The sequence below is a fragment of the Carcharhinus amblyrhynchos genome, chromosome 9, assembly GCF_965287045.1.
Source record: "Carcharhinus amblyrhynchos chromosome 9, sCarAmb.v2.hapA, whole genome shotgun sequence".
Lineage (NCBI taxonomy): Eukaryota > Metazoa > Chordata > Chondrichthyes > Carcharhiniformes > Carcharhinidae > Carcharhinus > Carcharhinus amblyrhynchos.
Genome location: NC_137332.1, coordinates 72,297,510 through 72,566,763, shown reverse-complemented (window position 1 = coordinate 72,566,763; position 269,254 = coordinate 72,297,510). Strand labels below are relative to the sequence as shown.

At 42.6% G+C, this 269,254-nt stretch overlaps 1 protein-coding gene and 1 pseudogene across 1 annotated transcript; both read right to left on the bottom strand.

Moving 5' to 3' along the window:
• Positions 1-4,110: 4,110 nt before the first annotated feature.
• On the bottom strand, positions 4,111-4,252 carry LOC145348720 (U2 spliceosomal RNA; annotated as a pseudogene).
• Positions 4,253-50,472: 46,220 nt separating this feature from the next.
• LOC145348584 (uncharacterized) lies at positions 50,473-201,894 on the bottom strand. Its single transcript, XM_080196772.1, has 42 exons — positions 201,517-201,894; positions 198,800-198,862; positions 196,269-196,279; positions 189,278-189,350; positions 188,634-188,747; positions 176,943-177,151; positions 174,821-174,885; positions 173,835-173,910; positions 173,507-173,584; positions 172,579-172,656; positions 171,338-171,409; positions 168,744-168,827; positions 167,511-167,582; positions 164,916-164,999; positions 163,683-163,754; positions 161,088-161,171; positions 159,855-159,926; positions 157,260-157,343; positions 156,027-156,098; positions 153,432-153,515; positions 152,199-152,270; positions 149,604-149,687; positions 148,371-148,442; positions 145,730-145,801; positions 141,392-141,466; positions 140,511-140,585; positions 138,172-138,243; positions 137,081-137,155; positions 136,194-136,271; positions 134,778-134,858; positions 132,573-132,766; positions 128,136-128,269; positions 125,358-125,573; positions 124,452-124,555; positions 123,423-123,507; positions 119,258-119,353; positions 117,749-117,835; positions 114,431-114,463; positions 111,788-111,909; positions 109,467-109,556; positions 51,264-51,453; positions 50,473-50,529 (listed from the first exon to the last, which is right to left on the bottom strand). Exons 1-42 carry the CDS (start codon positions 201,892-201,894, stop codon positions 50,473-50,475), a joined length of 4,089 nt encoding a protein of 1,362 aa, XP_080052898.1.
• Between the last annotated feature and the right edge of the window lie 67,360 nt (positions 201,895-269,254).

Sequence of the window (269,254 nt, the reverse complement as noted above, 5' to 3'; positions counted from 1 at the left end):
TGTCAGCTCCGGATTCAAAACATTGGCTCCATTCTCTCTTCACAGATGCTGGCAGACCTTTTCTAGCATTTGCTATTTTTATCACAAAAGAAGTGGCTAAAGATGTAGTTTAAAACTCTAGGATGAAGTTCATCAGGGCCTAGGGACTTGTCATTCCTTGACTTCAAATATTTAGTCAGTACCACTTGCCTGGTGATTGTAATTTTCTTGCGTTCTTCCCCCACTTCCTTTCATTTCAAGCTGATTTACAGCTTTTTCTGGGATGTTACTTGTATTTGCTCATGAAGACTGATGCAAAATACCTGCTCAGTTCATCTACCATCTCAAGCATTGACCTGGAACAGTAAAAGACAGCATGGATGGCTGATTACAATGTAGTCCGTACAACAGTAATTAAGGTACCTTAAACTGGACTTCAGATAACAGCCCACATCAAGTTCTGTTGAGGTTAAAGGACACTGCACAACATCAACTTGAGGAGAATCAAAGCATTAGACCCACAAACATTTCAAACCTTCTCCTCTATTGTTGTAATCTTATTTCTGTATCAATTACGTTTCTGTTGAATTTCCACTAACATTACCCCAGGAAGCATGGAAGAAATTTTTAATGTCCATGCTAAATTGGCCATTACATTAAAAGCTCTTCACAGCAAGAACTAAAGAATCCCCTCCAATATCAATATCTAAAATCACCTAACACTAATAATGGGCCTAAATGTTCCTGAAGGTTTTTTTGTACTAAGGCAAATACACTTTCCTCCCTGGATTGAAGTAATTCATTGAGGATGAGTGGCTGCGGGAAATTGAACTGTCCATCCAATTTTGCTATCATTAGGCACATCAGGTTAGCACACCATAATGTAGAGATAGCACCTTCTAATTTGACCCAACACTGTGCATAAAACTGAGTATCAAAAAAAGCAGCCTCTCCACCTCCACCACCCTGCCATCCTCCCCACCGCCTCCCCTGATCACCCTCTACCCCAGTATTAGATCAGATCTTCCCCAGTAGTAGATCTGTCTCTCAACCTTTTTTTTTGGCCTTTCCAACACCAGACAATCTCAGCACATCACCAGCTTTGCCTCTTTACGTGTAGTGGTGTGCTTTTAATCCAACCGTGGTATGAACTGGTTTGAGATTTTGCTGACTTGTTTCACATCAGACTCTTAAAGCCAGCAGTGAAACAAATGGTTCTCATTCTGCTATTGTGGGCTGTTTAAAAATTTCAGCCCCCAGGTCCCACTGTCAGGAGCTGCCATTTTTGACTGACATGTTAGGTTTGCATCTAACATCTAGCACCTAACTTTGCCATGATGTAAATGAGTGACAGACCAGTATCTGTCCCTCCTTCCATCCGTATAATTTTTTTGAATCTGACCATTACTGTTGCTGCGACAAGCGCTGTTTAGAATGGTAAGATTTTCATTAATATCGAGGACCAATTATAAAACACCAAAGATTCAGCTGTTAGGTCAATGGATTTCTATAATCCTCCAGCCACCTGCGTTTATTTTGGTTTCCCTTCAAGGTTGAATGCACCTCAAGTACCCCATTAATTCTGAACGCAAGACTGACGTAGTCTCATTCTGATTGACAGTCTTTGGTTTCACTTAAGATGTTGATCACAGGGCTGCCAATCTTCAGCCTGAGTGGTGTCAGAGGGGAGAGGGGGCTAAGTGGGGGGGCTTGACGGGGGAAAGGTTCTTTTGGGGGAAGGAACCTGTGTGGGGGATCTAAGAGAGAAAGGGAGCTTTGTGGGAGATCTGAGGGAAGGGGGATTGTGCCAGAAGGTCTGAGGGGGAAGGGAACTGTGTTGGGGGGTCCTATATGGAAGGTCTGAAGGGAGAAGGCGCCTGTGTGAAAGGGTCTGAGGTGAAAGGGGGGCTGTGAATGGAGTCTGAGGGTGGAGCGAGCCTGTGTCGGTGTTCTGAGGGGGAAGGGGGCAGTTGAGGGGACCTGCACGGGGGAATCTGAGGGGGAACGGGGCTGAGGAGGTTTGAGGTGGGACAGGTCTGTGTGGGTGGTTTGAGAGGGGAGGTGGTTGTGTAGGGGGTTCTGGGGGGGGGGGGGGAGGGGCCATGTGTGGGAGGGGGGTCTGAGGAGGAAGAAGGCTGTGTGAGGGATCTGAGGTGAAAAGGGGGTTATGTGGAGAGTTTGAGGGGGGAGGGGGCTGTGTTAGGGTCTGAGGTGGGATGGGGCTGTGTGCGGAGTCTGAGGGGGGGGGAAGAGGTTGTATGGGGGGTCTGGGGGGAGGGTGAGTGGGTGCTATGTGGTGGGTCTGACAGGGAAGTAACCTGTGTGGAAAATTGGGTCGGATAAAGCTCAAGCCTGCATGGTTTGGCAGGGAGGATGCCTCTCGTTGCTGATGGGTTGGTGGTGTTTCCTCAGGGTCCACCACATCAGTTCCTCACATGGGAGGGCCTGTATAGGTGGCCCTGCGTATGTATATTTGTGGCTTTGAATATGCTATGGAAGGAACCCAGGGTCAAGGCTGGTAGCGTGGCCTTGAAGGGTCGCAGCAGATTGGATGTCCGTCTGGAGCAAAACCCACTTTTCCACTGACTTCCAATATTCAGGCCATCATGATTTACAATCAGAGCTGGTGGGCCTGGAGAATCCACCTCCCCACCCTACCCCAGTATAAACTCAGCCCGCTGTTATTATTTACTTTATTTAATCAACTGCAGTCAGTGTTTTAATGGCAGAGTGCAATGTGTTCTGTTTGTATGGTATGGATGTATATTATAATCAACAAATTTACGAATGTAGTTATACACGAAATAGTCACTTTTTAATCTAACGACTATATAATTACGTGTTATACTGGAGGTGAAGCCAAAGATATTCCATCTTATGTAGACAATAAAGTTCTATTCTTATCTATCAAACTTCCATCAATGATTAGCTATCAGGAGAGGTTAGAAAAACTTGATTTGTTCTCACTGGAACGACGGAGGTTGAGGGGCGATCTGAACGAAGTTGACAAGATTATGAGGGACATGGACGGAGTGGGTAATCAGAAGCTTTTTTCCAGGATGGAAGAGTCAATTACTAGAGGGCATAGGTTTAAGATGCAAGGGGCAAGGTTTAAAGGTGATGTATGAGGCACAGAGGGTGGTGGATGCCTGGAACTCAATGCCAGGGAGCTAGTGGAAGTAGATATGACTGTGACTTTCAAGGAGCATCTTGACAAATACATGAACAGGATGGGAGTAGAGGGATATGGTCCCCAGAAGGGTAGGGGGTTTTAGTTCACATGGGCAACATGGTCGGTGCAGGTTTGGAGGGCCAAAGGCCTGTTTCTGTGCTGTAATTTTCTTTGATTAAACATTCATAAGTTCATTCTAGTTTCACTAAATACAAAATGGAAGCTCTACAGTAGGATAGAGAATATTGAATTAAGTCTGTTGTGCATAGAGTCATAGAGGTTTACAGCATGGAAGCAGGCCCTTCAGCCCAACTTGTCCATGCTGCCCTTTGTTTTTAAAACACCAAAGCTAATTCCAATTGCCTGCATTTGGCCCATATCCCTCTGTACCCATCGTACCCATGTAACTACCTAAATGCATTTTAAAAGATAAAATTGTACCCGCCTCTACTACTACCTCTGGCAGCTTGTTCCAGATACTCACCATCCTCTGTGTGAAAAAATTGCCCCGCTGGACACTTCCAATCTCACCTTAAACCCATGCCCTCTAGTTGTAGACTTCCCTACCTTTGGGAAAAGATATTGACTGTCTAGCTGATCTGTGCATGGTACACTATTGCATTGACATTCAATAAGACTGACAATTTTGTTTTGAATGTGTTTTAAACTGTAATCAACCTATACAAATTTGATCCCATTAGGCTCCAAATCCTATGGCTTCTTAACCTCATTACCTACAATAATATTAATGTCACTGATGGAATTTAGTGAACTGTTGCCTTATAACAGAGCGTGCTCACATTATACCTTGTGATATAGCATTCCAGCTACTGTTTTTTGTTTATTCTTTATTCCAATTCAATCTAATCAGATCAAATCCAATTCAGAGTCCCAACAAGTTGAGACATCCCTGATCCAAGCTGACAAGACAGGGCTCTCACCTCCTGTCTTGGGCTTGATCTTATTTGCATCTTAGCCAAAAGGCCGAGATGCCGCTTTAAAAAATTGCTTCAAATGAAGCTAAAATGTATCCTAATGACTTCAACCAAGTGCAGCATGTCGATACTACACTTGATCTTAGCCAAAAGGCCGAGAAGCATTCCAGCTACTGTTATGAGAGATGGCCTGTAGGTGTAAGTGTCAGCTTCCTGTTGTGAATGAAATGGGCATTTACAGCCCTTGAACTCATTTAAACTGAGCATGTTGCCATACTCTTAGAGGCATGTATGGGAAACCCCACAATTGCCTCTCAGTTTCTGCAATTCTGTGATTCTATTTCTGCAATTGGATCCTAGATGATTAATTCCCAGAAAAGTCAGAGGCTTTGAAAGAAAAATTGAGAATATGCAGACTGTTTGGATGGTGTTTGAATGTTTAAGTGGAAATTTTTTGATGTGGTTCCTTTTAACTTCACCTTAGACTTCATTCTCCCTCAGCAGAAATCTGGCCCTGTGTTATTTTCTGCTGAAATTGTGCTGCTTTGTAGCGCAATGTGTTGTCAATTTTCGTTATAGTCAGGCTTCTCTTCATTTGGGGTTTTGTGGTATTGACTCTTAGGGCTTGAGATTATTTCTTTCAATTTATAGAACAAATTCACGTGGAGGAAATGTGAATTATAGGTACTCTAAATCAAATTTGAAATTACGATCAGACAATATGAACCCTTTCCTCTGTTCTTTACAGGTTCAGTATTTAATTCATACTCTAATGTGGCTGAGAAGTCACTTTTTTTTTAAAGATGCCCCTTAACCCCTCTGAGATTGTCAAACATTGTATGTTCCCTGTTCGGCTTCAGGCTGAGAGCAGTGGTTAGCACTGCTGCCTCACAGCTCCAGGTACCTGGGTTCAATTCCAAGCTTGGGTCACTGTCTATGTGGAGTCTGCATTTTCTCCAGATGCATCAGTTTCCTCCCACAGTCTGAAAGATATACTGGTTTGGTGCATTGGCCATGCCAAATGCTCCCTTAGTGTACTTGAACAGGCACCAAAGTGTGGTGACTAAAGGATTTTCACAGTAACTTCATTACACTGCTAATGTAAGCCTACTTGTGAGACTAATAAATAAACTAAACTAAGAAAGCTCAGGCAACATTTACACTGGATGGAGCAGTGTCTCACACAGGGGTGGCATGGTGGCGCAGTGGTTAGCATTGCTGCCTCAAAGCGCCAAGGACCCAGGTTCGATTCCTGGTTTGGGTCACTGTCTGTGTAGAGCTTGCACGGGTTTTTCTGGATGCTTCAGTTCCATCCCATAGTCAGAAAGACATGCTGGTTTGGTACATTGGCTATGCTAAATTCTCCCTCAGCGTACCTGAGCAGGCACCGGAGTTCTAGGGAATTTTCACAGTAACTTCACTGCAATGCAAGTCTGCTTGTGACATTAATAAATAAACTTTAAAAAATAGACTTTGGAAGTCAAGAACAGGCCATTTGGCCTAAGAGATCTATGGCAGTATTTGAATTTCACACGAGCCTCCTTCCCCTTATCTCACCCTCTCAGCATATCATTCTATTGACAGGATTTTCCGTTTCCATCTTCTCCAGGACCAGAAATTCCCACCCGAGGTCAATGGACCTTTTGCTGGTCCATCAAATTATCCATCCTGCCCGTGCCGGTTCCTGCAGTGGGCAGGACGGGAAGATTAAGGGATTTACCTTTCTCTCGCATGTGTTTATTCCCTTAAATGATATTCACATCCGCACCCCCCTTGTGGTGGCAGGTACCACATTTCCATCATTCTGGGTGGAAAAAGTTGCTCCTGAGTTCCTTATTGGATTCATTAGTAGCAATTAAATCTTTAAAATTGTTTTGACAAAGGGATTGCTTTTTCAAGAATTTTTTTTAAAGTTTATTTATTAGTGTCACAAGTAGGCTTACATTAACATTGCAGTAAAGTTACTGTGAAAATTCCCTAGTTGCCACACTGCTTTGTTAAGAACCCAAAATATATTGTGAAGCTAGATTAGACCTCACTTGTTTGTTTGATTTTGCCATTGGTGTGAGGATAAGGTGCTTCACTCTGGGCATGATTCTGTTGACACACTAGGAAACTTGCATCAGAATAAAACTTTAACAATACAGTTTAAATATAATGAATGAATTAGTGTAATTTTTACCAACTGAAATACTTAAGTATAGCAAGATACAATTCTTAACTGCTAGTAACCTCTGGCTGCTTGGGTTGGCACTCACTGAACAGGAGCTAAAGAAGTCTCACAACACCAGGTTAAAATCCAACAGGTTTATTTGGTAGCAAACGTCACTAGCTATCGAGGTTCTGTCCCTTCGTCAGGTGAGTGGGGAATTCTGATCACCAAACAGGGCATATGAAGACACACTCAGTTTACAGAATACTGATTAGAACGCGAGTCTTTACAGCTAATCGAGTCTTAAAGGTGCAGACAATGTCAGTGGCCTCTTTTAAAGTCAAACCAAATAAACAAACTCAAGTTAAATCAGGACAAAAGTAAAAGGGGCAGCTTCCCAAAAGGAGGGGGAACAGCCCGAACAAAATCAAAGTACAAATGAAACTTAAAAAAAACACTTAAAATGTGATTATTAGGCTTGATAATGCACTCAGTCCCTGCAGTGCCCAATGGGGACAATATCAGTGGCCTCTTTTAAGGTCAAACCAAATAAACAAACTCAAGTTAAATCAGGACAAAGTAAAAGGGGCAGCTCCCAAAAGGAGCGGCAACAGCCTGAACAAAATCAAAGTACAAAGGAAACTTTAAAACATCAACTTAAAATGTGATTATTAGAGTCAATAATGCACCCCAGCCCCAGGGACAATGTCAGTGGAGATAGCATTAAGCATAGGTTAAAGAGATATGTATTGTCTCCAGACAGCCAGCGTTGGTCAAACAAGGAGAGTCGAAGCAGGATTTGATTTGTTTATTATTGTCACATGTATTGGCATACGGTAAAAAGGTATTGTTTCTAGTGCACTGTGCAGACAAAGCAGATATGATCTGGAGGAGGGAACCGAGTGTATGGTGTCGAAATTTGCTGATGACACCAAGATTGGGGGAACGGCAAATTGTGTGGAGGGTGTGGAGAGTCTACAGAAGGATCTAGATAGGCTGGGCGAATGGGCCAGGAAATGGCAAATGGAATTTAATGTTGGCAAGTGTGAGGTGGTCCACTTTGGTAGGAATAATGGTAGGAAGGATTATTACTTACATGGTGAAAAACTGCAGCAGGCGACGGTGCAGAGGGACCTCGGGGTCCTTGTGCACGAGTCGCAAAAACCCAGCTTGCAGGTGCAGCAGGTGGTCAGGAAGGCGAATGGGATGCTGGCCTTCATAGCGAGGGGGATTGAATATAAAAGTAGGGAGGTCTTGCTGCGGCTGTATAGGGCATTGGTGAGGCCGCAGCTGGAGTACTGTGTGCAGTTTTGGGCGCCGTACTTACGCAAGGATATTTTGGCCTTGGAGGGAGTGCAGAGGAGGTTTACTAGGCTGATACCGGAGTTGAGGGGGTTGAGCTATGAGGAGAGGCTGAATAAACTAGGCTTGTACTCGTTAGAGTTTAGAAGAATGAGGGGAGATCTCATTGAGACGTATAAGATGATGAATGGGATGGATAGGATAGAGGTGGAAAGACTCTTCCCGCTCGGGAAGGACAGTAGGACTAGGGGGACACAGCCTCAAGATAAGGTGAGGGGGGGTGGGGGGGGCGCGGTTTAGACCAGAGTTGAGGAGGAACTTCTTCACTCAAAGGGTGGTGAATCTCTGGAATTCTCTGCCTGTTGAAGTGGCGGAGGCTGCCTCGCTAAATATTTTTAAGACGCGGGTTGATGGGTTTTTGATAAGCAACGGGATTAAGGGTTATGGGGAGAGGGCGGGAATGTGGAACTGAGCCACGACAGGTCAGCCATGATCTTATTGAATGGCAGGGCAGGCTCGAAGGGCTAGATGGCCTACTGCTGTTCTCACAGACAACTAGAGATGGGCAATAGATGCTGGCCAGCCAGCAACGTCCATGTCCTATGATTGAGCAAAAAAGATTCTTTGGTTTCTTTAATTCTTTGGTTCTATTACTTAAATTAATGATTTCTTTCCTTTAGTACATTGCAACTCCCAATTTTCCCTCACCCATCCTCTGCCCAGTAGATTATACAAAAACAAATACTCAGACCCACGTCTACTAATTTCCCTGCTAGGGATATATACCCTACTTCTCCACCATCCTCCTCCCCCCAGCCCCTACTCGTCTAGCATCCTCCCCTCCCAGCCAAAAGACCGATAATGAATGCAATCTATTGAAAAGCAAAATGCCATCCACTCCTATATTTACTGCTGTTACATTTACTTGCTGCAGAAATCAGTACCTCACAGATACGCATAATGCAGCATCCTTACACAGGTGCACATTTTCCACTTGACATTTAGTCTGCACTCTTATCCCAGTTGATGGCAATTTACTAACAAGTGCATAAGAAAGGTCAAGGACAAGTAAAGGCCATTCAGCCCATCAAAACTTATCCCTATGGTGCCTCAAGTCTCCCATTCCAGCACCAGCTCTTGGGAAGTCCCTTTTTTGAAAATCAGTTCCATCCAAGTGGCTGCTTTTTCCAAGCATTTATCACTATTTTGCAGCAGCCAAATAAAATTATTCCCATAATAGACAGTGCCATCTTATTTGTTGCTCCTTTCAAATGCCTTCTTTCTCTGCAGTCAAAGAAAAAGCAAACTCATGTTTACCAAAACAGACAATAATTACAGCATACCACAATACAGGTCCATGAAACATCAAAACACCTCCCTGCTGCTCTGTTCCGCTTCTTCAAACATAGCTGTTTAATTGGGCATGGTGCACTGGTCATGAGCCTAAAATCTATAACATTAAACATTTGTTGGGGCACGGGTTACAGAATCCACTATGTTGATCAGTTTGAGATTGCAGTATTGTCTAGTGATAGTCCTATTTCTTTCTCCATCTACATTCCCCTGCATGACAGGGTGCTAAATGTACCATATACCTTACTAATGCCCTTCCCTGAAGCCCCAGCACAATCAGAGGAATTTAAAGAATGGCTTGAGATTGTCTGACTTTCCAAGTCAATTCTGATAACAATAGAATTGTGCAACTGTGCAAATCCCACACAAAAGTAAATTAAGGTCTTCTTGCAATTTCAAAGTGTCTGTTTATGAAATAATTTGTCCATCCTGCTGCCCTCACAGGACAAAATAACTACAGCATGGCTCACACTTAATGCACATGAAAGATGGAAGAGCATTTACATGAAGCCAAAGTGAGTAGTTTATCTCAAATTCTTTTGAGTGGGAAATGGTTCTCAAAGGTATTGAATCCACACGTGTTTTTTTTTTAATCTAGCAAGCTTGGTTTATAATAAATGTCACTGACATTTATTGTATATTTGAAAATGTCTGTTCACTTTAGCCCAGTTGCCCAGAATTAATTTAATTATTATCTAGGGTATAAATGCAAAATATTTAGTTGATATAACACTCACTTTTGCGGTTTTGAAAGGTTATGTTTAAATCCTCAGTTTAAAATAGTTGTTCAAGATTCAACTGCTATTTTTGCTTTATGTACAATGGCAGCTTGTTCCATAGCTGTCACACTGGAGACGTACTCATGTAGGGGAAATTGGATGGAACACTCAAAAATGTCTCAAACAAAAAGTGGCTAGATGATTTGACTAAAATAGCCACAGAGGGACTGAAGAAAGCAGTCAGAATCAAATCTATTTTTTGAATTTTTTTGTTGTCTGCCAACACATACCTGATGTAACTGAGGGGATTGAAGGCTCAAGGGTCTGGTGAAATCTCCCTTTTCATCTGATTTTCTGTCGTCAAACTTGTCAATTTGGGCTTCATAACATTGTCAGAAGAATTCAGCCACCTTTGTGTAAATCGGCATTATGATGTTGTAAATGTTTGATCCAAACGTTGCTACTTGCAAGTCTGCCAGTTAAAAGTCATGGCAACCATTATGTAACAGTGGTTATTACAGCTCAACACACAAGCTTCAGGTACCATGGCCTCTGAGGGCATTAGAGACCATGTGTCAGTCCATGGTTACACCTGACAAGGTAGTAAATGACTTGCCATTACCATCTGCAAGTTCTGGCTGATCAGGAAACTCTCCCATTCTTACCTCTTGCCATAGCTGGATCAGATGGATTTACAGATTGACACTCAGCTACTTAGCCACACCACAAAAGCATCTTCCACATCATCAAGTCCTCAGGTGGGACTCAAACCCAGAAGTTTTGCCTTGGAGGTAGAAGCACTTACCCATTGAGCCACGTGATCTCCAGAGCACAACTTCTAATGGATCATTTTCCTTGGGAGCTAGTCAGCCTGTCTGCTCAATTGGATGTAGTAGTCTCCTAACTTCTAACTGCTATGGACATTTGGTTAGTTGACTTCTGAGAAATGATGCAGTTCTGGAGGTATGGGTATGCCAGCAGTGATGTTAGGTAAGGAGCTTCAGGATTTTGGCCTAGGACTGGGGAAGGAATGCTAAGTCAAAGATTCGGGGGGCAGGGGCAGTGTGGTGGAGTATAGTAGTTACATAGCAATATGTTGGATGAGCTTCTTAGTAAACTTATTGGTCTGGATAACACATTAGCTATGCCAAAACACAAATGTTGTTGACAGGGGTTGAGTAGGCTGTTCTTAACACCGACATGAGAAAAGGTGGGGTGGGGGCAGTTGGGACACCTCATTTGGAGGGATCCCTCAATGCATCAGAGCCTTTCCACAGCCCTTCCTTCGATGACATCTGCCCTCCAAAACTCTGCCCCCAACCCTCCCTGCCCTAAAGCCCAGAACGTACCTCTCTCTAGGGCAGCCATCCATCCTCAGGATGCTCCACTTGCAGTACCAACAGTGCCCACTATGGGTCTTTGGTGCTGCTGAGACTTCTGGAGATGCCAATCAGATTGCCTGGCAGCTCCCTACAGCGAAACTTCTTCTCACCGAGGGGTGGCAGTCTCAACCACTTTAGCCTGCCACAGAATGAAGGCATAAATGCTGGCCAGCCATTGACACCCATGTCCCACAAACGAATGAAAAAAAGAGTAATCTCCCACATTGTCTCTCGCTGAGATTCAGGTAGGACAATTGCTCCCTGCACTCAGGTATGGCTGCCTGCTGAAAATCCATTTTTCTTCCCTCTTTAGCAGCATTGCAAGTTCTGCAATGCCTAATCTCTCACTTTCATGCTGCACTCCAAGGGAATATCCTCCAGACCACACCCCGCCCCCCCCCCCCCACCCATGTCTGGGAACAGTTGGTTTTATGCAGAACACTGAAATCAACAAAAGGTCCATTAGTACCTGACTTCAGTGACTTGAAACAACAAAAATTGAGAGCTTCAACATTTGTAGGGCTGGAGCAACAACCAGTAGAAAGTAATAAGCATCTAACCTGTGATTAGTTGATAGTTTTAAATAGCACTGATGGGGGATCTTTCCTGCTGCTGAGTGCATATTCAGCTGTGTGAGGTTAAGAGAGGACATTAGCTGGAGCACTGAGCTTCAAAATGCACTGATGAGCATTGTGGTCTGCCTGCTCTGCATATTTCCTGCAGTTACTCACCACACATGTCCTAAGGTCAATATGAAGTTCAACACGACTTATCCCACGGGATGCTATTGCTCAGCTCTAAGTATTTGTAGCACCCCAATAGTTGGTGTGATCAAGTCCAATTTCTTTCATCTGAATACTGTGGATTTCCAGCATGATCCATTTTCCTCTTGCTCTTGTATGTATTGAATCAGTACAACTGTCGGATGCATAAACTCAAGAGCAATCATTGCCCTCCTACCTATTTTCTATCTTTAACTGAAATATAAATGAGGCCATTCTCTCTCTGTCACTTTCCATTACTTGCATTCAACAACTCATTAATTCCCCTGCCTCCAGCAGCATCAAGCCAGCACTTAAACTGCAGCACACAGCAAGAAGGCTTGTGGAGGCAGACATGCCAGGGTTGTTTAAGGCTTACCTAGATAAGCACATGAGCAGACTAGAGATGGAGGGATAGAAAAGAATGTTCTAGCTGAGGATCAAGAACCTCAGGATGTTCCTGGGAATTAATAGATTCCTCTCGGCCATCCAACAAATTTTATGGTTCACCTGTCTCTTACGTTGGAGCTATTGGGGATCTTCCATTAATGTCTGTATAGGCTGTTTGTATGTTTATCGCTTTTTTACATCCACAGGTGATTCGGTCCAGCTTGTTGGCCAACAAGGGGCATACATGCAGTGGGTGGTGTGAGGGCTGCTCTTGGATGTTGCTTCGAGTGTTACCTAGTTGCGTGAGTGTACGCTTAAGCTGGACCAAGAACACAAGAAGGCCATCTGGCCCTTCGAGCCTGCCCCGCCATTCAATAAGATCATGGCTGATCTGTCGTGGCTCAGTTCCACATTCCCGCCCTCTCTCCATAACCCTTAATCCCCTCGCTTATCAAAAACCCATCAACCCGCGTCTTAAAAATATTTAGCGAGGTAGCTTCCACCACTTCAACAGGCAGAGAATTCCAGAGATTCACCACCCTTTGAGTGAAGAAGTTCTTCCTCAACTCCGTTCTAAACCGCCCCCCCTTTATCTTGAGGCTGTGCCCCCTAGTCCTACTGTCCTTTCTGAGCAGGAAGAGTCTCTCCACCCCATTCATCATCTTATACGTCTCAATGAGATCTCCCCTTATTCTTCTAAACTCTAACGAGTACAAGCCTAGTTTATTCAGCCTCTCCTCATAGCTCAACCCCCTCAACTCCGGCATCAGCCTAGTAAACCTCCTCTGCACTCCAAGGCCAAAATATCCTTGCGTAAGTACGGCGCCCAAAACTGCACACAGTACTCCAGCTGCGGCCTCACCAATGCCCTATATAGCCGCAGCAAGACCTCCCTACTTTTATATTCAATCCCCCTCACTATGAAGGCCAGCATCCCATTCGCCTTCCTGACCACCTGCTGCACCTGCAAGCTGGGTTTTTGCGACTCATGCACAAAGACCCCAAGGTCCCTCTGCACCGTTGCCTGCTGCAGTTTTTCTCCACTTAAGTAATAATCCTTCCTACCAAAGTGGACCACCTCGCACTTGCCAACATTAAATTCCATTTGCCAGTTCCTGGCCCATTCGCCCAGTCTATCTAGATCCTTCTGCAGACTCTCCACACCCTCCGCGCAATTTGCCGTTCCACCAATCTTGGTGTCATCAGCAAATTTCGACACCATACACTCGGTTCCCTCCTCCAGATCATCTATATAAATGGTAAATAGCTGAGGCCCCAGCACCGACCCCTGGGGCACTCCACGAGTCACCAACTGCCAATCCGAATAGCACCCATTGACCCCCACTCTCTGCCTCCTATTTGACAACCAATCCTCTATCCACGCTAACGCCCTACCCCCAACTCCATGTCCCCTGACCTTCTGCAATAACCTCTTGTGAGGTACCTTGTCAAACGCCTTCTGAAAATCAAGAAAGACCACATCCACCGGCTCTCCTCTATCCACCGCCCTAGACACATCCTCATTAGAACTCCAGTAAATTTGTCAGACACGACTTCCCCTTAACGAAACCGTGCTGCGTCTGCTCTATCAAGCAATTCCCCTCAAGATCCTCCTTGATGACGGATTCTAACATTTTACCTACAACAGACGTTAAACTAACCGGCCTATAATTCCCCACCTTTTGCCTGGCACCCTTCTTAAACAACGGTGTAACATTAGCCGCTTTCCAATCTTCCGGCACTTCCCCGGAATCCAGCGACGTCTGGAAAATAACCACCAAGGCATCCGCTATCACCTCCGCCATTTCTTTCAGAACCCTCGGATGCATTCCATCCGGTCCTGGGGACTTGTCCACAATCAGCCCCTCCAGGCTGTCGAGCACCGCCTCTCTAGTAACAGTAATGTTATTGAGACCCTCCAGTCCTCCCACCTTTCCATCTCTAACACCCAAATTATTCACGTCCTCCTCCGTGAAGACCGAAACAAAAAAGTTATTCAAGACCTCAGCCATTTCCCCATCCCCTACCACTAAGTCCCCCTTCTCATCCTCTAAGGATCCAACATTCACCCCAGCCAGCCTCTTCCTTTTTATATACTTATAAAAACTCTTGCTATCCTTTTTTATATTAAGCGCTAGCCCAGCTTCATAGTTTCTCCTACCCTTCTTTATCAATTTCTTTGTCAATCTTTGTTGACATTTAAACCTCTCCCAATCCTCTTCTCGCCCACTACTCTTAGCTACTCTAAACGCCTCCGCTTTTAATTTAACATTTTCCTTCACCTCCTTCGTTATCCACGGCTTATTACCTCTCCTCCTACGGTCCTTTTTGACCATCGGAATAAATTTCTGCTGAGCACCAAGAAAGATCTCCTTAAAGATCCTCCACTGCTCCTCAGCAGACCTACCTTCCAACACGCTCCCCCAGTCCACATTCGCCAATTCCTCTCTCATCCTACCGTACTCCCCTCTGTTCAAACAAAGGACGGGTGTCCGGGAACCCACTTTGTCCTCCTCCATCTGCACCAGAAACTCCACCATACAATGATCACTCTCCCCAAGAGGATCCTTCACCGCAAGGTCCCTAATTCTACCCGCCTCATTACATAGCACCAGATCCAAGATAGCTCGCTCCCTCGTCGGCTCCAACACACACTGTTCGAGGAAACAATCCCAGCAGCATTCCAAGAACTCCTCCTCGAGCCCACCGCGTCCAACATGGGTCGGCCAATCAATATGCAGATTGAAATCTCCCATAACTACGGCCGTCCCATTCCTGCACGCCGCACTTATTTGCGCGTTGACAGCCCGCCCCACCTCCAGATCATTATTCGGGGGCCTATAGACGACACCCACCAGCGTCTTCCTCCCTTTGCTGTTCCTAATCTCTACCCACAACGATTCCACTTTCTGCTCTTTGGCTCCAATATCATCCCTTGCTACCACCCTGATGCTATCCTTAATCAGCAGAGCTACGCACCCCCCCCTTTTCCCTCCCGCCTATCCTTCCTAAACACTTGATACCCCTGGACATTCAGCTCCCAGTCCCTGTCACCTTGCAGCCACGTCTCTGTAATGGCCACCAGATCATATCCATTTGTGCTGATCTGCGCCACCAGCTCATCCACTTTATTCTGAATGCTTCGTGCATTCAGATAAAGTGCCTTCATCCCAGCCTTCACCTGGACCCTATTTCCCGGAACGCCACCAACCATACTCACGCCCCCTACTCCCTTTATTATTGGGACATCCTCGGCCTCTACCCTTACCTGTACCGTCTCCTTAACTTTAGGCCTCGTAATGTCACCTACCCTCGCACCCTCCCCCCCCACCCCCCCTAATTAGTTTAAAGCCCTGTCTACAGTCCTATTTACACGATTCGCCAGGACTCCGGTCCCAGCACGGTTCAGACCCACCCCATCCCGCCCAAACAGGTCCCACCTACCTCAATACAGATGCCAATGCCCCATAAATTCAAACCCATTCCTCCCACACCGATCCCTGAGCCACCCATTCACTTCCTTAATCCTGTCAACCCTACGCCCGTCCGCACTCAGTTCAGGCAGTAGCCCAGAGATGACCACCTTGTCAGTTCTACTTTTTAATTTCATTCCCAGCTTTTCATACTCCCTCCCCAGATCCTCAGTTTGCATTTTGCCTATGTCGCTGGCACCCACATGTACCACAACGACCGGGTTCTCACCCTCCCACTCCAGGTTCCTCTGCAGCCCAGATGTGACATCCTGGACCCGAGCACCAGGCAGACAACACACCCTTCTGTGCACTTTGTCATTGTGACAAAGGACAGTGTCAATACCCTTAACCCCACTATCCCCAATTACTACTACGTTCCTTTTCCCCTTCTCTTTGCCTATGTCCTGCTGCATCACTGTACCGTGTGCAGTTTGCTCACCGACCTCACCTCCCTTGTCCTCGTCCACACTGGAAGCCAGAATCTCAAACCTGTTATGCAGTTTGAGAGGCTGAGGCCTCTGCTCCCCACCCCCCTTCCTCCTCTCAGCAGCCCCCTTTTGTTCCTGACCCTTACAGTTAGCCAGTCTAGGGGGGTGGATGTCACTTGCACCCCATTGACAATGGCACCCTCTCTCCCCCTGGTGAGCCTCAGCGTCTGTAGCTCAGAGGCCAGCTCGTCTACCTTGAGCTGGAGCTCCTCCAGCAACCTGCACTTACTGCAGACATGGTCACTGGGAAGGACCCTGGGGTCCACCAGTTCCCACATCATACAGAAACAATACATCACATGCCCCTCCATTATTCACTGTAGTAGTATTGAAAATTTCAACACGAACTTACCTGGCCCTTTTTCCCCCCCAAGCCCTTTTGATCTTAAGCCCTAATAGCCCACTCTGCTTCCCTCTCAGTCCGCTGCCCACTTTCTACACCAGGCCTCCTTTTAAACCTGGTGCTGATTTAAAGCCTGCTCCCCCTCAACTCCCTTCTTGATGGGCAACACGACAGCTCCGTGACAACACTGTTTGCTGTGCAGTCACAGGGACCCGGGTTGGATCTCCGGCTTGGGTCGGTGTCTGTGGGAATTTGCATATTCTCCCCATGCTTGTGTGGGTTTTCTCCGGGCGCTCCAGTTTCCACCCACACCCCAAAAATGTGCTTTTAGGCTGATTGGTGTTAATAAGTCGTCCCTAAATTGGATCTCCCTTAATCTGGCACGCATATAATTCCCTAAAATTTGCACCCCTTTATTGTGGAGTCCATGAGATGTAGACAGAAGTCGTAGGTAGAAGAAGGATTGGAATGAGGCACTCACTGAGTGTTAAAATGGGCGGTGAGGGCTTGTAGGGCCAAAGGGCCTGTTTCCTGTGCTGTGTTGTTCTTTGGTGTTTACACCAGATGGAACTTTATCATTTTTCTGACAGATGCTGGAGGCACAATATTTTGTGCAGTATTGAACACCAACAGTGTAGATGTGTACTCCAGAGGTTGGTGTTAGGATGACTGCTTTTTGTAGATATATATTAATGATATGGCTGGACTTGGGTACATGGGGTATCAGTTAAACGTTTACAAATGAAATAAAATTCTTAAAAAATGGCAGACTGTTAAAAAGCAATACATGATCTTTGGCTTTATAAAGAGAGACAGAGTATAAACTTTCTCTCCTCAGATAATAGGATAGTAGGAATAGGCCATTCAGCCCCTCCACACTGTTCCACCACTCTATAATTTTGTGACTCTTTTGCTTGCAACTTCAATCCTACATTCCTGTCTCAAGTCAATAACCTTTCATCCCCTTGTTAATCAAGAACCTATCTAGCTTTACCTTAAAAACATTCATAGACTCTGCCTCCACTGCCATTGGAGGAAGAGCTCCAGAGACTCGTGATCCTTTGAGATCAAAACGTTCTCCTCAGCTCTGTCTTAAGTGACCCCTTATTTTTAAAACATTGACTCCCTAGTTATAGATTCTTTGATATCAGAAACATTCTCTCCACCCCTTGGGATCTTAAAGTGTTCAATCAAGTTGCCTCTTACTCTAAGCATCCTTTTGCAACAGAAAGGAAGATATGTTAAACCTTCATAAAATACAGATGAGGCTACAGCTGGACAATAGTGGAAAATTTTAGGTACTACATTCTATGAAATAAATAAAGACCTTACACAGAATGCAGCTGAGATTTGAGAACATAGGAGCTGGAATAAGTCATAACACCTCACGAGCCATCAATGCAATCATGGCAGACCTTCTGTCTCAACTCCAGTTTCTTGCAGGCTACCCCCATACACTCCGAGTTCTTAAGAGATCACCAATCTCTCGATCCTAACCTTAACTATATTCAACAATGGAGAATCTACAACCCTCTGGGGTAGAGAATGCCAAAACTTTACAATATCTCCCCATCTCAATCCTAAATGATTACCCCCTTATTCTGAGACTCGTGCCCCATAGTCTAGATTTCCTAGCCAGGGGAAATGACCTCTAGGTATGGTCCCTGTCAAGTTTGTTCTGAATTTTATATACTTCAGCTCTCATTCTTGTGAGCATCAGAGTATAGGCACTATTTATTCAGCCCCTCATCATTGAGTAACCTTCTCATTCCTTTGGCCTCCCAATCCAGTGAACATTTGCTGCAGGGTCTCCAAGGCAAATATTATTTTTTTTAAGTATCAAGATAAATGGTCAACTTAGCTCAGTTGGCTGGACAACCATTTCACGCTGCCAAATGACATCAGCAGCGTGGGTTCAATTCTCGTACCGATAGATTAGATTCATTACTGTGTCTTCATCCAAGTCATTAATGTCTGCCTCAGGACCAGAAATTCCCATCTAAAGTCAATTGATCTTTTGCTAGTCGGTTACACTTTCAATTCTGCCCAAGGCAATTCCCATGGTATGTGGGACCAAAAAATTTATACCTAAATTGCTGAGGCCCCAACATAGATTTATGTGGTACCACATTCATTGTGGCCTTCCAATTTGAAAATGCTCCTTTTATCCGTACTGTTTCCTGACCATTAACCAATCCTCCATTCATGTTAGTACATGATCCCAAACTCCACGGACCGTTACCTTGTGTATTAATCTATGTGATACCTTACTGAATCCTACTTGGAAATCCAAGTAAAATACACCTGCCAATTCACTTTTATCCCTACTCATTACATCCTCAAAACTCTATTAAATTTGTCAAATATTGTTTCCCTTCTGTAAAAGGATGTTGACTGTTGGATGGTATTATGACTCTAAGTGTATTGTTAAGGCTTTCTTAATAATAGATTCCAGCACTTCCCAGATGACTGATGTCAGACTAATTGGCCTGAAGTTTCCCACTCCCTCCTTTCTTGAGGAAAGTTGCACTCACTAGAATGTTGTGATGGATGGAAGACATGGAGATGAGAAAAGCTGAAGTTTTTCTCCTTCAGGCAGTGATGTTAAAGGGAGATTTGATAAAAGTCTTCAAATTCATAAAGGTGGATGAGAGAATAAATAAGGGGCAGGTGGCTGGGGGAGGTTTCCATTGGGAGAAGTGTTGATAACCAGAAGTCAGACTTAAGAAAATTGACAAAAGCAGCAGGGGCAACATTAGGAAAAAGACATTTATGCAGTGAGTTACAATCTGAAACAAATTCACTCATAACTTCCAAAAGGAAATTGGATAAATGCTTGAAGAGGAAGAATTTGCAAAGAGCATAAGGAATTTGAGCTTAGAGCGCCATTGTGCAGACATCCTGATCTCCCAGTGAACTGGGAAACTTCTTGCTCTTCTCTGCTATCCCATCATCTGCAGCAGTGTAAGCCCCTCCCCATGGCAACACAGGTAACTGGCATTAGGACCTTCCCAATGAGTCCCCCATCACGACCCCCTCCACAACCCAGCCTGCATGTACCCACATGGCAGTCTCTTCACCCTTACCGTCAGTACCCCCTTTGCATACCCATCCCTGTCTATCACCCTGCACCGCCACACATCAACCCCCCTTTGCATACCTATCCCTGCCAATCAAAACCCCTAACTCTCCCCACTTCCCCTCCCTATTAAAGTTCAGCTCATTGAAAACTTTGCAAGTCTGAATCCTAACTTGCCAATTAATCCAATTGCTGCTGTGCTTTCTGATCTCCATTTACACCCCAACTAACAATGCCTCCGTTTTTCAAATCTCCCCATGTCTTTCTCCTTCCCTATATCTGTAAACTCCTTCAGCCCCACAACCCTGCAAGACAGCTGTACTCCTGGTTCTGGCCTCTTGCATATCCCTGACTTTGACTGCTTCATTAATGGTTGCCATTCCGTCAGTTGCTTGGTCCCTAAACTCTGGAATCCCTCCATTCATTTCTCTATCAGAGTCTCCTCTTCTAAAGATGCCCCTGAAAACATATCCCTTTGCCCTGGATTTTACATCTTCCAATATCTCAAGTGGTTCGGTGTTGACGATGTTGCTGAGTCGAACCACTTGAGATATTGGAAGATGTAAAATCCAGGGCAAAGGGATATGTTTTCAGGGGCTTCTTTAGAAGAGGAGACTCTGATAGAGAATGAATGGAGGTTTCGTGAGCAGTAGACCGCAGAATTTGAGAAAAAGAAACAAATGGACAACGTGCAGAAAATGCAATTTCGGCCGATTGGCTGAAGCTTCACGAAGGATTCACCCAGCCGAAGCAATAATTTCCATTATCTAATTCTCATTATTAAACAATTCTCTGTTGCTTTCATGTCATGGTGAGAAATTAATACAATATTGACTCTTGACCAACATTTTATATCTATTTTTGACAATGCAAAACAAAATTATGAAATGCAATGCATTTTTGAGTTTCTGTCTCCGATATTTTCCTGCAGCTATCGACAGGGTTAGTCAGGGAGTCAGGTGCCAACCAATGCTGACAGCTCAAGTAAAACAATTAATCATAACATTGTTATAGACAATCATTAAGAATAAAAGAATTGCACAATTAGGAACATGCAAGTACGCAAAGATTTGCAGTAGGTCGATTGGCCATGTAAAATTGCCTATTGGCATCAGGGGGATTAGCAGGGTAAATACGAGGGCCTGGGTGAGATTGTTGTCAGGGTATGCTTGTTAGACTGAAAGGCTTCCTTCTGCACTGCAGGGGTTCTATAATAATTGTATGAATCTAAATTACAATACATTGCAAAATTCACGTCTCCTACAGAAAAAATGAATGGCCCACTGCACTGTTGTGTTAAAATTCTATTGAGCATCTTTTAGGTTGACTTAAATGTGATGATGATTGAGAATTTAATTATGAAATTTGTGAAGACACAAAATTGTTACAATGCAGAGAGAGGCCATTCAGCCCATCGTATCTGGAACAGCTCTCCAAATGAGCAGTATGACTTAGTGTCATTCCTCTGCTCGCTCCACCCCCCCACCCTCCAATAGCCCTGCATTTTATATCTTAAGTGTAGGATGATGTGTTTTTCTCCTTAATTTTATCGCACATTCACTTTTGTATTGTGTGGCATGAGTTGATGATAATGGGAGGTGGTAGCAAAGTGGAGACAGAGCTTTCTCTGCCCATCAGCAAGGGAAGACATATCCCAATGTTTGACTGTAACAAATAGTTTTTGGTACAATTTAAAGGGGGCAGTTTCAATGCTCATTTATTAAGTAATGCCAGAGAGAAAATGCCTTGGAAAGTATTGCTAAGGTTTAAAATTCCAAATCAATAAAAGCAATAGTGGAGTAAGAACCGAGTTTCCAAAGAAGTGTTCAAACTATTCTGAATGTGGAGTGGGGTAGTCAAAACAATTGGACATTAAACATTACATTTGATTACTTCAGAGCTATTAGTCATGAGCATCAACAGTTTTAAACTAAGTTATTCAAGGCCTTTCTCAGCAACCTGGTGTGGGAAAGTAACAATCAAAAATTTAATGACTCACAGAATGGTTAAGTAAAAGTATGATAAGAAGCGCAGACTTCAGTTAGTTAAATTACAGCTGCAACCAGTATAATGCTGCTTATTGGGATTTTATCATGCACGTGATAACTAAAATATATAAATATATTACACAGCCTTTGTATAAGTAGACACTCTGTAGGAGCAGGTTGTGTCTCCCAAGTATATTTGTGAATAAAGTCTGTTACTGCAACTTACAGACTTCTGTTTCCATCTTTCAATGTCATTAGAATAGACAGAAGGCACATGAATAACTGGCTGCTGATTCCCCACAAGCTTGTTTTTTTTAAACTGATGTATTCCAATTCCACTCCTTTATGGTCACCGGGTATCTTTGCCAGTGCAGTGCCAAGGGGAAAGTGGCAAATTGCTTATTAGGCTTAAGCTTCCAAAAAAAAGGGAAGTTGTCAATCCAGCTCATCTCATCCTGCCAAGCTGCAGACGATTGTCATAGGATCCTGGCAAAGTCATTAGTGACAATGCACATTACTGTTGCACAATGGTAATGTGGTACTTGCCTTATTGAGCTTATAATCAAAAGGTCTGAATCCCTGTCATTCCTTTTGGGAAATAATTTATTGCCCTTACTCAGTCAGGTCTCTATGCAACTCTAAGCCCATTCCAAAGTCTTAACTGCCCTGTGAAATAATTGGTCAATTGTTCCTAATTCAGAGCAATAAGTGCCAGAACTGCCAATGACGTTCACATTTCAGGAGCATATATCATATATATATTTATTTTTTAAGTCTACATTTATCTTTCTCCCAGTTTCTTAGCTCTGTTCCTTACCTTGTCTAGATTGTTTTGAATATTAGATATATTTAACCCCTATAGCTTGGATTGTGACCAGGTCTTTAAAGAAGCATTCACAGGATACGGTCTGAAACTCTCGCTGTCCATACAACTCCAAACTATCATTTAGGAGGGTAACAGTGGCATTATGAAATGTTAATGACCGTTCTCTGTATCAGCAGAAATTGAAACTCTGTATTCTGACTTGCCTCTCCCGGTTCACAAGAAATTTATTTAGCCAGTAATGTTTCCCTCAAGCAATCCCAGCCCACATATTCCACTCTATCACATTGAGGCCTTGGTGCAAACCATCCAAAGCTCTTGCCACTTGACAGCAGTGATTGTTGCGTTTTGTAAGTAATTAATTAGCTGTAAAATGCTGTGGAACATCCTAAGGAGGTGAAAGGTATTCATTAAATACAAGTTTCTTTATCTTTCTTTCAATCAACTATTTTCAAAGGTTATGACATAGCTGTGCTCCCTCCTGCCAATCCCAGTGAATTGTTGGCTGTAACTGTGCAAGTGTGCTGCAATCCATTACATCTATCTGTGAAATTCAACAACGTGGTCTGACAGACTATAAAGTAATCCTTGAGGCTTTAATAACTAGACTTCTATCAGGGGAAACTGTGGGTATATTTGCCAGTGAAAATAATAATCACAGCAGCCGAGAAAACAATGGTGCACATCCTATCACCCTTACTGTATTTGTAGAAAAAAAAAATCTCAACTTTTGGATTGAGAGCTTTCATACACATTTGAGTACTGAGAATTATTAACCACATTAAGTAAATTTGTCTTCACTTGCTGTATATGTTTCTAATTGAATCATAGAATAAGACAACACAAATGAGGCTATGTCTGCCCTTTGAAGAGTTGTTCCAATTTATCCCATTTCAATACTCTTCCCCATAGCCCTGTAATTTTATATCCTCCAATTACCTTCGAGAGTTACTATTGAATCTGCTTCCACCAGTGTTTCAGGCAGTGAATTTCAGAACAAAGCAAACATGCAAAGATATTTCTCTTCATCTGGTTGTTCAGCCAATTCCACTTTACTCCTGGGTTCTCTTGTTCCTGTCTATATTGCCTACTTCCCCTTATTTACAATTGTTCAACGATAAGTAAGTCAACAAATAAAATTCAGAATACATCCAGTGATCCTTGGATTAGGCATAGATTAGCAATATGCACCTTTTGCTGCAGTGTTAATTTGAATAAATTCACGTGAAACATTGCTTAACATTTTCTAATTTCAACATCTTGAAATTAACAGTGGCATTATGAAGTGTCTTGACAGGTTGCTCAAGTTGAAGTGAACACTATAGATCCTTTACAACATGGCAAAGGGTATTTCATAGTGTGCAGCACATTCAGATATTTTAAACATGATTGTGGGGTCTAAAAGAGGAAGTACTCTGCCTTTAGTAGTATTCTAGGGTGACAAAGGAATCTCCTGTTTTCCAGCCAACATTATGTCCTCAACTTTAAATTTAGTGACATTGGGAATAAGCATTTTTATAATTTCAACATTGAGGACATCAATACGTCAACATGTTGTATAAACAGAATTGCAATAATATGGCATTAAATTGGCCTCGATTATATGCATAAATCTTGACAATGGGACTTGAACCCACAACTCTGATTCAAGTTAACTGAATATAGCCTATGGCATGGTAAAAAAGCTACAGTCACTATAGTACACCTTATGTGACATTACTTATGCTTAGGCACAAAGCAGAGAACAACTCTTTTGTGGAAGCCCTTGTAGTAACATTCTGATTATTCCTTTAAACATATCTGTGGCTAGCCTCGAGGTCTAAGATTGCCAGTGGCTTTATAATAGAGCTTATCTTTTGTCAATTGGTACTAAATTGACAGCTAGATTTTAGAATCCTTGTATTAAAAAAAAATAAATATAGCCTAACATCACATATCTAAATATTTAATAAAGCACCTTCCCCCATTGGTAATCTCATTTCAATTTCCATTGCTTTATAAATTGCCAAAACTTCTCTACCTATGAATGCAGGCCAGGTAGTGGATCCAATTAATTGACAATGTTGGAATACTTATGGCCAGAGCTTAGATTGAACTCTTTGGCAATTTTGAAACTCATGCACTGGACTAGATTGGCCATACTACTTTAAGCCAATTTGCAAGGATTAGATAATCACATCACTAATGCAAAGCCATTAGAACTGGCACTTTTACAAACTTACAAGCAATCAAAAGGTGTCAAAAATTCTTCAAATGTAAAGCAAATTCCTTTCAAAATTGAGCCTTCAGCTAATGAAGCTGAAATTTGCTTTGTCAACGAGATAGAAAAGATCACCACTCATCATAAGCACAGTGATATTCAAACTCATTTTTGTGCAGAATCCCCCCCTCCACAAATTGACTATCAGTGACTGCCTGCTCCATTTTTCAAAGACTGTGGGGCAATCTTACCTCAAACTTTTAAGTCCCAAACGAGGATGAAAACAGGAGAGTTTCAGGTCTGTTTTTTTCAGCAAGATGTGGAGATGCCAGCATTGGACTGGGGTAAACACAGTAAGAAGTCTGACAACACCAGGTTTAAGTCCAACCGATTTATTTGATAGTAAACTCGCAAGCTTTCAGGGTTTGCCTTTTTGTCAGGCAAATGGAGAGTTCTGGCCTCAGACAGAGTATATAACAGCACAGAGTTTACAGATTATTGATTAGAATGCAAGTCTTTACACCTGACCTGCAATGAAAGTCTTAAAGTGGTCAACAATGTGAGTGGAAGGAACATTAAGCCCAGGTTAAAGAGATGTGTATTGTCTCCAGACAGTACAGTAAGTGAGGTTTCACCTGGTTTTGCTGGTTGTTAATCTAAGGGTGGGGGTGGGGGTGGGGGTGGGGGTGGGGGTGGGGGAAAGGGAAAGGGGGAGGGGGGGTGGGGGTGGGGGAAAGGGGGAAAGGGGAAAGGGTGGGGGAAAGGGGGAAAGGGTGGGGGAGGGGGAAAGGGGGAAAGGGTGGGGAGGGGGAGGGGGAAAGGGTGGGGAGGGGGAGGGGAAAGGGTGGGGAGGGGGAGGGGGAAAGGGGTGGGGGAGGGGGAGGGGGAAAGGGTGGGGGAGGGGGAGGGGGAAAGGGTGGGGGAGGGGGAGGGGGAAAGGGTGGGGGAGGGGGAGGGGGAAAGGGTGGGGGAGGGGGAGGGGGAAAGGGTGGGGGAGGGGGGAGGGGGAAAGGGTGGGGGAGGGGGAAAGGGTGGGGGGGGAGGGGGAGGGGGAGGGGAAAGGGGGAGGGGGAGGGGGAAAGGGTGGGTGGGGGGGGAGGGGGAAAGGGTGGGTGGGGGGGGAGGGGAAAGGGTGGGTGGGGGGGGGGGAGGGGGAAGGGTGGGTGGGGGGGGAGGGGGAGGGGGAAAGGGTGGGTGGGGGGGGGGAGGGGGAGGGGAAAGGGTGGGTGGGGGGGGGAGGGGGAGGGGGAAAGGGTGGGTGGGGGGGGGGAGGGGGAGGGGGAAAGGGTGGTGGGGGGGGGAGGGGGAGGGGGAAAGGGTGGGTGGGGGGGGGGGAGGGGGAGGGGGAAAGGGTGGGTGGGGGGGGGAGGGGGAGGGGGAAAGGGTGGGTGGGGGGGGGGAGGGGGAGGGGGAAAGGGTGGGTGGGGGGGGGAGGGGGAGGGGGAAAGGGTGGGTGGGGGGGGGGAGGGGGAGGGGGAAAGGGTGGGTGGGGGGGGAGGGGGAGGGGGAAAGGGTGGGTGGGGGGGGGAGGGGGAGGGGGAAAGGGTGGGTGGGGGGGAGAGGGGGAAAGGGTGGGTGGGGGGGGGGGAGGGGGAGGGGGAAAGGGTGGGGAGGGGGGGAGGGGGAGGGGGAAAGGGTGGGGAGGGGGGGGAGGGGGAGGGGGAAAGGGTGGGGAGGGGGGGGAGGGGGAGGGGGAAAGGGTGGGGGGGGGGGGGAGGGGGGGGAGGGGAGGGGGAAAGGGTGGGGGGGGGGGAGGGGGAGGGGGAAAGGGTGGGGAGGGGGGGAGGGGGGGGGAAAGGGTGGGGAGGGGGGGAAAAGGGGTGGGGGAGGGGGAAAAAGGGTGGGATGGTGACTGCCACCTGAAACACAGCATCCAGGTTCCTCCCTGATGTGTCACAATGTCTGTAGCTCAGACTCCAGCTCATTAACTTGGACAAAGTTCCTCAAGCAACTGACATTTGCTGCAGACATGGTCACCGTGAATCACAATGGGGTCCACCAGCCCCCATATATTGCACTGCAACACATCACCTGGCTCTGCATCCTTATTTCATTGTATTAGAATTTATTTAATTTAGAATTAAAATTTGTTTTAACTTATACCACTAATCTTGACTTTCTGCAATTTCTGCTTCCCTATCAATCTTCTCTTCCAAAGTCAGAAAGGTAGGAGAAAGACTCACCTACTAGTCACTTACCTGTGATCACACAGATGTGTTCAGTTCTCCTTCCTCATTCTGCAACTGCTCCTACTCACCTGGGACACAATAAAAGAAAAGTGTGACACAGAAATACCCACACCCCCACCCCCACCTTCATGCCCAAGCTCAGTGCAAAATGGCAGTCCCTGCAGAAGCACTGGCAAGCTTGTTTCTATAGTCTGTGCTTCCCCTGTTTTAAAAAGAAATACAATCTGAACTGGCTTACTAACCACCTGAAATTAATCTTCTGCTAGTCCCACAAAGGGACTTTGTTTTTACCTTCCTTAGGTGTGAAGGGTTTTCAAATTTCCACCTGCAATTTGTATATCAAAAATTTACTAGCAACTTCTGTTAGAATTAAAAAAAAATTTAATTCTCTCTAAATTTTCCTAATCTCTCAGTACTTTAACTCCCAAGCACTCAGAGCAAAATTGTACTCCCACTCTGCAGCTGTGCCATTTCCATATCACTCCCACACCCCACATCACTCCACAGTCTGCATTCACTCTTACCTGGAAATTTGAGTTGCGTGTTGTTTCTCGGTCATCGAATCAGAGGCTGCTTTTTTCATAAGCCAGACTCTGATTGGACAAGCAATTTTGTTACATTTTTTGAATTTTATATACAAATATGGACCACAGTTCAGGAAACCCTGCTTTAGAGAATACATGCACAGTTTCCTTAATCTCCCCTCCCAAAACATTCCTGCTACCCGAGGAATTAGTCTGGTGAACATCCATTGTATTCCTTCTGGAGGCCAAAAAACTGCATTTTGTACTCCAAGTACAGTCAGCAGCAAGATATTTACTTTTATACTCAAATCCCTTGGTGATAAAGGCCAATGTACCTTCCTTATTGTTATTACCAGCATGCTAGCTTTTAGTCGCTTATGCTCACCCTGGTCCCTTTGGACATAACTAGAAGCAGGAGAAGGCCATTTGGCCCTTCAATTTCAATTAATTTTGATCATGGCTGATCATCGAATTCAATATTCTGATTCCATCTTTCACTTGAAGCCTCTTTGAATCCTCCTCACATTCACACTTAGTTTGTATTATCAGCAAACTTGGAAATATGACATTTAGTTCCCACATCCAAATCATTTATATAGATTGTGAACAGTAATGGCCCTGATACTGATCCTGGAGGTACCCCACTGGTAATAGCCTTTCATCCTGAGAATGATCTGTTTACTCCCACTCTGTTTTCTGTCTGTTAACTAAATCTTAATCCATACAAATATATTTCCCCGAGTTCTACATGCTCTAATTTTGTTACAAACTCCCTGGGTGGGATCTTGTTAAAAGTTTCATAAAAATCCAAATACACCATATTCACTGGTACTCCTTCATCTAAGCTATAGGTAACATCCTCAAAAAAACTCTCAATGGGTTTGTCACAGATTATGTCCTTGTTTAACATGGACATGTTGACTGTGTTCAGTTGTATCTTTACTTTCTAAATATCTAATCATCACGTCCTTTATTACATAGTCAACATGTCCATGTTATGAAAGGGTATTGTGACAAACCCATTGGGAGGATTTTTTTTGAGGATGTTACCTGTAGCTTAGATTGAGGACCAGTGGATGTGATGTATCTGATTTTCATGAAACTTAACAGGATTCTGCCCAAATCAAACTGGCATCCAAAGCCACCATCACAGATGCCAGATTGGCCTTCTTGAATGTTAACCCACCAAAAGCGACTGGCCCAGATGGGGCACCTGGAGGAGCATTTAGATTTTGCATGGACGAGCTAGTGGGGGTTTTTGCATTAACCACTTCTTACATTGACTGAGGTCCCTATCTGCTTCAAAATGACGATCATCATCCTGGAACCAAAGGAAAACCAGGCAGCATGCCTTAATGACTACCACCTGGTGGCTCTGACACCATGATCGAGTGCTTCGAAAGGTTAGCTATGGCACACCAACTCTGGCCTCCCAGATTGACTAGATCCACTACAATTGACCTATCACCGCAACAGATACACAACAGATGCCATTTCCTTGGTCCTGCACTCAATCCTAGAACGCCTGGACAACAAGGAGACTTATGTCAGACTTCTTTTAACTGACTATAGCTCAGCGGTCAACACCATCTCAGCAAAACTCATCTTCAAACTTTGTGGCCAAGGGCTCAGCTCCTTCCTCTGACTGGATCCTCCATTTCCTAACCCACAGACCACAATCAGTAAGGATAGGCGATAACACCCCCTCCATAATCATCCTCAATGCTGTTGCCCACAAGGCTGTGTCCTCAGCCCTTTGCTATATTCCTATGACTGTGTGGCCAAATTTCACTCCAACTCCATTTTCAAATTTGCTGATGACATCACCACAGTGGGTCAGATCTCAAACAATGAGGAGGATACAGGAAGGAGACAGAGAATCTGGTGGAATAGTGCTATGACAATAATCTGTCCCTCAAATGTCAGTAAAAACAAGATAGTTCTTGACTTCAGGAAGCGGAGTAGAGGACACACCCCTGTCTACATCAATGGGGACGAAGTGGAAACGGTCAAGAATTTCATATTTTTCGGTTTCAGTCCACCAATACCTCTACTTTCTCAGAAGGTCAAGGATATTCAGCGCGTCGATTTTTACAGATGCACCATAGAAAGCATCTTTTCCAGATGTATCAGTGTGGTATAGCTCCTGCTCTGATCAGGACCACTAAAAACTACAAAAGGTTGTGAACGTAGCCCAGGCCATCATGCAAACCAGCCTCCCATCCTTTGAATCCACCTACACTTCCAGCTGCCTTGGAAAAGCAGCCAGCATAATTAAGGACCCCATACACACTGGAAATACACTCTTCCACCTTCTTCCATCAGGGAAAATATACAAAAGCCTGAAAACACGTACTAACCAACTCAAGAGCATCTTTTTTGCTGTCATCAGACTTTTGCATGGACCTATCATATTAAGCTGATCTTGCTCTTCACCCCTGTCTATTACTGCAACACCATATTCTACATCCTCTCCTTTCCTTCTCCCCAGTGTACTCTATGAATGATATATTTTAGCTGCGTAGCATGCAAGAAACAATATTTTTCACTATCTTCATGCGTGAAACCAGACACAACATTTAGTTCCTCCGCCATTTCCCTTCTCTCCATTCTAAAGTCTCTTGTTTCTAGTTGTAATGGCTCCACATTTGTCCTAGTTCATCTTTTCCTTTTCACACACATCAAGATTGAATAAGAAGAAAAAGGAAAGTGGCGTTTGGGCCAGCATTTATTGCCCATCACTAATTGTCCTTGAATGGAGTGGCTTGTTAGGATATTTCAGAGACATTTAAGTGTCAACCATATTGTTGTGGGTCTGGAGTCACATGTAGGCCAGACCAGGTAAGGATGGCAGATTGTTTTTGCTAATGGACATTACTGAACTCGATTTTTTTTAAAATGACAATTGTCAATAGTTTTTTGGTAAATATATCTTTATTTCTAGATTTTTTTTGGATTCAAAAAAGTAAGCCTTAGTTTCTCAATTGGCTTGCATTTGTATTCGCTTCACCCCTTCCATTAATTCATCTTCAAGGCACTGTAGTGCAGACTTAGCACATGGCCCTTTCATGTGCTTCCAAGGGTCTGATGTGGGGTGACTTTGGGATGTCTTAACCTGGCACTCATTCCTGTGAAACAATGTGATTATTCCAGAGTTCAGCCAGAGGCCGCATTGGATGGTTGTTGGGGGGAGCTGAAAGGTCACAATTTTGGAGTTCAGAAATTAAGGCAACATGACAACATAGTGCAAACTTTACATTTCATTCATACAATACCCATTCCTTAACCACAACTGTGTTTCCTGAATTGACAAACATTTCATTGGTCACCACAGACTTTCCACATGATGAGCATAAGGAACAGATAACATTCAACAGCAAGTATCTAGAATGGCCTAAAGGCCTCAAGATAATTCTGGTTTACTTTTGCTCTGCCTAGATTCTTTGAGTGTTCAGCACTCAAAATACTTCTGAACTCCCAATGTTAGTTCAAAGCCAGAGAGATGGCTTTTCTGGTTCACAAGCCTACTGACAACACAACCATCCTCACATGACCACTTTATAAAGCTCAAGAAGGTGAAGAACTTCAGGAGGCCATCCAGGACAGGAAATTTATCAGAACATACTGCTGAGTGGAATATTAGTCTTTACCATGCAGTATACTTCGTGACAAGCAATCGTGGATTGGACAGATGCAAACCACATGGAAACTGCCATAGGGTGCAGTGTGACTAATTTATATTTCAGTGCTTAATATTTGCGTTGTTCTCTGCTCCAGCTGTTTTAGCCACCATTCTGTAAAATGAACAATTGTATTTAATCTTTTTTCAGGCTTTTTCTGGTCTTCAATTTTTCACTGCACCTAAATGTTCAGGCCAATTCACCATTTATGAATGGGTCACCCTCATTGCAATTGCATGCATTTTAACAAAATATCAAGGGCGTGATATCCAAAAGAATGGCCGTTTCAATAATTCTTCTTCTTTGGCACTCCCTCAGATGACTTGCCACACTAAAAACAAGAGTTCTTAAGTGACTGAGGAGTCTAAAGCACGACCTACAGTCTATCACACGTGGGCAGAAACTGGTTGGAGGGTGAGGTAATAAATGGCCTGCTGTTGAAAGGCAGGAATTTTCCAAGCCACTCAATCACCATGATTTCAGAGAAAGGGCATTTCCAATTTTCATTCAAAGTCCTCAAGTCTTTTGCATGTCAACACATCAATTGCAAAATCTGAACTTAAAAAAGCAAACACTAGGAATACTCAACAGGTCTGGAAGTGTCCAGGAAAAGCGAAACAGATTTAATGCTTTAGTTAGTTCAATATAACAGTTCTAAAGAAGAACTTAAGAATTCAACATAATTGGCTCCATATTTAATTCTATTTGTGAGTTTCTACTTGTCAAAATTTAAAATAATTTCTAGAAGACCAAATTCCAACACAATAGATTGGACAATATTAATACTTGAGAAATATACTGTACTTTAACTTGCAATCACCAAGTTCCACTGCAGAACAAGTTGTTGTGTACATTGTTTGTCATTAATACACTTGAACACAGATTCAAGAATACACAAAAAACTGCAGATGCTGGAAATCAGACAAAAACAGAAAACGCTGGAAATACTCAGCAGATTAGGCAGCAGCAGCTGTGGAGAGAGAAAAACACTCACTGATTCGGGATGAGACCTTTCGCTTTGCCTTGTCCTGGACATGTTCAAATAAAAGAATGCAATCACTTGAGAGCTAGCCATTTTTGAATAGGTAGGAATAGGCTGGTCAGGTTTCTTTCAAGAGTAAAATTTAAACTTATAGATATGAATCACTAGTTTCTTTGATAAATATAATAGATCAAAACATCAAGTTCAAGGGTTTAGCCGATCCCCTAAATTATGTTCAAGTAGCACATGGAAGTTATATCAAGCTGAATCGTACTGCTAACTTTTCTGAATACTTTATACTTTGCACAAAATATTGTTTCAGGCTACATAGATGCTGAGACATTCAGTAATAAGCAGGAGCTAATTAGAAGGCACAAAAGATAGCATTGACCATGAACATATTGTGAAAGACTCACTTGATGAATGTTCCAGTTCATCTCAAGGTGTCTGCCACTTATACAAAGAACAAAGAAAAGTACAGCACAGAAATAGGCCCTTCGGCCTTCCAAGCCTGTGCCAACTGATGTCCTAACTAAAAAATCTTCCCTTACTTGGTCAGTCTCCCTTTATTTCCTCCCTATTTATGTTTTGAAACTCAATATTGATGACTGCTGTGTGTAAGTCAGAGCACCTTTATGCAGATTGCCACTGATGGTAGGATCTTTGTCTCAGTTGTAATGTGGCCTGATTGAAATAGTCCCAAAGCATTCCAGATGACCCTTGTGGGAGTACGCCATCATTGGAAGTGCTGTATTTTGGTTAAGACAAGTAGATACAAAGAGATTTCATGGCTCTAGGTGGAAAATGGCAGAGAGTACGATCCTGGGTAACATTTCACCATCAACAAATAGCTCCTTCAACTAACACCATTAAAAATTGCTTTACCATATGGTAGAATCCTGTATGCAAATAGGCTGCCACATCTGCTTATGGCTCTCACAGCAATTAATTTGTTACCATATTGTAAGACAGACTTGATTTGTACATTCAGATTCAACTAACAGAACAAATTTTTATTGAAGAGCACAGCATCAGAATACAAAATTGAAAGTTAAGCAGCAGCCTGAATACACATTCTAATGACGTTACCATCAAATCATGCGATTGGTTCTGAAACCTCGCAATCCAACAAAAGTCATCTTGGCGATGCCATGAAGTAAAATAAACCAATAATAAAATTTTGCTCCTTCTCACAAAACATAATATCAATTCCTTGAACTGTTGGTACGATTACACACCACCACAGAAATTCATTATTACAGCATGTGAAAAGTTTCTGTTATGGTACCTGTGGGGATCCTTAAAGCAAATAAACCAAATTTACCAAACAACCCCAAATGAAAATAACTTATCAAGCACGATTTTACTCTAACTTTTAATAAAAATCAGAATCAATGCAAATTTAACTAATTAGCAGACAAATCAGTCGGTACAAATTATACATGGACTAGCAGATATGCAGGTCTATTTCCTCCAGCTATTCCCTTTCCTTTGTTATGTTGTCTGCCACATGACCTACTTATTTTAACTTTATTCCTGTTGGCACTATTTCCAGGTCAAGGGATCAGTATTTTGTATCCAAAGATTAAAATCAATCCATGTACAATTGATACAAATGCTTCAAGGTTTCTTTCAAATGATTTTTAAAACAATTAATTCCCAAAACATCTGAAAGCAATTCCAAATTTTTCTTAATGTGACTGCTTCAGAGTCAAAGGAAATCATGCATTGTAAATGCAGAGGAATCGAGACCAAAAGCACACAAGAAATGTAAAGCTGAGACTTGGGCAGTATGCTGGCATAGTGGTTAGCACTGCTGCCTCACAGCGCCAGGGAGCTGGATTTAATTCTGGCCTTGGGTGACTGGTGGAGTTTTCATGGTCTGTGTGGGTTTCCTCTGGATGCTCCAGCTTCCTCCCACAGTCCAAAGATGGATTAGCCACAGTATATGGGAACCGGGCCTGGGTAAGAGAGAGTCGGTGCAGACTTGATAGTTGAATGGCCTCTTTCTGCCCTGCTTTGGTCCAATGAGGTACAAATTAATGGCTGAAAATGCAAAGGTGGAGAATACAACATCACAGAGATGGAAAGATGTCAATAGCAATGTAAAATGGAGACACAGCTAATCAAATTCCTTTGGAATGGAATAGCTTAAATTGACCAAACTTTGACAGACAGATTCAGCCACAAGTATCACATACAAAGTGATCATGTCATGTGGGTTGCTTTTGGTTTTGACAGCAGTTGCCAAGCCACTGCTCATCATGGTGGTGCACACTGATGTATAGATGATGCTGGCATTTTCCTGTTGTTTAGTGTTGTCCAGATGTAAAAAAAATCAAACTTCAGATTTGCTTTGTGTGTCATACTGGTTTCCTGATTTTGGATAGCTTCTGTGGGCACCCAACTGTCTTCCATCCCTTAAATGTACCCAAGCTAAAGTCACCACTGCCTGATGGAAAATTTGTCCTTCTGCATTTGTCATTTTATCTTTCCATGAGTTGCCCAAAATCTGCCACAAATAGCGAAGATGGAAGTTATTGGGATCCCTTTCATGATAACTTCAAGTTGTCCACTTTTCACTCATGTACAAGATCCAGAGAACACAGGCCTCAAACCAGCATCCAGGTTTCAAGTCAGATTGATGTTATTTCATGCACATTTCCTGAGTCAGCCAAAGGTTACAACTGTTTTTCTCCAATGCAAGTCAAATTCTACATCAAGGTAGCCTGTCTATCATGGACACAACGTAGAAGAATTTACTCAACTTCCAGCAAAGTGTTATTTAATATCATTGAAATGTAACATTCTGACCCAGAACCATCATTTCCTTGGGCTTGCTGTTGGTTTTTAGCCTGGTGTTCTCAGTGCCTTGTATGGCTTACAATAATGGAGAGCAGATTATAGACATGGGAGACAACGCATACATATCTCTAGCTGAATTTGCACACAGATGATTAGCACAGCATCCTCCACTTAGAATTTTTCAATTAAGACATGCTGTTTTGTCTTCCCTTTCAGTCTGTATTGATTGCAGAGCTTACTATCTGACTTAGTATGTAGATAAACTCCTTCCACACAAGTCCAAGTAAACACTCAGCATAATCAACCGATCCACTTAGTTACTAATTACGCAAGTTTCTAAACACTTTCTTTCCAACATTTGGAAAAAGGTCATGCATATGGATTTCTTGAGTGGAAAGATTGCTTCAATCTTAAAATAAACTATCAAATAGACCTTAAAGATTTGAATCATGGCATTGTGGGAAATGACCACTTCAGAGTCAGACTTGGGGTGCAACAATACAGTTTTATTTAACAAAGCTTCGTGGAGAAAAGGCACTGGCACTCCGCAGTACTGGGCAGCTACCTTCTCTCAATAGAAATCATAGAAACCCTACAGTACAGAAAAAGGCCATTCGGCCCATCAAGTCTGCACCAACCACAATCCTACCCAGGCCCTATCCCCATATCCCTACATATTTTACCCACTAATCCCTCTAACCTGTGCATCTCAGGGGCAATTTAGCATGGCCAATCAACCTAACTTGCACATCTTTGGTCTATGGGAGGAAACCAGAGCACCTGGAGGAAACCCGCACAGACACGAGGAGAATGTGCAAACTCCACACAGATAGTGACCCAAGCCAGGAATCAAACCCAGGTCCTTCGAGCTGTGAAGCAGCAGTCCTAACCACTGTGCTACCATGCCACCTACTATATGTTTAGTTATTTGTGTTATAAGTAGGTTTACATTAACACTGCAGTGAAGATCCCCTCGTCACCATACTCTGGCACCTGTTCAGCTGCACCAAGGGAGAATTTGCCATGGCCAATCCACCTTACCAGCATGTCTTTCAGGCCATGGGAGGAAACCAGAGCATCCAGAGGAAACCCACACAGACACAGGAAGAACATGCAGATTCCATACAGACAGTGACCCAAGCCAGGAATCGAACCCAGGACCCTGGTGCTGTGAGGCAGCAGTGCTAACCACTGTGCCACTATGGATAGTCTGGACATTAGCTTTTTAACACATCATTATAGTTGAGCAGGTGTGATAGTTCAACACATCGTTACAGCCAGACATATACAGACATTGGCTTTTAATATTGCGTTGTTCATAGAATGGATACATTTCCTCTATCAGTAACTATCAATGACTTAGTTCAGTCTATACATACAGGAATTGGTTTTCCCGCATTTATGTATTCCCGTTCCCATTTATGGCTAATCTCCTTATTGTTCTAGGTTTGTCCTTATCTTAAAAGTGCCTCAAGCTCTCTAGTATCTGATTCCTGCATGTTTAGCTTTAAATAATGGTCTGTCCTACGTGTTTTTAGTTTCAAGTAGCTGTCTGCACTAAAAGTCAGTGCCTGTTTAATGTCTCTCTCCCAGGTAACATTTTTATGTGCCATCTTTGTGATTTTTCCCACTACGGTCCCCTCTTTTGGTCCAGATTATTATTATTTTTAATAATCCCTAGACCAATAGCTGCATCTTCACATGTAGAGGTCAATTTTCTTCTTTCCTTCTTTGGTTCTTCTGATGTCTTTGGGGATCTTCATCATGGGTTCTTCCTCGATGGATACACTAGCTCCTGGCACAATTCTTGTTACCGTATGTAAAAAAAATGATGGAAAGCTAGCAAGAAACATAAATATTAAGACAACAAGAGTTTCTATAGATATTTTGAAATGAAAAGAGTTAAAGTGAATGCTGATTCTGTAGAGAGTGAGTCTGGGAAATTAATAATGGAAAATAAGGAGATGACAGATGAATTGTGCAGGTATTTTGCATCAGTCTTCATGAGCAAATACAAGTAACATCCCAGAAAAAGCTGTAACTCAGCTTGAAATGAAAGGAAGGGAGGGAAGAACTTAAGAAAATTACAATCACCAGGAATGTGGTGCTGACTAAATATTTGAAGTCAAGGAATGACAAGTCCCCAGGCCCTGATGAACTTCATCCTAGAGTTTTAAACTATATCCTTAGCCGCTTCTTTTGTGATTGAAAATAGAAAATGCTGGAAAAGGTCTGCCAGCATCTGTGAAGAGAGAATGGAGCCAATGTTTCAAATCTGGAGCTGACAAAAGATCATCCAGACTCCAAACATTCACTCTATTCTCTCTCTACAGGTGCTATCAAACCGGCTGAGATTTTCCAACATTTTCTGTTTTTGTTTCAGATTCCAACATCTGCAGTAGTTTGTCTCCATCTCTTTTGTGATTCACATTTAATTTTCCCAAATTCTTTAGATTCCGAGAAGGTTCCATTTGATTGGAAAATAGATAATGTAACTCCTTTATTCAAAAAGGGAGACAGAAAGCGGGGAAAAAATGAGTCAGTTTGTTTAACCATTTAGGGAAAGTTGTTAGAAACTAATATCAATATTACTGTTATTGAAGACACTTGGAAAAATTCAGGCAGACTCCTTATGGTTTTTGAAAGGGAAGTCATATTTAACCAACCTGAAGTTCATTGAGCAAATGATATCCTTGGATTTTTAGAAGGCATTTGTTAAGGTGCTGCATTGCAAAGTTATTGTGAGTAACAAAAGCTCATGGTGTAGGGGTAATCTAGGACTCATGTGTAGATGATTGACTAGTTAACTTGAAACACAAGTGTTATAAATGGGACTTTTTCTGTTTGGCAAGATGTAACGAGTGTTGTGATGCATGGTTTAGTGCTGGTGCTTCAATTGTTTTTTTCAATATGTATAAATGACTTGGATGAAGGAACCAAAGGTATAGTTTCTAAATTTGCTGATGACACAGAGACAGGTGGGAAGTAAGATGTGGAGCGGACGTAAGAAGAATACAAAAGGGATGCAGATAGGCGAATTGAGTGGGCAACGATTTGGCAACTAGACCCCAGACTAGGGCAGCATGGACAAGTTGGGCCGAAGGGCCTGTTTCCATGCTGTAAACCTCTATGGCTCTATAACCTTGCAGCAGACTTTTAGGCATCCAACAATTAGACAACAGACAATTACAATTGCAATGAGTATGACCAATCCATGTAATAAATAAGATTCCTAGGACCACACCACCTCCCCCACCCCCACTAGCCATTCCAGCCAGTTACTTCCTTTCTTGGGTCCCTGTCTAAAGCTATCAAGTTGTTCTCTGATGTTATTGATGACTTGTGTAATGTTATAAGACTCGTCTGTGACATGGGTTATGCATTTATTGCCTATAATTGTACACTCTCCCCTTTGTTGTGTTAACTGGTAGTCCACTGCATATCATGTCTGTTGTGCATTGAATCTCAGTTCAGCCATTTCTTGGTTAACAGCCTCTAGTGCTTTTGATGTGCTATTTCCCAGGTCTGTTAGTCCACAAACAATATGTTTCATATTCTTTGCACTAATCACTCCTGCTGCCCCTCCCAGAGATAGGGCTCCAAGGAACCCGTACCCCAGTGAGGATCCCATTGTGCCCGGGTCTTCCCAATCAGCGTAGAGTTCCTTGCTGATAGCCCGAGTTACTATTCTTCTCCGTACATGCCCCTTTTGAGGGCATGGAACTGTCAGTGGTCCTAGATGGGGAGTCACCCTACAAGTCAATTCGGACCAAGGGATGCACTTCACTGGAAAGGTGGTAAAAACAGTATGCCAATTAATGAGGATAAAACAAAAATTTCATATCCCTTACCACCCACAGAGTTCTGGAATGGTGGAACATGTGAATAGAACACTTAAGAATGCACTAGCTATAGCCATACAAATATTGTATAAATTGTATAAATTGTCTAAATGCTGTGTTACTGGGAATGGCTGAGGAATGAGAACATTGCAACTTTTATGGGAAAGTTTGATAAGTATCTGAAGTAGTAGAATTTGTTAGTCAACGTGAAAGGGATGGAAATAGAGAATCATGAGGGTGCAGAGGAGATTTACCAGGATGTTGCCTGGTATGGAGGGGCGGTCCTATGAGGAGAGGCTGAGGGATTTGGGGTTGTTTTCGCTAGAAAGAAGGCGGCTAAGAGGGGATCTTATTGAAACATATAAGATGATTAGAGGTTTAGATAGGGTGGATAGTGATAGCCTTTTTCCTCGGATGGAGAAAGTTAGCACGAGGGGGCATGGCTTTAAATTAAGGGGGGGGTAGTTATAGGACGGATGTCAGGGGTAGGTTCTTTACCCAGAGGGCGGTGAGGGATTGGAATGCCTTGCCTGCTGCAGTTGTAAATGCGCCTAGTTTGGGGGCGTTTAAGAGGTCCGTGGATAGGTTTATGGACGAAAAGGGATTGGTTTAGATTAGTGGGTCATTGTTTTTTTTTAACTGGCCGGCGCAACATCGTGGGCCGAAGGGCCTGTTCTGCGCTGTAATGTTCTATGTTCTATTGTTCCTACTGCAAAACTGTTTGGGAGGTTTGGTGTTTCTGTCGTGTAAGTACCATTGAAGAGGAACATATATCCCTTCTTAGCCCAGTAACATCTAGTGTCTTGATTATGATTTTGTTCTTATTGGCAATTGTTTGTTTACCTGACTCCCCGTTTGATCCCACCACCTGGTAAGTATCAAATGGGCATGTCCATTTCGCTGAGCTTATGTGACTTCCATTGCACTGTCCACAAATGAGCTGTCTTCCCGTGGTTATATTTGGACATTTCTATTCATGACAAGTGCGAGTAAACAGTCCCTTATTAACTTGGCAATATTGACGGACACACTGCGTCTGCTCACAGGAATCATTCTTGGGGACAAAGGCATAGGCACATCCCTATCCCTGCCCCGTAAAACAATGCGAATAGCTTGCAGTATCTGAACAAGCTTTTCCTCCCACCTGTTGGAACCCCCTGCATACAAGGTCTGTGGGATTTGCAAGTTCCACACATCTCCCCTGTATACCTCTTTTATATTTGCCAATTTGTCCCTTACAGGGTGCATCTGATGGATCTACAGTATATAAGTCATGAGAAGTCCATCCAGGGGTTGCTCCAAATAGGGCCTCTACCGATTGTGCCCCTCTGGGAGGGGTAACATACAGTTCAATTCCCGTGTAAATGTACATGAGTTTTGTAAAGTAGATTATCCTCCAATCCAATCAAATTTACAGTCGCGACAATGCTAAGTAGTACAGTTACATACGTGATTACATACATATTCATAATGATCAGATGTCAAGCCTAATGCTATAATTTATATAATCTCCAAAAGTTATATTATCTATTGACCTGCACGCACCCATTGTTCTTATTCGCAGTCTTTGCCTGTGTTGAGGAAAGCAGTTCTGTTAGTTCACTCGTTCATTCATTCATGCATTTCTTTGTGTAATTTCAGCTGTGTCCAATGTTTCTATATACCTTTCCTTCTTATGTCTATACAGGCACAGGTGTCTCCACTAATTATAATTTCATATGGCCCATTCCATTTTAGTGCAAACCCTGGTTTGTCAGGCAATGTTTTTACTAGGACGTGACTTCCTGCTGTTGGAATGTCAGGAAGCATTTCAAGCTCTCTCTCCTGATTGTCTTTTACCAATTTACATACATTTGAGTTGGGTGCTTAGTTCCAAAACATATCTCCTGATTTTATCTTTAAATGGACCTACATCAGCCCCACACGTTATGATGCCTTCTGGTAATTGCATCGCCCGTCCTGTCATTAGTTCATAAGGAGTTAATCTGGTTGTCTGGTTTGTGGTAGCTCTTAATCTTATTAGTATAGTGGGCAATACCTCTGTCCACATTTTTCCCAATGTTTGTATGGCTATAGCTCGTGCATTCTTAAGCGTTCTATTTATACGTTCCACCATTCCAGAACTCTGTGGGTGGTAAGGGATGTGAAATTTTTGTTTTATCCTCATTAATTGGCATACTGTTTTTACCATCTTTCCAGTGAAGTGCATCCCTTCATCCGAATCGATTTGTAGGGGGTCTCCCCATCTAGGGATTACCTCTTCTGCCAATATCCTAGCCACTGTGGAAACAGTCCAATTTGTGGTAGGGAACATTTCTACCGACCTGGTGAACTTGTCTATAATAACCAGACAATAAGTTTTGCCGTGGGATTGTGGTAGTGGTCCTGTAAAATCTATTTGCAGATGTTCCCAGGGTCCCTTTGGTCTTGGCTGGTGTCCCATTTTAATTTTTATGGGTCTACCAGGGTTGTGTTGCACGCACATCACGCATCGGTGACAGTGTTGGGCTATATCTCTTCCCATTCCTTTCCACCACCATTCCTTTCCTATACTAGTTATCATGGCCTCTCTACCCACATGTGAGAGTAGTCCATGGTGTAGTTTTAATTGTGTGTTTTGTATGCATTCTGGTGCTATTACCATATCGTCTCGTCTCCAAATGTTATCAGTACCTTTGACTGCTCTCTGTGCTTCCCTTCTCTTTTTTTCCCTCTTTTGAGGTGTCCTCATGTAAGTCCCGAATATCTATTTTGTCCGGTCTGTTCTGTTGTTGCCATTGGCAGCTATTGGCAGCTTGCGAATTGTCTCCTGTCCGAAGGCTAACTGCGCCGCTCTATCTGCAGCTTTGTTCCCTTTGAAATTTAACCAGTCCGGGTTATCTCTTCCTGGTTCTTCCTGGTGCGCTTTAATTTTGATTACTGCAGCTTCTCTAGGTTTCTCGCTAGCTCTCAACAATGCTTCAATTCTTTGCTGGTGTTTAATAGGGGATCTTCCTGCGATTATGAACCCTCTTCTTCCCCTTGCTGTCATGTAGTCATGTATGACTCCGAATGCATAGCAACTATCTGTATAGATGTTCACCGTTTTACCTTCAGATAACTCTATTGCCTGTGTGAGTGCCATGGGTTCTGCCACTTGCGCGGACAGACCTCCGTCAATCCTTCCTGACCTTACTGTCTCTAATTTGTCATTCACTACTGCCCACCCCTGTCCGGGGTGATCCTTCCACATATTTGCATGACCCACCTACATAAAGGGTCTCCACAGCTGTTCAGGGTATATCCTTTATCCTACCCTCTCCTCTGTCCCTATCTATATCCTCAGAATTGTGTGGCTCTCCTACATCTAAAATCCCTTCTGCTGGGTTTTTCCCTGTATCCCTTATTATTATCACAGACTTTCTTGGAGGTAAGAGGACAGCTTCCCACTTTAGCCCTTCTCATGTTTGAGACTGACCTTAGTTTTCCCGTGTTCAACATTTCCACCAAAATGTGTTTGGTGTGAAGGATTATATTTGCCTGTTATGATTACTGGCTTGCTAATCTTTACGGCCCAGGCAGCGCAATCCAAGGCGGCTATGCGCCTTGGTAGTCCAGTGACTACCGACCCTTCTGTCGCCGTGGTCCTGTGTTACTACTGCAGAATAGAACCCTCCCTTATTGCTACAATGGATATGGAAGTCCTTATTAGAATCTGGTAGTCCTAGTCCGGGGGCTGATATCAGTTCTGTTTTCAGTTTGTTGTAAGCCTCTTCCTGCTCAGGTCCCCATTTTAAGGGATCTAAAGCTGGTTTTCCCCCTTTGACTAGTCTTTGTATGGGTTCTGCTAATTTTGTGAACCCTGGGATGAAGCTCCGGCTCCAGTTGAATAATCCTTGCACCTTTCTGACGCCTCTTACGCTGATGGGTCGTGGCATTTGTTTTATCACCTTCTTTCGATCCGTTGGCATTTCTTTAAGTCCTTGGAATATAAAGCGTCCTAAGTATAGGACCTGTGTTTTCCCGATATGTGCCTTTTTTGGGGCTCACTTTTAACCCTGTGGTTTTTAATTCATTCAGTTACAAATATAAGGCTTCTTGATGCCCTGACTTGGATTCTAAAGCTATTAGGATGTTGTCTACATATTGTAGGACCGTACTACCCTCTGGCAGTTCTATACCGTTCATGATGTCACTTTTTACACGATGGAATATAGCGGGGCTGTTGTGGAATCCCTGTGATAAACAAGTGTACTATTTGTCTCCCACTGGAGGGTAAAGGCAAATTTGTCTTGGGATTCGGGATCCAACGGTAAGGACCAGCATCCGCTGGTTGTGTCCAATATTTTGTACTCCTGTGACAGCCCATTTAGGATTGTCGAAAGACTTGCTACAATGGGGTGCAACTTGGGTGTGACTTTATTGAGTCTGGTATAATCTATCATGATCGTATAGCTTCTGTTAGGCTTGCTCACTGGCCATGTTGGGGAATTAGTGGTGCTTGTGGTTTCTCTCAGAATCTTCCTTTCCACTAACACTTTAACTATCTCCACTACAGCTTTCTCTGCCTCTGGTTTTATTGGGTATTGTCAGTGTGGCTTATGTTCCAGTCCCAGCCCCTGTATTGGGCACTTTTTAGTAAAACTGGTATTTAACTGTTTTAACCCACACATGGCTCCAAACCCTCCTGTCTCTTATTCCCAATTTCTGGTGGTGACTGATCACCTTAATGGTTGAGGTGAATTGTGAGTTTCCCTATTCTAGTTTTCCAACCACATCCTGTCTTAGCCAGATTAATTCTCCCTTTCCACAGTCTATCAAAATCTCATTCTTTCATCAGATCATTTCCCATTATTATACCTTTGTTATTTTTGCACATATAAACCCTTATTGGTATATACAGATTATTTATCTCAACTAACATGGTCTCGCTTAGGTAGGTGGATGTGTTTCCTTCTATCACGGTTAGGTAAATCATTTTATTTGTAATCGGTAAGGGTAGGTCGGTGACAGATATGGATGCTCCCCGGTCCACTAGCATCTCACAGTGCCTGTCCCCTATTAGTTCAGACACGAGGAGAATGTGCAAACTCCACACAGACAGTGTCCCAAGCCAGGAATCGAACCCAGGTCCCTGGAGCTGTGAAGCAGCAGTGCTAACCACTGTGCTACGATGCTGCCCACAGTATGTTTAGTTCTTTGTGTCGTAAGTAAGTTTACATTAACACTGCAGTAAAGATCCCCTCGTCACCACAGTCTGGCACCTGTTCAACTGCACTAAGGGAGAATTTGCCATATCCAGTCCACCTAACCAGCATGTTTTTCAGGTCGTGGGAGGAAACCAGAGCATCCGGAGGAAACCCGTGCAGACACAGTGAGAACGTGCAGTTCCACACAGACAATGACCCAAGCCAGGAATTGAACACAGGACCCTGGTGCTGTGAGGTAGCAGTGCTAACTAACTGCTGTGGATAGTCCGCTAAAAGTCAGTGCCTGCTTAATGTCTCTCTCCCCAAGTAACTTTATGTGTGAGGTAGCCATCTTTGTGATTTTTCCCCTACACATGGCAACCCACTTTAAATCTGAACTACCTAGCAGTGATAAAAAGATGGAGCTGGGAAGGAGAGATTGAGAATATACCAAAGGCAACAACAAATCAAAAAGTTAAAGATTTCAACACGGGATGGGGCAAGATATTAGAAAAATGGGAAATGCCGAAGCTGGCCATTCAGTGTTCACACCACAACTTGTACATGATTAATGCAGAAGGTTAGCCATTTTGCTTTTCAATCAACCACTGGATCACTGAAGAGCACATGGCTTTGTTATATTATTTGATCAGCTGCTGCAAAAACATGAGAACACTGGAGTTATCAGTCATTGCCCTTGGTTTCTAGAATAGGACTGTCCATAATGCCAGATGGCATGGTTCACATGAAGGTAAACTCTCAACTGAAGTAGATACATAACATATCTGGTCTTATCAGGTCCTGCCTTCCATTTCAAAAGAATGAAGCATGAATGTTTTGAAATTTTAGAAACATTTTATTTAAAACAAATTATATGAGGAATACAGAAAATATTTAAGTGTACGCTTAGAAAAATATACAAATAACGCAGATGATTTCCTCTAATACCTGTTGCTGGCACAGATGTTGAACCTTTTTAGTGACAAGTGGTCTTGTGTAATTGTGCCTGATTAGTGAATCCTATTTCAGGGCAGCAAGTGATTGATGGGAGGCAACAAGAAAAATACATGGACCTCCAAACATTAAGTGGTGATTTCCCTAAAGCCCCCCCTCACCACAACTCATAGGCACGTCAATTCATGTTGGGGGAAGGACACTGGAGCATCATGTGTGGAAGACGCTTGAAATGTTAAAGTGCTTCAGCACTTGCCTTTTCTGGTGGTTAATTTATACATGTGCAAATCTGAATTTGATAGAAACGCAAATACTGTTAAAACATTCTTGGCAATTGTTGCTACTTTAAAGGGATTTTTTTGGATAAATCTAATGAGTGAGCATATGTAGTCAGTGCTGTCCTAAACCTGAAAAGTGATTGCATTTAATTGAAGAGGTCAATGAATTAGTGTCTGATTTATGCTCTGACTACTAAGGTATGTAGATTTACACAGAAAGGGTATTGCTTATTCTTTTAGTATTGTAGGCTAGCCCACAAAATAATGGCAGTTTTAAGTAATTCAATGCAAGATAAATGAGGGACAAAAAAGCAAGTATTCATAGCTCAGGTGATCTGGTCCCCTCTGCAGCTTTTAAAGATTTTTTTCCAAAAAGGTTTTCACACAGAAATGGTATTGCTTATTTTTTTAGTCTTGTAGGCCAGCCCACAAAATAATGGCAGTTCTAAGTAATTGAATACAAGATAAATGAGGGACAAAAAAGCAGTTATTCATATCTCAGGTGATCTGGTCCCCTCTGCAGCTTTTAAAGATTTTTTTCCCAAAAAGGTTTCTCACACAGAAATGGTTTTGCTTATTCTTTTATTATTGTAGGCCAGCCCACAAAATAATGGCAGTTCTAAGTAATTGAATACAAGATAAATGAGGGACAAAAAAGCAATTATTCATATCTCAGGTGATCTGGTCCCCTCTGCAGCTTTTAAAATTTTTTCCCAAAAAGGTTTCTCATACAGAAATGGTTTTGCTTATTCTTTTAGTATTGTAGGCCAGCCCACAAAATAACGGCAGCTCTAAGTAAGCTACGTGAAAAGTGGCACTCCTTACAGAGTAACCTTATTTGGTCTATGCGTTGATCTGGATAGTGTCAAACATAACCGGGTTTGTGGCTTAACCTGTCTGCAGGAGTACCGGTTTCTCAGAATAAAGTGAAATTTCACAGAAGTGTCCAGAGCATAAAACACACTGGCATTGTCTGGAATCACAAGCTCTGAAAAGCAAAGGAAATGTATAAGGTTAGTTACACATGCATTTTGATAGTGCTGATTGGCTTATTAGAAAACTAGCAGAAACCCCATTCAATTTTCTTGTTTCACTGCTAAATTGTCAGAGGGCCAAGAAAAGGCAGGTAAAAAGACTCTCAATTTCAAAATAATGATTCCTGCATCTTTTTTCCCCCCACAATACACCTAGCTTGAATTAGAATCAATAAACCAGAACAATGTTAAATATTTGCAACCAACTCCAGCTGTGCATCCTTCAACACAATGTTGCTTTCAGAGAATTGGTTGATATTAGTTGCTTTCATTAGGTCCAGGCAATTGTTACTTATTGAGGAATGTAAAGTCAAATTCCTCCAAGTTGGATAGAAAGCAAAATACTGCAGATGCCGTAAATCTGAAATAGAAACACAAAATGCTGGAAAAAACACAGCAAGTTCGGCAGAATCTGTGGAGAAAGGAAAAGAGTCAACGTCAAGTCTGTATCAGTTTAACTCGTTTTTCTCTCTCTACAGATGCTGCCAGGCCTGCTGAGTTTTTCAAGCACTATTTTTATTTCTCCAAGTTGGATCCAGTTGAGTGCAACTGGATACGTTTAATAATAGGAATATTGATGTTCCAAGCTTTTTGGTGAATATAAAGAAAACACCAATCTGCTGCCAAAAGGTGGCTACTTATCGTAAATTGAGATACAATTTTCACCTTCATCTTTTGAGATGATCTGTATGAGCTGATAATCCTCCATCAGTCCTGGTTCAAGGTTGTGCTTGGACATGGCTCTCTGGATAATCACAGGTGTCCTATCTTGATTTGTCACCTAAATAGAAAAAATATTTACTTTTCTTTAGGAATAATAAAAAAAGTGCAAGCCCTTAAAAATGGCTGTTTTCGCTCAGTAGATATATAGTGGCATTGTATTGAATACTGTACAAATTACAGAGAAATAATATCCATCTGTATAACTGTAATGTCTTAGGACTGGTATTGCAAAAACTTGCCTTCAATGCACCAAAATCCATTTGCTATGAGCAGTGAAGGAACATGCTTAAATATCTAAGAGAAACAGAGCCCAGTGTTTCACCACAAGGATTCCTGGGCAACCTTACCTATATTTGTAGTTTAAAGCAAACAAATAAATTTGTCCAAAACAAAATCAATTTAAATGCTCCATCCTTTTCCTCTATACCATTTGCTTACTTTTAACATTTATTGTTCATGGAGCTAAAAGCTCAATACTCAATCTGACACATAATATTAGTTCATGTTTATGTAAAAGTGATTCATAAAAATAATTGTGACATTAAGGAATATTTAGTCTCTGAATGGAGTTCAGAAACTTAATATTCACCTCAAATTTTGAAACACTGGACTTGCGTAGGTATGATGTGGGTATGCCGGCGTTGGACTGGCGTAAACACAGTAAAAAGTCTGACAACACCAGGTTTTAGTCCAACCGATTTATTTGATAATAGACTCACAAGCTTTCGGGTTAGTCCCTTCGTCAGGTGAATGGAGAGTTCTGGCCTCAGACAGAGCATATAAAGCACAGACAGTTTAGAGATTACTGATTAGAATGCGAATCCTTACACTTGAACAGCAGGTTAGGTGTAAGGATTCGCATTCTTATCAGTAATCTCTAAACTGTTTGTGCTTTATATGCTCTGTCTGAGGCCAGAACTCTCCATTCACCTGACGAAGGGACTAACCCGAAAGCTTGTGAGTATTATCAAATAAATCGGTTGGACTAAAACCTGGTGTTGTCAGACTTTTTACTGTGCTTGTGTAGGTAAACAGGATATTGAAGTGACCAAAATGTACTGCAGTTTTTTTTTTAAACAACCTCCTTTTGGTTTTTGTTCAGTCCTATGTTACATCTGGAGCTCATTTCTCCCAGCTCAAGTTTGAGCAGTCCAGTAAATGGCTGATACCATGAGATGAAGTACACTGGCAGATCTGGGTATTTGTTTGAGAGAATTGGGAAGTTTTCCCAATTGAGAGACTGCATGCTTTTCTTCTTTTAAGCTGCAGTCCATGTTTTACAATTCAATTTTTCCAGCCATTCAGAAACAAAGCTCTTCGTAAATATATGGAAGAGCAACAATGTTATAGTACGAGATCCCATCAATTCGCAATTGTCAATATCTGAGAACTACAACCTTTTGTATCTTTAATCGGCATATTCAGTAGAATCATATTTTGGACATATTAAAGATCCTGCCATTCCAGGATGAATTGTAAGACAGTCAAGATACTGTAAGTTAACAAACATGCACTTCTGATTAATGATAAAATCCTCTAGCATAAGAAAGGGATGGTCTGTTGTTCATAAGAATGAATTTCATGCTGTCATTTGGTAGCAGAACTCTTGGGGATGGTCAGTTGCCCAAGGACAAGTCCAGTTACTGGTGCAGACTTTGTTTGCAGTGATCTCACACACCACTCTGATTAACCTGTCAGGATGCATATCAGCGAAGATGTGCTTGGTCTCCCGAGATTGCTCCATATATACCTTAGCTCCATCCCCATGACAAGCTATCAATCTGAGCACTGAAAAAAATTTACTTGTGCCAATTTCAAACATGGCAATGTTATGCTATGAATTCACAAGCTGGATCTCTGCCAGTTGTCATCACATTCACAGCATTGTCAGAGTGTAATCTGGTGAAGACAGATAGAACAGAGAAACATATGTTTCATACATTCCAAGTTTCCTGTTATTCTTGGTGGGATTGGTACCTTATGATAGAAAAGCTTCTGCATACATCTTTGGCATCAGAAAAGCTCTCTCCCATCACGTTATATTCCGAACGCTTGTGTAGAAAATGATTAAACTTGTGTGGATCTTTCTTCAAGGAAATAGATTTTAACTAACCCAGTCTCTGTACATTTATGGCATTACTGATTACAAGTGCAACTCCAATCTAGTAAACCTTAAATGGGGCAATTCCTTTCAGCATTCATGAGCCATGCGGCATTGCGAATTTTCAGTTTGAAACAATATTTTAATGTGTTGACTTTATTCAATCTCAAGTGAAAAATAATTCCTACAGTATCTTAACCGAACTGGGTCAGGAAGACTGTCCTAAACAACAGCAGAATTGAAATAGTTTCAACTTCTCACGGCTGTCTCATCTCAGGTGCAATAACAGACACAAGGTATGTCCACAACAAATATGTATAATTAATTGTTTGTACACACTGAAATGTCTCAGTCCAAATGAAGATGATAGGCTAAATTCCTCCAATCAGATCTGGAGATTGCGTATCTGTTTGATATAATTAATTGCCATTTTCATTGTTCAGGAAAAAATGTGTCAAATGACAGCTGCATGAATCTGTTTGACTAACTTCACTGAATTAATGAGTGACTAGAGGATTAGTCCAAAGATAGATGAGGTACTTACGGATTTTCAAAAAGTTGTTTGCTAAAGTACTGCAGAGTACAAGCAACATTGAAGCCACTGGGATGAAAGAAGCAGTGGCAACATGGATACAAAATTGATTAAGAGATAAAAGCAGTGTGATTAAACAATTATCATTGGTAATTAAACTGTACCCTTTCATCACCTCCATTTTTGCTTTGCTCTCTTCTATTCTCTATCCTTTTAAATTCCATGCAAGCCCCAAAGGAATGCCTGGCAAAAATTAGTCAATTAGCCAACAGGAGGACCAGAGCTACTCATAGTTAGTCATGCAGTAATCAAGTGACCTAGAATTCAATTTGTATCTCTTAACTGCATTGTTGCACAAGGGGTGAGGAAATAGTACAAATTAATCACAGCTCACCCCTTAAATAAAAATATTAAAGTACTACATCTTGTTGTGCTCTGTATAGTTAATGAGTAAGGACATTTAAAAAAAGGCTCCAAACTCAAACAAAATGCTACAACGTTCTATGAGAAAGCTGAAATGGTCAGAGCGCACAGGAATCAAAAGCTTCAGTGACATGGAAAGTAGACAGTGAAGTAGCACTGGTCACAGTCACACAAGTCATCTTGAGTTTGACTGTGCAGTAACAAATGGTTCAGAGGCCAGCTTTTCCCCTCAAAAATAAATGTCCTCTTGCATTTATGTGTATACAGGCAGAAATTAACAACCTTTATACAACATGAACATGAATAAAGAAAACAATCCACGTACTTACCAAAACACTTTTGTATCGCCGTCTATGATTATTGTCTAGGCTGACCTGGATGATACAGCTATCTTCTTTCTGCTTGTTGAGCGTGGAACCTGCATTGTAGCAAGTGACTGAGGCAAAATGTTTGCGAACCTTGGGAGGCTTGGTAGGCTTGGGTAATGAACAAGATAGAAGGAAATTAAAACTCAAATCACTCTAATGCAGATCTTGAGATGCAGGGTATTGGCAATGCAGTAACATTACTGGAGAGATGGAATACAAGGACTGAAAGAGAAGAATCTAAAAAGAGGGATGGTATTTTAAAACATCTAAATGACTGAAATTTCCAAGGAACAGGTTGTCAACATATTCTACTAAAAGCAACGATCCAGGTCATTGATAATCTCCTAAGAAATACCACTCGCCATTGGAGAATATGCTGAAGAATAACTAAAGGTCAAGTGCAGAAAAGAAACAAAGCAGGCAGTCAAGAGGGACTCTCATGTACAAGCAGAGCTGCATTGCTTTGTTGCTATTGGTGGAGTAGTTTGTTAGATTTTGATCCAAAGTGCTGTTTTTGTGGACTACACACTTGAAGTTGTTATGGTCACAACAGCCCGTATGTTAAATTTACCATAAAAATCAGCCTGCTCTATCAAAGATGTTTCAAACTTAAATTCATGATATTGGTTATTACTGTGACGTGGAGCTGCCTCTGTACATATTTAATAAAATCTATGCAAAACAAGCTCGTATTTCATATAAATAAAATAAGTTTGCATTCTATGCAGTTAATTATAAATTTTCTGGCATCTGATGGCTTTATAAACAACATGGGTTGAATTTTGTTGAGACAGAAGTCTCACCTGCAGATCTGAAACTTTGACCAGTGCTGTAATCTGGGGTTGCATATTGCGGGCAGAAGCCAATTGTGAGGCTGTCGCCTTTAATACATTCAAATTAAGGACGGTAGCTTGTTCCCTAGAGGTGTGTTAGCCTAATCAGGTATTATGTGCCCATGAAGAAAGGCATGCTGCGTTTGGGCAGGCAGAACCAGTGATCAGGTTAGGTGTTGGTGAGCACCCTTGTATCCCATTGATGGTCAAAGTACAGTTGTGGGTGTGGGGATGGCAGGACTTGCTTTGAATTCCCACAATATGTTTTGTGAGAAATGCCTCTGTCACCTTTTTCTGGGGTTCTTCTTGAGCCCAAGCGTACGAAGTGCAGGGCTCTTCGCTTTCCAAACTGTTGGATTCAGATGAAACGCTGACCAACTTGATGCTGTCTGCTGAACTCCTACTCGCAGGGGGTTTAGGCTGGTCAGAGCTCTTAGTCGGAGTGCTGTTCGCATTAACATCTGCTCTTCGGAATAGGCTGCATGAAGGAAAAGGATTGGTCAGCAAAAATACTAAAAGACTATTAAAAGTCATTGCATTCTACAGAAAGAGTTTACTTTACAGCTGATTAAAGTGGCACTTGGTTACCCAACAATGGCCCAACACATAGACAAATTTTGAAGTAGTGGTACATACTCTTTCCTACCTATGGTTGATTATGCAACTTGTTGAAATAAGAACAGATGAATGGCATGTTGCAGTGGTCACTGCTGCCTCAGCACCGTTGTCACTGACAGTGGTGGCAGGGGATACATCAGAGAATTCTGGCCTTAGTTGTCCTTTGAAACCTAAAAAAATTCTTCCAAACAGGGTTGACTTGTACGGTGAAGGTAAAAGTGAACAGTGCGGCCTCAGCGGCCACCTTCTTTGTCATTAACCACATGAGGTCTACTACATTATAAACCTGCATAAAATCTTCACAGCACAGTCCATATTGCCTGTCTGATTTCTTGTGCAGCATTATATGTATTGGAGGGAGAAGAAATGCATTTGTTAGGTGAAAAATTGAGGCCACTAATACAAGCATAGCACAACACGACTAAAAGTACAAGCATTATGGAAAAACCATGAAGCCAGAAATTAGGGTTGTCTTTTATGCAATATACAGCAAATGGCTTGTTATGTCATATTTAAACAATAGATTTTGTATGGGAAGCAAAACAGAATCCAGTCACTGAAACCGACAATTCTCAGTGTAGAATACCCAGGAATTGCCTGGGACCCTATGCTCTCCATAGGTTCTGCAAGATTGCAGTGTTTTCCATATGCAAATTAGTGAACTCCAAACTATTAGTCTCTGCAAAAACTCTTGAAATGCTTATTTGTTGAATGACTTTTTTTTTGAAATGATAATCTCAATAGTTACTGCTAAATATCCTCAGACCCCAAAAAGCTGGTTATTTTTTGCAGAATGTCTGGTTTTGGGTGGGGGCGGTGGGGGGTCGGGGGAGGGGTGCACGGCTGAGGGGGTGAGAGAGGCATTTGCACTGTGGATCTGATGCATAATTAATATAATTAATTCCTCACTGAGACGGAGGTAGGACAATTGCTCCGTGAAGATCCTGGGCAGTAATTGCTTCCTGCGGAGATCTTCCCTCTTTTGCTGGAAAAATCCATGAGGTTTTTTGTTTTGTGTGTTCAGATGACACGGCAGCCTAGACTTTTCAGTGTACTATTCCAACCCTGCTATTAATCTCTTATGTGAAAATCTGGTATTAAATATTTAGTGCACAAAATTTCCCAATGTGTACTTAATAAAATTCATCTTTCAGAAAAATTAAGGGCAAAACAACACTTATTTGATAGAAACTGCACAAAAAACTTTTACAAGGATGTACACAGGAACTTGCATTTACATCCCATCTTTATGGTGGTTAAATGTTTCAAAGCACTTCATTGTAGTCGGGCAGATGGCAGATAAGATTTCTGGAGGCTCATGGTGGGCACACACAGAACAATTTAGGATGAAGGATCTAACATGCCGAGGAGTCTTTTGCCAATTGTTATGTGGAGGGGAGGATGGAATTCAAAGATGATCAGAAACAATTCAGCAGAATCTTTGTACAGGTCCCCCAGGGCCAGAGAAAATTACAGAGCTAGGTATGGACAAAGGAACAGAAGGATTCCAGGAAGTAGGATAGGAAACCAGTGGAGGTTGGTGAGGGTATGATTCAAAAGGAATCAGAAAACAAGCAACAGATTTTGAATGAGATAAAGTTAAGGGATAACATAGTACAAGGGGTTAAGACATCTGAAAAAGTGACAAAAGCATGAATGAGGACTTCAGTGGTAGAGGAGGCACACTTTACACGTAACGTTGGTGACAGCTGTAGTGATGCACAACATGTGTAAACATAAAACTTGGAACAGACTCAAGCCAAATGGTCTCCTTCTGCACCATAAGTGGCTAACTCAAAATGAGCCTTAATATGATGCCTGGTGTCCTCATATTTGCAATTATAAAAGCCAGGGCTATATTTCCTTGTATTTATACAATCAAATGATTTGATCAAAGTTTGAGGGGAACTGTGAGGTAGACAAAGTAGAAGTATTTTTGTTGGCTGAAGAAGTTCAGACTGCCTAAAAATTAGAGTCAAATCTGTCAGGAGTGAAATTAGGAAGCACTTGCATATAGAAAGGATGACAAAATTTGGAAATCTCATTCAAACAGAAACATAGAAGATAGGAGCAGGAAGAGGCCATTTGGCCCTTCATGCCTGCTCTGCCATTCATCACAATCATGGCTGATCAACCTAACCCTTTTTTCTCCTCATAAGCTTTGACCCCACTCATCTCAAAATGAGGGTTGATGCTGGATCATGCCAAAGGTGAGGGGGGTGGGGGAGGGAAGAGTTTGATCACAAATCAGCAATGACCTTACTAAACAGCAGAACTCAGGCTCAAGTAATTAATTGCTTAATTGTAGCTGATCCTATAGTTTAATGTCTAGGAGGTGAAACGGGGTTCTGTGATAGTGTGGACCTGAGTTCAACCTGAATGAGCAGTGGATCAGCATGATGGGAGTCACAGTTGAAGTGCAGGAGGTAGACAGTCAGATGTAGTCAAGCTTTAAGAGGCTCTCTCTCATCTGTGAACTCATGTCAAATAAGCAATTAGACTGTTTGTCACTGTCACGCTGTAGAAAACATGGCAGTGTACAGGATCCCAAGGACATCAATTAATATCATTTATGTTGGAGGAAGGATATATGTTGATAAAAAGTCCTCAGCTGCTCTTTGAAGAGTACCATTGGATCCTTCACATTTGAGAGGATAGATGGGGACCTCCTGTGTAAAAGTCTCATCTGAAACTGCACTTCTGACAGAGCAGTACCTTGTCGAGCATTGCACTGAGAAAAATCAGCTAGAATGTATGCTTAAATCTTTTGAGTGAAACTTGAATTTAGTTCTCTGACTGGGATGAGTCAAGGCTAACAAATACGCCACATAAATTCAATTAATTTTAATAGGAATCAATGCCATCCGCAATCAGACAATCCGAGAAATAAAATTGTCGGTATAAATAGCATGTTTTAACTAGAGCCAGATGAAGCAGAACAAAAATAAGACCCATTCCCAAAAGGTTCCAAATGCAATATTGTGAAAAGCTCAACGACAACACTTATGGCAGTGTTCTGGCATGATAGGACCAAATAGGCAAAACACAAAACATCTAACTGACAGTTAATGATGTTGCACAAAATTGTTGGCAAATGCAGTGGGCCATGTTCAGTATGTCATTAGTTAAAGAAAGCAACAGCCAAAATTGTACAGAACTTCTGAACAGGCACTCACAGCATTAGTCAATAATTTGCTTCAAGGATCTGCAACAATGGGAATAACTGATTATGCCCATTGGCTGCTCCAATTTTTCATTCCCTGCAGCTTGGTCAATGAAAATAAGCATAAATACCAAAATAGCTGCTGTGTGGCACAAATGGCTGGATGCAAACAAAAATGATTTAGCACTACATGTCCCTGGAGTTGAAAATAGGCATTAAATGTTATAGGGGAAGCAAGAACAGACAGTTGACAACCTGTGACATCAAATAAAGCATATTCATTATGATTCTTGGAGCGTGATAACTAAGCTTCAATAATCAACATAATATAGGCATCAAAGGCTCAACAGCCAAATTTGCAGATGACACAAAAATAGGTGTGACAGTAAGTTGCAATGAGGAAGAAAGAACCTTAAATGGCTGTAGATAGGTTAGGAGAGTGGGCTAAAATGTGGCACATGGAGTTGAATGTATATAAGGTGAGGTCATGCATTCTGGTCAGAAAAAGGGGAGAGACTGAATGGTGCTCTGTTGCAGAGAGATCTGGGGTATCGCATTCATGAGTCATACAAAATTAGCATGCAGGTATAGCAGATAATAAAGAAAGCAAATGGAATGTTGCCATTTAAAGCTAAAGGAATAGAATAAAGATAAGGAAGTGTTGTTGCAAATATACAAGGCATTGGTGAAACCGCAAGTGGAGTATTGTGCACTGTTTTGGTGTCCTTATTGGAGGAAAGATATAGTGGCATTGGAGGCAGTTCAGAGGTGGTTCACTAGATCGATTCCAGAGATGAAAGGCTTGTTGAATGAAGAAAGATTAAACAGTTTAGGCCTATACTCTCTGGAATTTAGAAGAATGAGAGGAGGTCAAGAGGTATACAAGATGATAGAAGGTTTGGATAAAGTTGATGTGGAAGAGATGCTTCCTCTTGTGGGGCATTCTAGGATGAGAGGTTACAGTCTGAGGATAAGAGGTAGCAAATTTAAAACAGTTGAAGAGAAACTGCTTCTCACAAAAGGTTGTGAATCTGTGGAATTCGCTACCCCAAAGTGCAGTGAATGCTGGAACAGTGAGTAAATTTGAGGAGTTAGACAGATTTTTAATTGGCAATGGGTTGAAGGGTGATTGAATGGCGGAGCAGACTCAATGGGCCAAAGAGTCTAATTCTGCTCCTATATCTTATGAACTTATAACATGCAACTAAAGCCAACCCAATTATATAGAAAGATGATATACCAGGCAATGAATATATGTTTCTCCGCCTCAATTTCAATATTCTCTATGACCAAAACAATCACAATTTGCAATACAGACTACTGCAAGGTACAACACAGTAGTAAGGAGTGATTCTCCCTCAACCTCCACTTTGTTTAGTCCTTGCCCATGTGGAGATAAAATAAAAGATGGTGCTTTACTGCGACAGGAAATATCTGAGAACAAAATGTCTTTGTAGTTTTGATACACACACACACTTGCATGTTAATTTGTATATTTGATCTTCAAACATGAATCACCAGTGATAGAGTTGCAGATAGATTTGTTTTGCTGTTTGCTGATCCACATAACAGTAAACTTTAGAGAAAATGGAATGTAGATGATTGGATTTGCATTCAAATAATCAACTCCATTCAGTTTTTATTATGTAGGCACACAACTATGCTCAAAGCCCTTTCATTTTAATCCATTTTTGAGATTCCCCCTCTAAGTGCAAATTTGAAAAGGTCTGGCCATTTATACACTGGCTATTATTTGATCCATAAGAATTGCTAGACAAGACTATCTGGTCCAATCAAATGATACAATGGTAATGGAGTCATTGATTAGTCATTAGCAATCAGCCTCTATCAATTAGTCGACAACAGATATAGGCTCGAGGCGCGAACAACCCGCAACGGTTATCACATTATCTCAAACTAAATTTTATCAACCACCGAATCTTCAAACTCCAGTAAAACAATATTGGCCACAAATTAAAATATACATTCATGGTGGAACTGACGCACATCATGTCTGTCTATTGGCACCTATTGCAAAGAAAGCAACCAGTTGAGATTCCATCCTCTGTTTATGAGACTTATCAGTTGAGGCGTTTCATTATACTATTTCTCGGTTTTGGTGATGTAGGACTCCCATTAGGAGCTGCCCCTGGCTCACAGGACACACGATTGCTGCAGGATGGCAGATAAACATATTTCACACAAGGTTCATTTAAAATAAAGAGGTGTCTTTGCTTAATATTCCTGTCACTTTGAAAAACTCATTTGCACAAAAATTTTGCATGAATGATTAATTTGCTTCCAAAAGGCACTTATTTTCAGGCAGGAAAACACTGCACTTTGATTAATGATTAACTGCTGGTTCTTACTGCTGGAACTGCAATCTTTTGTACTGCATAAAATGCAGATGGAAATGAATTGAACTTCATGTGTCAGATATCCTTAGAAGACAGCCACCATTACCATCATAACCTTTTTGTGGGGACACACTGAGCGGAATCAAAATCCTCCAACCTGAACATCAGGTACAGGAAAATAAAGCAGTAGTAAGTGCACTAGTTGGCATTAGGCTGTAAATTCACCAGCAGTTCCTGGCCTTATCTGTATTTTTACATGAAGGTAAAGTCGACATAGTCCCAGATGACCAAAGACTACTCTCCCCTTGGATGGAGAGTATTGACTGGTGGTGATTTAACCAGACGATTACCACACCTCAGGCAAGAGGCTAGGTTGAGAAGGAAGGGACTTCATTACTGACCTCAGCTAATATTGGAATTGGACCTGATCTGTTGCTGTTGCTCTGCATCACTAACCAGCCATCTAGCCATCTGAGTTAAACTGACCCATGAGTGCACACAGCTGATGGTGGGCAGCTACTCATTGTTAATGAAAGGAGTTGGTCCATCATTCACTGAGTGACCAACACTCATGTGCTAGGAGTACAGATACCAAAATGAGGAGCAGATCTTGTTGACGGGCAATGATGGGAGCAGACAAAACATTAAAAGGGCAAGAGTTTGTGCTGCCAATGTTTCTAGTGCAATCTTCCCAAAATCAACCAAGCCATTCCAGAAAGGAAAATAATAAAAGCTTCCCCCACCCACAAAATGGGCGTAGTCCAACTGAAATGAATGGCTCAGGTAATGGCTCAGCAGGTCTGTCTGCAGCCTGAGGTGGTGTAAAAGATGCAAGAATATTTAAGTTCATTTTTTGTTCATTTACTAAGAAGCCGATTGTTGCAATTTAATGCAACTATATGAAAGCTTTCTACAAGTCCATTTCAACAGTTGAAGTGCAGGAGGTAAACAGTCGGATGTAGTCAAGCTTTAAGAGGCACTCTCTTATCTGCAAACTAATGTCAAATAAGCAATTAGACTGTATAGTCACTGTCACGCTGTAGAAAACATGGCAGTGTACAGGATCCCAAGAACATCAATTAATATCATTTATGTTAGAGGAAGGATGTATGTTGATAAAAAGTCCTCAGCTGCTCTTTGAAGAGTACCATTGGATTCTTCACATTTGAGAGGGTAGACGGGGACCTCCTGTGTAAAAGTCTCATCTGAAACTGTACTTCCGACAGAGCAGCACCTTGTCGAGCATTGCACTGAGAAAAATCAGCGAGATTATATGCTTAAATCTTTTGAGTGAAGCTTGAGTTTAGTTCTCTGACTGGGATGAGTCAAGGCTAACAAATAGGCCACGGAAATGCAATGAATTTTAATAGGAATCAATGCCATCTGCCATTAGACAATCCAAGAAATAAAATTATCACTATAAATAGCGTATTTGAACCAGAGCCAGATGAAGCAGAACAAAAATGAGACCCACTCCCAAAAGGTTCCAAATGCAATATCGTGAAAAGCCGAGAAAAACTGCAGCAGGCGACAGTGCAGAGGGACCTCGGGGTCCTTGTGCAGGAGTCGCAAAAACCCAGCTTGCAGGTGCAGCAGGTGGTGAGGAAGGTGAATGGGATGCTGGCCTTCATAGCGAGGGGGATTGAATATAAAAGTAGGGAGGTCTTGCTGCGGCTGTATAGGGCATTGGTGAGGCCGCAGCTGGAGTACTGTGTGCAATTTTGGGCACCGTACTTACGCAAGGATATTTTGGCCTTGGAGGGAGTGCAGAGGAGGTTTACTAGGCTGATGCCGGAGTTGAGGGGGTTGAGCTATGAGGAGAGGCTGAATAAACTAGGCTTGTACTCGTTAGAGTTTAGAAGAATGAGGGGAGATCTCATTGAGACGTATAAGATGATGAATGGGATGGATAGGATAGAGGTGGAAAGACTCTTCCCGCTTGGGAAGGACAGTAGGACTAGGGGGCACAGCCTCAAGATAAAGGGGGCGCGGTTTAGAACGGAGTTGAGGAAGAACTTCTTCACTCAAAGGGTGGTGAATCTCTGGAATTCTCTGCCCGTTGAAGTGGTGGAGGCAACCTCGCTAAATATTTTTAAGGCGCGGGTTGATGGGTTTCTGATAAGAGAAGGGATTAAGGGTTATGGAGAGAGGGCGGGAATGTGGAACTGAGCCACGGCAGATCAGCCATGATCTTATTGAATGGCGGGGCAGGCTCGAAGGGCCAGATGGCCTACTCCTGCTCCTATTTCTTATGTTCTTATGTTCTCAACGACAACACTAATGGCAATGTTCTGGCATGATAGGACCAAATAGGCAAAACACAAAACATCTGACTGACAGTTAATGATGTTGCACAAAACTGCTGGCAAATGCAGTGGGCCATGTTCAGTATGTCATTAGTTAAAGAAAGCAACAGCCAAAATTGTACAGAACTTCTGAACAGGCACTCACAGCATTAGTCAATAATTTGCTTCAAGGATCTGCAACAATGGGAATAACTGATTATGCCCATTGGCTGCTCCAATTTTTCATTCCCTGCAGCTTGGTCCATGAAAATAAGCATAAATACCAAAATAGCTGCTGTGTGGCACAAATGGCTGGATGCAAACAAAAATGATTTAGCACTACAGGTCCCTGGAGTTGACAATAGGCATTAAATGTTATAGGGGAAGCAAGAACAGACAGTTGACAAACTGTGACATCAAATAAAGCGTATTCATTATGATTCTTGGAGAGTGATAACAACTAAGCTTCAATACTCAACATAATATAGGCATCAAAGGCTCAACAGCCAAATTTGCAGATGACACATAAATAGGTGTGACAGTAAGTTGCAATGAGGAAGAAAGAACCTTAAATGACTATAGATAGGTTAGGAGAGTGGGCTAAAATGTGACACATGGAGTTGAATGTGTGCAAATGCGAGGTCATGCATTTTGGTCAGAAAAACGGGAAGGTGACCTATTACCTAAATGGGGAGAGACTTCAGGATGCTCTGATGCAGAGGGATCTGGGATATCCCATTCATGAATCACAGAAAATTAGCATGCAGGTACAGCAGACAATAAAGAAAGCAAATGGAATGTTGCCATTTATAGCCAAAGGAATAGAATAAAGATAAGGAAGTGTTGTTGCAACTATACAAGGCATTGGTGAAACCGCACGTGGAGTATTGTGCACTATTTTGGGCTCCTTATTGGAGGAAAGATGTCGTGGCATTGGAGGCAGTTCAGAGGTGGTTCACTAGATCGATTCCAGAGATGAAAGGCTTGTTGAATGAAGAAAGATTAAACAGTTTAGGCCTATACTCTCTGGAATTTAGAGGAATGAGGGGAGGTCAAGAGGTATACAAGATGATAAAAGGTTTGGATAAAGTTGATGTGGAAGAGATGCTTCCTCTTGTGGGGCATTCTAGGATGAGAGGTTACAGTCTGAGGATAAGAGGTAGCAAATTTAAAACAGTTGAAGAGAAACTGTTTCTCACAAAGGGTTGTGAATCTGTGGAATTTGCTACCCCAAAGTGCAGTGAATGCTGGGACAGTGAGTAAATTTGAGGAGTTAGACAGATTTTTAATTGGCAATGGGTTGAAGGGTAATTGAACGGCGGAGCAGACTCAATGGGCCAAAGAGTCTAATTCTGCTCCTATATCTTATGAACTTATAACATGCAACTAAAGCCAACCCAATTATATAGAAAGATGATATACCAGGCAATGAATATATGTTTCTCCGCCTCAATTTCAATATTCTCTATGACCAAAACAATCACAATTTGCAATACAGACTACTGCAAGGTACAACACAGTAGTAAGGAGTGATTCTCCCTCAACCTCCACATTGTTTCGTCCTTGCCCATGTGGAGATAAATAAAAGATGGTGCTTTACTGCGACAGGAAATATCTGAGAACAAAATGTCTTTGTTGTTTTGATACACGCACACACTTGCATGTTAATTTGTATATTTGATCTTCAAACATGAATCACCAGTGATAGAGTTGCAGATAGATTTGTTTTGCTGTTTGCTGAACCACATAACAGTAAACTTTAGAGAAAATGGAATGTAGATGATTGGATTTGCATTCAAATAATCAACTCCATTCAGTTTTTATTGTGTAGGCAGACAACTATGCTCAAAGCCCTTTCATTTTAATCCATTTTTGAGATTCCCCCTCTAAGTGCAAATTTGAAAAGGTCTAGCCATTTATACACTGGCTTTCATTTGATACATAGGAATTGCTAGACAAGACTATCTGGTCCAATCAAATGATACAATGGTAATGGAGTCATTGATTAGTCATTAGCAATCAGCCTCTATCAATTAGTCGACATCAGATATAGGCTCGAGGCGCGAACAACCCCCAACGGTTATCACATTATCTCAAACTAAATTTTATCAACCACCGAATCTTCACACTCCAGTAAAACAATATTGGCTACAAATTAAAATATACATTCATGGTGGAACTGATGCACATCATGTCTGCCTTTTGGCACCTATTGCAAAGTAAGCAACCAGATGGGATTCCGTCCTCTGTTTATGAGACTTACCAGTTGCGGAGTTTCACTATACTATATCTTGGTTTTGATGATGTAGGATTACCATTAGGAGCTGCCCCTGGCTCACAGGACACACGATTGCTGCAGGATGGCAGATAAACATATTTCACACAAGTTTCATTTAAAATAAAGAGGTGTCTTTGCTTAATATTCCTGTCACTTTGAAAAACTCATTTGCACAAACAAAAATTTTGCATGAATGATTAATTTGCTTCCAAAAGGCACTTATTTTCAGGCAGGAAAACACTGCACTTTGATTAATGATTAACTGCTGGTTCTTACTGCTGGAACTGCAATCTTTTGTACTGCATGAAATGCAGATGGAAATGAATTTAACTTCATGTGTCAGATATTCTTAGAAGACAGCCACCATTACCATCATAACCTTTTTGTGGGGACACACTGAGCAGAATCAAAATCCTCCAACCTGAACATCAGGTACAGGAAAATAAAGCAGTAGTAAGTGCACTAGTTGGCATTAGGCTGTAAATTCACCAGCAGTTCCTGGCCTTATCTGTATTTTTACATGAAGGTAAAGTCGACATAGTCCCAGATGACCAAAGACTACTCTCCCCTTGGATGGAGAGTATTGACTGGTGGTGATTTAACCAGACGATTACCACACCTCAGGCAAGAGGCTAGGTTGAGAAGGAAGGGACTTCATTACTGACCTCAGCTAATATTGGAATTGGACCTGATCTGTTGCTGTTGCTCTGCATCACTAACCAGCCATCTAGCCAACTGAGTTAAACTGACCCATGAGTGCACACAGCTGATGGTGGGCAGCTACTCATTGTTAATGAAAGGAGTTGGTCCATCATTCACTGAGTGACCAACACTCATGTGCTAGGAGTACAGATACCAAAATGAGGAGCAGATCTTGTTGACGGGCAATGATGGGAGCAGACAAAACATTAAAAGGGCAAGAGTTTGTGCTGCCAATGTTTCTAGTGCAATCTTCCCAAAATCAACCAAGCCATTCCAGAAAGGAAAATAATAAAAGCTTCCCCCACCCACAAAATGGGCGTAGTCCAACTGAAATGAATGGCTCAGGTAATGGCTCAGCAGGTCTGTCTGCAGCCTGAGGTGGTGTAAAAGATGCAAGAATATTTAAGTTCATTTTTTGTTCATTTACTAAGAAGCCGATTGTTGCAATTTAATGCAACTATATGAAAGCTTTCTACAAGTCCATTTCAACAGTTGAAGTGCAGGAGGTAAACAGTCGGATGTAGTCAAGCTTTAAGAGGCACTCTCTTATCTGCAAACTAATGTCAAATAAGCAATTAGACTGTATAGTCACTGTCACGCTGTAGAAAACATGGCAGTGTACAGGATCCCAAGAACATCAATTAATATCATTTATGTTAGAGGAAGGATGTATGTTGATAAAAAGTCCTCAGCTGCTCTTTGAAGAGTACCATTGGATTCTTCACATTTGAGAGAGTAGACGGGGACCTCCTGTGTAAAAGTCTCATCTGAAACTGTACTTCCGACAGAGCAGCACCTTGTCGAGCATTGCACTGAGAAAAATCAGCGAGATTATATGCTTAAATCTTTTGAGTGAAACTTGAGTTTAGTTCTCTGACTGGGATGAGTCAAGGCTAACAAATAGGCCACGGAAATGCAATGAATTTTAATAGGAATCAATGCCATCTGCCATTAGACAATCCAAGAAATAAAATTATCACTATAAATAGCGTATTTGAACCAGAGCCAGATGAAGCAGAACAAAAATGAGACCCACTCCCAAAAGGTTCCAAATGCAATATCGTGAAAAGCCGAGAAAAACTGCAGCAGGCGACAGTGCAGAGGGACCTCGGGGTCCTTGTGCAGGAGTCGCAAAAACCCAGCTTGCAGGTGCAGCAGGGGGTGAGGAAGGTGAATGGGATGCTGGCCTTCATAGCGAGGGGGATTGAATATAAAAGTAGGGAGGTCTTGCTGCGGCTGTATAGGGCATTGGTGAGGCCGCAGCTGGAGTACTGTGTGCAATTTTGGGCACCGTACTTACGCAAGGATATTTTGGCCTTGGAGGGAGTGCAGAGGAGGTTTACTAGGCTGATGCCGGAGTTGAGGGGGTTGAGCTATGAGGAGAGGCTGAATAAACTAGGCTTGTACTCGTTAGAGTTTAGAAGAATGAGGGGAGATCTCATTGAGACGTATAAGATGATGAATGGGATGGATAGGATAGAGGTGGAAAGACTCTTCCCGCTTGGGAAGGACAGTAGGACTAGGGGGCACAGCCTCAAGATAAAGGGGGCGCGGTTTAGAACGGAGTTGAGGAAGAACTTCTTCACTCAAAGGGTGGTGAATCTCTGGAATTCTCTGCCCGTTGAAGTGGTGGAGGCAACCTCGCTAAATATTTTTAAGGCGCGGGTTGATGGGTTTCTGATAAGAGAAGGGATTAAGGGTTATGGAGAGAGGGCGGGAATGTGGAACTGAGCCACGGCAGATCAGCCATGATCTTATTGAATGGCGGGGCAGGCTCGAAGGGCCAGATGGCCTACTCCTGCTCCTATTTCTTATGTTCTTATGTTCTCAACGACAACACTAATGGCAATGTTCTGGCATGATAGGACCAAATAGGCAAAACACAAAACATCTGACTGACAGTTAATGATGTTGCACAAAACTGCTGGCAAATGCAGTGGGCCATGTTCAGTATGTCATTAGTTAAAGAAAGCAACAGCCAAAATTGTACAGAACTTCTGAACAGGCACTCACAGCATTAGTCAATAATTTGCTTCAAGGATCTGCAACAATGGGAATAACTGATTATGCCCATTGGCTGCTCCAATTTTTCATTCCCTGCAGCTTGGTCCATGAAAATAAGCATAAATACCAAAATAGCTGCTGTGTGGCACAAATGGCTGGATGCAAACAAAAATGATTTAGCACTACAGGTCCCTGGAGTTGACAATAGGCATTAAATGTTATAGGGGAAGCAAGAACAGACAGTTGACAAACTGTGACATCAAATAAAGCGTATTCATTATGATTCTTGGAGAGTGATAACAACTAAGCTTCAATACTCAACATAATATAGGCATCAAAGGCTCAACAGCCAAATTTGCAGATGACACAAAAATAGGTGTGACAGTAAGTTGCAATGAGGAAGAAAGAACCTTAAATGACTATAGATAGGTTAGGAGAGTGGGCTAAAATGTGACACATGGAGTTGAATGTGTGCAAATGCGAGGTCATGCATTTTGGTCAGAAAAACGGGAAGGTGACCTATTACCTAAATGGGGAGAGACTTCAGGATGCTCTGATGCAGAGGGATCTGGGATATCCCATTCATGAATCACAGAAAATTAGCATGCAGGTACAGCAGACAATAAAGAAAGCAAATGGAATGTTGCCATTTATAGCCAAAGGAATAGAATAAAGATAAGGAAGTGTTGTTGCAACTATACAAGGCATTGGTGAAACCGCACGTGGAGTATTGTGCACTATTTTGGGCTCCTTATTGGAGGAAAGATGTCGTGGCATTGGAGGCAGTTCAGAGGTGGTTCACTAGATCGATTCCAGAGATGAAAGGCTTGTTGAATGAAGAAAGATTAAACAGTTTAGGCCTATACTCTCTGGAATTTAGAGGAATGAGGGGAGGTCAAGAGGTATACAAGATGATAAAAGGTTTGGATAAAGTTGATGTGGAAGAGATGCTTCCTCTTGTGGGGCATTCTAGGATGAGAGGTTACAGTCTGAGGATAAGAGGTAGCAAATTTAAAACAGTTGAAGAGAAACTGTTTCTCACAAAGGGTTGTGAATCTGTGGAATTTGCTACCCCAAAGTGCAGTGAATGCTGGGACAGTGAGTAAATTTGAGGAGTTAGACAGATTTTTAATTGGCAATGGGTTGAAGGGTAATTGAACGGCGGAGCAGACTCAATGGGCCAAAGAGTCTAATTCTGCTCCTATATCTTATGAACGTATAACATGCAACTAAAGCCAACCCAATTATATAGAAAGATGATATACCAGGCAATGAATATATGTTTCTCCGCCTCAATTTCAATATTCTCTATGACCAAAACAATCACAATTTGCAATACAGACTACTGCAAGGTACAACACGGTAGTAAGGAGCGATTCTCCCTCAACCTCCACATTGTTTAGTCCTTGCCCATGTGGAGATAAATAAAAGATGGTGCTTTACTGCGACAGGAAATATCTGAGAACAAAATGTCTTTGTAGTTTTGATACACACACACACTTGCATGTTAATTTGTATATTTGATCTTCAAACATGAATCACCAGTGATAGAGTTGCAGATAGATTTGTTTTGCTGTTTGCTGAACCACATAACAGTAAACTTTAGAGAAAATGGAATGTAGATGATTGGATTTGCATTCAAATAATCAACTCCATTCAGTTTTTATTGTGTAGGCAGACAACTATGCTCAAAGCCCTTTCATTTTAATCCATTTTTGAGATTCCCCCTCTAAGTGCAAATTTGAAAAGGTCTAGCCATTTATACACTGGCTTTCATTTGATACATAGGAATTGCTAGACAAGACTATCTGGTCCAATCAAATGATACAATGGTAATGGAGTCATTGATTAGTCATTAGCAATCAGCCTCTATCAATTAGTCGACAACAGATATAGGCTTGAGGCGCGAACAACCCGCAACGGTTATCACATTATCTCAAACTAAATTTTATCAACCACCGAATCTTCAAACTCCAGTAAAACAATATTGGCCACAAATTAAAATATACATTCATGGTGGAACTGACGCACATCATGTCTGTCTATTGGCACCTATTGCAAAGAAAGCAACCAGTTGAGATTCCATCCTCTGTTTATGAGACTTACCAGTTGAGGCGTTTCATTATACTATTTCTCGGTTTTGGTGATGTAGGACTCCCATTAGGAGCTGCCCCTGGCTCACAGGACACACGATTGCTGCAGGATGGCAGATAAACATATTTCACACAAGGTTCATTTAAAATAAAGAGGTGTCTTTGCTTAATATTCCTGTCACTTTGAAAAACTCATTTGCACAAACAAAAATTTTGCATGAATGATTAATTTGCTTCCAAAAGGCACTTATTTTCAGGCAGGAAAACACTGCACTTTGATTAATGATTAACTGCTGGTTCTTACTGCTGGAACTGCAATCTTTTGTACTGCATAAAATGCAGATGGAAATGAATTGAACTTCATGTGTCAGATATCCTTAGAAGACAGCCACCATTACCATCATAACCTTTTTGTGGGGACACACTGAGCAGAATCAAAATCCTCCAACCTGAACATCAGGTACAGGAAAATAAAGCAGTAGTAAGTGCACTAGTTGGCATTAGGCTGTAAATTCACCAGCAGTTCCTGGCCTTATCTGTATTTTTACATGAAGGTAAAGTCGACATAGTCCCAGATGACCAAAGACTACTCTCCCCTTGGATGGAGAGTATTGACTGGTGGTGATTTAACCAGACGATTACCACACCTCAGGCAAGAGGCTAGGTTGAGAAGGAAGGGACTTCATTACTGACCTCAGCTAATATTGGAATTGGACCTGATCTGTTGCTGTTGCTCTGCATCACTAACCAGCCATCTAGCCATCTGAGTTAAACTGACCCATGAGTGCACACAGCTGATGGTGGGCAGCTACTCATTGTTAATGAAAGGAGTTGGTCCATCATTCACTGAGTGACCAACACTCATGTGCTAGGAGTACAGATACCAAAATGAGGAGCAGATCTTGTTGACGGGCAATGATGGGAGCAGACAAAACATTAAAAGGGCAAGAGTTTGTGCTGCCAATGTTTCTAGTGCAATCTTCCCAAAATCAACCAAGCCATTCCAGAAAGGAAAATAATAAAAGCTTCCCCCACCCACAAAATGGGCGTAGTCCAACTGAAATGAATGGCTCAGGTAATGGCTCAGCAGGTCTGTCTGCAGCCTGAGGTGGTGTAAAAGATGCAAGAATATTTAAGTTCATTTTTTGTTCATTTACTAAGAAGCCGATTGTTGCAATTTAATGCAACTATATGAAAGCTTTCTACAAGTCCATTTCAACAGTTGAAGTGCAGGAGGTAAACAGTCGGATGTAGTCAAGCTTTAAGAGGCACTCTCTTATCTGCAAACTAATGTCAAATAAGCAATTAGACTGTATAGTCACTGTCACGCTGTAGAAAACATGGCAGTGTACAGGATCCCAAGAACATCAATTAATATCATTTATGTTAGAGGAAGGATGTATGTTGATAAAAAGTCCTCAGCTGCTCTTTGAAGAGTACCATTGGATTCTTCACATTTGAGAGGGTAGACGGGGACCTCCTGTGTAAAAGTCTCATCTGAAACTGTACTTCCGACAGAGCAGCACCTTGTCGAGCATTGCACTGAGAAAAATCAGCGAGATTATATGCTTAAATCTTTTGAGTGAAGCTTGAGTTTAGTTCTCTGACTGGGATGAGTCAAGGCTAACAAATAGGCCACGGAAATGCAATGAATTTTAATAGGAATCAATGCCATCTGCCATTAGACAATCCAAGAAATAAAATTATCACTATAAATAGCGTATTTGAACCAGAGCCAGATGAAGCAGAACAAAAATGAGACCCACTCCCAAAAGGTTCCAAATGCAATATCGTGAAAAGCCGAGAAAAACTGCAGCAGGCGACAGTGCAGAGGGACCTCGGGGTCCTTGTGCAGGAGTCGCAAAAACCCAGCTTGCAGGTGCAGCAGGTGGTGAGGAAGGTGAATGGGATGCTGGCCTTCATAGCGAGGGGGATTGAATATAAAAGTAGGGAGGTCTTGCTGCGGCTGTATAGGGCATTGGTGAGGCCGCAGCTGGAGTACTGTGTGCAATTTTGGGCACCGTACTTACGCAAGGATATTTTGGCCTTGGAGGGAGTGCAGAGGAGGTTTACTAGGCTGATGCCGGAGTTGAGGGGGTTGAGCTATGAGGAGAGGCTGAATAAACTAGGCTTGTACTCGTTAGAGTTTAGAAGAATGAGGGGAGATCTCATTGAGACGTATAAGATGATGAATGGGATGGATAGGATAGAGGTGGAAAGACTCTTCCCGCTCGGGAAGGACAGTAGGACTAGGGGGCACAGCCTCAAGATAAAGGGGGCGCGGTTTAGAACGGAGTTGAGGAAGAACTTCTTCACTCAAAGGGTGGTGAATCTCTGGAATTCTCTGCCCGTTGAAGTGGTGGAGGCAACCTCGCTAAATATTTTTAAGGCGCGGGTTGATGGGTTTCTGATAAGAGAAGGGATTAAGGGTTATGGAGAGAGGGCGGGAATGTGGAACTGAGCCACGGCAGATCAGCCATGATCTTATTGAATGGCGGGGCAGGCTCGAAGGGCCAGATGGCCTACTCCTGCTCCTATTTCTTATGTTCTTATGTTCTCAACGACAACACTAATGGCAATGTTCTGGCATGATAGGACCAAATAGGCAAAACACAAAACATCTGACTGACAGTTAATGATGTTGCACAAAACTGCTGGCAAATGCAGTGGGCCATGTTCAGTATGTCATTAGTTAAAGAAAGCAACAGCCAAAATTGTACAGAACTTCTGAACAGGCACTCACAGCATTAGTCAATAATTTGCTTCAAGGATCTGCAACAATGGGAATAACTGATTATGCCCATTGGCTGCTCCAATTTTTCATTCCCTGCAGCTTGGTCCATGAAAATAAGCATAAATACCAAAATAGCTGCTGTGTGGCACAAATGGCTGGATGCAAACAAAAATGATTTAGCACTACAGGTCCCTGGAGTTGACAATAGGCATTAAATGTTATAGGGGAAGCAAGAACAGACAGTTGACAAACTGTGACATCAAATAAAGCGTATTCATTATGATTCTTGGAGAGTGATAACAACTAAGCTTCAATACTCAACATAATATAGGCATCAAAGGCTCAACAGCCAAATTTGCAGATGACACAAAAATAGGTGTGACAGTAAGTTGCAATGAGGAAGAAAGAACCTTAAATGACTATAGATAGGTTAGGAGAGTGGGCTAAAATGTGACACATGGAGTTGAATGTGTGCAAATGCGAGGTCATGCATTTTGGTCAGAAAAACGGGAAGGTGACCTATTACCTAAATGGGGAGAGACTTCAGGATGCTCTGATGCAGAGGGATCTGGGATATCCCATTCATGAATCACAGAAAATTAGCATGCAGGTACAGCAGACAATAAAGAAAGCAAATGGAATGTTGCCATTTATAGCCAAAGGAATAGAATAAAGATAAGGAAGTGTTGTTGCAACTATACAAGGCATTGGTGAAACCGCACGTGGAGTATTGTGCACTATTTTGGGCTCCTTATTGGAGGAAAGATGTCGTGGCATTGGAGGCAGTTCAGAGGTGGTTCACTAGATCGATTCCAGAGATGAAAGGCTTGTTGAATGAAGAAAGATTAAACAGTTTAGGCCTATACTCTCTGGAATTTAGAGGAATGAGGGGAGGTCAAGAGGTATACAAGATGATAAAAGGTTTGGATAAAGTTGATGTGGAAGAGATGCTTCCTCTTGTGGGGCATTCTAGGATGAGAGGTTACAGTCTGAGGATAAGAGGTAGCAAATTTAAAACAGTTGAAGAGAAACTGTTTCTCACAAAGGGTTGTGAATCTGTGGAATTTGCTACCCCAAAGTGCAGTGAATGCTGGGACAGTGAGTAAATTTGAGGAGTTAGACAGATTTTTAATTGGCAATGGGTTGAAGGGTAATTGAACGGCGGAGCAGACTCAATGGGCCAAAGAGTCTAATTCTGCTCCTATATCTTATGAACTTATAACATGCAACTAAAGCCAACCCAATTATATAGAAAGATGATATACCAGGCAATGAATATATGTTTCTCCGCCTCAATTTCAATATTCTCTATGACCAAAACAATCACAATTTGCAATACAGACTACTGCAAGGTACAACACAGTAGTAAGGAGTGATTCTCCCTCAACCTCCACATTGTTTCGTCCTTGCCCATGTGGAGATAAATAAAAGATGGTGCTTTACTGCGACAGGAAATATCTGAGAACAAAATGTCTTTGTTGTTTTGATACACACACACACTTGCATGTTAATTTGTATATTTGATCTTCAAACATGAATCACCAGTGATAGAGTTGCAGATAGATTTGTTTTGCTGTTTGCTGAACCACATAACAGTAAACTTTAGAGAAAATGGAATGTAGATGATTGGATTTGCATTCAAATAATCAACTCCATTCAGTTTTTATTGTGTAGGCAGACAACTATGCTCAAAGCCCTTTCATTTTAATCCATTTTTGAGATTCCCCCTCTAAGTGCAAATTTGAAAAGGTCTAGCCATTTATACACTGGCTTTCATTTGATACATAGGAATTGCTAGACAAGACTATCTGGTCCAATCAAATGATACAATGGTAATGGAGTCATTGATTAGTCATTAGCAATCAGCCTCTATCAATTAGTCGACATCAGATATAGGCTCGAGGCGCGAACAACCCCCAACGGTTATCACATTATCTCAAACTAAATTTTATCAACCACCGAATCTTCACACTCCAGTAAAACAATATTGGCTACAAATTAAAATATACATTCATGGTGGAACTGATGCACATCATGTCTGCCTTTTGGCACCTATTGCAAAGTAAGCAACCAGATGAGATTCCGTCCTCTGTTTATGAGACTTACCAGTTGCGGAGTTTCACTATACTATATCTTGGTTTTGATGATGTAGGATTACCATTAGGAGCTGCCCCTGGCTCACAGGACACACGATTGCTGCAGGATGGCAGATAAACATATTTCACACAAGTTTCATTTAAAATAAAGAGGTGTCTTTGCTTAATATTCCTGTCACTTTGAAAAACTCATTTGCACAAACAAAAATTTTGCATGAATGATTAATTTGCTTCCAAAAGGCACTTATTTTCAGGCAGGAAAACACTGCACTTTGATTAATGATTAACTGCTGGTTCTTACTGCTGGAACTGCAATCTTTTGTACTGCATGAAATGCAGATGGAAATGAATTTAACTTCATGTGTCAGATATTCTTAGAAGACAGCCACCATTACCATCATAACCTTTTTGTGGGGACACACTGAGCAGAATCAAAATCCTCCAACCTGAACATCAGGTACAGGAAAATAAAGCAGTAGTAAGTGCACTAGTTGGCATTAGGCTGTAAATTCACCAGCAGTTCCTGGCCTTATCTGTATTTTTACATGAAGGTAAAGTCGACATAGTCCCAGATGACCAAAGACTACTCTCCCCTTGGATGGAGAGTATTGACTGGTGGTGATTTAACCAGACGATTACCACACCTCAGGCAAGAGGCAAGGTTGAGAAGGAAGGGACTTCATTACTGACCTCAGCTAATATTGGAATTGGACCTGATCTGTTGCTGTTGCTCTGCATCACTAACCAGCCATCTAGCCAACTGAGTTAAACTGACCCATGAGTGCACACAGCTGATGGTGGGCAGCTACTCATTGTTAATGAAAGGAGTTGGTCCATCATTCACTGAGTGACCAACACTCATGTGCTAGGAGTACAGATACCAAAATGAGGAGCAGATCTTGTTGACGGGCAATGATGGGAGCAGACAAAACATTAAAAGGGCAAGAGTTTGTGCTGCCAATGTTTCTAGTGCAATCTTCCCAAAATCAACCAAGCCATTCCAGAAAGGAAAATAATAAAAGCTTCCCCCACCCACAAAATGGGCGTAGACCAACTGAAATGAATGGCTCAGGTAATGGCTCAGCAGGTCTGTCTGCAGCCTGAGGTGGTGTAAAAGATGCAAGAATATTTAAGTTCATTTTTTGTTCATTTACTAAGAAGCCGATTGTTGCAATTTAATGCAACTATATGAAAGCTTTCTACAAGTCCATTTCAACAGTTGAAGTGCAGGAGGTAAACAGTCGGATGTAGTCAAGCTTTAAGAGGCACTCTCTTATCTGCAAACTAATGTCAAATAAGCAATTAGACTGTATAGTCACTGTCACGCTGTAGAAAACATGGCAGTGTACAGGATCCCAAGAACATCAATTAATATCATTTATGTTAGAGGAAGGATGTATGTTGATAAAAAGTCCTCAGCTGCTCTTTGAAGAGTACCATTGGATTCTTCACATTTGAGAGGGTAGACGGGGACCTCCTGTGTAAAAGTCTCATCTGAAACTGTACTTCCGACAGAGCAGCACCTTGTCGAGCATTGCACTGAGAAAAATCAGCGAGATTATATGCTTAAATCTTTTGAGTGAAACTTGAGTTTAGTTCTCTGACTGGGATGAGTCAAGGCTAACAAATAGGCCACGGAAATGCAATGAATTTTAATAGGAATCAATGCCATCTGCCATTAGACAATCCAAGAAATAAAATTATCACTATAAATAGCGTATTTGAACCAGAGCCAGATGAAGCAGAACAAAAATGAGACCCACTCCCAAAAGGTTCCAAATGCAATATCGTGAAAAGCCGAGAAAAACTGCAGCAGGCGACAGTGCAGAGGGACCTCGGGGTCCTTGTGCAGGAGTCGCAAAAACCCAGCTTGCAGGTGCAGCAGGTGGTGAGGAAGGTGAATGGGTTGCTGGCCTTCATAGCGAGGGGGATTGAATATAAAAGTAGGGAGGTCTTGCTGCGGCTGTATAGGGCATTGGTGAGGCCGCAGCTGGAGTACTGTGTGCAATTTTGGGCACCGTACTTACGCAAGGATATTTTGGCCTTGGAGGGAGTGCAGAGGAGGTTTACTAGGCTGATGCCGGAGTTGAGGGGGTTGAGCTATGAGGAGAGGCTGAATAAACTAGGCTTGTACTCGTTAGAGTTTAGAAGAATGAGGGGAGATCTCATTGAGACGTATAAGATGATGAATGGGATGGATAGGATAGAGGTGGAAAGACTCTTCCCGCTCGGGAAGGACAGTAGGACTAGGGGGCACAGCCTCAAGATAAAGGGGGCGCGGTTTAGAACGGAGTTGAGGAAGAACTTCTTCACTCAAAGGGTGGTGAATCTCTGGAATTCTCTGCCCGTTGAAGTGGTGGAGGCAACCTCGCTAAATATTTTTAAGGCGCGGGTTGATGGGTTTCTGATAAGAGAAGGGATTAAGGGTTATGGAGAGAGGGCGGGAATGTGGAACTGAGCCACGGCAGATCAGCCATGATCTTATTGAATGGCGGGGCAGGCTCGAAGGGCCAGATGGCCTACTCCTGCTCCTATTTCTTATGTTCTTATGTTCTCAACGACAACACTAATGGCAATGTTCTGGCATGATAGGACCAAATAGGCAAAACACAAAACATCTGACTGACAGTTAATGATGTTGCACAAAACTGCTGGCAAATGCAGTGGGCCATGTTCAGTATGTCATTAGTTAAAGAAAGCAACAGCCAAAATTGTACAGAACTTCTGAACAGGCACTCACAGCATTAGTCAATAATTTGCTTCAAGGATCTGCAACAATGGGAATAACTGATTATGCCCATTGGCTGCTCCAATTTTTCATTCCCTGCAGCTTGGTCCATGAAAATAAGCATAAATACCAAAATAGCTGCTGTGTGGCACAAATGGCTGGATGCAAACAAAAATGATTTAGCACTACAGGTCCCTGGAGTTGACAATAGGCATTAAATGTTATAGGGGAAGCAAGAACAGACAGTTGACAAACTGTGACATCAAATAAAGCGTATTCATTATGATTCTTGGAGAGTGATAACAACTAAGCTTCAATACTCAACATAATATAGGCATCAAAGGCTCAACAGCCAAATTTGCAGATGACACAAAAATAGGTGTGACAGTAAGTTGCAATGAGGAAGAAAGAACCTTAAATGACTATAGATAGGTTAGGAGAGTGGGCTAAAATGTGACACATGGAGTTGAATGTGTGCAAATGCGAGGTCATGCATTTTGGTCAGAAAAACGGGAAGGTGACCTATTACCTAAATGGGGAGAGACTTCAGGATGCTCTGATGCAGAGGGATCTGGGATATCCCATTCATGAATCACAGAAAATTAGCATGCAGGTACAGCAGACAATAAAGAAAGCAAATGGAATGTTGCCATTTATAGCCAAAGGAATAGAATAAAGATAAGGAAGTGTTGTTGCAACTATACAAGGCATTGGTGAAACCGCACGTGGAGTATTGTGCACTATTTTGGGCTCCTTATTGGAGGAAAGATGTCGTGGCATTGGAGGCAGTTCAGAGGTGGTTCACTAGATCGATTCCAGAGATGAAAGGCTTGTTGAATGAAGAAAGATTAAACAGTTTAGGCCTATACTCTCTGGAATTTAGAGGAATGAGGGGAGGTCAAGAGGTATACAAGATGATAAAAGGTTTGGATAAAGTTGATGTGGAAGAGATGCTTCCTCTTGTGGGGCATTCTAGGATGAGAGGTTACAGTCTGAGGATAAGAGGTAGCAAATTTAAAACAGTTGAAGAGAAACTGTTTCTCACAAAGGGTTGTGAATCTGTGGAATTTGCTACCCCAAAGTGCAGTGAATGCTGGGACAGTGAGTAAATTTGAGGAGTTAGACAGATTTTTAATTGGCAATGGGTTGAAGGGTAATTGAACGGCGGAGCAGACTCAATGGGCCAAAGAGTCTAATTCTGCTCCTATATCTTATGAACTTATAACATGCAACTAAAGCCAACCCAATTATATAGAAAGATGATATACCAGGCAATGAATATATGTTTCTCCGCCTCAATTTCAATATTCTCTATGACCAAAACAATCACAATTTGCAATACAGACTACTGCAAGGTACAACACGGTAGTAAGGAGCGATTCTCCCTCAACCTCCACATTGTTTAGTCCTTGCCCATGTGGAGATAAATAAAAGATGGTGCTTTACTGCGACAGGAAATATCTGAGAACAAAATGTCTTTGTAGTTTTGATACACACACACACTTGCATGTTAATTTGTATATTTGATCTTCAAACATGAATCACCAGTGATAGAGTTGCAGATAGATTTGTTTTGCTGTTTGCTGAACCACATAACAGTAAACTTTAGAGAAAATGGAATGTAGATGATTGGATTTGCATTCAAATAATCAACTCCATTCAGTTTTTATTGTGTAGGCAGACAACTATGCTCAAAGCCCTTTCATTTTAATCCATTTTTGAGATTCCCCCTCTAAGTGCAAATTTGAAAAGGTCTAGCCATTTATACACTGGCTTTCATTTGATACATAGGAATTGCTAGACAAGACTATCTGGTCCAATCAAATGATACAATGGTAATGGAGTCATTGATTAGTCATTAGCAATCAGCCTCTATCAATTAGTCGACAACAGATATAGGCTCGAGGCGCGAACAACCCCCAACGGTTATCACATTATCTCAAACTAAATTTTATCAACCACCGAATCTTCACACTCCAGTAAAACAATATTGGCTACAAATTAATATATACATTCATGGTGGAACTGATGCACATCATGTCTGCCTATTGGCACCTATTGCAAAGTAAGCAACCAGATGAGATTCCGTCCTCTGTTTATGAGACTTACCAGTTGCGGAGTTTCACTATACTATATCTCGGTTTTGATGATGTAGGATTACCATTAGGAGCTGCCCCTGGCTCACAGGACACACGATTGCTGCAGGATGGCAGATAAACATATTTCACACAAGGTTCATTTAAAATGAAGAGGTGTCTTTGCTTAATATTCCTGTCACTTTGAAAAACTCATTTGCACAAACAAAAATTTTGCATGAATGATTAATTTGCTTCCAAAAGGCACTTATTTTCAGGCAGGAAAACACTGCACTTTGATTAATGATTAACTGCTGGTTCTTACTGCTGGAACTGCAATCTTTTGTACTGCATGAAATGCAGATGGAAATGAATTTAACTTCATGTGTCAGATATTCTTAGAAGACAGCCACCATTACCATCATAACCTTTTTGTGGGGACACACTGAGCAGAATCAAAATCCTCCAACCTGAACATCAGGTACAGGAAAATAAAGCAGTAGTAAGTGCACTAGTTGGCATTAGGCTGTAAATTCACCAGCAGTTCCTGGCCTTATCTGTATTTTTACATGAAGGTAAAGTCGACATAGTCCCAGATGACCAAAGACTACTCTCCCCTTGGATGGAGAGTATTGACTGGTGGTGATTTAACCAGACGATTACCACACCTCAGGCAAGAGGCAAGGTTGAGAAGGAAGGGACTTCATTACTGACCTCAGCTAATATTGGAATTGGACCTGATCTGTTGCTGTTGCTCTGCATCACTAACCAGCCATCTAGCCAACTGAGTTAAACTGACCCATGAGTGCACACAGCTGATGGTGGGCAGCTACTCATTGTTAATGAAAGGAGTTGGTCCATCATTCACTGAGTGACCAACACTCATGTGCTAGGAGTACAGATACCAAAATGAGGAGCAGATCTTGTTGACGGGCAATGATGGGAGCAGACAAAACATTAAAAGGGCAAGAGTTTGTGCTGCCAATGTTTCTAGTGCAATCTTCCCAAAATCAACCAAGCCATTCCAGAAAGGAAAATAATAAAAGCTTCCCCCACCCACAAAATGGGCGTAGACCAACTGAAATGAATGGCTCAGGTAATGGCTCAGCAGGTCTGTCTGCAGCCTGAGGTGGTGTAAAAGATGCAAGAATATTTAAGTTCATTTTTTGTTCATTTACTAAGAAGCCGATTGTTGCAATTTAATGCAACTATATGAAAGCTTTCTACAAGTCCATTTCAACAGTTGAAGTGCAGGAGGTAAACAGTCGGATGTAGTCAAGCTTTAAGAGGCACTCTCTTATCTGCAAACTAATGTCAAATAAGCAATTAGACTGTATAGTCACTGTCACGCTGTAGAAAACATGGCAGTGTACAGGATCCCAAGAACATCAATTAATATCATTTATGTTAGAGGAAGGATGTATGTTGATAAAAAGTCCTCAGCTGCTCTTTGAAGAGTACCATTGGATTCTTCACATTTGAGAGGGTAGACGGGGACCTCCTGTGTAAAAGTCTCATCTGAAACTGTACTTCCGACAGAGCAGCACCTTGTCGAGCATTGCACTGAGAAAAATCAGCGAGATTATATGCTTAAATCTTTTGAGTGAAACTTGAGTTTAGTTCTCTGACTGGGATGAGTCAAGGCTAATAAATAGGCCACGGAAATGCAATGAATTTTAATAGGAATCAATGCCATCTGCCATTAGACAATCCAAGAAATAAAATTATCACTATAAATAGCGTATTTGAACCAGAGCCAGATGAAGCAGAACAAAAATGAGACCCACTCCCAAAAGGTTCCAAATGCAATATCGTGAAAAGCCGAGAAAAACTGCAGCAGGCTACAGTGCAGAGGGACCTCGGGGTCCTTGTGCACGAGTCGCAAAAACCCAGCTTGCAGGTGCAGCAGGTGGTGAGGAAGGTGAATGGGATGCTGGCCTTCATAGCGAGGGGGATTGAATATAAAAGTAGGGAGGTCTTGCTGCGGCTGTATAGGGCATTGGTGAGGCCGCAGCTAGAGTACTGTGTGCAATTTTGGGCACCGTACTTATGCAAGGATATTTTGGCCTTGGAGGGAGTGCAGAGGAGGTTTACTAGGCTGATGCCGGAGTTGAGGGGGTTGAGCTATGAGGAGAGGCTGAATAAACTAGGCTTGTACTCGTTAGAGTTTAGAAGAATGAGGGGAGATCTCATTGAGACGTATAAGATGATGAATGGGATGGATAGGATAGAGGTGGAAAGACTCTTCCCGCTCGGGAAGGACAGTAGGACTAGGGGGCACAGCCTCAAGATAAAGGGGGCGCGGTTTAGAACGGAGTTGAGGAAGAACTTCTTCACTCAAAGGGTGGTGAATCTCTGGAATTCTCTGCCCGTTGAAGTGGTGGAGGCAACCTCGCTAAATATTTTTAAGGCGCGGGTTGATGGGTTTCTGATAAGAGAAGGGATTAAGGGTTATGGAGAGAGGGCGGGAATGTGGAACTGAGCCACGGCAGATCAGCCATGATCTTATTGAATGGCGGGGCAGGCTCGAAGGGCCAGATGGCCTACTCCTGCTCCTATTTCTTATGTTCTTATGTTCTTATGTTCTCAACGACAACACTAATGGCAATGTTCTGGCATGATAGGACCAAATAGGCAAAACACAAAACATCTGACTGACAGTTAATGATGTTGCACAAAACTGCTGGCAAATGCAGTGGGCCATGTTAAGTATGTCATTAGTTAAAGAAAGCAACAGCCAAAATTGTACAGAACTTCTGAACAGGCACTCACAGCATTAGTCAATAATTTGCTTCAAGGATCTGCAACAGTGGGAATAACTGAATATGCCCATTGGCTGCTCCAATTTTTCATTCCCTGCAGCTTGGTCCATGAAAATAAGCATAAATACCAAAATAGCTGCTGTGTGGCACAAATGGCTGGATGCAAACAAAAATGATTTAGCACTACAGGTCCCTGGAGTTGACAATAGGCATTAAATGTTATAGGGGAAGCAAGAACAGACAGTTGACAACCTGTGGCATCAAATAAAGCGTATTCATTATGATTCTTGGAGAGTGATAACAACTAAGCTTCAATACTCAACATAATATAGGCATCAAAGGCTCAACAGCCAAATTTGCAGATGACACAAAAATAGGTGTGACAGTAAGTTGCAATGAGGAAGAAAGAACCTTAAATGACTATAGATAGGTTAGGAGAGTGGGCTAAAATGTGACACATGGAGTTGAATGTGTGCAAATGCGAGGTCATGCATTTTGGTCAGAAAAACGGGAAGGTGACCTATTACCTAAATGGGGAGAGACTTCAGGATGCTCTGATGCAGAGGGATCTGGGATATCCCATTCATGAATCACAGAAAATTAGCATGCAGGTACAGCAGACAATAAAGAAAGCAAATGGAATGTTGCCATTTATAGCCAAAGGAATAGAATAAAGATAAGGAAGTGTTGTTGCAACTATACAAGGCATTGGTGAAACCGCACGTGGAGTATTGTGCACTATTTTGGGCTCCTTATTGGAGGAAAGATGTCGTGGCATTGGAGGCAGTTCAGAGGTGGTTCACTAGATCGATTCCAGAGATGAAAGGCTTGTTGAATGAAGAAAGATTAAACAGTTTAGGCCTATACTCTCTGGAATTTAGAGGAATGAGGGGAGGTCAAGAGGTATACAAGATGATAAAAGGTTTGGATAAAGTTGATGTGGAAGAGATGCTTCCTCTTGTGGGGCATTCTAGGATGAGAGGTTACAGTCTGAGGATAAGAGGTAGCAAATTTAAAACAGTTGAAGAGAAACTGTTTCTCACAAAGGGTTGTGAATCTGTGGAATTTGCTACCCCAAAGTGCAGTGAATGCTGGGACAGTGAGTAAATTTGAGGAGTTAGACAGATTTTTAATTGGCAATGGGTTGAAGGGTAATTGAACGGCGGAGCAGACTCAATGGGCCAAAGAGTCTAATTCTGCTCCTATATCTTATGAATTTATAACATGCAACTAAAGCCAACCCAATTATATAGAAAGATGATATACCAGGCAATGAATATATGTTTCTCCGCCTCAATTTCAATATTCTCTATGACCAAAACAATCACAATTTGCAATACAGACTACTGCAAGGTACAACACAGTAGTAAGGAGTGATTCTCCCTCAACCTCCACATTGTTTAGTCCTTGCCCATGTGGAGATAAATAAAAGATGGTGCTTTACTGCGACAGGAAATATCTGAGAACAAAATGTCTTTGTAGTTTTGATACACGCACACACTTGCATGTTAATTTGTATATTTGATCTTCAAACATGAATCACCAGTGATAGAGTTGCAGATAGATTTGTTTTGCTGTTTGCTGAACCACATAACAGTAAACTTTAGAGAAAATGGAATGTAGATGATTGGATTTGCATTCAAATAATCAACTCCATTCAGTTTTTATTGTGTAGGCAGACAACTATGCTCAAAGCCCTTTCATTTTAATCCATTTTTGAGATTCCCCCTCTAAGTGCAAATTTGAAAAGGTCTAGCCATTTATACACTGGCTTTCATTTGATACATAGGAATTGCTAGACAAGACTATCTGGTCCAATCAAATGATACAATGGTAATGGAGTCATTGATTAGTCATTAGCAATCAGCCTCTATCAATTAGTCGACATCAGATATAGGCTCGAGGCGCGAACAACCCCCAACGGTTATCACATTATCTCAAACTAAATTTTATCAACCACCGAATCTTCACACTCCAGTAAAACAATATTGGCTACAAATTAAAATATACATTCATGGTGGAACTGATGCACATCATGTCTGCCTTTTGGCACCTATTGCAAAGTAAGCAACCAGATGAGATTCCGTCCTCTGTTTATGAGACTTACCAGTTGCGGAGTTTCACTATACTATATCTCGGTTTTGATGATGTAGGATTACCATTAGGAGCTGCCCCTGGCTCACAGGACACACGATTGCTGCAGGATGGCAGATAAACATATTTCACACAAGGTTCATTTAAAATAAAGAGGTGTCTTTGCTTAATATTCCTGTCACTTTGAAAAACTCATTTGCACAAACAAAAATTTTGCATGAATGATTAATTTGCTTCCAAAAGGCACTTATTTTCAGGCAGGAAAACACTGCACTTTGATTAATGATTAACTGCTGGTTCTTACTGCTGGAACTGCAATCTTTTGTACTGCATGAAATGCAGATGGAAATGAATTTAACTTCATGTGTCAGATATTCTTAGAAGACAGCCACCATTACCATCATAACCTTTTTGTGGGGACACACTGAGCAGAATCAAAATCCTCCAACCTGAACATCAGGTACAGGAAAATAAAGCAGTAGTAAGTGCACTAGTTGGCATTAGGCTGTAAATTCACCAGCAGTTCCTGGCCTTATCTGTATTTTTACATGAAGGTAAAGTCGACATAGTCCCAGATGACCAAAGACTACTCTCCCCTTGGATGGAGAGTATTGACTGGTGGTGATTTAACCAGACGATTACCACACCTCAGGCAAGAGGCTAGGTTGAGAAGGAAGGGACTTCATTACTGACCTCAGCTAATATTGGAATTGGACCTGATCTGTTGCTGTTGCTCTGCATCACTAACCAGCCATCTAGCCAACTGAGTTAAACTGACCCATGAGTGCACACAGCTGATGGTGGGCAGCTACTCATTGTTAATGAAAGGAGTTGGTCCATCATTCACTGAGTGACCAACACTCATGTGCTAGGAGTACAGATACCAAAATGAGGAGCAGATCTTGTTGACGGGCAATGATGGGAGCAGACAAAACATTAAAAGGGCAAGAGTTTGTGCTGCCAATGTTTCTAGTGCAATCTTCCCAAAATCAACCAAGCCATTCCAGAAAGGAAAATAATAAAAGCTTCCCCCACCCACAAAATGGGCATAGACCAACTGAAATGAATGGCTCAGGTAATGGCTCAGCAGGTCTGTCTGCAGCCTGAGGTGGTGTAAAAGATGCAAGAATATTTAAGTTCATTTTTTGTTCATTTACTAAGAAGCCGATTGTTGCAATTTAATGCAACTATATGAAAGCTTTCTACAAGTCCATTTCAACAGTTGAAGTGCAGGAGGTAAACAGTCGGATGTAGTCAAGCTTTAAGAGGCACTCTCTTATCTGCAAACTAATGTCAAATAAGCAATTAGACTGTATAGTCACTGTCACGCTGTAGAAAACATGGCAGTGTACAGGATCCCAAGAACATCAATTAATATCATTTATGTTAGAGGAAGGATGTATGTTGATAAAAAGTCCTCAGCTGCTCTTTGAAGAGTACCATTGGATTCTTCACATTTGAGAGGGTAGACGGGGACCTCCTGTGTAAAAGTCTCATCTGAAACTGTACTTCCGACAGAGCAGCACCTTGTCGAGCATTGCACTGAGAAAAATCAGCGAGATTATATGCTTAAATCTTTTGAGTGAAACTTGAGTTTAGTTCTCTGACTGGGATGAGTCAAGGCTAACAAATAGGCCACGGAAATGCAATGAATTTTAATAGGAATCAATGCCATCTGCCATTAGACAATCCAAGAAATAAAATTATCACTATAAATAGCATATTTGAACCAGAGCCAGATGAAGCAGAACAAAAATGAGACCCACTCCCAAAAGGTTCCAAATGCAATATCGTGAAAAGCCGAGAAAAACTGCAGCAGGCGACAGTGCAGAGGGACCTCGGGGTCCTTGTGCAGGAGTCGCAAAAACCCAGCTTGCAGGTGCAGCAGGTGGTGAGGAAGGTGAATGGGATGCTGGCCTTCATAGCGAGGGGGATTGAATATAAAAGTAGGGAGGTCTTGCTGCGGCTGTATAGGGCATTGGTGAGGCCGCAGCTGGAGTACTGTGTGCAATTTTGGGCACCGTACTTACGCAAGGATATTTTGGCCTTGGAGGGAGTGCAGAGGAGGTTTACTAGGCTGATGCCGGAGTTGAGGGGGTTGAGCTATGAGGAGAGGCTGAATAAACTAGGCTTGTACTCGTTAGAGTTTAGAAGAATGAGGGGAGATCTCATTGAGACGTATAAGATGATGAATGGGATGGATAGGATAGAGGTGGAAAGACTCTTCCCGCTCGGGAAGGACAGTAGGACTAGGGGGCACAGCCTCAAGATAAAGGGGGCGCGGTTTAAAACGGAGTTGAGGAAGAACTTCTTCACTCAAAGGGTGGTGAATCTCTGGAATTCTCTGCCCGTTGAAGTGGTGGAGGCGACCTCGCTAAATATTTTTAAGGCGCGGGTTGATGGGTTTCTGATAAGAGAAGGGATTAAGGGTTATGGAGAGAGGGCGGGAATGTGGAACTGAGCCACGGCAGATCAGCCATGATCTTATTGAATGGCGGGGCAGGCTCGAAGGGCCAGATGGCCTACTCCTGCTCCTATTTCTTATGTTCTTATGTTCTTATGTTCTCAACGACAACACTAATGGCAATGTTCTGGCATGATAGGACCAAATAGGCAAAACACAAAACATCTGACTGACAGTTAATGATGTTGCACAAAACTGCTGGCAAATGCAGTGGGCCATGTTCAGTATGTCATTAGTTAAAGAAAGCAACAGCCAAAATTGTACAGAACTTCTGAACAGGCACTCACAGCATTAGTCAATAATTTGCTTCAAGGATCTGCAACAATGGGAATAACTGATTATGCCCATTGGCTGCTCCAATTTTTCATTCCCTGCAGCTTGGTCCATGAAAATAAGCATAAATACCAAAATAGCTGCTGTGTGGCACAAATGGCTGGATGCAAACAAAAATGATTTAGCACTACAGGTCCCTGGAGTTGACAATAGGCATTAAATGTTATAGGGGAAGCAAGAACAGACAGTTGACAACCTGTGGCATCAAATAAAGCGTATTCATTATGATTCTTGGAGAGTGATAACAACTAAGCTTCAATACTCAACATAATATAGGCATCAAAGGCTCAACAGCCAAATTTGCAGATGACACAAAAATAGGTGTGACAGTAAGTTGCAATGAGGAAGAAAGAACCTTAAATGACTATAGATAGGTTAGGAGAGTGGGCTAAAATGTGACACATGGAGTTGAATGTGTGCAAATGCGAGGTCATGCATTTTGGTCAGAAAAACGGGAAGGTGACCTATTACCTAAATGGGGAGAGACTTCAGGATGCTCTGATGCAGAGGGATCTGGGATATCCCATTCATGAATCACAGAAAATTAGCATGCAGGTATAGCAGACAATAAAGAAAGCAAATGGAATGTTGCCATTTATAGCCAAAGGAATAGAATAAAGATAAGGAAGTGTTGTTGCAACTATACAAGGCATTGGTGAAACCGCACGTGGAGTATTGTGCACTATTTTGGGCTCCTTATTGGAGGAAAGATGTCGTGGCATTGGAGGCAGTTCAGAGGTGGTTCACTAGATCGATTCCAGAGATGAAAGGCTTGTTGAATGAAGAGAGATTAAACAGTTTAGGCCTATACTCTCTGGAATTTAGAGGAATGAGGGGAGGTCAAGAGGTATACAAGATGATAAAAGGTTTGGATAAAGTTGATGTGGAAGAGATGCTTCCTCTTGTGGGGCATTCTAGGATGAGAGGTTACAGTCTGAGGATAAGAGGTAGCAAATTTAAAACAGTTGAAGAGAAACTGTTTCTCACAAAGGGTTGTGAATCTGTGGAATTTGCTACCCCAAAGTGCAGTGAATGCTGGGACAGTGAGTAAATTTGAGGAGTTAGACAGATTTTTAATTGGCAATGGGTTGAAGGGTAATTGAACGGCGGAGCAGACTCAATGGGCCAAAGAGTCTAATTCTGCTCCTATATCTTATGAACTTATAACATGCAACTAAAGCCAACCCAATTATATAGAAAGATGATATACCAGGCAATGAATATATGTTTCTCCGCCTCAATTTCAATATTCTCTATGACCAAAACAATCACAATTTGCAATACAGACTACTGCAAGGTACAACACAGTAGTAAGGAGTGATTCTCCCTCAACCTCCACATTGTTTAGTCCTTGCCCATGTGGAGATAAATAAAAGATGGTGCTTTACTGCGACAGGAAATATCTGAGAACAAAATGTCTTTGTAGTTTTGATACACGCACACACTTGCATGTTAATTTGTATATTTGATCTTCAAACATGAATCACCAGTGATAGAGTTGCAGATAGATTTGTTTTGCTGTTTGCTGAACCACATAACAGTAAACTTTAGAGAAAATGGAATGTAGATGATTGGATTTGCATTCAAATAATCAACTCCATTCAGTTTTTATTGTGTAGGCAGACAACTATGCTCAAAGCCCTTTCATTATAATCCATTTTTGAGATTCCCCCTCTAAGTGCAAATTTGAAAAGGTCTAGCCATTTATACACTGGCTTTCATTTGATACATAGGAATTGCTAGACAAGACTATCTGGTCCAATCAAATGATACAATGGTAATGGAGTCATTGATTAGTCATTAGCAATCAGCCTCTATCAATTAGTCGACAACAGATATAGGCTCGAGGCGCGAACAACCCCCAACGGTTATCACATTATCTCAAACTAAATTTTATCAACCACCGAATCTTCACACTCCAGTAAAACAATATTGGCTACAAATTAAAATATACATTCATGGTGGAACTGATGCACATCATGTCTGCCTATTGGCACCTATTGAAAAGTAAGCAACCAGATGAGATTCCGTCCTCTGTTTATGAGACTTACCAGTTGCGGAGTTTCACTATACTATATCTCGGGTTTGATGATGTAGGATTACCATTAGGAGCTGCCCCTGGCTCACAGGACACACGATTGCTGCAGGATGGCAGATAAACATATTTCACACAAGGTTCATTTAAAATAAAGAGGTGTCTTTGCTTAATATTCCTGTCACTTTGAAAAACTCATTTGCACAAACAAAAATTTTGCATGAATGATTAATTTGCTTCCAAAAGGCACTTATTTTCAGGCAGGAAAACACTGCACTTTGATTAATGATTAACTGCTGGTTCTTACTGCTGGAACTGCAATCTTTTGAACTGCATGAAATGCAGATGGAAATGAATTTAACTTCATGTGTCAGATATTCTTAGAAGACAGCCACCATTACCATCATAACCTTTTTGTGGGGACACACTGAGCAGAATCAAAATCCTCCAACCTGAACATCAGGTACAGGAAAATAAAGCAGTAGTAAGTGCTCTAGTTGGCATTAGGCTGTAAATTCACCAGCAGTTCCTGGCCTTATCTGTATTTTTACATGAAGGTAAAGTCGACATAGTCCCAGATGACCAAAGACTACTCTCCCCTTGGATGGAGAGTATTGACTGGTGGTGATTTAACCAGACGATTACCACACCTCAGGCAAGAGGCTAGGTTGAGAAGGAAGGGACTTCATTACTGACCTCAGCTAATATTGGAATTGGACCTGATCTGTTGCTGTTGCTCTGCATCACTAACCAGCCATCTAGCCAACTGAGTTACACTCTCTTATCTGCAAACTAATGTCAAATAAGCAATTAGACTGTATAGTCACTGTCACGCTGTAGAAAACATGGCAGTGTACAGGATCCCAAGAACATCAATTAATATCATTTATGTTAGAGGAAGGATGTATGTTGATAAAAAGTCCTCAGCTGTTCTTTGAAGAGTACCATTGGATTCTTCACATTTGAGAGGGTAGACGGGGACCTCCTGTGTAAAAGTCTCATCTGAAACTGTACTTCCGACAGAGCAGCACCTTGTCGAGCATTGCACTGAGAAAAATCAGCGAGATTATATGCTTAAATCTTTTGAGTGAAACTTGAGTTTAGTTCTCTGACTGGGATGAGTCAAGGCTAACAAATAGGCCACGGAAATGCAATGAATTTTAATAGGAATCAATGCCATCTGCCATTAGACAATCCAAGAAATAAAATTATCACTATAAATAGCGTATTTGAACCAGAGCCAGATGAAGCAGAACAAAAATGAGACCCACTCCCAAAAGGTTCCAAATGCAATATCGTGAAAAGCCGAGAAAAACTGCAGCAGGCGACAGTGCAGAGGGACCTCGGGGTCCTTGTGCAGGAGTCGCAAAAACCCAGCTTGCAGGTGCAGCAGGTGGTGAGGAAGGTGAATGGGATGCTGGCCTTCATAGCGAGGGGGATTGAATATAAAAGTAGGGAGGTCTTGCTGCGGCTGTATAGGGCATTGGTGAGGCCGCAGCTGGAGTACTGTGTGCAATTTTGGGCACCGTACTTACGCAAGGATATTTTGGCCTTGGAGGGAGTGCAGAGGAGGTTTACTAGGCTGATGCCGGAGTTGAGGGGGTTGAGCTATGAGGAGAGGCTGAATAAACTAGGCTTGTACTCGTTAGAGTTTAGAAGAATGAGGGGAGATCTCATTGAGACGTATAAGATGATGAATGGGATGGATAGGATAGAGGTGGAAAGACTCTTCCCGCTCGGGAAGGACAGTAGGACTAGGGGGCACAGCCTCAAGATAAAGGGGGCGCGGTTTAAAACGGAGTTGAGGAAGAACTTCTTCACTCAAAGGGTGGTGAATCTCTGGAATTCTCTGCCCGTTGAAGTGGTGGAGGCGACCTCGCTAAATATTTTTAAGGCGCGGGTTGATGGGTTTCTGATAAAAGAAGGGATTAAGGGTTATGGAGAGAGGGCGGGAATGTGGAACTGAGCCACGGCAGATCAGCCATGATCTTATTGAATGGCGGGGCAGGCTCGAAGGGCCAGATGGCCTACTCCTGCTCCTATTTCTTATGTTCTTATGTTCTTATGTTCTCAACGACAACACTAATGGCAATGTTCTGGCATGATAGGACCAAATAGGCAAAACACAAAACATCTGACTGACAGTTAATGATGTTGCACAAAACTGCTGGCAAATGCAGTGGGCCATGTTCAGTATGTCATTAGTTAAAGAAAGCAACAGCCAAAATTGTACAGAACTTCTGAACAGGCACTCACAGCATTAGTCAATAATTTGCTTCAAGGATCTGCAACAATGGGAATAACTGATTATGCCCATTGGCTGCTCCAATTTTTCATTCCCTGCAGCTTGGTCCATGAAAATAAGCATAAATACCAAAATAGCTGCTGTGTGGCACAAATGGCTGGATGCAAACAAAAATGATTTAGCACTACAGGTCCCTGGAGTTGACAATAGGCATTAAATGTTATAGGGGAAGCAAGAACAGACAGTTGACAACCTGTGGCATCAAATAAAGCGTATTCATTATGATTCTTGGAGAGTGATAACAACTAAGCTTCAATACTCAACATAATATAGGCATCAAAGGCTCAACAGCCAAATTTGCAGATGACACAAAAATAGGTGTGACAGTAAGTTGCAATGAGGAAGAAAGAACCTTAAATGACTATAGATAGGTTAGGAGAGTGGGCTAAAATGTGACACATGGAGTTGAATGTGTGCAAATGCGAGGTCATGCATTTTGGTCAGAAAAACGGGAAGGTGACCTATTACCTAAATGGGGAGAGACTTCAGGATGCTCTGATGCAGAGGGATCTGGGATATCCCATTCATGAATCACAGAAAATTAGCATGCAGGTACAGCAGACAATAAAGAAAGCAAATGGAATGTTGCCATTTATAGCCAAAGGAATAGAATAAAGATAAGGAAGTGTTGTTGCAACTATACAAGGCATTGGTGAAACCGCACGTGGAGTATTGTGCACTATTTTGGGCTCCTTATTGGAGGAAAGATGTCGTGGCATTGGAGGCAGTTCAGAGGTGGTTCACTAGATCGATTCCAGAGATGAAAGGCTTGTTGAATGAAGAGAGATTAAACAGTTTAGGCCTATACTCTCTGGAATTTAGAGGAATGAGGGGAGGTCAAGAGGTATACAAGATGATAAAAGGTTTGGATAAAGTTGATGTGGAAGAGATGCTTCCTCTTGTGGGGCATTCTAGGATGAGAGGTTACAGTCTGAGGATAAGAGGTAGCAAATTTAAAACAGTTGAAGAGAAACTGTTTCTCACAAAGGGTTGTGAATCTGTGGAATTTGCTACCCCAAAGTGCAGTGAATGCTGGGACAGTGAGTAAATTTGAGGAGTTAGACAGATTTTTAATTGGCAATGGGTTGAAGGGTAATTGAACGGCGGAGCAGACTCAATGGGCCAAAGAGTCTAATTCTGCTCCTATATCTTATGAACTTATAACATGCAACTAAAGCCAACCCAATTATATAGAAAGATGATACACCAGGCAATGAATATATGTTTCTCTGCCTTGACTTCAATATTCTCTATGACCAAAACAATCACAATTTGCAATACAGACTACTGCAAGGTACAACACAGTAGTAAGGAGTGATTCTCCCTCAACCTCCACATTGTTTAGTCCTTGCCCATGTGGAGATAAATAAAAGATGGTGCTTTACTGCGACAGGAAATATCTGAGAACAAAATGTCTTTGTAGTTTTGATACACGCACACACTTGCATGTTAATTTGTATATTTGATCTTCAAACATGAATCACCAGTGATAGAGTTGCAGATAGATTTGTTTTGCTGTTTGCTGAACCACATAACAGTAAACTTTAGAGAAAATGGAATGTAGATGATTGGATTTGCATTCAAATAATCAACTCCATTCAGTTTTTATTGTGTAGGCAGACAACTATGCTCAAAGCCCTTTCATTTTAATCCATTTTTGAGATTCCCCCTCTAAGTGCAAATTTGAAAAGGTCTAGCCATTTATACACTGGCTTTCATTTGATACATAGGAATTGCTAGACAAGACTATCTGGTCCAATCAAATGATACAATGGTAATGGAGTCATTGATTAGTCATTAGCAATCAGCCTCTATCAATTAGTCGACATCAGATATAGGCTCGAGGCGCGAACAACCCCCAACGGTTATCACATTATCTCAAACTAAATTTTATCAACCACCGAATCTTCACACTCCAGTAAAACAAATTTGGCTACAAATTAAAATATACATTCATGGTGGAACTGATGCACATCATGTCTGCCTTTTGGCACCTATTGCAAAGTAAGCAACCAGATGAGATTCCGTCCTCTGTTTATGAGACTTACCAGTTGCGGAGTTTCACTATACTATATCTCGGTTTTGATGATGTAGGATTACCATTAGGAGCTGCCCCTGGCTCACAGGACACACGATTGCTGCAGGATGGCAGATAAACATATTTCACACAAGGTTCATTTGAAATAAAGAGGTGTCTTTGCTTAATATTCCTGTCACTTTGAAAAACTCACTTGCACAAACAAAAATTTTGCATGAATGATTAATTTGCTTCCAAAAGGCACTTATTTTCAGGCAGGAAAACACTGCACTTTGATTAATGATTAACTGCTGGTTCTTACTGCTGGAACTGCAATCTTTTGTACTGCATGAAATGCAGATGGAAATGAATTTAACTTCATGTGTCAGATATTCTTAGAAGACAGCCACCATTACCATCATAACCTTTTTGTGGGGACACACTGAGCAGAATCAAAATCCTCCAACCTGAACATCAGGTACAGGAAAATAAAGCAGTAGTAAGTGCACTAGTTGGCATTAGGCTGTAAATTCACCAGCAGTTCCTGGCCTTATCTGTATTTTTACATGAAGGTAAAGTCGACATAGTCCCAGATGACCAAAGACTACTCTCCCCTTGGATGGAGAGTATTGACTGGTGGTGATTTAACCAGACGATTACCACACCTCAGGCAAGAGGCTAGGTTGAGAAGGAAGGGACTTCATTACTGACCTCAGCTAATATTGGAATTGGACCTGATCTGTTGCTGTTGCTCTGCATCACTAACCAGCCATCTAGCCAACTGAGTTAAACTGACCCATGAGTGCACACAGCTGATGGTGGGCAGCTACTCATTGTTAATGAAAGGAGTTGGTCCATCATTCACTGAGTGACCAACACTCATGTGCTAGGAGTACAGATACCAAAATGAGGAGCAGATCTTGTTGACGGGCAATGATGGGAGCAGACAAAACATTAAAAGGGCAAGAGTTTGTGCTGCCAATGTTTCTAGTGCAATCTTCCCAAAATCAACCAAGCCATTCCAGAAAGGAAAATAATAAAAGCTTCCCCCACCCACAAAATGGGCGTAGTCCAACTGAAATGAATGGCTCAGGTAATGGCTCAGCAGGTCTGTCTGCAGCCTGAGGTGGTGTAAAAGATGCAAGAATATTTAAGTTCATTTTTTGTTCATTTACTAAGAAGCCGATTGTTGCAATTTAATGCAACTATATGAAAGCTTTCTACAAGTCCATTTCAACAGTTGAAGTGCAGGAGGTAAACAGTCGGATGTAGTCAAGCTTTAAGAGGCACTCTCTTATCTGCAAACTAATGTCAAATAAGCAATTAGACTGTATAGTCACTGTCACGCTGTAGAAAACATGGCAGTGTACAGGATCCCAAGAACATCAATTAATATCATTTATGTTAGAGGAAGGATGTATGTTGATAAAAAGTCCTCAGCTGCTCTTTGAAGAGTACCATTGGATTCTTCACATTTGAGAGGGTAGACGGGGACCTCCTGTGTAAAAGTCTCATCTGAAACTGTACTTCCGACAGAGCAGCACCTTGTCGAGCATTGCACTGAGAAAAATCAGCGAGATTATATGCTTAAATCTTTTGAGTGAAACTTGAGTTTAGTTCTCTGACTGGGATGAGTCAAGGCTAACAAATAGGCCACGGAAATGCAATGAATTTTAATAGGAATCAATGCCATCTGCCATTAGACAATCCAAGAAATAAAATTATCACTATAAATAGCGTATTTGAACCAGAGCCAGATGAAGCAGAACAAAAATGAGACCCACTCCCAAAAGGTTCCAAATGCAATATCGTGAAAAGCCGAGAAAAACTGCAGCAGGCGACAGTGCAGAGGGACCTCGGGGTCCTTGTGCAGGAGTCGCAAAAACCCAGCTTGCAGGTGCAGCAGGTGGTGAGGAAGGTGAATGGGATGCTGGCCTTCATAGCGAGGGGGATTGAATATAAAAGTAGGGAGGTCTTGCTGCGGCTGTATAGGGCATTGGTGAGGCCGCAGCTGGAGTACTGTGTGCAATTTTGGGCACCGTACTTACGCAAGGATATTTTGGCCTTGGAGGGAGTGCAGAGGAGGTTTACTAGGCTGATGCCGGAGTTGAGGGGGTTGAGCTATGAGGAGAGGCTGAATAAACTAGGCTTGTACTCGTTAGAGTTTAGAAGAATGAGGGGAGATCTCATTGAGACGTATAAGATGATGAATGGGATGGATAGGATAGAGGTGGAAAGACTCTTCCCGCTCGGGAAGGACAGTAGGACTAGGGGGCACAGCCTCAAGATAAAGGGGGCGCGGTTTAGAACGGAGTTGAGGAAGAACTTCTTCACTCAAAGGGTGGTGAATCTCTGGAATTCTCTGCCCGTTGAAGTGGTGGAGGCAACCTCGCTAAATATTTTTAAGGCGCGGGTTGATGGGTTTCTGATAAGAGAAGGGATTAAGGGTTATGGAGAGAGGGCGGGAATGTGGAACTGAGCCACGGCAGATCAGCCATGATCTTATTGAATGGCGGGGCAGGCTCGAAGGGCCAGATGGCCTACTCCTGCTCCTATTTCTTATGTTCTTATGTTCTCAACGACAACACTAATGGCAATGTTCTGGCATGATAGGACCAAATAGGCAAAACACAAAACATCTGACTGACAGTTAATGATGTTGCACAAAACTGCTGGCAAATGCAGTGGGCCATGTTCAGTATGTCATTAGTTAAAGAAAGCAACAGCCAAAATTGTACAGAACTTCTGAACAGGCACTCACAGCATTAGTCAATAATTTGCTTCAAGGATCTGCAACAATGGGAATAACTGATTATGCCCATTGGCTGCTCCAATTTTTCATTCCCTGCAGCTTGGTCCATGAAAATAAGCATAAATACCAAAATAGCTGCTGTGTGGCACAAATGGCTGGATGCAAACAAAAATGATTTAGCACTACAGGTCCCTGGAGTTGACAATAGGCATTAAATGTTATAGGGGAAGCAAGAACAGACAGTTGACAACCTGTGGCATCAAATAAAGCGTATTCATTATGATTCTTGGAGAGTGATAACAACTAAGCTTCAATACTCAACATAATATAGGCATCAAAGGCTCAACAGCCAAATTTGCAGATGACACAAAAATAGGTGTGACAGTAAGTTGCAATGAGGAAGAAAGAACCTTAAATGACTATAGATAGGTTAGGAGAGTGGGCTAAAATGTGACACATGGAGTTGAATGTGTGCAAATGCGAGGTCATGCATTTTGGTCAGAAAAACGGGAAGGTGACCTATTACCTAAATGGGGAGAGACTTCAGGATGCTCTGATGCAGAGGGATCTGGGATATCCCATTCATGAATCACAGAAAATTAGCATGCAGGTACAGCAGACAATAAAGAAAGCAAATGGAATGTTGCCATTTATAGCCAAAGGAATAGAATAAAGATAAGGAAGTGTTGTTGCAACTATACAAGGCATTGGTGAAACCGCACGTGGAGTATTGTGCACTATTTTGGGCTCCTTATTGGAGGAAAGATGTCGTGGCATTGGAGGCAGTTCAGAGGTGGTTCACTAGATCGATTCCAGAGCTGAAAGGCTTGTTGAATGAAGAAAGATTAAACAGTTTAGGCCTATACTCTCTGGAATTTAGAGGAATGAGGGGAGGTCAAGAGGTATACAAGATGATAAAAGGTTTGGATAAAGTTGATGTGGAAGAGATGCTTCCTCTTGTGGGGCATTCTAGGATGAGAGGTTACAGTCTGAGGATAAGAGGTAGCAAATTTAAAACAGTTGAAGAGAAACTGTTTCTCACAAAGGGTTGTGAATCTGTGGAATTTGCTACCCCAAAGTGCAGTGAATGCTGGGACAGTGAGTAAATTTGAGGAGTTAGACAGATTTTTAATTGGCAATGGGTTGAAGGGTAATTGAACGGCGGAGCAGACTCAATGGGCCAAAGAGTCTAATTCTGCTCCTATATCTTATGAATTTATAACATGCAACTAAAGCCAACCCAATTATATAGAAAGATGATATACCAGGCAATGAATATATGTTTCTCCGCCTCAATTTCAATATTCTCTATGACCAAAACAATCACAATTTGCAATACAGACTACTGCAAGGTACAACACAGTAGTAAGGAGTGATTCTCCCTCAACCTCCACATTGTTTAGTCCTTGCCCATGTGGAGATAAATAAAAGATGGTGCTTTACTGCGACAGGAAATATCTGAGAACAAAATGTCTTTGTAGTTTTGATACACGCACACACTTGCATGTTAATTTGTATATTTGATCTTCAAACATGAATCACCAGTGATAGAGTTGCAGATAGATTTGTTTTGCTGTTTGCTGAACCACATAACAGTAAACTTTAGAGAAAATGGAATGTAGATGATTGGATTTGCATTCAAATAATCAACTCCATTCAGTTTTTATTGTGTAGGCAGACAACTATGCTCAAAGCCCTTTCATTTTAATCCATTTTTGAGATTCCCCCTCTAAGTGCAAATTTGAAAAGGTCTAGCCATTTATACACTGGCTTTCATTTGATACATAGGAATTGCTAGACAAGACTATCTGGTCCAATCAAATGATACAATGGTAATGGAGTCATTGATTAGTCATTAGCAATCAGCCTCTATCAATTAGTCGACATCAGATATAGGCTCGAGGCGCGAACAACCCCCAACGGTTATCACATTATCTCAAACTAAATTTTATCAACCACCGAATCTTCACACTCCAGTAAAACAATATTGGCTACAAATTAAAATATACATTCATGGTGGAACTGATGCACATCATGTCTGCCTTTTGGCACCTATTGCAAAGTAAGCAACCAGATGAGATTCCGTCCTCTGTTTATGAGACTTACCAGTTGCGGAGTTTCACTATACTATATCTCGGTTTTGATGATGTAGGATTACCATTAGGAGCTGCCCCTGGCTCACAGGACACACGATTGCTGCAGGATGGCAGATAAACATATTTCACACAAGGTTCATTTAAAATAAAGAGGTGTCTTTGCTTAATATTCCTGTCACTTTGAAAAACTCACTTGCACAAACAAAAATTTTGCATGAATGATTAATTTGCTTCCAAAAGGCACTTATTTTCAGGCAGGAAAACACTGCACTTTGATTAATGATTAACTGCTGGTTCTTACTGCTGGAACTGCAATCTTTTGTACTGCATGAAATGCAGATGGAAATGAATTTAACTTCATGTGTCAGATATTCTTAGAAGACAGCCACCATTACCATCATAACCTTTTTGTGGGGACACACTGAGCAGAATCAAAATCCTCCAACCTGAACATCAGGTACAGGAAAATAAAGCAGTAGTAAGTGCACTAGTTGGCATTAGGCTGTAAATTCACCAGCAGTTCCTGGCCTTATCTGTATTTTTACATGAAGGTAAAGTCGACATAGTCCCAGATGACCAAAGACTACTCTCCCCTTGGATGGAGAGTATTGACTGGTGGTGATTTAACCAGACGATTACCACACCTCAGGCAAGAGGCTAGGTTGAGAAGGAAGGGACTTCATTACTGACCTCAGCTAATATTGGAATTGGACCTGATCTGTTGCTGTTGCTCTGCATCACTAACCAGCCATCTAGCCAACTGAGTTAAACTGACCCATGAGTGCACACAGCTGATGGTGGGCAGCTACTCATTGTTAATGAAAGGAGTTGGTCCATCATTCACTGAGTGACCAACACTCATGTGCTAGGAGTACAGATACCAAAATGAGGAGCAGATCTTGTTGACGGGCAATGATGGGAGCAGACAAAACATTAAAAGGGCAAGAGTTTGTGCTGCCAATGTTTCTAGTGCAATCTTCCCAAAATCAACCAAGCCATTCCAGAAAGGAAAATAATAAAAGCTTCCCCCACCCACAAAATGGGCGTAGTCCAACTGAAATGAATGGCTCAGGTAATGGCTCAGCAGGTCTGTCTGCAGCCTGAGGTGGTGTAAAAGATGCAAGAATATTTAAGTTCATTTTTTGTTCATTTACTAAGAAGCCGATTGTTGCAATTTAATGCAACTATATGAAAGCTTTCTACAAGTCCATTTCAACAGTTGAAGTGCAGGAGGTAAACAGTCGGATGTAGTCAAGCTTTAAGAGGCACTCTCTTATCTGCAAACTAATGCCAAATAAGCAATTAGACTGTATAGTCACTGTCACGCTGTAGAAAACATGGCAGTGTACAGGATCCCAAGAACATCAATTAATATCATTTATGTTAGAGGAAGGATGTATGTTGATAAAAAGTCCTCAGCTGCTCTTTGAAGAGTACCATTGGATTCTTCACATTTGAGAGGGTAGACGGGGACCTCCTGTGTAAAAGTCTCATCTGAAACTGTACTTCCGACAGAGCAGCACCTTGTCGAGCATTGCACTGAGAAAAATCAGCGAGATTATATGCTTAAATCTTTTGAGTGAAACTTGAGTTTAGTTCTCTGACTGGGATGAGTCAAGGCTAACAAATAGGCCACGGAAATGCAATGAATTTTAATAGGAATCAATGCCATCTGCCATTAGACAATCCAAGAAATAAAATTATCACTATAAATAGCGTATTTGAACCAGAGCCAGATGAAGCAGAACAAAAATGAGACCCACTCCCAAAAGGTTCCAAATGCAATATCGTGAAAAGCCGAGAAAAACTGCAGCAGGCGACAGTGCAGAGGGACCTCGGGGTCCTTGTGCAGGAGTCGCAAAAACCCAGCTTGCAGGTGCAGCAGGTGGTGAGGAAGGTGAATGGGATGCTGGCCTTCATAGCGAGGGGGATTGAATATAAAAGTAGGGAGGTCTTGCTGCGGCTGTATAGGGCATTGGTGAGGCCGCAGCTGGAGTACTGTGTGCAGTTTTGGGCACCGTACTTACGCAAGGATATTTTGGCCTTGGAGGGAGTGCAGAGGAGGTTTACTAGGCTGATGCCGGAGTTGAGGGGGTTGAGCTATGAGGAGAGGCTGAATAAACTAGGCTTGTACTCGTTAGAGTTTAGAAGAATGAGGGGAGATCTCATTGAGACGTATAAGATGATGAATGGGATGGATAGGATAGAGGTGGAAAGACTCTTCCCGCTCGGGAAGGACAGTAGGACTAGGGGGCACAGCCTCAAGATAAAGGGGGCGCGGTTTAAAACGGAGTTGAGGAAGAACTTCTTCACTCAAAGGGTGGTGAATCTCTGGAATTCTCTGCCCGTTGAAGTGGTGGAGGCGACCTCGCTAAATATTTTTAAGGCGCGGGTTGATGGGTTTCTGATAAAAGAAGGGATTAAGGGTTATGGAGAGAGGGCGGGAATGTGGAACTGAGCCACGGCAGATCAGCCATGATCTTATTGAATGGCGGGGCAGGCTCGAAGGGCCAGATGGCCTACTCCTGCTCCTATTTCTTATGTTCTTATGTTCTCAACGACAACACTAATGGCAATGTTCTGGCATGATAGGACCAAATAGGCAAAACACAAAACATCTGACTGACAGTTAATGATGTTGCACAAAACTGCTGGCAAATGCAGTGGGCCATGTTCAGTATGTCATTAGTTAAAGAAAGCAACAGCCAAAATTGTACAGAACTTCTGAACAGGCACTCACAGCATTAGTCAATAATTTGCTTCAAGGATCTGCAACAATGGGAATAACTGATTATGCCCATTGGCTGCTCCAATTTTTCATTCCCTGCAGCTTGGTCCATGAAAATAAGCATAAATACCAAAATAGCTGCTGTGTGGCACAAATGGCTGGATGCAAACAAAAATGATTTAGCACTACAGGTCCCTGGAGTTGACAATAGGCATTAAATGTTATAGGGGAAGCAAGAACAGACAGTTGACAACCTGTGGCATCAAATAAAGCGTATTCATTATGATTCTTGGAGAGTGATAACAACTAAGCTTCAATACTCAACATAATATAGGCATCAAAGGCTCAACAGCCAAATTTGCAGATGACACAAAAATAGGTGTGACAGTAAGTTGCAATGAGGAAGAAAGAACCTTAAATGACTATAGATAGGTTAGGAGAGTGGGCTAAAATGTGACACATGGAGTTGAATGTGTGCAAATGCGAGGTCATGCATTTTGGTCAGAAAAACGGGAAGGTGACCTATTACCTAAATGGGGAGAGACTTCAGGATGCTCTGATGCAGAGGGATCTGGGATATCCCATTCATGAATCACAGAAAATTAGCATGCAGGTACAGCAGACAATAAAGAAAGCAAATGGAATGTTGCCATTTATAGCCAAAGGAATAGAATAAAGATAAGGAAGTGTTGTTGCAACTATACAAGGCATTGGTGAAACCGCACGTGGAGTATTGTGCACTATTTTGGGCTCCTTATTGGAGGAAAGATGTCGTGGCATTGGAGGCAGTTCAGAGGTGGTTCACTAGATCGATTCCAGAGATGAAAGGCTTGTTGAATGAAGAAAGATTAAACAGTTTAGGCCTATACTCTCTGGAATTTAGAGGAATGAGGGGAGGTCAAGAGGTATACAAGATGATAAAAGGTTTGGATAAAGTTGATGTGGAAGAGATGCTTCCTCTTGTGGGGCATTCTAGGATGAGAGGTTACAGTCTGAGGATAAGAGGTAGCAAATTTAAAACAGTTGAAGAGAAACTGTTTCTCACAAAGGGTTGTGAATCTGTGGAATTTGCTACCCCAAAGTGCAGTGAATGCTGGGACAGTGAGTAAATTTGAGGAGTTAGACAGATTTTTAATTGGCAATGGGTTGAAGGGTAATTGAACGGCGGAGCAGACTCAATGGGCCAAAGAGTCTAATTCTGCTCCTATATCTTATGAATTTATAACATGCAACTAAAGCCAACCCAATTATATAGAAAGATGATATACCAGGCAATGAATATATGTTTCTCCGCCTCAATTTCAATATTCTCTATGACCAAAACAATCACAATTTGCAATACAGACTACTGCAAGGTACAACACAGTAGTAAGGAGTGATTCTCCCTCAACCTCCACATTGTTTAGTCCTTGCCCATGTGGAGATAAATAAAAGATGGTGCTTTACTGCGACAGGAAATATCTGAGAACAAAATGTCTTTGTAGTTTTGATACACGCACACACTTGCATGTTAATTTGTATATTTGATCTTCAAACATGAATCACCAGTGATAGAGTTGCAGATAGATTTGTTTTGCTGTTTGCTGAACCACATAACAGTAAACTTTAGAGAAAATGGAATGTAGATGATTGGATTTGCATTCAAATAATCAACTCCATTCAGTTTTTATTGTGTAGGCAGACAACTATGCTCAAAGCCCTTTCATTTTAATCCATTTTTGAGATTCCCCCTCTAAGTGCAAATTTGAAAAGGTCTAGCCATTTATACACTGGCTTTCATTTGATACATAGGAATTGCTAGACAAGACTATCTGGTCCAATCAAATGATACAATGGTAATGGAGTCATTGATTAGTCATTAGCAATCAGCCTCTATCAATTAGTCGACATCAGATATAGGCTCGAGGCGCGAACAACCCCCAACGGTTATCACATTATCTCAAACTAAATTTTATCAACCACCGAATCTTCACACTCCAGTAAAACAATATTGGCTACAAATTAAAATATACATTCATGGTGGAACTGATGCACATCATGTCTGCCTTTTGGCACCTATTGCAAAGTAAGCAACCAGATGAGATTCCGTCCTCTGTTTATGAGACTTACCAGTTGCGGAGTTTCACTATACTATATCTCGGTTTTGATGATGTAGGATTACCATTAGGAGCTGCCCCTGGCTCACAGGACACACGATTGCTGCAGGATGGCAGATAAACATATTTCACACAAGGTTCATTTAAAATAAAGAGGTGTCTTTGCTTAATATTCCTGTCACTTTGAAAAACTCACTTGCACAAACAAAAATTTTGCATGAATGATTAATTTGCTTCCAAAAGGCACTTATTTTCAGGCAGGAAAACACTGCACTTTGATTAATGATTAACTGCTGGTTCTTACTGCTGGAACTGCAATCTTTTGTACTGCATGAAATGCAGATGGAAATGAATTTAACTTCATGTGTCAGATATTCTTAGAAGACAGCCACCATTACCATCATAACCTTTTTGTGGGGACACACTGAGCAGAATCAAAATCCTCCAACCTGAACATCAGGTACAGGAAAATAAAGCAGTAGTAAGTGCACTAGTTGGCATTAGGCTGTAAATTCACCAGCAGTTCCTGGCCTTATCTGTATTTTTACATGAAGGTAAAGTCGACATAGTCCCAGATGACCAAAGACTACTCTCCCCTTGGATGGAGAGTATTGACTGGTGGTGATTTAACCAGACGATTACCACACCTCAGGCAAGAGGCTAGGTTGAGAAGGAAGGGACTTCATTACTGACCTCAGCTAATATTGGAATTGGACCTGATCTGTTGCTGTTGCTCTGCATCACTAACCAGCCATCTAGCCAACTGAGTTAAACTGACCCATGAGTGCACACAGCTGATGGTGGGCAGCTACTCATTGTTAATGAAAGGAGTTGGTCCATCATTCACTGAGTGACCAACACTCATGTGCTAGGAGTACAGATACCAAAATGAGGAGCAGATCTTGTTGACGGGCAATGATGGGAGCAGACAAAACATTAAAAGGGCAAGAGTTTGTGCTGCCAATGTTTCTAGTGCAATCTTCCCAAAATCAACCAAGCCATTCCAGAAAGGAAAATAATAAAAGCTTCCCCCACCCACAAAATGGGCGTAGTCCAACTGAAATGAATGGCTCAGGTAATGGCTCAGCAGGTCTGTCTGCAGCCTGAGGTGGTGTAAAAGATGCAAGAATATTTAAGTTCATTTTTTGTTCATTTACTAAGAAGCCGATTGTTGCAATTTAATGCAACTATATGAAAGCTTTCTACAAGTCCATTTCAACAGTTGAAGTGCAGGAGGTAAACAGTCGGATGTAGTCAAGCTTTAAGAGGCACTCTCTTATCTGCAAACTAATGCCAAATAAGCAATTAGACTGTATAGTCACTGTCACGCTGTAGAAAACATGGCAGTGTACAGGATCCCAAGAACATCAATTAATATCATTTATGTTAGAGGAAGGATGTATGTTGATAAAAAGTCCTCAGCTGCTCTTTGAAGAGTACCATTGGATTCTTCACATTTGAGAGGGTAGACGGGGACCTCCTGTGTAAAAGTCTCATCTGAAACTGTACTTCCGACAGAGCAGCACCTTGTCGAGCATTGCACTGAGAAAAATCAGCGAGATTATATGCTTAAATCTTTTGAGTGAAACTTGAGTTTAGTTCTCTGACTGGGATGAGTCAAGGCTAACAAATAGGCCACGGAAATGCAATGAATTTTAATAGGAATCAATGCCATCTGCCATTAGACAATCCAAGAAATAAAATTATCACTATAAATAGCGTATTTGAACCAGAGCCAGATGAAGCAGAACAAAAATGAGACCCACTCCCAAAAGGTTCCAAATGCAATATCGTGAAAAGCCGAGAAAAACTGCAGCAGGCGACAGTGCAGAGGGACCTCGGGGTCCTTGTGCAGGAGTCGCAAAAACCCAGCTTGCAGGTGCAGCAGGTGGTGAGGAAGGTGAATGGGATGCTGGCCTTCATAGCGAGGGGGATTGAATATAAAAGTAGGGAGGTCTTGCTGCGGCTGTATAGGGCATTGGTGAGGCCGCAGCTGGAGTACTGTGTGCAGTTTTGGGCACCGTACTTACGCAAGGATATTTTGGCCTTGGAGGGAGTGCAGAGGAGGTTTACTAGGCTGATGCCGGAGTTGAGGGGGTTGAGCTATGAGGAGAGGCTGAATAAACTAGGCTTGTACTCGTTAGAGTTCAGAAGAATGACGGGAGATCTCATTGAGACGTATAAGATGATGAATGGGATGGATAGGATAGAGGTGGAAAGACTCTTCCCGCTCGGGAAGGACAGTAGGACTAGGGGGCACAGCCTCAAGATAAAGGGGGCGCGGTTTAGAACGGAGTTGAGGAAGAACTTCTTCACTCAAAGGGTGGTGAATCTCTGGAATTCTCTGCCCGTTGAAGTGGTGGAGGCGACCTCGCTAAATATTTTTAAGGCGCGGGTTGATGGGTTTCTGATAAGAGAAGGGATTAAGGGTTATGGAGAGAGGGCGGGAATGTGGAACTGAGCCACGGCAGATCAGCCATGATCTTATTGAATGGCGGGGCAGGCTCGAAGGGCCAGATGGCCTACTCCTGCTCCTATTTCTTATGTTCTTATGTTCTCAACGACAACACTAATGGCAATGTTCTGGCATGATAGGACCAAATAGGCAAAACACAAAACATCTGACTGACAGTTAATGATGTTGCACAAAACTGCTGGCAAATGCAGTGGGCCATGTTCAGTATGTCATTAGTTAAAGAAAGCAACAGCCAAAATTGTACAGAACTTCTGAACAGGCACTCACAGCATTAGTCAATAATTTGCTTCAAGGATCTGCAACAATGGGAATAACTGATTATGCCCATTGGCTGCTCCAATTTTTCATTCCCTGCAGCTTGGTCCATGAAAATAAGCATAAATACCAAAATAGCTGCTGTGTGGCACAAATGGCTGGATGCAAACAAAAATGATTTAGCACTACAGGTGCCTGGAGTTGACAATAGGCATTAAATGTTATAGGGGAAGCAAGAACAGACAGTTGACAAACTGTGACATCAAATAAAGCGTATTCATTATGATTCTTGGAGAGTGATAACAACTAAGCTTCAATACTCAACATAATATAGGCATCAAAGGCTCAACAGCCAAATTTGCAGATGACACAAAAATAGGTGTGACAGTAAGTTGCAATGAGGAAGAAAGAACCTTAAAAGACCATAGATAGGTTAGGAGAGTGGGCTAAAATGTGACACATGGAGTTGAATGTGTGCAAATGCGAGGTCATGCGTTTTGGTCAGAAAAACAGGAAGGTGACCTATTACCTAAATGGGGAGAGACTTCAGGATGCTCTGATGCAGAGGGATCTGGGATATCCCATTCATGAATCACAGAAAATTAGCATGCAGGTACAGCAGACAATAAAGAAAGCAAATGGAATGTTGCCATTTATAGCCAAAGGAATAGAATAAAGATAAGGAAGTGTTGTTGCAACTATACAAGGCATTGGTGAAACCGCACGTGGAGTATTGTGCACTATTTTGGGCTCCTTATTGGAGGAAAGATGTGTTGGCATTGGAGGCAGTTCAGAGGTGGTTCACTAGATCGATTGCAGAGATGAAAGGCTTGTTGAATGAAGAAAGATTAAACAGTTTAGGCCTATACTCTCTGGAATTTAGAGGAATGAGGGGAGGTCAAGAGGTATACAAGATGATAAAAGGTTTGGATAAAGTTGATGTGGAAGAGATGCTTCCTCTTGTGGGGCATTCTAGGATGAGAGGTTACAGTCTGAGGATAAGAGGTAGCAAATTTAAAACAGTTGAAGAGAAACTGTTTCTCACAAAGGGTTGTGAATCTGTGGAATTTGCTACCCCAAAGTGCAGTGAATGCTGGGACAGTGAGTAAATTTGAGGAGTTAGACAGATTTTTAATTGGCGATGGGTTGAAGGGTAATTGAACGGCGGAGCAGACTCAATGGGCCAAAGAGTCTAATTCTGCTCCTATATCTTATGAACTTATAACATGCAACTAAAGCCAACCCAATTATATGGAAAGATGATATACCAGGCAATGAATATATGTTTCTCCGCCTCAATTTCAATATTCTCTATGACCAAAACAATCACAATTTGCAATACAGACTACTGCAAGGTACAACACAGTAGTAAGGAGTGATTCTCCCTCAACCTCCACATTGTTTAGTCCTTGCCCATGTGGAGATAAATAAAAGATGGTGCGTTACTGCGACAGGAAATATCTGAGAACAAAATGTCTTTGTAGTTTTGATACACACACACACTTGCATGTTAATTTGTATATTTGATCTTCAAACATGAATCACCAGTGATAGAGTTGCAGATAGATTTGTTTTGCTGTTTGCTGAACCACATAACAGTAAACTTTAGAGAAAATGGAATGTAGATGATTGGATTTGCATTCAAATAATCAACTCCATTCAGTTTTTATTGTGTAGGCAGACAACTATGCTCAAAGCCCTTTCATTTTAATCCATTTTTGAGATTCCCCCTCTAAGTGCAAATTTGAAAAGGTCTAGCCATTTATACACTGGCTTTCATTTGATACATAGGAATTGCTAGACAAGACTATCTGGTCCAATCAAATGATACAATGGTAATGGAGTCATTGATTAGTCATTAGCAATCAGCCTCTATCAATTAGTCAACAACAGATATAGGCTCGAGGCGCGAACAACCCCCAACGGTTATCACATTATCTCAAACTAAATTTTATCAACCACCGAATCTTCACACTCCAGTAAAACAATATTGGCTACAGATTAAAATATACATTCATGGTGGAACTGATGCACATCATGTCTGCCTATTGGCACCTATTGCAAAGTAAGCAACCAGATGAGATTCCGTCCTCTGTTTATGAGACTTACCAGTTGCGGAGTTTCACTATACTATATCTCGGTTTTGATGATGTAGGATTACCATTAGGAGCTGCCCCTGGCTCACAGGACACACGATTGCTGCAGGATGGCAGATAAACATATTTCACACAAGGCTCATTTAAAATAAAGAGGTGTCTTTGCTTAATATTCCTGTCACTTTGAAAAACTCATTTGCACAAACAAAAATTTTGCATGAATGATTAATTTGCTTCCAAAAGGCACTTATTTTCAGGCAGGAAAACACTGCACTTTGATTAATGATTAACTGCTGGTTCTTACTGCTGGAACTGCAATCTTTTGTACTGCATGAAATGCAGATGGAAATGAATTTAACTTCATGTGTCAGATATTCTTAGAAGACAGCCACCATTACCATCATAACCTTTTTGTGGGGACACACTGAGCAGAATCAAAATCCTCCAACCTGAACATCAGGTACAGGAAATTAAAGCAGTAGTAAGTGCACTAGTTGGCATTAGGCTGTAAATTCACCAGCAGTTCCTGGCCTTATCTGTATTTTTACATGAAGGTAAAGTCGACATAGTCCCAGATGACCAAAGACTACTCTCCCCTTGGATGGAGAGTATTGACTGGTGGTGATTTAACCAGACGATTACCACACCTCAGGCAAGAGGCAAGGTTGAGAAGGAAGGGACTTCATTACTGACCTCAGCTAATATTGGAATTGGACCTGATCTGTTGCTGTTGCTCTGCATCACTAACCAGCCATCTAGCCAACTGAGTTAAACTGACCCATGAGTGCACACAGCTGATGGTGGGCAGCTACTCATTGTTAATGAAAGGAGTTGGTCCATCATTCACTGAGTGACCAACACTCATGTGCTAGGAGTACAGATACCAAAATGAGGAGCAGATCTTGTTGACGGGCAATGATGGGAGCAGACAAAACATTAAAAGGGCAAGAGTTTGTGCTGCCAATGTTTCTAGTGCAATCTTCCCAAAATCAACCAAGCCATTCCAGAAAGGAAAATAATAAAAGCTTCCCCCACCCACAAAATGGGCGTAGTCCAACTGAAATGAATGGCTCAGGTAATGGCTCAGCAGGTCTGTCTGCAGCCTGAGGTGGTGTAAAAGATGCAAGAATATTTAAGTTCATTTTTTGTTCATTTACTAAGAAGCCGATTGTTGCAATTTAATGCAACTATATGAAAGCTTTCTACAAGTCCATTTCAACAGTTGAAGTGCAGGAGGTAAACAGTCGGATGTAGTCAAGCTTTAAGAGGCACTCTCTTATCTGCAAACTAATGCCAAATAAGCAATTAGACTGTATAGTCACTGTCACGCTGTAGAAAACATGGCAGTGTACAGGATCCCAAGAACATCAATTAATATCATTTATGTTAGAGGAAGGATGTATGTTGATAAAAAGTCCTCAGCTGCTCTTTGAAGAGTACCATTGGATTCTTCACATTTGAGAGGGTAGACGGGGACCTCCTGTGTAAAAGTCTCATCTGAAACTGTACTTCCGACAGAGCAGCACCTTGTCGAGCATTGCACTGAGAAACATCAGCGAGATTATATGCTTAAATCTTTTGAGTGAAACTTGAATTTAGTTCTCTGACTGGGATGAGTCAAGGCTAACAAATAGGCCACGGAAATGCAATGAATTTTAATAGGAATCAATGCCATCTGCCATTAGACAATCCAAGAAATAAAATTATCACTATAAATAGCGTATTTGAACCAGAGCCAGATGAAGCAGAACAAAAATGAGACCCACTCCCAAAAGGTTCCAAATGCAATATCGTGAAAAGCCGAGAAAAACTGCAGCAGGCGACAGTGCAGAGGGACCTCGGGGTCCTTGTGCAGGAGTCGCAAAAACCCAGCTTGCAGGTGCAGCAGGTGGTGAGGAAGGTGAATGGGATGCTGGCCTTCATAGCGAGGGGGATTGAATATAAAAGTAGGGAGGTCTTGCTGCGGCTGTATAGGGCATTGGTGAGGCCGCAGCTGGAGTACTGTGTGCAATTTTGGGCACCGTACTTACGCAAGGATATTTTGGCCTTGGAGTTAGTGCAGAGGAGGTTTACTAGGCTGATGCCGGAGTTGAGGGGGTTGAGCTATGAGGAGAGGCTGAATAAACTAGGCTTGTACTCGTTAGAGTTTAGAAGAATGAGGGGAGATCTCATTGAGACGTATAAGATGATGAATGGGATGGATAGGATAGAGGTGGAAAGACTCTTCCCGCTCGGGAAGGACAGTAGGACTAGGGGGCACAGCCTCAAGATAAAGGGGGCGCGGTTTAGAACGGAGTTGAGGAAGAACTTCTTCACTCAAAGGGTGGTGAATCTCTGGAATTCTCTGCCCGTTGAAGTGGTGGAGGCGACCTCGCTAAATATTTTTAAGGCGCGGGTTGATGGGTTTCTGATAAGAGAAGGGATTAAGGGTTATGGAGAGAGGGCGGGAATGTGGAACTGAGCCACGGCAGATCAGCCATGATCTTATTGAATGGCGGGGTAGGCTCCAAGGGCCAGATGGCCTACTCCTGCTCCGATTTCTTATGTTCTTATGTTCTCAACGACAACACTAATGGCAATGTTCTGGCATGATAGGACCAAAAAGGCAAAACACAAAACATCTAGCTGACAGTTAATGATGTTGCACAAAACTGCTGGCAAATGCAGTGGGCCATGTTCAGTATGTCATTAGTTAAAGAAAGCAACAGCCAAAATTGTACAGAACTTCTGAACAGGCACTCACAGCATTAGTCAATAATTTGCTTCAAGGATCTGCAACAATGGGAATAACTGATTATGCCCATTGGCTGCTCCAATTTTTCATTCCCTGCAGCTTGGTCCATGAAAATAAGCATAAATACCAAAATAGCTGCTGTGTGGCACAAATGGCTGGATGCAAACAAAAATGATTTAGCACTACAGGTGCCTGGAGTTGACAATAGGCATTAAATGTTATAGGGGAAGCAAGAACAGACAGTTGACAAACTGTGACATCAAATAAAGCGTATTCATTATGATTCTTGGAGAGTGATAACAACTAAGCTTCAATACTCAACATAATATAGGCATCAAAGGCTCAACAGCCAAATTTGCAGATGACACAAAAATAGGTGTAACAGTAAGTTGCAATGAGGAAGAAAGAACCTTAAATGACTATAGATAGGTTAGGAGAGTGGGCTAAAATGTGACACATGGAGTTGATGTGTGCAAATGCGAGGTCATGCATTTTGGTCAGAAAAATGGGAAGGTGACCTATTACCTAAATGGGGAGAGACTTCAGGATGCTCTGATGCAGAGGGATCTGGGATATCCCATTCATGAATCACAGAAAATTAGCATGCAGGTACAGCAGACAATAAAGAAAGCAAATGGAATGTTGCCATTTATAGCCAAAGGAATAGAATAAAGATAAGGAAGTGTTGTTGCAACTATACAAGGCATTGGTGAAACCGCACGTGGAGTATTGTGCACTATTTTGGGCTCCTTATTGGAGGAAAGAGTTCGTGGCATTGGAGGCAGTTCAGAGGTGGTTCACTAGATCGATTCCAGAGATGAAAGGCTTGTTGAATGAAGAGAGATTAAACAGTTTAGGCCTATACTCTCTGGAATTTAGAAGAATGAGGGGAGGTCAAGAGGTATACAAGATGACAAAAGGTTTGGATAAAGTACATGTGGAAGAGGTGCTTCCTCTTGTGGGACATTCTAGGATGAGAGGTTACAGTCTTAGGATAAGAGGTAGCAAATTTAAAACAGTTGAAGAGAAACTGTTTCTCACAAAGGGTTGTGAATCTGTGGAATTTGCTACCCCAAAGTGCAGTGAATGCTGGGACAGTGAGTAAATTTGAGGAGTTAGACAGATTTTTAATTGGCAATGGGTTGAAGGGTGATTGAACGGCGGAGCAGACTCAATGGGCCAAAGAGTCTAATTCTGCTCCTATATCTTATGAACTTATAACATGCAACTAAAGCCAACCCAATTATATAGAAAGATGATATACCAGGCAATGAATATATGTTTCTCCGCCTCAATTTCAATATTCTCTATGACCAAAACAATCACAATTTGCAATACAGACTACTGCAAGGTACTGCAAGGTACAACACAGTAGTAAGGAGTGATTCTCCCTCAACCTCCACTTTGTTTAGTCCTTGCCCATGTGGAGATAAATAAAAGATGGTGCTTTACTGCGGCAGGAAATATCTGAGAACAAAATGTCTTTGTAGTTTTGATACACACACACACTTGCATGTTAATTTGTATATTCGATCTTCAAACATGAATCACCAGTGATAGAGTTGCAGATAGATTTGTTTTGCTGTTTGCTGATCCACATAACAGTAAACTTTAGAGAAAATGGAATGTAGATGATTGGATTTGCATTCAAATAATCAACTCCATTCAGTTTTTATTCTGTAGGCACACAACTATGCTCAAAGCCCTTTCATTTTAATCCATTTTTGAGATTCCCCCTCTAAGTGCAAATTTGAAAAGGTCTAGCCATTTATACACTTGCTTTCATTTGATACTTAGGAATTGCTGGACAAGACTGTCTGGTCCAATCAAATGATACAATGGTAATGGAGTCATTGATTAGTCATTAGCAATCAGCCTCTATCAATTAGTCGACAACAGATATAGGCTCGAGGCGCGAACAACCCGCAACGGTTATCACATTATCTCAAACTAAATTTTATCAACCACCGAATCTTCACACTCCAGTAAAACAATATTGGACACAAATTAAAGTATACATGCATCGTGAAACTGATGCACATCATGCCTGTCTATTGGCACTTATTGCAGAGAAAGCAACCAGATGAGTTTCCACCCTCTGTTTATGAGACTTACCAGCTGAGGCGTTTCACTATACTCTTTCTCAGTTTTGGTGATGTAGGACTACCATTAGGAGCTGCCTCTAGTTCAGAGGACACACGCAAGCTGCAGGATGGCAGATAAACATATTTCACACAAGGTTCATTTAAAATAAAGAGGTGTCTTTGCTTAATATTCCTGTCACTTTGAAAAACTCATTTGTACAAACAAAATATTTGCATGAAGGATTAATTTGCTTCCAAAAGGCTCTTATTTTCAGGCTGGAGAACGCTGCACTTTGATTAATGATTAACTGCTGGTTCTTACTGCTGGAACTGCAATCTTTTGTACCGCATGAAATGCAGATGGAAATGAATTTAACTTCATGTGTCAGACATTTTTAGATGACAGCCACCATTATCATCATAGCCTTTTTGTGGGACACACTGAAGGGAACAAAATCCTCCAACCTGAACATCAGGTACAGGAAAATAAAGCAGTAGGAAGTGCACTACTTAGCATTAGGCTACAAATTCACCAGCAGTTCCTGGCCTTATCTGTATTTTCACATGAAGGTAAAGTCGACATAGTCCCAGATGACCAAAGACTACTCTCTCCTTGGATGGGGAGTATAAGCTGGTGGTGATTTAACCAGAGGATTACCACACCTCAGGCAAGAGGGAAGGTTGAGAAAGCAGGGACTTCATTACTGACCTCAGCTAATATTGGAATTGGACCTGATCTGTTGCTGTTGCTCTGCATCACTAACCAGCCATCTAGCCAACTGAGTTAAACTGACCCATGAGTGCACACAGCTGATGGTGGGCAGCTACTCATTGTTAATGAAAGGAGTTGGTCCATCATTCACTGAGTGACCAACCCTCATGTGCTAGGAGTACAGATACCAAAATGAGGAGCAGATCTTGTTGACTGGCAATGATGGGATTAAAAGGGCAAGAGTTTGTGCTGCCAATGTTTCTAGTGCAATCTTCCCAAAATCAATCAAGCCATTCCAAAAAGGAAAACAATAAAAGCTTCCCCCACCCACAAAATGGCCATACTCCCAGCTCAAATGAATCACTCCAGGTAATGGCTCAGCAGGTCTGTCTGCAGCCTGAGGTGGTGTAAAAGGTGCAAGAATATTTAAGCTCATTTTTGTTCATTTACTAAGAAGCCAACTGTTGCAATTCAATGCAACTGTATAAAAGCTTTCCACAAGTCCATTTCAATTATTTCAAATCCCAGGTGGAGGATGAGGTATTGATTAAACTTTGGGGTTTTTGAGATAACTAATAAAATAGCAGTACATCAAGGAATAATTTGAGGCAAACACTTCGTACAAATTCGTACAAACACTTTCTAAAATGTTGACCAATTGTGAGCGATAAAGGTCAGTGGTGCACAATCATATTTGAGCAGAAGCTTCAAAAAGTAGCATAATTTACATCTGGATCACCAGATGTGTTCAAAGTAGAAACTTCAAACATGGTTTCTGAATCAGGGTCTCATTTTTTCCTGTAACTATTGGCTTATTAGTTTGGTGCATGTTACTACATACTGATATAAAGACATGTATATGATGGCAGTGTTTGTACATCCACCCAAAATGATTTGGTTGGCGAGTGGAAAAACTGGCAATGGAATTGAACCTGAAGTGCAAGTTGATGCAAGGGAATAGGAAATAAACGGGAGAGGTAGATGAAATGCAATACCTCGGAGTCCATCCCACGGGTCGCTGAAGATGGCAATACAGATGGTTATGATACAGAAGGCATATGGAATGTTTCTGTAATTGGACAAGATATAGATTGCAAAAGCAGTGACGTAATGCTGGAACCCATATAAAACACCAGTTAGGCCACAACTCGAATTATGGTCGTCCTGGCTGCCATGTTACAGGAACAACATAATTCCTCTGGAGTAGAGGAGATTTACAGGAATCTCATCAGGGCTTGAAAATTGAGGCTATGAGGAAAACCCAGCTCCCCCTAACGGAGAGGTCAATTTTCAGGGGGCACAGATTTAAGGTGATTGATAGATGGACTTCTCCACCCAGAGCATGGTGAGTGTCTGAATTCTTGTTGGTAGAGGCAGATACTTTCAGGTTATAAGCCTGGTACCTTTTTAAATTAGTTAGGCTACGGACGAGTTGTGAAAATGTGTGATTAGAACAGGTGGCTATTTTTTTAAACAATCTTTGAGCAGGCACAGACAAGATGGGCTGAATGAACTTTTCCCTGTGCTGTATGGTTCCCATAACAAAAATATTTATAACAGGGAACTGTCAAGCTCATTAATGGTGGAAGATTATACAACCCTTGATGGTTTGATCAGCACATGTTTGCATACCCTCTTACCTTTCTTTGTCAGTCAAGTATTGTTGACCGTGAAACCATTTTAGAAACTTCTGGACAGGTTTGATGCTGTAGTTATTGCAAGCAGACTGTAACAGTTTAATTTGTGCTATTATCTCAAATTCCTAAAAAGAACATGGAAAAAAAAGTTGCAAGTTGAGATTCAAAGCTGCTGTAATTGCTGCTGCTTTACCCGAGTCATTGATTTTAGAATAGTACCAAAACTATTTTAAAACATTTTGTTGGCTAGATTTGATGCGTAATGGCTCATGCCTCAGAACCTTTCATTGGGAATCAATGGCCCATGCTGTGCTTCAGCAATGAATTTCCATATAGATTATTCAACCATGAACTTTGTGGACAATGTGTAGCTAGAATATTCTGGAACCTAACCGATGCAGAGTTTTCTTCTCATGGGCTGTGGCCGTTCTGTTCTATCTTGCATTCAGTGTCAGTTTGACAGGTAAAAGAGGAAGACTTTATCCGGGTGAAAATTTGACAAAAGCATAGCACTGTTGGGTTGTAAAGTGTAAAATTGGTCAGTTGATAAGACTACAGTCGTATCCACCTAGGTGGGGGATGTATGGATTTGGGATAGATGCCCATTTTGTATCCCTCCTGATTTCATGAGCCACTGGAGTCAAACCAGGCAGGGTGCAAAGTGGATCAGGTAGGAACCCATCTCATTCCTGGGTTCGGCTAAAAATATGGAGCTCAAGTTGCAGTTTTAGGAATGAAGTGTCACTGCTTTCCACATGGTCAGGTTCCTGTTGTGTTAGCATTTGCAGGTTCTCCGTGGCATAAAATGAAAATAGCACAAAACATGCTCAACTGTAACCATAGCAATAAAGCATGTTTGCAAAGTTGATAGTAGCAAAGTCAGAAATGGGTGTTAAAAATCCATCACTGGTGCTAAAATCAGGAGCTGCAATCCTGCTTCAATTTACTGACATGCCATGACTGCTGCAAATGTTTCTCTTCTGGAAGAAACTGCTATCTGATGATTGAGGAACTATTCAACCAGTCTCAGAATTAAGGCCTTCAGTCTTGCCAAAACACTAAATTATAATATAATTCATGTAACACCACTAGGTCCATGCTTTACTGGCAGTGACTGCTGGTCAGCAAACAGCATCAAATTAACAGTCATGATGTGGAGATGCCGGCGTTGGAATGGGGTAAACACAGTAAGAAGTCTTACAGCACCAGGTTAAAGTCCAATCAGTTTATTTGATAGTAAACCCACAAGCTTTCGGGGTTTGCCCCTTCATCAGGTGAGTGGAGAGTTCTGGTCTCAAACAGAGCATATAAAGGCACACACAGTTTACAGAATACTGATTAGAATGTGAGTCTTTACAGCTAACCTGCCATTCGAGTTTTAAAGATGCAGACAATGTGAGTGGACATAGCATTAGGCATAGATTAAAGAGATGTGTATTGTCTCCAGAGCGGAGAAGCTACGACATCTTCTCCGGAGTCTTCAACATACCATTGATGAAGATGAACATCTCGCCAGGGCCATCCCCATACCCCCACTTCTTGCCTTCAAATTATCACATAACCTCAAACAGACCATTGTTTGCAGCAAACGACCCAGCCTTCAGGAGAACAGTGACCACAACACCACACAACCCTGCCACAGCAACCTCTGCAAGATATGCCGGATCATCGACATGGGTGACATCATCTCATGTCAGAACACCATCCACCAGGTACACGGCACATATTCTTGCAACTCGGCCAACGTTGTCTACCTAATACACTGCAGGAAAGGATGTCCCGAAGTATGGTATACTGGGGAGACCATGCAGATGCTTCGACAACGGATGAATGAACATCGCTCGACAATCACCAGGCAAGACTGTTCCCTTCCTGTTGGCAAACACTTCATAGGCATTTGGCCTCTGATCTTCGGGTAAGCATTCTCCAAGGCGGCCTTTACGACACACGACAGAATCGCTGAGCAGAGACTGATAGCCAAGTTCCACACACATGAGGATGGCCTCAATCGGGATCTTGGGTTCATGTCACACTATCTGTAACCCCCATGACTTGTATGAACTTGCAACATCTCACTTACTGTCCTGTCTGGAGACAATACACATCTCTTTAATCTATGCCTTGTGCTATCTCCACTCACATTGTCTACATCTTTAAGACTTGAATAGCAGGTTAGCTGTAAAGACTCGCATTCTAATCAGTATTCTGTAAACTGTGTGTGCCTTTTACATGCTCTGTTTGAGACCAGAACTCTCTACTCACCTGACGAAGGGACAAACCCCAAAAGCTTGTGGGTTTACTATCAAATAAACTGGTTGGACTTTAACCTGGTGTTGTGAGACTTCTTACTCAAATTGACAGCACAGACATAGGCTATTTGGCCCAAATGGTTGTGCGCTGGTGTTTATACCTCTCCTGTCTTCATCAGACTCCAAACATTCTCTTGTTCCTTTTCCATGCATTTAGCTTTCCTGGAAAGACAACCACACCAACTTCCTCCTTCATCCAATTTTAAGTGAATTTTATGTTTCAGGTCTGGAGTTTTGGATTCCCGCTTCCAAGCCCAATAACAGAGGCATGCTCCCCATTTCCCCCCGCCCAAGTACAACTGTCGAAGTTTTGCTCAGTACAATAATTTATACGAACCTTCCGTCTCTTCTCAAAGTTGATCAAACCATTCTATAAGAGACAAACAAGAACAGCAAAAATTAATTTGACTTGTAGAAAGGTCAGATCACACTACAAGATTGTGAACTTGAAAGGATTCCTAGGAATGAAATCCAAGTCCTGTAAATCTGGTTCCAAATTAAAATGTAGCCAAAACTCAATCGTGTGTACAACACAAATAAATGCATTGCACTGACTGGGCATTATTTTGCAAAATTATACAGAATCCTCTGCTACAGTCAAATTTGTAAACACCAAGTTCATTATACAAGTAGGCAAGCTAGGGGAGATAGTGGCAAGCACTGCTGTCTCATAGCACCAGGGATCTCGGTTTAATTCCCCGCTTGGGTCACTGTGGGGAGTCTGCATGTTCTCCCCCTCTCTGCATGGGTCTCCACCAGGTGCTCTGGTTTTCTCCCAGAGTCTGAGAGACATGCTGGTTAGCTGCTTGGGTCATGTTAAATTCTCCCTCAGGGTAACCGAACAGGCGCCAGAGTGTGGCGATTGGGGGATTTTCACAGTAACTTCATTGCCGTATTAATGTCAGCCTACTTGTGACATTAATAAACTTAAAGTTTAGAATGCAATGGAAAAAAATGTCCAATTAACAGAATCTTACCTGTGCAAATAAAAAGTGTGCAATTTACATGACATTTTCAGGCTACAAAATAAATAGGGCTACGCTTAACTGGCTGCTTTGTGAATAAGAACATAAGAACATAAGAAATAGGAGCATAAGAAATAAGAACGTAAGAAATAAGAAATTCGAGCCTGCCCCGCCATTCAATAAGATCATGGCTGATCTGTCTTGGCTCAGCTCCACATTCCCGCCCTCTCCCCATAACCCTTAATCCCCTCTCTTATCAAAAACCCATCAACCCGCGTCTTAAAAATATTTAGCGAGGTAGCCTCCACCACTTCAATGGGCAGAGAATTCCAGAGATTCACCACCCTTTGAGTGAAGAAGTTCCTCCTCAACTCCGTTCTAAACCGCCCTCCCTTTATCTTGAGGCTGTGCCCCCTAGTCCTACTATCCTTTCTGAGCGGGAAGAGTCTCTCCACCTCTATCCTATCCATCCCATTCATCATCTTATACGTCTCAATGAGATCCCCCCTCATTCTTCTAAACTCTAACGAGTACAAGCCTAATTTATTCAGCCTCTCCTCATAGCTCAACCCCCTCAACTCTGGCATCAGCCTAGTAAACCTCCTCTGCACTCCCTCCAAGGCCAAAATATCCTTGGGTAAGTATGGCGCCCAAAACTGCACACAGTACTCCAGCTGCGGCCTCACCAATGCCCTATACAGCCGCAGCAAGACCTCCCTACTTTTATATTCAATCCCCCTCGCGATGAAGGCCAGCATCCCATTCGCCTTCCTGACCACCTGCTGCACCTGCAGGCTGGGTTTTTGCGACTCATGCACAAGGATCCCAAGGTCCCTCTGCACCGTCGCCTGCTGCAGTTTTTCTCCACGTAAGTAATAATCCTTCCTACCATTATTCCTACCAAAGTGAACCACCTCGCACTTGCCAACATTAAATTCCATTTGCCATTTCCTGGCCCATTCGCCCAGCCTATCTAGATCCTTCTGTAGACTCTCCCCACCCTCCGCACAGTTTGCCTTTCCACCAATTTTGGTGTCATCAGCAAATTTCGACACCCTACACTCGGTTCCCTCCTCCAGATCATCTATATAAATGGTAAATAGCTGAGGCCCCAGCACCGAACCCTGGGGTACTCCACTAGTCACCATCCGCCAATCCGAATAGCACCCATTGACCCCCACTCTCTGCCTCCTATTTGACAACCAGTCCTCTATCCACGCTAACACCCTACCCCCAACTCCATGCCCCCTTACCTTCTGCAATAACCTCTTGTGAGGTACCTTGTCAAACGCCTTCTGAAAATCCAGAAAGACCACATCCACCGGCTCTCCTCTATCCACCGCCCTAGACACATCCTCATAGAACTCCAGTAAATTTGTCAGACACGACTTCCCTTTAACGAAACCGTGCTGCGTCTGCTCTATCAAGCAGTTCCCCTCAAGATGCCTCGCTATTTCCTCCTTGATGACGGATTCTAACATTTTACCTACAACAGATGTTAAACTAACAGGCCTATAATTCCCCGCCTTTTGCCTGGCACCCTTCTTAAACAACGGCGTAACATTAGCCGTTTTCCAATCTTCCTGCACTTCCCCGGAATCCAGCGACGTCTGGAAAATAACCACCAAGGCATCCACTATCACCTCCGCCATTTCTTTCAGGACCCTCGGATGCATTCCATACGGTCCTGGGGACTTGTCCACAATCAGCCCGTCCAGTCTGTCGAGCACCACCTCCCTAGTAACAGTAATGTCATCGAGACCCTCCAGTCCTATCACCTTTCCATCTCTAACATCTGGCAAATTATTCACGTCCTCCTCCGTGAAGACCGAAACAAAAAAATTATTCAAGACCTCAGCCATTTCCCCATCCCCTACCACTAAGTCCCCTTTCTCACCCTCTAAGGGACCAACGTTCACCCTAGCCAGCCTCTTCCTTTTTATATATTTATAAAAACTCTTGCTATCCTTTTTTATATTAAGCGCTAGCCCAGCTTCATAGTTTCTCCTACCCTCCTTTATCAACTTCTTTGTCAATCTTTGTTGACATTTAAACCTCTCCCAATCCTCTTCTCGCCCACTACTCTTAGCTACTCTAAACGCCTCCGCTTTTAATTTAACATTTTCCTTCACCTCCTTCGTTATCCACGGCTTATTACCTCTCCTCCTACGGTCCTTTTTGACCATCGGAATAAATTTCTGCTGAGCACCAAGAAAGATCTCCTTAAAGATCCTCCACTGCTCCTCAGCAGACCTACCTTCCAACGCGCTCCCCCTGTCCACATTCGCCAATTCTTCTCTCATCCAACCGTACTCCCCTCTGTTCAAACAAAGGACGTGTGTCTGGGAACCCACCTTGTCCTCCTCCATCTGCACCAGAAACTCCACCATACAATGATCACTCTCCCCAAGAGGATCCTTCACCGCAAGTTCCCTAATTCTATCCGCCTCATTACATAGCACCAGATCCAAGATAGCTCGCTTCCTCGTCGGCTGCATGTAAATCACCAAGTGATTGATCCATAGTACAAAGCACCAAATCAAAGCCGTGCATGTACTGTCTTTAATGTGCTTCATTCATTAGTCTCATTAATTCTTCTATTGTCACTTTGATTCCCATCTCCAAGCAACTTGCACAACAACTGTAATCACAGCAAAGAAGAAATCTCAACATGTCGTAAAGAGACTTACATCAACATAATCTGGAAGAGCAGCGTCCAATAGAATTAGATCAGTTATGAAAGTCCTCAGGTAGGGCACAGTTCCCTGCTTCACACCCTATAAAAGAGGAGCAAAATTGTTTAATCCAATTTATATGCATGTCACATTTCCTAATCATACTATCCATACTTAAAATCATTCCCTTTAGTATGCAACTAAATCAGTTTGCAACCCGAACACGTGAGTCTATTTAATTACAGATTGTACCATGGGATAGAAAGGTAGACCTGGATCTCCCATGTTGATGTGATCAATATCAATCACTTGAAGGTTGGGAATTCTCCCACACATCAGGGCTTATAAATAGATTACCCATTCTTGTTAATGGTGAACACTCAAGTGATAAGTAATCAAGTACAAAACAATAACAAACATAAACAGCATTGGTCAAATACAACATTTGCCTCTACTAACCCCAAATTATAAGCAGTTCACTTAATTATAAGTGCGGGCAAAATATTATATTATCCTCCATCACTTTATTTTCTTTTTCTCCTTTGTTACCAGAAATTCATGGCTGGAACTGGTCTTCATATGGTGACCTGGAGGATGACCATTGGTACCTTATTCTATCAAAAGGCACTACAGCTGAGATCATTTGAGTCCTTAAATAATGATCAGATATGCAGCTTTCCAGCAGGAGTTAATGGTCAGCTATCAGCAGTGCCAACTAGTTGTGTTATTTTATAGCGCAGAAGGAGATTCAAAAGGACACAAGTAACAACTAGAGTAGACTCTACAGCTCACACAATTCAATAAGTTAATAAGTGACTGTCTTCAACTCCACTTTTTGGCTTGATTCTTATCTCCCTTGATTTCCTGAGTTCAAAATCTATTGATCTTCAACCAAGTGTCCACAGCTCTTCCGTGTATAGATTTCCTGCCAAATCCTCAATCTTGCATTTCACTGAGATTCCATCTCATTCTTCCAATCCAGTGCATTGACCTGCATGATCTTTCACAGGATTATACATCCATCCCCAGAACTAATCCATTCAGCCTAACGGACTTAAGCTGACTCTAATTACCTATTTCTGTTTGGATTTTAGTTGTTCCTTCCTTATCCTAAAATAGGTGACCAAATGTGAGCCCCAATTTCTATCCTTGTGAACATCAGTGTACTCAGCAGTACACTCAGCAGTGTACTCAGTATACTGATTGGGTCAGTATACTGCCTTTACTCTCTAGGCCATGACGAAGATTCTGTCCATACTAGCTTTGGATCATCTTAAATGTGGAACAATTTAGATCTAAAATGATACATTTGTTGTCAATACATGATTACATTTATAAACATTAGCACAGTGCCAATAATTATAGCTTTTAAAGTGCAACCAGTCAAACAGCAACACTGGCGTCCTCATTGGAAATAGAAAGGAGAACTGGTTAATAGCCTTATTTGAGCAAAGAATTACTTAAAGATGAATCACTATTTGAATTTTGAGAATTGTTAAGTCTTGGAATGACTAGATGACACACCATTTGCTTCTGCAACTGTAGCCGTTTCTGACCCCACTTTTGGTTTTCCTTCACACGGCTGTCAAGGTTTGCAAACTTCAAAGTTCCTTCAAGTTCCTTTGAAGATTTAGGAAAAAAATCAATTATTAACTCATGGCCAACATGACACCAAGTGAGATCTTAACCCCAAAGCCTCGCGTTTTTATAAATTACATAGCAAATCTGAAGCTTTGTGCTCACATGTTGGGCAAATTCCAATTTCAACCTGCAATATTTTGAAGTGAAACCGCAATTTATCCCATATTGAGAACCAAATGAACACAAAAGCTGATCATTAATGCCAGTCTCAGATTAGAACACAAATGAGAACACTTTCTGGGTGATGCACTCGAGACTGGATCGCCTGTCGACGGCAGAATTAATTGCTCTAATTTTGCGGCGTGATGTAATTGAGGGCATTTGAATCTCAAATTCTGTTTGTGATCTTGTTAGAAAGGTCTGTTTCTGATTGTCCTCGAGGTGATGGCAAGCCATTCTCTTGACAGCTGCTAGGCCATTTCAGAGGGCAGTTGAGTTAACCATATTGCTGAGGATCTGGAGTCACATGTAGGGCAGACAAGGTAAGAATAACCAATTTTCTACCCTCAACAACATTTGTGAATAAGATGGGTTTTTACAACAATCTGGTAGTTTCATGCTTATTGATTTGAATTTAAATCCCTACTTTCTGTGGTAGGATTTGAACTCATTTATTATAATGCAGCAGGTGCCACAGGCAGAGAGTTGGAGAGAAAGGAAAACCACACCTTCTTTTACAGTTCTAGTTGTCATAAAGCAGGCAAGTTGAAAAGGTCCAGCCACATTGGGAAAGACATGGAGAAGGTAAGTTTGTAAGACAAGTGGGTAGAATTGGGGAGCAGCAGGATGGGGGTTGGGTTGTCAATGGTGGGGCTCAGAGTGAATATTGTACTTTATAGTTATCCAGAAGTTAGAAGTGGTTTAATTCTGACCTCTTTTGGTTACGATTATAAGACAATTTGCTTTTTATATTGTACTTTTGGGTGGCTTCCATTGCAGGGTAATTGCGGTTTGAAATTTTTACGTAGGGTTTCTGGGTGGTGTTGGGGTTGGGGGGCGGGGGTGGGGGGGTGGTGGGGGGAGGGGTGAGATTCCCCAGCAGACAGTTATGAATCTGTGGCATTCCCTGCCCAGTGAAGCAGTTGGGGCTACCTTGTTGAATGTTTGTCTTTAAGGCAAGCATAGATAGATAGATTTTTGAACAGTAAAGGAATTAAGGATTGTGGGGCGGTGGAGCTGAGCCCACAAAAACATGAACCAAGATTTTATTGAATGGCAGCTCAGGCTCAAGGGGCCAAATGATCTACTGCTGCTCCTTTTCTAATGTGCTTATGGGTCAGGGTGTCTGACAGATTAGTCCTAACAAAAATACTACACAGTCCTCTTCGAATACAGAAGACAAATGCTTTGACTACCTCCAAAATTGATTAGGAATTAAACAACAACCCATGCTTGATTATTTTCTGCTCTGTACACAATGAAGCACGTGGGATAATTTGGCACCTCGATATTTATAATGTAACTAATCACTTTATAAGTTGGCGAAATTAAACAGATAAAAATGAATGGACCATGAGCACAAATGTTAGGAGAGTTCACTGAAATTTTGATTGAAAATAAAGCTTTTCAGAACATTCCTCAAGTTCGCGAGAAGGAGGGAGTAACAAGTCAAGGATGAGGTACAAAGTTAGACTTAAGGCTAGTCAAAAGTGGGGTGTTGGAAGTATCCCATCAAATGTAAAGATTAAAGATTGCAAGGACACTGGAACTAAGTTGGTGTGGGACACAAGATGCTGCAAAAGGACTTTGGTGATGGAGTGCACATAGGAGAAAGGTTGAGATAAAACAGAAAGGCAAAGTTTTTCCACTGTCCAGTTCAGTCTGAGCAAAGGAGGGAGCTTATGGCAAAAGCAAGAAACAATGGCTTCTTGATACCCAAGTGATGATAAATATGCCAGGATGTGCTATTGTATGTACAGATGACACTGGAGTGCCTTAATATTTTTTTAAACAGCCCAAGACAGATTGAACACTTGCTGCAACCCACAAATTATGAATTTTGGGAATGTACCTTATTCTTGACTACTATGTTGACCATTCAGCCCAATTATTCAACTGAAAATATGCAGGAAAATTCCACTACAGGGAGAAGCAAAATCAAATTTAGGCCTCCTGCATGTCATTTACTAGGCCAATCAGCTTAATCAAGTGAAAAACAACTTTGGAAGCGCTTCAAGATAAAACCTGTATCTAATTTTGGGGGTACAGTCCCCCAGAGATGGTCAAATGCTTTATGAGATCACCATTTTCTTCAAAACACATGTGTCAGTGTAGATTGTTACAATATTAGCATAGATTTACTGCCTTCCATCGTATTGGACACTAATTCAAATCAAAGAAGACATGTTTGAAAGGGAGTGCCTGAAAGTGGCGAAATAAAAATGCTCCTCACGAATCCAAGCACTAAAAACAGGCACGGTGGTGAAAAGGGTAGAAGGAGAAGAATGTAGCTGCAATTCCTAGAAGTGCAACAACATGTGCTTGAGCTGAATCATGTTCTTTTAGAAAAGGCAAAATCCATTCAGATGAACTGAATTATTGTCACACTGCCAAAATCCAGCAAGTCGATAAATAGTCACATCAACTTTGTACAACCACAGCATGGCATTGCAAAATCATGTCAAACACATATTAAAACAGGCAATCCTGTCAAACCCCTCATTTTGACCGATTGCATTTTGGTCCTTCTCAGATACCGAGAGTTAGGTGCTGTAAGCCCTATCCAAAACAGGGCGAGTGCGCATTCCTTGTTGGGCTTGTTTTTTCTGGTGTAGGACTCTGGCATACTTCGCTGTCTTCCAGAACTTTCAAAAATATCCTGGCAAAATCATTAACAATCATCCAATATTTTCGATAAGCACATCAGAGAAAAGGAGTTGTTATTCAATTAGTCTTAGCTGTCAATGGGAGGCAGGCAAGGAAGAGATACCAAAAGTTTAGATCAAATATGTCCCTCAAAAAAAGTGGACTAACAAATCCAGGGCCCCTGGCTGTCAAGAGGCTTAGGAGAAGAAAGAAAAGGAAGCTTATGACAGATACCAAAGGCTCAGTGCTATGAAGAATCTAGGAGGAGAAAAAAGTGTAGAGGTGACATTAAAAAATTAGGGAAGTAAAGAGAGGGCATCAAGATATTGACAAGAAAATCAAAGAAGCCCAAAGACTTTGTCAGAATACATTAAGAACCAATGCAGAACCAAATGAAGAGTAGGGTTTACTAGGAACCACAAGGGTGGATATTCCAATGGTTCTAATAACAGTGGCAGGGTTTGGGAACTCACTGGTAGTGACGAGAGATCCTCTAACTTCCTGAATGTACACTATCAAAATTACGGATCAAGAGCTGGAAAGTGAGATTAGACTGACGGCTACTAATCAGCCAGTATGGTCACAATGGGATGAGTGGCCCCTTCATCACTGTAAACTTCTATGTATAAAATTTCAGTAATTCAGTATTCCTGGAGTACGCGGCTCTCTTAAAACAAATAAAAGCACAATGTTTCCAGATGCTGTGATTGGTGTCTGTTTTGATACAAACTATACAAAACTAGATCATTACAGTCTGAAATATTCAACAAATAAAGCAATTGGATTACAAATATGTCCCAGTTCTCATGCAACAACTAATCCTTATTATAGAGGACAAACAAGAAAAACAGGTGATAATTTAACAAATAAATATTTAGGGGAACCAATCGAATCTGTAACTCTTCCACTTTGGGTTTTAATTACATGCCCTCAGTGCACAAAGCAAAAAAATCATTGGCACAAGTCTCACTTTATACTTCAAGTTCAAATTTCTAAGATATACTTAGGTTGTATTCTTGGCAGCATACCCACATTAAATGTTTATTTAAAAAGTTAGCATCCAACAGGCTTTGAATGCTTCAGTCAAGCCAGACCACCTAGTACACTTATTGCTTCATTGGTTGACAACATTCACATGTAGTCAGCAGCCAGTTTAACTCATTATAGATACTATTTATTACTTATTTTAAAACATTGAACAGCTCACTAAAATAGATCCATTGGGCCACATGCAACAATTTACCTTCATTAGCAGGTCTCTATTTGTCAGAGAGTTATTTTCATTGGAGAATATACCTGAAAGCTCGTGAAACATAGATGTACTGTGCCTAGTCAAGAGAATGAGACAAATTACTCATGAGGGAATAGAAGGAGATTAACTAATGGCTGCCAAGGACTCCAACATCTACAAACAGGTAACGAAGACAATGGAGGATGATGAGCATTTTGGCAGTTTTACAGAATTTAATGTTAATGAATCGGATTAGCTATCCTGTGGCAAATATTATTGGCAGCAAGAGAAACTGTCAAGAAACCCAAAAATGCAAACAGGATTAAATTGTCTGCAGCACAGAGATAAAAATTACAGGTGTATGCTCTCAGAGATTTATTGCACTTCCTCAGGAGATAAAAGACTGACTTTTCTATACTTCCAGCATCCTTTATGAAATCAAAAAAGAGAAAAATGCTGGAAAATCTCAGCAGGTCTGGCAGCATCTGTAAGGGGAGAAAAGAGCTGATGTTTTGAGTCCAGATGACCCTTTGAATGTTCAGCTCTTTTCAGATTCCAGCATCCACAGTAATTTGCTTTTATCCACCATCTTATATGGCTGGCACAGCATCATTTTGGGAGAATTGAGGCAGGTTATATCTAAGAGTAGATCAGTTTGGGAGCACAATAATTTAAAGTTCAAGGTGAACAGCTTTATTAAGAATCGGAATTCCTACAGTGCAGAAGGAGGCCATTCAGCCCAACCAACCTGCGCCAATAACAATCAAATCTAGGTCCTAACTCCATGGATTTACCCTGTTAGTCCCACTGGACACCAAGGGGAAAAACCATGCAGCCACAGAATGTGCAAACTCCACAGTCACTCAAGGCCTAAATTGAACCCAGGTCCCTGGCGCTAGCCGAAGGAAGAACGATTCTGACAATTAGCCAATTGTTAGGAGTGCACAGCAAGCACCTCTGGTAGTCTTATTGACACACTTGCTATCCAGTACTGTATGGTGATCAGAAATATTTCGCAGCTACTGTGGAAAACAAACTTACTTTGATACGAATGCCCAAGTCTTCTTCAACTTGAATATTTGAGTTGACTGCATTGCAGACACAATCGCATACAGAGATGAAAAATTCTTCAAGTTCCTACATTTCTGTTGGAAAACAAAGGAGTTCTGTGTAAGTAACAGCAGCTCCCATTTGCTGATAAGACAGAATCTGAGATATTAACAGAAGTTCAGCTTTGAAAATAACAGCAGCAAAAACAGATTACGGAAAAACATTGTCACACTTCACGCTCGTTACTCCCTTATTTTTCCTCTACCACAATCTCTTCAGCTGTGGTCAGATGGTGTGTTTCAGAGGAAGACGGGGGAAGGGGGGAAGGGAAGAGAGGAGGAGGAAGGGGAGAGGGGAAGAGGGGAGGGGAGAGGGGAAGTGGGGAAGAGGGGAAGAGGGGAAGAGGGAAGAGAGGGGAAGAGGGGAGGGAGGGGAAGAGAAGAGGGGAAGAGGGGAGGGAAGGGAAGAGGAGAGGGGACGCCTCTGCCTATTTTATTAGGCTGATGAATTGGTAATAAATATTGTAACTTCTAACATGGAGCAAAAAGGGTAGTACAGGCAGCACAAGATAATCTTCGAAAGAAAAGCATATAAATCAGAAAATTGAGTACATTTTTATTGGCTACATTTTGACTAAAATAAAACTGTTGATATCCAAGTTAGCTGATCTCAACTAAGATAGCAGCAGCAGTGCCCACCATACATTTTGGCTCTACAAAAAGAAGCAGGAGAAATTAAATCAGTCATAATTCCCACTCCCGAGGGCAGGAAACAGGATCTGAATAAAACCTATCCATGAGGTACTTGTTAACACCCAACCCAAATTGCTTGCATGCTGCCTTCCACATCCTTGTGGGATTTTGCCTTTTGCATAGAGATTGATAAACCATGTCATACCTGAGCAATGCGAATCCACTTGTCAATTATTTTAGCCCTCTGCTGTGGTTTCAACTGGAGATCATTTAATATGGTACTGATGACACACTTAGTGACGAGATTGAATTGGATGGTGGTAGCCTGGACTGTAGGTGCTAGATGTTTGTTTTCCTTCTTGTCCCATTGGGACCAGATGCATCGCAGGCAATGATGGGGGATCACCTTTTTGAACAGGTACTGATCAAAAATAAAAATGAATACTAAAGATGTTTTTACTACCATAGACCTTTTGAACACTAAAGTGCAAACAAAACTTGCCCAGATAAAGGTCAACCAGCTTCACTGCTTTGTACATTTAAAACTAAAATACAAAGGTTAGACAGTGACAGTGTATAATTCTCACAGATATGGGAGTGAATTAGTGGAGTGAAACATGCAGGATCTGTTCAGCTGCCTGCTAACATTGGATGGTGTATATATAATGAGTGGCTAATCCAATACCACACAATTTGCACAACCACCTGAGACAAATTTCTACCCCATAAATGAGTGACAGATGGTTTTTGACCAGATTATCTACTTTACAAAAGCCTCTCATACACCAATTAAAATATTTGGTAACAAGATCTTAACAAGATCTTCAAAGTAAAAGGTGAGAGTGAACCACAACAGCTACAACTATATTACTCAATCATATGGAGATGGGATTCAAGACATTGCCAGAAACAAGGGCCAATATTAGGAAGATTGACCAAAACCTTAGTCAAAGATGTATGTTTTAAGAAAGGCCGTAGCAGGAAGAGGCAGAAGAGATTTGGGGAGGAAATGCAGGCATGGAATATAGGCAGAAAATACTAGAGTTGGAGAAGTGGTGAATTTGTGCTGATAGGATACAGTGTCGAGAGTTTTGGAGGAGCTCGTGAAGAGTTTTGGATATGGAAATGAAAGGCATGAACAATGGCTTCAGTGGAAGATTGGTTGTTCTATGATCAAAAGCAGGCAGTATTAGAATTGAACTGAATTCTTTGTGCGATGGGGTTAAAAGTGACACTTGTACATGCTGTAGACAGTTTGTTTTTAATCAGAGATGGTGACTGGGAAGGCATGCAGTTTAGTGCCAGCTGAAGATGGACTATGCCTTCATTCTCCTCCATGATCAATGCTGGGAAATTTATGGCTTGTTCATGCACAACTGAATGAACTGCCAGTCTAACAATGCAAATGACAAGGCAAAAGGCCAAGAAAAATGACAGAGAGGTAGAGTTAGGCATCAAAGTACCGGTAGAAGCTAACTTCCATGTCTGCAGATCATATTGCCAAAGAGGCAGCATATAGTTGAAGTAGGGTGGGTGGATTCAGGGTGCTAAAGCAGCATGTAATACATTACCTGGATCCAATGATGTTTGGAGAGGAGGATAACTGATCTGGACTAAAGGAAGTCAATTTATAGAATGTTTTACTGTTAAACAGCTGCCCTCTCCCAATATTCTAAGAAAGTAAGATGTCCTGCATAGACTAGGCATTTCAATTAAACAGATTTCTAAAACATTTTATTTTGAGACAACCATAGATTGCAATTTTAACTTAACTTGTCCAGATGGGATTGGGCAAAAGACTAATTTTACAGCCTATTTGTACCCTCCAATGGCATATGTTAAATTTGTCTCATCATAAATGATAACATTGAATACATCAGTTGGGACTTGTACATGATATTGGTAAGGCCATACTTGGAATACTGTGAACAGTTCTGGTCACCCTATTTTTATAGAAAAGATATTATTAAACTAGGGGAAAAAAAGTGTAAAAAAGATTGACTAGGGTGGTACTGGGACATTATGGTTTGAATTACAAGGAGAGGCTGGGACTTTGTTTATCTGGAGCATAGGAGGCTTCGGGTGATCTTGGCGGTCTATAAAATAGAGGGGCACAGATCAGGTAGGTAGTGAACATCTTTTCCCGAAGTTGGAAAGTCTAAAACTAGAGGGCTTGGTTCAAGGTGAGAAGGGAGAGATACAAATGGGTCTAGAGGGGCAATTTCCCTCCCACCGCCCTCCTACCCCCTCCACAGTGTGGTGGGCATTTGGAATGAGCTGCCAGAGGTAGTAGTAGAGACAGGTACAATTGTCTTGTTAAAAACATTTAGACAGTTACATGGGTAAGATTGGTAGAGTGGGATATGGGCCAAATATGGGCAATTGGGACTAGCTTAATGGTTAAAAACTGGGTGGTATGGACAAATTCGGCCAAAGTGCCTGTTTCCATGCTGTAACTCTCTAGGATACTCAAGCAGACTGGTTGCACTTTGACTGCTATACACCATGAAAAGTTTGCCAAGCTTTTTCCATGCAAGCCAGACTTGTATCAGTGTTTATCTGAAAACTAAAAAGGAAACTGCACTGGCCTGCTCATATTTGTTACCATTTTTATGCCAGCTGTGAACATTGCAGCTTTAATCCTGCAATACTATTACACAATGCATAGAAGTTTAACAGTAGACCTTAATAATAAAGTGGTTTTCAGTCGCCCCCAAAGGCTACTTGTTTCACATGACTTTCACCTTCAGAGAAACAAAGGCAGCTGTTGAAGTTTTCATTGAAAGACACTCCAATCTTGTCACTGAGGTCACATGTCAAACATGTTCTGGTGTCTTAGACACTGCATTGTGTGTGAACTCAGTTATAGTGACTGCTAATGATGTGAAGAGAGATTGGATCACTGACTGCCATCCAAAACATCATACGCGGCGTAATGGGCAACTAGTCCCTACAGAACGGCCCCAAGTTCACGTTTACTCACAGCATCCATGTACGTCAGCTGCTCTGCAATGATGACTGACGGGAAGGAGAGGATGTCCTGTTTCTTGTCAACTCCCCCTATCTCTACATCCCCTTCCTCTCCCAGTCGGAAAGTGATGTTTCCATAGTTACTATCTGTCCAATTGAAAGGAGACATTTATTTTGTGCCCAAAGTTCATGGCGCTTAACTAAACTTTCTAAAAACAGTACATTTCTCAAATACGCACAATTTGAAATCTAGCACTGGTTTAAAATGTTCTTACAGCTGTATTTTTTAAATCTAGATTCAGTGAAATTAATCTTCAACAATGTTACAGTCAAAGTCTCTTAATGGAGAGCACTTGAGTAGCAAGAAAATATTTATTAATGTGTTCCCATTAAGCAGTCCTGATAGATGGGAAGCTAATCTGTGTCTGAATAAATCTTCCACTATACTTGGTATGTTCTTATTTCATAGAGCAAGTCACAGAATGTAATATAGATACCATTGATAGGAACAGCAAGAAGAAATCGCCAATAGGTCACAGTAAATGCTGCCAGGCAAAAATCAGATCATAGTGCATCTTCCTCTTAAGGTTGCATGATGTATATCTTGTGCTTGTGTACTCTGTAATCATAACGCCTCAAATTGGTAGTGCAAGGAGGGGGCAGGAAAAGATTGGGGTTAGAGAAGGAGAGGGAAACATTTCAGACTCCTTTCCAGAAACACTGAAAGTTCTGGAAAAGCCTTTCCGATACTTTGACAGATACAGGCTTTACAAAAGGTTAAGACTGAAATGGAAAATAAGTATCTGGCACCACAACAAAATAAAAAGACCCTCTTCCAGTCAATGTCAGCACAACACTCAACTCTGATTCATTTTTAAACAAGCTTAGCTTAATTATAAACTCAGAATTCAGAAACAATTTCCAAAAAATGCAAAAGGAAATCCAAATGAACTTCAAAACCACTGGGCGTAACTCTGCATGAACCTGTGGTTAGCAGATGTTCTGAATTAGTTTACTTAAGAATGCCAGTAAAGTGAAAAGCTGTACACAATACATATAAATAAACTAATTCACAACACCACACCATTCGGAAATGATTCTTTCAACCTGGCAGAATACTCAATTGGAGTATATGTGGGTAAAATGGTGTTGCTGTAACAACATGTATTGCATGTTGGTGATTACAATTTGTCAACAGTGTTTTTTTTATATCTGATAATCTTTAAAATATCATTGTTCCTATTTCATTAATTCCATTACAATCCAGTGTATAATTAAACATTTTATCTTTCAGAGAGACTCAAAACCTTTATCTTTTGAGTTACCATTGAGCTGTCGAGTAGTTTAACTGGCAGTTGTCAAAGTATGTTTATGAAGATGTTTCAAAGTGAAACACAGGTCAATCATTTGGCCAATCATTTGACGGTGCTGGTTCCAACTCTCAAATGGATCCATTTGCTGCAATCTCATTTCTCAGCACTTTTCCACCCACCAAATTGAAATAATCCATGCAACAATGGTTTTTAATTTCTTCAGTGTTTAAACGTTGCACAAAAAGCTGACTGGCGCATTTCCAACATAACAAATAAAACTGATTCTTTTGAATGGAGGTTTGAAGTGAAACTGGCTCTGGAGCCGATGTTAAAAAGACAAATGCTAGAATGCTCAGCAGGACTGGCAGTGTGTGGAGAGACTACTTCAGATCAATGACTTATCATTGGAATTAAGATTTTTAAGGGAGGAACAAAAGGAAAGGGAGGAGAGGAGAAATAAACAAAAGATTTTAATGCAATAGCTAGAGTGATAATATGTACAGTAAAGAAACAATAACTGTGTCCAAGTGAGGGATGAATGATATAGCAGCCATCCAATTGCAACATAATCAAAAACAATTCAGCAAAAAAAAAGTCACAGGCTATTATCCAAGTTGTGTGTTGAGTGTTGTATTGTGTGGAAATGAAAGATCAGGTGTTGTTCCTTAACCTGTATCAATCTTCATTGGAACATCACAGCATGCTATGGACAGAAAGGTGGGAGCAAGGTGGTGAATTGAAATGACAATTGACAGGATACTCACGGTCATGTTTCTGCAAAGTCATCACCCAGTTTGGCCCTCTCTACTGAGCAGCAAACAGTATTAGTAGAACACTGATTAATAGGGTCACCTTGCCCATGCCTTCCACCGGATCATTTTTTTTTTGCCAGCTCCAGCTTGATACCACCACCAAGTACATCTTCCCCTGCCCTCCTCTTTCAGAGTAAAAGTAATATCATTGTTTCACCTGGTAAGAATGGCTGGGGTCTTGGATGTGGAGAAAGGAAAAGGTCAAAGTACAGGTGTAGCATCTCCTGTGAATTCACAAAGGTGCTGGACATGTGTTAGTGGTGACTGGAATACTGAAAGGGGAGGGCAGGGGAAGATGTACTTGGTGGCAGTATCAAGCTGGAGCTGGCAAAAAAAATGAGAATGATGCAGAGGAAGGCAAGGGCAAGGTGACCCTATTAATTACTGCTCTGGAAGGAGGGAAAGGGGTGAGAACAAAAAAGTGTGTGAAGTAGACTGGGCACAGTGAAGTGGTCGATCAACCACTCTGGATGGCAATCCTGATTTATATCAGAAGCACTGATGTGGAAGGTTGCATCAGCAGACCAGATGTGACTGAGCCAAAGAAACTGGGAGAATGGTATGAGTCCTTACAGGAAATCAGAAAATTGGAGGCCAATTACCAGCAGTGTACCACAGGGATCAGTGCTGGCTCCTCTGCTATATGTGATCTTTATAAATGACTTTGAGGAGTGGGCTGAAGGGTGGGTCAGTAAATTTGCTGATGACACCAAGATTGGTGGAGTAGTGGATGAGGTGGAGGGCTGTTATAGGCTGCAAAGAGACATTGATAGGATGCAGAGCTGGGCCGAAGAATGGCAGATGGAGTTTAACCCTGATAAGTGTGAAGTGATTCAATTTGAATGCGGATTACAGGGTCAACAGCAGGGTTCTGAGGAATGTGGAATAACAGAGATTTTGGGTTCGTATCCATAGATCTTTGAAGGTTGCCACTCAAGTGGATAGAGCCGTGAAGAAGGCCTATAGTGTGTTAGCATTTATTAACAGGGGCTAGGATTTAAGAATCGTGGGGTTATGCTATAACTGCACAGAACCTTGGCAAGACTGCATTTGCAATATTGTGTGCAGTTCTGGTCACCTCACTATGAGGATGTGGAAGCATTGGAGAGAGTGCAGAGGAGATTTACCAGGATGCTGTCTGGTTTGGAGGGTAGGTCTTATGAGGAAAGGTTGAGGGAGCTGGGGCTTTTCTCTTTAGAGCAGAGGAGGATGAGAGGCAACTTAAGAGGTTTATAAGATGATGGGGGGGATAGATAGAGTGGACATTTAGAGACAATTTCCTCGGGTGGATGTAACTATTATTAGGAGGCATAACTATAAAAGGTTCTTGGTGGGAGATATAGGAGGGATGCCTGAGGCTGGTTCTTTACTCATTGGTTGGTGTGTGGAATGGGACTGCCTGCTGTGATAGTGGAGTTGGACACTTCAGGAGCTTTCAAACAGTCATTGGATAGGCACATGGAGCACACCAGAATGATAGGGAGTGGGATAGCTTGATCTTAGTTTCAGACAAAGCTCGATACAACATCAAGGGCCGAAGGGCCTGTACCGTGCTGTACTGTTCTATGTTCTATGTAGAAAGCAGTGCAAAAAATATAGTCAAGGTAGTTGTGGCAAATATTAATTGACAGGCTGAATCCAGAAACTGAGAAAAATCAAGGGAGGGAGAATCAGAGCTGGATCTGGTGAAGGTGAGGGAAAGGTGGAATTCAAAAACAAGGTCAATTAAATTTCCCAGATCATGGCTACAGCAGTCATCAAGGTACTGGAAAAATGAGATGAGGGAGGGCCCCACGTAGGACTGGAAAAATGAATGTTCCACTTCGTCCTGCAAAATAAAAATGCAGTCATAACTAGGACTCACGCAGTTCATTATTTGGAGAAAGTGAATGGAGTTGAAGGAGAAGTTGTTCAGAATTAGGACAGGCTCATTCAGGTATGGTAAGGTAGTGGATGGGTCTCCATTCGAGGAAGGAACAGAGAGCTCTGATATTGTTCTGGTTTTGGACAGTGGGAAGGAAGGAAGGAAAAAGGGGTTGTAGAGGGATTGGAGGTCCATAATTCTGATGTTATTTCATGTGTTTAGCATAAATAAGTTTTGAAAGATGAAATTAAAATAAGCTTCACAGTAGTATTTGCAATCACGATAAAATATTCGCAACCACCACCCATCCATCCCAGTAGAATTTCCTGGCCTTGCTGAAGTCAGTGGACTTTTGAACAGTTCATTCTATTTTCTGGCCACCAAGACAGTAAAATTCCATTCTACTTCTGTTGTTTTGACAAGCAGTTTTTATCTTTGCAATGCAAAAATTAATATCTTACTGTCAAGCTCCTGTTCTCCTGATTCTTCCTTCTGAAACTGATCAAGGAGGTTCTGTGCCTGTTGCTCAAGCTCAGATGCTGGCATCATCTGCCTCAAGTAGGCAATAACCTTCTGGAGGCTTGTGTAATTTGGAACTTGGCGGAAGTCTTCTGAGTACTGGTCTAGCCAGGTTTGTAGAATTGAGACTATAGTACTGGAAATAATTATACAACTGAAGAATTAGTAACTGTCCATCAAGCGAAAAATAAGTTAGTAATCTGCAACTTTAAACTTGTAGATCAAAACTGTTTTTGAATGTATTCTTCCAATATGGGTCACACCAGCATTTCTTTGTACCTCCCTATTTAGCTGAGAGCAAGTGGTAATGAGCCACCTTGTTGAACTGCAGCTGTGTGCTTGCTGATGGTACTCCCATGGTGTCATCAGGCAGCAAGCTGCTGAATTTTAACCCAGTGACACTCCAGGATTGAAGATACGTCAGGATGTGACATGTCTTTGAACAGAACTTTGAGGGGTGGTGGTGTTCCCAAGGTATTTCTTCTTTGGGGAATTTCACTGATTCAACCTCCTGAGGCTCATCAAACAAAGCCAGACAAACCAAAGGAGACAATTTTTCCAAGAGCTTCTTAAAAAGAGAAAGATGGAGATGTTTAAGGGGAAGGATTTATCCAGCTGAGATACACAACAGACCATACTTAGTGGAACATGGAACTCCAGAAGAACTTAAGGGATTCACAAGGATGAGAGAGATAGGAGGCCGTGGAGAAATCAGAATTATTCAAAAAATCAAATTCAGGCATTGGTGAAACAGGAAACATTTGGGTCAGCAAATAGAGATGGACTGAATTCCAGATGAGATTAAGTTTACAAAGGGGCGTTTAAAATAGGAATTGTTTTTTGTAAAGACTAAAGTGAAAAATTCTTCTTAAAATAACATACAATTTATATTGATGTCATCAGTTTTTCATTAGGAAACTCTTCTACAAATATGCACCGTTTACTAAATCTGACTAGAGGTTGGTTTAGCTCAGTTAAACCAACAGCTGCTTCAATGCCAACAGCACAGGTTCAATTCCCATACTGGCTGAGATTATACACGAAAATCCCATCTTCTCAATCTTGTCACCTGCCTTAGGATCTTCAGGTTAAATGTTTGAGAGGGAGAGCAGCCTACAGTCATTTTGGACTATGACACTTTACCTTTTTTGCTCCATTTAACTGAAACAGAAGAACATGCCTTTAAAAGTTGCACACATCTGTTCTCAGTAATTCCATATTGTGTGGATTACACGCATGCACAGACTCTACTGAGACTAACCAATTTCATCCTTATTAAAATGGGGGTGGAGGGGGGAGATGGCAGTAGCTTGCCTACCTGCAATTTGCCACAAAGTCCAAATCATGTCATTTAAGGATCTATACACCACTGGCTGCTCACCATGAAAAAAAAACTGAAGGTTCACTATTTAAAGTTTTGGTCAGTTGGTTTTGTTAACGGCCACTCTCCAGGTGCATGACTGCATTAGATGGCGGTTTTTGAAACTTTCACAAGTAGTGTGGCCTGGGATGGGGGTTAGAAATAGTTGAGGTAAACAGAATTCTGGATATTTATGTTGATGCAATTTTATCATGCATACATCATTGAACATCTTCATGGTTGGACTGTTCTCCTTGGCGAGGCAACGGCTAAGAGGAGGTTGAATAGTAATGTCCAAAATCATGAGGGGGCTGGATAGATTAGATAAGAAACTGTTTCTGTTCATCAAGGGATCAAGAATGAGAGGGCAAGAATTTAAAGTGATTTGCAAAAGAAACAAATGTGATGCAAGGAAAAAGTACCACACAACGGGTGGTTTGGGTCTGGAATTGTGATGGAGGCAGGTTCAAACAAGGTATTCAATGATTACATTAATATAAACAACGTGCAGGGATATAAGGAAAAGGAAAGACAATGGCACTAATTCATCATGTTCATTTGGAGAGCCAGGGCAGTCACAATGGGCTTCTGCTGCAATAACAATTTTAAAAGGCAATCCAGCAGTTTAACGTGATAAATATGGTCTGGAATGGTGTTTGCTGCACTGCTATGGGAGGTATCCATGAGGAAGTTTCTATATAATTTTCTTTTAAATATAGGGATGGCAACAGTTCACAATCTTGTATTCCAAATGAAGTAGAATTTAGCCATATTAAATTAAGCTTACTCTCTCATTAGTGCACTTCGTTCTGGTGAACTTAGATTCCCATCTTTCTCACAGTTTGATCCATCAAATTTTCCATCGCTACTATTGATTATAAAGCACATGTTAAGTCATTTCAAACAAAGAACTTGCAGCCACATCAAATGATTTGAAACAAAAAGCTCTTCAGTCTTGCCACATCTAACTTGAATGGTGGTGGACAATTAAACAACACTGGAGGAAGTGAGTTCACAATATCCCCATGCTCAAAAATGGGGACTCCCAGCGCATCTGTGCAAAAGACACTGAAGAATGTCTTGAAGAAGACACTGAAGATGCTGAAGAAGCATTGGCAATAACCTTTGCCCAGAAGGAGTATAGATAAGCTAAGTAGTCAATATCTTTTCCCAAAGTTATGGGAGTCTAAAACTAGATGGCATCGGTTTACAGTGAGAGGGGAGAGATACAAAAGTGTCCAGAGGGGCAGTTTTTTTCACACAGAGGGTGGTGAGTGTCTAGAACAAGCTGCCAGAGGTAGTAGTAGAGGCAGGTAAAATTTTACCTTTTAAAAAGCATTTATGTAGTCACAAGTAAAGCTTACATTAACACTGCAATTAAGTTACCGTGAAATTCCCCCAGCCACCATAGTCTGGTACTTGTTGGGGTCAATGCAGCTAACCAGTACATCTTTCAGAATATGGGAAGAAATCCATGTAGTTACAAGGAGAAGGTGCAAACTCCACACAGACAGTGAGTGATGCAAGTCAGGAATCGAACTGGGTCCCTGGCAATGTGAAGCAGCTGCAGTGCTATCAACTGTGCTACTGTGCCAGGACCACAGTCAGTTCCTTTCATGTGATTGCTATGGTCTAGATGGTATTTACTGCACTATTACGTGCCTTTATGAGCAAGTTCCTACATTATCTACAGGAACTGCTAGCTCCCCAGTCATTCACACTTACATTGCTGTGTTCTGAAAGAAGGAATTGCTGTCACACATCAGATTAAACTTACTTTCTAATTACTGCAATGGCTCCTGGAGAAACACAATTTCCATTTTCCTCACCATTTGGACTGTCACAGTCTCTGCAGTTGCAATTGGTCAAAAGAAAAGTAACTTTAAACAAACGCTTGCATCCACAAGTGGCCATCATTTAAAAAACAGGAGACCCTGGGATACAATATTCCAACTTTTGATCAGCTGGTTTGCATCAACACATCACCTCTTGTTCTTTACTAATGTATTTTTCATTTAGAAATGTTGAAGAATAAGACAAATGCAGAGAGAGGCAGTAATGTAATTGTTGTGGTCTGGAATGGTTTTCACCACACTATTATATGAAGCTGTTCCTACATGATTCTTACAGGAAGCGCCAGCAATTCTCTTTTACACAGATTCTGAATGAAGCAGAGTTTAGTCAGAGATTGGATCAAACTTACTTCTTGACTGAGTTAATTTCTGATGAACATGATGGCTTACTATCTTCCTTGGAGTTTGGACTGTCAAAGTTTTCATAGCTGTGGTAATAAAGCATATCATTTTATGCAAATATTTGTATTCAAAATTAAACCTGTTAAACACCTCCCGCACCCTTAAACTGAAGATGCAGTATTTCAAGCCTTCATCATCTGGGTTTATCGAATATCCCTCACGGCCTGGCAAATTCCTCACTGTTATAAATCAAGCTGGGGAATCAGCCCAAGTCGAATGAAGTGTACAGAAGGACAAGTCAGGAGGAACACCAGACTGACCTAAAAATACGTTGTAAGCCTGGTGAAACCACAACATAGGACTTTTTGCTGCCTAACAGTATAAACAGCAAGGTGAGATACTGTGGATCAGAGCCACGCTCTACAGTCTTGCCACATCTAATCGTGAATAGTAGTGGACAATTAAACAGGTGGAGGCGGGTCCATAATTTTCCCCATTCTCAGCAACATCTGTGCAAAGCTGAAGCAGTATTTGCAATAACCTTTGTCCAGAAGTGCTGAGTGGATGATCCATTTTGGCCTCCCCAGTGAACCAAGCATCATGGGTGCCTGTCTTGAGCAAATTTGGTTCACTTCACGCAAAGAAATATCTGAAGTCACTGGATACCTCAAAGGGAAGGACCCCCAATGACATTACACCAATAGTACTGAGGATGTGTGCTTGAGAATTTTCTGTGCCCCTATTCAAGCTGTTCCAATCCAACTACAACACTGGAATCTACCCCATGTGGAAACGTGCCCAGGTAGGTTTTGCACACAAGCAGCAGCCCAGCAAATCAAACAGCATAACCTGCACACAATGTTCAGTTTGGATTCAGTCATTGCATTAAACTTACTTCTTGACTGAGTTGGTTCCTGAAGAACATGGCTTCCCATCTTCCTCGCAGTTTGGACTGTCAAAGTTTTCAGGGCTGTGGTCATAAAGCACGTCATTTTAAGCAAGTATTTGCATTCAAAATTGAACCAATTAAACCCCCCACCCTCTCCTTAAACTGACTTGGAAATATATCACCTTCCTTCACTGTTGCTGGGTCAAAGTCCTGGTATTCCCTCCCCAACAGCACCATTGATGTACCTACACTTCAGGGACAATAGCAATTCAAGAAGACAGCTCACCACCATCTTCTCAAGGCAATTAGGTACAGGCAATAAATGCTGGTCCAGCTAGGGACTCCCACATCCCATGTATGGATCAAAAAGTAGCCAATGACTCACTACTTCTGCAGGCATTTTGCTCATGCCAACCATGCCCACCACTTGGGGAAAACACCAGATAAATCCTGGCCTATTCTGGATGCAACCTCAGCAATGGCCACCAGTAGCAATACTATTTATTGGATCAGGTGCATGGCAGCAGGCGACTACCAGCAACATGCTGCCCTGGGTCCAATGCCACTTCAAAACCAGCAGGAGGGCTTTGCCATCACCCACAAAACCTCCTCCTCCCTCTCCCGAAACACACACATAAAAAAAGTTAACTGCTTCTAGGAATAATGGAAACATTAGACAAAAAGACTATTTGTCACAGGTATAGCTTACATAAACACTACAATTAAGTTACTGTGAAACTCCCCTAGTCACCATAATCCAGCACCTGTTAAAGTCAACATACTTCCTAACTAGCACATCTTTCAGAATATGGGAGGAAACCCATACAGACACAAGGGGAATGTGCAATGTCCAGTGACCCAAGCTGGAAATTGATCCCGGTTCTTGGCACTGTGAAGCAGAAGTGCTGACCACTGTGCTACTGTGCCAGGCTCTCGATCAATTCCTCTCACGTGATTGCTATGGTGTTTGCTGCACTGTTACATGCCTTTATGAGCAAGTTCCTACATTATCTACAGGAACTGCTAGCTCTCCAGCCATTCACATTTATGTTGTCATGTTCTGAATGAATTGCTGTCACACATCAGATTAAACTTACTTTATGACTACTGTAATGTCTCCTAGAGAAACACGATCTCCATTTTCCTCACCACTTGCGCTGTCACATTTTCTACAGGTGCAATTGATCACAAAGAAAAGTGATTTTAAACAAATGCTTGCATCCACAAGTGGTCATCATTTAAAAAACAGGAGACTCTGGGATTCAATATTTCAACCTTTCATTAGCTGGTTTGCATCAATGCATCATCTTTTGTTCTGTATTAATGTATTTTTCATTTAGAACTATTGAGGAACAAGACAAATGCAGAGAGAGTCAGTAATGACTAAGAAAGTGATAAAGAAAGGAAAGATAGCGTATGAAGCTAAACTAGGTCTAAATATAAAAAATGATAGTAAAAGTTTTTACAAATATATAAAGAGGAAGAGACTGGCTCGAGTGAACATTGGACCTTTGGAGGATGAGGGGGGGAATTTAACGGTGGGTAACGAGGAAATGGCTGAGACTTTAAATAAATTTCTTGTGACAGTCTTCACGGAGGAGGACACAGATAGCTTACCGAATATTAAAGATAGAGGGTTGGTAGGAGATGAGGTCTTTAATACAATTACTGTTACTAGAGAGATGGCGCTTGCTAGACTAATGAGACTGAAGGTAGACAAGTCCCTGGGACCGGATGGAATGCATCCCAGGGTTCTGAAAGAAATAGCAGAAGTAATAGCAGATGTCTTAGTAATTATTTATCAAAATTTGCTGGACTCTGGGGAAGTGCCGTCGGATTGGAAAAAAGCTACTGTTACGCCGCTGTTTAAAAAAGGTAGCAGACAAAAGGCAGGGAGCTACAGGCTGGTTAGCTTGACATCCGTAGTTGGAAAAATGCTAGAATGCATCATCAAAGAAGAAATAGCAGGACACCTAGAAAAGAACGGTTTGATCAAACAGACGCAGCACAGATTCGTGAAGGGGAAGTCATGTTTAACATATTTATTGGATTTTTATGAAGATGTGACTAATGCGGTAGACAGAGGGGAACTGGTGGATGTGGTGTTTTTAGATTTCCAGAAGGCGTTCGATAAGGTACCTCACAAAAGGTTGCTGCAGAAGGTTAGGGTACATGGAGTTGGGGGTAAAGTGTTAGTGTGGATTGAAGATTGGTTATCTAACAGAAAGCAGAGAGTTGGAATAAATGGGTGCTTTTCTGGTTGGCAGTTGGTGACTAGTGGAGTGCCACAGGGATCGGTGCTGGGCCTCAACTGTTTACCATATTCATAGACGATCTGGAGGAGGGGGCTGAGTGTAGGGGAACAAAGTTTGCTGATGACACGAAGATGAGTGAGAAAGCGAGTTGGGTGGAGGACGCGGAAAGTCTGCAGAGAGATCTGGATAGGCTGACTGAGTGGGCGAGGACCTGGCAGGTGGAGTATAATGTTAGCAAATGTGAGGTTATCCACTTTGATAGAAATAATAGTAGGAAGGAATATTATTTAAAGGGTGAAAAGCTGCAGCATGCTACTGTGCAGAGGGACCTGGGGGGTTTTTGCTAGTGCAGCTGGTGATCAAGAAGGTGAATGGAATGCTGGCCTTTATAGTGAGGGGGATAGAATATAAAAGCAGGGAGGTCTTGCTGCAACTGTACAAGGCACAGGTGAGGCCGCAACTGGAGTACTGTGTGCAGTTTTGGTCCCCTTATTTGCGTAAGGACATATTGGCCTTGGAGGGAGTACAGAGAAGGTTCACCAGGCTGATACCGAGATGAGGGGGTTAGCTTATGAGGAGAGATTAAATAGACTGGGCCTGTACTCATTGGCGTTTAGAAGGCTGAGGGGGGATCTTATAGAGACTTACAAGATAATGAAGGGGCTAGATAGGGTAGAGGTAGAGAGATTCTTTCCGCTTAGAAAGGAAACCAGAACTAGAGGGCACAGCCTCAAAATAAGGGAGGGGGGCAGTTTAGAACAGAGTTGAGGAGGAACTTCTTCACTCAAAGGGTGGTGAATCTCCGGAATTCTCTGCACGTTGAAGTGGTGGAGGCTACCTCGTTGAATATATTCAAGTCATGGGTAGATACATTTCTGATAGACAAGGGAATTAAGGGTTATGGGGAGAAGGCGGGAAAGTGGAACTGATCCACCTCAGATCAGCCATGGTCTTATTGAATGGCGAGGCAGGCTCGAAGGGCTAGATGGCCTATTCCTGCTCCTATTTCTAATGTTCTTGCGTTCTTAATGTGATTGTGGTAGTCTGGAATGGTTTTCACTACACTATTATATGGAGCTGTTCCTACATGATTCTTACAGGTAGAGCCAGCACCCCAGCAATTCCCTTTCACACAGATTCTGAATGAAGCAGAGTTTAGTCAGATATTGGATCAAACTTACTTCTTGACTGAGTTAATTTCAGAAGAACATGACTTTTTATCTTCCTTGCACTTTGGACTGTCAAAGTTTTCATGGCTGAGGTCATAAAGCACGTCATTTTAAGCAAGTATTTGCATTCAAAATTAAACCCATTAAACCCCCAACCCCCCTTAAACTGAAGGTGCAGCATTTCAAGCCTTCATCACCTTGGGTTGTTGAACACCCTTCATGACCTGGCAAATTCCTCACTTTCATAATCAAGCTGTGGGGTCAACCCTAATTGAATGAAGTGTACAAGAGGACAAGGAGCACTAGACTGGCCTAAAAATGTGACGCAAGCCTGGCGAAAGTACAACACAGGGCTATTTGCTGCTGAACAGCATAAACAGCAAGGTGATACACTATGGATCAGAGCCAAGCTCTGCAGTCTTGCCACATCTAACCATGAATGGTAGTGGACAATTAAACAGGTGGAGGCGGGTCCACAATTTTCCCCATTATCGGCCCATCTGTGCAAAGCTGAAGCAGCATTTGCAATAACCTTTGCTCAGAAGTGCCAAGTGGATGATCTATTTTGGCCTCCCTGATGACCCAAGGAGCATTGATGCCGGTCTTCAGCAAATTTGATTCACTTCATCTAATAAAGAAACATCTGAAGTCACTGGATACCTCAAAGGTAAGGACCCCCAGCAACATTACACCAATAGAATTGAGGATTTGTGCTTGAGAATTTGCTGTCCCCCCATTCAAGCTGTTCCAGTCCAATTACAACACTGGAGTCTACCCAACAATGTGGAAATATGCCCAGGTGGGTTCTGCACACAAGCAACAGCCCAGCAAATCACACAGAATAACCTGAGCACAAGTGATCAGTTTGTATTCAGTCATTGGATCAAACTTACTTCTTGACCGAGTTGGTTTCTGAAGAACATGGCTTCCTATCTTCCTCGCACTTTGGACTATCAAAGTTATCAGGGCTGTGGTCATAAAGCAGGTCATTTTAAGCAAGTATTTGCATTCAAAATTAAACCCATTAAACCCCACCTCCTCGTAAGCTGAAGGTGCAGTATTTCAAGCCTTCATCACCTTGGGTTGTCGAACATCCTTCATGACCTGGTAAATTCCTCACTTTTATAATCAAGCTGGGGGATCAACCCTAGTTGAATGAAGTGTACAAGAGGACAAGCCAGGAGCAACATCAGGCTGACCGAAAAATGCAGCATCAACCTGGTGAAACTACAACACAGGGCTATTTGCTGCCCAACAGTATAAACAGCAAGGTGATAGACTGTGGATCAGAGCCAAGCTCTGCAGTCTTGCCACATCTCATGATGAATGGTAGCGGACAATTAAACAACTCACTGGAGGAGATGAGTCCACAATTATCCCCACTCCCAGCACATTTGTGCAAAAGATGAAGCTGAAGCAGCATTTGCAAAAATCCTTGCCCAGAAATGCCAAGTGGATGATCCAGTTTGGCCTCCATGACCCAAGCATCATCAATGCCAGTGTTCAGCAAATTTGATTCACTTCATGTAATAAAGAAACATCTCAAGTCACTGGATATCTCAAAGTAAGGATCCCAAAAACATTACACCAGTAGTATTGAAGATATCTGCTTGAGAATTTGCTGTCCCAGTCCAACTACAACACTGGTATTTACCCAAAAACGTGGAAATGTGCCCAGGTAGGTTCTGCACACAAAATGCAGCCCAGCAAATCACCACCCCATCAGTCTACTTTCAATCAGGGAAGTGATGGAAGGGGCCATCAGTAGTGCTATCACACAGCATAACCTGTGCTCAAGTGTTCAGTTTGGATTCAGTCAGGGTCACTTAGCACCTGGCTGCATCACAACTTTAGTTCAAACAGGCACAAAGAATGGAAATCAAGAGGCAAGATCAGAGTGACTGCCATCGACATCAAGGAACCCAGGCAATACTGGAATCAATGGGAAATCAGGGGTAAAACTCTTCTCTGACTGAAGTTGCAACCAGCAGAAAGGAAGACAGTTGTGCTTGTTAGAGGTCTGTCAATTCAGTCCCAGGACATCACTGCGCAAGTGCCTCAGGAGAGAGCGTGTCTTCGGCCCAGCCATCTTCAACTACTTCATTCAATGACCTTCCCTCCATAAGATCAGAAGTGGGCATGTTAGCTGATGACCATACATGATTCAGCACTATTCGTAACTTGATTTCAACCATTGTCCCTTGAAATTCAATTGCATCATCATTGCTGATTCCCAACTATTTCTACCCTGGGGGTTACAATTCACCAGAAACTAAATTGGACCAGGTTTATAGATATTGCAGCTATAACAGCAGGTCAGAGGCTGGGAATTCTGCACTAGGTTACTTGCGTTCTGACTCTCCAAAACCTATTCAGTATCTACAAGTCACAAGTCAGGAGTGGTAATGGAATACTGCAGAATGACTGCAGTTTCAACAATACAATTCGACACCATCCAAGACAAAGCAGCCTGCTTGATTGGTGCCATATCCATCACCTTCAATATTCACTTCCTCCATCAGTGACACCAGTATACATCAGCTGCAAGATGCACTGCAGCCACTCACCAAGGTCCACTTCAACAATATTAGCCCATGATCTCTACCAACTAGGAGGACAAAGAGTAAACACATGGAACACCACCACCTTACAAGTTTCCTCCAGGTCATTCACCATCCTGACTTGGAAATATATCACCATTCCTTCACTCTTGCTGGGTCAAAGTCCTGGAATTCTCTCCTGCGCAGCACCATTGCTGTACCTACACTTCAGGGACAATAGCAATTCAGGAAAACAGCTCATCACCATCTTCTCAACGGCATTAGGGACAGGTAAGGACCCCAACAACATTACACAAATTGTACTGAAGATTTATGCTTGAGAATTTTCTGTGCCCCTACTCAAGTTGTTCCAGTCCAACTACAACACTGAAGTCTACCCACCAATGTGGAAATATGCCCAGGTAGGTTCTGCACACAAGTAGCGGTGATGTGGATGTGCTGGCGTTGGACTGGGGTAAACACAGTAAAAAGTCTGACAACATCAGGTTTTAGTCCAACCGATTTATTTGATAGTAAACTCACAAGCTTTCGAGGGGATTCCCTCTTCGTCAGGTGAATGGAGAGTTCTGGCCTCGGACAGAGTGTACATAAAGCACAGACAGTTTACAGAATACTGATTAGAATGCGAATCTTTAGCAGGTTAGGTGTAAAGATTCGCATTCTAATCAGTATTCTGTAAACTGTCTGTGCTTTATATATGCTCCGTCTGAGGCCAAAACTCTCCATACACAAGTAGCAGACCAGCAAATCACACAGGATAACCTGCGCACAAGTGTTCATTTTGGATTCAGTCAGAGTCACTTAACTCCTGGCCTCATTGCAACTTTAGTTCAAACAAGCAGAAAAAGAATTGAAATCAAGAGGCAAGGTTAGGGTGACTGCCATCAACATCAAGGAACACAGGCAATACTGGAGTCAATGGGAAATCAGAGGGAAAACTCTCCACTGGCTGGAGTTGTACCCAGCAGAAAGGAAGATGGTTGTGCTTGTAAGGTCTGTCAATTCAGTCCTAGGACATATCTGCATGAGTTCTTCAGGGGAGAGAGAGAGTGATCCTCAGCCCAGCCATCTTCAGTTGCTTCTTTCAATGACCTTCTCTCCATAAAGGTCAGAAGTGGGCATTTTGCTGATGATTGCACATGATTCAGCACCATTTGTGACTTGAATCCAACCATCGTCCCTTGAAATTCAATTGTATTATCATTGCTGATTCCCAACTATCTCTAACTCAGGTTGCAATTCATCAGAAACTAAATTGGACCAGTGTTGCAGCTATAACAGCAGGTCAGAGGCTGGGAATTCTGCAGCAGGTAACTTGCCTCCTGACTCTCCAAAACCTATTCATAACTCACAAGTCAGGAATGATATGGAATACTCTCCCCATTGATAACTGCAGTTCCAACAACAAAAGAAGCCATCCAAGACAAAGCAGCCTGCTTGATTGCTACCATATCCATCACCTTCAATATTCACTTCCGTCATCAGTGACAGCAGTGTACATCAGCTGCAGGATGCACTGCAGGAACTCACCAAGGCCAACTTCAACAATTTTATTCGTCCTTGTACTCTACTATCTAGGAGGGCAAAGAGTAAAGACATGGAGCGCCACCACCTCCCATGTTTCCTCCAGGTCATTCACCATCCTGACTTGGAAATATATCACCATTCCTTCACTGTTGCTGGGTCAAAGTCCTGGCATTCCCTCCCTAACAGCACCATTGATGTACCTACACTTCAGGGACAATAGCAATTCAAGAAGACAGCTCACCAACCACCATCATCTGGAGGGTAAATAGGGACAGGCAATAAATGCTGACTCAGCCAGGGACACCCACATCCCATGTATGGATAAAAAGGTAGCCCATTACTCACTACCTCTACAGGCATTTTGCTCATGCCAACCGTGGCCACCACTTGGGGAAGTCTCCAGATAAATTCTGGCCTATTCTGGAGGCAACCTCAGCAATGGCTACCAGTAGCACTGAAGAGGTGGTTGCTGAAACATCCCAGTGATTGGACAGGCAGCTCTGGATACCAGGCAACACCATTTATTGGTCAGGCCCATGGCAGCAGGCGACCACCAGCAACATGCTGCCCTGGGTCCAATGCCACTTCAGAACCAGCAGCAGGACTTTGCCATCACCCAAAAAAACCTCCTCTTTTCTCTGTTTCCTCCCCCCATCCCCCAAACACCCACAAAAAGTTAAAAACTACCTCTAGGAATAATGCAAACATTAGACAAAAATAAATATTAATCACAAGTAAAGCTTACATTAACACTGCAATTAAGTATTGTGAAATTCCCCTCGTCATCATAGTCTTTCATCTGTTCGGGTCAATGCACCTAACCAGTACATCTTTCAGAATGTGGGAGGAAACCCACATAGACACAGGGGGAATGTGCAAACTTCACACAGACAGTAACCCAAGCCAGGAATCAAACCAGGCCCTGACAATGTGAAGCTAGCAATTGTGCTATTGTGCCAGGGCCTCACTCAGCTCTTTTCATGTGATTGCTATGGTCTGGATGCTGTTTGCTACACTATTACATGCTTTTATGAGCAAGTTCCTACATTACCTGCAGGAACTGCTAGCTCCCCAACCATTCACATTTACATTGTGGTGTTCTGAATAAAATGGAATTGCTGTCACACATCAGATTAAACTTACTTTCCAATTACTGCAATGGTTCCTGGAGAAACACGATTTCCATTTTCCTCACCATTTGGAATGTCACAGTTTCTGCAGGTGCAATAGGTCACAAAGAAAAGTGATTTTAAACAAACGCTTGCATCCACAAGTGGCCATCATTTAAAAAACAGGAGATTCTGGGATTCAATATTTCAACCTTTGATCAGCTGGTTTGCTTTAAGACATCAACTTTTGTTCTGTACTAATGTATTTTTCATCTAGCATTGTCAAGGAATAAGGCAAATGCAGAGAGAGGCACTAATGTGATTGTTGTGGCCTGGAATGGTTTTCATCACACTGTTATATGAAACTGTTCCCACATGATTCTTACAGGAAGCGCCAGCACTCTAGCAATTCCCTTATACACAGATTCTGAATGAAGCAAAGTTTAGTCAGACATTGGATCAAATTTACTTCTTGATTGAGTTGGTTTCTGAAGAACATGACTTTCTATCTTCCTCACACTTTGGACTGTCAAAGTTTTCATGGCTGTGGTCATAAAGCACATCATTTTAAGGAAGTATTTGCATTCAAAATTAAACCCATTAAACCCCAATCCCCCCATAAACTGAAGGTGCAGTATTTCAAGCTTTCATCACCTGGGTTTTGTCGATCAGGGTGGACTCTTCATGGCCTGGCAAATTCCTCACTATTATAATCAAGCTGGGGGATCAACCCTAACTGAATGAAGTGTACAAAAGGACAAGCCAGGAGCAACATCAGGCTGACCGAAAAATGCAGCATCAACCTGGTGAAACTACAACACAGGGGTATTTGCTGCCCAACAGTATAAACAGCAAGGTGATGGACTGTGGATCAGAGCCAAGCTCTGCAGTCTTGCCACATCTCCTGGTGAATGGTGGTGGACAATTAAACAACTCGCTGGAGGAGATGAGTCCACAATTATCCCCACTCCCAGTATATCTGTGCAAAAGACAAAGCTGAAGCAGCATTTGCAAAAAGCTTTGCCCAAAGAATGCCGAGTGGATGATCCACTTTGGCCTCCATGACCCAAGCATCATCAATGCCAGTCTTCAGCAAATTTGATTCACTTCATGTAATAAAGGAACATCTGAAGTCACTGGATACCTCAAAGTAAGTACCCCAAAAACATTATACCAATAGTATTGAAGATTTGTGCTTGAGAATTTGCTGTCCCAGTCCAACTACAACACTGGCATTTACCCAAAAACATGGAAATGTGCCCAGGTAGGTTCTGCACACAAAATGCAGCTCAGCAAATCATCACCTCATCAGTCTACTTTGAAGTGAAGTGATGGAAGGGGTCATCAACAGTTATGCTACACTGCATGACTTGTGTTGTGTTCAGTTTGAATTCAGTCAGGGTCACTTAGCATCTGGCAACATTACAACTTTAGTTCAAACAGGCACAAAGAATTGAAATCAAGAGGCAAGTTCAGAGTGGCTGCCATCGATATCAAGGAACCCAGGAAATACTGGAATCAATGGGAAATCAGGGGTAAAACTCTCTTTTGGCTGGACTTGTAACCAGCAGAAAGGTTGTGCTTGTTAGAGGTCTGTCAGTTCAGTCCTAGGACATCACTGCGTGAGTTCCTCAGAAGAGTGCGTGTCTTCGGCCCAGCCATCTTCAACTACTTCATTCAATGACCTTCTCCCCATAAGATCAGAAGTGGGCATCAGTGGACTTCAGGGACAATAGCAGTTCAAGAAGGCAGCTCACCACCATCTTCTGGAAGGCAAATAGGGATGGGCAATAAATGCCGGCCCAGGTGGTGACACCCACATCCCATGTATGGATAAAAAAGTAGCCCATTACTCGCTACCTCCACAGGCATTTTGCCCAAGCCAACCATGCCCACCACTTGGGGAAATCACCGGGTAAATCCTGGCCTATTCTGGAGGCAACCTCAGCAATGGAGACCAGTACCACTGAACGAGCAGTTCCTGAGGTGACATCCCAGTGATTAGACAGGCAGTCTGAGACCAGGCAACACCATTTATTGGATCAGGTTCATGAGAGCTGGCCACCCGCAGCAACATGTTGCCCTGGGTCCAAGGCCACTTCAGAACCAGCAGCAGGGCTTTGCCATCACTCACAAAATCTCCCCTTCTTTCTGACTCCTCCTATCCTTTTCTGCCCCCCAAACCCCCAAAAAAGACACTCACAAAAAGTTAAAATCTACCTCTAGGAATAATGCAAAAATGTTACTACTCACAAATAATGCTTACATTAGCACTGCAATTAAGTTACTGTGAAATTCCCCTCATCATCATAGTCTTTCATCTGTTCGGGTCAATGCACCTAACCAGTACATCTTTCAGAATGTGGGAGGAAACCCACACAGACGCAAGGAGAAGGTACTAACTTCACACTGACAGTGACCCAAGCCAGGAATCGATCTGGGTCACTGGCGCTGTGAAGCAGCAGTGCTAACCACTGTGCTACTGTGCCAGGATCTCAGTCAGTTCCTTTCAAGTGATTGCTGTGGTCTAGATGGTGTTTGCTGCACTATTACGTGCCTTCATGACCAAGTTCCTACATTACCTACAGGAACTGCTAAGCTCCCCAACCATTCACATTTACATTGTGGTGTTCTGAATTAAATGGAATTGCTGTCACACATCAGATTAAACTTACTTTCCAATTACTGCAATGATTCCTGGAGAAACACGATTTCCATTTCCCTCACCATTTGGAATGTCACTGTTTCTGCAGGTGCAATAGGTCACAAAGAAAAGTGATTTTAAACAAACGCTTGCATCCACAAGTGGCCATCATTTAAAAAAACAGGAGACTCTGGGATTCAATATTTCAACCTTTGATCAGCTTGTTTGCTTTAATGCATCATCTTTTGTTCTGTACTAATGTATTTTTCATTTAGAAATGTTGAGGAATAAGACAAATGCAGAGAGAGACAGTAATGTGATTGTTGTGGTCTGGAATAGTTTTCACTACACTATTATATGAAGCTGTTCCTCCATGATTCTTGCAGGAAGCGCCAGCAATTCCCTTTTACACAAATTCTGAATGAAGCACAGTTTAGTCAGATATTGGATCAAATTTCTGACTGAGTTGGTTTCTGAAGAACATGACTTTCTATCTTTCTCGCACTTTGGACTGTCAAAGTTTTTATGGCTGGGTCATAAAGCACATCATTTTAAGCAAGTACTTGCAATCAGAATTAAACCCATTAAACGCCTCCCACCCCCCACTTAAATTGAGGATGCAGTATTTCAAACCTTGATCAGCTGGTCACCCGCAGCAACATGCTGCCCTGCGTCCAAGGCCACTTCAGAACCTGCAGCAGGGCTTTGCCATCACTCACAAAATCTCCCCTTCTTTCTGTCTCCTCCTGTCCTTTTCTGCCTCCCATCCCCCCAAAAAAGACACTCATAAAAAGTTAAAAACTACCTCTAGGAATAATGCAAAAACATCATTACTCACAAATAAAGCTTACATTAGCACTGCAATTAAGTTACTGTGAAATTCCCCTTGTCATCATAGTCTTTCATCTGTTCGGGTCACTGCACCTAACCAGTACATCTTTCAGAATGTGGGAGGAAACCCACACAGACACAGGGAGAAAGTACAAACTTCGCACAGACAGTGACCCAAGCCAGGAATCGAACTGGGTCACTGGCACTGTGAAGCAGCAGCAGTGCCAACCCTTCCTTGTGCTACCGTGCCAGGATCTCAGTCAGTTCCTTTCAAGTGATTGCTGTGGTCTAGATGGTGTTTGCTGCACTATTACATGCCTTTATGAGCAAGTTCCTACATTACCTACAGGAACTGCTAGCTCCCCAACCATTCACATTTACATTGTGGTGTTCCGAAAGAAGAAACCGTTGTCGCACATCAGATTAAACTTACTGTCCGATGACTGCAATGGTTCCTGAAAAAACACGATTTCCATTTTCCTCACCATTTGCTCTGTCACAGTTTCTGTAGCTGCAACTGGTCACAAAGTAAAGTGATTTTAAACAAACGCTTGCATCCACAAGTGGCCATCATTTGAAAAACAGGAGACTCTGGGATTCAATATTTCAACCTTTGATCAGCTGGTTTGCACTAACACATCACCTTTTGTTCTGTACAATGTATTTTTTCATTTAGAAATGTTGAGGAATAAGACAAATGCAGAGAGAGTCAGTAATGTCAGTGTTGTGGTCTGGAATGGTTTTCACTACACTATTATATGAAGCTGTCCCTACATGATTCTTACAGGAAGCGCAAGCAATTCCCGTTTACACAGATTCTGAATGAAGCAGAGTTTAGTCAGATATTGGATCAAATTTCTTGACTGAGTTGGTTTCTGAAGAACATGACTTTCTATCTTCCTTGCACTTTGGACTGTCAAAGTTTTCATGGCTTGGTCATAAAGCACGTCATTTTAAGCAAGTACTTGCAATCAGAATTAAACCCATTAAACTACCCCCCCACTTAAATTGAAGATGCAGTATTTCAAACCTTGATCAGCTGGCCTTGTCGAACAGGACACACATGGCCTGACAAATACCTCACTATTATAGTCAAGCTTAGGGGATCAACCCTAGTTGAAAGTAGTGTACAACAGGACAAGTCAGGAGAAGCATCAGGCTGAAGTAAAAATCTCACGTCAGTCTGGTGAAACTACAACACAGGGCTATTTGCTGCCCAATAACGTAAACATCAAGGTGATAGACTGTGCATCAAGCTCTGCAGTCTTGCCACATCTAATCATGAATAGCAATGGACAATTAAAAAACTCACTGGAAGAGGCAAGTCCACAATTAACCCCATTCCCAGCACATCTGTGCAAAAGACAAAGCTGAAGCAGCATTTGCGATAATCTTTGCCCAGAAGACAGGCACCGATGACACAAGCATCATCGGTGCCTGTCTTCAGCAAATTTGATTTACTTTATGTAAAGAAACATCTGAAGTCACTGGTTACCTCAAAAAGTAATGACCCCAACAACATTACACCAATAGTATTGAAGATTTGTGCTTGAGAATTTGCTGTCCCAGTCCAACTACAACACCGGTATCTACCCAAAAACATGGAAATGTGCCCAGGTAGGTTCTGCACACAAAATGCAGCTCAGCAAATCATCACCTCATCAGTCTACTTTGAAGTGAAGTGATGGAAGGGGTCATCAACAGTTATGCTACACTGCATGACTTGTGTTGTGTTCAGTTTGAATTCAGTCAGGGTCACTTAGCATCTGGCAACATTACAACTTTAGTTCAAACAGGCACAAAGAATTGAAATCAAGAGGCAAGTTCAGAGTGGCTGCCATCGATATCAAGGAACCCAGGAAATACTGGAATCAATGGGAAATCAGGGGTAAAACTCTCTTTTGGCTGGACTTGTAACCAGCAGAAAGGTTGTGCTTGTTAGAGGTCTGTCAGTTCAGTCCTAGGACATCACTGCGTGAGTTCCTCAGAAGAGTGCGTGTCTTCGGCCCAGCCATCTTCAACTACTTCATTCAATGACCTTCTCCCCATAAGATCAGAAGTGGGCATCAGTGGACTTCAGGGACAATAGCAGTTCAAGAAGGCAGCTCACCACCATCTTCTGGAAGGCAAATAGGGATGGGCAATAAATGCCGGCCCAGGTGGTGACACCCACATCCCATGTATGGATAAAAAAGTAGCCCATTACTCGCTACCTCCACAGGCATTTTGCCCAAGCCAACCATGCCCACCACTTGGGGAAATCACCGGGTAAATCCTGGCCTATTCTGGAGGCAACCTCAGCAATGGAGACCAGTACCACTGAACGAGCAGTTCCTGAGGTGACATCCCAGTGATTAGACAGGCAGTCTGAGACCAGGCAACACCATTTATTGGATCAGGTTCATGAGAGCTGGCCACCCGCAGCAACATGTTGCCCTGGGTCCAAGGCCACTTCAGAACCAGCAGCAGGGCTTTGCCATCACTCACAAAATCTCCCCTTCTTTCTGACTCCTCCTGTCCTTTTCTGCCCCCCAAACCCCCAAAAAAGACACTCACAAAAAGTTAAAATCTACCTCTAGGAATAATGCAAAAATGTTACTACTCACAAATAATGCTTACATTAGCACTGCAATTAAGTTACTGTGAAATTCCCCTCATCATCATAGTCTTTCATCTGTTCGGGTCAATGCACCTAACCAGTACATCTTTCAGAATGTGGGAGGAAACCCACACAGACGCAAGGAGAAGGTACTAACTTCACACTGACAGTGACCCAAGCCAGGAATCGATCTGGGTCACTGGCGCTGTGAAGCAGCAGTGCTAACCACTGTGCTACTGTGCCAGGACCTCAGTCAGTTCCTCTCATGTGATTGCTGTGGTCTAGATGGTGTTTGCTGCACTATTACGTGCCTTCATGACCAAGTTCCTACATTACCTACAGGAACTGCTAAGCTCCCCAACCATTCACATTTACATTGTGGTGTTCTGAATTAAATGGAATTGCTGTCACACATCAGATTAAACTTACTTTCCAAGTACTGCAATGGTTCCTGGAGAAACACGATTTCCATTTCCCTCACCATTTGGAATGTCACTGTTTCTGCAGGTGCAATAGGTCACAAAGAAAAGTGATTTTAAACAAACGCTTGCATCCACAAGTGGCCATCATTTAAAAAAACAGGAGACTCTGGGATTCAATATTTCAACCTTTGATCAGCTTGTTTGCTTTAATGCATCATCTTTTGTTCTGTACTAATGTATTTTTCATTTAGAAATGTTGAGGAATAAGACAAATGCAGAGAGAGACAGTAATGTGATTGTTGTGGTCTGGAATAGTTTTCACTACACTATTATATGAAGCTGTTCCTCCATGATTCTTGCAGGAAGCGCCAGCAATTCCCTTTTACACAAATTCTGAATGAAGCACAGTTTAGTCAGATATTGGATCAAATTTCTGACTGAGTTGGTTTCTGAAGAACATGACTTTCTATCTTTCTCGCACTTTGGACTGTCAAAGTTTTTATGGCTGGGTCATAAAGCACATCATTTTAAGCAAGTACTTGCAATCAGAATTAAACCCATTAAACGCCTCCCACCCCCCACTTAAATTGAGGATGCAGTATTTCAAACCTTGATCAGCTGGTCACCCGCAGCAACATGCTGCCCTGCGTCCAAGGCCACTTCAGAACCTGCAGCAGGGCTTTGCCATCACTCACAAAATCTCCCCTTCTTTCTGTCTCCTCCTGTCCTTTTCTGCCTCCCATCCCCCCAAAAAAGACACTCATAAAAAGTTAAAAACTACCTCTAGGAATAATGCAAAAACATCATTACTCACAAATAAAGCTTACATTAGCACTGCAATTAAGTTACTGTGAAATTCCCCTTGTCATCATAGTCTTTCATCTGTTCGGGTCACTGCACCTAACCAGTACATCCTTCAGAATGTGGGAGGAAACCCACACAGACACAGGGAGAAAGTACAAACTTCGCACAGACAGTGACCCAAGCCAGGAATCGAACTGGGTCACTGGCACTGTGAAGCAGCAGCAGTGCCAACCCTTCCTTGTGCTACCGTGCCAGGATCTCAGTCAGTTCCTTTCAAGTGATTGCTGTGGTCTAGATGGTGTTTGCTGCACTATTACATGCCTTTATGAGCAAGTTCCTACATTACCTACAGGAACTGCTAGCTCCCCAACCATTCACATTTACATTGTGGTGTTCCGAAAGAAGAAACCGTTGTCGCACATCAGATTAAACTTACTGTCCGATGACTGCAATGGTTCCTGAAAAAACACGATTTCCATTTTCCTCACCATTTGCTCTGTCACAGTTTCTGTAGCTGCAACTGGTCACAAAGTAAAGTGATTTTAAACAAACGCTTGCATCCACAAGTGGCCATCATTTGAAAAACAGGAGACTCTGGGATTCAATATTTCAACCTTTGATCAGCTGGTTTGCACTAACACATCACCTTTTGTTCTGTACAATGTATTTTTTCATTTAGAAATGTTGAGGAATAAGACAAATGCAGAGAGAGTCAGTAATGTGATTGTTGTGGTCTGGAATGGTTTTCACTACACTATTATATGAAGCTGTCCCTACATGATTCTTACAGGAAGCGCAAGCAATTCCCGTTTACACAGATTCTGAATGAAGCAGAGTTTAGTCAGATATTGGATCAAATTTCTTGACTGAGTTGGTTTCTGAAGAACATGACTTTCTATCTTCCTTGCACTTTGGACTGTCAAAGTTTTCATGGCTTGGTCATAAAGCACGTCATTTTAAGCAAGTACTTGCAATCAGAATTAAACCCATTAAACTACCCCCCCACTTAAATTGAAGATGCAGTATTTCAAACCTTGATCAGCTGGCCTTGTCGAACAGGACACACATGGCCTGACAAATACCTCACTATTATAGTCAAGCTTAGGGGATCAACCCTAGTTGAAAGTAGTGTACAACAGGACAAGTCAGGAGAAGCATCAGGCTGAAGTAAAAATCTCACGTCAGTCTGGTGAAACTACAACACAGGGCTATTTGCTGCCCAATAACATAAACATCAAGGTGATAGACTGTGCATCAAGCTCTGCAGTCTTGCCACATCTAATCATGAATAGCAATGGACAATTAAAAAACTCACTGGAAGAGGCAAGTCCACAATTAACCCCATTCCCAGCACATCTGTGCAAAAGACAAAGCTGAAGCAGCATTTGCGATAATCTTTGCCCAGAAGACAGGCACCGATGACACAAGCATCATCGGTGCCTGTCTTCAGCAAATTTGATTTACTTTATGTAAAGAAACATCTGAAGTCACTGGTTACCTCAAAAAGTAATGACCCCAACAACATTACACCAATAGTATTGAAGATTTGTGCTTGAGAATTTGCTGTCCCAGTCCAACTACAACACCGGTATCTATCCAAAAACATGGAAATGTGCCCAGGTAGGTTCTGCACACAAAATGCAGCTCAGCAAATCATCACCTCATCAGTCTACTTTGAAGTGAAGTGATGGAAGGGGTCATCAACAGTTATGCTACACTGCATGACTTGTGTTGTGTTCAGTTTGAATTCAGTCAGGGTCACTTAGCATCTGGCAACATTACAACTTTAGTTCAAACAGGCACAAAGAATTGAAATCAAGAGGCAAGTTCAGAGTGGCTGCCATCGATATCAAGGAACCCAGGAAATACTGGAATCAATGGGAAATCAGGGGTAAAACTCTCTTTTGGCTGGACTTGTAACCAGCAGAAAGGTTGTGCTTGTTAGAGGTCTGTCAGTTCAGTCCTAGGACATCACTGCGTGAGTTCCTCAGAAGAGTGCGTGTCTTCGGCCCAGCCATCTTCAACTACTTCATTCAATGACCTTCTCCCCATAAGATCAGAAGTGGGCATCAGTGGACTTCAGGGACAATAGCAGTTCAAGAAGGCAGCTCACCACCATCTTCTGGAAGGCAAATAGGGATGGGCAATAAATGCCGGCCCAGGTGGTGACACCCACATCCCATGTATGGATAAAAAAGTAGCCCATTACTCGCTACCTCCACAGGCATTTTGCCCAAGCCAACCATGCCCACCACTTGGGGAAATCACCGGGTAAATCCTGGCCTATTCTGGAGGCAACCTCAGCAATGGAGACCAGTACCACTGAACGAGCAGTTCCTGAGGTGACATCCCAGTGATTAGACAGGCAGTCTGAGACCAGGCAACACCATTTATTGGATCAGGTTCATGAGAGCTGGCCACCCGCAGCAACATGTTGCCCTGGGTCCAAGGCCACTTCAGAACCAGCAGCAGGGCTTTGCCATCACTCACAAAATCTCCCCTTCTTTCTGACTCCTCCTGTCCTTTTCTGCCCCCCAAACCCCCAAAAAAGACACTCACAAAAAGTTAAAATCTACCTCTAGGAATAATGCAAAAATGTTACTACTCACAAATAATGCTTACATTAGCACTGCAATTAAGTTACTGTGAAATTCCCCTCATCATCATAGTCTTTCATCTGTTCGGGTCAATGCACCTAACCAGTACATCTTTCAGAATGTGGGAGGAAACCCACACAGACGCAAGGAGAAGGTACTAACTTCACACTGACAGTGACCCAAGCCAGGAATCGATCTGGGTCACTGGCGCTGTGAAGCAGCAGTGCTAACCACTGTGCTACTGTGCCAGGACCTCAGTCAGTTCCTCTCATGTGATTGCTGTGGTCTAGATGGTGTTTGCTGCACTATTACGTGCCTTCATGACCAAGTTCCTACATTACCTACAGGAACTGCTAAGCTCCCCAACCATTCACATTTACATTGTGGTGTTCTGAATTAAATGGAATTGCTGTCACACATCAGATTAAACTTACTTTCCAAGTACTGCAATGGTTCCTGGAGAAACACGATTTCCATTTCCCTCACCATTTGGAATGTCACTGTTTCTGCAGGTGCAATAGGTCACAAAGAAAAGTGATTTTAAACAAACGCTTGCATCCACAAGTGGCCATCATTTAAAAAAACAGGAGACTCTGGGATTCAATATTTCAACCTTTGATCAGCTTGTTTGCTTTAATGCATCATCTTTTGTTCTGTACTAATGTATTTTTCATTTAGAAATGTTGAGGAATAAGACAAATGCAGAGAGAGACAGTAATGTGATTGTTGTGGTCTGGAATAGTTTTCACTACACTATTATATGAAGCTGTTCCTCCATGATTCTTGCAGGAAGCGCCAGCAATTCCCTTTTACACAAATTCTGAATGAAGCACAGTTTAGTCAGATATTGGATCAAATTTCTGACTGAGTTGGTTTCTGAAGAACATGACTTTCTATCTTTCTCGCACTTTGGACTGTCAAAGTTTTTATGGCTGGGTCATAAAGCACATCATTTTAAGCAAGTACTTGCAATCAGAATTAAACCCATTAAACGCCTCCCACCCCCCACTTAAATTGAGGATGCAGTATTTCAAACCTTGATCAGCTGGTCACCCGCAGCAACATGCTGCCCTGCGTCCAAGGCCACTTCAGAACCTGCAGCAGGGCTTTGCCATCACTCACAAAATCTCCCCTTCTTTCTGTCTCCTCCTGTCCTTTTCTGCCTCCCATCCCCCCAAAAAAGACACTCATAAAAAGTTAAAAACTACCTCTAGGAATAATGCAAAAACATCATTACTCACAAATAAAGCTTACATTAGCACTGCAATTAAGTTACTGTGAAATTCCCCTTGTCATCATAGTCTTTCATCTGTTCGGGTCACTGCACCTAACCAGTACATCCTTCAGAATGTGGGAGGAAACCCACACAGACACAGGGAGAAAGTACAAACTTCGCACAGACAGTGACCCAAGCCAGGAATCGAACTGGGTCACTGGCACTGTGAAGCAGCAGCAGTGCCAACCCTTCCTTGTGCTACCGTGCCAGGATCTCAGTCAGTTCCTTTCAAGTGATTGCTGTGGTCTAGATGGTGTTTGCTGCACTATTACATGCCTTTATGAGCAAGTTCCTACATTACCTACAGGAACTGCTAGCTCCCCAACCATTCACATTTACATTGTGGTGTTCCGAAAGAAGAAACCGTTGTCGCACATCAGATTAAACTTACTGTCCGATGACTGCAATGGTTCCTGAAAAAACACGATTTCCATTTTCCTCACCATTTGCTCTGTCACAGTTTCTGTAGCTGCAACTGGTCACAAAGTAAAGTGATTTTAAACAAACGCTTGCATCCACAAGTGGCCATCATTTGAAAAACAGGAGACTCTGGGATTCAATATTTCAACCTTTGATCAGCTGGTTTGCACTAACACATCACCTTTTGTTCTGTACAATGTATTTTTTCATTTAGAAATGTTGAGGAATAAGACAAATGCAGAGAGAGTCAGTAATGTGATTGTTGTGGTCTGGAATGGTTTTCACTACACTATTATATGAAGCTGTCCCTACATGATTCTTACAGGAAGCGCAAGCAATTCCCGTTTACACAGATTCTGAATGAAGCAGAGTTTAGTCAGATATTGGATCAAATTTCTTGACTGAGTTGGTTTCTGAAGAACATGACTTTCTATCTTCCTTGCACTTTGGACTGTCAAAGTTTTCATGGCTTGGTCATAAAGCACGTCATTTTAAGCAAGTACTTGCAATCAGAATTAAACCCATTAAACTACCCCCCCACTTAAATTGAAGATGCAGTATTTCAAACCTTGATCAGCTGGCCTTGTCGAACAGGACACACATGGCCTGACAAATACCTCACTATTATAGTCAAGCTTAGGGGATCAACCCTAGTTGAAAGTAGTGTACAACAGGACAAGTCAGGAGAAGCATCAGGCTGAAGTAAAAATCTCACGTCAGTCTGGTGAAACTACAACACAGGGCTATTTGCTGCCCAATAACGTAAACATCAAGGTGATAGACTGTGCATCAAGCTCTGCAGTCTTGCCACATCTAATCATGAATAGCAATGGACAATTAAAAAACTCACTGGAAGAGGCAAGTCCACAATTAACCCCATTCCCAGCACATCTGTGCAAAAGACAAAGCTGAAGCAGCATTTGCGATAATCTTTGCCCAGAAGACAGGCACCGATGACACAAGCATCATCGGTGCCTGTCTTCAGCAAATTTGATTTACTTTATGTAAAGAAACATCTGAAGTCACTGGTTACCTCAAAAAGTAATGACCCCAACAACATTACACCAATAGTATTGAAGATTTGTGCTTGAGAATTTGCTGTCCCAGTCCAACTACAACACCGGTATCTACCCAAAAACATGGAAATGTGCCCAGGTAGGTTCTGCACACAAAATGCAGCTCAGCAAATCATCACCTCATCAGTCTACTTTGAAGTGAAGTGATGGAAGGGGTCATCAACAGTTATGCTACACTGCATGACTTGTGTTGTGTTCAGTTTGAATTCAGTCAGGGTCACTTAGCATCTGGCAACATTACAACTTTAGTTCAAACAGGCACAAAGAATTGAAATCAAGAGGCAAGTTCAGAGTGGCTGCCATCGATATCAAGGAACCCAGGAAATACTGGAATCAATGGGAAATCAGGGGTAAAACTCTCTTTTGGCTGGACTTGTAACCAGCAGAAAGGTTGTGCTTGTTAGAGGTCTGTCAGTTCAGTCCTAGGACATCACTGCGTGAGTTCCTCAGAAGAGTGCGTGTCTTCGGCCCAGCCATCTTCAACTACTTCATTCAATGACCTTCTCCCCATAAGATCAGAAGTGGGCATCAGTGGACTTCAGGGACAATAGCAGTTCAAGAAGGCAGCTCACCACCATCTTCTGGAAGGCAAATAGGGATGGGCAATAAATGCCGGCCCAGGTGGTGACACCCACATCCCATGTATGGATAAAAAAGTAGCCCATTACTCGCTACCTCCACAGGCATTTTGCCCAAGCCAACCATGCCCACCACTTGGGGAAATCACCGGGTAAATCCTGGCCTATTCTGGAGGCAACCTCAGCAATGGAGACCAGTACCACTGAACGAGCAGTTCCTGAGGTGACATCCCAGTGATTAGACAGGCAGTCTGAGACCAGGCAACACCATTTATTGGATCAGGTTCATGAGAGCTGGCCACCCGCAGCAACATGTTGCCCTGGGTCCAAGGCCACTTCAGAACCAGCAGCAGGGCTTTGCCATCACTCACAAAATCTCCCCTTCTTTCTGACTCCTCTTATCCTTTTCTGCCCCCCAAACCCCCAAAAAAGACACTCACAAAAAGTTAAAATCTACCTCTAGGAATAATGCAAAAATGTTACTACTCACAAATAATGCTTACATTAGCACTGCAATTAAGTTACTGTGAAATTCCCCTCATCATCATAGTCTTTCATCTGTTCGGGTCAATGCACCTAACCAGTACATCTTTCAGAATGTGGGAGGAAACCCACACAGACGCAAGGAGAAGGTACTAACTTCACACTGACAGTGACCCAAGCCAGGAATCGATCTGGGTCACTGGCGCTGTGAAGCAGCAGTGCTAACCACTGTGCTACTGTGCCAGGACCTCAGTCAGTTCCTCTCATGTGATTGCTGTGGTCTAGATGGTGTTTGCTGCACTATTACGTGCCTTCATGACCAAGTTCCTACATTACCTACAGGAACTGCTAAGCTCCCCAACCATTCACATTTACATTGTGGTGTTCTGAATTAAATGGAATTGCTGTCACACATCAGATTAAACTTACTTTCCAAGTACTGCAATGGTTCCTGGAGAAACACGATTTCCATTTCCCTCACCATTTGGAATGTCACTGTTTCTGCAGGTGCAATAGGTCACAAAGAAAAGTGATTTTAAACAAACGCTTGCATCCACAAGTGGCCATCATTTAAAAAAACAGGAGACTCTGGGATTCAATATTTCAACCTTTGATCAGCTTGTTTGCTTTAATGCATCATCTTTTGTTCTGTACTAATGTATTTTTCATTTAGAAATGTTGAGGAATAAGACAAATGCAGAGAGAGACAGTAATGTGATTGTTGTGGTCTGGAATAGTTTTCACTACACTATTATATGAAGCTGTTCCTCCATGATTCTTGCAGGAAGCGCCAGCAATTCCCTTTTACACAAATTCTGAATGAAGCACAGTTTAGTCAGATATTGGATCAAATTTCTGACTGAGTTGGTTTCTGAAGAACATGACTTTCTATCTTTCTCGCACTTTGGACTGTCAAAGTTTTTATGGCTGGGTCATAAAGCACATCATTTTAAGCAAGTACTTGCAATCAGAATTAAACCCATTAAACGCCTCCCACCCCCCACTTAAATTGAGGATGCAGTATTTCAAACCTTGATCAGCTGGTCACCCGCAGCAACATGCTGCCCTGCGTCCAAGGCCACTTCAGAACCTGCAGCAGGGCTTTGCCATCACTCACAAAATCTCCCCTTCTTTCTGTCTCCTCCTGTCCTTTTCTGCCTCCCATCCCCCCAAAAAAGACACTCATAAAAAGTTAAAAACTACCTCTAGGAATAATGCAAAAACATCATTACTCACAAATAAAGCTTACATTAGCACTGCAATTAAGTTACTGTGAAATTCCCCTTGTCATCATAGTCTTTCATCTGTTCGGGTCACTGCACCTAACCAGTACATCCTTCAGAATGTGGGAGGAAACCCACACAGACACAGGGAGAAAGTACAAACTTCGCACAGACAGTGACCCAAGCCAGGAATCGAACTGGGTCACTGGCACTGTGAAGCAGCAGCAGTGCCAACCCTTCCTTGTGCTACCGTGCCAGGATCTCAGTCAGTTCCTTTCAAGTGATTGCTGTGGTCTAGATGGTGTTTGCTGCACTATTACATGCCTTTATGAGCAAGTTCCTACATTACCTACAGGAACTGCTAGCTCCCCAACCATTCACATTTACATTGTGGTGTTCCGAAAGAAGAAACCGTTGTCGCACATCAGATTAAACTTACTGTCCGATGACTGCAATGGTTCCTGAAAAAACACGATTTCCATTTTCCTCACCATTTGCTCTGTCACAGTTTCTGTAGCTGCAACTGGTCACAAAGTAAAGTGATTTTAAACAAACGCTTGCATCCACAAGTGGCCATCATTTGAAAAACAGGAGACTCTGGGATTCAATATTTCAACCTTTGATCAGCTGGTTTGCACTAACACATCACCTTTTGTTCTGTACAATGTATTTTTTCATTTAGAAATGTTGAGGAATAAGACAAATGCAGAGAGAGTCAGTAATGTGATTGTTGTGGTCTGGAATGGTTTTCACTACACTATTATATGAAGCTGTCCCTACATGATTCTTACAGGAAGCGCAAGCAATTCCCGTTTACACAGATTCTGAATGAAGCAGAGTTTAGTCAGATATTGGATCAAATTTCTTGACTGAGTTGGTTTCTGAAGAACATGACTTTCTATCTTCCTTGCACTTTGGACTGTCAAAGTTTTCATGGCTTGGTCATAAAGCACGTCATTTTAAGCAAGTACTTGCAATCAGAATTAAACCCATTAAACTACCCCCCCACTTAAATTGAAGATGCAGTATTTCAAACCTTGATCAGCTGGCCTTGTCGAACAGGACACACATGGCCTGACAAATACCTCACTATTATAGTCAAGCTTAGGGGATCAACCCTAGTTGAAAGTAGTGTACAACAGGACAAGTCAGGAGAAGCATCAGGCTGAAGTAAAAATCTCACGTCAGTCTGGTGAAACTACAACACAGGGCTATTTGCTGCCCAATAACGTAAACATCAAGGTGATAGACTGTGCATCAAGCTCTGCAGTCTTGCCACATCTAATCATGAATAGCAATGGACAATTAAAAAACTCACTGGAAGAGGCAAGTCCACAATTAACCCCATTCCCAGCACATCTGTGCAAAAGACAAAGCTGAAGCAGCATTTGCGATAATCTTTGCCCAGAAGACAGGCACCGATGACACAAGCATCATCGGTGCCTGTCTTCAGCAAATTTGATTTACTTTATGTAAAGAAACATCTGAAGTCACTGGTTACCTCAAAAAGTAATGACCCCAACAACATTACACCAATAGTATTGAAGATTTGTGCTTGAGAATTTGCTGTCCCAGTCCAACTACAACACCGGTATCTACCCAAAAACATGGAAATGTGCCCAGGTAGGTTCTGCACACAAAATGCAGCTCAGCAAATCATCACCTCATCAGTCTACTTTGAAGTGAAGTGATGGAAGGGGTCATCAACAGTTATGCTACACTGCATGACTTGTGTTGTGTTCAGTTTGAATTCAGTCAGGGTCACTTAGCATCTGGCAACATTACAACTTTAGTTCAAACAGGCACAAAGAATTGAAATCAAGAGGCAAGTTCAGAGTGGCTGCCATCGATATCAAGGAACCCAGGAAATACTGGAATCAATGGGAAATCAGGGGTAAAACTCTCTTTTGGCTGGACTTGTAACCAGCAGAAAGGTTGTGCTTGTTAGAGGTCTGTCAGTTCAGTCCTAGGACATCACTGCGTGAGTTCCTCAGAAGAGTGCGTGTCTTCGGCCCAGCCATCTTCAACTACTTCATTCAATGACCTTCTCCCCATAAGATCAGAAGTGGGCATCAGTGGACTTCAGGGACAATAGCAGTTCAAGAAGGCAGCTCACCACCATCTTCTGGAAGGCAAATAGGGATGGGCAATAAATGCCGGCCCAGGTGGTGACACCCACATCCCATGTATGGATAAAAAAGTAGCCCATTACTCGCTACCTCCACAGGCATTTTGCCCAAGCCAACCATGCCCACCACTTGGGGAAATCACCGGGTAAATCCTGGCCTATTCTGGAGGCAACCTCAGCAATGGAGACCAGTACCACTGAACGAGCAGTTCCTGAGGTGACATCCCAGTGATTAGACAGGCAGTCTGAGACCAGGCAACACCATTTATTGGATCAGGTTCATGAGAGCTGGCCACCCGCAGCAACATGTTGCCCTGGGTCCAAGGCCACTTCAGAACCAGCAGCAGGGCTTTGCCATCACTCACAAAATCTCCCCTTCTTTCTGACTCCTCCTATCCTTTTCTGCCCCCCAAACCCCCAAAAAAGACACTCACAAAAAGTTAAAATCTACCTCTAGGAATAATGCAAAAATGTTACTACTCACAAATAATGCTTACATTAGCACTGCAATTAAGTTACTGTGAAATTCCCCTCATCATCATAGTCTTTCATCTGTTCGGGTCAATGCACCTAACCAGTACATCTTTCAGAATGTGGGAGGAAACCCACACAGACGCAAGGAGAAGGTACTAACTTCACACTGACAGTGACCCAAGCCAGGAATCGATCTGGGTCACTGGCGCTGTGAAGCAGCAGTGCTAACCACTGTGCTACTGTGCCAGGACCTCAGTCAGTTCCTCTCATGTGATTGCTGTGGTCTAGATGGTGTTTGCTGCACTATTACGTGCCTTCATGACCAAGTTCCTACATTACCTACAGGAACTGCTAAGCTCCCCAACCATTCACATTTACATTGTGGTGTTCTGAATTAAATGGAATTGCTGTCACACATCAGATTAAACTTACTTTCCAAGTACTGCAATGATTCCTGGAGAAACACGATTTCCATTTCCCTCACCATTTGGAATGTCACAATTTCTGCAGGTGCAATAGGTCACAAAGAAAAGTGATTTTAAACAAACGCTTGCATCCACAAGTGGCCATCATTTAAAAAAACAGGAGACTCTGGGATTCAATATTTCAACCTTTGATCAGCTGGTTTGCTTTAATGCATCATCTTTTGTTCTGTACTAATGTATTTTTCATTTAGAAATGTTGAGGAATAAGACAAATGCAGAGAGAGACAGTAATGTGATTGTTGTGGTCTGGAATAGTTTTCACTACACTATTATATGAAGCTGTTCCTCCATGATTCTTGCAGGAAGCGCCAGCAATTCCCTTTTACACAAATTCTGAATGAAGCACAGTTTAGTCAGATATTGGATCAAATTTCTGACTGAGTTGGTTTCTGAAGAACATGACTTTCTAACTTTCTCGCACTTTGGACTGTCAAAGTTTTTATGGCTGGGTCATAAAGCACATCATTTTAAGCAAGTACTTGCAATCAGAATTAAACCCATTAAACGCCTCCCACCCCCCACTTAAATTGAGGATGCAGTATTTCAAACCTTGATCAGCTGGTCACCCGCAGCAACATGCTGCCCTGCGTCCAAGGCCACTTCAGAACCTGCAGCAGGGCTTTGCCATCACTCACAAAATCTCCCCTTCTTTCTGTCTCCTCCTGTCCTTTTCTGCCTCCCATCCCCCCAAAAAAGACATCCATAAAAAGTTAAAAACTACCTCTAGGAATAATGCAAAAACATCATTACTCACAAATAAAGCTTACATTAGCACTGCAATTAAGTTACTGTGAAATTCCCCTTGTCATCATAGTCTTTCATCTGTTCGGGTCACTGCACCTAACCAGTACATCCTTCAGAATGTGGGAGGAAACCCACACAGACACAGGGAGAAAGTACAAACTTCACACAGACAGTGACCCAAGCCAGGAATCGAACTGGGTCACTGGCACTGTGAAGCAGCAGCAGTGCCAACCCTTCCTTGTGCTACCGTGCCAGGATCTCAGTCAGTTCCTTTCAAGTGATTGCTGTGGTCTAGATGGTGTTTGCTGCACTATTACATGCCTTTATGAGCAAGTTCCTACATTACCTACAGGAACTGCTAGCTCCCCAACCATTCACATTTACATTGTGGTGTTTCGAAAGAAGAAACCGTTGTCGCACATCAGATTAAACTTACTGTCCGATGACTGCAATGGTTCCTGAAAAAACACGATTTCCATTTTCCTCACCATTTGCTCTGTCACAGTTTCTGTAGCTGCAACTGGTCACAAAGTAAAGTGATTTTAAACAAACGCTTGCATCCACAAGTGGCCATCATTTGAAAAACAGGAGACTCTGGGATTCAATATTTCAACCTTTGATCAGCTGGTTTGCACTAACACATCACCTTTTGTTCTGTACAATGTATTTTTTCATTTAGAAATGTTGAGGAATAAGACAAATGCAGAGAGAGTCAGTAATGTGATTGTTGTGGTCTGGAATGGTTTTCACTACACTATTATATGAAGCTGTCCCTACATGATTCTTACAGGAAGCGCAAGCAATTCCCGTTTACACAGATTCTGAATGAAGCAGAGTTTAGTCAGATATTGGATCAAATTTCTTGACTGAGTTGGTTTCTGAAGAACATGACTTTCTATCTTCCTTGCACTTTGGACTGTCAAAGTTTTCATGGCTTGGTCATAAAGCACGTCATTTTAAGCAAGTACTTGCAATCAGAATTAAACCCATTAAACTACCCCCCCACTTAAATTGAAGATGCAGTATTTCAAACCTTGATCAGCTGGCCTTGTCGAACAGGACACACATGGCCTGACAAATACCTCACTATTATAGTCAAGCTTAGGGGATCAACCCTAGTTGAAAGTAGTGTACAACAGGACAAGTCAGGAGAAGCATCAGGCTGAAGTAAAAATCTCACGTCAGTCTGGTGAAACTACAACACAGGGCTATTTGCTGCCCAATAACGTAAACATCAAGGTGATAGACTGTGCATCAAGCTCTGCAGTCTTGCCACATCTAATCATGAATAGCAATGGACAATTAAAAAACTCACTGGAAGAGGCAAGTCCACAATTAACCCCATTCCCAGCACATCTGTGCAAAAGACAAAGCTGAAGCAGCATTTGCGATAATCTTTGCCCAGAAGACAGGCACCGATGACACAAGCATCATCGGTGCCTGTCTTCAGCAAATTTGATTTACTTTATGTAAAGAAACATCTGAAGTCACTGGTTACCTCAAAAAGTAATGACCCCAACAACATTACACCAATAGTATTGAAGATTTGTGCTTGAGAATTTGCTGTCCCAGTCCAACTACAACACCGGTATCTACCCAAAAACATGGAAATGTGCCCAGGTAGGTTCTGCACACAAAATGCAGCTCAGCAAATCATCACCTCATCAGTCTACTTTGAAGTGAAGTGATGGAAGGGGTCATCAACAGTTATGCTACACTGCATGACTTGTGTTGTGTTCAGTTTGAATTCAGTCAGGGTCACTTAGCATCTGGCAACATTACAACTTTAGTTCAAACAGGCACAAAGAATTGAAATCAAGAGGCAAGTTCAGAGTGGCTGCCATCGATATCAAGGAACCCAGGAAATACTGGAATCAATGGGAAATCAGGGGTAAAACTCTCTTTTGGCTGGACTTGTAACCAGCAGAAAGGTTGTGCTTGTTAGAGGTCTGTCAGTTCAGTCCTAGGACATCACTGCGTGAGTTCCTCAGAAGAGTGCGTGTCTTCGGCCCAGCCATCTTCAACTACTTCATTCAATGACCTTCTCCCCATAAGATCAGAAGTGGGCATCAGTGGACTTCAGGGACAATAGCAGTTCAAGAAGGCAGCTCACCACCATCTTCTGGAAGGCAAATAGGGATGGGCAATAAATGCCGGCCCAGGTGGTGACACCCACATCCCATGTATGGATAAAAAAGTAGCCCATTACTCGCTACCTCCACAGGCATTTTGCCCAAGCCAACCATGCCCACCACTTGGGGAAATCACCGGGTAAATCCTGGCCTATTCTGGAGGCAACCTCAGCAATGGAGACCAGTACCACTGAACGAGCAGTTCCTGAGGTGACATCCCAGTGATTAGACAGGCAGTCTGAGACCAGGCAACACCATTTATTGGATCAGGTTCATGAGAGCTGGCCACCCGCAGCAACATGTTGCCCTGGGTCCAAGGCCACTTCAGAACCAGCAGCAGGGCTTTGCCATCACTCACAAAATCTCCCCTTCTTTCTGACTCCTCCTATCCTTTTCTGCCCCCCAAACCCCCAAAAAAGACACTCACAAAAAGTTAAAATCTACCTCTAGGAATAATGCAAAAATGTTACTACTCACAAATAATGCTTACATTAGCACTGCAATTAAGTTACTGTGAAATTCCCCTCATCATCATAGTCTTTCATCTGTTCGGGTCAATGCACCTAACCAGTACATCTTTCAGAATGTGGGAGGAAACCCACACAGACGCAAGGAGAAGGTACTAACTTCACACTGACAGTGACCCAAGCCAGGAATCGATCTGGGTCACTGGCGCTGTGAAGCAGCAGTGCTAACCACTGTGCTACTGTGCCAGGACCTCAGTCAGTTCCTCTCATGTGATTGCTGTGGTCTAGATGGTGTTTGCTGCACTATTACGTGCCTTCATGACCAAGTTCCTACATTACCTACAGGAACTGCTAAGCTCCCCAACCATTCACATTTACATTGTGGTGTTCTGAATTAAATGGAATTGCTGTCACACATCAGATTAAACTTACTTTCCAAGTACTGCAATGGTTCCTGGAGAAACACGATTTCCATTTCCCTCACCATTTGGAATGTCACTGTTTCTGCAGGTGCAATAGGTCACAAAGAAAAGTGATTTTAAACAAACGCTTGCATCCACAAGTGGCCATCATTTAAAAAAACAGGAGACTCTGGGATTCAATATTTCAACCTTTGATCAGCTTGTTTGCTTTAATGCATCATCTTTTGTTCTGTACTAATGTATTTTTCATTTAGAAATGTTGAGGAATAAGACAAATGCAGAGAGAGACAGTAATGTGATTGTTGTGGTCTGGAATAGTTTTCACTACACTATTATATGAAGCTGTTCCTCCATGATTCTTGCAGGAAGCGCCAGCAATTCCCTTTTACACAAATTCTGAATGAAGCACAGTTTAGTCAGATATTGGATCAAATTTCTGACTGAGTTGGTTTCTGAAGAACATAACTTTCTATCTTTCTCACACTTTGGACTGTCAAAGTTTTTATGGCTGGGTCATAAAGCACATCATTTTAAGCAAGTACTTGCAATCAGAATTAAACCCATTAAACGCCTCCCACCCCCCACTTAAATTGAGGATGCAGTATTTCAAACCTTGATCAGCTGGTCACCCGCAGCAACATGCTGCCCTGCGTCCAAGGCCACTTCAGAACCTGCAGCAGGGCTTTGCCATCACTCACAAAATCTCCCCTTCTTTCTGTCTCCTCCTGTCCTTTTCTGCCTCCCATCCCCCCAAAAAAGACATCCATAAAAAGTTAAAAACTACCTCTAGGAATAATGCAAAAACATCATTACTCACAAATAAAGCTTACATTAGCACTGCAATTAAGTTACTGTGAAATTCCCCTTGTCATCATAGTCTTTCATCTGTTCGGGTCACTGCACCTAACCAGTACATCCTTCAGAATGTGGGAGGAAACCCACACAGACACAGGGAGAAAGTACAAACTTCACACAGACAGTGACCCAAGCCAGGAATCGAACTGGGTCACTGGCACTGTGAAGCAGCAGCAGTGCCAACCCTTCCTTGTGCTACCGTGCCAGGATCTCAGTCAGTTCCTTTCAAGTGATTGCTGTGGTCTAGATGGTGTTTGCTGCACTATTACATGCCTTTATGAGCAAGTTCCTACATTACCTACAGGAACTGCTAGCTCCCCAACCATTCACATTTACATTGTGGTGTTCCGAAAGAAGAAACCGTTGTCGCACATCAGATTAAACTTACTGTCCGATGACTGCAATGGTTCCTGAAAAAACACGATTTCCATTTTCCTCACCATTTGCTCTGTCACAGTTTCTGTAGCTGCAACTGGTCACAAAGTAAAGTGATTTTAAACAAACGCTTGCATCCACAAGTGGCCATCATTTGAAAAACAGGAGACTTTGGGATTCAATATTTCAACCTTTGATCAGCTGGTTTGCACTAACACATCACCTTTTGTTCTGTACAATGTATTTTTTCATTTAGAAATGTTGAGGAATAAGACAAATGCAGAGAGAGTCAGTAATGTGATTGTTGTGGTCTGGAATGGTTTTCACTACACTATTATATGAAGCTGTCCCTACATGATTCTTACAGGAAGCGCAAGCAATTCCCGTTTACACAGATTCTGAATGAAGCAGAGTTTAGTCCGATATTGGATCAAATTTCTTGACTGAGTTGGTTTCTGAAGAACATGACTTTCTATCTTCCTTGCACTTTGGACTGTCAAAGTTTTCATGGCTTGGTCATAAAGCACGTCATTTTAAGCAAGTACTTGCAATCAGAATTAAACCCATTAAACTACCCCCCCACTTAAATTGAAGATGCAGTATTTCAAACCTTGATCAGCTGGCCTTGTCGAACAGGACACACATGGCCTGACAAATACCTCACTATTATAGTCAAGCTTAGGGGATCAACCCTAGTTGAAAGTAGTGTACAACAGGACAAGTCAGGAGAAGCATCAGGCTGAAGTAAAAATCTCACGTCAGTCTGGTGAAACTACAACACAGGGCTATTTGCTGCCCAATAACATAAACATCAAGGTGATAGACTGTGCATCAAGCTCTGCAGTCTTGCCACATCTAATCATGAATAGCAATGGACAATTAAAAAACTCACTGGAAGAGGCAAGTCCACAATTAACCCCATTCCCAGCACATCTGTGCAAAAGACAAAGCTGAAGCAGCATTTGCGATAATCTTTGCCCAGAAGACAGGCACCGATGACACAAGCATCATCGGTGCCTGTCTTCAGCAAATTTGATTTACTTTATGTAAAGAAACATCTGAAGTCACTGGTTACCTCAAAAAGTAATGACCCCAACAACATTACACCAATAGTATTGAAGATTTGTGCTTGAGAATTTGCTGTCCCAGTCCAACTACAACACCGGTATCTACCCAAAAACATGGAAATGTGCCCAGGTAGGTTCGGCACACAAAATGCAGCTCAGCAAATCATCACCTCATCAGTCTACTTTGAAGTGAAGTGATGGAAGGGGTCATCAACAGTTATGCTACACTGCATGACTTGTGTTGTGTTCAGTTTGAATTCAATCAGGGTCACTTAGCATCTGGCAACATTACAACTTTAGTTCAAACAGGCACAAAGAATTGAAATCAAGAGGCAAGTTCAGAGTGGCTGCCATCGATATCAAGGAACCCAGGAAATACTGGAATCAATGGGAAATCAGGGGTAAAACTCTCTTTTGGCTGGACTTGTAACCAGCAGAAAGGTTGTGCTTGTTAGAGGTCTGTCAATTCAGTCCTAGGACATCACTGCATGAGTTCCTCAGAAGAGAGCGTGTCTTCGGCCCAGCCATCTTCAACTACTTCATTCAATGACCTTCTCCCCATAAGATCAGAAGTGGGCATCAGTGGACTTCAGGGACAATAGCAGTTCAAGAAGGCAGCTCACCACCATCTTCTGGAAGGCAAATAGGGATGGGCAATAAATGCCGGCCCAGGTGGTGACACCCACATCCCATGTATGGATAAAAAAGTAGCCCATTACTCGCTACCTCCACAGGCATTTTGCCCAAGCCAACCATGCCCACCACTTGGGGAAATCACCGGGTAAATCCTGGCCTATTCTGGAGGCAACCTCAGCAATGGAGACCAGTACCACTGAACGAGCAGTTCCTGAGGTGACATCCCAGTGATTAGACAGGCAGTCTGAGACCAGGCAACACCATTTATTGGATCAGGTTCATGAGAGCTGGCCACCCGCAGCAACATGTTGCCCTGGGTCCAAGGCCACTTCAGAACCAGCAGCAGGGCTTTGCCATCACTCACAAAATCTCCCCTTCTTTCTGACTCCTCCTGTCCTTTTCTGCCCCCCAAACCCCCAAAAAAGACACTCTCAAAAAGTTAAAATCTACCTCTAGGAATAATGCAAAAACGTTATTACTCACAAATAATGCTTACATTAGCACTGCAATGAAGTTACTGTGAAATTCCCCTCATCATCATAGTCTTTCATCTGTTCGGGTCAATGCACCTAACCAGTACATCTTTCAGAATGTGGGAGGAAACCCACACAGACGCAGGGAGAAGGTACTAACTTCATACAGACAGTGATCCACGCCAGGAATCGATCTGGGTCACTGGCACTGTGAAGCAGCAGTGCTAACCACTGTGCTACTGTGCCAGGACCTCAGTCAGTTCCTCTCATGTGATTGCTGTGGTCTAGATGGTGTTTGCTGCACTATTACGTGCCTTCATGACCAAGTTCCTACATTACCTACAGGAACTGCTAGCTCCCCAACCATTCACATTTACATTGTGGTGTTCTGAATTAAATGGAATTGCTGTCACACATCAGATTAAACTTACTTTCCAAGTACTGCAATGATTCCTGGAGAAACACGATTTCCATTTCCCTCACCATTTGGAATGTCACAGTTTCTGCAGGTGCAATTGGTCACAAAGAAAAGTGATTTTAAACAAACGCTTGCATCCACGAGTGGCCATCATTTAAAAAAACAGTAGACTCTGGGATTCAATATTTCAACCTTTGATCAGCTTGTTTGCTTTAATGCATCATCTTTTGTTCTGTACTAATGTATTTTTCATTTAGAAATGTTGAGGAATAAGACAAATGCAGAGAGAGACAGTAATGTGATTGTTGTGGTCTGGAATAGTTTTCACTACACTATTATATGAAGCTGTTCCTCCATGATTCTTGCAGGAAGCACCAGCAATTCCCTTTTACAGAAATTCTGAATGACGCAGAGTTTAGTCAGATATTGGATCAAATTTCTGACTGAGTTGGTTTCTGAAGAACATGACTTTCTATCTTTCTCGCACTTTGGACTGTCAAAGTTTTCACGGCTTGGTCATAAAGCACATCATTTTAAGCAAGTACTTGCAATCAGAATTAAACCCATTAAACTACCCACCCGCCTTCTCCCCCCACTTAAATTGAGGATGCAGTATTTCAAACCTTGATCAGATGGTCACCCGCAGCAACATGCTGCCCTGCGTCCAAGGCCACTTCAGAACCTGCAGCAGGGCTTTGCCATCACTCACAAAGTCTCCCCTTCTTTCTATCTCCTCCTATCCTTTTCTGCCCCCCATCGCCCCAAAAAAGACACTCACAAAAAGTTAAAAACTACCTCTAGGAATAGTGCAAAAACATTATTACTCACAAATAAAGCTTACATTAGCACTGCAATTAAGTTACTGTGAAATTCCCCTCATCATCATAGTCTGGCATCTGTTCGGGTCACTGCACCTAACCAGTACATCTTTCAGAATGTGGGAGGAAACCCACACAGACACAGGGAGAAAGTACAAACTTCACACAGACAGTGACCCAAGCCAGGAATCGAACTGGGTCACTGGCACTGTGAAGCAGCAGCAGTGCCAACCCTTCCTTGTGCTACTGTGCCAGGATCTCAGTCAGTTCCTTTCATGTGATTGCTGTGGTCTAGATGGTGTTTGCTGCACTATTACATGCCTTTATGAGCAAGTTCCTACATTACCTACAGGAACTGCTAGCTCCCCAACCATTCACATTTACATTGTGGTGTTCTGAAAGAACAAATCGTTGTCACACATCAGATTAAACTTACTGTCCGATGACTGCAATGGTTCCTGAAAAAACACGATTTCCATTTTCCTCACCATTTGGACTGTCACTGTTTCTGTCGCTGCAATTCGTCACAAAGTAAAGTGATTTTAAACAAACGCTTGCATCCACAAGTGGCCATCATTTAAAAAAACAGGAAACTCTGGGATTCAATATTTCAACTTTTGATCAGCTGGTTTGCACTACCACATCACCTTTTGTTCTGTACAATGTATTTTTTCGTTTAGAGATGTTGAGGAAGAAGACAAATGCAGAGAGAGTCAGTAATGTGATTGTTGCGTTCTGGAATGGTTTTCACTACACTATTACATGAAGCTGTTCCTTCGTGATTCTTACAGGAAGTGCGAGCAATTCCCTTTTACACAGATTCTGAATGAAGTAGAGTTTAGTCAGACATTGGATCAAAGTTATTTCTTGACCGAGTTGGTTTCTGAAGAACATGGCATTGAAACTAACATGCAGTTTGGCTGTGGTCATGATGCAGGTTAAGCATGTATTTGCATTCAAAATTAAACCCATTAAACATCTGGAGGAGAGGCTGTTAATTTGCCATCCATCTGATTGGACCAGAAGTTCTTGGGACGAGGCTGCATCCTAAATTGGATAGTAGCCCCAGCTGCAGTCTCTTAACTGGTCACTATTGGTAGCGTGCAGCCTTGGGTCCCATTGCCTGAAGGAAAATCAGCTCCCACTTAACAGTCTCAATAAGACTTGATCAGATGTTCATAAAATTTCAATCACAAATTACAGATATTTTCATGTGTCAAACAGTGTCTAATTCAATTGCTATTGTCCAAAATGGCACTTCCATGAAATGCATTCAGAAAATTGCTGCCACATAATCTTACAAGAAATTCTGTCTCTCCAGCAATTGTTTTGCATTGTTTGGGACGAAGCAGAATTTAACTTACTCTCCGATCACTGCAATTGTTCCTGGAGAAGTACAATTTCTGTCTGCAATATAGTTGGAGATGTGGGGGTTTCCATACCTGCAATTCATCAAAACGCACAACTTAAATAATTTCCAACAAGCATTTGCATCTGGCCATTTAAAATAAACCCTTGCAGACTAAGGATTTGGCATTTAAACCCTCGATAAGCTGATCTGTCACACTCCAGATGGATAACAGCACCTGGGAAGAGACAGAGCGTGCAAGGGAGATGTGGAAGGAAGCGGCAAACTCATTTCTTTAATATTTCATAATTTCTGAATATGGTTACACATTGGATTGAACTTGCCGTCTGATGACTGCAAGTGCCCCTGGAAAACAATTACGATTTTCCTCATGGTTTGGACTGTCACAGTTTCTGCACCAGCAATTGGTCAGGAAAAAAGTTATTGAAACAGTTGCATCGACATTTGGCTGTTATTAAAAGTGTCAGAGTAAACACATGGAGGTTACAGGAATACTTCTTAGGGTGGGCCTGATGGGCCAAATGGCCTGCTTCAGCACTACAGGGATTCTATAATTGTAAGCCACTCTAGATGTATGACTGCAATGAATGATTTGCTTCAAAACCTTCATAGGAAGTTTACAGGATACTAAAAATGAGGCTGCAGCAGGTGCAGCAGAGATGATCCATTTCTTCAACATATTTATCCTTGTTTCATTGTCCACCAGTGCCAGATCAACCTTAAATCCAAGACCTAAATAATAGTTCCATTGAAGGTATTGTGACGATGCAGTTTTTAAAACAGAAGCTTTCAAATCTCTAGGAATTATACAAATATTAAAGGCAGCTAATAGCTTCTTTAATGTGACTGCTATAGTCAGGAAGAGTGTCCACTTTTGAGGATTCAAAACATTTTTAAAAATTCATTTTACAGGTTGTGAGCATTGCTGGGCCAGCATTTATTACCCAGCTGTAACTGCCCTCCATTTCGGAGGCCATTTGGAAGTCAACCACAATCGCTGTGGATCCGGAGTCATGTAGGGCTCATCATATAAAAACAGAAGATTTCCTTCCCTAAAGGACATTGATGACCATGAAACCATTGTAGTAAAACCCATCTGGTTCACTAGATCATTCATTCCAGATTTTTACTGAATTCAAATTTCACCATCTGCTGTGGTGGGATTTAAACCAGGATTCCCAGATTTTGTTCTGACTCTCTGGATTACTAACCAGTGATATCCACTGTGCCACTAACTTTCATACTTCAGACATGTTCCACTACCTCTCCTGCATTCTGATTGAAGCAGACTTGTTAGATTGAACTTACTCTCTGTTTACCACATTCGTTTCTGAAGAATTTAGAATTCCATTTGAAGGGTCAAAATTTCCGTATCTGTAATTGGTTACAAAGCATAAATCAATTTTAAACAAGCACTCGCATCAAGGATTGTCTTCCAACCATGGAAAAACCCTGAAGACTCAGGATTCAAAACTTCAAACCTTGATCTAGTTCATTGAAGCTCTTTCCATTAATTCCCATTGAACATTTTATAGCTTAGTGTTGAAATATTATCTTTGCTCAATATTCACCTGATATGTACCTTCGCTGCACTCACCTGTTTAACAGTGCCCAAATATTCATGAAAACATGTTTGGGGAAACAGAGGGAAGAGATGAGAAATGTCACCATTTTTAGCATGGTGACATTTTCTATCTTAAAATGTTAAGGACATTCAAGCCACTATAGACCTGTGTAAGCTCTTGAAACTGCTATATGTTAACTCCACTCCTCCTCCATGGCCATGCAATACTTTCCTTTTCAAGCATATTGCTATTAATACTTCCAACACCCTTGCAGACAGTGCAAACCAGATCACAAGCTTGTAGCTTTCAAGAAAAATCTTCTGTGGTTGTTTTGCCAATTTTAAGTTTTCTTAACCATAACACATTTGGTAAACTCTTCTTCCCCAAATGCAGTTTGTTCCTCTAAAGTCAGAACACAAAGATCATCAGCTCAGTTGGGGCACACTGGTTAGTACCACGACTGAGTTGTGCACAGTGACCCCAATTGACCACTTGTGAAGCACAGTAAGTGTGGGGAACAGGACAAGGAGAAACCAAAGTCTTATCTCTGATGGCATTTAAAAGTATTTTATGTGCCATTGCTGCAGAATGATTGTGATATCTTGCATATTTCAGTAATAAACAGATTTGACCAACATCTCAGATTTTCTAATCAGGCTTAGTTTTAAATATTCAATTTCGAAACTTTACATTGGGCACAACAACAATCATTTTTTTTTAATCCTCCAACCCCTCCAGACATTTACACATTCAGAATATTACCTGTTGCAGGTAGCTATAACCTACAAACAACAAGTCTCAGTAATGGTAATAAACTTTTAATACAGGTGTCTGGTCATCATGGCAAACTGCTTCATGTGTTTTCAAACTTCGTACGGATTGTACTTGATTGGCTCAAGCAAGATCACAGTTATTTTGTGATCATTTGAGCACAAACATTACCACATGGTTGTGGATTTGTGTTTTGTGGCTCTGCTTTATTCAGTTCTATCCCAAACCTCTACATGCGATGCTTCATTATGTTGAACGTCTTTTTTTCAGGGAGGAGGGGTTGGCAAGAGGAGGGGTTGGTATGGCTGTTATTGGGGGAATAAAGGTAAAGTCACCACATAGTCCAAGATGACCATAGTGTGCTCCCTCTGAGGGGGAGAGCTGATTGGTGGTGATTCAATCCGAGGATCACCACACCTCAGGCAAGGGGCAAGTTTGAGAAGATAGAGCCTTCAGGCATAACCCTCAGCCGGTACAGGAACTGAACCCATGCTTTAGTGTCAGTCTGCTTCATTCAGCCAACTAAGCTAAACCAAGCTCCCCAACTGGGTGAGTAGTTTGCTATTCTTTGTGTGTAAATTTATTTGGCTGAGAAAAGATCAATAGAGAATTTGTCTGGCGGAGTCAAGAGATAAAGGTACTAAATGCATATTTTTTAAAAAAAGAGGCAACAGTGAAGTGAATTGTAGGAGAGACTTGGTTTTCCAGCTTCAAAAAGGAGCAAGGAACTTTTGCAACTTAAAGGTTTCATAAGGGAAGGTTATTAACTGTTATTTGACCCAAAAATAGAGACAATAGGAAAACATGGAATATTTTATCTTTTGGAAAAGTGTTGAAGACAATAGAATCGAAGATGAACAAAGCATATTTTGGGGGGAACATATTGCAAGATTGTTTTAACCGTAACTTTGTTTTTGTTTTTACATCTGCATTACTGGAACTCTTTGCTCATGGGATCAGTAGTTGTTTTTCACATTTAGAATACAAGAAAAAAGGTTGAGATTTTAATCTTTTATCAGATTGAATACGAGAATGGTTGTGTATTGCCTGTGAAATCTAGTCATTAAACAAGAGATGTCACTTATTTGTTCTCACCCGTCCAGCAAGAGTTCCAACACACGATCAGTAGTAGTAAAAGTTCTGTATGTTGAGAGGAAGATGTTGATATAGCTGAAATCATTGTTATCAAAAGCTGCAAATACATTTCCTACAAGCTTCCTTAAGGTCCCAGACTTAATTATACGGATTCTGCGCATTTCAAACCGACTGACGGTGCAACCTGGAGACACCTCGTCTCCTTCCACCTATGGGATGCAAAGATAAAAAGGTCAATGCCACGCAAAAGTACAGCAACAAGAACATTTATTTCCATAACATTTTACATTGTAGAGACGTTCCAAGATGCCTCACAGAAACATTATTAAATGAAATTGAGACCAAGTCTTGAAGAGAAATACTTGATCAGAAATATACATTTTTAAAGGGGAGTCTTTTAGCAGTAGAGGCAAGGAAAACATGAGTTTTAGGAAGGAATTCCAGAGTTTAAGGATTAGGCATTTGAAGGTCTGGTCACCAATCACAGAATGAAACAAAATCAGGGATAAACAATAAGAGTGCATGCATTGCAAGGTTGGAGGTGGTTACAATGAAAGGGAGGCTGATTTTGTTCAATCTTATTTGACATTGACTGGTCATTTCATGTACTATGGAAACCATTTCATACAAAATAGTTAAAGCCAAAACATTATGTACAAATGACTAGTTCACTGATGATTGGAGGAATTAGTGTACTGGAGCATGAAAAGTGCAGAGGGTAACTCCCAGTAGATGAGAAAAGAGAAAGCTTCCCAACGGAGCCAAACAAGAATGTTCCAAGTTCCAATGCTGTCCAGCTGGAGCAGGATGAGGGGGTTCCACAATTAAACTCATAAGTAGGGAGGAGAAGAAAAAAGCCTCTGTTGGGCAAGTGCAGGATTGGACCTGCTGCGATGCTGCTGCACCCCCACATGGTAAAATGGCCGGCTGGAATTCTATTGAAGCTCACACCTGTATGAACTACTAATAGATATCTGGCTTGCTGTACCACATCCAGGAAGGGAAATTTAAATTAAAAACAAACTTTCCATGATTTACAATCATCTCCAGGATCCTTTTAACTTATTACATTTCCTTCATAAACCTTAAGGAAATTAGTTTGGAGGGGTGTGATTGAAGTGATGAGATGGAATGGAATAACAAGTCATCCAACTAACCAGCCACCTGGAAGTTTCAACATTAAATGTTCTTGGTTAGTTCAGCTCTCCATTGTCTATCAACTCTTCCGGGCTGGTTTTCAATTCAACAATTAACAAAAATAGAAAAATTCTAAATTTGAAATTTATTCTATATTTACTGTGCACTCCAAGAAGAGCTAGTACTGAAAGCCCTTTGGAGATGTTGTACATGCAGAGAGCAGTACTGCTAACTTTCCTCATGGTCAAAACCAACCTTAACCAGAATAGCACCAATTTCTTCAATTAATAAATCAATTTGCCAGTAGTCAGCACATGTTCATTTCTGTAATGTGTACTATTCTGTTGGAAATCAGTCTTGTACTTCATGGTGGCCCTGCAATCAGTCACTGTCTCACCGCTTGCGCCTCTCAGAAATGCAGGATCATACAACTTTAATTCCAATGAGCCACTTAGCTCCCAGCTGGTATTTATCCCACAAATGGATGTCAAGTTGGAATATCACCAGAAGCGTAAGGGGTTTTAGTTAAATTGGGCAGCATAGTCGGTGCAGGCTTGAGGGGGCAGAAGGGCTTGTTCCTGTGCGGTAATTTTCTGTTCTTTGTAATCCATCCTTCTTTAGCAAATGTGAATTCCCAGCATCTGGTTAGTGCACTGACAGCAATGGGCTTCCCAGACCTTTCTCCCTCCACTAAACGTGTTTATGCAGCTGTGTACCTGGTTGAAATGGAGTTTCAACTCAGAACAGAAAATGCTGCAGAGGACAATCAACATCTGTTAAGATGATGGATCCAAACCCCAAGATATGACCATTCTTACCCCAGATGCTCCCAAGCCTGCTTGTGTCTATTACTGGCATTTGCTGTTTCCTGCACAGTCCAGAATCCTGACTGACAGAACACACAAGAGGGTAATATTGTAAAGACTGTACATGCTAAATATTAGAACAAAAGCAAAATATTGCAGATGGAGAGCTGAAATAGGAAGCACTGGAAAAACAGGAGGTTTACCAGGATGTTGCCTGGCATGGAGGGGCTGGGGTACGAGGAAAGGTTGGAGAAACTGGGACTTTTCTCCTTGGAAAGACGGAGGTTGAGGGGGGACATGATAGAGGTATATAAGATACTGAAGGGAATAGATAGAGTCAATAGTGAGAGACTGCTCCCTAGACTGGGTACAAATACGAGAGGTCATGATTTAAGGGTGAGGGGGGAGAGGTATAATTTGGATGTGAGAGGAAGGTTCTTTACGCAGAGAGTTGTGGGGTTAAGGAACGCGCTACCGAGGAGGGTGGTGGAGGCAGGAACATTGGACTCGTTTAAGGTTCAGTTAGACAGACACATGAGTGAAACGAGGATGGAGGGTTATAGTAGGGGCTATTAAATAAGGTCAGAACCTCGGGAGACACCGGAAATGCAGACTTGTAAGTTAACGATTTTATCTTTTTATTCCGCAGGTGGAGGTCCACCTCGTTGTCAAACGAGGGACATGCACACGGTGGGTCGTGCGTGGGCTGCCCTTGGAGGTTCCGGGAGTGGCCTAGTACTTCATGTCGGTGTGTGTGCTTGATCGTGGACGGGTAGACGGGCGCCGCAACAGCTCGGTGACTAGCACTGCTGGCTGTGCAGATACATGGATTTGGGCCTGTGTCTGTGGGAGTTTGTGCATTCTCCCTGTGGTTGCGTGGGTTTCCTCCGGGCGCTCCGGTTTCCTCCCACACCCCAAAGATGTGCTCTTAGGCTGATTGGTTTACCAAATTGACACTATTCTCCCCTGAATCTGGCTAAGTTAGGGGTTCCATTCATAGACATGCAGGGTAGAATAGGTGCAGGGTGATGCGGCGGCGCGGGCTCGTTGGGCCGAAGGACCTGTTTCCCGTGCTGGGTTGTTCTTTGTTCTTTGTTCTTTGTAACTCAGTGGGTCTGGCAGCGTCTGTGGAGAGGGAGAAACATGTTTCTGAAGAGTCATATTGAGCTCAAACTCATTTCCCTCTTCAAAGACACTGCCAGACATGCTGAGTTCTTTCTGCATTTTCTGTTAATATTAGCACAGCTATTGGATCAGTCAGTTGAAAAAAATTCACGTGTGTGGTAAGTATAAATGATAAGTTCAAACAAAAATGTAATGAAAAATGTAAATTAATACTAAAGCACAAATTTGAAACTTGAAGTTAGTTTTGGATACAGGGCAACAATATCAAACCTTAATCCTAAATAAAAAAAAACTTTCAGTATTAAATTCATTATCTGCCCACCCACTGGTTTACAATTTCTACTTCAATCCAGTCACCAGAAAAAAAAGCCCCAGCAAAGCCTTTGGCAGAAAACAGCTTCTAACGCAGCCCAGCGAGTTTCCACAGGCATTGTGGAATTATATGTTCTGCAGCCCCGGGCCACAGCACACAACAGGAAGCGGGTCAGTCTGGCTTCAATCATGTCTGAATCCTCCACTACATTATCATAGGCCTCACATTTCCCAACAATATTGTTTTTAGAAAATCTAATTACTCTTGAAAGCAAGCTTGCCTTGGCTGGAAGCAAAGTTGAAATGCAAAACGTTTGCTGAGCTGACACAGGAAACGTGAAAAAAAAGGGAGGGTGGATAAAAAAAAGCAAGGCTCCGATTTTTCTTCATGCAAGGTCTCTGCCACAGGAAGATAGTTTGATGAAGTGATTAGCAAGATAACCCACAAATTAATAGTAAATAAAAAACATAGAGGGACAATTGTGGGCTGAACCGACCAATTGTTATCTTGCTCATTGCAAGAATCATTGCGTAAAAGGATAGCTGCAATGTGGTTCAAAGTCAAGATATTGCACTCTCCCCAGCTATTAAAACAGGACTCATTTGTGGCAACAACTACAAACCAAGTTGACATCCACCACAGATCCTAACAAGAGGTTATTTACAAATAACATGCCTTCCTGGATTTTTAATCAAACTGACAACCATGGTGATTATGTGGCTCAAATGGTGCACATGATATAGTTGAAGGAAAGGAAAAATAGGTTATAGCCCTAGTACACTTCTGGAGGTCTCGGCTGCCAGCTCCTAGCTAATGGGAGCCCTGTGTGCTTCTTTTTAACAAGGGCAACTACATCTGGTTTCATTCAGGAACTTGACAGGCCAGTTGCCATCCTTTGCCCTGGGACTAAGGATCTCAGAAGTCCCATTCAGAAATGCTGCCTAGAACAGCAGCCTCACAAGACAGGCAATGGATACTGCTGGTAGGATATCTTCCCAAAGTCCAGTACGGCTGATGGATCACATCATATATATCACATCATATATATCACATCATATATATCAAATCACATCATATATTGGATAGAGGTGGAAAGACTCTTCCCGCTCAAAAAAGACAATAGGACTAGGGGGCACAGCCTCAAGATAAAAGGGGGGCAGTTTAGAACAGAGTTGAGGAGGAACTTCTTCACTCAAAGGGTGGTGAATCTCTGGAATTCTCTGCCCGTTGAAGTGGTGGAGGCTGCCTCGCTAAATATTTTTAAGACACGGGTTGATGGGTTTTTGATAGGAGAGGGGATTAAGGGTTATGGGGAGAGGGCGGGAAAGTGGAACTGAGCCACGACAGATCAGCCATGATCTTATTGAATGGCGGGGCAGGCTCGAAGGGCTGGATGGCCTACTCCTGCTCCTATTTCTTATGTTCTTATGTTCTTATCATCTGAACCTTCTCCTTTGTATAGAAAGGACTGGAAAATATCACAGGAAACAAGTGTGACTGTTGCAACTATTTATTTACAAAATCCATTGCTATTCCATTGCTTGCAACAACACAATATTGATGTTTAGATCTGGACGCAAAATCTTACATTGTTTATAGAGATGGCAAGGAACAACTTGCTGCCTAGCATACTGCATAGATTCATTCCCACTTGCCTGAGCTACTGATTCTGACTGATACACACACACACACACACACACACACACACACACACACACACACACACACACACACACACACACACACACACACAATTTGACCGTGAAACTACCAACACATTTGCTGTCAGCTTGGCAAATTTTCTAATGCTGAATCCTTGACAGTTTTAAACAAGAGACTCCCTTTGTGACTGCCCTGCTTGCCACCTCCCACTCTGACTTTCCCCATGTGCCTTGACACTTGCAGCTCATTTTGCTCCCTTGCTCTCACCATTGATGTCCCAAGCCCTTGCTTACAGCAGCAAAGGGAAGCATTGAGCAGGGGAATCAGGACTGGCAGTGAGCTGAATGTGGAAAGCAGCAAGGAGGTAACTGAATTGTCTGGAGAGTCAAGAGTTGAGGATTTTTGAGCCAGTTAGGTTCAAGGCAGCCAATATGCTTTTGAATGTAGGTATTCCAGGTCAGGAAAATAACCCACCCTTACTACATGTTTTCTTTTGGGGGTTGGGGGGGACGGTGCAGAGAGAGGAGGGAATGGTGGAAGTGTCAATGTCATTGGATTACTAATTCAGAGGCCTAGACTAATGATCTAATGAACATGGGTTCCAATCCCACCAAAGCAATTGATGGAATTTGAATTCACTTAAATCTAGGAGAGGAAAATCACCAATTATAAAGAAAACAATCTGGTTCATTATGTCCTTTAGGGAAGGAACTCTGTTACCCTCACCAGGTCTGACCTACATGAAACTTCAAGCCCACAGCAATGTGGTTCACTCATGACTACCCTGTCCAGCAAGCCATTCAGGTCATCCATTTAAAATGGAGCAGAGGGTTGGAGAGTTTGCTTTTGATTTGAAACATGAGAATACAGTGAAAAGTATTATCTCTTGTGCACTACACAGACAAAGCATACTACTCGAAGTAGTAAGAGAGACAGCAGAATGTAATGTTGCAGTCATAGCTAGGATGGAGAGAAAGATCAATTTAATGCAAGGTAGGTCCATTCAAAAGTCTGATGGCAGCAGGGTCTTGAGTTTTTGGAACTCTCTTCATGAAAACATTGTGGAAACACTCTTTGAATGTTTGTATGGCAGAGGTGGATAAATTCTTGCTAAGCAAAGAGGAGAAAGGTTATCGGGGGAGTAAACATGGTTCAGAAACCAAACAGCCATCAGGCTTGAGGGGCTGAATACAGCTGTTGTGAAGTTGTACGAATGAAGTAATGGCATGATGGGAAAATTGGTCAACTATTTGGTACAAAATAAGGAAAACTGACTCCGCATAACCCTAGACATGAATAAGATTGGAGAAGGTCAAGACCTGATAAGGCTATCTCCGCATAACCTAGGGCTGTATGAGTACGACAAGATAAGGTTAGCGATGAAGGAGTCACCAACTTTCTTCTGTTCTATCAAAGGACAAGATAAAGGTATGACTAATGAGACAAAGAGTTCTAGGAGGTCAGCAAGTTGTACCATGATTTATGACATTGCTGGTGACGCTACTACTGATCAAATTCCTGAATAAGCTCTGGTCACGCAAACTGATAATGATTATGTCTAAATACTGAACTGATTCTTTATGTAAGTGTGGACTTGAAAAGGAATTAGCAAGTCATAACAATGGCTCTCCAAACTCAAGTTACTGCTACTACTGCATGCAGTCTTTTGTAAATAAAGACTAGTTATTTGGTTGGAATGAATTTTGTTGAGCCTCTCTCTCTATCACAGTCAAGAAGCAGAAAAATTTCCACTTCAACACTGGGGTAGGCCAAAGTGATTTTCATTTGGCGCACTATTTTCAGGATTACATTGGGAATTGTAAATGAGGAATAGCTGTATTGTTCATGGCTATTTCAGAGGAGCAGGACCCTGGAGTGCAAGGTAAAATCTAAGTGTCTTAAAGAAAACTACAATGGGATGAGGGAGGAGTTGGCCAATTTGGAGCAATAGCTTTATGATAGGACAATGGAGGACTTTCAAAGTGCTCAGCAAAAGTATATATCAGTGATAAGGAAAGACTGTAGAAAAAGGGATCATCAGCTATGGATATCAAATGCAAAGAAAATGCATAAAGAGCAGGAAAGACTAGTGGGAAACTAGAGGATTGGGAAATCTTTAAAGCTCAACAGAAAGCCAATGAAAAAACTACATAGAGGAGGGTGAACTAGCTCACAATACAAAAACGGTTGACAAGAGTTTCTACAAGGTTATAAAATGAAAAGAATGGCCAAGGTAAACATTTACTCTTTAGAAGATGAGAACAGGAATTCAATAATTGGAAATGGCCAAGGCATTGAACATTTTGATGTTTTGTGTCAGTCTTCACAGTGGAAGACACAAATAACATGGCAAAAATTGATGAAAATAGTTATGACAGGTGAGGACCTAGAAATGGTCATTATCACTAAATAAGCAGCATTGGGCAAGCTAATGGGGTTAAAGGGAGACAAGTCTCCTGGCCCTGATGGAATACATCCCAGGGTACTGCAAGAGATGGCGGGGAAAAATAACAAATGCATTTGTGGCAATTTATCAAAATTTGCTGGACTCTGCTTTTTTCCAATCTACTGGCACTGCCCCAAAGGTGATGCCACTGTTTTTAAAATAAGAGGTAGACAAAAGGTGGCTATAGGCCAGTTAGTTTAGCTTCTGCAGTGGGAAAAAAGTGCTTGAAATAGCAAGAGATCTGGATAGAAATTGTCCCACCAGGAAGACGCAGCATGGATTCATGAAAGGCAAATCATATTTGACTAAGTTACTGATTCTTTGAGGACATTACAAGCACTGTGGAGCCAGTGATACAATGTATCTGGATTTCCAGAAGGCATTTGACAAGTTGCCACAGCAAAGGCTGCTACACAAGATAAAGGTGCATGGTATTGTGGATACCAAATTAGCATGGATAGGGGATTGGTTAACTAACAGAAAGCAAAGAGTGGGAGTAAATGGATGTTTTGCTGGTTGGTGATCAGTGACTAGTGGTGTGCCTCAGGGATCAGTATAGGGATCACAATTGTTTACAATTTATATCGATGATTTGGAGCTGGGGACCAAGTGAATGTCCAAGTTCACAGATGACATAAAGTGTGCAGAATGTCTGCAAAGGGACAGAGATAGTTTGAGTGGGTAGGGCATGAAGTACAAATGTTGTTAAATATGAAGTCATCCATTTTGGTAGGAATAGCAGCAAAATGGGCTATTACTTAAATGGTAAAGAATTGCAGAATGCTGCTGTGCAGAGGAGCCTGGTGTCCTTGTGCATGAATCACAAAAGGTTGGTTCGCAGGTGCAGCAGATAATTAGAACGAATGGAATTGTGTCCTTCATTGCTGGAGGGAGGGAGTTTAAAAATAGGGAGGTTATGTTGCAGCTGTATAAGGTGCTGGTGAAGTCACACCTGGAATACTGTGTACAGTTTTGGTTTCCTTACTTAAGGATATAATGGCACTTTGAGGGGATGCAGAGGAGATTCATGAGGTTGATTCTGGAGTTGAGGGTTGGGTTATGATGAGACTGAGACCATGCTCACTGGAATGAAAAATGAGGTGGCAATCTTACAAACATAAAATTAAGAGAATATAAGATAGAAGCAGAGAAGATGTTTCCACTGGCAGGGGAAACTAGAACGTAGGGGGCATAGTCTCAAAATAAGGGGAAACAGATTTAGGACTGAGTTAAGGAGGAACTTCTTCACCCAAAGTGTTGTGAATCTGATTTACTCTTGTCATATGTATATTAACAGTGAAAAGTATTGTTTCTTATGCACTATACAAACAAAACACTTCAGAGAAGGAAGCAAGAGTGCAGGATGTAGCGATACAGTCATAACTAGAAAGATTAACTTAATGCAAGGTAAGTCCATTCAATAGTCTGACAGCAACAGGAAAGAAATTGTTCTTGAGTCGGTTGGTATGTGACCTCAGACTTTTGTATCTTTTTCCCGAAGGAAGGTGGTGCAAGAGAGAATGTCCAGGGTGCATGGGGTCCTTAATTATGCTGGCTACTTTGCTGAGGCAGCAGGAAGTGGAGACAGAGTAAACGGGTGGGAGGTCTGGTGTGATGGATTGGGTGACATTCACAACCTTTTGTAGATCCTTGCTGTCTTGAGCAGAGCAGGAGCCATACCAAAGTGTCCAGAAAGAATGCTTTCTGTAGTGTATCTGTAAAAGTTGGAGAGTGTTGGAGCTGACATACCAAATTTCCTTAGTCTTGAGAAAGGAGAGGCGTTGGTGGACTTTCTTAACTACAGTGTCAGCATGGGGGGAGACCAGGACAGGTTGTTGATGATCTGGATACCTAAAAACATGAAGCTGTCAACCTTTCTACTTCATCCCTGTTGATGTAGACAGTGGCATGTTTTCCTTTACACTCCCTGAAGTAGGTGACATTCTCCTTTGTTTTGTTGACATTGAGGTAGAGATTATTGTTGCTGCACCAGTTCAGATTCTCTCTCTCCTGTACTTTGTCTTGTCATTGCTTGAGATCCGACTCACTACAGTGGCATCATCAGCAAACTTGAAAATTGAATTGAAGGGGAAATTAGTCACAGTTATAGGCATATAACGAATATAGCAGGGGGCTGAGAACACAGCCTTGTGGGGCACCAGTGTTGAGGGTGATTGTGGAGGTGGTGCTGTTGCCTATCCTTACTGATTGTGGTCTTAGAGTTAGGAAGTTCAGAATCCAGTCGCAGAGGAAGGTGCCGAGGCCTAGGCCATGGAGTTTCAGAGATGAGTTTACTCCTTACACACCTATAACTATGCAGCCAAATCCCCCTCCAATTTGATTTTCAAGTTTGCTTAAGACACCACCATAGTGGGTCAGATCTCAAACAATGACGAGACAGAGTACGGAATGAGTGTTGAAGGCTGAGGTGTAGTCAATAAATAGGTGTCTGACATAGGTGTCCTTGCTATCTAGGTGAAATTCGGTGAAGCAGTTGAGACTATCTCATTGAAGGTTTGTAAGGCTAAGATAGACAGATTTTAGATCAGTAAAGGAATTGAGGGTTGTGAATAGGCAGGCAAGTAAAGCTGAGTCCACAAAAGGATCAGCCACAGTCTTATTGAGTGACTGATCAAATTCAAGGGGCCAAATGGCTTACTCCTGCTCCTAGTTCTTATGCTCTTATGTTCTGGAGTTGCAGATGAAATGGCCAGGGTTCGGCAGGTGCTGCTAGTACTATGATGACAATGACAAAAGGACAATATTAAGTGAGATTATGCATCTAAGGAAGGGGTTAAGCAAACAGCAGCTCCATGCAAATAGAGTTTTCTTTGAAAAAAATCACGAAGTAGGGGCTGTGGACAATATAACCTTCTCAAACAATATGAAGTGACCTGTTTAACAAAGTCTTTCCAATTGAATATTCATCCTCTAGCCTCTGTATTCGTGATCGACTCCATTCAAAAAATGGGTTGAATCTCCTACATCCCAAGTCCCAAATTTATCACAGAAGTAACTTGGATTTCCATGGTTTGTACATTAGATCCAACATCAGTTGTTAGCACTGCTGATTCAGCTCCAGGGACCCAGATTCAATTCAGGCCTTGGGTGACAGTATGGAGTTTGCGCATTCTTCCTGTGTTTGTATGGGCTCTCTGGATGCTTCAGTTTCCTCCCATGGTCCAAAGATGTGCAGGTTAGGTGGATTGGCCATGGTAAGTGTGTGGGGTTGCAAGAAAAGGGCAAGGGAGAGGGCCTGGATAAAATGCTCTGTCCGAGTTGATGCAAATATCATGGACTAAATGGCTTCTTTCTGCGCTCTAGGGATTCTAAAGAAGATACCATGTTTAAAAGCATTAAATGCACAACAAAGTGAGAGAAGAATCGATAAACAGAATTAGATTGCTCCTTCTATATCAGGTTATAATCCCACATGCCACCACATTAACTCACTACCTATCAAGTTGCAAAGATCCTAGCTCTGTTCCAGCGTTCGTTTAGTTTTATAAACATCTCGACTGTGCTATTTGGAAATTAAAAACAACATGGTATCAAACTTATTTGCAAGGAAGTACTGTAAACAAGGATCTGAGCTGAACATCCACAATTGCAATCAGCCATCAAATGTACAAGCTACTTTTGTGAGGGGAAATCCCTCATGGAACACCAGAATTCTGAGTTTCAGGTCAAACTAATGAGGTAACAAAGAAAGTATTTTCTTGGTAAGAAGGGTGAGCATCTCTAGTCCCTGTAAATGCTCAAGTAGTTTTTCCACAATGGTGTAGGAATACTTCATGCACGCCCATAGAATCACTTGGCCAAGCACAAGCACTCACTGGATATACCTTTAGAAGATTAACTAGGAAAGTAAATGGCTAAGCTTGACCAAGTACTGGGAACAACCAGATTCATCTAGATGAAGCTTACTTGGCAAAGATTTAATTTCATCAAATTTAATTGCTAACATTTGATGCTATATTGCTTCATTTTCGTTTCTCCTTCCTTAGTGCTTGATCAGCTAGTAACCTCAATACACAGGATTTTAGATGAATGTATTCCTGATGGAATGGACAATTCCCATTCAACCTTTTCAGCATGTAAGAAAGCCAGAGTTTAACCCCAATATAAGCATTTAAATGTACATGCATTGTTTAAAAAACAAAAAGGAGGAAAAGTGGAAGGGAAGATTAAGCTATACTCACCCACAGGCATCTTGCACACTTGCTGGCCTCTTGTTGTATTTGGATTTTCTTCAAGCTCACATTATAAACAGCCCCTTCTTCTATCTCTTCACTCCAGTCTTCAACTGAATTGTGCTGTGGAGAAATCAAACCAAAAATAGAGTAAATCCCTCTGGAGAAGCTCCTGAAATTTTGCATCCAGAATGCAGACAGTATTATATCTAAGACTCCTGTAGAGTTGAGGAGATTTTGTCTACTTCACATATTGCTCTCAAGATGACACTAAAATATTCACAATGCTCATGGGACTTCCTGAGCACTTTACCTTGACCTTTCAATAGATGGGTTCAATGTAATTTGTACAATTTTCAACCACCCTCCAATTAAGCCTTTTATAATAAATCTGCATATCGCAGGAGAAACTCTTGTTATCCAGTGAACTTTGCCCCTGGACTGTACTTGCGGGATAAACTTGCCATTCCCCATTGTGCTGATATTTTCCTGACATCCATGGTGCAGAATGTCTTCACACAGTATAACAGGGGTTTAAAAAGCAGCTTCCAATTTTACTTTACAAACTGCAGAGTTGTATTAATAATCACAATAGTGTTAATTTTGCTCATTGATTCATGAACATTGTAAATATAGTGCAATGTACAACTTACTAATGAGGAAAAAAACCCTCTTTCCCTCTTCCCACTCGTGTCCCAGCATTTTCCCAACAACTTCCTGGAAAATCTAGGGCACCAATCTTAATATAAAATTTTGGTACCAAATGGATGATACTGAAACAGCAGCATTTCACTGAGCAAACATATTGCAAATCCTTTGCTTTAGTTTCCCCTTTGGCCACAACCAAATTAAGCCTAATTGATGTTGGCACAGTAGGAATTAATTAAAAACTGAAACCCACACTTTAGCAAGGATCACAATGGATTTTTACAGAAGCTCAAGCGTGAAAAAAGATCTTGTGGAATATCAAATCGCATTTATGTTTACGAGGCAGCAAAAAAGGACAACACACTATGTTTCAGACACTGCATTACAAGACCAACATATTCAGTGACAAGGAAAAACTAACTACAAGAGCTTTGGCTCTGGTTCTCTCAGATCAATTTAAATGAAACATAGAAAAATAACTAACTGTACCACTTTATACTTTCAGGGTAGCCACATTCGTTTTTTCTCTTCATGACAATTATTCCACAGATACTTGGGCACTTTGAACTGAAGTTTTAGAAATCCTGTCACATACTCCACTGAGTTCCAAAGCTAAGCAGCACAGTAATAAGTCCATTTCTGTCACAGAATTCAGCTGCAACTCCTCCCACACTGTGTGTGATGCAATGCTTTCCTGGACTTAAACCTTTACTTCCAATATCTCTTTCCCCCCCCTCCAAAAAAAAATTCCAGCTGCTGATATTAGACTTTGTGGACTGAAGGATCAGATTGTGGCAAGGTGCACATTAAGAAGCTTGTGAAAAAGAAAAGCAGTCCCGAGTTCCAAGACACTACATCCCCCAACTTCTCAGTGCAGAAAGTAGCCCTGCAGCAAGAGGCTGGAAATACGGGGAGAATGGGAGAGAAAAGGAACTCATTTAACAGATCATAGAATGACACAGAAGTTACACTGAAAAGCTTTTCCAGTCACAGCCACTTTTGAAATAATACAGTTTTACTGTGGAATAAGGACAGACCCAGTTATCACGGGGGATAATTACTGGAGGCATCGAGGCGACTTAAGAAGCTGTTACCCAATTCCATTTGTTTTTATTTCAGTGATTAAATCCGCTTTCAGCACTGGCACAGCTCGCGAAGAGTGAGAGACAATGCTCTGTGACTGACTGGTGTCTCAAAAAAACAACATTCCCCACTGTCTGTGTTGTTCTTGGCAGAGCTTCAGAGACTGGTCTGTGTTGTAAGGAATGAAAATAGAGGTGACTGCTGCACTCTTTTAACCAGTGCTGTTTTGGAAAGAAAAAAAAAGTTATCAAAATACAGCGGGGGAGGACTGGGAGGCGCAGAGACCAGTCACATGTTAAAATGACAGATCATTCTGTTTAATTCAAAATAAGGTCGATTAACCCCAGAAATGGAACACTTCAGATGCTGTTGTTCTGGAGACATGGGTTCAAAACTCATCATGGCAACTGTTGGAATTTTAATTTGATTCATAAATCTCGAATGAAAAATCAGTAATGGTGACCATGACTATCATTTGTTATAAAACCCATCTAGTTCACTAAGGAAATTTGCCATGCTTACCACTGGTCCGGCCTACATGTCACCTCAGGCCCACAGCAGTGCAGTTCACTCTTAAATGGCTAGCAAGCCATTTAGTTCAAGGGAATGAGGAATGGGCAAAAATGCTGGCCCTGCCAGTGATGCCCACATCCCAGGGCAGGACAAAGAATTCAGCTCAGTATCACCCATCAGATTAAACATCTTCTCCATATGGAAACTCAGGACCAGAGGGAATTATCTAACAGTGAGAGACAGACACGGGGAGAAATTTCTTCTTTCGGAGGGTAGTGAATCTGCGGAATTCTTTATTGCAGAGAGCTGAAAAGGCTGGGTCATTATGTTCAAGGCTGAGATAGATTGTTAAATGGAAAGGGAATCAAGATTTTTGGGGTAAGACAGGAGAATGAAGTTGAGAATTATCATATCAGTCATGATTTTATTGAATGCTGGAGCAAACTCAATCAGCCGAATGGCCTACTTTTGCTCCTACAGATCTAAGTACGTAATTCACTGCAACATGCATGAGGAATGAGAAGAAGCAAGCTGGGACTAAGCATGAAGCTGTCAGAAATTGTCCAGTCTTATGCATCACGCTACCGCTGCCAGTGAGAATGAAGAATGTGTGCTCAGTCAAAACTCCAGCCACTGCAGCGGGACTGAAGAATCCCAGCCAGGGGCGAGGTTGGGGATTTCTGGCTGTAAATGGAAAAATTTGTTACAAGATCACAGGTGAACTGCTTTCCAACTTGCATGTCCTTCTGAGTTAATGTTCTACTCCAGAAGCTTGAGACCAAATCATTGTAAGAAATCAGGGGCTAAATTTGGTATTCCATTTTTGATTGCTCTGAAGTGGTACCCACCATTACATCTCCAACATCACTCCCCAACCAGCATTCTGTTCCCATCCAACCCAGTTATTTCCAAGGCAAGCACAACTGCTAAAACTGGCAAAATTGGACATGATTTTAAGCTTAGGTCCATCTGCCTTGCTCAAATGAGCATAGGATTCAATGAAACTGTTCAGGGAAACAGAAGGGACTCTCTCACTCAGCAGGCCAACATTCATCCCTCAACCAAACCCAATAAAAATTTAAAAAGGAGACATGTTCAGTTGTCATTCATCATGATTACTGTATGTGAGATCTTCCTACAAGCAAATTTGTTGTCACATTGTGTAAAGAAAAACAATGATCACACTTCAGAGTAGCTCACAGTCAAGCATGTTGAGCTGTCCTTGGGATAGTACACATTTCCTGGAATCATAGATTCCCTACATTGCAGAAGGAGCCTATTCGTCCCATCAAGGCTGCATCGACCAAATCCCACCCAGGCCCTATTCCTATAACTCCATATATTTACCCTGCTAATCTCCCTGACACTAGCGTCAATTTAGCATGGCCAATCAACCTAACCAGCACACCTTTGCATCGTGGGGGGAAGCTGGAGTATCCGGAGGAAACCCACGCAGACACGGAGAGAATATGCAAACTCCGCACAGGCAGTGACCTGAGGCTGGAATTGAATCTGGGTCTTTGGCGCTGTGAGGCAGCAATGCTGATCAGTGTGACACCATGCCACCATGTGAGTGGGAATAATAGTGCAGTGATTAAGCAACTAAATTAGCGATCCTGAGGTCTGGACCAATAATAATCATTTAAAAATTTGATTTCAATCTTAAAAAGCTGGCATTAGTGTGTCATAAATCCACCAGAAGGTCATAACAACACAATGCTTCACTGGTGTTCTTCAGGGAAGGAAGTCTGTTGTCATTGCCTGATCTGGCCTTTGACATTGTGACTGATTCTGAACTGCCCTCTTAGTTAAGACGCTGAACAAGTTACTTAGTTATCTTATTATGCCAAGGACAGTTCAGGATGGGCAATAAATGCCAGGAACACCCAGCTCCACATAATGAACACAACAAAACAAATCCAAGTAGGTTATTTTACCTCTTCAGGTTTCTTATTTGAGGATAAATAAAAATACAATGTGCCCATCCTTGCAATGAAAGTGCAGCCAAGATGTAGTCTGATTTTATCGTTTGGTTATGCAGAGGAATTAATAAGAGTTGTATCTTCAGACTGTCATAAATCAAAACCAAAAAAAGCTACCCATTGTTTTGCAATGGATGGGTCAATAGGTCAGCCTTCTTTCCTTAGTAAAGCATGTAAACTCACTTGCCCTATTCCAGGCTTCCCGCCACCATCTACCTCCCAAATCCTGATTGCCTGTTTAGTTTGGGTTCCAAAGGAGGAGGAGGTAGAGAGAGAAAGATAGGAAAGCATTCAAAGGTGAACTATCCCAGATAAATTTAGCTTAATTCGTGCTGCTCATGTTTTTCATCAACGCCTCCTGTTTTTGACAATAACAAATCTATTCAACACTTCCTAGTGTCAAAAGGAAATCCTGTCCTAAATGTTTGCAATTTGTAGGATTGAGAATACTTTTGATGGTTCGTGGAAACAGTTCTCAACTAGTCTGAAAGTAAGTTTACTCGGAAATGAAAACTGCCAACATTTCAAGGTTTCTTCTCCAAAAGAAAACATCTTCTAAATTTCCATGCCCATCTTTCCCACAACACTACGAAGCTCCACACTTAGAATTCTAACCCAGGCATGACACTGAAACCACCTTAATAATGGGTCACAAACAACACCCCTTATGACTTCAACTGTGGTCCATTATTTATCCCTCCTCAATCATGTTACAATATGGGGCAGCACGATGGCATAGTTAGTACTGCTGCCTCACAGTGCTAGGCTTGGGTTACTGTTTGTGTGGAGTCTGTGTGGAGTCTGCATGTTCTGCCCTAATCTGTGTGGATTTCCTCCGGGTGCTCTGCTTTCCTTCCAGAGTTCAAAATATATGTTGGTTAGTTGCATCGGCCATGATGAATTCTCCCTCAACGTACCCAAACAGGCGCTGGACTGCAGTGACTAGGAGATTTTCACAGTTCATTGCAGTGTTAATGTAAGCCGACTTGTGACACCAATAAATAAACTTGTGACCTTCTCTGTCGCCTAGTTTGTTGGGATGGTCATTTATTCGTAGAATAGCAACATGATGACAAAGATTTATATTTTAAAAACTTCTGGAAAAACAGCTGACCAGCTATTTCACAAGATTCTACCCAAAAGGCAACTGAAATCTAACATTTTAATAATTTACCCACAGGATTTCTATCTTCATTTCTCTGGCTGCTTACTTTGCCGGCTAATATGTGTTAAGTGAAGCACACAACAGATAGAATGCTGAATCGTCCAGAGTGTTGTATGCATCTTCCGGTGGATTAATTGATCCTAAAATAGTCATCTAAAGCAGCTACTCAGAGGGCTGCTAGTCTTAAGAATTCTCTACCCCCAAGGGCTGTGAAATTTTCTGGTCCTTCTTGACAACGGGATCTCCCATTTCTGCTGATGGCGTCAGCCTGCGGTGGGTTTCCTGGTGGCAGAAGTTGCAAGCCATGCAAAATATCACAAATGTCCCTGAAACTGGAAGATCCCCATGTCACCCCCACTGCCAGGCTCCTTCCACTCACATTATCAGCCACTTCAGGTCTTGAACAGCAGGTTAGATGTAAAGATTCGCATTCTAATCAGTAATCTCTAAACTGTCTGTGCTTTATATGCTCTGTCTGAGGCCAGAACTCTCCATTCACCTGACGAAGAGGGTGTCCCTCGAAAGCTTGTGAGTATATTATCAAATAAATAGGTTGGACTAAAACCTGGTGTTGTCAGACTTTTTACTAGGATGCACACCGCCAGTGGAGGCAGAAACTCCCAACCACTGAGTATGTTTACAGCAGAGATTGACAGATTTCTAAATCACAATTGACACAAAGGGATATGGGGATAATGTGGGGAAAATGGATGAAGTGGATGATTACATTGAATGGTGGAGCTGGCTGAATGGGCTGAATGGCCTCCTGCTGCTTCTTGTCCCTAAATAAGTCTTACAACACATTATATTAACACAGTAGATCAAATACATGATAACTGGGCACATGGAAAAATAATAAATGACAGACAGAAATGTAGGAAAAACAACTGATAATGTGTCACATTAAAGAGAAATCAAAACTAGGGCAATATCCTCACTTCTTGTGGAGCACAAACAGTGAAGGCAACTTAAATATGGTTATACCTTCTCATTTTTGTCAAGTTTATAACTGAAAGTGACTTGAGTTCATTACATTTTTAAAAGGACAGCAGATCATCCAATTATTTAATACTGTGTTTGTAACACCACTGTAACCCTCCTCCCCCACCCACCCCCAACTCCACTGCCACCACAAACTGGCAACCTGCATTTTATTGCTATCACGCAAATCTATTCACCAACCACAACAATGAGGGTTCTTTAGCTGCCCAGCAAATGGTCACATGGCAGGGGTCTCATGCTGAGTCTCTGTGCGAACCTTCAGAATGACTGGTGGAAAAAGCCAACTGCTGCCCACCACCAACCTTTGTTCAAGCAATTGGCACGACTGCAGTCAGATGCCCAAACAAGTAACTCTGTGCACGGCATTTCCCAGGGGAAAAAAAAATGCAGACCAAGCAAATTCGACTGGACTGGAGATGATTCACCCCTGGTAATAATAGTAAACTTCAATACAGCCTTTTGCTCACAAGACAAAGCCAACAAGCTTATTGAATCCAGGCAGCCACATCCCTGTTACTCTTTTGGGAACAAATTACATCAAAAACAATGTTATGTTGTGTGCAACACAATAAATGAGAAGTTTCTGAATCACCATTGGCCCACGCTATTATGAATTAAATTACTATTTCACAAATCAGTTCAAATTGGCAGTATCTTAAGGACTAGTCTGAAAGCAACGTTTTATTCCTCTGTGTATGGATACTGATTGCCTATGCAAATACTCAGACCAAATCAGAGAACACGCTGTTTCATTCTTTGTCGTGCACAATTACCTCAACTTTCTGCAACATTTTGGCCCAGTTAAAAGCAGAACCTGGGCAGAATTAAAATTAAAAAAGAGCGAATGATCACAGAGTCTTAAGAACTAATGGAGTAAAGTTGGAGCAATTTTAAACTCAAAATGTGGGCCCTGACTGCAGTACATATTTCTGCTTTCCTCTGAAGTTTTCTTCCAACATCGGGATACTATCATTTCATTATGACTTCCCACAGATTGGGTATCTATACACGTTACACTGGAACAGTTTTGTTGACCCCAGCTTCCTAGAGAAGGAAGTGGAAAAAAGGTGGGGTTTAGGGAAGGGTGAGTTGCACTTGATGTAATAATCAGCTTGCCAGACCTCCCAGTGACACTGCTGTCTATGCACGATGATGTTAATGTGGAGCTAACAAAGTTAGGTGGCACCAACTCTTTGGTAGCACAGTGAGGAGCTCTAACAAGAGTGGATTTGCTACCATGAGAAAAATTACCGGATTACAGTCTATAAACAAAATATAAATCACAAAGGATGCTTGAGGAAATGAATGCTTATAACAGGATACAGTGAATTACCTCAAGATGAACAATTTGTCTGTGCACAAACATCAAAGGTCATTAATTTTTATTACATAAACAGATTCTAATATATAATAAGCAGACACTTCTGCATAATCTTCGCCAGAATTAAAAATTAATGCCCTTCCCCAAGAAGTGTTTGTCTAAAACATTCCGCTAAAAAGGAGAAATGTGTACATTTGTATTATGTGACATCTAATTTACATATAAAGGGCAAACACAATAAGGAAAGAAAAGTGAAATTGAAAAGGAATTGAATGCTAAGTCCATGCAACAAATATTTGCACTCAATATATGCAGCTCTAGGTTTGTCGTTCAACAAACGTTACTCTGTCTATTGAAGCCATTACACTTGGTAAAATTCTCACCACATTTCACCGCTGCTATCATCAATATTTCACACTTGCATTACACAGCTCAAAAATTGATTTCTAAATGTAATCAAATTGAAAACAAGATGCAATTGGCTATTCTCCTCTCAGACACCATCAGAAATTATTCATGTTACACCATTACTTTCTGCTGAAATTGGAGGTTAGTAACATGATGGCAATGTCACTGGACTAGCCATCCAGAGGCCCAGACTAATGTGCTGGAATTTTACCACCTCGAGGCTTGTAAGATCCCAGGGTAGGTGTGCTGATAAAATTCCAGCTATGTTCTGGACTCATGTGTTCAAATCACAGTAACTGAGGGAATTTAAAATCAATGAATTCATAAAGCTGGAATAAAATTCTAGTCAGTAATGATGACCAAGAAGCTAGCATTTTATTGTGGAAACCCATTCGGTTCACTAATGCCCTTAAGGGGATGAAATCTTTTGTTTTAACCTTGTCTGGCCTATATTTGACCCCAGGCCCGTGGCAGTAAGACTGACTCTTAATCTACCCTCTGAAATGTCCTAGCAAACCACTCAGTTGTATCACAGCAGTCAAGTAAGAATGAACTCAAATTGAGAAGCAGAAACAACAACCTGCTCAGTTGGCCCTCCTTACCACGTGCGAAAATTTAGACAGCTGTAACACAGACTAGTCAAGCAACAGTCCGATATACTCATAACCACTGTATCATATTTTACAAACAATGCCCCAGGATCCCCCATCACCAACCCTGGCTTGAATCGGTTGGACTTAAACCTGGTGTTGTCAGACTTCTTACTATGTCCTATCCCATCAGCAGCACAGACCCACCAGAGATGGCACAGTGTTATACAGTCAGGAGTGAGTGTCTCTGAGAGTCCTCAACATTGAGTCCCATGAAGCCTCATGGAATCCAGTCAAATAGAAAGGGGGAGAATTTTCCCATACCACCTGCCACAGGCATCAAGACGTGGGAATGGGGGTGGAACGGGGGTGGGGATGGAGGAAGGGGGGGGGCATGCAATGATCCATTGACCTTGGGCAGGATTTTTTTGTTTTGGGACAAGCATGGCCAGAAAATCCCACCCAAAGTCCGGTGTATCTGACATGCCAGTGGGACAGGGCATATTTGGGATGATGATGAGGGAGGCTGGAATCTGTAAATGACTGTGAGTAAGATTGTTTGATTGGCTGTCCCAATTTTGATACGTGTCTAGATGTTATTGAGGCAGATCTTGCAATGGCAACTGGACAAGGTCTGTTTTTGTCAAATCTCTTTCCCAGGTTGATGGGTGGTGTGTCCAGTTTTATTCTTAATTGACATTTCTGCTGCAATTTGATACAACCAAAGTTCATTTTAAAGTTTATTCATTAGTCACAAGTAAGGCTTACATCGACACTGCAGTGAAATTACTGTGAAAATCTCCGAGGCTTCACACTATTCAGGTCAATGCACCTAATCAACGTGTCTTTCAAACTGTGAGAGGAATCTGGAGCACCTGGAGGAAACCCACACACACACAGGGAGAATGTGCAGACTCCGCACAGACAGTGATCCAAGCCAGGAATTGAACAGAGAACATAGAGCGTAGAAAACTACAGCACAAAGAGGCCCTTCAGCCCACAAGTTGCGCTGATCATATCCCTACCTACAAGGGCTATCTATAACTCTCAATCCCATTAAATTGAACCCAGATCCTGGTGCTGTGAAGCAGCAGTGCCAATCACTGTGCCACCATGCCGCAGGCACTGCAGGTACTGCAGGCTAGAGGGCAGTTAAGAGTTAATTACATTACTGTGGATCTGCAGGTGCATGTAAGCCAGACTGGTGAAGATGGCAGATTTCCTCCATTGCAGAGCATTTATGGAAGAGGTGGAATTTTTAAATCAATCAAGTAGTTTCAGAGTCACCATTACATAGACATTACATTTAAATTCCTCCTGCTGCCATGCTGAGATTTGTCTCTGGTGCATCAATTTAGGCCTCTGGATTACTAATCCAGTAACATTGCCACATGACTGTTCCCTTGTCATTAATGTCATTGGATTGGTAAATCAGAAAGCTTTACAACAGTGCAACAAAATACCTCTGGTGACGTCGATCTTTGCTTCAAAGGTCTGGTGACTTTAACACACATTTTCTTGATTTCCTGAAAAGGAAAAAGAGATTGAATATCAGATGTGTGATTGAGATTTGTCAGTGAGGGAATATATTTACTTGAAACATTGAAGAGCTACTTTTCCTCTCTTTATTTTCACAGGGTTAAGTCTCCATTATCAACCAAGATGCCCAGGTGACCTTTGACAGGGGAAGTTAGCAGGGATTTTTGGGTTGCAACATGAGTAGTTTTCTGTGACAGTATCCTGTTCCCTAACCCAGTGATGCCAAGACAAATTTTAGTTTCTTGTCGTTGCTTTAGTGGACAGTAGCTAATACAGCAGGCATGGGCTTTGCAGTCTCTCTTGTATCCAACCTTACACCTCTGAAACATTTTGGAATGTTTCACACAATGGTGCTAAACAAATGCCAGTTGTGCTCGCAGGATAATCCATCTAAGGCAGGGGCATGGGTGGAACATTTTCTTTTCAAATAGAGAAAATAGCCTGCTGTTCTATAATTATCGCTTACAACATCAGGATGTCTAAAGTGATAGCCAATGAAGTATTTTGTCAAGGGCCCTCGTTAAATAGAGGAAATATGGCAGCCAATGTGGCACAGCTACTTCAGGAGGGGACTTGACTGAAAGGCAATAATGGTGTAGGGGATTGAGTGAGTAGACATTAACCGTCGGCAGCAGTCTAACCAAATAATTGATTCATCTCCCACTGACTCAAAGATTGCTTATAGCTGTGCAATTATTGTAATAATTAGAATGTGAGTCTCTGGGTAGGTGTCCAATAAATGCACAACTTGAAGTTGGTAGTGTATTTCATGGTGAATAAATCTCCCTTCTTTCACTGACATAGGCCCATAGTCTACCGTTCAGTGTTTATATATGCTGCTATCAGCATGGCAAATAGCACACAGCACACAATTCCTACAGCACAATGAAGTACTAGCACCACCTGGTGCTATAAAAACAAGCAATTACTTCTTCAGCATGTCTATTGCATTGAGAACCGGTCTTAAACAAAATGCAAGTCATCTCATACATAACAATAATGTATTACTAAAATAATCAGGAATTAAGCAATTTGGCCACTCTAATAATATTTCTTTAAGTAAGTTTATTACACTGAACTGCATGTACAGATGTCAAGATGTTATCATCTTTATGAACCAATGTCATCTACTCTACAAATATGACAATTACTACAATTAAACCCTATTTTTAAAATGTGTCCTTGTGACCTGGGCCAATGCTAGCAATCATCTTGCTCATCGCTGGTTGCTCTGCGTTACAATTAATATTGATCAGATTTTGCCTCTACCAAGTCAGTATACATTTTAATTATATTCAGTATGTTCGGAGCAATTTTTCGCACATTCTACATAAAATGGGGTATGGGAAAATTGACAGTAGATCTCTCAAGGAGGGCAATGTGATGACAAACCACCTCAGTTCTTGAAGTTAAAATTTTGCATTTTGTTGACAGTCTCAAGTGTTGCCTTGCTTGATCGGCATTGGAGCATGGTTCACCGTGCAACGACAGTACATGATGGTTCTGCAACCATACCTGGACATTCTAGAAACTGTAGAGATCATAAGCATTTCAAAAAAATTCTTTCCTAAGCAGCTGTAACATTTTAATGCCATCGGGAAATCTACCATATAGTGTCCTTTTGATATACTCTGAAGCATTTTCCTGATCCATCATTTTAATAGATAAGTGCAAAATTTTATCTGTGCTGGCATCAGTAATAGCATAAGTAATGGTAATCAGCATGTCAACACTATCTTCACCCATTATCCTTTGCCCCTATTCTTCCATGCCAACGCAACTAGCATCTTTCGAAATCATTGACAGTTCCTTGACTGTTCTCTAACAAGTTGAGAATTCCAATGCATATATATGTACACTCTATACATAATCATGTTTACTTTTAGCAATCCCAAAGGATACCTTAACTCCCCAAATGATGCATTACCTCCGCCATAGTGTGCCTTAACTCCTGCAAATGTGATCTACAATAAGGTCTGGCTATCCAAATGATTCCAGCAGTGTCAGATCTCTTCTTACCTGGTCTAATCTGCACACTTTGGGTCTCACATTCCTGCCTACCAAATTCTCTCTTCAGTGGAGGCAGCTGGTGAATTAAATGGCCACTGCTTCCGCAAATAATGCATGACTCCAGACCCAGCCCTGTGATGGTGGGTGGCACAGTGGATAGTACGGCAGCCTCAAACTGCCAGGGAATGAGTTCAATTCCAGCACTGAGTGACTATTTGGAGTTTGCACATTATCCCCGTGTCTGCATGGGTTTCCTTCAGGTGCTCCGGTTTCCGCCCCCCCACCCCCACCACAGTCCAAAGATGTACAGGTTAGGTGGATTGGTATGCTAAATCGCTCATGCTACAACAATTAATTTATCTGTCTTTGTCTCTTTCTGATATGGAAAAGAGTATGGAAAGTAAACTCTCAAATGAACAAGCTAACCAGAAAATCTTGCTGGACCAAGAAATTATCATTCAAATATCCATGATGGGTGGTAAAGGCAGTAAATGGGGAATATGTTAACAATATGCTTCATGTGTTGGTTGCACCCCTTCACTGCACAGCACTAGCTGCAATCAAGGCTGCCGAGATCTGCCGTTGCCGCCTGCCTTGTTTCCTCCAGCTATTCATGTGGTGGGGTGCACACCTGGCCCCTTCGCAGCTCGTCCTCCTCCTCCTTTCCAATTGTGAAAAGAGCAGCAAATGATAACGATGCATGAAGCATGCACAGGGTCACACTGGAGGGCCCCTCAGAACGGTCCAAGCAGTGAAACCGCAGTTTCAGCAAGCCAATGTACCGCTCAACGATGGACCGGGTGGCTGCATGGGCCTCGTTGTAGTGGGTCTCTGCCTCGGTCTGGGGCCTCTGCACAGGCATCATCAGCCATGACCTTAGTGGATATCCCTTGTCACCCAGTAGACATCCCAAGAGCCTGGGCTGGTCTTCAAAGAGCCCAGGGATATCTGACTGCCTGAGCACAAAGCTGTCATGAACACTCCCTGGATCTCGTGCATTGACCTGCATGATCCTCATTAGATGGTCACAAACAATTTAGATGTTCAGGGAATGGAATCCCTTCTTGTTCACAAATTGCTGGGGCCCTGTATATGGGGCCTGCAAGGCGATGTGCGTCCCAGTCACTGCTCTTTGGACAGGGAATCCCAGCAATAGAAGCGAAGCCGAGAGCCCGGGTATCCTGCTGTGCACGGCCCACATCAGACCCATATCATGACCCATATCTGTGTCACAGGTGCCTGAAGTGAGCCAGAGTCATTAAACTTCAGGGCAGCCATAACATTCCCATCAACAGGGAACGAGTGGCCGCCCCTCCCCTGAAGTGGCAGGTGTGAGTGCACCTCACAAAGGTGTCTCACGGTGGTCTTGGACAGGCACAGCCAGCAACAGCACATCTCCTTTGAGAGAGCCTGGAAGGAATTGTGGGGCCTGTACCTCCTTAGCCTCAGCATCCTCCATTTTCTGTGCATCCTCTCGGGAGATGCTCACCCACCTCCTGGCCCTGAGCAGCAGCCCCATGTCCTCCTTCCTGAGGGTCTGGTGGTGGCTGCTCTTGTGGTGGTCTCTCCATACCCACCACCTCTAAGCTGCCTGTTCCTCCTCCTCCTCTACCCCTGGATCCACCACAATGGCCAGCTCCAAATTGAGCAAACTGCGATCCATCTACACAGTGGGGTTTGGAAAGAGCATGGAATGACGGATTATTACAATTGGCTGCATAGAACCAGCACCACCCCAATCCCTCAGTTGGGCCAGAACCCCCACTTGTGGGAGTTGGCAACACCACACAACGAGTGGCCCGATTAGTATTGTGTGAGATTCGCATCATGCCAAATGCTGGCACAGATTCTGCAGGTCGGTGTGCAACTGTGGGCAATGTGTACCCTTGAGCCATTGCTACATGTGCAACTGCAGCATCTGTTGCAGGCATGTGTTGCTGGTCCTTGTCACAGGGCAGGGACAGACTGTAAATCAGCACCAGATGTGAGCCCAGTGACAGCAGATTCCATGCAGTCCCTGTCTGAACCTCTGGAGCAGCAGCTGCTTCATCTGGTTAGGCCTCAGTCAGCACATGGTACACTCGTCCCCAACCCCGTAATACCAGCACTTAGTACAACCCCTGACCACACCCCACGGCAAGATAATGTCACTGAAAATTGCCCTGGAGGGGAGGGCTGAGCAGAACTCCTTCATGGAACCTCACCCAGAGAGCTCTGAGAAAACAGAAGCCTTCTGCGCCACCCCCAACCCTTCACCCCAGATATCACTGGTCAATGGGCCAACACTTGAAGACAGCAGGAGGAAGGCCACCAGGCATCTCCAGGGCCTGCCTGCAACATCCCCCATGCTCCGTTAGCAGCAGTTACCTCCTCACACCAGTTCAAGGCTGCCACGCCAGGTTGAGACTTTTATATACCTACCCTGATTCGCGCCAAAGTGACATCACGCCAAATAGGTGGGAGATGGAAATGTGGCCGGAGTTTGCCATGTTGATCCCGATAATGGCATGCTAAGGTATGGTAAGTCATGCAAATCAGCGGCACACCAGTTTTCTGCGCAGTCCCTGTGGTGCCATTTCTTTCCGGTTGGGAGATGCAAGTGGGTCGTAAATGTTCATGGGGAACCTGTGAAATGGCCTACACGCGCATCTCCCAACCCGACTGACCAGAAAATTTAAGGGTTGTGATGGGAGAATCACCCCCAAAGTTTCCTGGGTTTCTCTCACCCTTCTTAAATGATAAATAATGGAGTGACATTCCTATTTTACAATCTAACCACATAATTCCACAATATAGAGCTTGTTGGAAGTTATATCCAGGATGCCTTCAATTATCCCACCAGTTCCTTAAAATTACCCTGTGGGACTACCTAACTGAAATTCTAGTATTTTCTCCATTATTATTTTACTCCTTATATTAGATTCAATAGGTTTCATGCTTTGATGTACTTATAGGTTTCTCTGTACTATTGATATTTTATCAGCATCTAATATGAAAACTAATAGAATACTCCTCAACAAATCTATAATTTCCTTCTAGCTCCATTGTCGACTCACCCATTTGCTTTTAACACTCCCAGATTGGGAGGGATTTGTCAACTCTTCCCTGTGGTTATGTTCCGATCCTGGCAACGATAGGTGTAAATTACCGAATTCGTTGCTCATAGTGTCAGATTCTTTCAATGGCGGGGGGCCTCCACTGATGCAGCGGGGGAGCTTACCGCAGAAAGTGTTGCCCATTCTCTCTTCAGCCTTCTCTGTCTAAATGAATTGATAAGACATTTCTCATGTCATGATGATGAAGAAAATCAAATATTACGTATGAACATAATGAACTTTTCAATAAGTCCTGTGATTTTAAAAATAGACATAAAAGTCAACGATGGCTGAGGATGTAAATTCAATCACTGGCTAAATTGCTGGTGTATGATACAAAGAGAGAAACAATGGATTCACACTCTGTTTTAAGACAAGGACACATCAAAAGCATAAAAGTCATAGACACTAACTACTATCTCTTGCGGAGATAATAGAAGATGATTATCATCTCAGCAGGAGTGATATCCTGTCATCAATGTCCCAGACCAGTTTTTGGATTTTCACCTTCCAGGAAGATATGAAGATTGGGATAAAAACTAGCTAGTGTGGACTAGTGCTGGACATGTCAGAGTGTCACACTTGCCAGTTTTTTTGTTCCACATTTTATTACTTTGAAAGAAGACAATTGCAAATTTCACAACATTAGAGTGTTTCAAAGGAGAAATGAATTAGAGGCCTTTGAAGTACAGTCACTGTGATAATACAAGGAAGCAGGGAAATCAATTTGCACGCAGCAAGCTCCCACAAACAGCAATGTGATGATGACCAGATAATCTGTTTAAGTAGTGTTGCCTGAGAATAAATAAATGTTGGTCAGAACGCCACTAAAACCTGCCTTACTCTTTTCTTAGAATAATACCATGGAATCAAATGACTGCTGGAGTGGGCAGATGAAGCTTGGTTTAAATGTCTCTTCTGAAAGATGGTGCGTCTGGCAGCGCAACACATGCCCAGTACTGGACACATGTGTCAGCCCAGATTATGTGCACAAATCTCAGCAACCTACAAATGTCAGATTGAGTGGCAAGACTGACACCTACTTCTTGCAGGGTTGTCATGGTGCAGCACTAATGATGTGGAGATGCCGGCGTTGGACTCGGTAAACACATTAAGAAGTCTCACAACACCAGGTTAAAGTCCAACAGATTTATTTGATAACAAATGCCACTAGCTTTCGGAGTGCTGCTCCTTCGTCAGGTGAGTGGGGAGTTCTGATCACAAACAGGGCATATAAAGATACACACAGTTTACAGAATATTGATTAGAATGCGAGTCTTCACAACTAATCAAGTCTTAAAGGAGTAGGCAATGTGAGTGGAGATAGCATTAAGCATAGGTTAACGAGATTAAGCATAGGTTAAAGAGATAGGTTAAAGGTCTCTCTTCAACCTATGCTTAATGCTATCTCCACTTACATTGTCTGCTCCTTTAAGACTTAATTAGCTGTGAAGACTCGCATTCTAATCAGTATTCTGTAAACTGAGTGAGTGCCTTATATGCCCTGTTTGTGATCAGAACTTCCCACTCACCTGACGAAGGAGCAGCGCTCCGAAAGTTAGTGGCATTTGCTACCAAATAAACTATTGGACTTTAACCTGGTGTTGTGAGACTTCTTATTGTGCAGTACCAATGGACAGGGCTGGAAGCAGAAAGAACCAGAAGGCAAACAAGCTCATCATCATTGCCTCCTCTCATGATGTTGCAGCCAAAATGTTGGCTTTTTTCCCGGTCATTGTTGTACACTCAAGTGCAAAAGCTGTGAAACTACATACAAAAGCCATTACGTACACACTAGCACAGACAATGAGCGCAGAATTAGCTGATAAAGAGAACTTGGGTCATCGCTACAGTCATTTTGTCCTTTTTTTGTTGGTGATAATAAATGTCTTGAATCTACAATATTCCACCAAATGTAAATTTATTTTAAATTGATGGAGATGGCAATGTATCTTTATCCATGTAATCATTGGATGTTACTTCTATTCATTTACTTATTTTTACTTTTAGCAATGGTAATAAAAATCTCGGTAGCACTGAGTGTCATTGTATAGTAAGTGGTAGGGTTGTCAAAATGAGGCCCTTTCATATGTAATCAGTTTTGAAGGCTTCCACAAGCAAAACATTGCACCAGCCTTTACAACTTATAGTTATTTGACTGTACTTCATTCTTATGTCTGCAAGGGCATTTTTAAAAAATATGAAGTCTGCACAGTCACCTTTGTCCCACATGTTATAGGGATGACCTCACCAGGGTCTGAATATTGCAGCATAAATCTATAACCATTTAAAAAACTCAGATCTGGCAACATGGTGAAAATCTGAGGATAGCTAATTACCTTTCTGCTGGCAAAAAAACAGCTCAAATGCTAGATTGTTTCCAAAAGTTGACTTATAAGATGATATACGGTCAAATCTAAAATGTAAATGACAACAGCATCAGATAAAGCTCAAACCTAAATGAAATGCAAAAAGTGGAATACTGAAGCCAAATGAAAATATTGGAGCGATAAATGTAACAGGCTTCAGTTTTCTTACTTATGTCAGCATTCCCTTGCCTTTTCAATGCCCACTGTGTCTTCCTCAGAAACACAATACTTTCATTTGTGCAGTCACACTTTTCTCTTGTGATGAAAGTAGTGCAATTGATATGGAGATATATTTTTTATGTATATAATTTTGCTTGTGTTTAAGGGTTTTATGCTATGAGCAATTGGTATGTCTGGTGAGAATGCAAGTTAAATGCTGGGGTAGCAGGGTAATTTTAGCCTTGCAAGTGGCTATGTTAAGTAGAGCTATAGGAATTTTGTTTACTTAAGTTCCCCTGGGATTTCTAATTAGAGTGATTGATAAGGTCATGCTGTGATTAATGTGCAGGGCTGGGTCTGTAACAGAAAGAAAAAGACTTAGCAGAAATCAGTTCAGTTTGCAGCTGAAGCATTGTTGAAGTTAGAAGGATTTTGCAGGTTTCTGGAACCATACCTCCCTCTGAAAACAAGTATGCCTCAGTTTGTTGGCTGTATTTATTTATTTTAGATGCAGCATAGTGGCACAGGGGTGGCACAGTGGTTGGCACAGTGGTTAGCACTACTGCCTCACAGCATGAGGGACCTAGGTTTAATTCCCAGCATAAGCCACTCTCTGTGCAGAGTCTGCACATTCTCCCCATGTCTGTGTGGGTTTCTTCCAGGTGCTCTGGTTTCCTCCCACAATCCGAAAAATGTGCAGGTTAGGTGGTTTGGCCATGCTGAATTCTCCCTTAGTGTACCCAAACAGGTGCCGGAGTGTGGTGACTAGGAATTTTCACAGTAACTGCATTGCAATGTTAATGTAAACCTACTTGTGACAATACTAAACAAATAAATAAAACATTTTAAAGTGGATTTGTTTTATGCATGAATGGGATTTTTTTGGAACGTGGATAGTCATAAGCCAAAATGTAAAGTTGTTTCCTTTCACTTTTAAATATTGTTCAACTGTTAATAGTTAAGTTGCTTCATTTGTTAGAGCTATATTTAAACTATGTTATTAACTAAAATTTATTTCATTCTAAAAGCTCTCTAATTTGTCAGTGGAAGTACTCTTGGAGTGAAACATCCTATCCTCACGTTTATGCCAAAATAGAAAAATTGTTGTGTCTAGTCTGACTTCATAATATACCTTGGGGTTCTTGTCTGGGATCCTAACATTATGTATTTACCAAATTCAATCTCCCCACCAATCAAGTTGTTTCTATGTGATGTTGCACTGTTTCCATGTGCTTTTGAAAAGTGGATCTGACACAATTCTCCTTAGACTGGTGTTAAAACGAAACATCTTCCTTCTTACTTTTACCAATACCTGCCAGCATGGGGCGACTCAAAATCTCATCATTTTCCCATTCCCCTGGGATCCTAATTACCCTATTAAAATGTCAGAGGATATCCAACAAAAATGAGGCAGCCTGAGATCTTCTCCTTTAGATACCACAGGGCACTCAAATGGAAATGCAAAGCAGCTTTGGTTTGTGTAGCACCTTGCTCAGCCTGGAAGGATATCCAGAGAGCTTCATATTAAACATACCTCTTTGGCCATAAGAGAGGAAATGCTGCTGAGAATGCTCCCACAGATTGCCAAGAGATAATAAGCAGATAATCTGTTTTTAGTATTGTTGAATGAGGTGTAACATTGGTCATGGCACTAAGGAGAACTCCACTGTTCTTCTGCAAAAAAACGCCATAGGATCTTATAGCCAGCCATGCAAGTGGACTGGAGCTCAGGTTAACATCTCATTTGATAGATGGCACCACTGTGGTAAAATATTTTAGTTCTGACAATGTAGAGAACAACTGAGGATAAACAATCACCTGTCTTCTTTCCAAACAGCTGCACAAAACTTGGATTATTTTATACAAGTAGACTTTGAAGGTAATATCCAGTCAAATCTAAAATACAAAGGAGAACACATCAGATTTACATCAAAATTAAATTAAAATCTAATGGTTGAAGACTGCACCCAAACTTAAATACTGGGTGATAAATGTCACAGTTTTCATCTGCCACCATTTTTTTGCTCTTTCAGTGTCTGCTAAGTCTTCCTCAGAAACATAATACTTTAATTTGTGCAGTCAACATTTTTCAATTAATTTATTCAAATTCAATCTCCCCTCATCCAATTGTGTTGCCTCTCTGTGGCGCTCCATGGTCTCCACGTGCTTCTGAAATTTAGCACAGTTCTCTTTACTCTGGTGTTCAAAGAAACATCTTCCTTTCTCTTTACTTTTTACCTTCTCAGCCAGCTAGCATGGGCTTCAATAAAGTGACATTCATGCCATTTCCTCAAGATCTGAATGCCCTGTTAAATTGTCACAGGAGAAACCAACACATGTCGGCCGAGACAGCCTGGGATTGAATCCTTCAGATACCTCAGTGGGCCACTCAAAATGGGATTTTTGATTTCTATAGCACCTTGCACAACTGGAAGGATGCCCAAAGAGCCTCATACCAGAAGTACTTCATTGGCTGTAACGTGGGAAATGCTGTTGACAATTTGCAGTTAGCGAGTTCCCACAAACTGCTTTGAGAAAATGACCAGATAGTCTACTTTAATGTTGTTTGCGGCGTGCATGTTAGCGGGAATACCAGGGAGAAGTCCAGTGTTCTTCATCAAATAGTACCATGGAATCTTACAGCCAATCAGGCAGGCAGACAGGAGCTCAGGTTAACATTTGAAAAATGGCACTTCTGACAATGCAACACCTGCTTGGTATCAAACATTTTTGCCAGCCTAGATTTTCTGCTCAGATGACTATAATCCAGTCAGAGAGCTGCCATTGACGCAAATCTGAAGTTGCTTCTGGCAGCATTGTCATGGTGCAGCAATCATGGATGGGAATGGAAGCAGAAAAGGCCAGAAGGCAAAGAAGCTCACCATTGCCTTCTGCCTCTTCAGGGGCTGTTTTGCCTCCAGAAGCTTTTTACACAATTCACTGTGGTGGCTTTAGAATTACACACAAGTAGTTACATACATGCTAAATTATTGCAAAGTTAACTGATAAATCCAGGTCAATTTAACCATTTTTTAATTGTGATAATAAATGTTTAAATCTATCATGTGCCACCCAATGCAACAATTTTAAGTTGATATACACTGTGGAGTATACATGTAAGTTTGCATGTCACAGCGGCAGGAGGTAAGAGTTTCATTCATTGACTGATTTGGCTTTTGGCAATTGTAATAGTAATCTAGGTAGCATTGCACGTCATTGTTTAGTAAATGGTAAGGTCCTTTAACAGGACTTGGTCACAGGAGTTCCTGACTGGTATAATCAATGATGGAGACTTTCCACAAGTGAAGTATTCCACCAGTGTTTACAATACATGGTTATTAAAGTATACTCCTTTCAGTGTTTGCAAGGAGTTTTTACAAAATCAATGAGTCTTAAATATACTTTGTATGTTGTGCTGGTGTAATATTCAGACTGACTATGAGATCACGAAACAATTCAACTATGACAATCTAGTGAACAATTGAGGATTGCTAATCACCTTTCCGCTTAAAAACAACGGCACGGAATTACTCCCAAGAGGTGAATTCTATGATGATGTACAGTCAAAGCTAAAAGGTAAATGAGAAGAGCATTAGATTGGAGCCAATCCTAAATTAAACATATGATGTGGAAAAAATATGGAAACATAGAAGCTGGAAGCAGGAGTAGGCCATTCAGCCCTTCAAGATTGCTCCACCATTCATTTTGATCACGGCTGATCACCGAATTCAATATCCTGAATCCCTCCTTCACCTCATATCTCTTCATCCTGTTAACACCAAGAGATATCTAATTTCTTCTTGAAAGCACACAACATTTTGGCCTCAATGACATCCTGCGGTAGTGAATTCCACACATTCACCACCCTGTGGGTGAAGAAATTTCTCCTCACCTCTGTTCTAAAAGGGCCCTTATCCTCAAACTATGACCCCTAGTTCTGGACTCCCCCACCATTGGGAACATTCTTCCTGAATCTACCCTGTCTAGCCCTGTTAGAATTTTGTAAGTTTCTCTGAGGTCCCCACTCACTCTTCTAAACTCCAATGAATATATTCCGAACCAACTTAATCTCTCCTCATATGACAGACTTTCCAACCCAGGAATCAGCCCGGTGAAGTTTTCCTGTACTCTTTCAATAGAAATTACATCCGACCGCAGATAAGGACACTAAAATTGCACATACTACACCAGATGTATCCACATCAACACCCAAGAGTGGGATTGAGGAACTTAGCAGCCATGATTGAATGGTGGCATTGAGTTGATGTGCTAAACAGCCTAATTCTGCTCCCATATTTGATGGTCTTAAAGGTAAGTGAGAAGGAGTCATCAGTCCGAACCTGGAAAGGGGATGACTGGGGGTTGTGTGATTGAATAGCCAGAATGGGGAGGGGTTCTCCAGGAAGGGCTGGGCCTTGCTGCTGGGATGGGTTGCTCATTGGCCACAATGAGATTTTGGCCCAGTTCCTCACATAAAATATGAGCTGCAGCTGCGGAAGAAAACTTCTTAATAGTTTATCAGTTCAGTTCAAGTGGTCTAAAGGAGGGCAGGTATCTGCCAACAATCCTAACACCATGGTAACATAACAGTGGAACCAAGTAGACAACGGACACAAGCATCCCCTGCCAACTGACTCAATGTAATTGTGTCCACTGCCTGCCAACCTGTTCCCTGTGACGAGGGATTGTAAAATTCTGGCCGATTTTTCGAAAAGTTTTTCTAAGAAACAATGATTCCGAGTGATCTTTGCCTCATGTCATTGATATCACAACGGTCTGATGACTGCAGCATAAATCTGTAACCATGAAATGTGTTTCAACCATGACAACATAAATGAAGAAGTGAAATTAGTTAATCACCTTTCTGCTTCTAAAAAGCAGCACGGACGTGGATTGCTTCCACACCTGACTTGAAAGATGATGTGCAGTCAAATCTAAGATATAAATGAGACAAACATCAGACTGGAGTCAAGCCTAAATTAAACATGGAAGGTAATAGATGGCAGTCAGAGTTAAATAGATGCGAAAAGCTGACTTCATGTCCATTGCCTTTTTAATGTCCACTTTGTCTGAAGACGACAATTCCAACTTTAACGTGAACAGTGAGCCAGCATGGGATATAATCTATTAGGCACCTCAGTACATCACCCAAAGTAGAACATCAAAACATCAAAAAGTGTGATTTGACTGATATGCTGAGCATAAAAATGAATGGTCAAACTGGTTGTGGGCGGTCAACCATTTTTGTCATTCACCATGTGGCTTATTTGCTTTGTGTGGGCATATCTTAAACTCCCACACATTTTCACAACACAGCCCATATCGCTTGCTTGTGCTCTTGCACTAGTTATTGCATACCAGCAAGTTTAACCTCTATCTGTGGGGTGAAAGATTGAGGTTGACTGTCAATGTGAATATGGCATGTTGTGGCTGAAAAGCTGCAAATGGAGTGGTGATGGGGGAGGTGGGGGGCTGCTTGGGGTGGGGGTGGAGTGCTGTGTTTGACTTATTCACCTGCAGGCGTGGGGTGACGTCAATGGCAGCAGCAGGAGCAGAGTCTCCTGCCACTAGCAAACAACATGCTACCTCTCGCTGACATGAAATATACAGCTGGGAGTCCGGATAATCCCATCAATGATTGGGGCTGAAAATAGAGTTGTCTTACACACCCGGTCAATTTAAACACTGCGAATTGTGGTAAAATATTTGAGTTCTGACAGTGTAGTCACCAAATGAGGATAAACAATCACCTGTCTTCTTACCAAACAGCTGCACAAAACTTGGATTATTTTATAAAAGTAGACTTCGAAGATAATATCCAGTTAAATCTAAAATATAAAGGAGAACACATCAGACTTATATCAAAATTAAATTAAATTCTGACAGTTCTAGACAGCTCTCAAACTTTCGGGGATAAATGTCATAGTTTTCATATGCCGTTTCATATAAAAGCAATAAGTCTTCAATATACTTTGTGCATTGTGCTGGTGTAATATTCACAGTTCGTATCACATCACTAAACAATTCAGCATTGACAATCTAGTGAACAATTGAGGATTGCTAATCACCTTTCTGCTTAAAAGCAATGGCAAGGAATTACTTCCACAAGTTGAATTCTATGATGAAAAACAGTAAAACCTAAAAGGTAAATGAGATCAGCATCAGATTGGAGCCAATCCTAAATTAAACATAAGATGTGGAAAAAACATGGAAACAAAGAAGCTGGGAGCAGGAGTAGGCCATTCAGCCCTTCAAGATTGCTCCACCATTCATTTTGATCACGGCTGATCACTGAATTCAATATCCTGTATCCCTCCTTCCCCCCATATCCCTTGGTCCTGTTAACACCTAGAGATATCGAATTTCTTCTTGAACGCACACAACATTTTGGCCTCAATGATATTCTGCAGTAGTGAATTCCACACATTCACCACCCTGTTGGTGACGAAATTTCTCCTCACCTCTGTTCTAAAAGGATTACCCCTTATTCTCAAACTATGATCCCAAGTTCTGGACTCCCCCACCATTGGGAACATTCTGAATCTATCCTGCCTAGCCCTGTTAGAATTTTGTAAGTTTCTCTGAGATCCCCACTCACTCTTCTAACCTCCAATGAATATAATCCAAACCAACTTATTCTGTCCTCATATGACAGACCTTCCAACCCAGGAATCAACCTGGTGAAGTTTTCCTGTACTCTTTCCATAGAAATCACATCCTTCCTCTGATAAGGACACTAAAACGGCACATAATACTCCAGATGTATCCTCATCAACACCCAAGATGGGATTGAGGAACTTAGCGGTCATGATCGAATGGTGGCATTGACTTGATGTGCCAAACAGCCTAATTCTCCTCCCATATAAGAACATAAGAACATAAGAAATAGGAGCAGGAGTAGGCCATCTGGCCCTTCGAGCCTGCCCCGCCATTCAATAAGATCATGGCTGATCTGTCGTGGCTCAGTTCCACATTCCCGCCCTCTCCCCATAACCCTTAATCCCCTCTCTTATCAAAAACCCATCAACCCGCGTCTTAAAAATATTTAGCGAGGCAGCCTCCACCACTTCAACGGGCAGAGAATTCTAGATTCACCACCCTTTGAGTGAAGAAGTTCCTCCTCAAATCCGTTCTAAACCACCCCCTGCTTTATCTTGAGGCTGTGCCCCCTAGTCCTACTGTCCTTTCTGAGCGGGAAGAGTCTTTCCACCTCTATCCTATCCATCCCATTCATCATCTTATACGTCTCAATGAGATCTCCCCTCATTCTTCTAAACTCTAATGAGTACAAGCCTAGTTTATTCAGCCTCTCCTCATAGCTCAACCCCCTCAACTCCGGCATCAGCCTAGTAAACCTCCTCTGCACTCCCTCCAAGGCCAAAATATCCTTGCGTAAGTACGGCGCCCAAAACTGCACACAGTACTCCAGCTGCGGTCTCACCAATGCCCTATACAGCCGCAGCAAGACCTCCCTACTTTTATATTCAATCCCCCTCGCTATGAAGGCCAGCATCCCATTTGCCTTCCTGACCACCTGCTGTACCTGCAAGCTGGGTTTTTGCGACTCATGCACAAGGACCCCGAGGTCCCTCTGCACTGTTGCCTGCTGCAGTTTTTCTCCACGTAATAATCCTTCCTACCATTATTCCTACCAAAGTGGACCATCTCGCACTTGCCAACATTAAATTCCATTTGCCAGTTCCTGGCCCATTCGCCCAGCCTATCTAGATCCTTCTGCAGACTCTCCACACCCTCCACGCAATTTGCCGTTCCACCAATCTTGGTGTCATCAGCAAATTTCGACACCCTACACTCGGTTCCCTCCTCCAGATCATCTATATAAATGGTAAATAGCTGAGGCCCCAGCACCGACCCCTGGGGCACTCCACTAGTCACCAACCTCCAATCCGAATAGCACCTATTGACCCCAACTCTCTGCCTCCTATTTGACAACCAATCCTCTATCCACGCTAACACCCTACCCCCAATTCCATGTCCCCTGACCTTCTGTAATAACCTCTTGTGACATACCTTTATATGTTATGGTCTTACAGGTAAGTGAGAAGGAGACATCACTCCGAACCTGGAAAGGGGATGATTGGGGGTTGTGTGATTGAATAGCCAGAATGGGGAGGGGTTCTCCAGGAAGGGCTGGGCCTGGCTGCTGGGGTGAGTTGCTCATTGGCCACAATGAGATTTTGGCCCGGTTCCTCTCATAAAATATGAGCTGCAACTGCCGAAGAAAACTTCTTAATAGTTTATCAATTGAGCTCAAGTGTTCTAAAGTAGGGCGAGGGACCTGCCAACGATCCTACCACTATGGGAACATACCAGTGGAGCCAAGTAGGCAACGGACACAAGCATCCCCAAGCAGACAATGGACTCAATGAATTATATTGTGGCTCCTGCCTGCCAACCTGTTCCCCGGGACGAGGGATTGTAAAATTCTGGCCGATTTTTCAAAACGTTTTTCTAAGAAGCAAGGACTCCGAGTTATCTTTGCCTCGTGTCATTGATCTCACTACAGTCTGACGACTGCAGCATAAATCTGTGACCATGAAATGTGTTTCAACCATGACAACGTCAATGAAGATGTAAAAATAGTTAATTACCTTTCTGCTTCTAAAAAGCAGCACGGACGTGGATTGCTTCCACGTGTGACTTCAAAGATGATGTGCAGTCAAATCTAAGATATAAATGAGACAAACATCAGACTGGAGTCAAGCCTAAATTAAATGTGGAAGGTTGAAGATGGCAGTCAGACGTAAATAGATGTAAAAAGCCAACTTCATGTCCATTGCCTTTTTAATGTTCCCTTTCTCTGAATAAGAAACTTTCAACTTTAAAGTGACCAGTGAGCCAGCCTGGGATATAATCTATTAGGCACCTCAGTACATCAACAAAGTAGAACATCAAAACATCAGGAAGTGTGATTTGACTGATACGCTGAGCATAAAAATGAACGTTCAGCCTGCTTGTGGGTGGTCACCATTTTGGTCATACAGCACGTGGCGTATTTGCTTTGTGTGGGCATATCTTAAACTCCCACACATTTTCACAACACAGCCCATATCGCTTGCTGGACCTCTTGCACGTGGTTATTGCATACCGGTAAGGTAAACCTCTGTCTGTGGAGTGAAAGATTCAAGTTGACTGTCAATGTGAATATGGCATGTTGTGGCTGAAAAGCTGCAAGTGGAGTGGTGATGGGGGAGGTGGGGGGCTGCGTGGAGCGGGGGTGGGGTGCTGGGTTTGACTTATTCACCTGCAGGCGTGGGGTGACGTCAATGACTGTGGCGGGAGCAGAGTCTCCTGCCACTCGCAAACAACGTCCTACCTCCCGCTGACGGGAAACATACAGCAGGGAGTCCGGATAATCTCGTCAATGATTGGGGCTGAAAACAGGGTTGTCTTACACACCCGGTCAATTTAAACACTGTGATCTGTGGTAAAATATTTTAGTTCTGACAGTGTAGTCACCAAATGAGGATAAACAATCACCTGTCTTTTTTCCAAACAGCTGCACAAAACTTGGATTATTTTATAAAAGTAGACTTCGAAGATAATATCCAATCAAATCTAAAATATAAAGGAGAACACATCAGATTTACATCAAAATTAATTTAAAATCTAACAGTTGAAGACTGCACCCAAACTTTGGGGGATAAATATTACAGTTTTCATATGCCGTTTCATATAAAAACAATGAGTCTTCAATGGACTTTGTACGTTGTGTTGGTGTAATATTCACAATTTGTACTACTTCACAAAACAATTCAGCATTGACAATCGAGTGGACAATTGAGGATTGCTAATCACCTTTCTGCTTAAAAGCAATGGCAAGGAATTACTTCCACAAGTTGAATACTATGATGATGTACAGTAAAACCTAAAAGGTAAATGAGATCAGCATCAGATTGGAGCCAATACTGAATTAAACATAAGATGTGGAAAAAACATGGAAACAAAGAATCTGGAAGCAGGAGGAGGCCATTCAGCCCTCAAGATGGCTCCACCATTCATTGTGATCATGGCTGATCACTGAATTCAATATCCTGACTCCCTCCTTCCCCCCATATCCCTTGATCCTGTTAACACCAAGAGATATCTAATTTCTTCTTGAACGCACACAACATTTTGGCCTCAATGACATTCTGCGGTAATGAATTCCACACATTCACCACCCTGTGGGTGAAGAAATTTCTCCTCACCTCTGTTCTAAAACAATGACCCCTAGTTCTGGACTCCCCCACCATTGGGAACATTCTTTTTGAATCTACCCTGTCTAGCCCTGTTAGAATTTTGTAAGTTTCTCTGAGATACCCTCTGATTCTTCTAAACTCCAATACATATAATCCTAACCAACTTAATCTCTCTTCATATGACAGACCTGCCAACCCAGGAACAACCTGGAGAAGTTTTCCTGTATTCTTTCTATAGAAATTACATCTTTCCTCAGATAAGGACAGTAAAACTGCGCAAAATAATCGAGATGTGGCCTCACCAACACCCCAGAGTGGGATTGAGGAACTTAGCAGTCATGATTAAATGGTGGCATTGACTTGATGTGCCAAACAGCCTCATTCTGCTCCCATATCTCATGGCCTTTAAGCTAAGTGAGAAGGAGTCATCAGTCTGAACCTGGAAAGGGGATGATAGGGGTGGTGTGATTGAATAGCCAGAATGGGGAGGGGTTCTCCAGGAAGGGCTGGGCCTGGCTGCTGGGATGGGTAGCTCATTGGCCACAATGAGATTTTGGCCCTGCCCTCACATAAAATATGAGCTGCAGCTGCAGAAGAAAACTTCTGAATAGTTTATCAATTGATCTCAAGTGGCCGAACGGAAGGCAGGTATCAGCCAACAATCCTACCACCATGGTAAATTACCAGTGGAGCCAAGTAGACAAGGACACAAGCGTCCTCAAGAAGACAATGGACTCAATGAATTATATTTTGTCTACTGCCTGCCAACCTGTTCCCTGTAACGAGGGATTGTAAAATTCTGGCCGATTATTCAGAAAGATTTTCTAAGAAGCAATGATTCCGAGTGATCTTTGCCTCGTGTCATTGATCGCACTACGGTCTGACAACTGCAGCATAAATCTGTAACCATGAAATGTGTTTCAACCAAGACAACATAAGTGAAGAAGTGAAAATAGTTAATTACCTTTCTGCTTCTAAAAAGCAGCACGGACGTGGATTGCTTCCACGTGTGACTTGAAAGATGATGTGCAGTCAAATCTAAGATATAAATGAGACAAACATCAGACTGGAGTCAAGCCTACGTTACACATGGAAGTTAGAAGATGGCAGTCAGACTTAAACAGATGTGAAAAGTAGACTTCATGTCCATTGCCTATTTAATGTTCACTTTGTCTGAAGACGACAATTCCATCTTTCATGTGAACAGTGAGCCAGCCTGGGATATAATATATTAGGCACCTCAGTACATCACCCAAAGTAGAACCTTAAAACATCAAAAAGTGTGATTTGACTGATACGCTGAGCATAAAAATGAATGGTCAAACTGGTTGTGGGTGGTCACCACTTTGGTCATTCAAAATGTGGCGTAATTGCTTTGTATGGGCATATCTTAAACTCCCACACATTTTCGCAACGCAGCCCATATCGCTTGCTGGTCCTCTTGCACCGAGTTATTGCATACTGGCAAGTTAAACCTCTATCTGTGGTGTGAAAGATTGAAGTTGACTATCAATGTGAATATGGCATGTTGTGGCTGAAAAGCTGCAAGTGGAGTGGTGATGGGGGAGGTGGGGGGCTGCATGGGGCGGGGGTGGGGTGCTGGGTTAGACTTATTCACCTGCAGGCGTGGGGTGACGTCAATGACTGCAGCGGGTGCAGAGTCTCCTGCCACTCGCAAAGTCCTACCTCCCACTGGCGGGAAACATACAGCTGGGAGTCCGGATAATCTCGTCAATGATTGGGGCTGAAAACGGGGTTGCCTTACACACCCGGTCAATTTAAACACTGTGATCTGTGGTAAAATATTTTAGTTCTGACAGTGTAGTCACCAAATGAGGATAAACAATCACCTGTCTTCTTTCCAAACAGCTGCACAAAACTTGGATTATTTTATAAAAGTAGACTTTGAAGATAATATCCAATCAAATCTGAAATATAAATGAGAACACATCAGATTTACTTGAAAACTAAATTAAAATCTAACAGTTGAAGACTGCACCCAAACTTTGGGGGATAGATATCACAGTTTTCATATGCCGTTTCATATAAAAGCAATGTGTCCGAAATATACTTTGTACGTTGTGCTGTTGTAATATTCACATCACAAAACAATTCAGCATTGACAATGAAGTGAACAATTGAGGATTGCTAATCACCTTTCTGCTTAAAAGCAATGGCAAGGAATAACTCCCAGAAGTTGAATTCTGTGATGATGTCCAGTCAAACCTAACAGGTAAATGAGATCAGCATCAGATTGGAGCCAATCCTAAATTAAATATAAAATGTGGAAAAAACATGGAAACAAAGAATCTGGAAGCAGGAGTAGGCCAATCAGCCCTTCAAGATTGCTCCACCATTCATTATGATCACGGCTGATCACTGAATTCAATATCCTGAATCCCTCCTTCCCCCCATATGCCTTGATCCTGTTAACAGCAAGAGATATCTAATTTCTTCTTGAACGCACACAACATTTTGGCCTCAATGACATTCTGCAGTAGTGAATTCCACACATTCACCTCCCTGTGGGTGAAGAAATTTCTCCTCACCTCTGTTCTAAAAGGCTTACCCCTTATCCTCAAACAATGACCCCTAGTTCTGGACTCCCCCACCATTGGGAACATGCTTTCTGAATCTACACTGTCTAACCCTGTTAGCATATTGTAAGTTTCTCTGAGATCCCCACCCAGTCTTCTAAAGCCCAATGAATATATTCCGAACCAAATTAATCACTCCTGATATGACAGACCTGCCAACCAAGGAATCAGCCTGGTGAAGTTTTCCTGTACTCTTTCTATAGAAATGACATCCGTCCGCAGATATGGACACGAAAACTGCGCATATTACACCAGATGTATCCACATCAACACCCGAGTGTGGGATTGAGGAACTTAGCAGTCTTGATTAAATTGTGGCATTGACTTGATGTGCCAAACAGCCTCGTTCTGCTCCCATATCTTATGGTCTTAAAGGTAAGCGAGAAGGAGACATCAGTCCGAACCTAGAAAGGGGATGCTTGGGGGTGGTGTGATTGAATAGCCGGAATGGGGAGGGGTTCTCCAGGCAGGGCTGGGCCTTGCTGCTGGGATGGGTTGCTCATTGGCCACAATGAGATTTTGGCACTGTCCCTCACATAAAATATGAGCTGCAGCTGCGGAAGAAAACTTCTTAGTAGATTATCAATTGAGTTCAAGTGGTCTAAAGTAGAGCGAGGTACCTGCCAACGATCCTACCACCATGGGAACATACCAGTGGAGCCAAGTAGACAACGGGCAGAAGCATCCCCTGCCAACTGACTCAATGTAATTGTGTCTACTGCCTGCCAACCTGTTCCCTGAAACGAGGGATTGTAAAATTCCAGCCAATTTTTCGAGAAGTATTTCGAAGAAGCAATGATTCCGAGTAATCTTTGCCTCGTGTCATTGATCTCACTACAGTCTGACAATTGCAGCGTAAATCTGTGACCGTGAAATGTGTTTCAACCATGACAACACCAATGAAGATGTAAAAATAGTAAATTACCTTTCTGCTTCTAAAAAGCAGCACGGACGTGGATTGCTTCCACGTGTGACTTCAAAGATGATGTGCAGTCAAATCTAAGATATAAATGAGACAAACATCAGACTGGAGTCAAGCCTAAATTAAATGTGGAAGGTTGAAGATGGCAGTCAGACGTAAATAGATGTAAAAAGCCAACTTCATGTCCATTGCCTTTTTAATGTTCCCTTTCTCTGAATAAGAAACTTTCAACTTTAAAGTGACCAGTGAGCCAGCCTGGGATATAATCTATTAGGCACCTCAGTACATCAACAAAGTAGAACATCAAAACATCAAAAAGTGTGATTCGACTGATATGCTGAGCATAAAAATGAATGGTCAGACTGGTTGTGGGTGGTCACTGTTTTGGTCATTCAGCACATGGCATATTTGCTTTGTATGGGCATATCATAAACTCCCACACATTTTCGCAACACAGCCCATATCGCTTGCTGGACCTCTTGCGCCTATTTATTGCATACCGGCAAGTTAAACTTTTGTCAGTGGGGTGGAAGATTGAGGTTGTCTGTCAATGTGAATATGGCATGTTGTGGCTGAAAAGCTGCAAGTGGAGTGGTGATGGGGGAGGTGGGGGGCTGCGTGGAGCGGGGGTGGGGTGCTGGGTTTGACTTATTCACCTGCCGGCGTGGGGTGACGTCAATGACTCCGGCGGGAGCAGAGACTCCTGCCACTCGCAAACAACGTCCTACCTCCCGCTGACGGGAAACATACAGCTGGGAGTCCGGATAATCTCGTCAATGATTGGGGCTGAAAACAGGGTTGACTTCACACCCGGTCAATTTAAACACTGCGACCTGTGGTAAAACATTTTCGTTCTGACAGTGTAGTCACCAAATGAGGATAAACAATCACCTGTCTTTTTTCCAAACAGCTGCACAAAACTTGGATTATTTTATAAAAGTTGACTTCGAAGATAATATCCAATCAAATCTAAAATATAAGGAGAACACATCAGATTTACTTCAAAATTAAATTAAAATCGAACAGTTGAAGACTGCACCCAAACTTTGGGGGATAAACATCACAGTTTTCATATGCCGTTTCATATAAAAGCAATGAGTCTTCCATGTACTTTGTACGTTGTGTTGGTGTAATATTCACAAATTGTATTACATCACGAAACAATTCAGCACTGACAATCTAGTGGACAATTGAGGATTGCTAATCACCTTTCTGCTTAAAAGCAACGGCAAGGAATTACTTCCACAAGTTGAATACTATGATGATATACAGTAAAACCTAAAAGGTGAATGAGATCAGCTTCAGAATGGAGCCAATACTAAATTAAACATAAGATGTGGAAAAAACATGGAAACATAGAAGCTGGAAGCAGGAGTAGGCCATTCATCCCTTCAAGATGGCTCCACCATTCATTGTGATCAGGGCTGATCACTGAATTCAATATCCTGATTCCGTCCTTCCCCCCACATGCCTTGATCCTGTTAACACCAAGAGATATCTAATTTATTCTTGAATGCACACAACATTTTGGCCTCAATGACATTCTGCGGTAATGAATTCCACACATTCACCACCCTGTGAGTGAAGTAATTTCTCCTCACCTCTGTTCTAAAAGGCTTACCCCTTATCCTCAAACTATGACCCCTCGTTCTGGTCTCCCCCATCACTGGGAACATTCCTTCTGAATCTACCCTGTCTCACCCTGTTAGAATTTTGTAAGTTTCTCTGAGATAAGAACATAAGAACATAAGAAATAGGAGCAGGAGTAGGCCATCTGGCCCTTCGAGCCTGCCCTGCCATTCAATAAGATCATGGCTGATCTGTCGTGGCTCAGTTCCACATTCCCGCCCTCTCCCCATAACCCTTAATCCCCTCTCTTATCAAAAACCCATCAACCCGCGTCTTAAAAATAATTAGCGAGGTAGCCTCCACCACTTCAACGGGCAGAGAATTCCAGAGATTCACCACCCTTTGAGTGAAGAAGTTCCTCCTCAACTCCGTTCTAAATCGCGCCCCCTTTATCTTGAGGCTGTGCCCCCTAGTCCTACTATCCTTTCTGAGCGGGAAGAGTCTCTCCACCTCTATCCTATCCATCCCATTCATCATCTTATACGTCTCAATGAGATCTCCCCTCATTCTTCTAAACTCTAACGAGTACAAGCCCAATTTATTCAGCCTCTCCTCATAGCTCAACCCCCTCAACTCCGGCATCAGCCTAGTAAACCTCCTCTGCACTCCCTCCAAGGCCAAAATATCCTTGCGTAAGTACGGCGCCCAAAACTGCACACAGTACTCCAGCTGCGGCCTCACCAATGCCCTATACAGCTGCAGCAAGACCTCCCTACTTTTATATTCAATCCCCCTCGCGATGAAGGCCAGCATCCCATTCGCCTTCCTGACCACCTGCTGCACCTGCAAGCTGGGTTTTTGCGACTCATGCACAAGGACCCTGAGGTCCCTCTGCACCGTCGCCTGCTGCAGTTTTTCGCCACGTAAGTAATAATCCTTCCTACCATTATTCCTACCAAAGTGGACCACCTCACACTTGCCAACATTAAATTCCATTTGCCATTTCCTGGCCCATTCGCCCAGCCTATCTAGATCCTTCTGTAGACTCTCCACACCCTCCACACAATTTGCCGTTCCACCAATCTTGGTGTCATCAGCAAATTTCGACACCCTACACTCGGTTCCCTCCTCCAGGTCATCTATATAAATGGTAAATAGCTGAGGCCCCAGCACCGACCCCTGGGGCACTCCACTAGTCACCAACCGCCAATCCGAATAGCACCCATTGACCCCAACTCTCTGCCTCCTATTTGACAACCAATCCTCTATCCACGCTAACACCCTACCCCCAACTCCATGTCCCCTGACCTTCTGCAATAACCTCTTGTGAGGTACCTTGTCAAACGCCTTCTGAAAATCAAGAAAGACCACATCCGCTGGCTCTCCTCTATCCACCGCCCTAGACACATCCTCATAGAACTCCAGTAAATTTGTCAGACACGACTTCCCTTTAACGAAACCGTGCTGCGTCTGCTCTATCAAGCAATTCCCCTCAAGATGCCTCGCTATTTCCTCCTTGATGACGGATTCTAACATTTTACGTACAACAGACGTTAAACTAACCGGCCTATAATCCCCTGCCTTTTGCCTGGCACCCTTCTTAAACAATGGCATAACATTAGCCGTTTTCCAATCTTCCGGCACTTCCCCGGAATCCAGCGACGTCTGGAAAATAACCACCAAGGCATCCACTATCACCTCCGCCATTTCTTTCAGAACCCTCGGATGCATTCCATCCGGTCCTGGCGACTTGTCCACAATCAGCCCCTCCAGTCTGTCGAGCACCGCCTCTCTAGTAACAGTAATGTCATTAAGACCCTCCAGTCCTACCACCTTTCCATCTCTAACACCCGGCAAATTATTCACGTCCTCCTCCGTGAAGACAGAAACAAAAAAGTTATTCAAGACCTCAGCCATATCCCCATCCCCTACCACTAAGTCCCCCTTCTCATCCTCTAAGGGACCAACATTCACCCTAGCCAGCCTCTTCCTTTTTATATATTTATAAAAACTCTTGCTATCCTTTTTTATATTAAGCGCTAGCCCAGCTTCATAGTTTCTCCTACCCTTCTTTATCAACTTCTTTGTCAATCTTTGTTAACATTTAAATCTCTCCCAATCCTCTTCTCGCCCACTACTCTTAACTACTCTAAACGCCTCCGCTTTTAATTTAACACTTTCCTTCACCTCCTTCGTTATCCACGGCTTATTACCTCTCCTCCTACTGTCCTTTTTGACCATCGGAATAAATTTCTGCTGAGCACCAAGAAAGATCTCCTTAAAGATCCTCCACTGCTCCTCAGCAGACCTACCTTCCAACGTGCTCCCCCAGTCCACATTCGCCAATTCTTCTCTCATCCTACCGTACTCCCCTCTGTTCAAACAAAGGACGCACGTCCGGGAACCCACTTTCTCCTCCTCCATCTGCACCAGAAACTCCACCATACAATGATCACTCTCCCCAAGAGGATCCTTCACCGCAAGGTCCCTAATTCTACCCGCCTCATTACATAGCACCAGATCCAAGATAGCTCGCTCCCTCGTCGGCTCCAACACACACTGTTCCAGGAAACTATCCCGGCAGCATTCCAAGAACTCCTCCTCGAGCCCACCACATCCAACATGGGTCGACCAATCTATATGTAGATTGAAATCCCCCATAACTACGGCCGTCCCATTCCTGCACGCCGCACTTATTTGCGCGTTAACAGCCTGCCCCACCTCCAGATCATTATTCGGGGGCCTATAGACGACACCCACCAGCGTCTTCCTCCCTTTGCTGTTCCTAATCTCTACCCACAACGATTCCACTTTCTGCTCCTTGGCTCCAATATCATCCCTTGCTACCACCCTGATGCTATCCTTAATCAGCAGAGCTACACCCCCAACTTTTTCCTCCCGCCTATCCTTCCTAAACACTTGATACCCCTGGACATTCAGCTCCCAGTCCCTGTCACCTTGCAGCCACGTCTCTGTAATGGCCACCAGATCATATCCATTTGTGCCGATCTGTGCCACCAGCTCATCCACTTTATTCCGAATGCTTCGTTCATTCAGATAAAGTGCCTTCATCCCAGCCTTCACCTGGACCCTATTTGCCGTAACGCCACCAACCATACTCACGTCCCCTACTCCCTCTATTATTGGGACATCCTTGGCCTCTTCCCTTACCTGCACCCTCTCCTTAACTTTAGACCCTGTAATGTCACCTACCCTCGCACCCTCCCCCGCCTAATTAGTTTAAAGCCCTGTCTACAGTCCTCTTTACTCTATTCGCCAGCACTCGGGTCCCAGCACGGTTCAGACCAACCCCATCCCGCCCGAACAGGTCCCACGTACCCCAATACTGGTGCCAATGCCCCATAAATTCAAACCCATTCCTCCCACACCAAACCGTGAGCCACCCATTCACTTCCTTAATCCGATCAACCCTACGCCCGTCTGCACTCGGTTCAGACAGTAGCCCAGAGATAACCACCTTGTCGGTTCTACTTTTTAATTTCATTCCCAGCTTTTCATACTCCCTCCCCAGATCCTCAGTTCGCATTTTGCCTACGTCGTTGGCACCCACATGTACCACAACGACCGGGTTCTCACCCTCCCACTCCAGGTTCCTCTGCAGCCCAGATGCGACATCCCGGACTCAAGCACCAGGCAGACAACACACCCTTCTGTGCACTTTGTCATTGTGACAAAGGACAGTGTCAATACCCTTCACCCCACTATCCCCAATCACTACTACGTTCCTTTTCACCTTCTCCTTGCCTATGTCCTGCTGCATCACTGTACTGTGTGCAGTTTGCTCACCGACCTCACCTCCCTCATCCTCGTCCAGACTGGAAGCAAGAACCTCAAACCTGTTATGCAGATTGAGAGGCTGAGGCCTCCGCCCCCCACCCTCCTTCCTCCTCTCCCCACCCCACTTCCTCCTCTCAGCAGTCTCCTCCTGTTCCTGACCCTTAGAGTTAGCCAGTCAAGGTGGGGTGGATGTCACTTGCACCCCATTGTCAATGGCACCCTCTCTCCCCCTGATGAGCCTCAGTGTCTGTAGCTCAGAGGCCAGCTCATCTACCTTGAGCTGGAGCTCCTCCAGCAACCTGCACTTACTGCAGACATGGTCACTGGGAAGGACCCTGGGGTCCACCAGCTCCCACATCATACAGAAACAACACATCACATGCCCCTCCATTATTCACTGTAGTAGTATTGAAAATTTCCACACGAACTCACCTGGCCCTTTTTCTCCCCAGCCCTTTTGATATTAAGCCCTAATAGCTCACTCTGCCTCCCCCTCACTCCGTTGCCCACTCCGACGCTGCCCGCTGTCTATACCAGGCCTCCTTTTAAACCTGGCGCTGATTTAAAGCTTGCTGGCCCACAACTCCCTTCTAACCACTCCCTCAGAATTCTTAAAGCAGTAAATACAAAAAGCCCGCAAAAATGCTTTTAAATGATTTAAACAGTTCTACAAGGAACAAAGTGCTTTAAACTTATTTAAACAGGTTTTTAACAGGTAAATTCTTATCTCTGTCTCTGCTGCTTCACTCGTCTGCTCCAGCAACCCTCTGATTCTTCTAAACGCCAATGAATATAATTCTAACCAACTTAATCTCTCCTCATATGACAGACCTGCCAACCCAGAAATCAACCTGGTGACGTTTTCTTGTATTCTTTCTATAGAAATGACATCTTTCTTCAGATAAGGACAGGAAAAGTGCGCAAAATAATCTAGATGTGGCCTCACCAACACCCCAGAGTGGGATTGAGGAACTTAGCAGTCATGATTGAATGGTGGCATTGACTTGATGTGCCAAACAGCCGAATTCTGCTCCCATACCTCATGGCCTGAAAGGTAAGCGAGAAGGAGTCATGAGTCTGAACCTGGAAAGGGGATGATAGGGGTGGTGTGATTGAATAGCCAGAATGGGGAGGGGTTCTCCAGGAAGGGCTGGGCCTGGCTGCTGAGATAGGTTGCTCATTGGCCACAATGAGATTTTGGCCCTGTCCCTCACATAAAATATGAGCTGCAGCTGCGGAAGAAAACTTCTCAATAGATTATCAATTGATCTCAAGTGGTCTAAAGGAAGGCAGGTATCTGCCAACAATCCTACCACCATGGTAACATACCAGTGGAGCCAAGTAGACAAGGACACAAGCGTCCTCAAGAAGACAATAACTCAATCAATTATATTTTGACTACTGCCTGCCAACCTGTTCCCTGTGACGAGGGATTGTAAAATTCCGGCCGATTATTCGAAAAGTTTTTCTAAGAAGCAATGATTCTGAGTGATCTTTGCCTCGCGTCATTGATCTCACTATGGTCTGATGACTGCAGCAAAAATCTGTAACCATGAAATGTGTGTCAACCATGACAACATAAATGAAGAAGTGAACAAAGTTAATTACCTTCCTGCTTCTAAAAAGCAGCACGGACGTGGATTGCTTCCACGTGTGACTTCAAAAATGGTGTGCAGTCAAATCTAAGATATAAATGAGACAAACATCAGACTGGACTCAAGCCTAAATGAAACATGGAAGGAAGAAGACGGCAGTCAGATGTAAATAGATGCGAAATGCCGACTTCATGTCCATTGCCTTTTTAATGTCCACTTTGTCTGAAGACGACAATTACAACTTTAAAGTGAACAGTGAGTCAGCCTGGGATATAATCTATTAGGCACCTCAGTACATCACCCAAAGTAGAACCTCAAAACATCAAAAAGTGTGATTTGACTGATATGCTGAGCATAAAAATGAACAGTCAAATTGGTTGTGGGTGGTCACCGTTTTGGTCATTCAGCAGGTGGCATATTTGCTTTGTATGGGCATATCATAAACTCCCACACATTTTCGCAACACAGCCCATATCATTTGCTGGACCTCTTGCGCCTATTTATTGCATACCGGCAAGTTAAACCTCTGTCTGTGGGGTGAAAGATTGAGCTTGTCCGTCAATGTGAATATGGCATGCTGTGGCTGAAAAGCTGCAAGTGGAGTGGTGATGGGGGAGGTGGGGTGCTGCGTGGAGCGGGGGTGGGGTGCTGGGTTTGACTTATTCACCTGCCGACGTGGGGTGACGTCAATGACTGTGGTGGGAGCAGAGTCTCCTGCCACTCGCAAACAACGCCATACCTCCCACTGACGGGAAACATACAGCTGGGAGTCCGGATAATCTTGTCAATGATTGGGGCTGAAAACGGGGTTGTCTTACACACCCGGTCAATCTAAACACTGTGATCTGTGGTAAAATATTTTAGTTCTGACAGTGTAGTCACCAAATGAGGATAAACAATCACCTGTCTTCTTTCCAAACAGCTGCACAAAACTTGGATTATTTTATAAAAGTTGACTTCGAAGATAATATCCAATCAAATCTAAAATATAAAGGAGAACACATCAGATTTACATCAAAATTAAACTAAAATCTAACAGTTGAAGACTGCACCCAAACTTTGGAGGATAAATGTCACAGTTTTGATTTGCCGTTTCATATAAAAACAATGAGTCTTAAATATACTTTGTACATTGTGCTGGTGTAATATTCACAATTTGCATTACATCACTGAACAATTCAGCATTGACAATGAAGTGAACAATTGAGGATTGCTAATCGCCTTTCTGCTTAAAAGCAATGGCAAGGAATGACTTCCACAAGTTGAATCCTGTGATGATGCACAGTCATACCCAAAAGGTAAATGAGATCAGCATCAGAATGGAGCCAAGAATGAATTAAACACAAGATGTGGAAAAAAACATGGAAACATAGAAGCTGGAAGCAGGAGTAGGCCATTCATCCCTTCAAGATGGCTCCACCATTCATTGTGATCATGGCTGATCACTGAATTCACTATCCTGATTCCCTCCTTCCCCCCATATCCCTTGATCTTGTTAACACCAAGAGATATCTAATTTCTTCTTGAACGCACACAACATTTTGGCCTCAATGACATTCTGCGGGAATGAATTCCACACATTCACCACCCTGTGGGTGAAGAAATTTCTCCTCACCTCTGTTCTAAAAGGCTTAACCCTTATCCTCAAACTATGACCCCTAGTTCTGGACTCCCCCACCATTGGGAACATGCTTTCTGAATCTACCCTGTCTAACCCCGTTAGAATTTTGTAAGTTTCTCTGAGATACCCTCTGATTCTTCTAAACTCCAATGAATATAATTCTAACCAACTTAATCTCTCCTCATATGACAGTCCTGCCAACCCAGGAATCAATCTGGTGAAGTTTTCCTGTATTCTTTCCATGGAAATGACATCCTTCCTCAGATAAGGAAACTAAAACTGCGCAAAATAACCTAGATGTGGCCTCACCAAAACCCGAGTGTGGGATTGAGGAACTTAGCAGTCTTGATTAAATGGTGGCATTGACTTGATGTGCCAAACAGCCTCATTCTGCTCCCATATCTTATGGTCTTAAAGGTAAGTGAGAAGGAGACATTAGTCTGAACCTGGAAAGGGGATGCTTGGGGGTGGTGTGATTGAAAAGCCGGAATGGGGAGGGGTTCTCCAGGAAGGGCTGGGCCTTGCTGCTGGGATGGGTTGCTCATTGGCCACAATGAGATTTTGGCCCTGCCCCTCACATAAAATATGAGCTGCAGCTGCGGATGAAAACCTCTTAATAGTTTATCAATTGATCTCAAATGGTCTAAAGGAAGGCAGGTATCTGCCAACGATTCTACCACTATGGTAAGATACCAGTGGAGCCAAGTAGACAAGGACACAAGCGTCCTCAAGAAGACAATGGACTCAATGAATTATATTTTGTCTACTGCCTGCCAACCTGTTCCCTGTGACGAGAGATTGGAAAATTCTGGCCGATTATTCGAAAAGTTTTTCTGAGAAGCAATGATTCCGACTGATCTTTGCCTCGTGTCATTGATCTCACTATGGTCTGACAACTGCAGCATAAGTCTATTACCATGAAATGTGTTTCAACCATGACAACATAAATAAAGAAGTGAAAATAGTTAATCACCTTTCTGCTTCAAAAAAGCAGCACGGATGTGGATTGCTTCCACGTGTGACTTGAAAGATGGTGTGCAGTCAAATCTAAGATATAAATGAGACAAACATCAGACTGGAGTCAAGCCTAAATTAAACATGGAAGGCGGAAGATAGCAGTCAGACTTAAATAGATGTGAAAAGCTGACTTCATGTCCATTGCCTTTTTAATGTTCACTTTGTCTGAATAAGAAAATTTCAACTTTAACCTGACCAGTGAGCCAGCGTGGGATATAATCTATTAGGCACCTCAGTACATCACCCAAAGTAGAAGCTCTAAACATCAAAAAATGTGATTTGACTGATATGCTGAGCATTAAAATGAATGGTCAGACTGGTTGTGGGTGGTCACCATTTTGGTCATTCAGGACGTGGCGTATTTGCTTTGTGTGGGCATATCTTAAACTCCCACACATTTTCGCAACACAGCCCATATCGCTTGCTGGACCTCTTGCACCTTGTTATTGCATACCGGCAAGTTAAAGCTCTATCTGTGGGGTGAAAGATTGAGCTTGTCCGTCAATGTGAATATGGCATGTTGTGGCTGAAAAGCTGCAAGTGGAGTGGTGATGGGGGAGGTGGGGGGCTGCTTGGGGCGGGTGTGTGGTGCTGGGGTTGACTTATTCACCTGCCGGCGTGGAGTGACATCAATGAATGCGGCGGGAGCAGAGACTCCTGCCACTAGCACCAATGTCCTACGTCATCTGACGGGAAACATACAGCTGGGAGTCCGGATAATCTCGTCAATGATTGGGGCTGAAAACAAGGTTGTCTTACACACCCGGTCCATTTAAACACTGTGATCTGTGGTAAAATATTTTAGTTCTGACAGTGTAGTAACCAACTGAGGATAAACAATCACCTGTCTTCTTTCCAAACAGCTGCACAAAACTTGGATTATTTTATAAAAGTTGACTTCGAAGATAATATCCAATCAAATCTAAAATATAAAGGAGAACACATCAGATTTACATCAAAATTAAATTAAAATCTAACAGCTGAAGACTGCACCCAAACTTTGCAGGATAAATGTCACAGTTTTCATATGCCATTTCATATAAAAGCAATGAGTCTTAAAAATAGTTTGTACGTTGTGCTGGTGTAATATTCACAATTTGTATTACGTCACTAAACAAGTCAGCATTGACAATCTAGTGAACAATTGAGGATTGCTAATCACCTTTCTGCTCAAAAGCAATGGCAAGGAATGACTCCAACAAGTTGAATTCTGTGATGATGTCCAGTCAAACCTAACAGGTAAATGAGATCAGCATCAGATTGGAACCAATCCTAAATTAAACATAAGATGTGGAAAAAACATGGAAACAAAGAATCTGGAAGCAGGAGTAGGCCATTGAACCCTTCAAGATTGCTCCACCATTCATTTTGATCACGGCTGATCACTGAATTCAATATGCTGAATCCCTCTTTCCCCCCATATGCCTTGATCCTGTTAACACCAAGAGATATCTAATTTCTTCTTGAACGCACACAACATTTTGGCCTCAATGACATTCTGCAGTAGTGAATTCCACACATTCACCACCCTGTGGGTGAAGAAATTTCTCCTCACCTCTGTTCTAAAAGTGTTACCCCTTATCCTCAAAATATGGCCCCCCCTTAGTTCTGGACTCCCCCACCATTGGGAACATTCTTTCTGAATCTACCCTGTCTCGCCTGTTAGAATATTGTAAATATCTCTGAGATCCCCACTCACTCTTCTAAACTCCAATGAATATATTCCGAACCAACTTAATCAGTCCTCATATGACAGACCTGCCAACCAAGGAATCAGCCTGGTGAAGTTTTCCTGCACTCTTTCTATAGAAATTACATCCGTCCGCAGATAAGGACACTAAAACTGTGCATACTACACCAGATGTATCCTCATCAACACCCGAGTGTGGGATTGAGGAACTTAGCAGTCATGATTGAATGGTGGCATTGCTTTGATGTGCCAAACAGCCTAATTCTGCTCCCATATCTTATGGTCTTAAAGGTAAGTGAGATGGAGTCATCAGTCCGAACCTGGAAAGGGGATGATAGGGGTGGTGTGATTGAATAGCCAGAATGGGGAGGGGTTCTCCAGGAAGGGCTGGGCCTGGCTGCTGGGATGGTAGCACCTTGGCCACAATGAGATTTTGGCCCTGTCCCTCACATAAAATATGAGCTGCAGCTGCGGAAGAAAACTTCTTAATAGTTTGTCAATTGAGCTCAAGTGGTCTAAAGTAGGGCGAGGTACCTACCACCATGGTAACCTACCAGTGGAGCCAAAGTAGACAACGGACACCAGCATCCCCTGCCAACTGACTCAATGTAATTGTGTCTACTGCCTGCCAACCTGTTCCCTGTAACGAGGGATTGTGAAATTCCAGGCGATTTTTCGAGAAGTGTTTCTTAGAAGCAATGATTCCGAGTGATCTTTGCCACGTGTCATTGATCTCACTACGGTCTGACGACTGCAGCATAAAGCTGTAACCATGAAATGTGTTTCAACCGTGACAACATAAATGAAGAAGTGAAAATCGTTAATTACCTTTCTGCTTCTAAACAGCAGCACGGACGTGGATTGCTTCCACGTGTGACTTCAAAAATGGTGTGCAGTCAAATCTAAGATATAAATGAGACAAACATCAGACTGGACTCAAGCCTAAATGAAACATGGAAGGAAGAAGATGGCAGTCAGATGTAAATAGATGCGAAATGCCGACTTCATGTCCATTGCCTTTTTAATGTCCACTTTGTCTGAAGACGACAATTACAACTTTAAAGTGAACAGTGAGTCAGCCTGGGATATAATCTATTAGGCACCTCAGTACATCACCCAAAGTAGAACCTCAAAACATCAAAAAGTGTGATTTGACTGATATGCTGAGCATAAAAATGAATGGTCAAACTGGTTGTGGGTGGTCACCGTTTTGGTCATTCAGCAGGTGGCATATTTGCTTTGTATGGGCATATCATAAACTCCCACACATTTTCGCAACACAGCCCATATCGCTTGCTGGACCTCTTGCGCCTATTTATTGCATACCGGCAAGTTAAACCTCTGCCTGTGGGGTGAAAGATTGAAGTTGTCCGTCAATGTGAATATGGCATGTTGTGGCTGAAAAGCTGCAAGTGGAGTGGTGATGGGGGAGGTGGGGTGCTGCGTGGAGCGGGGGTGGGGTGCTGGGTTTGACTTATTCACCTGCCGACGTGGGGTGACGTCAATGACTGTGGTGGGAGCAGAGTCTCCTGCCACTCGCAAACAACGCCCTACCTCCCACTGATGGGAAACATACAGCTGGGAGTCCGGATAATCTTGTCAATGATTGGGGCTGAAAACGGGGTTGTCTTACACACCCGGTCAATCTAAACACTGTGATCTGTGGTAAAATATTTTAGTTCTGACAGTGTAGTCACCAAATGAGGATAAACAATCACCTGTCTTCTTTCCAAACAGCTGCACAAAACTTGGATTATTTTATAAAAGTTGACTTCGAAGATAATATCCAATCAAATCTAAAATATAAAGGAGAACACATCAGATTTACATCAAAATTAAACTAAAATCTAACAGTTGAAGACTGCACCCAAACTTTGGAACATAAATGTCACAGTTTTCATTTGCCGTTTCATATAAAAACAATGAGTCTTAAATATACTTTGTACATTGTGCTGGTGTAATATTCACAATTTGCATGACATCACTGAACAATTCAGCATTGACAATGAAGTGAACAATTGAGGATTGCTAATCGCCTTTCTGCTTTAAAGCAATGGCAAGGAATGACTTCCACAAGTTGAATCCTGTGATGATGCACAGTCATACCCAAAAGGTAAATGAGATCAGCATCAGAATGGAGCCAAGAATGAATTAAACACAAGATGTGGAAAAAACATGGAAACATAGAAGCTGGAAGCAGGAGTAGGCCATTCATCCCTTCAAGATGGCTCCACCATTCATTGTGATCATGGCTGATCACTGAATTCAATATCCTGATTCCCTCCTTCCCCCCATATCCCTTGATCTTGTTAACACCAAGAGATATCTAATTTCTTCTTGAACGCACACAACATTTTGGCCTCAATGACATTCTGCGGGAATGAATTCCACACATTCACCACCCTGTGGGTGAAGAAATTTCTCCTCACCTCTGTTCTAAAAGGCTTAACCCTTATCCTCAAACTATGACCCCTAGTTCTGGACTCCCCCACCATTGGGAACATGCTTTCTGAATCTACCCTGTCTAACCCTGTTAGAATTTTGTAAGTTTCTCTGAGATACCCTCTGATTCTTCTAAACTCCAATGAATATAATTCTAACCAACTTAATCTCTCCTCATATGACAGTCCTGCCAACCCAGGAATCAATCTGGTGAAGTTTTCCTGTATTCTTTCCATGGAAATGACATCCTTCCTCAGATAAGGAAACTAAAACTGCGCAAAATAACCTAGATGTGGCCTCACCAAAACCCGAGTGTGGGATTGAGGAACTTAGCAGTCTTGATTAAATGGTGGCATTGACTTGATGTGCCAAACAGCCTCATTCTGCTCCCATATCTTATGGTCTTAAAGGTAAGTGAGAAGGAGACATTAGTCTGAACCTGGAAAGGGGATGCTTGGGGGTGGTGTGATTGAAAAGCCGGAATGGGGAGGGGTTCTCCAGGAAGGGCTGGGCCTTGCTGCTGGGATGGGTTGCTCATTGGCCACAATGAGATTTTGGCCCTGCCCCTCACATAAAATATGAGCTGCAGCTGCGGATGAAAACCTCTTAATAGTTTATCAATTGATCTCAAATGGTCTAAAGGAAGGCAGGTATCTGCCAACGATTCTACCACTATGGTAAGATACCAGTGGAGCCAAGTAGACAAGGACACAAGCGTCCTCAAGAAGACAATGGACTCAATGAATTATATTTTGTCTACTGCCTGCCAACCTGTTCCCTGTGACGAGAGATTGGAAAATTCTGGCCGATTATTCGAAAAGTTTTTCTGAGAAGCAATGATTCCGACTGATCTTTGCCTCGTGTCATTGATCTCACTATGGTCTGACAACTGCAGCATAAGTCTATTACCATGAAATGTGTTTCAACCGTGACAACATAAATGAAGAAGTGAAAATAGTTAATCACCTTTCTGCTTCAAAAAAGCAGCACGGACGTGGATTGCTTCCACGTGTGACTTGAAAGATGGTGTGCAGTCAAATCTAAGATATAAATGAGACAAACATCAGACTGGAGTCAAGCCTAAATTAAACATGGAAGGCGGAAGATAGCAGTCAGACTTAAATAGATGTGAAAAGCTGACTTCATGTCCATTGCCTTTTTAATGTTCACTTTGTCTGAATAAGAAAATTTCAACTTTAACCTGACCAGTGAGCCAGCGTGGGATATAATCTATTAGGCACCTCAGAATTGGCTATCAGATAGGAGACAGAGGGTGGTGGTGGATGGTAAATATTCATCATGGAGTGCAGTTACGAGTGGTGTGCCTCAGGGATCTGTTTTGGGGCCACTGTTGTTTGTAATTTTTATTAATGATCTGGATGAGGGTATAGTTGGGTGGATTAGTAAATTTGCTGATGACACCAAAGTTGGAGGTGTGGTAGATTGTGAGGAAGGGTGTCATAGTCTGCAGGGAGACTTAGATAGGTTGCAGAGCTGGGCCGAGAGGTGGCGGATGGAATTTAATGCGGAGAAGTGTGAGGTAATTCACTTTGGTAGGAGCAACAGATGTGTCGAGTATAGGGCTAACGGGAGGACTTTGAATAGTGTGGATGAACAGAGGGATCTAGGTGTGTGTGTACATAGATCCCTGAAAGTTGGGAATCAAGTAGATAAGGTTGTCAAGAAGGCGTACGGTGTCTTGGCGTTTATTGGTAGGGGGATTGAATTTAGGAGTCGCAGTGTAATGTTGCAACTGTACACTACTCTAGTGCGGCCGCACTTGGAGTACTGTGTGCAGTTCTGGTCCCCGCATTACAAGAAGGATGTGGAGGCGTTGGAGAGGGTGCAGAGGAGGTTTACTAGGATGTTGCCTGGTATGGTGGGGAGGTCCTATGAGGAGAGACTGAGGGATCTAGGGTTGTTTTCGTTGGAAAGAAGGCGGCTAAGAGGGGATCTTATTGAAACATATAAGATGATTAGAGGTTTAGATAGGGTGGATAGTGATAGCCTTTTTCCTCGGATGGAGAAAGCTAGCACGAGGGGGCATGGCTTTAAATTAAGGGGGGGTAGCTACAGGACGGATGTCAGGGGTAGGTTCTTTACCCAGCGGGTGGTGAGGGATTGGAATGCCCTGCCTGCTGCAGTTGTAAATGCGTCTGGTTTGGGGGCGTTTAAGAGATCTCTGGATAGGTTTATGGACGAAAAGGGATTGGTATAGGCTAGTGGGTCATTGTTTTTGTAACTGGTCGGCGCAACATCGTGGGCCGAAGGGCCTGTTCTGCGCTGTAATGTTCTATGTTCTATGTTCTATGTACATCACCCAAAGTAGAAGCTCTAAACATCAAAAAATGTGATTTGACTGATATGCTGAGCATTAAAATGAATGGTCAGACTGGTTGTGGGTGGTCACCATTTTGGTCATTCAGGACGTGGCGTATTTGCTTTGTGTGGGCATATCTTAAACTCCCACACATTTTCGCAACACAGCCCATATCGCTTGCTGGACCTCTTGCACCTTGTTATTGCATACCGGCAAGTTAAACCTCTATCTGTGGGGTGAAAGATTGAGCTTGTCCGTCAATGTGAATATGGCATGTTGTGGCTGAAAAGCTGCAAGTGGAGTGGTGATGGGGTAGGTGGGGGGCTGCTTGGGGCGGGTGTGTGGTGCTGGGGTTGACTTATTCACCTGCCGGCGTGGGGTGACGTCAATGAATGCGGCGGGAGCAGAGACTCCTGCCACTAGCACCAATGTCCTTCGTCCTCTGACGGGAAACATACAGCTGGGAGTCCGGATAATCTCGTCAATGATTGGGGCTGAAAACAAGGTTGTCTTACACACCCGGTCCATTTAAACACTGTGATCTGTGGTAAAATATTTTAGTTCTGACAGTGTAGTAACCAACTGAGGATAAACAATCACCTGTCTTCTTTCCAAACAGCTGCACAAAACTTGGATTATTTTATAAAAGTTGACTTCGAAGATAATATCCAATCAAATCTAAAATATAAAGGAGAACACATCAGATTTACATCAAAATTAAATTAAAATCTAACAGCTGAAGACTGCACCCAAACTTTGCAGGATAAATGTCACAGTTTTCATATGCCATTTCATATAAAAGCAATGAGTCTTAAAAATAGTTTGTACGTTGTGCTGGTGTAATATTCACAATTTGTATTACGTCAATAAACAAGTCAGCATTGACAATCTAGTGAACAATTGAGGATTGCTAATCGCCTTTCTGCTTAAAAGCAATGGCAAGGAATGACTTCCACAAGTTGAATCCTGTGATGATGCACAGTCATACCCAAAAGGTAAATGAGATCAGCATCAGAATGGAGCCAAGAATGAATTAAACACAAGATGTGGAAAAAAACATGGAAACAAAGAATCTGGAAGCAGGAGTAGGCCATTGAGCCCTTCAAGATTGCTCCACCATTCATTTTGATCACGGCTGATCACTGAATTCAACATCCTGAATCCCTCTTTCCCCCCATATGCCTTGATCCTGTTAACACCAAGAGATATCTAATTTCTTCTTGAACGCACACAACATTTTGGCCTCAATGACATTCTGCAGTAGTGAATTCCACACATTCACCACCCTGTGGGTGAAGAAATTTCTCCTCACCTCTGTTCTAAAAGTGTTACCCCTTATCCTCAAAATATGCCCCCCCCTTAGTTCTGGACTCCCCCACCATTGGGAACATTCTTTCTGAATCTACCCTGTCCCGCCTGTTAGAATATTGTAAGTATCTCTGAGATCCCCACTCACTCTTCGAAACTCCAATGAATATATTCCGAACCAACTTAATCAGTCCTCATATGACAGACCTGCCAACCAAGGAATCAGCCTGGTGAAGTTTTCCTGCACTCTTTCTATAGAAATTACATCCGTCCGCAGATAAGGACACTAAAACTGTGCATACTACACCAGATGTATCCTCATCAACACCCGAGTGTGGGATTGAGGAACTTAGCAGTCATGATTGAATGGTGGCATTGCTTTGGTGTGCCAAACAGCCTAATTCTGCTCCCATATCTTATGGTCTTAAAGGTAAGTGAGATGGAGTCATCAGTCCGAACCTGGAAAGGGGATGATAGGGGTGGTGTGATTGAATAGCCAGAATGGGGAGGGGTTCTCCAGGAAGGGCTGGGCCTGGCTGCTGGGATGGTAGCACCTTGGCCACAATGAGATTTTGGCCCTGTCCCTCACATAAAATATGAGCTGCAGCTGCGGAAGAAAACTTCTTAATAGTTTGTCAATTGAGCTCAAGTGGTCTAAAGTAGGGCGAGGTACCTACCACCATGGTAACCTACCAGTGGAGCCAAAGTAGACAACGGACACCAGCATCCCCTGCCAACTGACTCAATGTAATTGTGTCTACTGCCTGCCAACCTGTTCCCTGTAACGAGGGATTGTGAAATTCCAGGCGATTTTTCGAGAAGTGTTTCTTAGAAGCAATGATTCCGAGTGATCTTTGCCACGTGTCATTGATCTCACTACGGTCTGACGACTGCAGCATAAAGCTGTAACCATGAAATGTGTTTCAACCGTGACAACATAAATGAAGAAGTGAAAATCGTTAATTACCTTCCTGCTTCTAAACAGCAGCACGGACGTGGATTGCTTCCACGTGTGACTTCAAAAATGGTGTGCAGTCAAATCTAAGATATAAATGAGACAAACATCAGACTGGACTCAAGCCTAAATGAAACATGGAAGGAAGAAGATGGCAGTCAGATGTAAATAGATGCGAAATGCCGACTTCATGTCCATTGCCTTTTTAATGTCCACTTTGTCTGAAGACGACAATTACAACTTTAAAGTGAACAGTGAGTCAGCCTGGGATATAATCTATTAGGCACCTCAGTACATCACCCAAAGTAGAACCTCAAAACATCAAAAAGTGTGATTTGACTGGTATGCTGAGCATAAAAATGAATGGTCAAACTGGTTGTGGGTGGTCACCGTTTTGGTCATTCAGCAGGTGGCGTATTTGCTGTGTCTGGGCATATCTTGAACTCCCACACATTTTTGCAACACAGCCCATATCGCTTGCTGGTCCTCTTGCACCGAGTTATTGCATACCGGTAAGTTCAACCTCTGTCTGTGGGGTGAAAGATTGAAGTTGTCCGTCAATGTGAATATGGCATGTTGTGGCTGAAAAGCTGCAAGTGGAGTGGTGATGGGGGAGGTGGGGGGCTGCGTGGAGCGGGGGTGGGGTGCTGGGTTTGACTTATTCACCTGCTGACGTGGGCCAACGTCAATGACTGTGGTGGGAGCAGAGTCTCCTGCCACTCGCACACAACGTCCTACCTCCCACTGATGGGAAACATACAGCTGGGAGTCCGGATAATCTTGTCAATGATTGGGGCTGAAAACGGGGTTGTCTTACACGCCCGGTCAATTTAAACACTGTGATCTGTGGTAAAATATTTTAGTTCTGACAGCAAATGAGGATAAACAATCACCTGTCTTCTTTTCAAACAGCTGCACAAAACTTGGATTATTTTATAAAAGTTGACTTCGAAGATAATATCCAATCAAATCTAAAATATAAAGGAGAACACATCAGATTTACATCAAAATTAAACTAAAATCTAACAGTTGAAGACTGCACCCAAACTTTGGAACATAAATGTCACAGTTTTCATTTGCCGTTTCATATAAAAACAATGAGTCTTAAATATACTTTGTACATTGTGCTGGTGTAATATTCACAATTTGCATGACATCACTGAACAATTCAGCATTGACAATGAAGTGAACAATTGAGGATTGCTAATCGCCTTTCTGCTTTAAAGCAATGGCAAGGAATGACTTCCACAAGTTGAATCCTGTGATGATGCACAGTCATACCCAAAAGGTAAATGAGATCAGCATCAGAATGGAGCCAAGAATGAATTAAACACAAGATGTGGAAAAAACATGGAAACATAGAAGCTGGAAGCAGGAGTAGGCCATTCATCCCTTCAAGATGGCTCCACCATTCATTGTGATCATGGCTGATCACTGAATTCAATATCCTGATTCCCTCCTTCCCCCCATATCCCTTGATCTTGTTAACACCAAGAGATATCTAATTTCTTCTTGAACGCACACAACATTTTGGCCTCAATGACATTCTGCGGGAATGAATTCCACACATTCACCACCCTGTGGGTGAAGAAATTTCTCCTCACCTCTGTTCTAAAAGGCTTAACCCTTATCCTCAAACTATGACCCCTAGTTCTGGACTCCCCCACCATTGGGAACATGCTTTCTGAATCTACCCTGTCTAACCCTGTTAGAATTTTGTAAGTTTCTCTGAGATACCCTCTGATTCTTCTAAACTCCAATGAATATAATTCTAACCAACTTAATCTCTCCTCATATGACAGTCCTGCCAACCCAGGAATCAATCTGGTGAAGTTTTCCTGTATTCTTTCCATGGAAATGACATCCTTTCTCAGATAAGGAAACTAAAACTGCGCAAAATAACCTAGATGCGGCCTCACCAAAACCCGAGTGTGGGATTGAGGAACTTAACAGTCTTGATTAAATGGTGGCATTGACTTGATGTGCCAAACAGCCTCATTCTGCTCCCATATCTTATGGTCTTAAAGGTAAGTGAGAAGGAGACATTAGTCTGAACCTGGAAAGGGGATGCTTGGGGGTGGTGTGATTGAAAAGCCGGAATGGGGAGGGGTTCTCCAGGAAGGGCTGGGCCTTGCTGCTGGGATGGGTTGCTCATTGGCCACAATGAGATTTTGGCCCTGCCCCTCACATAAAATATGAGCTGCAGCTGCGGAAGAAAACTTCTTAATAGTTTATCAATTGATCTCAAATGGTCTAAAGGAAGGCAGGTAGTTGCCAACGATTCTACCACCATGGTAAGATACCAGTGGAGCCAAGTAGACAAGGACACAAGCGTCCTCAAGAAGACAATGGACTCAATGAATTATATTTTGTCTACTGCCTGCCAACCTGTTCCCTGTGACGAGAGATTGGAAAATTCTGGCCGATTATTCGAAAAGTTTTTCTGAGAAGCAATGATTCCGAGTGATCTTTGCCTCGTGTCATTGATCTCACTATGGTCTGACAACTGCAGCATAAGTCTATTACCATGAAATGTGTTTCAACCATAACAACATAAATGAAGAAGTGAAAATAGTTAATCACCTTTCTGCTTCAAAAAAGCAGCACGGACGTGGATTGCTTCCACGTGTGACTTGAAAGATGGTGTGCAGTCAAATCTAAGATATAAATGAGACAAACATCAGACTGGAGTCAAGCCTAAATTAAACACGGAAGGCGGAAGATAGCAGTCAGACTTAAATAGATGTGAAAAGCTGACTTCATGTCCGTTGCCTTTTTAATGTTCACTTTGTCTGAATAAGAAAATTTCAACTTTAACCTGACCAGTGAGCCAGTCTGGGTTATAATCTATTAGGCACCTCAGTACATCACCCAAAGTAGAACCTCTAAACATGAAAAAGTGTGATTTGACTGATATGCTGAGCATTAAAATGAATGGTCAGACTGGTTGTGGGTGGTCACCATTTTGGTCATTCAGGACGTGGCATATCTGCTTTGTGTGGGCATATCTTAAACTCCCACACATTTTCGCAATACAGCCCATATCGCTTGCTGGACCTCTTGCACCTTGTTATTGCATACCGGCAAGTTAAACCTCTATCTGTGGGGTGAAAGATTGAGCTTGTCCGTCAATGTGAATATGGCATGTTGTGGCTGAAAAGCTGCAAGTGGAGTGGTGATGGGGGAGGTGGGGGGCTGCTTGGGGCGGGTGTGTGGTGCTGGGGTTGACTTATTCACCTGCCGGCGTGGGGTGACGTCAATGAATGCGGCGGGAGCAGAGACTCCTGCCACTAGCACCAGTGTCCTACCTCCCACTGACGGGAAACATACAGCTGGGAGTCCGGATAATCTCGTCAATGACTGGGGCTGAAAACAAGGTTGTCTTACACACCCGGTCCATTTAAACGCTGTGATCTGTGGTAAAATATTTTAGTTCTGACAATGTAGTAACCAAATGAGGATAAACAATCACCTGTCTTCTTTCCAAACAGCTGCACAAAACTTGGATTATTTTATAAACGTTGACTTCGAAGATAATATCCAATCAAATCTAAAATATAAAGGAGAACACATCAGATTTACATCAAAATTAAACTAAAATCTAACAGCTGAAGACTGCACCCAAACTTTGGAGGATAAATGTCACAGTTTTCATTTGCCGTTTCATATAAAAACAATGAGTCTTAAATATACTTTGTACGTTGTGCTGGTGTAATATTCACAATTTGTATTACGTCACTAAACAATTCAGCATTGACAATGAAGTCAACAATTGAGGATTGCTAATCGCCTTTCTGCTTAAAAGCAATGGCAAGGAATGACTCCAACAAGTTGAATTCTGTGATGATGTCCAGTCAATCCTAAAAGGTAAATGAGATCAGCATCAGATTGGAGCCAATCCTAAATTAAACATAAGATGTGGAAAAAACATGGAAACAAAGAATCTGGAAGCAGGAGTAGGTCATTCATCCCTTTAAGATGGCTCCACCATTCATTTTGATCACGGCTGATCACTGAATTCAATATCCTGAATCCCTCTTTCCCCCCATATGCCTTGATCCTGTTAACACCAAGAGATATCTAATTTCTTCTTGAACGCACACAACATTTTGGCCTCAATGACATTCTGCAGTAGTGAATTCCACACATTCACCACCCTGTGGGTGAAGAAATTTCTCCTCACCTCTGTTCTAAAGGTGTTACCCCTTATCCTCAAAATATGCCCCCCCCTCGTTCTGGACTCCCCCACCATTGGGAACGTTCTTTCTGAATCTACCCTGTCTCGCCCTGTTAGAATATTGTAAGTTTCTCTGAGATCCCCACCCACTCTTCTAAACTCCAATGAATATATTCCGAACCAACATAATCAGTCCTCATATGACAGACCTGCCAACCAAGGAATCAGCCTGGTGAAGTTTTCCTGTACTCTTTCCATAGAAATTACATCCGTCCGCAGATAAGGACACTAAAACTGTGCATACTACACCAGATGTATACACAGATTTAAGGTGCGGGGAGGAAAGTACAGAAGTGATGTTAGGGGTAAGTTTTTCACTCAGAGGGTGGTGAGTGAATGGAATCGGCTGCCGTCAGTGGTGGTGGAGGCGAACTCGCTGGGGTCTTTTAAAAGACTTCTGGATGAGTATATGGGGTTTAATGGGATTGGGGGTTATAGATAGGTCTATAGATTGGTAAGTGTTGATGTGTTCGGCGCAACTCGTGGGCCGAAGGGCCTGTTTGTGCTGTAGCGTTCTATGTTCTATGTTCTATGTATCCTCATCAACACCCGAGTGTGGGATTGAGGAACTTAGCAGTCATGATTGAATGGTGGCATTGACTTGATGTGCCAAACAGCCTAATTCTGCTCCCATGTCTTATGGTCTTAAAGGTAAGTGAGAAGGAGTCATCAGTCTGAACCTGGAAAGGGGATGATAGGGGTGGTGTGATTGAAAAGCTGGAATGGGGAGGGGTTCTCCAGGAAGGGCTGGGCCTGGCTGCTGGGATGGTAGCTCATTGGCCACAATGAGATTTTGGCCCTGTCCCTCACATAAAATATCAGCTGCAGCTGCGGAAGAAAATTGCTTAATAGTTTGTCAATCGAGCTCAAGTGGTCTAAATTAGGGCGAGGCACCAGCCAACGATCCTACCACCTTGGTAACATACCAGTGGAGCCAAGTAGACAACGGACACAAGCATCCCCTGCCAACTGACTCAATGTAATTGTGTCTACTGCCTGCCAACCTGTTCCCTGTAACAAGGGATTGTGAAATTCCAGCCGATTTTTCAAGAAGTTTTTCTAAGAAGCAATGATTCTGAGTGATCTTTGCCTCGTGTCATTGATCTCACTACGGTCTGACGACTGCAGCATAAAGCTGTAACCATGAAATGTGTTTCAACCATAACAACATAAATGAAGATGTAAAAATAGTTAATTACCTTTCTGCTTCTAAACAGCAGCACGGACGTGGATTGCTTCCACGTGTGACTTCAAAAATGGTGTGCAGTCAAATCTAAGATATAAATGAGACAAACATCAGACTGGACTCAAGCCTAAATGAAACATGGAAGGAAGAAGATGGCAGTCAGATGTAAATAGATGCGAAATGCCGACTTCATGTCCATTGCCTTTTTAATGTCCACTTTGTCTGAAGACGACAATTCCAACTTTAAAGTGAACAGTGAGCCAGCCTGGGATATAATCTATTAGGCACCTCTGTACATCACCCAAAGTAGAAGCTCTAAACATCAAAAAGTGTGATTTGACTGATATGCTGAGCATTAAAATGAATGGTCAAACTGGTTGTGGGTGGTCACCACTTTGGTCATTCAGCACGTGGCGTATTTGCTTTGTGTGGGCATATCTTAAACTCCCACACATTTTTGCAACACAGCCCATATCGCTTGCTGGACCTCTTGCACCTACTTATTGCATACCGGCAAGTTAAACCTCTATCTGTGGGGTGAAAGATTGAGCTTGTCCATCAATGTGAATATGGCATGTTGTGGCTGAAAAGCTGCGAGTAGAGTGGTGATGGGGGAGGTGGTGTCTGCGTGGGGCGGGTGTGGGTTGCTGGGTTTGACTTATTCACCTGCCGGTGTGGGGTGATGTCAATGACTCCGGCGGGTGCAGAGTTTCCTGCCACTCGCAAACAACGTCCTACCTCCCACTGACGGGAAACATACAGCTGGGAGTCTGGATAATCTCATCAATGCTTAGGGCTGAAAACGGGGTTGTCTTACACACCCGGTCAATTTAAACACTGTGACCTGTGGTAAAATATTTTAATTCTGACAGTGTAGTAACCAAATGAGGATAAACAATCACCTGTCTTCTTTCCAAACAGCTGCACAAAACTTGGATTATTTTATAAAAGTTGACTTCGAAGATAATATCCAATCAAATCTAAAATATGAAGGAGAACACGTCAGATTTACATCAAAATTAAACTAAAATCTAACATTTGAAGTCTGCACCCAAACTTTGGAGGATAAATGTCACAGTTTTCACTTGCCGTTTCATATAAAAGCAATGAGTCTTAAATATACTTTGTACGTTGTGCTGGTGTAATATTCACAATTTGTATTATGTCACTAAACAATTCAGCATTGACAATGAAGTGAACAATTGAGGATTACTAATCACCTTTCTGCTTAAAAGCAATGGCAAGGAATGACTTCCACAAGTTGAATTCTGTGATGATGTCCAGTCAAACCTAACAGGTAAATGAGATCAGCATCAGTTTGGAGCCAATCCTAAATTAAACATAAGATGTGGAAAAAACATGGAAACAAAGAATCTGGAAGCAGGAGTAGGCCATTCAGCCCTTCAAGATTGCTCCACCATTCATTTTGATCACGGCTGATCACTGAATTCAATATGCTGAATCCCTCTTTCCCCCCATATGCCTTGATCCTGTTAACACCAAGAGATATCTAATTTCTTCTTGAAAGCACACAACATTTTGGCCTCAATGACATTCTGCGGTAATGATTTCCACACATTCACCACCCTGTGAGTGAAGAAATTTCTCCTCGCCTCTGTTCTAAAAGGCTTACCCTTTATCCTCAAACTATGACCCCTAGTTCTGTACTCCCCCACCATTGGGAACATTCTTTCTGAATCTACCCTGTCTCGCCCTGTTAGAATTTTGTAAGTTTCTCTGAGATACCCTCTGATTCTTTTAAACTCCAATGAATATAATCCGAGCCAACTTAATCTCACCTCAAATGACAGACTTGCCAACCCAGGAATCAACCTGGTGAAGTTTCCCTGTATTCTTTCGATAGAAATTACTTCCTTTCTTGGATAAGGACACAAAAACGGTGCAAAATAATGTAGATATGGCCTCACCAACACCGGAGAGTGGGATTGAGGAACTTAGTAGTCATGATTAAATGGTGGCATTGACTTGTTCTGCCAAACAGCCTAATTCTGCTCCCATATCTTATTGCCTTAAAGGTAAGTGAGAAGGAGTCATCAGTCCGAACCTGGAAAGGGGGTGGTAGGGGTGCTGTGATTGAATAACCAGAATGGGGAGGGGTTCTCCAGGAAGGGCTGGGCCTGGCTGCTGGGTTGGGTTGCTCATTGGCCACAATGTGATTTTGGCCCTGTCCCTCACATAAAATATGAGCTGCAGCTGCGGAAAAAAACTTCTTAATAGTTTATCAACTGATCTCAAATGGTCTAAAGGAAGGCAGGTATTTGCCAACAATCCTACCACCATGGTAACATACCAGTGGATCCAAGTGGACAAGGACACAAGCGTCCTCAAGAAGACCATGGACTCAATGAATTATATCGTCCTTACTGTCCGCCAACCTGTTCCATGTGATGAGGGATTGTAAAATTCTGGCCGATTTTTCGAAAAGTTTTTCTAAGAAACAATGATTCCGAGCGATCTTTGCCTCGTGTCATTGATCTCATTATGGTCTGACGACTGCGGCATAAATCTGTAACCATGAAATGTGCTTCAACCATGACAACATTAATGAACAAGTGAAAGTAGTTAATCACCTTTCTGCTTCTAAAAAGCACCACGGACGTGAATTGCTTCCACGTGTGACTTGAAAGATGATGTGCAGTCAAATCTAAGATGTAAATGAGACAAATATCATACTGGAGTTAAGCCTAAATTAAACATGGAAGGTAGAAGATGGCAGTCAGACGTAAATAGATGTGAAAAGCTGACTTCATGTCCATTGCCTTATTAATGTTCACTACTTCACAATAAGGAAATTTCAACTTTAACGTGAACAGTGAGCCAGCCTGGAGCATAATCTATTCGGCACCTCAGCACATCACCCAAAGTAGAACCTCAAAACATCAAAAAGTGTGATTTGACTGATATGCTGAGCATAAAAATGAATGGTCAAACTGGTTGTGGGTGGTCACCATTTTGGTCATTCAGCATGTGGCGTATTTGCTTTGTATGGGCATATCTTAAACTCCCCCTCGTTTCGCAACACAGCCCATATCGCTTGCTGGACCGCTTGCACCTAGTTATTGCATACCGGCAAGTTAAATCTGTATCTGTGGGGTGAAAGATTGAAGTTGTCTGTCAAAGTGAATATGACATGTTGTGGCTGAAAAGCTGCGAGTAGAGTGGTGATGGGAGAGGTGGGGGTCTGCGTTGGGTGCTAGGGTTGACTTACTCACCTGCCGGCGTGGGCTGACGTCAATGACTGCAGCGGGAGCAGAGACTCCTGCCACTAGCAAACAACGTCCTACCTCTCACTGGCGGGAAACATATAGTTTGGAGGCCGGATAATCTCGTCAACGACTGGGGCTGAAAACAGGGTTGTCTTACACACCCTGTCAATTTAAACACTGTGATCTGTGGTAAAATATTTTAGTTCTGACAATGTAGTAACCAACTGAGGATTAACAATCACCTGTCTTCTTTCCAAACAGCTGCACAAAACTTGGATTATTTTATAAAAGTCGACTTCGAAGATAATATCCAATCAAATCTAAAATACAAAGGAGAACACATCAGATTTACATCAAAATTAAATTAAAATCTAACAGCTGAAGACTGCACCCAAACTTTAGGGGATAAATGTCACAGTTTTCATTTGCCGTTTCATATAAAAGCAATGAGTCTTATATATACTTTGTACGTTGTGCTGGTGTAATATTCACAAATTGTATTACATCACTGAACAATTCAGCACTGACAATCTAGTGAACAATTGAGGATTGCTGATCGCCTTTCTGCTTAAAAGCAATGGCAAGGAATTACTTCCACAAGTTGAATTCTATGATGATATGCAGTAAAACCTGAAAGGTAAATGAGATCAGCATCAGATTGGAGCCAATCCTAAATTAAACATAAGATGTGGAAAATACATGGAAACTGCATATGATAATCCTGATGTGGCCTCATCCACACCTGAGAGTAGGATTGAGGAACTTAGCAGTCATGATTAAGTGGTGGCATTGAGTTGATGTACCAAACAGCCTAATTCTGCTCCCATATTTTGTGGCCTTAAAGGTAAGTGAGAAGGTGTCTTCAGTCTGAACCTGGAAAGGGGATGCTTGGGGGTGGTGTGATTGAATAGACAGAATGGGGAGGGGATCTGCAGGAAGGGCTGGGCCTTGTTGCTGGGGTGGGTTGCTCATTGGTCAAAATGAGATTTTGGCCCTGTCCTTCACATAAAATATGAGCTGCAGCTGCAGAAGAAAACTTCTTAATAGTTTATCAGTTGAGCTCAAGTGGTCTAAAGTAGGGTGAGGTACCTGCCAACGATCCTACCACCATGGTAACATACCAGTGGAACCAAGTAGACAACGGACACAAGCATCCCCTGCCAACTGACTCAATGTAATTGTGTCTACTGCCTGCCAACCTGCTCCCTGTGACAAGGAATTGTAAAATCCCGGCCTATTTTTCAAAAAGTTCTTCAAAGAAGCAATGATTCTGAGTAATCTTTGCCTCGTGTCATTGATCTCACTACAGTCTGATGACTGCAGCATAAATCTGTAACCATGAAATGTGTTTCAACCATGACAACATTAATGAACAAGTGAAAGTAGTTAATCACCTTTCTGCTTCTAAAAAGCACCACGGACGTGAATTGCTTCCACGTGTGACTTGAAAGATGATGTGCAGTCAAATCTAAGATGTAAATGAGACAAATATCATACTGGAGTTAAGCCTAAATTAAACATGGAAGGTAGAAGATGGCAGTTAGACTTAAATAGATGTGAAAAGCTGACTTCATGTCCATTGCCTTTTTAATGTTCGCTTTATCTGAATAAGAAAATTTCAACTTTAACCTGACCAGTGAGCCAGCCTGGGAGATAATCTATTAGGCACCTCAGTGCATCACCCAAAGCAGAACCTCAAAACATCAAAAAGTGTGATTTGACTTATATGCTGAGCATAAAAATGAACAGTCAAACTGGTTGTGAGTGGTCACCATTTTGGTCATTCAGCACGTGGCGTATTTGCTTTCTGTGGGCAAATCTGAAACTCCCACACATTTTCGCAACACAGTCCATATCGTTTGCTGGATCTCTTGCACCGAGTTATTGCATACCAGTAAGTAAAACCTCTGTCTGTGGGGTGAAAGATTGAGGTTGACTATCAATGTGAATATGGCATGTTGTGGCTGAAAAGCTGCAAGTGGAGTGGTGATGGGGGAGGTGGGGGTCTGCGTGGGGTGTGGATGGGGTGGTGGGGTTGACTTATTCACCTGCCGGCATCGGGTGAAGTCAATGAATGCAGCGGGAGCATAAACTCCTGCCACTAGCAAACAAGGTGCTACCTCCCGCAGGTGGAAAACTTACAGCTGGGAGGCCGGATAATCTATCAATGATTGGGCCTGAAAACAGGATTGTCTTATACACTGGGTCAATTTAGCACTGTGATATGTGGTAAAATATTTTAGTGCTGACAGTGTCGTGACCAACTAAGGATAAACAATCACCTGTCTTCTTTTGAAACAGCTGCACAAAACTTGGATTATTTTATAAAAGTAGACTTCAATGATGATATCCAGTCAAATCTAAAATATAAAGGAGAACACATCAGAGTTACATCAAAATTAAATTAAGAACTAAAAGTTGAATATTGCATCCAATCTTAAATGCTGGGTGATAAATGTCACAGTTTTCATATGCCACCATTTTTTTGCCCTTTCAGGGTCTGCTAAGTCTTCCTCAGAAACGTAATACTTTAATTTGTGCAGTCAACATTTTTCAATGCACTTATTCAAATTCAATCTCCCCTCACCCAATTGTGTTGCGCCTCTGTGGCGCTTCACGCTCTCCACGTGCTTCTGAGATTTTGCACAGTTCTTTTTTACTCTGTTGTTCAAAGCAACATCTTCCTTTCTTTTTATTTTTTACCTTCTCAGCCAGCTAACATGGCCTTCATTAATTTCACATTCATGCCACTCCCTCAAGATCTGAATGCCCTGTTAAATTGTCACAGGAGAAGTCAACACATGTCAGCCGAGACAGCCTGGGATTGAATCTTTCAGATACCTCAGTGGGCCACTCAAAATGGGATTTTTGATTTATATAACACCTTGCACAACTGGAAGGATGCCCAAAGAGCCTCATACCAGAAGTACTTCATTGGCTGTAATACTGTAAATGCTTGTTAGAACTGCAATGAGCTCTAGCAAGTTAGTCAAACATGATTTGGCTTTATAAAAATATGCTGATCTGATGGATAGTGTTTTGACTTCATCATAGTCACAGTCATAGAGTCATAGAGGTTTATAGCATGGAAACAGGCCCTTCGGCCCAACTTGCCCATGCTGCCGTTTTTTTATTACCCCTAAGCTAAACCCAATTGCCCACATTTGGCCCATATCCCTCTATATCCTTTGTACCTATGTAACTATATAAGTGCTTTGTCCTGATGTTGCTCCCTTGATAATTGCTTCTAACACTTTCCCAACAACAGATGCCAAACTAACTGTTGACAATTTGCAGGCAGCGAGTTCCCATAAACTGTTTGAGAAAATGATCAGATAGTCTACTTTAATGTTGTTTGTGGCATGCATGTTAGCGGGAATACCAGGGAGAAGTCCAGTGTTCTTCATCAAATAGTACCGTGGAATCTTACAGCCAATCAGGCAGGCAGACAGGAGCTCAGGTTAACATTTGAAAAATGGCACTTCTGACAATGCGACACCTGCTTGGTATCGAACATTTTTGTCAGCCTAGATTTTCTGCTCAGATGACTATAATCCAGTCAGAGAGCTGCTATTGATGCAAGTCTGAAGTTACTTCTAGCAGCATTGTCATGGTGCAGCAATCATGGATGGGAATGGAAGCAGAAAAGGCCAGAAGGCAAAGAAGCTCACCATTGCCTTCTGCCTCTTCAGGAATTGTTTTTTCTCCTGACCCTTTTTCCACAATTCACTGTGGTGGCTTTAGAATTACACACAAGTAGTTACAAACATGCTCAGTTATTGCAAAGTTAACTGATAAATCCAGGTCAATTTAACCATTTCTTAATTGTGATAATAAATATTTAAATCTATCATGTGCCACCCAATGCAACAATTTTAAGTTAATATACACTGTAGTGTATGTATGTAAGTTTGTGTGTCACTGTGGCAATAGGAGAGAGTTGCATTCATTGACTTATTTGGCTGTTGGCAATTGCAATAATAATCTAGGTAGCATTGCACATCATTGTTTAATAAATGGTGAGGTCCTTTAAGAGAACTTTTTCACAGAGTTCCTGACTGGTGTAATCAACGATGGAGACTTTCCACAAGTGAAGTATTCCACCAGCATTTACAATATATGGCTATTAAAGTATATTCCTTTCAGTGTTTGCAAGGAGTTTTTATAAAAGCAATGAGTCTTAAATATATATACTTTGTATGTTGTGCTGGTGTAATATTCAGACCCAACAGGGTCTGAATATTACATCATTAAACAATTCAGCATTGACAATCTAGTGAACAATTGAGGATTGCTAATCATCTGTCTGCTTGAAAACAACAGCAGGGAATTACTCCCACAAGTTGAATTCTATAATGATATACAGTCAAATCTGAAAGGTAAATGAGAACAGCATCAGATTGGAGCCAATCCTAAAGTAAACATAAGATGTGGAAAAAACATGAAAACATAGAAACTAGAAGCAAGAGTAGGCCATTCAGCCCTTCAAGACTGCTCCACCATTCATTTTGATTACAGCTTATCATCGAATTCAATATCCTGATTCCCTCCTTCCTCCCATATCCCTCAATCCTGTTAGCACCAAAAGATATCTATTTTTTTCTTGAAAACACACAGCATTTTTGCCTCAATTAACATTCACCATCCTGTGGGTGAAGAAATTTCTCCTCACCTCAGTTCTAAGAAGTTTACCCCTTATCCTCAAAATATGACCCCTCGTTCTGAACTTCCCCACCATTGGGAACATCCTTTCTGAATCTACCCTGCCTAACCCTGTTTGAATTTTGTAGTTTCTATGAGAACTCCTCTTACTCTTCCTATAATCCTAACCAACTTAATCTCTCCTCATATGACAGACCTGCCAACCCAGAAATCCTGTATTCCATCTATTGAAAGGACACCCTTCCTCAGATAAGGAAACTAAAACTGTGCAAAATAATCTAGATGTGGCCTCACCAACACCCGAGAGTGGGATTGAGGAACTTAACAGTCATGATTGAATGGTGGCGTAGACTTGATGTGCCAAACAGCCTAATTCTGCTCCCATATCTTATGGTCTTAAAAGGTAAGTGAGAAGGAGACATCAGTCCGAACCTGAAAAGAGGATGATTAGGGGTGGTGTGATTGAGTGGCCAGAATGGGGAGAAGTTCTCCAGGAAGGTGTGGGCCTTGCTGCTGGGATTGGTTGCCCATTGGCCACAAAGAGATTTTGTCCCTGTCCCTCACATAAAATATGAGATGCAGCTGAGGAAGAAAACCCCTTATCAGTTTATCAATTGAGCTCAAGTGGTCTAAAGGAGGGCAGGTACCTGCCAACGATCCTACCACCATGGTAACATACCAGTGGAGCCAAGTAGACAATGGACACAAGCATCCCCTGCCAACTGACTCAATATAATTGTGTCTCCTGCCTGCCAACCTGCTCCCTGTGATGAAGAAATATAAAGTTACGGCCTATTTTTACAAGAGTATTGATCTGACAAAGGTCTGCAGCATAAATCTGTAACCATGAAATGTGTTCCAACCATGACAACATAAATGAAGTGGGGATAGTTAATCACCTTTCTGCTTCTAAGCAGCAGCACGGACGTTGGATTGCTTCCAAGTGTGACTTCAACGATGATATGCAGTCAAATCTAAAATATAAATGAGACAAACATCAGACACGAGTCAAACCTAAATTAAACATCGAAGGTAGAAGATGGCAGTCAGACTTAAGTCAATGCCAACAGCAAACTTCATGTCTATTGCCTTTTTAATGCTTACTTTGTCTCAATAAGAAAATTTCAGCTTTAACACGACCACTGAGCCAGCCTGGGATATAATGATATAATATATAATAGATATAATGGATATAGTCCATCAAACAGCCAAGTCTACACATGGTGGACTGTCCAGAGTTGGGGACTCCTGTTGCCAATTTAGCGGTTCCACCAAAGGTCATCTTACCCTTGTTTTTCCCCAGTTGCATTGCTGTGTCCACACCATCAAATACTTCTACACCCATTCAATTGGCTGGCCTCTCTGGGGTTTGGTAAGATTCCAGACTTGCCTTAAATCCCTGCCTTCATTGCTGAATGCCTACTTCTGGACTGGTAGCACTGCTGGGATTTAATTGTCTTGCAGTCTTGGAGACGAGACTACCACCCCTGATGTGGGCATTCAGCATGTCAGTAACTACCCAATAGTTGTTAAATGGCTGCCAAGTGAGCTGGCCAAGCAGGAGCAGACCTTGTCCCCAAATCTTACACTGAGTGGAAAACTGATGAGGCCATTTCAGAGGGCAGTAAGAGTAAACCACACTGCTGTTGACCTGTAGGCCAGTCCATGAAAGGATGGCAGATTGGTTGCCCATTGGCCACAAAGAGACTTGAGCCTTGTCCCTCACATAAAATATGAGCAGCAGCTGAGGAAGATATCCTCTTAAGAGGTTATCAATTCAGCTCATGGTCTAAAGGAGGACAAGGTGCTTGCCAATGATCCTACCATCATGGTAACATACTAGTGGAGCCAAATAGACAATGGACACAAGCAACCCTTGCCAACTGACTCAATATAGTTGTGTCCAATGCCTGCCAACCTTTTCCTGTGATGAAGGATTTTAAAATTCCGGCCTATTTTTCCAAGAGTATTTTCTTAAATACATTGAACACACAAAGGTCTGCAGCATAAATCTGTAACCATGAAATGAATTCCAACTATGACAAAATAAATGAACAAGTGAGAATAGTTAATCACCTTTCTGCTTCTAAGCAGCAGCACGGAAGCTGGATTGCTTCCAAGTGTGACTTCTAAGATGATATGCAGTCAAATCTAAGATATAAATAAGACAAAATCAGACTCAAATCAACCCTAAATTAAAACATGAAAGGAAGAAGACTGCAGTCAGACTTAAATAGATGCCTAAAGCAAACTTCATGTCCATTGCGTTTTTAATGTTCGCTTTGTCTCAATAAGAATAGTTGAACTTTAACGTGACCAGTGAGACAGCCTGGTATATAATCTAATAGGCACCTCAACACATCATCCAAAATAGAACCTCAAAGGATATCCCAAAACACTTGCCACTTTCCAGGTGCTTCATTGGTTGCCATCACTGCTTTTAGGTAGAAAAGACACCAGATAATTTGCATACAGCAATTGTCATACACAGCGATGTGATATCGAATAGATCATCTATTTTAATGAATTTGTTTTGAGATTGATATTGGCCAGAACAGGAGTGATAACTCTGCTATTGTTTTTTGAATAGTATCATGGGATGTTATGACCACCCAAGGGACAGAGACTTGATAAAGTGTTTCATCCTGAAGGTGGCACCTCTGACAGAAGAAACATTTTCCATTTGCCCCAGTTCAGACACAAATTTGGCCAATTTATTTTTGGTTGTGGGGAGCCATTGCCAATTGCCACAATGCAGACAGGATCACTCTCACTGGCATTCATGTTTCCATTTCTCCCACATCTGAATTTGGCCTAACATTCCAACTTTGACAAATTCTGCTCAACTCACAGTGATTTCAAAATACCTGATAGCGCTTCACGCAAAACCCGCGTGACGCTCCCGCAGTGGTTGTTCTTTCACTCCACTTCAAATAACGCTTTTCCAATAACTCTAAAAACTACTGAGAAAGAAAAAGGCAAGAAATACACTAAACAGCACTAAGATCGACAGTGTTCGCAACACATTGACCCAAGCAGAAATGAAGTGCACAGCTGTTTTTGTTGACTATGTCATCATAGCTGGGAAAGTTTCCATGGTAACAGAATTATGCTGTCATAGAGCATTGTGAGGTCAGATCAATTTTAAAGGAAAACCTTGTTAAAAATCAAAGTCTGTTTGAACAATTCAGACTGATGGAATATTTCACTTGTGGAAGCCTTCATCGCTAACAACATTGGGGTGTTGGGGGGGGGGTGGGGCGGTGGTGATTGTCAGTTGGTGGAGGATTGGTAAATTGGGCTCCATGCTATGAGTTCACGTGGCCACTTATCTGTCCCCACATCACCGCTATTATACCAGCAGTGGGGGAAGGTGTTGGGAGGATCACCCACTCATCCACAGGTTAGTTATGACCTCAGCCTCTTCCCCCATTACTATTCCGATTTTACCTGTGGCAGGAAATGCCCAAGCCAAGTCTACACATTTCATTGGTTGGGCCGGTGGGCTGTCCAGAGGTGGGTGACACCATTTTCAGGACTCCTGTTGCCAATTTAGAGGTTCCTCCAACCCTTGCTTTTCCCCAATCACTCTGCTGTGTCCACACCATCAAATACATCCACACCCATTCAATTCGCTGGCCTCTCTGGGGCCTGCTAAGATCCCAGACTTGCCTTAAATCCCTGCCTTCATTGCTGAATGCCTACTTCAGGACTGGCTGCAGTCCCACTAGTGGCGCTGCAGGGATATATTTGTCTTGCAGTCTTGGAGACGAGACTACCACCCCTGATGTAGGCCCACGGCATGCCAATAACTACCCAATAGTTTTTAAATGGCTGCCAAGTGAGCTGGCCAAGCGGGGGCAGACCTTGTCCCTGAAACTTACACTGAGTGAAAAACTGGCTAGGCCATTTCAGAGGGCAGTAAGAGTCAACCACACTGCTGTGGACCTGTAGGCCAGATCATGAAAGGACAGCAGATTTTCTTCCCTTAGTGAACCAAATGGGCTCAGCCTACTGTGATACTAATAAATAAACATAAAACTATATCCCAGGGCAATCATGATGCTTGGCAACCCTACACTCAGCAGAGATGCTACCTGACCATAAGACCAGAAAATATAGGAGCAGAATTAGGCCATTTGGTCCATCAAGTCTGCTCTGTCATTCAAGCATGGCTGATATGTTTCTCAATCTCATTGTCCTGCCTTTTCTCTGTAATCTTTGATACTCTTACTAGTGATGAACTATTTATCTCTGTTTTAAAAACGCTCAATGACGTGGCCTCCAAAGCCTTCTGTGGCAATGAATTCCATAGATTCACCACCTTTGCTGAAGAAATTCCTCTTCATCTTGGTCCTAAAGAGTTGTCCCTTTATTCTGAGGCTGCGCCGTCAGATCATAGTCTCTCCTACTAATGGAAACACTCTCCCCACGTCCACTCTATCCAGGCCTTTCATTATTCTCTAAGTTTCAAGGAGGTCGCCCTTCATCCTTCCAAACTCCATTGAGTACAGGCCCAGACACTGAAATGTTCCGTAAATGTCAAGCCTTTCATTCCTGGGATGTATTTCATGAACCTCTGCTCCCTCTTCAAGGTCAACACATCCTTCCTTAGATACAGGGCCCAAAATTGTTCACAATATTTCAAATGTGGTCTGACCAGAGCCCTGTAAAGCTTCAGCAATGCATCCCATATTTTGCATTCTAGTTCTCTCAAAATGAAGGCTAACATCGCATTTGCTGTCCTAACTACCAACTCAACCTGCAACCTAAGCTTGAGAGAACCCTGGATTAGGAGTCCCAAGTCCCTTTGAACTCTGATTTCTGAATTTTCTCCACATTTAGAAAATAGTCTAGCCTCTATTCTTCCTACCGAGGTGCATAACCTCACACTTTCCCACTTTGTATTCCATCTGCAACTACTTTGCCCACTCCCCTAACCTGTCCAAGTCCTTCTGCAACCTCCCCACCTCCTCAATACTACCTGTTCCTCTGCCTATCTTTGTATCATCTGCAAACATGGCCACAGTGTCGTCAGTTCCTTCATCTAGATCATTGCTGTATAAAGTGAAAAGTTGTGAACTAACACTGACTGCTATGGAACTCCACCAATCATCGGCTGTCATCTTGAAAAGGACCCCTTTATCCCCACTCTCTGTCTCTTACCTGTCAACCAATCTTCTATCTATGCCAGCACCATGCCTCGAACACCATGGATTCTCATCTTATTCAGCAGCCTCCTGTATGGCACCTTAACAAATGCCCCTGGAAATCCAAATGGATAACATCCACTGGTTCTCCTTTGTCTAGCCTGCACATTACCTCCTCAACAAATTCTAATAGATTTATTAGGTATGACCTCCCCTTAATGAAACAATGTTGGCTTTGTGGTATTTTACGATGCACTTCCAAGTATTTCGAAATTTCACCCTTAATAATGGACTCCAAAATCTTACTAACAACCGAGGTCAGGCTAACTGGCCTTTAATTTCCCATCATTTGCTTCCCCTCATCCTTAAACAGGGGTGTTACATTAGCTATTTTCCAGTCCTCGGGGACTCTCCCCGACCAACAATTTTATTTGATAGCACAAGCTTTTGGGGTCTGGCTCCTTCTTCACTCATCTGAAGAAGGAGCAACACTCTGAAAGCTTGTGCTACCAAATAAACCTGTTGGACTTTAACCTGGCATTGTGAGACTTCTAACTGCGCTTACCCCAATCCAACGCTGGCATCATCACTTTCCCTGACCCTAGTGATTCCCGATAGATCACTGCTAATGTCTTCACCATCTCTTCAGCAATCAATTTGATAGCTCTGGTATGCATGATTTATCCACCTTCAGACCCTTCAGCCTCCCTAGCACCTTCTCCTTAGTAATGGCCACTATATTCATCTCTAGCTCCTGATTCTCTTGGGAGTATTTCCACTGTTTTCACCTTGTTTAAGGCACTTTCCTTTCTTGCGCCATACACTCTGCAGTCATTGACCCATTTTGTTGCAGGGAGGAAACCACTTGTGCTGCCAACATCCACTTTTTCTCCCCAGGTCTCTGGCTACACAATTGGCAGAACCCTATAACATAGGCGCTGAAAGAAGTCCGTACACATACTATGCATCCACATCAGTAGGCAACATTTAAAAAAAAAATCAGAACAAAGAACAAAGAAAGTTACAGCACAGGAATAGGCCCTTTGGCCCTCCAAGCCTGCACCAACCATGTTTCCTGACTCAACTAATACCCCGTACCCTTCTGGAGACCATATCCCTCTAGACCCATCCTACTCATGTATTTGTCAAGTCATCCTTTGGAAGTCACTATTGTATCCACTTCCACTTCCTCCCCCTGCAGTGAGTTCCAGGCACCCACCACCCTCCATGTAAAAATCTGCCTCGTACATGTCCTTTAGACCTTGTCCCTCGCACCTTAAACCTATGTCCCTTCGTAATTGATTCTTCCATCCTGGGAAAAAGCTCCTGACTATCCACACTGTCCGTAACTCTCATAGTCACGTAGACTTGTAGAGAAGGTAATTTTTACACTGAAAAGGAAACGCTTGTCGACATGGTTATTTGGTTCCCCATACATTTGTTGGCAGGTCTGGGGAGATGGTGATATAGTGGTTTTATCACTGGAGTATTAATCCAGACACCCAGAGTAATGTTCCAGAGACCTCTTCAGCAATCTCTTCAGTGATTGCTGAAGAGATTGTGAAGGCATTCGCAGTGATCTTCCGGGAATCACTGGAGTCAGGGAAAGTGGAGGGCCTGAATGACATTATTGTTACTAGAGAGGCAGTGCTCGAAAGACTGGAGGGACTGATTGTGGACAAGTCCCCAGGACCAGATGGAATGCATCCAAGGGTTCTGAAAGACATGGAGGAGGTGATAGTGGATGCCTTGATGATTATTTTCCAAACATGGCTGGATTCCGGAGAAGTGCCGGAAGATTGGAAAACGGCTAATGTTACGCCGTTGTTTAAGAAGGGTGCCAGGCAAAAGGCAGGGAATTATAGGTCGGTTAGTTTAACGTCTGTTGTAGGTAAAATGTTAGAATCCGTGATCAAGGAGAAAATAGCGAGGCATCTTGAGGAGAATTGTTTGATAGAGCAGACGCAGCACAGTTTTGTTAAGGGGAAGTCTGATGAATTTATTGGAGTTCTATGAGGATGTGTCTAGGGCGGTGGATAGAGAACTGGTGGATGTGGTGTTTCTTGATTTTCAGAAGGCGTTTGATAAGGTGCCGCACAAGAGGTTATTACAGAAGGTCAGGGGGCATGGAGTTGGGGGTAGGGTGTTAGCGTGGATAGGGGATTGGCTGTCAAATAGGGGGCAGAGAGTGGGGGTCAATGGGTGCTATTCGGATTGGCGGTTGGTGACTAGTGGAGTGCCCCAGGGGTCGGTGCTGGGGCCTCAGCTATTTACCATTTATATAGATGATCTGGAGGAGGGAACCGAGTGTAAGGTGTCGAAATTTGCTGATGACACCAAGATTGGTGGAACGGCAAATCGTGCAGAGGGTGTGGAGAGTCTGCAGAAGGATCTAGATAGGCTGGGCAAATGGGCCAGGAAATGGCAAATGGAATTTAATGTTGGCAAGTGTGAAGTTGTCCACTTTGGTAGGAATAATGGTAGGAAGGATTATTACTTACGTGGCGAAAAACTGCAGCAGGCGACGGTGCAGAGGGACCTCGGGGTCCTTGTGCATGAGTCGCAAAAACCCAGCCTGCAGGTGCAGCAGGTGGTCAGGAAGTCAAAAGGGATGCTGGCCTTCATAGTGAGGGGGATTGAATTTTAAAGTAGGGAGGTCTTGCTGCAACTGTACAGGGCACTGGTGAGGCCGCAGCTGGAGTACTATGCGCAGTTTTGGTCACCACACTTACGCAAGGATATTTTGGCCTTGGAGGGAGTGCAGAGGAGGTTTACTAGGCTGATACCAGAGTTGAGGGGGTTAAACTATGAGGAGAGGCTGAATAAACTAGGCTTGTACTCGTTAGAGTTTAGAAGAATGAGGGGAGATCTCATTGAGACATATAAGATGATGAACAGGATGGATAGGATAGAGGTGGAGAGACTCTTCCCTCTCAGAAAGGACAGTAGGACTAGGGGGCACAGCCTCAAGATAAAGGGGGGGCGGTTTAGAATGGAGTTGAGGAGGAACTTCTTCACTCAAAGGGTGGTGAATCTCTGGAATTCTCTGCCCGTTGAAGTGGTGGAGGCTGCCTCGCTAAATATATTTAAGACGCGGGTTGATAGGTTTTTGATAGGCAAGGGGATTAAGGGTTATGGGGAGAGGGCGGGAAAGTGGAACTGAGCCACGACAGATCAGCCATGATCTTATTGAATGGCGGGGCAGGCTCGAGGGGCTAGATGGCCTACTCCTGCTCCTATTTCTTATGTTCTTATGTAAGTGACGATGCCAGCATTGGGCTGGGGTAAGCACAGTTAGAAGTTTCACAATGCTGGGTTAACGTCCAACAGGTTTATTTGGTACCATCACCATTGGCAGATGGTGGAATTTGAATCCAAGAAAAATCAAAAATTTAAAGTTTAATAATGGCCATGAAAGCATTAGCCCAGCTGGTTCACTAAGGGAAGAAAATCTGCCGTCCTTTCATGATCTGGCCTCAGGGTCTACAGCAATGTGGTTGAATCTTACTGCCTCCTGAGATGGCCTAGCCAGTTCAAGAGCAATTTGTTGGTGTTCCCATCCCATGAAAAAAATGGGAAACTTGTGGATGTGATATATCTAAACTTCCAGAAGGCATTTGACAAGGTGCTGTATGAAAGACTGACCCAGAAGGTGAGATCGGAGGGGATTGGGGGTAAAGTACTAGACTGGATTGAGGATTGGCTGACTGGCAGAAAGCAGAGGGTCAGGATAAATTGGTCCTTCTCTGGATGGCGAACTGTAATTATTGGGGTACCATAGGGGTCAGTTCTTAGACCTCAAATATTTACAACTATATGAATGATCTGCAAGCAGAGACATGTAGCCAAACAGACCATCTAAAATGGTGTTTTGTAAAGCACTCTGGAACAATTGGGCAAGAAACTAAACCGACAGGCTGCAGTTTAAAGGCAGAGACAAACAGGCTGCAACCCTGCTGAGTGAATAAACAGGATATGGGTTGTCTCCGGGATGAAAGAGACTTTCTGGTCACACTGGGTTGTGTACCAGACATAGGGGCACCGGGAACCCTTATTTAGGAGGGAGGTATATGACCTATGTGCCTCCAACACCTACAGACATGGCCGCTGGGGTCACACCCAGAGATCGGTGTGGTAGCACCTGATTGGCCTCTTATCGATCAGGGTGATCAAGTCCTGATTGATTGATTGGCAATGGCCAAAAAGGGGCTTGAAACCAAATGAGGTATAAAGGGTGCTGCACAACCAGGAATCTCTCTCTCTCTCTGCCCCCACAAACAAGCTACAAGAATGGTGAACATCGCCAGCACAAGGAGAGCCACCACACCCGAGAAGGAAGGAAGGAGGATCAGAGCCAGAGCGCCACACCAGACCAAAGGACCAGACTATGCAGACGACTACCGAGACCAGCACACAGATAAAGGCCAATATCTGCTTGGGTACTTGTCAGTCACGCAAAGTTAAGTCAAAGTCTTGTATTGTACTTGAATCCTAGTATTTTCCTGAAAGATAACTTATTGTTGGTTGGGTGGGTGATTATTGATTGTGTGGGTTTAAATAAATTTTGGTTGTACTAACAAGACGTCTACTTGTAGTTATTTGTCCACCGTATAAGGGTTAAAACAGACTGGGTGGCAAGCAGCAAACAGAGGGCACTATTTTATCCTTTTTTGTCTCAGTGCTGGGCAGACTTGAAACAGAATGTTTCAGATCCATTTTCTGGGCCTGTTTTTTGTTCCCACCACCCCCCCATACTCATGCTGTTTGCAAAAATATCAGTGAATCGGATTGTCACTGTAGAAGCCTGTGGGTGGGGCTTAATGTGCTGGAAACCCTGCCGTATTGTAGGGCCCTGCCAGAGCAGTCCAGGCACCTGAACCGTATTTTCGGGAGCCCCATGCACCTCTCCACCATCGCGCGGGTGGCAACATGGGCCTTGTCATCCCAGGTCTCTACCTCAGTCACAGGCCTCCCCACAGATGTCATCAGCCAAGTCCAAAGCAGGTGCTCCATGTCACCCACGAGCCATCACTGCAGCCTGGGATCCTCCTCAAAGGCCTCTGGGATGTCTGAGCTCTTCAGAATCAAACTGTCTTGCAAGCTGCTGGGGTGTCTGGTGCAGATGTGCATGTTGCTCATCTTGTGGTCAAAAACTAGTTGGACATATAGTGAGCGGAACCCCTTTCTATCAAAGAATCTTTGTGGATTCTGAAGCGGGGTCTTGAGGATGACACGGGTGCAGTCTATAGCTCCCTACATATTCGGCATCCTTGCAATGATCATGAATGCTGAAGCTCGGGCTTCCTGCTGGGCCTGGTCCGGGTGAAATGTGATATACTGCCCAGCCTGGGCATACTGGGCATCCGTGACATCCCTGACACAGGTGTGGACAGCAGACTGTGAAATGCCACATTCAGCTCTGTTGGGGGTCTGGAAGGAGCCAATGTCAGAGCAACTGTCAATTTGTCTGCCAACGAGACTGGTGATCCTCCACCTCCCCACTGCCCCAAGGTGCCAGGTCCTGCAACAAGTGGCACAGGTGTTGCACTGTCTCATTGTGGCCCAGAGCTGTTGGCAGCACATGGTCTCTGTCATTTGTTCAATTGACACTCGTGTGCAGAACTGCTGGGGTTTCTGCTTCCTCCTTCTCCTGCAACCCCCTCTGGGTGAATGGTGGCCACCTCCTCCCTCTGGTGATCGTCTCCGTCTGGCTGTGCAAGTGGTAAGGCTTGGGCCTCCTGTTCCTGCAATTCATCCTCCAGCTCCTCCTCCTCAGCTCCAGCAGCAACTGAAAGAACAGCAAGATCGATTGGTTGCATCGCAAAAGCCATCTCATCACTCTGAAGGGTGGGCGAATTTGGGGAAGGGAAGAAACACACGGAAAGGTTAAGGAATGCTGCTAGTCCAGCAACATACACTGCCCACAGGAGCCCAACCAACACACACCCTCATTCCCCACCCACAGGCCCCCCCCCACCAAACAGTCCCCCATTCCCCACCCACAGACCCCTCCCCACCAACACAGTACCCCCATTCCCCATCCACAGAGCCTCCACCAACACAGTCCCTATTCCCCACCCACAGGCCCCCCCACCCACACACCCCTCATTCCCTGCCCACAGACCCCCAGCAACACAGCCCTCCATTCCCCACCCACAGATCCCCCCACCAACACAGCCCCCCATTCCCCACCCACAGATCCCCCCACCAACACAGCTCCCCATTCCCCACCCACAGACCCCCCACCAACACAGCCCCCCCATTCTCCACCCACAGACCCCCCACCAACACAGCCCCCCCATTCCCCACCCACAGATCCCCCCACCAACAGTCCCCCATTCCCCACCTACAGACCCCCCACCAACACAGCTCCCCATTCCCCACCCACAGATCCCCCCACCAACACAGCCCCCCCATTCTCCACCCACAGACCCCCCACCAACACAGTCCCCCTATTCCCCATCCACAGACCCCCCCACCAACACAGCCCCCCATTCCCCACCCACAGATCCCCCCACCAACACAACCCCCCCATTCTCCACCCACAGACCCCCCACCAACACAGTCCCCCTATTCCCCATCCACAGACCCCCCCACTAACACAACCCCCCATTCCCTACCCATAGGCCCCCAGAAACACAGTCCCCAAATTCCCTACCCCCAGAGCACCCCCACCAACACAGCCCCCTCATTTACCACCCACAGGCCCCACCATTCCTCACCCACAGATGCCCCCCAACACAGCCCTCCCATTCCCCACCCACAGGCCCCCCATCAACACACCCCCCCCCCCATCATCCCCCCAGTATTACTCATCCAGAACCCATGCAGTAGTGAGCATAGACACTGCAGCTTGAAAAGTTCTGAGACTGCAGCAGTGCAATTTCAAAGAGATTTGGGCACATCCTTAGTTGAAAGAGCGCTGCGTGCATTAGGACCCAGTAGCATCCCCAAAACCTGTGGTCAGTGCTAAGACATGTGTCCGTGCTACCAATCAGACATCAGACATCCTGCTGAACAACAGCACCTTCCTCCTCCATCCCGTCACTCCCCCCCACCCTACACACACACACACACACACACACACACACACACACACACACACACACACACACACACACACACACACACACACACACACACACACACACACACTCGCAGAGTCCTCCTAGCCTGAAACACAACATGGCCACCATAAAAGCAATCCCCATAAGCAGCACAGACCCATCCGATAACAGGCACTTACCTCCTCACTAACCTTCACTGATGGAGCACGTGAAACATAGAAACCAACATAGAAACCCTACAGTGCAGAAGAAGGCCATTTGGCCCATCGAGTCTGCACCAGCAACAGTCCCACCCAGACCCCATCCCCATAATCCCACATGTTTACCGTGCTAATCTGTCTAACCTACAGATCTCGGGACAGTAAGGGTCAATTTAGCATGGCCAATGTACCTAAACTGCTCGCCTTTCGAGTGTGGGAGGAAACCGGAGCACCCGGGGGAAATCCATGCAGACACAGGGAGAATGTGCACACCCTGCAGTGACCCAAGTCGGGAATCAAACCCAGGTCTCTGGCACTATGAGGCAGCAGTGCTAACCACTCACCTAACTAAATACGAGCACCATGTCTCCCAAGATCATGCACTTTTATTTGTGGTGGTGGATAGTGAGGGCAGTGCCTCTCACTTTGGGGAGGCAGGGCCTCTCATTCCTACATTTAAATAAGTCTCCCACAGTTTAGATGGGAGACCAATTTGAAACTTCACAGATTTGCCACCCTCAGGCCCGATTGAGGGCCTTCCTGCCTCAAACCCCCCTCTAATCCATCACCCACCTTCCTCCTACTCTCTCCAACCTGTACCCCCACCACAAGTTGAGCAACCATCCCTTATTTTACGAGGTTGTCCCATCATCCTGTTTATGCTGTCATTTGGTCCTTTAAGCTTTCCTCATTTGCAGTACCCACCATCCCCATTTTGCATACCCCCACAGCTCTGGCACACCCACCATCCCAAAAACCCCGTGGCAGGCGAGAGTTGGTCCCCTGCCCCTCTCAATCACTCCTCTTTCCCTTCATCTCAAACAATGAAGAGACAGAGTACAGGAATAAGAACATAAAAACATAAGAAATAGGAGCAGCAGTAGGCCATCTAGCCCCTCGAGCCAGCCCTGCCATTCAATAAGATCATGGCTGATCTGAAGTGGATCAGTTCCACTTACCCACCTGCTCCCCATAACCCTTAATTCCCTTATCGATCAGAAATTTATCTACCCGTGACAAACATATTCAACGAGGTAGCCTCCATCACTTCAATGGGCAGAGAATTCCAGAGATTCACTGCCCTCTGAGAGAAGAAGTTCCTCCTCAATTCTGTTCTAAACTGCACCCCCCCCCCCCTTATTTTGAGGCCGTGCCCTCTAGTCCTGGTTTCCTTTCTAAGTGGAAAGAATCTCTCTCCCTCTATCCTACCTATCCCCTCCATTATCTTATATGTCTCTATAAGATCCCCCCTCATCCTTCTAAACTCCAATGAGTACATGCCCAATCTACTCAATCTCTCCTCATAAGCTAACACCCTCATCTCCAGTATCAACCTGGTGAACCTTCTCCCTCCAAGGCCAAGATATCCTTTCGCAAATAAGGAGACCAAAATTGCACACAGTACTCCAGTTGCAGCCTCACCAGTGCCTTGTACAGTTGCAGCAAGACCTCCCTGCTTTTATATTCTATCCCCCTCGCTATAAAGGCCAACGTTCCATTCGCCTTCTTGATCACCTGCAGACTGGGTTTTTGCGATTCATGCACAAGGACCCCCAGGTTCCTCTGCACAGTAGCATGCTGCAACTTTTCACCATTTAAATAATATTCCATCTACTATTATTTCTTCCAAAGTGGATAACCTCACATTTGCCAACGTTATACTCCATCTGCTAGGTCCTCGCCCACTCACTGAGCCTACCCAAATCTCTCTGCAGACTTTCTGCACCCTTCACGCAATTCACTTTTCCACTCATCTTCGTGTCATCAGCAAACTTTGTTACCCTACACTCAGCCCCCTCCTCCAGATCGTCTATGTATATGATAAACAGTTGAGTGAATTGAACTTTTATTGAACATATCTATTCCAGGCCGATTCCTGATTGGGCAAACGCGGTAGTAACGGCAAACATGCTGGTAAAGTGGGGTGTGCTGCTCATTAGTTGGATTGAATCCATGCAAAAATACTTAAATTGATGTCGCACCTGTTTGGGTGGGTTCCCGATCATTGCCATTTTCGGGCCTTGGTAAACTGCAAAACGGTGCAGAAACGGACACAGATCACACTACTCACCTCGTGCCTGACTTTACCAAACTTTCACACCCTAAAATGGGCACAATGCAATGGGAAAGTCACCCCCAAAGAGTTTACAGATGGATATTGATAGGCTAGAAGAGTGGAGCAGAACCTGGCAGCTGGAGTTTAATGTGGGTAAGTGTGAGATTATCTATTTTGGTTAGAAAAATAAAAGGGCAAATTATTATTTAAATGAGAAGCAGATTCAAAGTTCACCAGTGCAGAGGGATTCGGGTGTGCATGAATCGCAGGAAATGTGTGTGCAGGTACAGCATATAATAAGAAAGGCAAATGGAAACTTGGCATTTATTGCAAAAAAAACTGGATTTTAAAAGTAGAAATGTTGTTCTAATTGTACATATTATTGGTGAGACCACACCTAGAACATCATGTCAGTTCTGGTCTCTGTATTTGAGGAAGGATATGCTGGCACTGAAGGCAGTTCAGAGGAGGTTCACCAGATTGATTCCAGGGATGAAAGGGCTGCCATGCAAGAACCGGCTGAATCACTTAGGCTTGTAATCGCTGGAGTTTGGAAGAATGAGGGGGATCTGATTGGCAGATATAAAATGATATTGATATAAAATGATAATGATTTCACATCTGTCTTTACCCATGAGAATGAGGAGGTAGTTATGGAACCTGGGGAGAGAGACTATGAGACTCCAGAGAAAATTATCATAGGGAGTGACAAGGTATCGCGCAAAGCTCCAGGTCCTGATGAATTGCATCCTAGGCTATTGTGGGAGGAAATTGCAGGGGCTCTGACCCAAATTTTTAATTCTTCCCTGGCCACTGGGGAGGTGCCAAAGGACTGAAGAACAGCTAATGTGGTGCCACTATTTAAAAAAGTTTGTAGAGACAAGCCAGGGAATTAGAGACCAGTGAGTCTCACGCCTGTGATTGGGAAACTACTGGAGAAGATTCTTAAGGGGAGAATCTATCTCCATTTGGAGAGGCAATGTTTGCTCAGGGATAGACAGCATAATTTTGTCAGAGGGAGGTCATGCTGAACAAATTTGATTGAATTTTTTGAGCATGTAACCAAGTGTGTGGATTAGGGTAGTGCAGTTGATGTAGCTTACATGGATTTCAGTAAAACCTTTGACAAAGTCCCACATGGGAAACTGATTAAGAAGTCAAATGCACATGGGATACACGGTGATCTGACAAGGTGGATTCAAAATTGTCTTAGCGGTAGGAGACAGAGGATGATGACAGATGGCTGCTTTAGTGACTGGATGCCAGTGGCATACCACAGGAATCCATGCTGTGCCCCCTACTGTTCGTCATTATATAAATGACATAGATGACTATGTAGGGGGGTAGGATCTGTAAGTTTGCTGATGACACCAAGATTAGCCGGATGGTTAAGAGTGAGATTGAGTGTCTAGGGTACAGGAAGATATAGACAAGATGGTCAAATGGGCAGATGGAATTTAACCCTGAAAAGTGTGAGGTGACACACTTTGGAAAGTGTAATTTGACAAGGAAGGAAATGACTGACACCAGGAAGTTCTGAAGAACAAAGGGACCTTGGCGTGTTTGTCCATAGATCTCTGAAGGCAGAAAGGCAGGTAGATAGGGTGGTGAAAAAGGCAATCGGGGTATGGATTACAAAAGCAGAAAAGTCAAGATGGAGTTGTATCGAACTTTGGTGAGGTCACAGCTGGAGTACAATATGCAATTGTGGTCACCACATTATAGGAAGGACATGAATACAATGGAGGGGGTGCAGAGGAGATTCACCAGGATGCTATCTGGGATGGAACATTTAAATTATGAAGAGAGGTTGGATAGGCTTGGGTTGTTTTCATTGGTGCAGAGAAGTCTGAAGGGCAACTTGATTGAGATGTTCAAGTTTATGAGGAACATGGACAGGATACACAGGGAACAGCTGTTCCCTTTATTTGATGGGTCAGTTGCGATGAGACACAAATTAAAAGCGAGGGGTGGAAGGTTTAGGAGAGATTTGTGGAAAAACTTTTTTACTCAGAGGGTCTGGAATGCACTGCCTGGGAGGGTGGTGGAGGTGAGATGCCTCACATCCTTTAAAAAGTGCCTGGAAAGCTACTTGGCATGCCATAATATTCAAGGCTATGGGCCTTGCTGGCAAGTGGGACTAGGTGGACAGGTCAGGGCATTTAATGCGTTGCTGAAGACTGGAAGGGTCGAAGGAGCTCTTGTGCACTGCAGTATTCTGTGATTCTGTGATAAAGTGGAGGTTGATCAAATGTGCCCCCTTGTGGGCAGTCTAGAACAAGAGGTTATAGATATAGAGTGAGGGGAGGTAGGTCCAAAACTGAGATGAGGAGAAACTCTTTGTCTCAGAAGGTTGTGAATCTGTGGAAATTACTGCTCCAGAGTGCAGTGGAGGCAGAATCAGTCAACAGACCAAGAAAGAGATAGATATGTTTCTGATGAAAAGCGGGATTAAGGGCTATGGGGAGCAGGCAGGAAAGTGAAGTTGAGACCAGGATAAGGTCAGCAACGATCATGTTAAATGGCGGAGTGGGCTCGATTAGCTGAATTGCCGACTCCTTCTCCTAATTCCAATGTTTCTTTGTTTGTGGTTGGAATGTGAAATGAGAGTGAAGATGATTTGCTGATACCTGATTCGAAATTCAAAGGAAGTAGAAGCACCTTCTTATCCTGTCTGTGCTCACTCCCTTAGGCATTCATATGATGGGCAGCACAGTGGCACAGTGGTTAGCGCCAGGGACTTGTGTTCAATCCTGGCCTTAGGCGACTGCCTGCGTGAAGTCTGCAGATTCTCCCTGTGTCTGTGTGGGTTTCTTCCGGGCGCTCAGATTTCCTGCCACACTCCAAACATGTGAGGGTTAGGTGGATTGGCCGTGCTAAATTGCCACTTAGTGTCCCGAGATGCGTAGGTTAGATGAGATTAGC

What these genes read in the sequence shown, in the direction of transcription:
- LOC145348584 (XM_080196772.1), bottom strand. Translation starts at nt 201,894, where the DNA reads ATGCAGGTCAATGCACGAGATCCAGGGAGTGTTCATGACAGCTTTGTG. An exon ending in ACCATTGCAGTACTTGGAAA is followed by an intron (nt 165,000 to 167,510) that starts GTAAGTTTAATC and finishes CTTTGTGACCAG; the next exon opens with TTGCAGCTACAGAAACTGTG. An exon ending in ACTTTGAGAAGAGACGGAAG is followed by an intron (nt 111,910 to 114,430) that starts GTTCGTATAAAT and finishes TGTTCTTTTTAG; the next exon opens with GAATTTGAGATAATAGCACA.